Source organism: Pongo abelii, chromosome 11, assembly GCF_028885655.2.
Source record: "Pongo abelii isolate AG06213 chromosome 11, NHGRI_mPonAbe1-v2.0_pri, whole genome shotgun sequence".
Taxonomy (NCBI): domain Eukaryota; kingdom Metazoa; phylum Chordata; class Mammalia; order Primates; family Hominidae; genus Pongo; species Pongo abelii.
In genome coordinates this window covers 136,401,278-136,689,635 of record NC_071996.2, presented here as the reverse complement: position 1 = coordinate 136,689,635, position 288,358 = coordinate 136,401,278, and the positions used below count along the sequence as shown (strand labels likewise).

Genomic DNA, 288,358 nt, shown 5'->3' with positions numbered 1-288,358 from the left:
ACATTTTTAGGATCTTTTCTTGGAGCCCAGCGTTGTGAGACTTTCCGGGGTTGTGTGGGCCTCCTGTGTTGTGTGAGCACTTGGCAATTTTCAACCTGGAGGCAAGTGTTATTCTGCTCTGAGACTCTTTCCTGAATTCTTTAATAAATTTTCTCACTCTGTTTTCTCTTACTGACCCTTATTATTTTGATATTGGCCCTCCTGAACTGGTCTTCTTCTTCTTTCTTTCTTTCTTTCTTTATTTATTTTTTGAGATGGAGTCTTGCTCTGTCACCCAGGCTGGAGTGCAGTCGTGGATCTTGGCTCACTGCAAACTCTGCCTCCTGGGTTCAAGCAATTCTCCTGCCTCAGCCTCCTGAGTAGCTCGGATCACAGGCGGCACCATCATGCCTGTCTAATTTTGTATTTTTAGTAGAGATGGGGTTTCACCATGTTGGCCAGGCTGGTCTTGAACTCCTGACCTCAAGTGTTCCACCTGCCTCGGCCTCCCAAAGCGCTGGGATTACAGGCGTGAGCCACTGTACCCAGCCCTGAACTGGTCTTTTAAATTGTAAAAATATTGCCTCTCCTATTTTCCATCACTTTGTCCTTTTGTTTTGCCTTTTGGGAGCTTTTCTGAACCGTATCTTTCCACTCTTCCATTGGGTTCTTATTTTTTTAAATTACTGCTATAATATTTTTATTGCCCCAGAGTTGTCCTTCCTTTCCCTTTCCCCTTCTTCCCCCTTCTCTCTTCCTCCTCCTCCTTTTTCACTTTCGTTTTATTCTCTTCCTGTTCCTTTCTAGGTATAATTCTGTTATTCCACAGGCCCATTTCTTTTTATCTATAGAATTTGATCTCTCCAAGGTTGGGTGCAGTGGCTCACGCCTGTAATCCCGGTGTGGCAGACCAGGTCTCACTAATGCAGGCCTCCGTAACAACTGTTTCAGTACTGACTGAGTGGTTAAGTTAAATATCAAAAGCCAGTGCCCTTATACAAAGGCTGGAATGTAACAAAAGCCCATCAGAAGTCTTGCCTAGGTGAAGGAATTCTTAACAGGACCAGTTTAGGATTTAACAAGTTTATTGGAGGTCTGAAGGAACTCCCCAAACCTCCGTGATTTAGCAGGAGACAAGATAAGGGTAATCACCCCAGCACCTGGACCCATTTAGATGAAGTAAATTTACTGAGGCTCCAAAGGAAGGTCTTCAGGACTCAGACCTTAGTTATAAATTAAAAGAAGTTAATCACTTATATCTTTCAATGAATACACACTTACACGTAGACATACAGCTTAGAAGGTATATAAGCTCTGGAAAACTTTATAATTTTGAGTTGGTCTGGTGATAATTTCTAGGCCTTCTTCCTGTAACCAGTTACAGAAAATAAAAACTCTCTTCCTCCCCAGTTCATCTGCATCTTGTTATTGGGCCACAAGAAATAGCAGCCCGACCCTCAGTTTGGTCCAGGAACACCAGCACTTTGGTAGGCCAAGGCAGGCAGATCATCTGAGCTCAGGAGTTTGAGACCAGCCTGGCCAGCATGGTGAAACCTCATTTCTACTAAAAATACAAAAATTAGCCAGGCATAGTGGTGCATGCCTATAGTCTCAGCTACCTGGGAGGCTGAGGCACGAGAATTGCTTGAACCCAGGAGGTGGAGGTTGCTGTGAGCTGAGATCGCACCATTGCACTCCAGCCTGGGCCACAAGAGTGAAACTTTGTCTCAAAAAAACAAAAAGAATTTGATCCCTCCAAGTGTTTTGTCTTTGTGTCCCCTGTCTCCTGTCCCCAGCTTCCCTCCAGTGTCTGGTGATCCTTGGCTGTCTGTGTCCAATGGTGAGGTGGGGTCTGTCGAGCAGGGCTTCTCCACAGGATGGTCTGATGGGCTGAATCCTGGGGAAACTGCGTGATGGCAACACCTTTCCATCTTTGCCCCTGGGCTGATCAAGTTTCCCAGAGAAGACTACTAACTCCTGCCTAGGGAGGGTGGGGCTGGCCAGCAGCATCCTGGGAGCTGGGCAGGGAAGAAGGTTGGGGTCTCAGCACTCAGCAAGTGACTGTCCCTTAGTCCTCTGTTTTTGGTAGGCTCTCCTGTCTGCAGCAGGCCTGGCATCTCCCAACCCTTCACCTTCTCCAAAGAAGAATATCCAATCTTCTGCCAAAGGAGTGAGGAGGAGCCACTGGCTACCTGGAGTGGAGTGTGATCTGTTGGGCTGAACTGTCTTTAAATAGACTTCCATCTGATCCTGCTGTGTATAACCCCACCTTCACCCCACTTCTTGGGGTCCCCGAGGCTCTCAGCTCCTGAGGCCTTTGTGGGTTTTGTGTGAGTCAGTGTCTCCGTTTTTTCTTCCACCTGCTTAGGGTTTCGTTTTTTGGTTCCTACAAGTGACTCTCGCTATCCATCTCCTTTCCGGCTTTCAGAATGTTGTGGCTCTCCCGTTCTCTTTCCCTGTGGGTTTTGCCTTCCGGAAGGGAACTGATGACAGAGCATGCATTTAACCATCACTTTGAGCTGGAAGCCTCCCCAAAGGGAAATGACATCAGCCTCATCTGCACCTCAGTAAGCATCCCACAGTCCGATTCCTACCACTGCTAACCAAATGCTCTGAGACTTTTCCAGTCTGCTACGATCAGAACATGTCTCCTTCCCCTGAATTTCCTTGCCATCTGTTTCCAGGACTGTGCGGTTGCCCCCAGGATGTGACATCTTGTTTGATCAGGGTTATTATTCCATCAGGGTCAGTCAGCGCCCCACCTTCCCCACGCCCAGTGAAATAACACTGGAAGTTCCTTTTCCCTTGTCCTGCTACATGGTATCCATCAGCGGGTGCTGGCTGGTTTACCTTTGAAACATTCCCACCCCGTTCGCCTTTTCCCATCTCCAGCTGCCACCGCCTCTTGCCTGGCTGCTATCATGGCCTCCTAATTGGTGTCCCTGTCTCCACTCTTCCTCTCTTCCCATAGTTTATTCTCAGTACAGCAGCCAGAGTTATCTTTTTGAAGTGGAATCATGCCACCCCCCAGCTGAAAACCTCCTAATAGTGGCTTGCTGCATTTGGAAGGAAACGTGAGCCTGGTACTCTGGCTCAGCAAGCCCACATGCCTGGCCCCTGTCCAGCCTCAGCCTCGTCTGAGTCCTGGCCGCCCAGCCGTCTCACACGCCATACTTGCTCCTGCCTTGGAACTGAAGCCAGTGGCCCCTTTCCCTGGGTTGGGCACAGCCAGCATCTTCCTGACACTCAGGTCTCGGTTCAAATGGCACAGCATGTCCTCAGAAAGGCTTTTCCCCATTATTGTCATATTTTTCTATTTAAATCCCCAGGTCTAGAGTTTATCATTCCCTGACACATTCCTGGTTTGTATATGTGTGTGTTTGTTTATTTTCTCCTTTGCCCTGATTTAAATGAAACTTTCCTGAAAGCTAGGACCCTGGCTGGCTGGTTCACTTTCGCATCCCAAAGCCTGGTACATGCATGGCAGGTGCTCGGAGCATGAATATTTTATGATTTGAACATACAGCAACTCGCTGTTCCTATGTGTAGAAGACCATGACGCCAAAGCTATTCATGAACGTGGTGATTAAAATAGGGTAAGGAAGCTCCAACTCTTGCAACCACAGATTCCCTCCAGGCGAGCACCACTCTGTCGTAATAACCATGGCTGGAAACTCACCATGAGCCAGACTCTGCACTAAGGACACACCTTACCCCATTAACTCTCACAGCAACCCCTGTAGGAACCCCTGTCTTGTGGAGGCATCATTGAGGCTGTAAGGAGTTAAGTAGCTTACTTGAGATCATACTATTAGCAAGTCATGGAACCAACACATGCATCCAGTTTACCTAGAGCACCCACTCCTGAACCACACTGCCTTTCAGCACCAGCTATAAAGAAGCCACTTAAATATGCATCCGTGAGAACTGTATGATCTTACCTGGTTTAGGACACATTCGCTCATTCATGTATAGATTCATTCATTCTTGCCTTCATTCTCTCATTCATGTGTGCATTCATTCATTATTACATTCATTCTTATTCCTGTGTGTGTTCCTTCATTCTTGCATTCATTCACTGATTCATGCATGCATTCTCTCAATATGCATTTACTGATCACTTACTCTGTGCTAAGCACTGTTTTGGCTCTGGGATTTAGTGGTTAACAACAACCAAAAAATCCACATCCCAGCCTTTGTGAAGCCCACATTAAAGAGGGGAAACAGAGCTGGGATTTATGATGGATGATATTGCAAGTGCCTCAGGCAACTGGCAATCCCTGAGCACGCACTTGCTGAGCCCCAGGGCCCAAGCTGGGGCCTGCAGAGTCCAGGGTGTGTAAAGGAAAGACCTTGCCCTTTTTAGGGGGAGGGAATTTGTGAGCAGTCAATTGTGCTCTGATGTGACAGATGTCACCACAGAGAGGAAGTCAGGCTCCACCATCCTGGATTGATGGGAGGACTGGAGCCAGGTGGGCATAGTCCCGGAGAGTGGGCTGGCAGTCTGTGGGCATCCACGCTCTTCAGGGCTCACAAACCTGCTCTGAAATAGCCCATTATTATTATTATTATTTAATTTTTAGAGATGGAGTCTTGCTATGTTGCTCAGGGTGAATTCAAACTCCTGGCTCCAAGTGATCCTCCCACCTCAGCCTCCCAAGTAGCTGAGAATACAGGTGCATGCCACTGCACCCACGTGTAGCCCATTCTTAACTAGAGCTGGGTTTTCTTAGGGCCAGTGATCTCTAGTTTAGCTCTTTCACCCATCCCTGATCTGTTTCCACAACGGAGATTACCCACCTCTCAGCAGCAACAGCTCCAATCCTTACTTGGGCATTCTAGGCTCTGTTCACACCTAGGATGGCGTGCCCAGCTGCTTCTCTCTCCAGAACCACAGCAAGAGATGAGCAACATGTAATGTGTGATTTCACTAACACCCTGTCCCCTTCCCTGCACACCCCATTCTCTCAGTCCCAGAGCCCTCCCCTGCCTCATGCTTCGCAAAATCTTATTCAACCTTCAAATCCCAGTCAGAGCCATCTCGGTGGTGTGAACCCTCCTGCCCTCACTCCCCAAAAGAGCCAATCAGTCCTCCCTCGGGACTAACCTTCCTCTGGAGCACATTCTAATACCTGCCCATGTGCCAGCGTTCCCTTCTCCACAGCAAATCCTTAGAGGAAGCGTTCACGATGAAGGGCTGGCCCACGGAAGATGCTACGCAAATATCTGTTGCATTAAACCGACAAAAGTTCACAGCACTTCTCAGAATCCTGGGAGGTGTTTCTTTCAATCTTAAGTTTTTTAGTAATCAGGTGCTCTGACAATCTTCACTCATCTTAAAGTTTCCATCTCCTCTTATCCAAGTTGGGGCCACCCCTCTCTCCTTAACAGATGTATTAGTCTGTTCTCACGCTGCTAATAAAGACATACCCAAGACGGGGTAATTTATAAAGGAAAGAGTTTTAATGGACTCACAGTTCCACATGGCTGGGGAGGCCTCATAATCATAGCAGAAGAAAAGGAGGAGCAAAGTCGTGTCTTACATGGTGGCAGGCAAGAGAGCTTGTGCAGGGGAACTCCCCTTTATAAAACCATCAGATCTCATGAGATTTATTCACTACCAAGAGAACAGCACGGGAAAAACTCATCCCAGTGATTTAATTACCTCCCCACCCTTCCCATGAAAAGTGGGGATTATGGGAGCTACGATTCAAGATGAGATTTGGGTGGGGACATGGCCAAATCATATCAACAGATAAGAGGAAACCACCACTCTAAGCTCACTTTCCACACAGCCTTCCTGTTCAAACCATCAGTGACTCCCCGTTTCTCCTGCTCTACTTGCCACTATACACAGGGGCCACCATGATGCTATGAGCTCCCCTCTGCAGGACTATGACAGCTATGATGTCACCTCCAGCCCTTCCCTGAGATCAGCCTCCCTCACGGCTACCCTGGAAGGGTAATAATAATGGTGGTGGCGGTGGTGACAGTCAATCGTATTGAGCACTCCCTGGAGGTTGGGCACCAGGTGCTTTGATGTTCACCCACATAAGACTCCTGAGAGCCCTGAAAGACACTACTACTATCCCCGCTGGACAGAAGAGTAAACTGAGGACCAGAGAGAAGGCACCAGACCCAAGTCACAAGTGGCTGACCTGGGACTCAAGGCTGGGCTACTAGCACCCCACTGTGCTATCAGTGGGGTTCAGGATGCACTATTCCAAAATAGGCATCCTAAGCATGTTGAATATTTTAAGCTGAAGGAATTTGAGCAATGGCAGGTGCAGGAAGGACCCTCTGACATTCCTCTAAAGCAGGTTATAGACCCTCATATGAGAGGAGCCCTCCCTATACCTGGGGGACAGAGCATCCTGTCTCCAAGGACACAGGGACAGCGAGGACTCTGAATGCCCAGGCCCTGCCAAGGTCCTCCCAGTTCCCCACACTTAGTGCATACTACTTTATTAAGAACAAAAGATGGCCAAGCACAGTGGCTCACGCCTGTAATCCCAGCACTTTAGGAAGCCGAGGCGGGTGGATCACTTGAGGTCAGGAGTTCAAGACCACGCTGACCAACATGGTGAAACCCCGTCTTTACTAAAAATAAAAAAATTAGCTGGGCATGGTGGTGGTCCTGTAGTCCCAGCTACTCAGGAAGCTGAGGCAGGAGAATCATTTGAACCCAGGAGGCAGAGGTTGCAGTGAGCCAAGATCGTACCACTACACTCCAGTCTGGGTGACAGAGCGAGACTTTGTCTCAAAAAAAAAAAAAAAAGGTGCTGATCATGCCTGAAGAAGCCAGATAAAATACAGGAGGCCCAGTTAAATTTGAACTTCAGAAAAACTGTGAATCATTGTTGCATATAAGTACGTCCCAAATATTGCATGGGACATGCATATACTATATTGGTTGTTTATCTGAAATTCAAATTTAACTGGGCCTCCTGTATTTTTATCTGCTAATTGTGGCAACCTTAACCATGCCCCTCTAAATGAACTTTGAGACACTAAAGAATAAAAAAAGCTGTTGTAGCCACAGGGACTTGGGGGGCTTCATAGTGGTCTTAAAACCTGACATGGGATGCAAACTGTTATGTGAAGGTTGGGATTTATCTGAAGGAAGGGCCTACACATTGATCAGGTTTCTCAGGGGAACCCATTGGCCACCCAGATGAAGAAAGATGTCCATTTGCCATGAGCCAGAACCAGAGGCTGCTCAGGAAACTCCCATGCTTTCGTCAACCCTCTGGTCCTGTCTGCTGCTGTTCTCCAGCCCCATGTGGCCCCGCACTGGGCATTGCCTACCTCCCTGCCTCCTGACACCCTGCCTGGCCTCCCTAACCTGGGCCCTGGCCTGCTAGTCCCAGTGCCCATCTCCCAGCGTTTGCACATGCTGCTCTGCTAGCTGGGATGCTCTTCCCTCAGACCTCTGCCCGACTGGTTGCTTCTCAGCCTCGGGGTCTCCGCCAATGTGCCTTTTACTCAGAGGAAACTTCCATGTCTGCCCTTTCTACACTATCCCCTCTTGCCAGTTAACCTCTACCCCATTGCCCTGTTTTGTTTTCTTTGTAGCACTTTTCATAGCTGGATCATCCACTGTATTGACGGATCATCCACCTGATCATTCATCTGTATTGACAGATGTATTTGAGTCTCTATCCGCCACTCAGTGCACCAGAATATAAATTCCATGTGGGCAGGGGCCTCATCTGTTCTGCTGGCCCTGGATCCCCTTTTGTCTTGCCCCACTGCAGCTTCTCTATATGCATTTGTTGTGTGAAGAGTTTCCATTTTATGGATGAGTTGATTTGATGGTTCTCAGAACCTGCTAATAACAGCTGACTCTCAAAGTGGCCACTACATGCTGGGCTCTAGCCTAAAGAGCCTTGTGCATATTATTCACATAATTTTTATCATCCCCATTTTACATATGAGGAAACTGAGGTCTAGAGAGGTCATGACATGTCCCAGGTCACACACCTGCTAAGTGGCGGAGCTGGGACGTGAATTTAGGCAGTTTGGTTCCAGAGTCCATGTACTCACAGTTTAGTTTATCTTGTGCTACAGACACTACCCAATTGTCAACAAGACTTCATCTGTGCAAGGCTTTGTGCCTGGCACTGAGAGGTGATAGCATGGATCACACGGGGTCCTGGTGGGGAAGAGAAGACACACACACACACACACACACACACAAAAGCATGAGTGCAGGCACGCAGGCGTGCATGCGTGCGGAAGACAGACCTGCAGGGCAGGCCTTCTGAGAGGTGAGCTGAGAGGGCAGGAATTCCACAGGCAGGTGAGGGCCAGTGGTTGATAGGTGCGAGGGGTCTTACTTTTCTTGTGGCTGTAGAACTTGTCCTCAGAACCATCCTTGGACTTCTTAATGATCAGTTTCCCAGACTCAACGTCGACTTTGAGCTGCATTTTCTGAGGAATCCCCAGAGACTCTGCCTTCACCTTAGAAGTGGAAGAGATGTGTCACTCATTGATTTTCTGCCTGGGCTTTTGCAAGGCTTCCCCCACCCCAACCCCTTGTCTACATGGCGAGCAATCTCTGGTGCGCATCCTTCTTGGGGCCACTGGGCTTCTCTTGCCCCAGCGGTGCACGTGCACGTTTCCACGGGCGTCTCCCGGGAATCACAGAGACTCTCGGGGCGTCCCCCTCGTCCAATGTGTGGGGGAGCCGTTCTGCCAACAGGTTTGGTGGCAGAAACAGACGAATTGCTGGAAATGGTTCATTGACTGATGACTTTGACAACACTCATTAATCTGATGTGTCACCTACTTCCAGAAAGGATTTTAGTAATAGATTTAAACTCCCAGGCCTTGTTACAACCACTGATTGAACATTTACTGATAATAATAGAAAAGAAACCCCACAACAGTTGTGTAGGCAGGCTCAGAAAATGGAAATTTATCTTAATAGAGGATTATCAACACATCTAGAAAGGACTTTGGGGTGGGGAATGTGTGTGTGGCGGAGGGGGTGTGGGTCTCATACTGGATTCCTGCATGTGGGACCGGTGCTGGGGTGAATATACTAGAATCTCTGGGGATTGTAAAGAAAAACACATTTTGGGTCAAGCCTGGAGATTCTAATCCAGTCATTCTCAGGGAAATCACAGGAATTGCACGGTTCTTTTTCTGAATTCCCCACCCCCTTGAGGCAGTACTTTGCAGCCCCGTCTGATGTCACTCATCTCTGCCATTTTGAGAAGGACAAAGTTTACATGGTGCCTGGCCCAATGAGACACTCCTCCCTTGTAGCTTCCCTCCAAAGGGGGTTTCCCAGTCGCCTCTGGGTGCGTGTTCTGACGTCGAACCACCGTCACAGCGACGAAGGTCCACTGACTGCCATTCTTGGCTAATGGGCTTCTTGCTCTTCCCCAGCTCAAGCCCCAATCCCTCTTTCCACAGGAACAAGAACATATCTCTCTGCCCAGCTGTGGAGCCCAAGCCCAGGCTCTGCTGTCCCATGGCCACTTACCTCAAAGGTGACTGGAGGGATAAGGGAACGCCGGTGGGGAGACTCAGGACCCTCGTGCAGCAAGGCCTTGACCTGTGGGCATCAGCGTTAGAGACAGAGGGTCAAGGGGACACCGAGCCTGTGCATCCGGACATTCTCCATGCAAAGAGGGGACCAAAGAGGGGACCAAGAGAAGCCGCAGGAGCCCCACACATACCTTGTCTTCAATAGATGACAACAGGCTTGTCAGTTGGCTGAGCTTGGACACCATGTTGATGGGATTGGCCTCACCAGGAACCTGGGAGAGAAGGGAAAGAGGATCAAGGTGGCATCACTGAACCAGAACCATTGAGAGGCAACGCACTGGGTTCTCTCCGCACCTCACCCCATTCCAGCCTCCCTGCAGCCCCACAAGTTCTATTATTATCCCCTTCCGGCAGATGAGGACACAGGGATCTCTACAATCTTCTCAGAATTCACATGGCCAAAAAATAGATCTTCATTTCTTCTTCCCTGTAAATCTGCCTCTCCCCCGGTGCTTCTCACCTCACCCACTCCGTTGCTTAAACAAAACTCGAGGACTGTCCTTGCATATTACCTTTCCTCCCTCCTACACCTCCTGCATGGTGTTCCCGTCCTACTTCCAAAATAGACCCAGCCCTGCTGCTTGAAACCCCAGTACAGTTCTTCTCCACGTAGAGGAGAAAATGATCCCGTCCCCTTCCCTGCCCTCCGAGGTCCTATATGATGCAGCACCCCCCGACCCCATGATCTGAGCCACTCTCATCCTCAAGTCAGAACTGCCTTGAGCTTCCCTTCTGAGGAATCTCCAAAGACTCAATTTCCCCTGGGAGGGGCACCTCCTCATCATTCAGGTCTCAGCCCCACAAAGAAGTCTTCGCTGACCACCCTGTCTAAAACAGCCACTAGGTCACCTCTATCAAGTCGCCCTGTTTTGTTCCATATCAATCACCACCAGCTAAAGTTATCTCCTTCCAATATGTGTTCATCGTTTGTCTTCCCTGCTGAATGGAGGCTCCATGAGAATGGAGATCAAGAGAACAGTGTTTAGTACTGCAACATTGGGGCTCAGAACAGTGTCTGGCCAACGAAGATGCTCAGTAAAGTTGTTCAGTATATACAGGGCCCAGAGAGATGAACTAACTTGTCTGAGGTCGCACAGCTAGTAAATGGCAGAGCAGGACATGTATCCTTTCTGCCTGATGCCGAGTGCATGGTCTCATGCACTTATTCACAGAAGAAACATTTACAAAGCATCTATTCTATGTCAGACATGCTGCCAGGTGTGGAAATGTAGACTTAATAAGATACCTTATTAAGTTATTAATACCTTATTAAGTTAATAATAAGAGGTGGAATGAGAAAATCAGACACATGTATGACTAATGTGAACACAAAGCAGAATGGAACCAAGGTTATCACCAGGCAGGTGATGTCCCTTTACCTCACCCCTTGCTCAATATAGCAGCCAGGCTGCATTTGCTTTTGACCTCAATTTTCCACCCAGCTACTTTAGTATACTACTTTTACTATCACCACCTCCATTACCACTGCTGCTTCTGTGGTAATGGCACTGCCCTGATCAATAGGATCCCCTTCAACAGCACCACCAGAGTCATCAGCATGGCCACCACAATCACCACCAACACCACCATCACTACCACCATCTCCACCCCTATCACTCCCACCATGATCATGTCTACCTCCACCCTCACCATCACCATCACCATCACCATCACTACCACCATCTCCACCCTCACCATCACCATCACTACCACCATCTCCACCCTCACCATCACCATCACCACCACCATCTCCACCCTCACCATCACCATCACCACCACCATCTCCACTCTCACCACCACCATCACCACCACCATCTCCACCCTCACCATCACCATCACCATCACCATCACTACCACCACCTCCATGCTCACCATCAACATCACCATTACTACCACTACCTCCACCCCTACCACTCTCACCTTAATCATGATGACCTCCACCATCACCACCACCATCTCCACCCTCACCATCACCACCACCATCTCCACCCTCACCATCACCATCACCACCACCATCTCCACCCTCACCATCACCATCACCACCACCATCTCCACCCTCACCATCACCATCACCACCACCATCTCCACCCTCACCATCACCATCACCACCACCATCTCCACCCTCACCATCACCATCACCACCACCATCTCCACTCTCACCACCACCATCACCACCACCATCTCCACCCTCACCATCACCACCACCACCACCTCCACCCTCATCATCACCGTCACTACCACCATCTCCACCCTCACCATCACCATCACTCCCACCATCTCCACCCTCACCATCACCATCACCACCACCACCTCCACCCTCACCATCACCATCACCACCACCATCTCCACTCTCACCACCACCACCACTCCCACCATCTCCACCCCACCAGCCCTCCCATGATCATGACCACCTCTGTCATCACCATCACTACCACCCTTAGACATCACACCATTCCCCATTCCAACAACCATCACTCCACCATCACAGCAGTTAATAATTGTCAGTGCTTTCTCTAACCACTTTTTGGTCTTTCCCTTGCTTCTTAATAAAGCTTACAATTCTTCTATAGTTATTGTCAATTAGGGAAGTGGCTTGAAGGGGTGGTGCTAAGACTCAGGTGAGGGAACAACAGAAGGGCTGCCTGTTGGTTGAGAAGAAAAGCTGGTCAGGAGATGGGACAGTTCAGGATTCCCTTGTTTTAGGGTTATTTATCTCATAAATAATGGAAACAACACAGATTCAAGCCTCCTCCTTTTCACAGTAGAGGACATTTGGAATGACCTGCCTTCACCCCGGGCAGTCACCATGCAATTGCAGGTCCCCTGCCCCCCACTGGCTCTCTCTTTGGATTCGTGACTTTTGGGAGGGGAGATCTAACAAGATCTTAGAGAACATAAATGAAGTTACTGACAAACAGGGCATTAGTGCTTGAAACAAAAAGTATTAGAAAAATGCTGGAGCTTTCCTCATACTTCTGCCTAATGATGATTTGATGAGTTCTTATGATATGCCAAGCACATCTGCAATATATTAAGTCATCTAGTCCTCACATGTCTTGATTTTTCTAATCCTTGTTTTGCTGATGGGGGAATAGAGTCAGAGTGGTGAGTTTACAGCTAGTATAGACCTGAGATCTGAATTGGGGGCTAGCCCAGTGGTCCTTAGCTGGTGGCGATTTTGCCCTCCAGGGGACATTTGGCAATGTCTGAGACATTTCCAGTTGTCACAGCTGGGGGATGCTAATGGTGTCTCATGGGTAGAGGCCAGGATGTGGAGGACTCCTAGAGTGCACAGGAGTCCTCCACGACAGAGAACAATCCAGTCCCAAATGTCACCAGTGTCGAGGTTGAGGATAGAATTCACAGCTTAGCCTGTTAAAGGGTAGCCTGGTCTGACTGCTACCTGAGGGTTTACATCAGCTGACCCAGTTTTTTCACTTTGCTTTTCAGTTGCACTTTTCAAAAAAAAGGAAGTGGGCTCCAAGGCAGGTTAACCATCCAAGGGAGGTTACTGGCTCTCCTTTCTCACACAGGGCGGACCCAGGTCTCCCCCATCCCCCAGGCCAGCCAGCATTTTGATAACATTGCATTTCGCACTTCCCAGCAGTCCTCAAGTAACCACACAGGGGTTTGGGTGTCCCCAGCTTGTCTTGCCTACTTAAGGTAAAGGGCCTCATGTTGGTGAGAGTCTAGCAGGGTCAGACGTCTCACACACCCAGTTTCACTCACTCCTTAACCAAACCCTGCAGAGATATTACTGTCCCCGTTTCACAGATGGAGAAACTAAAGATCCAGGAGGGTGAATCAGATTTTGAACTCAGGTGTTTCTGATCCATGGACCAATGTTCTTTCTTCTCCTCAAGGCAGCCTCAACTCCCTCCTTGATTTCTGAATTCCTAAAGACAAATCAAGAACAACCTTTTCTGTTTTTCTTCAAGACTCAGGGTCTCATAAAGAGGAGGGGAGTGTGGCAGCAAGACCCACCCTCCACCATGTGGCTGCTCTGTCCTGCCACCAAATGCAGAGACTGGCCTCCACCAGGCACCACCGTAACTGGGACTGCAGCTGGCCTCTCTCTCGAGGCTTTTTCTTTCTTCTAATCTACTTCAAAGACTTGACTGTGTGTTCTTCCACTCAAACTACTTAAGTTCAAGTGTCGGGCAGAGCCCCTGTTTTGTCTAGATTTGCTTTTACTTTCTTAGAAATTAACCCATCATTCACTTCGGAGAAAGCAAAAATTTTTTTTCTGAATTTTGAAAGTTGCACAAGTAGAACACAAATTCATGTTCTCCGTAGAAAACTCAAACAAACAATGTGGGCAAACTCAAAATCCCCCTGGCCCAGTCCCCTTCTCCCCAGTCTCATCCCTGCATTGTGGTGACCAGTGTGGCCCTTTGGGTTTAAATCCTTCCCATCTGATTTCCTCATGGAGACTTCCATCAGAGTTTCTATATCATCCTGCCATTTGCTTTTCCACCTAACAGTAGCCTTGGAGATCTTTCCAGAGCAGTGTTTACACCTTAGAATAGAATTCTGCACCACTGCAGTTCACCAGCTCTCTGTTTATGTGATTTTCTTTTTATCTTTTTCCTTTTTTTTTTTGTTTTAGATGGAGATGGAGTCTCACTCTGTCACCCAGGCTGGAGTGCAGTGGCACCATCTTGGCTCACTGCAACCTCTGCCTCCCGGGTTCAAGCAATGCTCCTGCCTCAGCCTCCCAAGTAGCTGGGATTACAGGTGCCCACCACCATGCCTGGCTAATTTTTGTATTTTTGGTAGAGACAGCATTTTACCATGTTGGTCAGGTTGGTCTCGAATTCCTGACCTCAGGTGATCCACCCGTTTCAGCCTCCCAAAGTACTGGGATTACAGGCGTGAACCACCACGCCCGGCCTGTTTATGTGATTTTCAATGTTTTTTCTTTTACTCTTTGTGTACTTGTAGTCCCTAAGAAGCTGCCGACATATGGAACTGCGGGCTTGAGGGATGCCTGCAGTTCACATTTTCATACAAATGGCCAAACTGCCGTTCAGAAAACCCATTTCCATTCCCAACAGCAGAGGAGTGAGCCCCTGTGAGTACCTCTTCCATCTCACACCCTAGTCAAGTCCTGACTCAACCATCAACTTCAGCATCAACTCTTTGTCCATCTAACCGGCAAGACGAGACTGCCTAGTGTCAAATGTCATTTCCTGGTTACTAACAAGGTGAGGTTGAACACCTTTTCATATCTATATTGGCTATTCCCTGTCCTACTTCAGTGAACCGCCTTGTTTATAGCCTTTCCCCATTCTAAAAATTGGATTTTTTTACTTAATTATTTGTAGGAATATTTTAAAAATACATGGCCAGGCTTGGTGGCTCCCACCTGTAATCCCAGCACCTCAGAAGGCTGAGGCAGGAAGATCACCAGAAGTTTGAGACCAACCTGGGCAACATAGTGAGACCTGTCTCTACAAAAAAATTTAAAAGGAGACTGGCATGGTGGCGTGCACCTGTAATCCCCAGCTATTAGCTGGCACAAAAGTAATTGTGGTTTTAATACATGGGAGGCTCAGGCGGGGTGGATTGCTTGAGCCCCGATGTTTGAGGATGCAGTGAGCTGTGACTGTGCCACTGCATGCCAGCCTGGGTGACAAAGCAAGACCATGTCTCAAATAAAAATAATAATATAAACATATGAATACTTTGTCTGTAATCCTTTGTCCCTAAGCTTTGTTGCAGGTATTTTCTTCTGAGACACAGCTTTTGCTTTTTTTTTTTTAACTTGTTAAAACTTTATTGATGACACCTTTTGTTATCTGTAATCCTTTGTCCCTAATCTTTGTTGCAGGTATTTTCTCCTAAGATACAGCTTTTGCTTTTTAAAAAACTTGTTAAAACTTTATCGATGATACCTTTTGTTACACAGACATTTGCTTAATAGGCACCACGACCTTGGCCTCCTGCCAGGCCATGAGCAGGTGCGGGGGTCGGGGGGCACTTTCATCCTGCTCCTCCTGGGACAAGAGGCAGGATCAAGAGTTTAGGCATCTCCTGTTTTTCTTTCCTTTCAGTTTCTGATGAGAAATGATGGGAACAGGCCCTGTTTGCCCCCTTATTTGGCACAAATAAGTTTTGCTGATGGGTGCATAATTTGAAATCTTTATTCCTCAAATCAAAATCTGGCAGTGGGAGATGGCTTCCTGGGAAGGGCAGGGGCTGAGGCTCCCACCCCCAACCCCAGCGTACCTGCTTGCTGTTGCCCAGTGAACACACGATAGGCAGTGCTCCTCTCTTCCTCCTGAGCCCTCAGGACTGGCTAACTCAATCCTCCTCCCTGGTGTATTAATCTCACCTTTTCAACCCCAAGACCCTTTACCTGAGGACGTGGACGGAGGCCCGGGGAGAGCTGCTGGTCAAATAACCTCTGCAGAGACTCCAGGGATGGGAGGGTCCGGACGACTTCTCTGGGGGCGGGGGACAAGGTGAACGTCAAGGATTAGTGGGCACCGGAAAGAGTCTTCCATGGCAGCACGAGCTCTAGCCAGAGATGAGGTCACCCTCGGTCCAGCAGAAGCAGGTAATTCTCCCCAGAAGGACAAGTCCGGGCAAAGATCAAGGCTTGCCAGCACTGGCCCACACACACTCGGCCCCCATCCCTTCCCGACCCACAGCAAACTGGAATTGATGTGTAGTCCTGATTGTACCTAGGTTTTCCTTTAGCCAAACTGCACTCTATAGCCTGTAGAAAATTCAAATCTAGAGTGACAAAATGACTTCACTTAGTCATCCATGGTTCCCAACCTTCTGTGTTTATAAAACACACACACACACACACACACACACACACACACAGGTGTTAACAATGCAAATTTCTGGGCTTCCGCCTGATTGAGTCTAGAATCTGCATTTTAAATATTAGGGCTGCCCAGTGCTGGTGATCTGTGGATTCTGATGCAAATCCCCTCCTAGCAGCCCAAATGCAGGCTCAGAGGGATTTTCCCATCGTCACATCCATTGACAACTCCAATCCTCGGGCTTTATGCTCTTTGTTCACAGCTCATCTTTCTCTATTGTTTTAACATAGTGGGGCAGACGATTTTGAGTTCTACTTTTCACTTATTGTCTCATCAAAAACTGTTCATGTTTTTACATATTTAACATTCTAATGATTTGAAAATAGTCTATCAAGTAAATGTGCTGAAATCGATTGCTAGATATTTGGGTTACTTCGAGATCTTTGTTATATGAATAAAAGCTGCTCTGGGCCAGGCACGGTGGCTCACGCCTGTAATCCCAGCACTTTAGGAGGCTGAGGCAGGCGGATCACCAGGTCAGGAGATGGAGACCATCCTGGCTAACACGGTGAAACCCCGTCTCTACTAAAAATACAAAAAAAAAAAAAAAAAATTAGCCAGGCGTGGTGGCGGGCTCCTGTAGTTCCAGCTACTCGGAAGGCTGAGGCAGGAGAATGGTGTGAACCCAGGAGACAGAGCTTGCAGTGAGCGGAGATCGCACCACTGCACTCCGGCCTGGGCGACAGAGTGAGACTCTGTCTCAAAAATAAAAATAAAAATAATAAAATAATAAATAAAGGCTGCTCTGAACAGCTTTGTTCACATAGCTTTTCTAATTTTTAATTACAGAATTAGGTTAACCAGAGATTATGGCTCTTGATCATTATTGCCAAACCTGTGAGTACCAATTACATAGGGTCACCAGCATTGTCCAGACCTGATCACCCAATAGCTCCAATGACTGTACTTCTGTTCTTTCTCTCTCTTTTAAGGGGCATAACATTGCACTTCAATATGGATGAATAAATTTGCATATCTTTAATTTCTAATGTCATTGTTTTTCTATCGCTGATTTCTAGTTAATGGCTACTGCATTTCTCTCATTTCTCTTTGTATAAACTTTTTTGTTTTTTCTCCCTTGCCAATTTTCTGTTGGGAATTTTGTTCGTATTTTTATATAGTGTTATAAACTTTACATATTGCTTTGCTTTTTTTTTTTTTTTTTTTTTAGACAGTCTTACTCTGTTGCCCAGGCTGGAGTGCAGTGGCGTGATCCTGCCTCAGCCTCCTGAGTAGCTGGGATTACAGGCATACACCACCATGCCCAGCTAATTTTTGTATTTTTAGTAGAGACAGGGTTTCGCCATGTTGGCCAAGCTGGTCTCGAACTCCTGACCTCAGGTGATCCGCCTGCCTTGGCCTCCCCAAGTGCTGGGATTACAGGCGTGAGCCACCAGGCCCGGCCTGCTTTGCCTTTTATTTAATCTAGGTGCTGTATTTTTTTCTCATTACATTATTAATATAATATAATCTCATTATATCATAATAATAAATACTAATATATATATAGTGTGTATATATACATATATTTTTGTTTGTTTTTTTTTTTGAGATGGAGTTTCGCTCTTGTTGCCCAGGCTGGAGTGCAATGGCAGGATCTTGGCTTACTGCAACCTCTGCCTCCCGAGTTCAAGCGATTCTCCTGCCTCAGCCTCCCGAATAGCTGAGATTACAGGCATGCACCATCACACCCGGCTAATTTTGTGCTTTTAGTAGAGACGGGGTTTCTCAATGTTGGTCAGCCTGGTCATGAACTCCTGACCTCAGGTGATCAGCCTGCCTCAGCCTCCCAAAGTGCTGGGATTACAGGTGTGAGCCACCACGCCCAGCCTATAACATATATAATATATAATAATATATTATCATTATATTATATTAATCCTAGGTGACCTAGATTTCATTATGAAATGATACACAATTTTTTATTGTTCGAGTTTTCATTTTCTCCTTGGCAATTTTTACTTACTGTAGTTAATAATTTGTCATTGGTATTTCCTAGGGAGCAATTATTTGCTCATTTTGTTTTCTAACTCTTTCGAAGTAATCATGTTATAGATGAGGTTTTTTATTGTTGTTGTTCTTCTTTTTTTTTTTTTTTTTTGAGATAGAGTTTCACTCTTGTTGCCCAGACTGGAATGCAATGGCACGATCTCGGCTCACCGAAACCTCTGCCTCCCGGGTTCAAGTGATTCTCCTGCCTCAGCCTCCCGAGTAGCTGGGATTACAGGCATGCGCCACCACGCCCGGCTAATTTTGTATTTTTAGTAGAGATGGAGTTTCTCCATGTTGGTCAGGCTGGTCTGGAACTCCTGACCTCAGGTGATCCGCTCGCCTTGGCTTCCCAAAGTGCTGGGATTACAGGCGTGAGCCACCGTGCCCGGCCTATTGTTGCTGTTCTATGTGTTTAATTCCTTACCCCATCTAGAACTTCTTTCGTTTTAACCCATTTATGCCTAAGGTTGCAATTTTTTTGAATTTTTGCAATCAGACCTTGGCGATGACCTTGAGCAGTAGGAAATAAATAACTCCCACATGCTTAGCGCTCCGATAATGGAACACTAGGCATGAAAAGGCTACATATGCCTCTTTCTGAATTGCTATTCTGTTTCACTCAACATCAGTTTCTCTTTTTCTGTAGTTCTCTTGGGTTAGAGCTTTGCTTGAATATGGTAGCATTTGTTTCCAGGCTTCATTTCTTTCATTCAACTAAAAATCCAAGCCTCCCCACATATACTAGGCAAGGAATTACAGCTTCCAGAATGGTGTGCTAGTTTTCTGGTTTGAAATTGCTATCCTGTGAGGATCAAGGATGAGGGTGGGAGCTGTGACCAAGAATCAGGTGCAGGAGGTGTCTGATGGGGAGGGGAAGGGAAGCACCATGCAGGCAGCGTTCCGTTCTGGGTTTCACACTCCACTTCCCGAGAGCTGCTCTGTCCATCTGCCAACACGGTGGTATTCTGATTAAATTGTCATTTCGGAAAAGCATTCGGGCGAAAACATTTCTCTAAAGCAGTAATTCAGAATGTGTTTTAACATCAAATAGGTCTCCCTCATTCATTGTTCTCCTTTTACAAAATGTTATCCTAAAAACACAAATACACAGGCACACACACAGAAGCTGAATCCTTAGGGTTTTCTAAGAATAACACTGTTTCCCCCTGTATTTCTAAGCCTTTTTAAACTTTGAGAAATCTGACTGGCTCCCAGGCATGTATGGAGGTGTCGGTTAGGGTCAGAATGACCAACCAGGGCACACCGGGACTGCAGCTGGAAGACTTAAGAATCAGCCTTATCCTACAGAAAGGATTTGTCCAGGTATCCCTGGACAACGAGTCCAGCCTCAGGTCCCTAGCTTAAGGGACCGATCCTTTGCAGCCCTGGGGGAGCAAAGGTGAGCAGGGCTGGGTCCTGCAGTAGGTCTGGCCCAGGGATCGCTGGGAGGGGTTAGATCCCTTGCATGGTCTTTCTGAACCTCCCAGAGAGAGAGCCACCTCCCTCTTTGTTCCCCTTGAGTTAATTTCCTCAAGATTCCCATTCAATTCCTGTCTAGCACATCCAGAGTCTCTGAACCCAGAACTATAGACTCAGAAGGAACGTTCTCATGCTTCCTCATGTCCCTTTATTTTTATTTCTCCAATTTTTTGCCTCTTTTTTGATATTGCTTTGGCAAAAATGTTTTGTAAGTATTTAAAAATCAGATGATAAACAGTATATCAGGCTGGGCATGGTGGCTCACACCTGTAATCCCAGCACTTTGGGAGGCTGAGGCAGGCAGATCACCTGAGGTCAGGAGTTCGCAACAAGCCTGGCCAACATGGTGAAACCCCGTCTCTACTAAAAATACAAAAATTAGCCGGGTGTGGTGGTGGGCACCTGTAATCCCAGCTACTTGGGAGGCTAAGGCAGGAGAATCGCTTCAACCCAGGAGGCAGAGGTTGCAGTGAGCCGAGATCGTGCCATTGTACTCCAGCCTGGACAACAAGAGCAAAACTCCATCAAAAAAAAAAAAAAAGAGTATCTCTTTTTCTTTTGTTAAAATGTTTAATGGGGCCAGGTGTGGTGGCTCACATCTGTAATCTCAGCACTCTGGGAGGCCAAAGTGGGTGTCACCTGAGGTCAGGAGTTCAAGACCAACCTGGCCAACATGGTGAAACCTCATCTCTACTAAAAATACAAAAATTAGCCAGGCATAGTGGTGGGCGCCTGTAATGCCAGCAACTCAGGAGGCTGAGGCAGGAGAATAGCTTGAACCCAGGAAGCAGAAGTTGCAGTGAGCCAAGATCCTGCCACTGCACCCAGCCTGGGGGACAGAGGGAGACTCCACCATCTCACAAAAAAAAAAAAAAAAAAAAAAAAAAAAAAAGTTTAATGGAACAATTTTAGTGTTTCCCTATTGATTGTAATTAGTGTTACTTTGATTCATGTTGCATTACTAAGGAAGTATCCTTCTATTCCTTTTTTTAAAAATGTTTTTAAAAATTAGAGATGAATTTAAAATGTTATCTATGTAAATGGTTTCCCTTTATCTTTTAATCTACTGCAAAATTACAGTGTTCTCTTTCTGTTGACTCATCTTTGGAATGACTTCCTAGATAAAGCCTCCATTTTTCATGTCACTAAATTATATTTGCTGGGATGTTACTGAAACAATATACATTTATATTAATAAGTGAAATCAGAGATAGAGAGTTTTATTTCAGTCTATTATCTTGATTAGCTTTTTGGATTTAAATCATATTTTTCTTGAAGAGTGAATTAGGTGACTTTTTTGTCATTCAGGAATAATCTATACCTTATGCTCACTATTTTTTCCTTGAAAGTTTAAAGGACACTCATGGTACTTTTAATGTTTTATATTTTATGTAAACTATGTGTTCCATTTAATTATAACTTGAAGATATGTAGCTACATAACTGTACACTATTCTTTAGTGATTTGCAAATCTTTAATGCAGATTATTAATTCTCCTTTGACATTTCTCATGTTTAAAACTTTCTTAATTGACAGTTTTTCCTGATGTATCTCTGTTTTTATTTTTACCATCTTGTCCTCCTCATCTCCTTTCTGGTTGTTGTTATTGCTCAGTTGCTCAGCAGAGATTTCTTAAAGATTCTCTTTTATTCACTGCTGTATTTCCAGCTCCTGGAACAGTGCCTTGCAGGTAGTTGGTACACACTGGATCTTTGTTCATGAATATCGAATAAATCAACATTTCAAGTACTTTGCTGGGTCCTGGAAACATCAAGGGGATTAGGACATGACCCATGATGTCTTCAAGAGATTTACAATCTGGACTCAGTTTGTACGTTTGACTTGTTATTCTATTTCCTTTTTTTTTTTTAATGCGGTCTTGCTCTGTCATCCAGCCTGGAGCACAGTGGCACCATCTTGGCTCACTGCAACCTCCGTCTCCTGGGTTCAAGCGATTCTCCTACCTCAGCCGCCTGAGTAGCTGGGATTACAGGTGTGTGACACCACATCCAGCTAATTTTTTGTATTTTTAGTGTAGATGGAATTTCACCATGTTGGCCAGGCTGGTCTCGAACTCCTGACCTCAAGTGATCTGCCCACCTTGGCCTCCCAAAGTGTTGGGATTACTGGCATAAGCCACTAGGCCCGGCCTTCTATTTACTTTTTAATAATAGAGCAGAACTTTTAAAGCTATAGTTTTTCCTCTAAGTGGTGCTTTGGCTGCATCACATAGTGTTCTGATATGCAGTGGTTTGATTACTCCACTCTGTGCCTCCACACCTACCCCATGTATTATTGTGTCAGTTTCTTTCTTAATTAGCTGTAATTTAGAAGGTGATTTTAAAATGTACAGGTAATTGGGTGGTTGTGGCTAGTTTTGTGACTTATTTCTATTTTCATCACAGCGTGTTAGGGGAGTAGAGAATGAACAGTTTCTGCTTTGAGTATATTCATATTTTGCTGCTCAGTAAGCTGTAGGCTTCTTGTTTTTACGATCACCAGGACTATAAAATTTCTGAAAAACAATTTTTGGATTCCTTTTGAGTAAGGCATTTGATTGGTACATTTTTAGGAATTTTCTGAAAAAGACTCCTTGTGCTCTTGAATGACAGCTAGGCTGAGCTTTTCCAGGTCAGTAGCCCTTTCCTTGGAGACACGGCTTCAGAATCTTTATTATACTGTCAAGGAGTTTGAATAATATTAAATATCGACCATTTTAAAGCTATGGTACTGTTTGTAACAATCCATTTGTTGAACTTATCTTTCCTTGTCATTTGGAGACATTGTAAGAGATTTAGGCTTGGCACAGTGGCTTACAACTGTAATTCCAGAGCTCTGGGAAGCCAAGGCTTAAGCCCAGGAGTTTGAGACCAGCCAGGGCAATATAGTGAAACTCCATCTCTAAGAAAAAAAAATTGTTTAATTAGCTGGGCATGGTGGTGCATGCCTGTAATCACAGATACTTGGGAGTTAAAGGCAGGAGGATCACTTGAGCCTAGGAGTTCAAGGATGGATAAGCTATGATCCCACTACTGCACTCCAGCCTGAGTGACAGAGTGAGATGCTGTCTCTTAAAAAAAAAAAAAAAAAAAAAAAAGGATGTTTCAGTGTTGCTGTTTGATTGTTGTATTATTTGGATCATTATGGAGCTTCTCAAAACCTAGATTTAGCTCTTTTGTAAGCCTGGAATTTTTTTTTTTTTAATTGTATACATTAATTGGCAATTTTTTCCTACTTCTTCAAGAACCTATCCTACCAGCTACAGGTAGCACCTCTGAGCTTTGTCTCCAAGGACTGTCCATTTTTACCACACATTCCTCATCTAGGCTTGTTTAGTCCTTTCATGCTTTTGATATACATGTTTCTGACACTCTACTCTGTTTCGTGATTTAATTTTTGAAATTTGATTGGAAAACTATGGGCTTATTTTATGGCCTCCAATGAAACAGTTATAATGGTAATGAAGTATTTTTGGTTTTGGTTTGTTTATTAAAAATCTTACCCTGCTCTCATGTAATAGATATTGTATTGATATTCAGACCTTTGATCTTTTATTTTAAAATTCCACTTGCAATCCTTTCCGTGTCTCCATTTCAGGAGTTACCAAATATTTCCAGTCTCTGGTTCCTTATTCTCTCTCTCTGGAAAAGTTTCTGTCTGGCTCTAGGGAGCCTAACCTGGGGTTGCAAATCTTGCCTGATGCTTTGTACTGCAAAGAGATCTTTATGCCAGACCCGCACGGGGACATCATCACGACATTTCTGCAGAGGAGGCTCCGGCACTTCTCCTCACTTCTCAATGCTCAACATCCTTCTCATTCACACTTAGGTCCAAGCTAATAGACCTGGACATCATTGATGCCATTCTCAACCCCCTCCCAGCTCCTCCTTCTCCGTCCCTCCTCTAAATCTTGAGCCTGGCCCTATTGTCCTCTGTCCACACTCTCACCTGCAGTGACCTTACCCCCAGCTTTCAGTGATTCCCCATATGCATCCCCCATGATTCCCCAAATGCATCCTCCACTTCCTAGCTTCTTAGCGCTAGCCCCATGGCTGGTGACTCCACTCGGATGCCTCATGGCCCCTCAAGCCAAAGGTAGCCCAGAACTCTCCTCCCACCACCCTCTCCTTCCTCCTCCTCTTTGACTTTCCCCATCCCAGGAACTGGCATCAGCATCCACTCAGCCCCTCACACTGGGAATCCAGGGGTCACCCTAGATTCATCTTCCCATCACCCCACATCCAATCAGGCGGCAAGTCTGCCACCTCTGCCATGCACACGTGTCCCAGGTCACACCAGTTCTCAGCATCTGCATGCCCCCAGCCATTGGGTCATTTACCTAATATCTGTTGAGCTGCATGTGCCAGAGCCTGGGTATAACCTGGGACTCAGCAGGAAGCAAAACAGACACAGATCCCTGCCCCTGCTAGCCGCCTTCCTTATGGACTGCCATCCTGTCTCACTTGGACAACCACAGCCACTCCCAGCTGGTCTCCTGCTTTGGGCAGTGCCTCCTAGGATTCATCCTCCACCACTTGAAAATGAGATCATGGCCCAGCCCTGCACAAACTCTATAGGGCCTCATAAGCCTTGTGTGATGTGGCTCCTGCCTATAGTGACCAGGTAAGACACAGGACACCCAGTGAAATTTGAATTTCAGATAAACAATGAATAATCTATTAACATGAGTATATCCTAATATTATATGGTATATACTTCTACTAAAGAAGTTGCTGTTCACCTAAAATTCCACCTCTCTGGGCAGCCTGTGCTTTTACTTCTTGACTCCGGCCATGTTACACCAGCCTCTCCCCGACCTCTGTTCCTAACACTCACTTGCCACATAGACTTCCTGTTCCTTGAGCTGGCTGTCTTCATTCCTGCCTCAGGGCCTTTGTACTTCGTAGTAATGTCCCTCTGCCAAATCACTGGGTCGCTAGCTTCCTTTTGTCACCAAGATCCCAGTTCTGTCATCTCCTTCACCTCCAAAGGAAGCTGGCATTCTCCTACCCAATGTCTCTTCCTCACATCATCCTGTTTTATCTTATCATGATGTTTACTAAAATTATTGTTTGAACTGGGCACGGTGGCTCATGCCTGTAATCACAGCACTTTGGGAGGCCGAGGAAGTCAGATTGCTTGAGCCTAGGAATTGGAGACCAGCCTGGGCAACAAGGCAAAACCACACCTCTACAAAAAATACAACAATTAGCTGGGTATGCTGGCACACACCTGTAGTCCCAGCTTCTCCGCTGGGGTTGGGGGAAGCAAGTGAGTTGGGGGACTCAAGCATAGCGGCTGAGAGGTGGGAGGCTCACTTGAGCCCAGGAGGTTGAGGCTGCAGTGAGCTGAGATCTCACCACGGCACTCCAGCCTGGGTGACAGAGCGAGATCCTGTCTCAAAAAAAAAAAAAAAAAAAAAAAAATTCTTGTTCGTCTGGATCCTTAGTCTACTGTTGTGCACCTCACTGAGATGTTAGATCCAAAAAGGCCTAAAAGAGCAAGAGCCTTGTGCATTGTGTCTGTTGCTACATCCCAGCACCCAGAACAGGGCTCAGAGGAGGCCTCCAATACATGTTTGTTCAATGAACGAATGAATGAAGACCTATTCCAATCAAAGCAGTTTGAAAATTACAGGTTTACAGTTTCAGGGATGAGAATCTGCAGGGATTGTGGCAGGAGAAATGGGAAGCATCATTTTGTTCCTTTCTACAATTTCCTAAAATGCCAAGGCTGATCAAGTCTCCAAGCATGGCTGTAGCCTTACCAATGAAAGCAAAGACAAGCGTGCAAGGGAAATTTAGAGCATGATCGTGTCTTTAATTCTAAATAGAGTCATGGAGCAGCTAGAAGCTGAAGGAAGCTCTCTTCATTGGCACCACGTACCCGAGAAGAAGGCAAGTTGGGGAAGCTGGCGCCGCCATGGTGATGAGGTGACTTGGCTCCTGGGAAGTCCAGGTAGCAGTGAGGTGTTAGGGAAACCTAACAATGTGCAGAAGTGTCTGGGGAAGACTGAGGGAAGCCTCGTGGAGAGACTTAAAATATATTTCTTTCTCCACAAGGAAGCAGGGAAGAACAGAATCTCCATTGAAGCAGAACTAAGAGCTTGTTATTAGCCATTGTGAAATGGTGTTTTACAAAAAGAAAGTGCCGTGCGTATGTGTTTTCCCCTAGTGATAAAGTGATTCATGACAACAGCATCAAATGGAACAAAATCCCTCCATGGGAATCTATAAAAATGATAGCTCCAGGTCCAATTAGCTACAGCTGCATTAGTTGAAAGCCAATTCATTGAAATTAAGCCCAACAGGCCAATTTGGTGAGTGCTCGATTTGTCAAAGAAATTGTTTGTTAAATTTACCAAATGTACTGATTGTGCTTTTAAAAGCCTTTAAAAGGAAAGTCGAATTTGATTACTGATGATAAGAGTGTTTTCTGCATATTAACTAAGCTAAGATTGATACAGCCCCAGAGAAATCGACAAAGGAATCTTGAAACTGCTGTATGTATAATAAAACACAAAACAGCGCAGACTACAAAACAGTTGTCAGTATGAAATCCCATTTTTCCAACCAAAATGTTGACCTTTCTTTTGTTTGTTTGTTTGTTTATTTGAGACAGAGTCTTGCTCTGTTACCCAGGCTGGAGTGCAGTGGCGAGATCTCGGCTCACCACAACCTCAGCCTCCCAGGTTCAAGTGATTCTCCTGCCTCAGCCTCCAGAGTAGCTGGGATCACAGGTATGCGCCACCACATCCAGCTAATTTTTTTTTTTTTTCTTAGTAGAGACAGGGTTTCACCATGTTGGCCAGGCTGATCTCAAACTCCTGACCTCAGGTGATCCACCTGCCTCGGCCTCCCAAAGTGTTGGTATTACAGGCGTGAGCCACCACACCCGGCCTGACCTTTCATCTGAAATAGGATTGTTTTGGCTCCCTGTGACTTTGTTCGGATGCTCTGGAATGTTTTTTTTTTTTTTTTTTTCTCTTCCAAGCTTTTGGCTTTTAAAATATTCTTTGCCAATTCTTTGGATGGCATATTAGCCTTACTTCTGCACTTTTAACAATTAAAATGTAATTAACTTGACATTAACTTTCGTCAATTAAATTTTAAAATGTAAAACCAAAAGAATCTAAAAGAAATCAGAACCTTTACCAGTTGGTCATTCAACGGATTGGATATCAGAAAATTGAAGTTTTGGTGAATCATCTCCCTTTGAAAAACTGACATCACTGGAAATCTTAGGCCATAACCACCCACGCAGAAAATAGACTAACTTTAATTTATTTCCTTTTGATGCCTTTCTGTGCTTGTCAGGTGTAACGGCTGCAGCAAACAGCAAGAGCAGCAGCAAAAATCTTAAGAGCTGGATCCTGTGCAAATGAGAAAGGGCTGGCCATGTCCTCCCACCCCATCCGCTTCCCAGAGCAACTGGCCTCCAATTAACTTTAGTTGTAAAAAGCTGCAGGACACACAAGCTACTGTTCAAATTCCATGATAACAAGACCTCCAAACAACTACAGAGATTTCCAAGCTGTGCTCACCACTCAATTATCGTGAGTGCGGCAGAGGCATTTGTTCAGTCACGCAGAGGCAGAGGTCGCTCTCATGAGCTGTTTCTCTCACCTGGTAGCCACCCCCACCTGCCCGCCCCGGTGGGCCAGCCATTACCCATAGAGCTCCTTGCAGAGCAGTGTGGTCAGTTTCTTCAGGTGAGGAAGACTGCTGGACCCCGTCTTCACAAATTCAGAGTCCTGGGCGAGCTGAGTGCTTAAATAATCTTGGATGGCCTTAAGATGCTCTTCTGGAAGCCTAAAGAAAAGAAAAAAGAAACAAACCATGCTTGCCTGTTTCTTTTAGCCACCATCACCAACGGGAACAGCAACAACAATAACAAATCCTCATCCTCAGAGCCTCCAAGGGGACACGGTCCTTCAGGAGAATGTTTGCAAACCTGGACGAAGGTTCCCATGGTCTCACTGATGGGGTAGATTAGCAGGTCAGAGCAAGTAGTGGCCCAGCAGGAAAAGGTGCCTCTCAATGAGCTCCTTTGGGTGCTGCTGGGAGGAAGTGGTTCTGGCTGGGAGTCCGGGAAATGGTTATACTTTAAAAAGGAGACCAAGGCTGGGCACAGTGGCTCACAACTGTAATCCTAGCACTTTGGGAAGCCAAGGTGGGCGGATCACCTGAGGTTAGGAGTTCAAGAACAGCTTGGGGGGTAACCCCGCCTCTACTAAAAATACAAAAATTAGCCGGGTGTGGTGGTGGGTGCCTATAATCTCAGCTACTTGGGAGGCTGAGACAGGAGAATCATTTGAACCCGGAAGGCAGAGGTTGCAGTGAAAAAAGATCATGCCATTGCACTCCAGCCTGAGTGACAGAGTGAGACACTGTCTCACACAAACACATACACACACACACACACACACACATACACACAAAGAGGAGGCCAAAAGCTTTGGAAAGTGTAAGTGGAATTGTTTTCCTATCTTATCTACTTATAAAGATAGAATCTGAGGGCTGGAAGGATGATGGGATCTAGAGATAACAAATGGCTTTAGCTCCCATGCACTTTGCAATTTCACAGCCAAAGGCTACCCAGGGCACTGCGTTCGGAGAGTCTGCATTCATCCCAGACTCTGTGGAGGAGTCTGAGTGATTAGTGATGGAGCTGGGGATATGGAATGAGGTAGTGCAAGTGGCCAACTTTGCCGTGTCGAATCTGCTCCAACCCCTTCAGTGTACAGAGTGAATGGGGCTGAAGGCAGGATTTGTTCACTGTGCAGATCAACCCTGGTGGCAGAGGCACAGGCAGAGAGCCCAGGCCAGTCCCACGAGGGGCACCCCCTAAAGTCGGATCAGTTGTCTGCATTCTATCTTCCAGCACCTTTTGTTCTGGGTAACGCTTGAGTGTTTGTTCCCATAATGATGGAAATTGTAATTAAAGCAAGTATTTCCTGAGCACAGCATACCAGACACTATGCTAAGCACTTCATGCTCATTTTCTCCATTAACCCACAAATCAATTTTATGACTCAGATATTATTACTAATTATTCCTGTTTTACAAATCAGAGAACTGAGGCTTAACCATGTTAATTACCTGTGTGGAAAAAATTATTACAAGCCTTAATTTATTTATTTATTTATTTTTGAGACAGGGTCTCACCCTGTCACCTGGGCTGGAGTGCAATGGCAAGATCTCGGCTCACTGCAACCTCCACCTCCCGAGTTCAAGTGATTCTCCTGCCTCAGCCTCCTGGGTAGCTGGCACCACAGGCACGCGCCACCAGACCTAGCTAATGTTTGTATTTTTAGTAGAGGTGGGGTTTTACCATGTTGGCCAGGCTGACCTCGGGTGATCCACCACCTCGGCCTCCCAAAGTGCTGGGATTACAAGCGTGAGCCACCCTGCCCAGCCGCCTTAAAGATTTTTGTTACAGGCTTGATATGTAATCAAATTGAAACTACAGGCCACAAGGCTTTTCCTGTGGAATCTGTGAAAGAATGAAAAGCCGTTGCTCTTAAGATCGGACAGGAATTGCCAGGCATGGTGGGTCATGCCTATAATCCCAGCACTTTGGGAGGCAGAGGTGGGCCGATCACCTGAGGTCAGGAGTTCAAGGCCAGCCTGGCCAACATGGTGAAACCCTGTCTCTACTAAAAATACAAAAATTAGTTGGGCGTGGTGGTGTGCATTTGTAGTCCCAGCTACTCAGGAGGCTGAGGCGGGAGGATTGCTTGAACCCAGGAGGTAGAGGTTGCAGTGAGCCGAGATCGCTCCACTGTGTTCCAGCTTGGGTGACAGAGCGAGACTCCATCTCAAAAAAAATACTGAACAGGACTGGCTTACCCATTTGACTTGTTAGATTGAGAAGAGAACATTTACATTTAAGTTCATCTATATTTATTCTGGGTCTTGACATCATAAAAATCCAGTTTCTGCCTGAGTCTGTTTACTAAAAGGGACAAACATCCCTTCTATAGTATTAAAAACAGTGGTCCCCAACCTTTCTGGCACAAAGGACCGGTTTTGTGGAAGACAATTATTCCATGGACAGATGGTGGGGGGATGGTTTTGGGAGGAAAATGCTCCATCTCAGATCATCAGGCATTAGTTAGATTCTCCTAAGGGGCGTGCAATCTAGATCCCTCACATGCGCAGTTCACAACCGGGTTCACGCTCGTATGAGAATCTAATGCCACCGCTGATCTGACAGGAGGCGGAGCTCAGGTGGTGATGCTCGCTTGTCCTCCGCTTACCTCCTGCTGCCACCCAGTTCCTAATAGGCCAGAGGTTGGGGACGCCTGTATTAAAATATGTATCGTAACAGGTCTAATGACTATTGCCTTGTGACTTTGATACCATGAGTCTGTATTACAGGCAGTTCTATTTGTTAAAATGTTTGTGGTAGGCTGGGCACAGTGGCTCACGCCTATAATCCCAGCACTTTGGGAGGTCGAGGCGGGCAGATCACCTCAGGTTAGGAGTTCGAGACCAGCCTGACCAACATGGAGAAACCCCGTCTCTACTAAAAATACAAAATTAGCCAGTTGTGGTGGCGCGTGGCTGTAATCCTAGCTACTCGGGAGGCTGAAGCAGGAGAATCACTTGAACCCGGGACGGGGAGGTTGTGGTGAGCTGAGATCGTGCCATTGCACTCCAGCCTGGGCAACAAGAGCAAAACTCCATCTCAAAAAAAAAAAGTTTGTTGTAGAAAAGTGTTGACATAAAGATGTAAACTATGTTTATTTGAGAAGGCTAATTTTACTTAGAAACATGATAATTAACCTATTAACTAAGACATAACTGATGAGATCTAATTAACTTGCAGGAAAGACTGTGCATGTTGTCATTTAAAGAAAAATAATCAAAAGGCAGTCCTCTATGTGCGAATTAACTTGACAAGCGAAATAGACTGATTTTAAAACATAATGTGGAGTCCCAGTTTTCCTTGACCCTGAGAATGGAGGGCGGCTCTGGGTTGCCGCTTTCCTTGGTCTCTGCACATGCCCCCTTCACTCGTTCCCATCTCCAAACAGAAGTTTTAGAAAGGTTCCACTGACATGAGAAGCAAAGATAGAAAAAGCAGGCCTCTCTGCCCATGAGCCCTCAGCCCATGCCCCGACCGTAACCCCTCCTGGAAGGCTGCCTAGAAGCTCGGCTTCATGCCTCTGCTGGTCCCACTGAGGCAGAACCCCATAACCAGGGTGGAGGGGCTGATTAGGAGATGGAGTTGGCAGGAGGTGTAGGAGCCTTAGTAGGAGAGGTCAGCAGGTGGAACCATGGGGTGTCCCCAACTCTTCCCCATCCAGTTTACTGCATTCAGCATCTAAACCTGGGAAGAAATGGAAACCCTGGGGAATGAAACAATGGGCTCGATGTGTTTTGTTTGTTTGTTTGTTTGTTTTTTAGACGCAGTTTTTCTCTTGTTGCCCAGGCTGGAGTGCAGTGGCGCAATTTCTGTTCACTGCAACCTCCGCTTCCCAGGTTCAAGCTATTCTCCTCCCTCAGCCTCCTGAATAGCTGGGATTATAGGCGCCCGCCACCATGCCCAGCTAATTTTTGTATTTTTAGTGGAGAAGGGGTTTTGCCATGTTGGTCAGTCTGGTCTTGACCTCCTGGATTCAGGTGATCCGCCCACCTCGGCCTCCCAAAGTGCTGGGATTACAGGAATGAGCCACCGTGCCCGGCTATGTGGAACATTTTCAAAGCATCTGTTATTTAGACACATATATAGAGACAATCAACATAGTAGCAACACTGGATATTCGGCTATTTGATAAACAGCACAAATAATTCAAGGAGCATGCACAGAACTCAGCCTGGAGAGCCCAGGGAAGAACCAATGGGTATGTCCAGGTGGAAATAGGAACATGCCAAGTGTCATAGCAACCCGGTGGCGTATGTGTCCCATCGGCATCTACTTCATATTTTGCCAAGTGAGAGAGTAGGAGGGCAGCCCTGGCAGCCTCAGATGGATCCTTCAAGTTGGAAATGCGGCTTCAGCCCTGTCATTAGGATTTCTTTGGGGAGCAGGGGAGCGTTTCTCACAAAGAAACAAAAAAAAAAGTTATATTTACTAAGGGATGGAGATTACCAGGTACTAACTTATTAATTAATGTAGCACATATCCAGTGAGTGCCTACACTATCCCAGGCCGTGCCTGGAGACACAGTGCTCCCCTGCCCCCATGGAGCACTTTTCCTGTTAAGGCCTATGCCCCTGGCCTTCTTGAAGCCGATGGTGCAAAGGCCTCTGAGGTGCAAGATGACAAGCGCCCTTCTCCGGAGACCTCCCCATCTCCCTCTGGTCACCAGGCCCATAACTAGGATTGAAACCCAAGCCATCCAGCCCTGCCCTGGCTGGGCTCACTGCAGATGAAGCCCTGGCTGGACTTGAGTGGGGACTTACCCACTGGTGTCCATGCTTTGCAGTCGCTGGAACAATGTCTCAGAGAGGCTCGGCCGGCTGGTCTCGGTCGCTCGGGGACTCTCATTTGAAAGAGGAACCTCCTTGGCCTCACAGGAGCTGGCAGTCAGAGGGATGTTCCTTGGGGGCAGCTCAGGTGGAGACACGACACTTTCTACCAGAAAGAACAGCAGGAAGGCCATTGGTGAGGAGGACACTGTGCGCACAACCCGGCCTTCACCGCAGCCCCATGGGGTCCAGGCCACGACACCCACGTTATTGATCTCCAACTGCATCCCCGTGTCCCTTGCTGACTCCCTCCTGGAGGGATAGTCTCCTGCCACAGGGCCCTGGCTAGTGCACAGTGTCTGCCCCACTGTGGCCATCAGCAAACACCTGCCCGGGCCAGAAGGCCTTGCTCCATGGAGAGCCTGGAAGGCCTGCAGGGCTGCTGACCTTGATGGACTAAGCCGGCAGCAGCAGGCAGGTGAGCAGGATGGGTCTGGCTCTCAGGCTTTCAGGGGCTGAGACAGGTGCCTCATGATGGCTGAGCCCTGGACTGGGCAGAGGCCCAGTTCCCAGAATAGGCCAAAACCATGGGAGGGGACCAGGGGTAAGGAGGCAGGCAGGCCTAGCCACACTGCCCCTCTCCCTCTCTCCCGCCTCTGTCCTTCCTTCTCTCCTCCCCCAGACTCTCAGAAACACATAAAAGAAAGCAAGGGGGTTCCCTTCACTCAGAGACATTCAACAAATGACTTGAACTTGGCCTGGGAAGTGGGAGCCCACCCATCGCCTTTAGGAGAAGGTTCATCCTGTACGTACCACGAATGGAGGGTCCAGAGCTCTGTCTGAGCCTCTTCCCACACAGAGCGGCTACCCCTGGCCCAACCACAGTGGGCCCCGGGGGACCTCCTCTTTAGAGAACAGGCCCTTCACTTCCTCTGTCTGGGGTTCTGAAGACAACTAGGAGTCTGCTTTGAGCTCCACGGTCTGGCAGTGCCTCAAGAGGCCCTGGGCCCAAACAGACCTCTTGGACTGCGGGGGCCTCGTGTCGCATTGCTCTGGTTCAAGCCGACAACTGGGCGACCTCGTTTGGGGAAGTGAAGCCAGCAGTCATGAGACTGAGGTTCTTTTTTCGGCCCTCACAGAAACTTGTCGGGATCTTCCTCCAGACAGCCATGCCCAGAGGGGCCCAACTAGCTGGGGTGGGCAGCCCGAGGGGAGTGAGGGTGTTTAGTGTGGAGGGCGTTTCTGCAGAACAGCTTCTCAGCATGGCCCTGGGCGCCTGGGGGCAGCTGTTCAGGTGCGGCCAGGGCGCGGTGCTGGTGAGTGACCTTGGGCTCACAATGGGACAAGTCAGCCCTAGCTCTTCCACAGCCTGACCTTACTGATTCCAGAGGGCAGTGCTCACTCAGACCAGGGAGGCCAGAAGGGACAGGGCCTGCCCGGGACCCTTTCAGCCTCCATGGAGCTGCAGTCCTTTTGGTAATGAAGAGCTGCACAACCATGAAAAGTGTGTTTCCATGAGGGTGGGAGGGAGCAGGGGGCCCTGGTGGCCCACAAGCCAGCCCACAGGTGAGGGAGAAAAAGGATGCCTGCAACAAGCCCCCAGAACAGGCAGGGGCCAGGCAAGGGTCTCAGCGTCTCTGGACAAATCTCTCCTCTCTTCGGGCAGAGCATGGGTGACCTGGCAGTCTCCACCTGCTGGAATTCAGGAAGAGCCCTGGCCAACTGAGGGGCCCGGTTAGGTATCTCATGGTTTTCTTTTAGGAAATAAGCCTTTTTTTTTTTAAACTTGTATTTTAAGTTCAGGGGTACCTGTGCAGGTTTGTTACTAGGTAAACTTGTGTCATGGGGTTTGTTGTACAGATTATTTCATCATCCTGGTATCAAGCCTAGTACCCAATAGTTATTTCTGATCCTGTGCCTCCTCCCACCCCCTCAGGTAGGCTCTAGTGTGTGCTGTTCCCCTCTTGGTGTCCATGTGTTTTCATCATTTATCTTCCACTTAAGTGAGAACATGTGGTGTTCGGTTTTCTGTTCTTGTGTTAGTTTGCTAAGGATAATGACCTCCAGCTCCATCCATGTTCCTGTAAAGGACATGATCTCATTCTTTTTACTGGCTGCATAGTATTCCATGGTGTATATGTACAACATTTTCTTTATCCAGTCTACCACTGATGGGCATTTAGGCTGATTCCATGTCTTTGCTATTGCAAATAGTGCTGCAATGAACATACGCAGATGTGTCTTTGTAACAAAATGATTTCTATTCTCCTAGGTATATTCTCAGTAAATCTTTGAGGGGAAAAGTGGGGCATCCCCAGGTAAGCTCCTTCTCTGCAAGACTTTCTCCATCTGACTCTTGCTCTATTGGTCTTTGTCCCTATGCTATAAAGGGCACCCTATGTCTCACATACTTTTTAGGGACTGTATAATTTTTTTTTTTTTTTTTGAGATGGAGTCTCCCTCTGTTGCCAGGCTGGAGTTCAGTGGTGCGATCTTGGCTCACTGCAACCTCCACCTGCCGGGTTCAAGCGATTCTTCTGCCTCAGCCTCCCAAGTAGCTGGAACTATAGGCATGTACCACCACACCTGGCTAATTTTTGTATTTTTAGTGGAGACAAGGTTTCACCATGTTGGCCAGGATGGTCTCGATCTCCTGACCTCGTGATCCGCCCGCCTCAGTCTCCCAAAGTGTTGGGATTACAGGCGTGAGCCACCGCACCTGGCTGGGACTGTACCTTTTTTTTCAACATATTTTTAGGGGTTGTATTTCCCCTACCCCCTTTTAATGATGACATAAAGAAACACCTTCCTCATCCTTCCAGTTGGGTTCAAGGGTCTCTTCCTTCACTCTCCTTTCAGTGAAATTCGCAGATTGTAATGATGCTAATGACCATAGCTGCATTTATGGAGTGCTTTCTATTAATAAGTACCAGGCTCTGGGTGCTACATTTCTCAACTCATTTGATCCTTGGTATACCATGAGAGGCAGGTACTATCGTTATTCTCTGTCTCTGTCTTTTTAAAGGCTAGTCAAGTGAAGCAGAGGAAGTGCAGTCTTTACTGTCTCTTTCTCTCTCTCTCTCTCTCTCTCTTTTTTTCTTAGACAAAGTCTCTTCTGTCACCCAGGCTAGAGTGCAGTGGTGCAATCACGGCTCACTGCAACCTTGAACTCCTGGACTCAAGGGATCCTCCCGCCTCGGCCTCCCAAGTAGCTAGGACTACAGGCCTGAGCCACCATGCCTGAATAAATTTTTTAAAAAGCCTTTGTAGAGACAGGATTGCCTATGTTGCCCAGAAGGGTCTCAAACTCCTGGCCTCAAGCGATCCTCCCACCTCGGCTTCCCAAAGTTCTGGGGTTATAGGCGTGAGCCAGCAAGCCCAGCCTTATTTTTACTGTCTCTTTAAAGAGTAGTCTGTGATTCAGAGAGGTCAGGTAATTTCCCCAAGGTCACATAGCTAATAAGCTGGGGATGAGGAATTTTAACCCATGTCTGCCTGACCCGAGAGCCTGTGTTCCTAACTTGTCCTTAACCCCCATGCCAACAATCTCCCTCTGATAATAGGACTCACCTAATCTACAAGCACTCAAGGTGGGTGCAGGGCAAGTTCCCAAAAGTACCTCCTGCCGTCCTGTCCCTCCCTCCCTACCTGTGTCCTCTTCAGGGTCGTCGCCTGTGTCCTCTTCCTCCAGCGGCACAGGGTATTGCAGATGGGTCACCAGCCCCATGTTTTCCTTCTTGTAAAACTCGATGAGCTGGTCCAGCTTGGTGAAGAACCTCATGGGGACGCCTTCGGATGCCTGAGGACAGAACACCCAAACAAACACACGTTAACCAACTAGAATGTCAGCCAACCACAAAGGCCACCCGCAGCGGAGACCAGCGAGGCGGACGGAGTGACTGCGATCCAGGAAAAGCCCTGGGCTCCTATGCAGGGTGTGTGGCCCTCACGCCCACAACCTCACATCCTGCAACCAGCAGCTGCTAAGGGCCCTTCTGCAAAAGGCACACAGAGGATTGTTCCTAAGATCCAGTTTTCTTTCCGTTTTTAAAAAACTTTCATTTTTAAAAGTAGTTTTGGGCCAGGCACGGTGGCTCACACCTGTAATCCCAGCACTTTGGGAGGCCAAGGCAGGTGGATCACCTGAGGTCAGGAGTTTGAGACCAGCCTGGCCAACATGATGAAACACCCATCTCTACTAAAAAAAAAAAAGAATACAGAAGTTAGCCGGGCGTGGTGGCAGGTGCCTGTAATCCCATCTAGTTGGGAGGCTGAGACAGGAGAATCACTTGAACCTGGGAGGCAGAGGTTGCAGTGAGCTGAGATCACACCACTACACTCCACCCTGGGCAACTCAGTCTCAAAATAAAATAAAAGAAAAGTATTTTTATACAAATAGTACATTTATATTATGGCAAAATTAGAAATATGGATTTTTTTTAAATAAGAAATTTGTCCGGGTGTGGTGGCTCATGCCAGTAATCCCAGCACTTCGGGAGGCTGAGGTGGGCACATCACTTGAAGTCAGGAGTTCAAGACCAGTCTGACCAACATGGTGAAACCCAGTCTCTACTAAAAATACAAAAATTAGCTGGTCGTGGTGGTGCGCACCTGTAATTTCAGCTACTTGGGAGGGTGAGGCAGGAGAATCGCTTGAACCTGGGAGGCGGAGGTTGCGGTGAGCCAAGATGGCACTACTGCACTCCAGCCTGCACAACAGAGTAAGACCCTGTCTCAAAAAAAAAAAAAAAAAAGAAAGAAAGAAAGAAATCAACTGTAATCCCACAACCCCAAGATACCTATTTTCAACAGTTTAGAATGTGTTTTTCTAGAATTTGTGAGTGTATTTGGTGGGGAAGTTACTTTTATTTTTTCCTTCACAAAGAACTTTTTTTTAAAAAACAGGAAAAAATCAATTCCAGCAATTGCTTTGCTTTTATTTTTTTTTTCATTTGTTATAGTTGTTTTTATCAAAACTCAGTAAATGATCTACCTGGTTTGTATCTGTTGCTGATAGCAGAGGACCTTGGGGGTAATTGTACTGACTATTCAAATGCCCTGGGGCAGATCCCCTTCCTGGAAGCCCTGTGGCTCTCGCTGGTAGTTCCAGGTGTCCCTGAGCAGCCAGCCCCACCCCTACCCTACCCTTTACCTTCTTGCCAGGCCCTGCCTTCAGGGGCAGCTGAACAGGAGCAAGGGATCAGGCTGTTGGTAGGTACAGGAATGAGCCCCAAAGGGGCACCCGCTCTGGGTGGGGCCTCCCTGGCCTGGAGGAGCATAGCGCCCCTGGCAACTGCTATGTGCCTGTCATTCACCCTGTCCTCATAACAGCCACCATGTCAGTGACTTTCAGATTATTTATTTTATTTTATTTGAGATGGAGTCTCACTCTGTCGCCCAGGCTAGAGTGCAGTGGCGCGGTCTCAGCTCACTGCAGCCTCTACCTCCTGGGTTCAAGCGATTTTCCGGCCTCAGCCTCCCAAGTAGCTGAGATTACAGGTACCCACCACCACGCCCAGCTAATTTTTGTAATTTTTGTAGAGATGCGGTTTCACCACGTTGGCCAAGCTGGTCTCGAAATCCTGACCTCAGGTGATCTACCCACCTCGGCCTCCCAAACTGCTAGGATTACAGGTGTGAGCCACCACACCCAGCAAATTTCAGGTCATTTTAAAATTAGTTGGAAGTAAGGATCTCACTGCTCCTCTGGGAGCTGCCAGCTACCTTCTTTCTGGAGGCAATGGGACCCATTGCCTGTGGGAAACGAGACCCACAGGAAAGTAGGATGGAGGTTGAAAAGCCCACCCTGGTTGGTGAGCGGGTGGCATCTGGCCTGAGCGTGGCTGGGCCAAGCGTTGGCTTTCCCGCCTCCAAGTCAGATATCTACTGGGATTGGGATTGATGTGGGCAGGTGGGAGGGTGCCTGAAGGTCTTCGGGATTACAGGTAAGTGGAATCAGGTGAGAAGATGAGACGGGATGACCCAGACTGCGGACAGATTCAGACATCAGGGAGCAGGGTTAGGACTCAGACCTGTTCCCGAGCCCTTGTACCTGGGTGGCTAACTCCAGGTCCTAGTAAGGACACATACGCCTCTTTCACTGACCTGTGATTCAGGGCTGTCCATCTGGGCTCTGTCTCTGTCTCTGTCTGTCTCTCTCTTTCCAAGTGTGTTTTTTGTGTGCATATGCATTGCACACATATATAAGTCTGTGCCTGGGTGTGTGTGTGTGTGTGTGTGTCTTAAGTTAGTTAGTAAATTTATAGAGAGTTTAGCAAAAGGGTGTTCTAAATTCTTTTCAATAAATTCCCTTGTTTTCACAAAGCCCCGTGTTAAGCAATCTCTTTCAAACACTGTTGAACCAGAACTATCTGAGCAGCAGCAGCCAGGCCTTCTAAAAAGTAACATGAGTAGGTTCAAAAACCAAAGTGAGCAGAATAACAAAAATAATTTGACATGATACAAGATCTATGAACTCGATTCAGTTAAAGCAGTCGTGGAAAGTGTCAGACTGTCAAAAAATGTACAGCTAGTAGATGACAAGCCATTAAGAGCGTGGAAAAGGAATATGAAAATACCAAAGAAAGCTGAAGTCGAATGCCTCATGTGTGAATCCAGAAAAGGATTCTCGGCTGGAGGGTATCTGAAGAACGCGTGTTTGAGTGAGCATGTGAGATTTGGGAATTTAAGACGCAGCAATGCTAAAACCAAGTAAGACACGTTATTTTATGCACCGCTAAGAAGCTGAACCACAGACTATGTTATACCACTGATTATAGACTTATGTGATTCTAGAGATGTGAAATCTGAAAGGTAAACATCTTAGACTTGATGACATACGCTGTGTACTAGGAACAGAGCAATTTAAAAGGAATCCTCGTGGACCCAGTGAGGCCACCGCGTGTGCTCGGCCCGCTCCCAGAGGCTGGGGAGCCAGGGTCTGGCAAACCAAGGCTGCCGGCTGCCTGGGTTCCCAGGAACAGAGAGAATGCAGGGTAGAAGCCAAGCCTCACGAATGGCAGACATGTGGCAAGCTGATAATGGCCGCTGACAAGTGTGCTGGGGAGGGAGCCTTCCTCCACCTCTCCCCCTCAGAGGGAAAAGCACCCAGGAAGAACACAGCAGGTCTACAGGAAGCAGATCCACAGGGACAGACCCCACCTGAGGGAAAACCTGCTGTGTGCAGTGGGCGCAGGAAGCACCCTGTGCCCGCAGGCAGCGCAGACAGGAGACAGCAAAGGCGGGGCACCAACCAGGCAAAGGCAGGTGTTCCCGGAGAAAATGTCCAGGAAGGTGTCCTCATAAGGCTTTGCTCTTGGCCCTAAGCTTTGACAAGGAAAACAGAGAACTTACGTTCAAAGCACATTCTAGAACAGGAAGAGAAAGAGTCAGAGCCCAAGACGGGGATCATAGAAGCTACAGAGCCAGCCTAGACAGGGGAGGAGTGGGGAGCGTGGTCTAGACGGGTGGGTGGGGAGGAGCATGGTCTGGCCTCAGTGTGTGCAGTGCAGAGCGGAGCAGCCCACCCATGGTGTTGCATTCTGAACCTGGGCCCAGAAAGGTCCTGCTTCAGGGTACGATGGCCAAGGGGACAGGGCAGAGTGGCCGGTGGGGGGAGGGGATCATTCGAAGGGCAACCGTGCCTGGGTGTGACCTAACAATCCCCACCCAGTCAAAGCCAGGAGGGGCTTGCAGGTGGACAGTGTATTGACATCCACAGGCCAGCAGGAGCAGGGGGGTCCTGCTGGGACAGGCCTGGGGGTTCCCACCCACAGCAGGCCAAGTCCATACCCACCCAGCTGTGCACCCACAGTCAGGACAGGTCTGCTCACGGTTGTGCCATCCCCAGACTGTGCAGCAGGGCCTGGCGATTGGAGCAGCATTTAGTGGTTCCATGGATTTGCCGCCTTGGGTCAGGATGACAGACAAGAGTTAGAGTCAGGAAGACGGATGGCCAGGGAGGGCCTTCCGTGGGTCTGGGACTGGGGATGCAGAGAAACAGTGGCAAGCAGGGGAGCTGCCCTCACTTACATCCCCCAGCACGTCGCCAAAGGTGGTGCCTTTTCAGCAATTGTAAAAGGCAAAATGTGAACAAGGTGTCATGTGCGTTTTTCATGTGCACGATCCAGAGTCCTGGCAGGAGACAGATGTCTCATTAAAAGGGGGAACTTGGGGAGAACATGTAGGGACAGGGCATAGGGATACCGATAAGAGGCAGTACAGTCCCCCCAAACTCGCAGTAGTTACCACCCTGGGAAGATCACAGGCAAGAAGCAGGTGCTAGAACCCAGAGAGGGCTGCCCAGCAGACGCTGTGGCCTCCTGTGGAGCTGACCATGGAGACCTTACAGGATGGGGGGGCAGGGCAGGAGATCCCCTTCCCCCAAAAAAAACTTTCCCCTCATCTGGCTGCAGCTCCCATTGGCCAAACCCAATGAGAAAGCAGGGGGCAGGGAAGTGAATGAATTGGGGAGCAAATGGAAGATGCTCAGCACATGAAGGCGATGGTGAAAAGACGCCCAAGGAGACAGAGGGAAAGCAAATGCCTGTGTCCCCCCATGAGGCATCCAGGCTTGGATCGGGAGGTTAGCACCAGCCACACTTCTGACCAAGGAGGGGGCTGCCCTTGGTTCCTAATGGCCCAGGCTGCCAGACTTCGTTCCTCATTCCACAGCAGCCGCCTTCCTGAAAAGAGTTGTTAAGTCATTTTGAAACAGAGAAGGAAACCATGAAGGCCCAAGTCAGCCGGGACATGATCCCCGCAATGGTTACTGGTGGCCCCCAAGTAATGCCCTCGGACACGTGGATTTCTGCCATGGTAACTCTCCCTTTTCCCTGGAGTGAATGCCTCCGCCCTTTAGCAGGTAACTAGAGCACAACACAGGAAGCCTGATTTTGAACAAAACCAAGAGCAGCATTGCCTTATTTAAGTAGGCTTGTTAAATTATGACATCTCGACCGGGTAGGGTGGCTCACGCCTGTAATCCCAGCAATTTGGGAGGCCGAGGTGGGTGGATCACGAGGTCAGCAGTTCAAGATCAGCTTGGCCAACATGGTGAAACCCCGTCTCTACTAAAAATACAAAAATTAGCCAGGTGCAGTGGCAGGCACCTGTAATCCCAGCTACTCAGGAGGCTGAGGCAGGAGAATCGCTTGAACCCAAGCAGCAGTGGTTTCAGTGAGCCAAGATCGAGCCACTGCACTCCAGCCTGGGTGACAGAGTGAGACTCTGTCTCAAAGAAAAAAAAAATTATGAGGTCTTGGTCAGACATGGTGGCACACGCCTGTAATCCCAGCACTTTGAGAGGCCGAGGTGGGCAGATTGCTTGAGCCCAGGAGGTGGAGACCAGCTTGGGCAACATGATGAAACCTGTCTCTACAAAAAATACAAATATTAGCCAAACGTAGTGGTGCACCCTGTAGTCCCAGCTACTTGGGAGGCTGAGGTGGGAGGATTGCTTGAACCCAGGAGGTGGAGATTGCAGTGAGCCACAATCGTACCACTGCACTCCAGCCTGGGCGACAGAGCAAGATCCTGTCTCAAAAAGTATCTATATATCTATATCTATATCTATATCTATCTATCTATCTATCTATCTATCTATCTATCTACATATATATCTGACATCTCAGGCTCAGAGTAGCCCTCCCTTCAGAGCTTTTTGGATCAGCAGAATGGACATGAATTTGTGCTCACAGCCAAGAGTCAAGCAGAAAAAACAAACAAACAAAACATGGTAGGAGTTCAGATTGTGAAACAAAATACTCTTCTCCTGCCTCCCATTATAATTGCTAGGTCTGTGGAAAGTTCTGGGTGACTTCCAGCAGGATCATTTTTACAGAGTCTCTGCAGACAGCTCCCCACCAAGCCCAGCTTAGAATCAGCAGCTCACTCTGTGTCATGTCATAGTTGCTGTGCCTGCCTTCCCCACAAGCTCATAAGTGGTTGAAGGAAAGGAACCCTGCTTGGCTCAGCCTCATAGTCCCCCAAGTCTCCTTGCAGAGTAGTTTGGTTGCAAACATAAAGACATAATGGCAGCCCCCACCACTGTGTTGAGGGGCATGTGCATTGCAGAAAATGGACCTCTCCATTGAAGAAAGGTATTGAGGGAACCAGAGGTGTGGATTGCCAAGCTGGGCCTTGCAGGGAGAGGCACCTTTGTCCGACTGCTTGGCACCTGAGCTCACTCAGGTGGCAATACTCCTGGGGAAGGTACAGGCCAAAGGGAGAGGGGCTGCCTGTGGCCCTGGGGTTCAGGATGAGAAGGTCACTGGGGTCTTTAAAACAAAGAACAGCCATTGTCCAGACTGCTGGAGGCTCAGGGCTGCACATGCTGAGAAGTGCTGCATTTCCAGAAACAGTTCCTGGGCTGTGACTTTCCAACACCGTCCAGGAAAGTCACACCATCCAGGAAAGTCATTGCACAGGCTCAAGTTTCCCAGCGGGTAATTTTAACTTTAGCACTGTTTGCTGTCTCTAAATGAAGCGTAAAACAGGACTAGGCACAGAGGAAGGCCATGCAGGCAGAGCAGGAACCCCGGGGTGCTGGGAACCCCCCGCAAGGCTCTTCTAGGCTTCGTTTTAAATGGAAGAGCATATAGAATGATTGTGGAGATCTTACCAGTGGTGGGACAGTATTAAGAACTGGGAAACAAGCCAGGCGTAGTGGCTCACGCTTGTAATCCCAGCACTTTGGGAGGCTGAGGTGGGCGGATCACCTGAGGTCAGGAGTTCGAAACCAGCCTGGCAAACATGGTGAAACCTCATCTCTACTAAACATACAAAATTAGATAGGCGCGGTGGCACATGCCTGTAATCCCAGACACTTGGGAGGCTGAGGCCGGAGAATCGCTTGAACCTGGGGGGCAGAGGTTGTGGTGAGCCGAGATTGTGCCATTGCAGTCCAGCCTGGGTGACAAGAGCGAAACTCCGTCTAAAAAAAAAAAGTGGGAAACAAACCAAACCAAACACCCTGCTCAGTTGCTCCCCGCACCAAAGCATTTGTTTCAAGTTAGATGAGAAAGCCACTAGAGAGGGTGGTGAAAACACTACTCGGCTGTGGTGGAGAGAACAGTGTGGGTTTGTGGGGTGGCTGCTGTTTTTATTACTTCCATTTCCCAGTAGGGAGACTTGCCGCCTGTGGAGGCTGGGAAGTTTCTCAAGGCCACAGAGGCAGAGCTGGATTCAGTCCAGGTCTTGGAGCCCACTGACCCAGGCATCCACACGTCCCAAGGCTGAGTGAGAGTCAGTGTGGAGTCTGATGGTGCAGGCCAAGCCTTTGAGCTCTGGAAGGAGACCTCCTGCCGTGTTTGCCCTGCTCTGAGCCAGCTCATCTGAGGGAAAGGCTGGAAGCAGCCTCCTGTCCAGCTCTCACTAGGGATGGGGGCCATCTCCTCCCGGTCTGGCCTCTCCCCTCTCTGCAATCCCTGAAATGCTTTCCTGTACTTCTCTCCTGCCCTCAGGATGGTCTCAACTTTTAACCACCTCCTCTCCCCCAAATTTAAGAATCATAGAGCCCCACGTGGGTGAAGAAGTGGGGGAGAAAGAAAGGCCAGAGCATGGGTGTCTTGGGCCCTTGGGGCCTGGCAGAATTTGAGTTTTGTCTTAAGAGTGATTTGGAGCTGGCCAGGCGCGGTGGCTCACACCTGTAATCCCAGCACTTTGGGAGGCCAAGGCGGGTGGATCACGAGGTCAGGAGATCGAGACCATCCTGGCTAACACAGTGAAACCCCATCTCTACTAAAAATACAAAAATTAGCTGGGCGTGGTAGCGGGCGCCTGTAGTCCCAGCTACTCGGGAGGCTGAGGCAGGAGAATGGCGTGAACCCGGGAGGCGGAGCTTGCAGTGAGCTGAGATTGCGCCATTGCACTCCATCCAGCCTGGGCGACAGAGCGAGACTCCGTCTCCAAAAAAAAAAGAAAAGAAAAGAGTGGCTTGGAGTCACTAAAGGCAATTAAAAGCTGGTGTGTGTGTGATGTGATCAGATTTCCATTTTAGAACTGTCACCTCGGCTACGGTGTGGACGCTGGGGGTCCAAGCAACCCCACTCTAGTGCTTGAATTAGGGAGATGCAGCAGCAGGAGAGAGGCAAGGATGGAGCTGGAACCAGATTAGCCCATCGAACAGAGCACGGTCGACGAGCGAGAGCCAGGGAGGGTGGCCCTAGATCTCTGGCTGCAGTAACTTGGTTGATGTTGGTGATATTTAATGAGATAGGAAAGGTGGGCAGTGTGGTGGGGCGGGGGGGACAGATTTGGGAAGAGCTTTTGAGGCCTCCTTCAGATGCAGGAATCTCTCTTCAGCCACATGGCTTTGAATGGACTCCAAAATGTGCTTTCTTAAAAAAAACGATAATTGAATGTGCCTTTTGTTAAGAGAAAAAAAAATACAAACAAAACAAAAGTAAAACAATCAGCTCTTCCTCTTCCCTCCCTTCTCTTTTTTTAAAAACATTTTATTGGTTCCTTTCCTTTCCCTTCCTTTGAAGTGTCCAGGGCCAGCAGACCTTGGACCTGGGGCCAGGGAGGTGGTCAGGATGCAGGAGGCTGCAGAGCCAGTGGGGATGAGGCTGCAGAGCCAGTGGGGAGCAGCTGGGAAAAGGACACGGCCAGGGCCTTAGAAGTCTGCACAGCCAGAACCAAGGAGGTGGTGGCAACAGGGGAGCAGCAGAGCCAGAAGCAGGGTATATACAGGGGAATAAGCAGGTAATCCAAGAAGGGGATTACCCTTCCTGGGGGTAATACACGGGGAAGAAGCAGGAGCCAGGCTTCTCACTCTCAAAGAAAGGAGCTACAAACACAGAAAGGAGAAAGGTCTCATGGCTGTGGGGCATTGGATTGGAATGGGAAGTGTCAGTGTGAACTCGGGCTTTTAAGACATGCACGTAAATACCGGTCGGGTGCAGTGGCTCACACCTGTAATCCCAGCACTTTGGGAAACCGAGGTGAGTGGATCACCTGAGGTCCCAAGTTCGAGACCAGCCTGGTCAACATGGTGAAACCCTGTCTGTACTAAAAACACAAAAATGAGCCAGGCATGGTTGCGGATGCCTGTAATTTCAGCTATTTGGGAAGCTGAAGCAGGAGAATTGCTGGAACCCAGGAGGCAGAGGTTGCAGTGAGCTGAGATCGCACCACTACACTCCAGCCTAGGCAACAGAGTGAGATTCGGTATTAAAAAAAAAAAAAAAGATATATAGATAAATACAGGTGCATGAATGAGTGTATGTGCACACACTATTTCCTCACTCTGTCTGCTGCGAGGGCCCACAACACTCCAACAGCAATGAGAACACCTGCTGCTCAGATCTTGGCTGCTAAATGTCATCCTCCATGAAATATAGCCAGTGCTCCTTGAGAAATGGCTGATTCTAGCAGCCTTTGAATCGAGGACAAGAAGATCTAACCAGTACCTGCAACACCTGTTGCCCCAGAAAGCAAGAAAATGCTAAAATAATGGGGATTTGTCAAAAAGATACAGGAGCCAGGAGCCAGCTGAAGGAACAGCTGAAAGGTGCATCTAGCACAATTCAAACATCAAAATGAATAATAAAAATAATTATAATCCATCGAATAGAATAGGAATTCATGAGTCTGTACTGACATAAATAAAGGAGAAGGGAAGGCTCCTCCCCACAGTGGAATGCCAATTAATAACAGTTGAAGCAACAACAAAAACAGTCACCATTTGGCAATCATTATAGTAATGACTGATTCAGGCAAGAATTGTCAATACATGTTAAACAAAGTGGGTGAGAGTTTCAGGAAAAATCTTATTACATTTTTTTTTTTCAAGACAGGGTCTCACTCTGTTGTCCAGGCTGGAGTGCAGTGGCATGATCACAGCTCACAGCAGCCTCGACCTCACAGGCTCCAGTGATCCTCACGCCTCAGCCCCCCAAGTACCTGGGACTACAGGCACGCATCACCATGTTTGGCTAATTTTTTTGTATTTTTTGTAGAGACGAAATTTTGCCATGTTGTCCAGGCTGGTCTAAAACTCCTGGACTCAGATGATTTGCCCGTCTCGGTCTCCCAGAGTGCTAGGATTACAGGCGTGAGCCACGGCGCCTGGCCTTAAATTGTTATTAAAAGCAAAAACTAGTAACTTTACAATCCTTATTGTAACCTGGCAGACACCAGCTTAACCAAGTGTCCAGTGTTAAGTTCTGCAGTAACAGCAGAGCGCCACTGTATCCCCTGAGATGGGTGCACAGAGGACACAGCATTGCTGCTATGCACTCCTGCAGAAAACGCAGAATCCAGGCCGTGTCATGTGGAGACACCTGAAAACCCAAAATTGAGGGACAGGGACAGTCTATAAAATTATTAGCCTATTCTATTGAAAAATGTGAAGGTCACAAAAGACAAGAAAAGGCAAGGAACTGTGCCCAATTAAAGGGCACTGAAGGGATATGACAATTACATGTAACACACCATCCTGGATTGAGCCTCAGCCCAGAAGGGGGAAATTATGTGTGTGTGTGTGTGTGTGTATAAAAGTTATATATAACTTCCATAAATATGTAAATAATAGATGTATATATTGTTATTGAGACTATTAAAAACATTTGAACGAAGGATCTAAGAATTAGATGGTATTTCATCCATGTTAATTTCCTAATTTTGACGGTTGAATGTGGTTACAAAGAAGAGTCTTTATCACTTAGGAAAAACACATTGATATATTTAGGAACAATGGGGCATTGTCAGCAACTTACTTGTCAATAATTCAGAAAAATGATAATAGTAATATGAGTGAAATGATGATAAACAGTATGCTAAAACATTAATTGGGTAAAGCAGAGGGTATACAGGAATTCTTTGTACCATTCTTGAAAATGTTCTATAAGTCAAATTACCTTTTTTTTAAATTACCATTTTTTTTTTTTTTTTTTTTTAAGGGACGGAGTCTCACAGTGTTGCCCAGGCTGGAGTGCAGTGGTGCGATCTTGGCTCACTGCAACCTCCGCCTCCCGAGTTCAAGCGATTCTCCTACCTCAGCTTCCCAAGTAGCGGGGACTACAGGCATGTGCCACCACACCCAGCTAATTTTTGTATTTTTTAGTAGAGATGCGGTTTCACTACATGTTGGCCAGGCTGGTCTCGAACTCCTGACCTCAGTTGATCCGCCTGCCTCAGCTTCCCAAAGTGATGGGATTACAGGCGTCAGCCACTGCACCTGGCCTAAATAACCACTTTTTGAGCTAAACACTGTAATAGTTTGTTGAAAATCAGCCTATGTAACCTATCTCATGTAATTGGTACGAGCGTGCACACGTGCATGCACACACACACAAAGCAGGGGGAGGTTAGAGAGCATCTTGTTGCTGGGCGCGGTGGCTCATGCCTACAATCTCAGCCCTTTGGGACACTGAGGTGGGAAGATCGCTGGAGCCCAGGAGTTAGAGACCAGCCTGGGCAACATAATGAGAACTCGTCTCTATTAAAAGAAAATAAAAATAAAAAATTAGGCCCGGCACGGTGGCTCACACCTGTAATCCCAGCACTTTGGGAGGCCGAGGCCAGTGAATTATTTGAGGTCAGGAGCTCAAGACCAGCCTGGTCAACATGGTGAAACCCTGTCTCTACTACAAATACAAAAAAAATTAGTCAGGCATAGTGGTGTGTACCTGTAATCCCAGCAACTCAGGAGGCTGAGGCATGAGAATCGCTTGAACCTGGGAGGCGGAGGCTGCAGTGAGCAGAGATCATGCCACTGCACTCCAGTCTGGGTGACAGAGTGAGACTCTGTCTCAAAAAAAAAAAAAATTAGCTGAGCATGGTGTCACACGCCTATAGTCTCAGCTACTTGGGAGGCTGAAATGGGAGAATCCCTTGAGCCTGAGAAATGCGGACTGCAGTGAACCAAGATTGTGCTCCTACACTCCAGCCTGGGCAACAGAATAAGACCCTGTCTCAAAAAAAAAGAAAAAGACTGGTGGGCGCAGTGGCTCCCGCCTGTAATCCCAGCACTTAGGGAGGCTGAGGCTGGTGGTTCATGAGGTCAGGAGTTCGAGACCAGCCTGGCCAACATGGCGAAACCCCATCACTACTAAAGATACAAAAAAAATTAGCTGGGCGTGGTGGCAGGTGCCTGTAATCTCAGCTACTCAGGAGGCTGAGGCAGGAGAATTGCTTGAACCTGGGAGGCGGAGGTTGCAGTGAGCCGAGATTGCGCCATTGTACTCCAGCCTGGGTAACAGGGCGAGATTCCATCTCAACAACAACAGCAACAAAAAAAAAAAAAAAAAGGAAGAAAAAAAGAAATCATCTTGCCTAAAAGTGTCTATTTTTATCATACAAAAACATTCCCAGTCTATATGCTTCTGAAGGTTCCTGTACAAAAGCTACAAATACCATGGAAACACCTACGATGCCCAAATAGTTGCAACAACACTCACACCAATAATAAAAAGGTCAATTACAGAGAACCAGAGTCACACAGCAGCGTGCATAGACGAGGGTGAGGTGACCACAGCAGCCCACGACAAGCACTGTGGTGAGTGCAGGCGGTCCCCTTGCTCTTCTTGGCCGTCTCAGCTGAAGCGTGTGCTGTGGGACTGGCCAGAGGGGAGGGGCTGCACTCTCTTCAGCAGCACAAGTGTCTCAGCTGGGGCTGCAGGATGGAGGTGGATGGGCAGTGTGCATTGGCATGGCAAAGCTAGGCTCCTGCAAGTTTCCATCCACAGAAGAGCAAGGCAGGTCTCATTTTGTGACCAGGAGAGGGAGGTACTCTGGCTGGGCAGAGGAATGGGAGTAGATAGGACATAGCTTCTGTTTTCTCCCACAACCCATGGCTTGATTTAGCTCCTGGAATGACTGAGCATCAGACAGAGACTGATGGTGTGCACTATTTTGTGGGTCTCTGGGTACAAACCAAAGCCTAGCACCAGGCAGGGGGTTGTCCCCTCTCTGCCATGCAGAAGCTGAAAGACTGTGGATGGGTAGCTTTAGTGCCGGCACAGAGCCCAGGCTGGGACAGTGACCCTGGTGTTCTCGCGGTACTGGGGGCAGTGCCTGTCAGAGACCTGCACATTAGGACCTGGCAAAGGAGGAAGGAACAGTGCCCCGTGCTACCCTGGGATGGAGCAGGGAGGGGCTCCTTGAGGGCATCTCGGAAATACTTGTGGAAACTTTCAAGGGGGCAAATTTCTGGTAGTCAGGCTTTAGGGAATTTGAGCTGGCACATCTCACAAAGATGGCCTGATTTTGTGGGTTCCTGGGGCTTGGAAGGCTGTGAGCTGTGACCGGCACTTGGAGGGAGAGAAAGGAGGCAACATCGCGAGACCTCATCTCGATTAAAAAAAAAAGAAAGAATGGATGTTGATTGATCATCAGATGTGGAAGGAAGTGGGCAAGATGCGCCCACATATGTGATCTAATTTATATTTTATCTAATAGTGCAGGTGGGTTTGATATCTTCAGCTTACAGATGGGGAAACTGAGTCTCAGAGAGGTTGAGCAGCTTGCCCGAGCGGTCAGAGAAGTTGTCAGAAGAGCAGCATCCCAGGGGACATTTCCAGATGAGAGAGAAGAGACAGGGGGTGAAGGTGGTGCGTGGGGGACCCCCGGACTCTCTAGCTGGATGATAGTGAGATCCCGGAGGAGGACAGGCACAGAGCCAGGAGGCTGCCAGCCCAGGGCAGAGAAGGGAGTCAGAGACGCTGTGGCAGATGCAAGCCACTCGGGCTCAGTGGGTGGGTAGGGTGGTGTGAAACCTGGCATTTGGGGAGTCTACCTCCTGGAGGACAGGAGGTCCGCCCCCCAGGGCTATGGTGGACTGAGGGGTGGGAGGGGGAAAGCTGGCACTTGCTATCTCTGGGCAAGGTCCAGACTCCACTGGCCTCTCCCAGGCATGGTCCCAAACCACGTGTCTGGAGACTTGAAACGGGTAAAAGCCAATGCCAGTCTCGGTCAGAATCTCAGTGTGCAGAAGGGAGTGCCGTGGCGGCGCTAGGGAAGAGGCCCAAGCCTAACGGAAGGAAAGTGAAGACTGAGCCCAAGCACCCACCCTGTCTCCACCCACCCGCCAGCTGGGGCCAGCAGGGACATCATGACTCCCACCCCAGACACCAGGTTCTTCCCAGCTCCCCAGCGAGCACCAGGTTGTAACCCCTCCCCCAGGCCCTTGCTGTCCAGGGCTGGGGGGCCCTGGCACTAGTGGAGCTGGGTTCTGTCTTCTCCCAACTACTTCATTCCAACTAGCCCCAACTTCCTGAAGCTAGGTTCTTCAACATTCCTCTCGCCTTGTTTTGGGCAGACTTCCAGAACCTGGCATGGGCTTTGCCCCACTCCCCAGCAGTCTCTACACTGCCTTCTAAATCATCCCTTTCTCTGAGTTCATAGCCAACACCCCCTTTGCTGCGAAAGACCTGAGCCTGATGCCTCAGACAACTGCCCTTGGGCACTGGAGCCACCTTGCCCATGGGGAGATCTAGGAGAAACCTGGGAGGTCTACATTCCCTGTGCTCACCCAAGATAGCCAATGGGGGCCTGGAGTACATGTGCAAAAGCCCAGTTTCTTGCCTCCCTGTAGGACAAACTTGGAGGTGTAATTTATACTCCACAGCTCCTTGTGGGATCAGGCCGTCCTCCCCAGGCTGGGTCCCCGCCTACCCCCTGCCTACTCACCAGCAGCCCTGCCTACCGCACCCTCTGCTGGGGAAACCCTTATGCCAGGTCAACTCTAGACATGGGCATCCACTTAGGCCTTATCCCCCATGAGCTGGGATTCCCATTGGGATGTTGAAATCATCAGGTCCCCAAATCTCTGCCATTCGATCCCTAGCATCTGTGCCTTGGGAGTCAGGCCCATGCTTTCCTTGAAGATTCAAGCAGCTTAGAAAGTGCTTTGAACCTCTCACATCAGAGGAGCTCAGGATGGAGGGCTGGAAAATTGACAGCTTTGGCTGATACTGAAATGACAGCTCTGAAGTCTCTGTTAATGTCACCAGGATCAGAGCAAGGGGACAAGGATGACAATGCTCTCTATCAGCAGGTGCTCTGGGTATTTGGATGGTGGAACCCTCATCTGGGAAATTCAGGTCCACAATTAAGACTCCAGGACAGGATGTGTCCTTGATCACTAGAGTCACAGCTGACAGCTAGAAACTGTGCCTCATACCTGGCATCACAGTGAGTTTTCCAGTTCACTATGTGAAAGGTTCCTGCACTTTCTCCAAGAGCTTAGTGCACTGGAGAAGCCCAGAGGAGGAGGAGGGGTGCTGTGGCAGAGGGGCCCTTCCCTGCTGCAGGGCTTTGCAGCCACATCCTTCATCACGGGGCCTTGTAGCACCTTGCACTAGAGTGTGATGAATCTGTGTCTCTGCCCCACTGATGTTGGGCTTGGCCACATGACTTTGGCCAATGCAATGTGGGCAAAAGCACCAGTTCTGAGCTGAGGGCTTTAAGGCCACATTGAATTTCTACTCGCCTTCCTGGGCCCCTGCAATCTGCCGTAAGAAAGGATGGCCAGGAAAACTCCAGCCCTTCAGCCTGGCCCAGGAATGAGGATGTTAGGCACAGACTTGGACATGATTAGAAACCTGGAGTCCAGCCTGGTCCAGTTGAGTCCAAGACAGCCCAGCTAGATTAGCCAACCACAGCAGACCTGCAGACCCAGGAGTGGAAAATCAATGTTTGCTGTCATTAAGTATTGAGATTTGAGGCTGTTTGTTATGCAGCAAACACTGACAGATACAAGTGTGGTGGGAAAAATAAACTTTCCCCCAGGGTCTTCCTCTTATTGAACCTTCATGACATACTTATCTTCATTAACCCATGGGGAAGCTGAGGCTGCGAGAGATAAGGTAACTTGTCCAATGTCACACAACTTGTTTTATCATCAATATCTGCCAACAGGGACAAATCGTCGAGTTCCACATGCTCTTTCCCATAGCGACTGCTCTCTGACCTCCCAGAGGCCACCGCCCCTTCATCTCATCCCCTGTGCAGGCCTTCAGGCCCCTTGGGACCCCACCATCTCTCCAACAAGCCAGAACCCCACTGTGGACCCCCAGAGCCACTCTCTCCACGGCACCCTCCACTCCCTGTCAGCCTGTCCTCCTGTGGCCCCTGTCGTCGAAGCTACTCGTCAAGATCAGCCCCACGATCACCTGCTGCCCTGGGCAGGGCTGGAGGAAAACAGAGCTGGTGGTGCAGCAGCCAGCAGGTGGCCCGCTTGTGGTCACTACCCTCTTACCCTTCTCTTCTCCCCTGGCACTCTTCCCCCTGACTCGGCCCCCAGCATCAGGGACCAACACAGACCCAGGCCCTGCCCATGATCCAGCGAAGGAGCAAGACACAGAACCATAAACAACTAAGAAAATACGACCAGGTGCAGAGGCTTGTGAAGAGAAGACAGTGGCTTGGGAGGGTGTTCCAGGAGACTCAGCCTGGTGGGTCAGGGAAGGATTCACCAAAGAAGCTACTCTGCAGCTGAGATGCTCCTACTTCAGGTGAATAGGAGGTGGTGGGGCAAAGAGACAGGGAGCATCCTGGCAAGCAAAGGGAGCAGCACTGGCAAAGCACAAGTGTAGACAGAGATGATGGTTTCCAACCATAGCCAGGTTCTTACAGAGAGCACAGCTGCTGTCCTACCCAGTTCCCTGGGACCCCTTGACCAGCCCCCTGCTCTCGTCCCCACTTCTGGGGGCTCTGTTGCTTTGCTGTGGAAGACCTAAGCCTGGTGCCTCAGACGACTGCCCTTGGGCACTGGAACCAGCTCACTCATGGGGAAATCCAGGAGAAACCCAGGAGGTCCACATTCCCTATCCCTACCCAAGATAGCCAATGGGGGCCTGGAGTACATGTGCAAAAGCCCAGTTTCTCCCTGTGGGACAAATTTGGAGGTGTAATTTATACTCCACAGCTCCTGTGAGATCAGGCCAGAGGTGAGACTTCACCTGAAACCACACCTGGCTTCCCCTCCTTCCCTGTCCTTTGTCCCCCACTCCCTTACTGGTTTCTGCTGGGAGCCCTTCTTTCATGAATTACTGGTACCAAGGCCTAGGATCTGCTTCTGGAAGAACTTGACCTATGGCGGTCAACTCTCAAAATGAATCCTTGCACTTGTCCATCTCAAGCCTGTCCTCAACAGCTGACCAAAGGATTCACCCTCAAGTCCTCAACTCAAGCCTCTCAGCACTGGCAAAGAATTTGGACCCCCCATTTTATAGAAGAGCTGATCAGACATGAAAACCTTAGCTTCCTCTTCCTCTTCCTCTTCCTCCCCAACCGTGGCCCATGAGGACCACCACCATCCCTCCCTGAGCCTAACCCCCAAGGCTTCAGCACACTTCCGACCTCACCTTCTGTTTGCCCTGATCAGTCCCAAATCCTGCTCTTTAGCTGGGCCTCTGTCCCATGAGTCCCTGAACCAGCTAGAGGGGATACCAGGGTGCCCTAAGTGCGACCAAGCATGCACAGAAGCTCCAGCATTGAGGATGAAATGCATTGTGCATTTGCCTCAGTGTTGGGAATGAATGAAGAAAAGGATAAACATTTTTTGAGTACTCAAACAGCTTCACTTAAGTTTCTTTTAGTCTTCCCATTTTACAGATAAAGAAATGGGGCAAGGCAGGCAGATCACTTGAGGTTGAGAGTTCAAGACCAGCCTGGCCAACATGGTGAAATCCCATCTCTACTAAAAATACAAAAATTAGCCAGGTGTGGTGGTGTGCACCTGTAATCCCAGCTACTCGAGAGGCTGAGGCGGAAGAATCACTTGAACCTGGGAGGCAGAGGTTGCAGTGAGCCAAGATTACACCACTGCACTCCAGCCTGGGTGACAGAGCAAGATTCTGTCTCAAAAAAAAAAAAAAAGGCAGGGCACAGTGGCTCACGCCTGTAATCCCAGCACTTTGGGAGGCCAAGGCGGGTGGATCATTTGAGGTCAGGAGTTCGAGACCAGCCTGGCCAACATGGTGAAACACCGTCTCTACTAAAAATACAAAAATTAGCCAGGTGTGGTGGTACATGCCTGTAATCCCAGCTATTCGGGAGGCTGAGGCAGGAGAATTGCTTGAATCCGGAAGGTAGAGGTTGCAGTGAGCTGAGATCGTGCCACTGCACTCCAGCCTGGGCAACAGAGCAAGTCTCTGTCTCCAAAAAAAAAAAAAAAAAAAAGAACTACTTTTCTGAGAGAACACCCTAGCACTGGGCAGATCACCTCCTCGGCAGGCAGCCAGGATACAGAAGAGCCAAGTGACTTGCCCTGGAAGTGGCAGAGGCAGGACTTGAACCCAGGTCTCAGGTTCCTTCCTCTAAGTTCTATGCTCCTGGACTCCGAAAGACTGCCATTCTCCAATCTCTCTGCCTGTGTGTTCTGGTGCCTTTGGCATGAGGCAAGCCTGCCTTGAATTCCATTCCAATGGCCTAGTTACTGATGCAAAGCCCTCCCTTCTCCCTCAACATCTGTGCTGGATAGAGAAACCCAGGAACATAGACCAGGACAGCCATTGTGGAGAATAATCAGGTACAATTTAGGCAAATTAAATATGAGCATATCCTATGACCCAGCAACTTCACTCCTGGGCATATACCCCAGGGCTCACTTTGACAACCCACCTATATGGGTTGTCATTCTTTGTGCAGCAGAGATTTGCAGGGAACCTGGATGCCCATCACTGGGAGAGTGGACAAGTAGTGTGGTCAAGGCACACATGGGGTGTTTAGCAGCAGCCAGAAGCAAGAGCTTGCTGTGCACGCAGCGCCATGGAAGATCCTTTGGTGAAAAGTGGGAAAACAGAATGAAAGCTATGATATCACTTCAGTCAATTTAAAATGCATGCACCCAAGACAACAATAATGTTTTGTAAGAACATATTCAAATAAAAAGACACCCACTCAAATGGTTTCCTGGGAAAGGGAGGGTTATACAAAGTGCAATATGGGGACAGAAGGGATTAAAACAGTTTGTAAAGACATGGCTTTGTAGTGAGAAGGCGCTGTGGTTTTTTTTTTTTTTTTTGAGACGGAGTCTCGCTCTATCGCCCAGGCTGGAATGCAGTGGCGTGGTCTGGGGCTCACTGCAAGCTCCACTTCCCGGGTTCATGCCATTCTCCTGCCTCAGCCTCCCAAGTAGCTGGGACTACAGGCACCCGCCACCACGCCCAGCTGATTTTTTTTTGCATTTTTAGTAGAGACGGGGTTTCACTGTGTTAGCCAGGATGGTCTCGATCTCCTGACCTTGTGATCTGCCCGCCTCGGCCTCTCAAAGTGTTGGGATTACAGGTGTGAGCCACCGAGGCGCTGTGGTTTTGATCACATAGCCTGGCTGTGAAAGACCAGTTCTTAGCTCTGCTGTGGCCTCTCTGATTTGAGCTGAATTAATTGGCAAAACATTCTGTGCCTCAGTTTCTTCCTCTCATTCTGGCCCATGGGGAAAATCACGAAATGTGAAGCTTGGTGTGAGTGAAGCGGGCGAGGTGTGAGACACTAGGGAGAGGCGGGGACTGGGGCACATGGGGGAAATACCCCTTCAAAGACAGCAGCTTCCAGTTAGCTCCAGTTACAGCCTCATGGGGTAACACAGGCCTTGGGTGCTAGAATTTTAAATTTTTCAGAAGGTAAAAGTCCAGATTCTTAGATGAAAGCTCCGATTTTTTAATGTTTGTAACTAAGTTTTAAAACACCATGTCAGCTACAAATTTAAATCTTAGCTCCACCACCAACTAGTTGTGCAATCTAGAGTATAGTAGTTAACTCTCTAAGACCGAACCCGTTTCCTTGGCTGTGAATGAAGATTCCAAGACCTACTTGCCCAAGTGGTTTAATGAACTAACAGAGCCCAGGGCATGGCTCCCAGTCAGTGAGAGCCACGGTCATCATGCAGCACCTGCTCTGCTAACTGTGCTAATGGACCAGCAACTCCCATTTCTCAGATAAATAAACTGAAGCTCAGAAGAATGGACAGTTTGACCCTGATCACACGGTCGAGGAAGTAGACCAGGCAGGTAGAAAAAACATCCTTCCCAAACCTGATCACAATGAAGAGGTAAAACTGAATTAACTTATAAATAAGTTAATATAATATGAATATAATATAATTATAAATATAATATAAATAAATATAATTTATAATAAATAAATACATTTGTATTATATATATTATTTATATAATATGCAATTAATACTTATATAATATATAATATCTATTATATGTTATATATTTAATAATATATAATTATATATTATAATTATTTAATAATTAATTGATTTTCATAATGGTATATGACACATATGTCATTATTAATTATAATATAATATAATATATATGATATGTATTGTCATATATCATTATTAATTTATAAAATAACTTATAAATAAGAGTTTGGGGATTAAAAGAACTCTAAATAAAAAGAAGTGATTATTAATTTGTCTGACTCCTAATAGGAGTGACAGGAGTCTCTAATAAAGACGTCTACAGTCCTAGAGGCAGGCAGACCTCACCAGGACTTGGAAGATGTGAGTTGATAACACACATGCCCATGGGGTGCTGGCACTGGCTCCTACAGGCTCAAATCCCAGTTTTCCAGGAGCCCCAAGAGCTGGTTGTGAATGCAGCCACTCTGGTGGGAGCTGTGGTTAGAGTGTCTCCACGGTAGAAATTGGCAAACACTACAAATCATGGGCTTGTTTTCTTCCCTGGAGAACTGGTTGTCCAAGGTTTACCATGGCATGTGGTCCAGTGACATTGACCATTTTGGCAAAATCATCCCTTCAGTCCCCAGAGACCAGACCTCCTGATACACCCGCCTTTCCTTCTGCATGGCCCCCATCTCCAGAAAGCAAGTTTGGATCAGGAAGAAACGCAGTTAGCACAAGATGGTGAATGATTCATTGGGGGCACACGGAGGGGATTACTGTTCAGTGAGGAACACTTAAATATGGCAAAGGGCCAGACCACAACAGGAAGCTTCCGCCTTCTTTGAGGGGTAGGTGAGATTGTCTGAAACCAAGAAATGCCAGAAAGGGACAGTAACAGTGTTCTGGGTGGCAAGTGTAGTGACAAAAGTGAGCCCTCCAGCTCCCCAGTGGGGCCCACCCAGCCCTCTGGGGAAAGGAGGCTCTAACAGGAGCAGATAGGTCACACCTGCAAAGGAACTGAAAGTCACTGCTCTGAGGAACTGGGACCAAACCCCAAGGCAGAAAACGGGCTGTGATGACCCCAGCTTCCATAGAACCAAGCCTCATCCCAGGGAAGAGAGAGAGCTCTGCGTGAGCGAGCTCAACCAGGGGTGCCCATGAGTCCATGGGCGATGCTGAGAGGAGAGAGCCAGGACACTTGAGGGCAGGCCAGGGGGGATTCTGATTGTCACCAGGAGTAGCATGGGCTGTTCTGGAGTTTACAGTGTAGTGAGCTTGACGTCCATCCCAGGCAAGAGGCTAGATGAGATTACTAACAGCATGATCTGTGAGGAGAGGCAAAGCAGGTGCTAGGCCTGGGAACCAGCAGGAGGTCACTGGGAACACACCAAGTCAACTAAACCTGTTTACCAGTGTGTGGTTGCTGGCCTCACAGGTTAGGTAATTGGTTGCGTCTGATGAAAATCATAGCTCAATGGCCTACAGCAGTCAGGCAGGTGATGTAAATGAGTGGAACAGGCTGGGAGTGAGGCGACAGGGCGAGGTGGGGAGGGTGACACATCAAAGAGAAATGCCCCATTGAAAGGAGATGCTTCCACTGTGATATGGTTTGACTGTGTCCCCACCCAAATCTCATCTTGAATTGTAACTCCAATTCCCACATGTCATGGGAGGAACCCGGTGGGAGGTGATTGAATTTTGGGGGCTCTGTTCTCGTGATAGTGAATGAGTCTCACGAGATCTGATGGCTTTAAAAATGGGAGTTTGCCTGCACAAGCTCATTTTTCTCTTGTCTGCCACGTGAGATGTGCCTTTCACCTTCCGCCATGATTGTGAGGCCTTCCCAGCCACGTGGAACTGTGAGTCCATTAAACCTCTTTCTTTTGTAAGTTGCCCAGTCTTAGGTATGTCTTTATCAGCTGCGTGAAAACAGACTAATACACACCCCACTCCAGCTACATCACCGTGGAATAATCAAGGGTATCAGATCTTCAGATTTTTCAAGGAAAGCTGACAATCCAGATTATTATGTAGAAATCTCTGAATTTTTGAAAATGCTTGTAACTGGTTCATAATTTTTAAAAATATGGGTTGGGTGAACAGAACACTAAATCCAACATAGGGGCCACCAGATTGTGATCTTTAATCTGATATCTATAGGTTTCCATAAAGCATTTTATGGGGTTCATTTGTGATTTCGTTGTTGTTGAAGAGCACATGGAGAGAGATGGGCCTGGCTGAGGCCACACCAGTGTCAGTCCAGACACAGGCATCTGTGCTGTTGGTTCCTCCTCTCATTCACATCAGCAATTCAGATGAGGATCCAGGAGGCAGGCCTTCCAATGTGGGGCTGCCATCCAGCTAGGAGGATGGCACAAATGCCAGGTGCTATAGCCAGGATGAAGCTGACCTCAATGGTCTGGAGTAACGGGCTGGTGTAGCCATGGGAAGTTTAGGACAAAACAATCTAAAGTTCCAAGTCTCGGCTGGGCACAGTGGCTCATACGTGTAATCCCAGCACTTTGGGAGGCCAAGGTGGGTGAATCACCTGAGGTCAGGAGTTCGAGACCAGCCTGGCCAACATAGCAAAACCTCGCCTCTACTATAAATACAAAAATTAGCCAGACATGGCGATGCACACTTATAATCCCAGCTACTCCGGAGGCTGAAGCAGAAGAATTGTTTGAACCCAGAGGCGGAGGTTGCAGTGAGCCAAGATCGCACCACTGCCCTCCAGCCTGGATGACAAAGTGAGACTCTGTCTCAAAAAAAAAAAATAAATAAATAAATAAATAAAAATAAATTTCAAAATCTAGCTTAGCAGGAGCACATGTGAAAAAGACGATGGCATTTTTAGTCGATGGCAAATACAGTGTGAAGCTGGATCGCTGAATGGGCACCCCCTGGTGCCACGGTCTGTGAGACTGCACTCGTGGAGGGGCGCCCGGTGGTAGGGTCAGTCCACTCTGCAGGCCTTGGGTTCTGAGATCCCCATTAGGAAGGACAGGCACCAGGTTGAGTGTGTCATGGGACGGGGATCTGGGATGGCCTGGGGTTAAGAGGGGTGTGCGGAATGGCTGAAGTAACCCAGAGGGTTTAGCCTGAAGAAACCTCAAGGGAGACCTGCCTGGTTTTTCAAACAGTTGAGGCTTCCATGTGTCTCCTGAGGGGAGAACCGGGATCCAGGAGTGGATGTCATAGGAGGCTGATTTCTGCTCTATTTAAGGAACACATTAAAGAAGACCAGAACTATCTAGAGATACACAGGTTGTGGCCTGAGAGTTTCCTGGTGTCTGGCCCTGACCATGCCCCCAGCCCCACGTCTCACCAAAGAGGAGCCTCGCAGTGGGTTGAGCTGGCTCAGAAGACCCTGTGGCTTACCACCGGCTAAGCTTGCCAGCTCCCATCCACGGTGCTGGTCCCATTTGGGCACCATTCGGTGAGTGCCCATCTCCCAGCACTCCTGTTGCACTCGTTGTCTTTGACTTGCATCCTCCTCCTGGAGCAGAAACATCCTTGGAAATCAGAAGTGAGACAACGAAGGCCGGGTGCGGTGGCTCATGCCTGTGATCCCAGCACTTTGGGAGGCTGAGGCAGGTGGATCACTTGAGGTCAGGAGTTCGAAATCAGCCTGGCCAACATGGTGAAACCCTGTATTTTAAATCTACTTAAAATACAAAATATAGCCAGGCACGGTGGCGCATGCCTGTCATCCCAGCTACTCAGGAGGCTGAGGTGGGAGAATCGCTCGAACCTGGGAGGTGCAGATTGCAGTGACCGAGATCGCGCCACTGCACTCCAGCCTAGGTGACAGAGTGAGACTCTGTCTCAAAAAAAAAAAAAAAAGAAAGAAAGAAATGAGACAACCAAAAGCACCATGCCACTGATCTGCAGCATTGCACGGCGGGTCCCAGCCAGTACAAAACAGATCAGAACAACTCCCCTGTCCTTAAATGAGTTGCATTGGAAGGAACAGACCGTCTGCCATTATTTGCAGAAAACAAGATCATGTACCTAGGGAAGCCAAAAGGATAAATTCAGAAACTATTAAAATGAATAAGAGAATTCAGACAGATAGTTGAGTACCCTACAGAAACTATCACTTTCCTAGATACCCACAAAACCTAATCAGAAAATGTCATGATGGAAAAGGAAGATTCTGTTTGCAAAGGTAATTAAAGCTACATCACACTCAGTAACAGGGCAGGTTTAAGAGCTATATGGAGAAAGCAGAAAAAAGATATAAAAGAAAAGCTGAATAAATGGAGAGAGAAACCATGATCTCAAATTGAAGGACTTGATGTTATAAGAACATGTTATTTATAAATTAACCTATTAATTACATGTAATTGCACAAAATTCCAACTGGGATTTTTTAGAGAACTTGACAAGCTGATTTTAAGACTCACATGGAAAAGAAAATGCATGGCAAGCAAGGACTAATGAGAATAATAAATGGGAACTTAGTCTGCCAGATAAGGAAACATACAAGAAAGCCACAGTGATTAAACCTACGCAGCTGGGACAAGAGTAGATTAATCTATCAATGGAACAAGAGGAGGCGTTTCAAATCAGATTAGGACCATGGGGGAAATTAGCACACGATATAATGGCATTGTGAATCAATGGGAAAAGGATGGGCTATTTAATACGGTGTTGGCTATCCATTTGGACGGTGAAGTTATAGTCCCTATTTTATACCAAACATAAAAATAAATAAAGAGCTAAACATAAGAACACATTAAAAATTGTTAGAAGAAAATAGTATTTTCCCTAAATAAATAATATTGGGATGGGTGATTCACGAAACTCAGAATCCATAAATGAAAACATCTGACTACCTAATGGTTTTAAACTTCCACACGACAAAATGCACCATAAACAATGTTTAAAAACATTGCAGGCTGGAGAAAATATTTTCAGTATAACTTACCCCCAAAATTAATATACAAAACATATAAAGAGTTTTTAAAATCAGAAATATTTTTAAAAAGGAAAAAATGGAAAAAGAATATAAATAGGCAATCGACAGGAAAAGAAACACAAATGGTGAATGCATATATGAAAATAGGCTCAGTGTCATTTCTTTTGAGATGGGATCTTGCTCTGTCACCCAGGCTGAATTGCAGTGGTGTGATCCTGGCTCACTGCAGCCTCAACTTCCTGGGTTCAAGTGATTCTCCTGTTTCAGTCTCCCAAGTAGCTAGGACTATAGGCGTGCACCACCATCACTGGCTAATTTAAAAAAAAAAAAAAGTTTTATTTTTAAATTTTTGTAGAGACAGGGTCTTACTATGTTGCCCAGGCTGGTCTTGAACTCCTGAGGTCAAGTGATCTTCCTGCCTTGGCCTCCCAAAATGCTGGGATTACAGGCACGTGCCACCTTGCCCAGCCATTAGTGTCTTTTTTTTTTTTTTTTGACAGAGTCTTGCTGTGTTGCCCAGGCTGGAGTGCAGTGGTGTGATCTCGGCTAACTGCAACCTCCGCCTCCTGGGTTCAAGTGATTCTCCTGTCTCAGCCTCCTAAGTAGCTAGGGTTACAGGCATGCACCACAACGCCTGGCTAATTTTTGTGTTTTTAGTAGAGTTGGCATTTCACCATGTTGGCCAGGCTGGTCTCGAACTCCTGACCTCTGGTGATCCACCCACCTCTGCCTCCCAAAGTGCTGGGATTATAGGCATGAACCACCATGCCCGGGTCATTAGTGTCATTTCTAATGAAAGAAATGCAAAATAAAATATTGCGATCACATATTTCACTCATTGTCTGCTGAAAATGACAGGCACTGGTAATGTCCAGAAGTGAGATGTGTGAGCATCATGAAGGCCAAGAGACGTTGGGTGAGACGGTCACTCGGAAGAGCCCCGGGCAAAGCAGTGTGGCAGTATTTTACAATCATATATGCATTCCTTCAACCCAGTAATAGTTTTTCTTGGAGAAAGCTTGTATGTACAGTCACTAGCAAGCCTTGCTTATTGTAGCATCTGTCTTTTGTAGTAAGAACAACAAAAAAGAAAATCATCTATGTATCCATCCATTATTGTTCAACTGTTAAAAAGCACAAAAGATGCATGAATGAACTTGGATCCATCTCACGGACAGATTGCTAAGGGAAGAAAGCAAATCGCAGAACAGTGTATACAGTATTATCCCATTTACAAAAACAAATATAAATATATAAAACATATGAAAACAGTATCTGAAAAACTGTCAACAGTGGGACTAGGGTGGGGGATTTGCAGGCCATTAGGGTTACCAATAAGAGAAGGAGGTCTCTATTTCCTGTGTATTTCCTTTGGTACTGTTTTAATTTTTTTTGACCAAGCTGAGATATAACTTTTAAATGTAAAAAAAAAAAAAATTTAAATGTAAAAAAAAAAGTTCTATCTCCATTTTGGGAGGCCGAGGTAGGAGGATTGCTTGAGCCCAGGAGTTGGTTTTTTCTTTCTTTTTTTTTTTTTTGAGACACAGTTTCAATCTTGTTGCCTAGGCTGGAGTCCAGTGGCTCCGCTCACTGCAACCTCTGCCTCCCAGGTTCAAGCGATTCTCCTGCCTCAGCCTCCCAAGTGGCTGGGATTACATGCATGCACCACCACCCCCAGCTAATTTTTGTATTTTTAGTAGAGACGGGGTTTCACCATGTTGGCCAGGCTGGTCTCGAACTCCTGACCTCAGATGATCCACCCGCCTCAGTCTCCCAAAGTGCTGGGATTACAGGCGTGAGCCACTGCACCTGGCCAAGCCCAGAAGTTTAAAAACAGCCTGGGCAACACAGTGAGACCCTATCTCTAAAATACAAGTTCTATCTCAACAGTCTTATGTATGTGCAATCTTGTGTATATAATCTATCCCTTAAACAAAAACCAAAAATTATCCTACAACAATATCACCCTGCAACTTTTTTATTTTTAATGTTTGAGATCTTTCCAACTCATTACACACAGCTCTACTTTAATTTTTTAAGCAGCTGCATAATCTTCCATTGGCTGGACCACAGCGTATTTAAGCAGTTCCCTCTTCATCATGGTTAGGTTGAATGCTAACCTAGGCAACATGAGGTTGTTTGTTAGGATTCTTCTTTGACCCCTATTTGAAGTAATGCTGCAGTGGGTGTCCCTGTATATCTTTGTCCATGTGACTTGTTGGACAAATTAGGGGTGGGAGAACATTCCTCACTGGACCCAGACATTACGGAGGTTGATAGACATTAGCAATTTGCCCTCCAGAGCATTTGTCGGCATTTGCACTCCCTCCCATGGTGAGTGAGACTGATAGCCATTCCCCCCACCCACGCATGGTCTTCAAACCCTAATGTGCCCCAGGATCACTTGGGGATCTTGTTCAAATGCTGATTCTGAATTCCCAGGTCTGGGCCCTGATTGTCCACATTTCTAACAAGCACCCAGGTGATGCTGATCTGCTGGCCTGTAGACCAGACTCTGAGCAGCAAGGTTCTAGAGCAATAATGCCCAGTGAAAATGTAATGTGAGCCTTATATACAATTTTAAATTTTCTAGCAGCCAGATTTTAGAAATTTTTTTTTTTTTTTTTTTGTGATGGAGTCTCACTCTATATATATTGCCCAAGCTGGAGTGCAGTGGGGCAATCTCAGCTCACTGCAACCTCCACCTGCCGGGATCAAGCATTTCTCCTGCCTCAGCCTCCAGAGTAGCTGGGATTACAGGCATGCACCACCAGGCCCGGCTAATTTTTGTAATTTTAGTAGAGATGGGGTTTCACCATGTTGGCCAGGCTGGCCTCGAACTCCTGACTTCAAGTGATCTGCCTGCCTCGGCCTCCCAAAGTGCTGGGATTACAGGCGTGAGCCACCATGCCCAGCCTAGGAGTTTTTAAAGAACAGGTAAAAACAATTTGATTAATATATTTTATTTAACCTAGTATGTTCAAAATATTAAGATTTCAATGTGCAATAAAATTATCATGAGATATAGAACACTCTTTTTTGGGGGGAAGAGGCAGCGTATTCTAAGTGCTCTGGGGCTGCAGCACTGGCCAGCACAGCTGTAGACAATCTCTTGGGCTCTACCAGGGAGGGGACCAGGGCAACATCTGTTTCTCAGACTCCAGGGAGCAGCACAGGGAAAATGGGCCAGGAGGCAGAAGAAGGGTGCTCAGGAGGCACTCATAGCGTGTCCTTCTGCCAAGGGAGTGTGGCCTGAAGCCACCACTGGACAGGTGGCAGGAGAGAGCCAGTAGTGGGAACAGCTCTGCATGTCATCACATTATTATTGACAAATTTTTGCAAATCTTTTCACCCCAAAATTGAGGACTGTCCATCTCTAACAAATGCCTCATTGAACACTTGATGTGCTTAACATAAAGTCTTATTTTTTATTTTTTGTTTTTTGAGACAGAGTCTCACTCTGTCACCCAGACTGGAGTGTGCAGTGACGCGATCTCAGCTCACTGCAAACTCAGCCTCCCGAGTTCAAAAGATTCTCGTGCCTCAGCCTCCTGAGTAGCTGGGATTACAGGCACTCGCCACCATGCCTGGCTAATTTTTGAATTAGACAGAGACAGAGTTTCACCATGTTGGCCAGGCTGGTCTTGAACTCCTGACCTCAAATGATCCGCCTGCCTCAGCCTCCCAAAGTGCTGAAATTACAGGCATGAGCCACTGCACCTGGCCTTACCATAAAGTCTTGAAGACCATTTTTAAGATGTCAAATACATTCCAGACTCTATAGTTACATTTTAGAGAAATATATTTACACTGATAGTTTCCCAAGAAGGAAGGCTTATTTCCATGTCAGGAGATTTTACTTCTGTTTTGTATTTTCGATTTGAACTTCCTCACCCTCACTACTGTCCTAAGAGAAAAAGCAGAAATTATCAATATTAATCTGCAGTAATCCTTCTCTGTCCAAAAAAAGAAAAGAAAGATTAGACAAGAGAGGAATGCAGTGGCCCGTCAGACCACGTGAAGGAGAACCTGACTTCACAGAGCCCTCAGGTTGAAGTCTGCTTATTGTTCCATTTCTCTCGAGACATATTCTTTAATTTCTCTTTCTGTTTCTTCCTGGGTAACCATTTTTATCTCAGAGTCAAGATTCTTTCACCCATGCCTTTTTCATCCAGCAGGAATCTACTGAGCCCTGTCAGGGGCAACGTGTCAGGTGGGGCTGAGTAATGAAGATGGCCGGGGGGGTGCTGGGGGCTGGGGTGGGAGCGCCCCTGGCTACCTGGGAGCCACTGACAGTGATGGGCCTGGGGCTCCTTGGCCTGTCTCAAGATGGAAGAAGGGACGGGAGATTGAGCGATAAAGGGATGCTGTTGGGAGCATCCAAGGCCTCCTCCACCTCCCATGTTCAATGTTCGCCTTTGAAATAGCCGTTTCCTTCTGCCACATGCAATTAAGGAAGCTCGTCCTCTCGCTATTTCCATTTCCCCTTTCCTTCTCACCCCAAGCCAAGGTCCTGTATTTACATGCAGATCCGTTTAAACTCCTCCCCTTCAAGAATTTAACCACACATCTTTTGGCACCGCACACCCACATAGACGGCATTCATCATTGCCCAGGCTCATCAATGCTAAAAACCCGCGCTAATCATTATGTTTCAAAAGCCATCATGGTTCCACTGGGCCCAGGAACGAGAGCAATCTCCATTTTCCCCATTGCCCAGAGCCTATGAGGGATATTTTTATCCTAATTACATATCCCTGAGATGCTCTTCTTTCCAGCTTGCTTCTTTTCTTTTCGTAAAACTCTTGAGGTACTCTGGGGAAGACAGAAGTGACAGCTGGCAGACAAGCCCAGAGTCCCCAGCCCTGGGAGCAGCCTGGAGAGAAACTGCCTGAGGGGGCAGAGCCTGGGGCAGCTCCCTGATGAGGCTGGCAGCTCGGGCCCCCAGTCACTCCAGCCGCCTGCCTCATCCCAGACCCAGTGCCAACCTCGCAGAGCTGATTATGAAACATTGGCCCTGAACGCCCACATCTTGAGAGGCTTTGTTAATCTTGTAGAATGAATCAGATAATTTCAGAACAGGAAGGCTTTGGAGGTCTCCACTCTCCTTCCCTCCTTGGCCTTTCCCACTTTGTTTGTATTGCAAATTTACTCCTTCATTCAATCATGTAGCAAATGTTTACTGAGCACCTACTCTGTGCCAGGCGTTCTTCTGGTGCTACAGAGACAGTGGAGAGCAAGATGGACGAGGTCTTAGCTCTCGTGAGTCTTACATCGTTGTGGTGGAGACAGATAATAAATGAGTGAGTCAATACATAATCAAGATAGTTGCTGTGGTAGAAAAAATAACGGCCTCCGCCTCCCAAGCCCTCCTTATCCCTGGAACCTGTGGCTGTTATGTACCACGGCCTGGGGGAGATAAGGCTGCTCATGTGCTGGCCTTGAGGTTGGGAGAGGATCCTGAATTACTCAGCTGTTCCCAATCTACGTTCAAGAGCCCTCATAAGGGGAAGAGGGAGGCAGAGAGTCACAGCCCTAGAAACGGCATCAGGAGAAAGACCTGACGGGCCATTACTGGTTCTGAAGACAGAGGAATGGGCCACAAGCCAAGGAAGGCAGGTGCCCCCTAGAAACCAGAAAAGGCAAGAACAGGGATTTCCCCCTGCAGCCTCTGGAAGGAGCTCAGCTCTGCCAACACCTTGACCCGAGCCCAGTGAGAGCTTCTGGACTTCTGGCCTGCACAACTGCAAGATAATAAATTTGTGTTGTTTTAAACCCCTCTGTTTGCTGAAATTTGTTATAGTGGCAATGGAGACAAATCCCCTTGCAGACAGCGATAAGGGCTATGAAGAAAAAACAGGAGTGCGATAAGGAGCGGCCATGGGACAGGGCATGATATTAGATGGGAAGACCTGGGAAAAGGCCTTGGAGGAATCCTGTTGGCCAGTCAGCCACATAGTGACCTGAGGGATGGAGTCCCAGGCACAAGGCAGGGCAGGTGCCAAGACCCTGGGGCAGGAAGGTGTTTAGTGTCGTAAGAGTAAGTATCTCCCCAGCGCCTTCGTCAGGGGAGAAAGCAGTTCTATCATCTGGTTTCCCAAGCAGCTGGTGGTATCTTTCTTGTAGACTTCCAAGTTACTTTTTTTTTTTTTCTTTTTTTCCTTTGAGATGGAGTTTTGCTCTTGTCACACAGGCCAGAGTGTTGTGGCGCGATCTCAGCTCACTGCAGCCTCTGCCTCCCAGGTTACAGCAATTCTCCTTCCCTCAGCCTCCTGGGTAGCTGGGATTACAGGTGTGCACCATCACACCCGGCTATTTTTGTATTTTTAGTAGAGATGGGGTTTCGCCATGTTGGCCAGGCTGGTCTTGAACTTCTGACCTCAGGTGATCTACCTGCCTTGGCCTCCCAAAGTGCTGGGATTACAGGCATGAGCCACCGTGCCCGACCCCGAGTGACTTTGAATCTGCTTGTTGGAATGTTCGTTTTCTCTCTTTAAAGGCTGGGACTACGTTCTCGTGTTCTGTCCTTGTGTCTGTGTGAGGCGCTGAGAACTCTTTTTAGGGTCTTCATAGCATATATTTGTGAGATGTTTGGATTTTGGAAAACACATTTCTCCATTTCAAGATTTCAGACCCTTTTTCCTGCCAGTCATGAGGGGCATAAATATGGTAGGGAGATGGGTCGGGCACCCTGATGGCCACCAGCCCGGCAGGGTCTCTTGACTCAGACAGCCAGGAAGAGCAGAAATGAAAGAACTACTCTTCCACAGCAAATCTCTTTATAAAAATCACTAACTGCTCATGTTTGGATTAATTCAATACTTGAGAGAGAAATTTGGATTTTCCTCTCCCGGGGTTACTCAAAATGAAGTACAGTCTGCTAAGAACAGGGCAGATTAAAGTTAACCTCAGAGGTTTTGCAGGCACTGAGTGGTCAATAGAAGCCTCTTCTCAAGCCAGGTCCAGCTGGGCCTTTCATGCAGGGGATGGTGACGCATCCTCTGTCCTGTGCCCAACGGCAGACACTCGAGCGACTGAGACCCTCGCCCTTGTTCTCAAGGCCCCCACAGCTCACTGGGAGAGACAGACACCGGGCCGCCTACCACCCCACAATGCGAGGATGTGGACGCTGGGTGTGGGGATTGTTTGGAAGCACAGAAGAGGGACTGGGTGCCTCTCAGATGGTTCTTTGGAAGGCATGGCTGGACCATTCATTTCCTCCCACTTGAGGGGAGCTCCTTTCACTGTAGAAGGTTTCTGAGACCCTTCCCCCTCAAGATGTAAAAATCTGGGGTTCAGAGTCTAATCTTGAAAATTGCTTGTCATTGGTCTCTAGACTGAACATCCTATGAAGGAGGGACTGTCTCTGTGGCTGGCTGTTGTATTAGTATGTTCAGTTACCAATTAATATTCATGAATATTAATAAATGAATGAGCCGTCGGGCATCTCTAAGCTGTCATTCTGACCCTCAAGGAATATAGTCAGGACATACGGCTGTAACGCTCACTGGACTTGAGGACAGAGGAATGGGCCACGAGCCAAGGAAGGCAGGTGCCCCCTAGAAACCAGAAAAGGCAAGAACAGGGATTTCCCCCTGAAGCCTCTGGAAGGAGCTCAGCTCTGCCAACACCTTGACCTGAGCCCAGTGACTCTAAAAGTAGAGTCATCTTGGGTCTCATTCAGGAAGGATCATGGCTCAAATACTGCAAAGCCCTTAGCTGGGTCCATAGTTGGGGAACCTCCAGTGGCTGGAGAAACAAAGGCCAGTGGCCTTCGTGTGAAGCTCACCCTCCAGCCCAGCGCCCCAGGCTGCAGGGCACAGAGCCACAGCATGGCTCCAATGACATCCCTCTTCTGTCACGAGTTTTATGAAACAGGCAAACCGTGTTATCTCATCTGAGCCTTTGTTTCCTTGAATTTAAAAATGGGAATAGTAATCATAGCAACAATAGTAGTAAACCCTCCCCCAGGATTAAAGAACACAGATGAAGTGCCTAGCTCCTGACAGGGGCTCAACAAAAGGGAACCAGGCCAGAAAGGGATGATAAGATAGGCCCCAGGTGGGAGTTGTGGGGCCTCCTACTGGTCCCTCCCGTGTCCTCAAGGCTCTCTCTTGTCACCTGGTGGGACCCCAGGCATCCACCCTCGCCCTCACCCCGCCTCTGTCTTCCTCGGTTATCCAAAGCAGCAGTGGCGTATGCCCAGTGAGCAGGCACAGGACAACCCCAGTTCTCAGAGGGTCTCAAGGCAGACAAGGTCTAGGGGCCCTACTTGGTGCCTCCGTCCCCCACGACCCTCGCTCCTGGGCCCCGATCCAGGGCCAGTCAGGATTTCCAGGCACTCGTCCTCCTCTCCAAGGCCCCTTTGGATGGGCTTGCTGCCAATCCCAGGACTCCTGAGCTTTTTGTGTCCCAAAGTCTCTCAGCCCTTTCTCCTTCCCCTGTGCCTCGTGTCCCCAGCTCTTGGCCAGTCACGGCCCAGGGCCTCTGCCTGGTGACCCCATGTTGGTGTCAGTGAGCTGACTGGCCTCTGCGTGTCCTCGCCATTTTAAAACAGTCATCCATGGAGTCACGTGTCAGACATGAGCTGCGTGCTTACATAAACCATCTCTTTTAGTCCTCAAAATCTCCACGGGAGAGAAGTACTGCTGGCCTCCCACTGTTTCTGAGGAGGAAACAGAAGCTTGAGAGAAGAAACTGTTTCCCCCAGGGAACTAGGACATTACACCACCCTGAAGACCCAAGGAAGAGCCTTCTCTGGAAATGTGGCTGCTGGAACTTGTCTCGGGACATCTCGGGAAGCATCGGCAGCCTCACGTGGACGTCAAAAGGCAAGGCCTTTATGACCCAGGAGTGAAAATCCCAGGAAGAGGAGAAAGATGAACAGACAACAGGGCCAGTGACACATGAAGATCAGCCAGGCAAGGCAGGCTTGCAACAAAATGAGAACCTCAGCCGGGCGTGGTGGCTCATGCCTGTAATCCCAGCACTTTGGGAGGCTGAGGTGGGCAGATCACAAGGTCAGAAGTTTGAGACCAGCCTGGCCAACATGGTGAAACTCTGTCTCTACTAAAAATACAAAAAATTAGTGGGGGGTGGTGGCGCCTGGCTGTAATCCCAGCTACTTGGGAGGCTGAGGCAGGAGAATCGCTTGAACCTAGGAGGCGGAGATTGCGGTGAGCCCAGATCTCGCCATTGCACTCCAGCATGGGGGACAGAGTGATACTCCATCTCGAGAAAAAAAAAAAATGAGGAGCTCAATTCAATGCTGAAATGAGAATCCACTTTGGAGGGAGCTACAGCAGAACTGAGTCCAGAAAAGAGAACCCGTCTCAAATGCGGAGGAAGTTGACCAAGGCATGAAAAGCAAGTCAATAGATAACGGCAGATCCTGCGGAGGACAAATTTAAGATTGATAACTACAGCAAGGGTGAGATAAATCATAATTTTAAGTGAAACCTGTAGCACTTCCTATCTTCTTAATGGTGGCAGAAGAGTTAATTCATTCAATAAGTATTTATCAAGCACTCACTACATCCTAGGAATAGTTCTAGTGTAGATGATAAATAAGTCAATATAAAAATTTATATTTTAAAATACATCAGGGCTGGGCATAGTGGCTCACACCTGTAATCCCAGCACTTTGGGAGGCTGAGGCGGGCGGATCACAAGGTCAAGAGGTCGAGACCATCCTGGGCAACATGGTGAAACCCTATCTCTACTAAAAATACAAAAATTAGCTGGGTGTGGTGGCATGTGCCTGTAGTCCCAGCTACTCGGGAGGCTGAGGCAGGAGAATCACTTCAACCCGGGAGGCAGGGGTTGCAGTGAGCCGAGATTGTGCCACTGCACTCCAGCCTGGTGACAGAGTGAGACTCCGTCTCAAAAAAATAAAAAATAAATAAATAAAATATAAAATCAGTGCCACAAAGAAAAGAAAGGAGGGTAAGGGGTTAAAGAGCAACAGGTGAAGGGTGGGGTGACTATTTTTCTGGGGTGATCAAGTGAGGCCTCTCAGAAAGATTTTCTTCTATTTGGCAAACCCGAAGTGGCCTCTTGCAAATCTGACAGACACATTTAGACCCGGAACCTGATCTCAAAGGGCAAAGTCAAGATGAGAAGCGAAACCATTCTGCAATAAGCAAGAAATCATGCCTCCCCAGTGCATAGACATTGTTAAAATACTGATTGATTTTTGTGCTTTTTCTGGCTAGGATTAGAGAAAGAGATGTTGAGCCCAAGGATGTCTGACAGGAACATAAGTCATTAGGAATGTCTGGGACAGGGCTGGAGCAGGTCCCCAGAAACATGACACAGGCTAAAGAGAAGGAAGACCCAGGGACTGTGTTGTCAGACCGTGGCTCATCAGCAATTTGGTGCAGTGAAACTCGATATTCAATTTGAAATTTTCACTTTTCTGCTTTGAAATTCCCCTAGGATAGTTTAAACCTGTGTAAGTTAGGACACTGTTCGCTGTTAGAAAACCCTAACTCAACTAACTTGAGCAAAAAGGAATTAATTAACTCACAAAACAGAAAATCTAGAGGCAGGGCAGATCCCAGGTTGCTTCATTCTGTTCAGCGAATTCAAGGGCATCATCCAGGACCCAGGCTCACTTCTCCTTTCCGTGTGTTGGCCTCACTCGCCAGCTACCTCTCCTCATGGTTACAAGGCAGCAGCAGAGACCCAGCTATCACATCCTATGGCAGCTTCCAAAGGTAGGAAAGAGGCTATCTTGGCCGGGTGCGGTGGCTCACACCTGTAATCCTAGCACTTTGGGAGGCCAAGGCAAGCAGATTACCTGAGGTCAGGAGTTCGAGACCAGCCTGGCCAACATAGTGAAGCCCCATCTCTTCTAAAAATACAAAAATTAGCCCGGCGTGGTGGCATGTGCCTGTAATCCCAGCTACTCAGGAGGCTGAGGCAGGAGAATCACTTGAACCCAGGAGGTGGAGGTTGTGGTGAGCCGAGATCATGTCATTGCACTCCACCCTGGGCAACAAGAGCGAAACTCTGTCTCAAAAAGAGAAGAAAGAAAGAAAGAGGCTATCTTATCCCTATGTCTGTTTTTAAGACAAATAGACCTTTACTAGAAAGCCCACAAAGCCCTTCTCTTCACATCTCATTGGTCACACTTGCATCCCATTCCCCAGTCTAAACTTATCAGCTACATGGTGCACGTTGATGTCAGTTCTAGACTGCTTTGGGTAACAAAGACAGGAAACAGGCCCACGATCTGGGGCAAGGTGAACCAGAAGGCTCTAGAACATGGAGAAACAAGGACAAAATGGCCAGTGGGGATGGGGAGAAAATAAAGACAGTCATTTGGAGGTAGAGATGACAAATGGCATGGATACTCTTTCCAGAATTCTCTGACAGACTAGGAAAGGGATTAGGGATCTTGCAGCCACACAAGAGGGAGAGGCTGCTCAGTCACAAGGGCATGTGTACCCCAGAAGTCTAGAAAACGAGGGGAGGCTTGGCTTTCTCAGGGGATTAGAAGAAAGATGCCAGAAGAGCTGGAATAAAAACTTACTCAAAGACCTAACAGAAGAAAGGTCTTTTGTGTCAAAGAACAGAGTTTGCAAAGTGAACAAGCCGAACACATTGCACGCACTATCAATGAAAAGAAAATGACAACACTGGAAAAGAATTCCCACTGGCTTCAAAGTAGAAAAAAAAGAAAAAAATGGGTCCCCTCTATAGGAACCAGCACAAGTTTGGCCTTGGATTTTGTACTCGGAACTATTCATAACGCTACATTCTTTTTTCTTTTTTTTTTTCTTTGAGACAGTCTTGCTCTGTCACCCAGCTGGAGTGCAGTGGTGAGACCTCAGCTCACTGCAGCCTCTGCCTCTAAGGTTCAAGCGATCCTCCCGCCTCAGCCTCCAGAGTAGCTGCGACTACAGGCATGCACCACCACGCCCGGCTAATTTTTGCATTGTTAGTAGAGATGGGGTTTCACCATGTTGCCCAGGCTAGTCCCAAACTCCTGACCTCAGGTGATCCACCTGCCTCAGCCTCCCAAAGTGCTGGGATTACAGGCGTGAGCCACTGCACCCGGCCCGTAACACTACATTCTTGAAGGCAGTGCCGTACCTCGTATAGGATTTTGAGCGAACAGTTGGTTCCAAGAATTTTATATCTATCAAATTACTCTTAAATGTGTAGACAACTAAAGATGTTTTGAGATATTCAGAGGCTTGGAAAATAGATCTGTCCATATTCTGCAGTAGACAGAAAAACCAATTCAAAATGCAGGCTTCTAGAAGGTGAGTGTCAGAGCATAAAGGAACCCCTCCCCCAGCACGGACCCCCTCGGGGCCCACTGTCCTTGGCATGGCTGTGGAGCCCACACAGGGCAGCCCTGGCCATGCTAGGCTTCTGTGCCCTGAACCTTTTCTGCGCCCCTTGTTGTGCAACTTCAGGAAGTGTGTTAGAGCCACATCCTTTGCCCGGCGGCTCAGACGGAATCTTTACTTCACTCAGTGACCACTGAGAACAATAACAGCTGCCACTCGCTTCCTGAGCTTAATAACAATGGCTCAACCGTTCACCTCCCGGATGCTTGTGACGGAACAGCTTTTAGAAAGTTGTTTTGTTTTCCCTCTCCAAAAGCCATGCCGCCCGGAGATACGTGACAGCCACCGTCAGGGACCAGGGACTTGAGTCATGAGTGTCTCTTCTTTAGAACTCACCAGAATGGCTCAGGTCACTGGATTTTTTTCTTCCAAATCGGGAAAGAATAATGAAAGGGTCTATGAGATAGATATTTTCTAACTCTTCATCTAAACTTGCATTAAAACCTGGGAGTGTGGCTGGGCGCGGTGGCTCACGCCTGTAATCCCAACACTTTGGGAGGCTGAGGCGGGTGGATCACTTGAGCCCAGGCGTTTGAGATCAGCCTGGGCAACATAGTGAAACCCTGTCTCCACAGAAAAATACAAAATTTAGCTGGGCATAGTGGTGCACACCTGTAATCTCAGCTACTCTTGAGGCTGAGATGGGAGAATTGCTTGAGCCTGGGAGCAGAGGTTGCGGTGAGCCGAGATCGCGCCACTGCACTCCAGCCTGGTCTACAGAACAAGACCCTGTCTCAAAAACAAAACAAAACAAAACAGAAAAACATCTGGGGGTGCTCCCATCTTGACTGAAACAATCAATATCCTAGATACAATCTCAACCTCAAGAAAAGACAGGAAGTTCACAGAGAACATTGATGTGATAGGGGATTATGGGTAGTTCTAATTTTCTGCTTTATTCCTCTTGGTGGGAAGGATGTCAGAAAGGACGCAAGGGCCAAAAGGTTGTAGGGTGGAGCCGAAGGGCCTCTTTTGCTTCAACTGTGGCCCTAGGTTTGAGACAGCCATTTATGTGACACATCTGAGGCCGCTCCAGGCCTCCCTGGCCACTCTGGAGCTGGCCCATGAGGGTGGCTTGCAGGGCCTCAGACTCTTCCTTACTCTCCCAGAGAGGGGCCATTTCCAAGGCAGCAGCAGCCTCCCAGCTCAGTCTGCAGCGAGCAGCTCGAGATGGGCACCGCTTCTCTTAGGGGAGAGTCACTTCCCTTTCCAAGTCAAGAAAGGAGTTTTGGCTTTACAAGACACCGGCTCTCTTGGTGTAGGACAGTCAGGCCTGCGGGGCTGAGCCATCCTGCCTTCGTCTGGCCTCACACAGGGCTCAGAGCACTGCCCCCAACCCTCCCCCAACCAGGACAAGCAGTGCAAGCTGAGTCCAGAAGGTTCTCAGGGTTTGAGTGGCACAGCAGCTGTTGAACAACTGCTTAACAGTTCCAGAGCCTACTCAGGTCCCTGAAGACACAAAGCCCATAGCCCAAAGAGCAGAGCTGAGGGAGATGGAGTTCCAAAATTTACCCCTCCTTCCCCACCACTCCCAGCACTGCACTGCCTAGAATCCTCTAAAGCACCTCCAGCTCCCTGCTGTCTCCACCCTCCTCCCCAGCAGCTGCCTTGTGCTGGGAGGTATGTGTGTGATCTCTACTTTCCAGCAGTTTCTTGGCAGTCCTTGCCCAAGGCCACATCGCCGACCAAATTGGACTTGAACGCAGATCCCAGCCGGGAATGGAGTCTGCTTTCATTCTAGGGGCACCTCACTGATTTACCACAAAGGACATGCCACCTGGGATCAAATATTATCTACAACCGTGTGAAGGACAAGATGCCAAGCTCTCTGAGAGGCCACATTGCCCTGTCTCTCTGTCCCTCTGAGCAGAGTCCTGGGCTCATCCTTCCCCAGGGGACTCCAGCCAGGCTTGGAAACACCTTCTGGGCTGGAAGGAAGAAAGCTTAGCCGGGGAGGCCAGGAGGCCTGGCTGTGAGTTCCAACTTCCGCAGTTCTCAGCAACACTCATATTTAGAACGAGGGGGTTGGATGAAGTTACAGTGTGCATCCTGCCCTTCCATCTCAGATTTTTTTTTAAGTCTGTGAAAGATGGAGTGAGAGAAAATAATCCCCCAGGTGAGGTAGCTCCTCTCCCTGATTGATACGGGGCTGTCACGGGCTATGACACGTGGGCCAACTCCATGAAGTTGTTCTGCAAAGAACGAAGATATCTTTGGTGTTGACAAGAGAACAGTAGTCCCCGGGAAAAGAGCTAAAGTTACTAAACTAAGAAACAATGAAAGCCTTTCGGTGCTTCACTTGGCAAAGTTTCAGGCCAGATTCTTATGTTGGGGAGCCTCGTATTCTGGTGGCACTGAACAGGCTCAGGTGTCAGGAATGAGTTATTTAGAAACTGTGGCTAAGCTCAGAAAAGACTGTGAGGTTTTGCCTCAACATGAAAAGAGGAACTTGAGTTAAAATAGGCAGAGATCAATAACTGCTAAAGCTTCCCCGAAGGGCTCTGAGTCTGCTTAATTGGGCGTGAGTGTGCACTTGGTCCTCAGTAGACATCTGCTGTCATTTACTCTTGGAGGTAGATTTTCATAGGTGAGTTCACCTAGGAGAATCCTATGAGAATTCCCCTTTATTCACCTTGAAGAGAAACCTCTTCAGACCACCTTAGGCCCACAGCTCCCTGTACCGTCAACTGCAGAGGAGGTCACAGACCTAGTGCTGGGGTCAGGAGAAGATATGTCCAGCAGGGCTGCCCATCTTCTATGAAAGCTGCCCGCCCACTGCCCTGGCTGAGCGGAGACCTTGAGGAGCCACGCTGCACCCATTACTCTGTCCCCATCTCCGAGAGGCAGAGGGGGGCACCTGCTCCAAGACAGCCGATTCATACACAGACTGGCAGCCCCTGAGTGGCTCATGTGGAGAAAGCTATGGAGGCTGAGCCATCAGACTCCCTCTTAGGACGGGGGACTGAGAAGGAAGGCTGCTGGCTGGGAAGAGCGGCCCCACAGAGAAGAGCTGATCCACGGGAGAAGCCGCGTGCAGACCCCATGCTCTTCTAGTTCCAAGGCCCTAGGGCGGCCTTCTCCTTCCTGGCCCTGCACATCTCCACAAAGGCCGCCCACCCTTTACCCCTTACAGAGTCAGCCAAGGCGAGTTTCTGTTCCCTGCACCCCCCCCCCACCACCACCCAGTAGCCTGATGAGGCCCCAGATTTCATCAGCAGTTCCCAGGGTCACAAGACGTCACAGTAGCAAGAGTATGATGGTGACAGAGGGGGCAAACCGGAGACGCAGTCTACACATTTACAGGCGGCAGGTGCCGACTCTACTAGAAGCCACAGAGTCATGTCTTTTCCAGTCATACTTAAAGTTTTCTTCACTTTGAAGGAAGAGAAGAAACCACAAAGGGAAAAAAGATCAAAAGCATCGACCAACTTTTAACTTAAGAGAGTTTGCCGACTCCTCTCAGCAAACCACCTATCACAGATGCCAACTCTGCCAGAACAGCTCATGGCCTCCTAGACTTGAAAAAAGTGGTAGAGGTCATTGAGGCCAACTGCCTGCCCTAGACAGGGCTCCCCTCCACTGGTCACATCCCACACATGGTGAAGAGCCCATGTCAGAGACAGACATTCCCATGGCAAATAGCTGCCAAGCACTGGAAAGGACGTTCTTGTACTAGGTGTGCCAACATCTGCTCCTGGTGACTGCTAAGAACCAGGCCAAACCTGCGGGCGCCCTAGGCCAGTGGAAAGCCTTCAGCAGATGTGCCTTAGAGGCTGCAGTGGACGCAGGGGCAGGAGGATGAGGCAGCCAGCAGCAAAGCCAGCCTAACTACGTGGGGAGTGGTTCTGCTTGAGCCTAAACTCGCATCTCCTAAGGAGGCCTTGCAGCAAACAGCCCCTGGACCGGGCTGCATCACACATGCCCCTTGGGTCTCTCTCAACCACGTCGCTCCTCGAAGCAATTCCTTTCATCCTCATAAGCTGTCTTCCTGAGGGGCGTTCTGCTCACCACACTCTCCCTCTTGACAACTTCTGGAGGACTTTTGCCCCCAGGGACCTGCCTGTGGTCTCCCCACACCTTGAGTCCAGCTCCCTGTCTACTACTGCATCCTAGTTCGCACAAAATGAATCATTCCCTTCAAGCTTTGAAACTGAAGAGTGTACCCTGCCTCTCCCCTCCCACTTCCACTTTCTTTTCGACCAAACTCCTCCAACGCCATCATTGCTCTTCCATGACATGATGTCCAAACCTTTGTCGACCCCGGCTACTCTGCTTGGGACGTGGATGCACTGCTGTGCCTCTTACTCTAGTCCCTGAGAACTGAGCATCTCTCTCTCTCTCTCTCTCTCTCACACACACACACACACACACACACACACACACACACGGGATGAGGAAACTTTGTCTCCTTCCTTCTTGCCACCTCCATGTGCTCTTCATGCAGCCAGATAACAATAGCTCTCCTGGCTTCCACACACTCAGTTGTCACATTTTGTGGCGAGACAAAGCCTTTAGTAAACCGTACTTAGGGTGGCCTTGCTGGGCTTGGATGGGTGCAGCTGATTTTTCCTTTCAAATTTAACTGCAGCCAGGCAGCGTGGCTCATGCCTGTAATCCCAGAACTTTGGGAGGCCAAGGTGGGCAGATCATTCGAGGTCAGGAGTTTAAGACCAGCCTGGCCAACACGGAGAAACCCTATCTCTACCAAAAATACAAAAATCAGCTGCGCATGGTGGCGGGCGCCTGTAATCCCAGCTACTCGGGAGACTGAGGCAGGGGAATCACTTGAACCCGGGAGGTGGAGGTTGCAGGGAGCCGAGATCGTGCCACTGCACTCCAGCCTGGGTGACAAGAGTGAAACTCTGTCTCAAAAATAAAAAATATAAAAAAAGAACTGCAAGTTTTGCACATTTTGACTTTGCTTGGTGAAATCAGATGCCGTGAGCACCAGCCTTGGACAGAACAGAGTTCTACAAATGGAAAGGCACTGTTTTGTGCTAGTCTCGCAGCCCCTCAGAAAACACGGTCTGTTCTCCTGTAAGTTCACCTCCCTTCTCTCCCTCCTGAGCCACTTCCTCTCTCCCCTTTGAGAGACTGAAGACAACAGTCGGCCAAGCCACAGCCCCTCCTTTCCCTTCATCTCTGGACAGTCTGCTTCACCTTCGTTTCCTCTTTATACCCATGGGCCACAAATAGCCTGTGGCATGCAACTCCGTCATGTCACAGAGCAGGGTCACTTGGAGGGCCACGGTTTACCAGCTAAGCCACCCCACGGACGCCTGGGAGGAAGCCAGGCTCAGCCAGGCCTTCACGTCCGGCTACCTGCATGTGCGCTTTCTTCCTCATCGTTTACACCCGTTCTCTGCCAGTATCGGCTGAAGTCAGGTTCGGGTTTCTAGGTTTATAACGGACTCACCTGAACAGTGAATTTATCATCTTCATTGGGCAGGATTCTGTAAGTGTAAACACAATTCCGATACCTGAAATAGATCAAAGACGTTATTAGAACCCATGCAGGAAAACCCGGTTTCCTCTTAACTGAAAAGACAAGACTTCCTGACACAGCTTGAGGAATCTGGACACAAAGTCTCTGAATTTAGGAGCTGACCATTCTCTTAAGATGGAGGTGAGTCCTGACGTCCAGCAATCATGGGCTGAGGCACTCTTATTCACCCACTGCTTCTGCTTCCCACCACCAGGAAAAGATGGGAGGGGGGGTCGTTTAGATGAGGACCCGGCAGCTACAGGGTCTGATCTAAAGGAGTCTGCCACGTGGAGGGGCTTTCTTAACCTCTCGGCTGCCAAGAAGATGGAGCAAGAGGGGGTTTTTGCAGGCCAGGCACGGTGGCTCACGCCTGTAATCCCAGCACTTTGGGAGGCTGAGATGGGTGGATCACAAGGTCAAGAGATTGAGACCATCCTGGCCAACACGGTGAAATCCCATCTCTACTAAAAATACAAAAATTAGCTGGGCGTGGTGGCACGCGCCTGTAGTCCCAGCTACTTGGGAGGCTGAGGCAGAAGGATCACTTGAACCCAGGAGGCAGAGGTTGCAGTGAGCCGAGAACATGCCACTGCACCCCAGCCTGGCGACAGAGTGAGACTCTGTCTCAAAACAAAACAAAACAAAAAAACAACAAAAAAGAGGGGGTGTTTGAAGAAGAAACACAACTCCAGTGGGCCTGAGCAGAGTGGCCTATGGTGAATGGAAAGCCAGGCACAGCCACAGAGGGGCCACCTGGCAGAGGCAGGGATTACTCAGCACCTCGTTCCCATTGAGCTCCCTGCCACCCCCAAATGGCTTCATCCTCTTGGACACTATGCCCCGTGGATTATCTCCCAGGGGTTGGCCACCAGCCCTGCCAAGACCTGGATTTGCCCCAGCAGCTGGAGAGCAAGTCTTGGGGTTGTTTCTAACAAGAAAGTCCTAGGAATCCCAGATTCTCTTCTCTTTCTAGAAGCTCTACCTTCCTTTGGCACAGTCATCCCTAATGTGAGGAGGAGACGGTACTTTTTACTTTCCTAAAACTTGTGAGAGGAAAAGGGAGCTGTCAAGTGCTAGCACCTTGGGAGAGGGGCACACTGGGGTGGTCCTCAGCCTGCTGAAACCCTGGCAGCAGCTAACACCCATGGAATCCGTCGGCTGCTGAGGCCAGCAGGCTGTCAGGAGATCGAGGGAAAGCTATTTGGATCTTACGCTCTTACTTAAAGCTGCCGGTCTGTTCCCACCCACCATAATCTTGCCCCATTTTGCTACTTAAGATTCTCATGAGCCTGGAAGGCTTGCCTGGCCCGTAGAGCCCTGTAGACAGGACCAGCCTCTGTAATTAAGCCAGTACTTCAGTGTAGAAGCTCCACACACTCACCCCCTCAGGTACAGGCACTCCACTGAGCATTTACATATGTTATCGATATGTTATTGTTTAACTAGATTTTTTTTTTTTTTTGGGGGACGGAGTCTCACTCTGTCACTCAGGCTGGAGTGCAGTGGCACGATCTCGACTCACTGCAACCTCTGCCTCCCAGGTTCAAGCAATTCTCCTGCCTCAGCCTCTCAAGTAACTGGGATTACAAACTCCTGCCATCACACTTGGCTAATTTTTGTATTTTTAGTAGAGATGGGGTTTCTTTTTTTTTTTTTTTTTTTTTTTTTGAGATGGAGTTTTGCTCTTGTTGCCCAGGCTGGAGTACAATGGCGCGCAATCTTGGCTCACCGCAAACTCTGCCTCCCGGATTCAAGCAGTTCTCCTGCCTCAGCCTCCCAAGTAGCTGAGATTACAGGCATGTGCCACCACACCCAGCTAATTTTGTATTTTTAGTAGAGATGGGGTTTCTTCATATGGGTCAGGCTGGTCTTGACTCCTGACCTCAGGTGATCCACCCACCTCGGCCTCCCAAAGTGCTGGGATTACAGGCATGAGCCACTGCACCTGACCCTGTTTAACTAGATTTTTAAAAATATAGACTAACTTTAAAAAATGAAAACCATACAGAAAGATATAAAATAAAAAATAAACATCTCCTTCCCCACTCCCATGAGCCCCTCTTCTTAGATTTCCTATTCCTGTTTGCAACTAAGTTCAGAAATTTTAAACATACCCACAAGATTATATATGCATATTTTTTTAGATGCCAATAATATCATACTATATATACCGTTTTCTGAAATTTGTTTTTTTCACCAAAAAAGATCGTAGAGGTCTTCTCAAGCCAAGAGAGAGATGGTTTATTACTATTTTCATCATGTTTCACCATGTGCTGTACACGTGTTGACGTTTATTAGTGATTGTAGATAAATCACTAGAAGGTGACAGCTGGCTAAATGACCTGGAGATTTGCTATTTTGATAGAGACTACCAACTGTCTTCCAATGAAGTCGTGGCCTTTTTTTCTCCTACTAACCGGATATGAATGTGTCTATTTCCCCACACCCTGCCAACTGGCTGTTATCAGACCTTTTAATCTTTGCAGATCTGAGAGGTGAGAATGATAACTTGCTTTAATTTGCCTTTTTTTATGAGAAAAGTCCTTCAGCATGTTCTCATGTTTAGTTATCTGTATTTCTTTTTCTGTGAATTCCCTTCTGTGTCTTTGACTCGCTTATTTTGGTATCATTTTTTGCTTAGTTATGAATAAGACTCTGATATATGCTACAATATATCTTGGAGTTATTTTTAACAGGTTTTTTTTAAAGCTGCGTAGATGTTTTACAATTTTATGTGGCTAATTTTACAATAGTTTATTTTATGGCTTTTGCATCATGGGTACTTCAAAAGAATTTTGAGTAATTTCACTTCCACGTGTCTCTTCACTTCACATAGAAAAGGTGATTTTTCTGTCTTTCTTCCGTGGCTTTAGTCCCCATCCTTCTGCTCCCTGTCCTACCTCCAGAGCCTGAATTGATACAATCATCTTGCATCAGAGACAGCAAGGATGAATCTCTAGTCCAGTGACACTACATCTCCCGGGGACACCTCTGGGACACAGAGAACCACTGGCCTCAGTCCCCTTTGCAGAGCCTGCCAGACAAATGTGGAGATAGCTCAACTCTGCTGTGCTCTTATTTTTCAATGCTCTCTTCCCTTGGCACTTCCTCCTGTAGGTATGCAAATGAGGTGAGGGGTGAGAACAGCCTCTTATTTGGCTGAGGGCAGCTGACTTGTGGAAGAGCTCCAGCCAGCGCAAACATCAGCCTGTAGACAGAGAGGAAGAACATCAGCCTGTAGACAGAGAGAAAGAACATAGTCACGAAGGGAGAGTCAGAGGCAGGCGCACAGAACAGGAAAGACTTTCTGGTTCAATCAAGTGTGGCAGACAAACCTTTATGGCTTTTTCAAAGATGTTCTAGAAACATTGAAACAAAGAAACAGCTCCATGTTACCAAAACAGATCAGAATTCAAAAGCTAGTATAATAGGAAGAAGATACTTCCCCCTTAGACAGTAACATCTCAGCAGATGTTAATGACCCTGCATAGCCAATGCACAGGGCTGGACATTCTGACCCCCAGGGCTGAATCAGTTTCAACCTTCAAGGGAAAACATACAGCACCACCCCACACACACCCCAAAAGCCCCGCCACACACAAGTCATCAGGCGAGCAGTAGTACCAAACCGTATTCCATGGGTGTGGGGGCTCTGCCAAGCGGTGGAGGAGGGTGCTCACTTGGCCTGTCACCCCACCAGCAGTTTGTACTTCACTCTGGTCTTATATACACAAACACATACATGTGCACACACAACATATGCATACATGTGTATACATGTAACATGCATGCATGCATATGTGTATGTACACATGCACATACACATGCACATACACACACAATATCTTACATACAAAATGTTTAAAGCAAAGATTCTACAACTAAATAGTGTTTGGCAATTGCTGCCCTAGAACATAACCTGGAAAACATGCTCACTGCTCTTTGGGGGGAGTGGGTCCTGCCCAGCCCTTCCCCAGCTCTTTGTGGTGATTTGGTAACACCTTGTTACGCTAACACTGGCTCTCAGCTGAGATTACTCCCAGTGACTGGGTGGCCTTTCAGAGTAATCAGATCAGGATTATTCCCATTGGAGATCTGGGTTAGGATAGCACTGGGCCCAACAGTACTTCCTTCTGCTAACAAATGAGATTTGTTCCATTCCCAAATGAAGCGGGGCTTACAGCAAATTTCCCATGTGACTCCCACAGGTGCTGGGTGATGACAGGTGCTCACCCTGTGCTGAGTGTGGAGGCAAAGAAGAGGCAGGACGTTGCCTCTCAGCAGAAGGGCATTCCTAGACCAGGTCAACCCTGATGTGGTACAAGAAGTTCTACTCTAATATGGGAGGACAAGCCCGTGGAAGTAGGAAGAAACATCATCGTGTTTGATTCTTTCAGATAAATCTTAGCATTTCTGTATGGCCATTCCTAGCCAAATGAACACTGACAGCCAGACCCAGGAACATCTTCACCATGGACAGACCCACAGAGAGACAGAGAATCCAACTATAAAATTCAAGAACCTCTTTGTGTTCCTATCTCGCTTTGCTGATCTGCTCCTGTAATTGCTTTTAAATCCTTTTGTGACTCTTGTTACATATCATTTCTAATTTCTAATGTTTTTGTCTGTGTTTTTGCATTTTCTTAAGACTTGTTTTGTTTCTGCAGATTTCTGGACAAGATGGGGTAGGAGAACGAGGGCTGGAAACCCTGCGTTAAAAAAAACCCACAAAAAACCATTTGCACCAATGTAGAAGGACAAGAAAATGTGTGGCAACCTTGGGAAACAAGCTGTTCACCATTCGCCACTCCAAACCTTGAAGAATCGCAGCCAGAGAGAAAGCTAAAGTTGATGAATGAAAAGAGGCCATTTCGTGCTAACCTGGACCCCTCCAGAAGGGAGAAAACATTAATAGGTGGCTCAGCTGGCCAGGAGGTGAGAGATGGGGGTGAGGCTGGCCAAGTATTATTGGGAGCTGGCTGAGCACCCCCACAACAGCTTGAGGGTCCAGTGGGCTATTCCTCGTCTGACAGCTACTCAAAGCCAAGACCCAGGTATGAGGCGCCCCCTCTCCGCCCCTGGAGGGAGCCCATCCTCTGTGTGTCTCACCACACCCTCATCTCTGGCCCTACCACCGGCTGGATCTTGAATTGGCATCTCCCACCCAGTGCCAGTCGTTTTAACCCACTCCCATCTCTGAACAAATCTGATCCAATTGTTCTTGACAGTTCTTTGTCAGAAAAGAAAAATCACCTGACCTATGAAAGCATGTCACCACCCAGAAAAGGGCATTTTCCTAAGGACTCCAAGGAGTTACTTCCATCTTAAATAGAATCCCTGATAAAAATAAATTCTGGACAAGTCTGATTTGTGAACTCAGGAAGATTCGAGAGACCACTGCACATCAGAAATTGGAGGAATTGATTGTGAAAGTTGAGCAAACTGAGATAAAGGAAACTGACCGTTAGGGAAGAGCCGGGACGTTTAGAGTCAGAATTTAACACACGACAGAGGCAGGAAATAGCAGCTATGGATTGGAGAAAGTGAACGAGGAAAAAGACACACTCAAGAAAGTGGTACTAGAGGAAAAGACAAAGATTTAACAAAGAGATGGAAGAAGAGAAATACAGAAGCTGATCTCAGTTCTACAGATGCAACAGGGCTTCCTGAAAAGACAGAGATTTTTTTTTTTTTGAGATTGAGTTTCGCTCTTGTCACCCAGGCTGGAGTGCAATGGCTCCATCTCGGCTCACTGCAACCTCTGCCTCCCAGGTTCAAGCTATTCTCCTGCCTCAGCCTCCTGAGTAGCTGGGATTACAGGCGCCCACCACCATGCTCGGCTAATGTTTGTACTTTTAGTAGAGACGGGGTTTCACCATGTTGGCCAGGGTGGTCTTGAACTCCTGACCTCAGGTGATCTGCCTGCTTCAGCCTCCCAAAGTGCTGGGATTACAGGCGTGAGCCACTGTGTCCGGTCCAGAGATCATTTTTTAGAATATAAAAACAAAAAAACAGAAGAGATTAACCAACCTAAGAGCCTGTCACTTGAAAAGTAGGAGATTAAATGGACAAACCTGTGACAAACAGAATAAAGGAAAGAAACAAACGCAAGTGAGCTGGACAGCCTCCCCCTGCCTCCCCTCCCGCAGCGAGACCCACTTTCTGCCCTTTTCCACCTGCCCTGTGCAGACAGCAAATCTCCAGGGGCTGCTTTACCCAGGTTTGGCTGAAGGGAGGCACCAGCAGGGTGAGTGGAGAGGGGATGGGCTGATTTGTTCCACTGACCCCACCTTGCCTGCTGCAGATCTGCGGGGACAGAGCTCCACCTCTGGAGTCTCCTAGCTGCAGCCCTGCCAGGTTCTGGTGACACAGCTCTGGCCCCTGCCTCTTCAGGTCAGGGGTGGGAATGGATCCTGAGGGTGCCAGCCTCTGGCTGCCTTGCCATTCCTGTCTTTATCACTCCTGTTGAACATGCCATCTATTTCCTGCCAGGATCCTGGGCACCACAAACAGTTAGAAATGAGAAAATGAAGATGGCCACAATAAAAGAGAAACCTTACAGTTATACAAAACTATTCACGATTGTTTGCCAGAAATTTTGAAAATCTCAACAAATAGATTGTTCTCTGAAAATTACATATAACTTAACAGAAGTGACATGGGAGGAAATAGAAAACAAGACCAATTCAACACTAAAGAATAAATTGAAGTAAATATTAAAGAATTATCTCTATAAATGGCACTGAGAAGAAGTGACTTTACCAACATTTTTTAAAGTATTTCAAAAATCAGATAATAATTATGCTACATAAATGCCTCCAGAATATTTTGTAAAATATACATGACTCTTAAAACCATAACATAACCAAAATCAGGTAAATCAACCTCAACTATGAATACATATATAAAAATCCTAAATAAGTTTCAGAGTACAATAAAAAAGTATTGTATCAAGAATAGTTCATTGTAATCATGCAAAATGGTTTAACATATATAAACCAAATATAAATATATAAAATTATTTTACCAGGAAATGAAATAAGGGATATAATATAATAATCACAATAGATATTAAAAAGGCATTTGATAAAAATTAAATACTCAGTCCTTCAGAACTCTTTCTAAAACTAGAAGAAGACTGCTTCTTCTTGGACGTGATGAACAGCAACAATTATCTTTTATCAAGTGGTAACTAGGTGACAGAGGCTATCCCATGCCCTTCCCAGGTGGTCCACGGCGATTCTCACAGTATGTCTCCTTGAGGTGGATGTTTTCTTTTTCCAATATTCCCCACTGTAGTGTTTTAGAAATACTGGCCCATGCAATAAGTTATGAAATCTGAATAAGTGTCATAAGTATTTGGAAAGTACACCACAAAACAATGGTAATTTGTAGATGACAAGAGAGTCAAACATGAGAGTCAAACAAGAAAATCCCAGAGAAGTAACTAAAAAACAATTTGAAATAATGAAGAGTGAGTAAAGTGACAGAATAAAAGATGAATTTATAAAATCTATAACTTCCCTGTATGTTATCAGTTATAATGAAATGTAGGGGAAAATGTATTCACAATAGTAATAAGAGTATAAGATAATCAGAAGAAATTATAACAATAAATATGCAGAATCTATGTGAAGAAAATTACAAAATTTAAAATAATAGGGACAACCATATTTGTTAAGACTGAATATTACCAAATGTCAATTTACACCAGCTATGTTATGGATTTTGTACAATTCCAATCAAAGTCCCAATAGTAGTTTTCCCCAACTTGGCAATATTATTAGCTGGTTCACCTGGAAGAATAGATATGAAAATCACCTAAAATAAAATATTTTATAAAATTAGGTGGTATAATTGTTATGATATTGGTGAAAGAAAAGCAGATATACATGGAACAGAGTACAAACACAAAGAAAGATATATGACTTAAAATATGGTAAAACAGGAACCCCAAAGGGTAAAGGAATGTTATTCAGTAAGAGGTTTTGGGAAAGATGATTAGTTGAGAAAAATACACATAAATCTTTTTTTTTTTTCCTTTTTTTGAGGCAGAGTCTCACTCTGTGGCCCAGGTTGGAGTGTAGAGGCGCAATCTTGGCTCACTGCAACCTCTGCCTCCTGGGTTCAGACAATTCTCCCACCTCAGCCTCCCAGGTAGCTGGAACTATAGGCACGCACCACCACGCTCAGCTAATTTTTATTTTTATTTTTTTGTATTTTTAGTAGAGACAGGATTTCACTATGTTAGCCAGGATGGTCTCGATCTCCCGACCTCTGGTGATCCGGCCGCCTCGGCCTCCCAAAGTGCTGTGATTACAGGTGTGAGCCACTGTGCCCAGCCTCTGTATCCTACATCATTATTAAATTAATTCCAGAGAGATTAAAAGGTTCAATGTAAAACAAACAAACAAAAACAAAAGTAAAAAACCCATAACTGCTTTATTTGTTTTTACCAAGTACTGTGCTAAAAACATGATACATATTTTCCATCCAATCTGCCCCACAACATTACCACATAGGTATTCTTAGCCCTGGTTTTTGAAAGGGGAACCAGGGCCCAGTGGAATTCAATAAACTGCTGGATCCTGGCCAGGCACGGTGGCTCACGCCTGTAATCCCAGCACTTTGGGAGGCCAAGGCGAGCGGATCACAAGGTCAGGAGTTTGAAACCAGCCTGGGCAATATGGTGAAACCCCGTCTCTACTAAAAAATATAAAAATTAGCTGGGCATGGTGGCAGGCGCCTGTAATCCCAGCTACTTGGGAGACTGAGGCAGAAGAATCACTTGAAACCGGGAGGCAGAGGTTTGCAGTGAGCCAAGATCACACCATTGCACTCCAGCCTAGGCGACAGACTGAGACTCCATCTCGAAAAAAAAAAACAACCTGCTGAATCCTTAGCCCAAGTCTATTAGCTCCAAAGGCTCTGTCGTAACCCCCCTACCTTGCACAAGAAGAAACAAGTGAATTTCTGTGTGCAGAGGGATTCTCTGCATTGAAAAGCAAAGGGAGAAAAAAGGAAAAGACTGATAGACTTCACTATATAAAAATTTACAGTCCCTGAATCTCAAAAAAAATCATAAAACTTAAAGGAAAATCACAATGAAAATATTTGCAACAAGTGTGATATAAACTTGTGCAAGTAGATAACAGAAAAACTATAGCTTCAATAGAAAAATGGCAGAGAATTGAACAGACCATTCACGAAAGAGGGATTATGAAGGTCAATCACTCTATCAAATAAGCTCAACATGACCACAATCAAATGCAAATCAAAATGAACATTCACCACCTTCACCTTGCAATGCATTGTGTTTTGAAATGAAAATATTCAGAATAGGAAGGTTAGAATGAGGCGGGCACTCTCTTGTACAGCTTACTGGTGCATATATGGAAAAAAATTTCTGGAAAGCAATGTATCATTCTGTATCAAGAGCCTTAAAAACATTCCTGTCTCTTGATCTAGTAATTCCACTCCTCGGAATCTATAACCAGACATGTTTATAACATTTCTGCAAAAGACCTTCATTGGTCATATTTATAACAACAAAATGCTATTGATAACTTAAATATCTGATCATAGAAGAATCATTTTCATAAAGTGTGGCACATCATGTAATAGAATCCTGTACATCCATTAAATATGATCATTAGGAAGAAAACCTAACTAAATGGGAAAATGCTAATGCTGCTAGAAATCTCAGAGTAAAATTAAAATACGATATTTAGGAAGAAATCCTAACTAAATGGGAAAATGCTAATGCTGCTAGAAATCTCAGACTAAAATTATATATATACATGTAATACATGTGTATACAAAATGGAAATTACATACATACAGGGAGGTAGAGAGAAGAAGAAGATACACCAGCGAATTAACAATGTTTATGCTAGTGTCTCAGTGATGGGGTGGTTACTTTTCTGCTTTTTGCTTTGTACTTTCTGTGCTTTGTATAAATACCATTTTTTAAAATGACTCTAAAGAACAGGACGTCGCTGTTTATCAGATCTATTTGTTTCTCCATTGCCACTGACAGCTGTGTGGTCCAGCAAGCCTCTCTGCTCTGGGGAGGTCCCAGCTGATCTCTCGGAGCCAGCCCTCTGTGGGGTTGTTTACAATAAGTATTGAACCCAAACTGTTAGGGTCCTGCACTTGTTAATATGGTGTTTTTCTAATGAAAAGGGACAATGGGAGCGTGAAGTGAGCAGGGGAGAGAATCTGGTCCCCACGTGCTGCCGCACCTGTCAACCCTGAGTCCCCCGGTCATGGGACACGCTGTGCTCCTTCCATCGTCCTCAGCCCCAGGACTTCAGTCCCCTCTGCACCCACCCCCTCAATTGGAGCCTAGTAGTCTGCAGATGCCTGCCTTTCTTCCTGACGTCATGTTCATTGCCCCTGGTTTCACTCCATGTGCCTCTGTGCCCCCATCCCTTCCTCCTGCCGGCTTCCAGGCTCCCAGCCCTGTCCCCAGCAGCCTCCGTCACAGGGGCATCACTCAGTCCTCTTCCTGCTTCCATCTCTCTGAGTGTTGCCTCAAGTGACAGCTCAGCATCCCCCGGAGGCCTCCAGGAAGTTTCCGAAGCAATCCTCTGCCCCCATTCTCCTCTCTCCTCTGTATGGAATGTTCTTCACAGATGGGTCCTGTACTCCTCCGCTTCTGAGATGTCACTAGTCACTTTTAGCTCATAAAGACTAATTGCCAGCACTATTTTTTTTTTTTAGATGGAGTCTAGCTCTGTCACCCAGGCTGGAGTGCAGTGGCACAATCTCGGCTCACTGCAACCTCCACCTCCTGGGATCAAGCAATTCTCCTGCCTCAGCCTCCCAAGTAGCTGGGATTACAGGCACCCGCCACCATGCCCAGCTACATTTTTTGTACTTTTAGTAGAGACAGGGTTTCACTGTGTTGGCCAGGCTGGTCTCAAACTCCTGACCTCATGATCCGCCCGCCTCGGCCTCCCAAAGTACTGGGATTACAGGTGTGAGCCACCACACCTGATCACCAGCATTTTTTTTTTCTTTGAGACAGAGTTTCGCTCTTGTTGCCCAGGCTGGAGTGCAAGGGCACCATCTTGGCTCACCACAACCTCCGCCTCCCGGGTTCAAGCAATTCTCCTGCCTCAGCCTCCCAAGTAGCTGGGATTACAGGCATGTGCCACCATCCCTGGCTAATTTTGTATTTTTAGTAAAGATGGGGTTTCTCCATGTTGGCCAGGCTGGTCTTGAACTCCCGACCTCAGGTGATCCACCCACCTCGGCCTCCCAAAGTGCTGGGATTACAGGCGTGAGCCACCTTGCCCAGCACCGGCATGATTTTCATGTGTGCGAAGCATTCGGTGGGTGCTTACCACATGCCTGGCCTTGGGCTATAAATGTCACTCACATCTTTCCATTTTATCCTCTCAATAACCCAAGGAAACAAGGAAAAGACAAACAACCCTGTTTTCTAAATGTGTAAAGGATCTGAATTGACATTTCTCCAAATACAAATGGCCATTAAGCATTAGAAAAGATATTTGACATCATTAGCCATTAGAGAAATGCAAATTAAAACCACAGTAAGACATCACTTCACACCAACTAGGATGGCTATAATAAAAAAGATAATAACAAGTGCTGGTAGGGAAGTGGAGATATTGGAACCCTCAGATGTTGCTGGTAGGAATGCAAAATGGTGGATCCACCAAGGAAAACAGTTTAGCAGTTCCTCAAAGTGTTAGACTTAAATGACCCAGCAATTCTGCTCCTAGATATAGACCCAAGAATATTGAAAATATATGTTTGCACAAAACCTTGTATATGAATGTTCATCGCAGCATTATTCATTATAGCCCAAAAGTGGAAACAACCCAAATGCCTGTCAACTGATGAATGGATAAACAAAATTGGTTCTTTCAATACAGTGGCTCATTAGTCAGCCCTGGAGAGGAATGATTCATGCCACAACACAGATGAAGCCTGACAGCATTGTGCTCAGTGAAAGAAGCTGGCCCCAAAGTCCACATGTTGTATGTTTCCAGTTATGAAACATCCGGAAAAGATAAATCCATAGACAAAAAGTCATTTAGTTGTTGCCAGGGGTTGGGTGGAGAGGGAATAGGGAGTGACTGCTATGGGTACACGGTTTCTTTTCTTTTCGAGGTATTGAGAATGTCCTGGAATTAGACAGTGGCGTTGGTTTCACAACATTGTGAATGCACTAAAAACACAATAAAGAATTGTATACCAGGTCCAGGTGCGGTGGCTCATGCCTGTAATCCCAGCACTTTGGGAGGCCTAGGCGGGCAGATCACCTGAGGTCAGGAGTTTGAGACCAGCCTAGCCAACATGGTGAAACCTCGTCTCTACTAAAAATACAAAAATTAGCTGGGTGTGGTGGCAGGCACCTGTAATCCCAGCTATTTGGGAAGCTGAGGCAGAGGATTGCTTGAATTCAGGAGGCGGAGGTTACAGTGAGCCAAGACCACACCATTGTATTCCAGCCTGGGCAACAAGGGTGAGACTCTGTCTCAAAAAGAAAAAAAAAAAATTAGCCGGGTGTGGTGGCACGCGCCTGTAATCCCAGCTACTCAGGAGGCTGAGGCAGGAGAATCACTTCAACCCGGGAGATAGAGGTTGCAGTGCGCCGAGATCACGCCACTGCACTCCAGCCTGGGCAACAGAGCAAGACTCTGTCTCGGGAAAAAAAAAAAATTAAGAATTGTACACCATAGAAAGGGTGATTGTATGGAATATGAATTATACCTCAATCTGAAAAAATAACCCAATGAGTGGGCTTTGGCCTTGTCATCCTCATTCCACCCATGAAGATGCTGGGTTGGCACAGGAAGGTTAGCATTTTGCAAATGCAGCACACCAGAGCCAGCAGACCACAGAGCCTTGCTCCTCAGGAGTGCACAACATGGAACGAATTATAGAGGCAAGAGCAGAGCTCCTCTCACTCTATGTCTGGGGTGGGGAGAAAGGCCTGGCTGCGAGGACCACATGTCTTCATGATGCAAGGGCTCATGTGCAGGGAGATGGCACCAACTGATTGAGAAGTGCTGATGTGAGGCTGCATGCAGCGGCTCACACTTGTAATGCCAGCACTTCGGGAGGCTGAGGTGGGAGAACCACCTGATTCCAGGAGTTGGGGGCCAGCCTGGGCAACATAGCAAAACCCTGTCTCTACATAAAAAAGATTAGCCAGGCTTGGTGACTTGCACCTGGAATACCAGCTACTCGGGAAACTGAGGCAGTAGGATCTCTTGATCAAGCAAGGCTGCAGTGAGCCGTGATTGTGCCACTGCACTCCAGCCTGGGCAACAGCAAGAGACCCTGTCTCAAAAAAAAAAAAAAAAAAAAAAAAAGTCCAGGTGCAGTGGCTCACACCTGTAATCCCAGCACTTTGGGAGGCCGAGGCAGGTGGATCATGAGGTCAGGAGTTCGAGACCAGCCTAGCCAACATGGTGAAACCCCATCGCTACTAAAAATACAAAAATTAGCCAGGTATGGTGGTGGGTACCTGTAATTCCAGCTACTCAGGAAGCTGAGGCAGAAGAATTGCTTGAATCCTGGAGGTGGAGGTTGCAGTGAGCCAAGATCACGCCACTGCACTTCAGCCTGGGTGACACAGCGAGACTCCGTCTCAAAAAAAAAAAAAGAAAGAAAGAAAGAAAAAGCCTGGGTGCAGTGGCTCATGCCTGTAATCTCAGCACTTTGGGAGGCCGAAGAGGCCAGATCACCTGAGGATAATACCAAAAAAAAAAAAAATTAGCCCGGTGTGGTGGCAGGCACCTGTAATCCCAGCTGCTTGGGAGGCTGAAGTAGGAGAATTGCTTAATCCTGGGAGGCGGAGGTTGCAGTGAGCCAAGATTGTACCACTGCACTCCAACCTGGGCGACAGAGCAAGACTCTGTCAAAAAAAAAAAAAAACCCAAGAAGTGCTGATTGTGTTTATGAATTTATGAATTTAACCTACCAGGTAGACAAACATGCAAAGCACCAAAGCTGGAGCCTATCTCTGGACCCGAAAGGACTTTTCTGGGGGGCTGAGCATAGGCACAGAAAACCTGGAGACTCCATTTTAACATGCTTGCTCCACATCACTTCGCATGGAAGATACAGTTAGTGAGTGAAATACATATGCCTTCCAGGGCACATACCCCTTCCTGGTTGGTCTTGCATGTAGAGAGAAAACCCAGCACAGTTAGCCTTGGATAAAGCCCCTTGGCCTGCTCTCTGGTGTGAACCAGATGTCAGTAGCTCTGGCTACTGCCTGGGCCAGCATTTTTTCCCACTGACTGTCAATATCAGATATGAAAAATAGTGCCTTATTGCATTTGCACAAAAATAATTAAGTGTGCATTTTAAGTGTCTATTTTACTGAAGCTAATTAAGTGTCTATTTTACTGAAGCTTCGAAAGGGAGACTTAGCCACCCACTCACACCACAGCTTTCCAACTCTGTTGGACTCTCTGAGGTTAGGAGTTTCGCCCTCCCAAGTCCCTTCTCTGCGGCTCCATCACCAGAAGTTCCCTCTCCAGGCTTTGCCCCGCCCCACACAGGCCACCTTATGTTCTCTGTTTCTCGCTTCCAGGAAGATCATGCATGCAAGTCCTGTTATTTGTTAGTCCTGTATTTGTTAGTCCTGTAAACTAGGCCTCTTCTGTAAACCGCTCTGCACCTTTGTTTCCCCATCTGTAAAGTGGGGATAATAGGACTTCCTTTGAAGGTCTTCGTGGACATCAAATGAGTCAATATAAGCCTAGAATGGTGCCTGGCACATAGCTCTTTGGAAGCTGCCTGCTGTTATTAGGCAGAGCAGGTTGGTAACAACCTTCTGTTAGTGAAGCAAGGTCTGTCCGGTGCACTGTCTACACTGCCCCTGGGAAGGGGTGAGCCAGACCCTGCCATGGTGCCTGGGTGGCCTGTGGAAGGCCACATGTGGAGGGAAACCAAAACCACACTGTCAGCTGTGGCTAGACCAGGCATTGGGTTCTGAGCCAAAGGCAGCCACGTGCCTTCGCCTACCCCATGAGGGAAGCCCCCTCTCTCTGGAGTGGTTGGCTGGGAACACGGCCCTCCTGGGCAACTCCAGGCTGGATGGCAGCCAGCTGAGCCAGCCACCCTAGGCCTGATCCCGGGCCCCAGCTGCTTCTGCAGAGAGGGCAGCATGTATCCTGACGTTGGGCCTTTGATCACCTTTGCCTGTGCAGATTGCACAAGGGGATGCCAGCTTGGCCGACCCATGGACCCTTGCATTGACTGACCCCATTCCCAAAGCATCTCTTCTTTGCAACATGAGGCCCTGCCAGGTGTGCTGGCCCCTACGTGGCAGGAGAGGGCATGAGCCTGACCGCTCTTAATGTCTCCCATCCACGATGTGCCCAACATCGCCTCAAGGCACCCACAGACTCCCCCCGGAGCAGGGCCAACTCTGCCGGGGGATTTGAGTGGGGACGAGGTGGGGACGACATAGGCCCTGCTTAGAAGAGCCCCTGGCTGCAAGACGGCAGAGTTGGACCCAAACCAGGCAGCCATCTGCTGGAGTCTTCCCACTGCAACTCTCTGTGTCCTGAGATGGAGCCCAGGCTCCCTGTCAAGCAGGGCTTTCCAAGCTGCTGAGGTGAGATCAAAGCTTTCCTGCCCAGTGGTAGGTGACGGGGCTGACCTCTCTCGAGGAAATGCAGGGTTTGCAGGGTGTGGGCAGAATGTGCCCTCCTAAGTCACATGGGTGGCACCGAATTGCAGCCCTGTCTTTTGATGTCCAACCCCCGCTCAAGTCCATTTACATAGTCAAATCCTGTTCTCTTTCCTGAGCACAAAGGCCCCTCCCTGGTGAGGCTGCTCTCAGTTCCTGAAACTCCAGGCACACTTGCCCAAACCATCAGGTGGAGACTCCAGCCGTTGTCCCCTTGCCCACCAGAAGGGGCCTGGGAGGGAGGGCTGCTGGGGCCCAGGCAGGATGAGGTCAGGGCACCTGGGGGATCTGAGGGGCCATGGGGCAGGTATACTTTTCCCATGGGCTTTGCTAGGGTAGGAGGGTGAGCGTATGGCTTCCTTCTGCAGTCACTCCTAGAGCAGGGTGGCTCCAGGCTTCCAGGGCTAGGGGGCAAAACCTGCTACTTCTGCAGCCGCAGAAAACCCGGCTGCCCTGCACACCCCTCAGCCTGGGACTGCCTGCCTCTGCTGTCTCCATCAGGCCACGGTGACTCTGCAGGGAACACAGAAAACTAAGGGTGGTGGGGTTTGTTTTTCAAGAAGTTCAATCTCTTTGCTTTAAATGACTGGCTTTTTTTTTTTTTTTTTTTTTTATGCCCTTCCTGCCTGTTTTGGTGTCAAAGGCTGCTTTCTTTCAAGAAACAAGGTGTTGGAAGATGACAGTTTGTTATCATTCATTTAATTAGTTTTTAGTTTTAAAATCTCCGTAATTGGCAAAATCCAGGGTGGCAGCCATATGAAGCCTGCAGATGTATGGAAAGTCTGCAGGTCCATAGCATCCCACAGCCTACAGTGGAGCCTGACCCTGCAGGAAGGGAAGCTTCCCACCCTGAGCAGAGGAGGAAGGGGAACCCTGAGCCCAGGGTTTGTCTGGCCAAGGGGTGGGGCTCCTGGTGTTTGCAGCCCAGCAGCCTCAGGATAGGAGGCTGACGAGGCTTCGGCTAAGAGGATAGTGGACATCTGTAGGCACCACAGGTCCCTCTCTAAGGAGCAGACACTGCACACCCATCATGACTCTGAGAGTAACTCAGTGCAGACAAGGTTTCAGAGAGAAGAGGAGGAGGAAGGAATACGAGAACTGGCCTGGATCCCAGCAGTTTTGCCCCCAGCCAGCATGGTGGACAAAGGCCTCAGGCTCTCTGCACTCTGTCTACCCCCTGAAAAGCCAGGGCTGTCGCACCAGAGCTTCTCCAAGGCCTCTCCAGCTCTGACTCTGGCTCAGGCTGATCCTAGACGTTAAGATGCTCACGGCTTGGAGTCAGAGAGACCCACGCCCCATGTCTGTAACCTGAGCAACCACAAAGCAAGCCCTGGTCAAAGGGCTGCGGTGAAGGTTAACGAGATGGGGCCCTGGAAGGCCTCAGCTCAGCCAACACCAAACAGCCAGGACAAGATCCCACTGGGCCAGGAGAGAAATCCAAGTAATCCACATGGGCTGGGTGGAGTCAGACTGGGCTTGTGAGATGCCTAAGAGAATCTTCCTGCACCTTCTAAGGCCACAGCAGGTCCCCACTGGGGAAGTCCAGGCAGCCTGGGCCTGCGTTCCTTCCCCTGAGGTATGAGAGAGGGGGTACAGGAAACCAGTCTTTGGAGGTGGGGCTGCAGACTGTCAGCACAGGCCAGCGACCAGCTGTGAGCCTGGCTTGGTTTCCAGTGCCCCAGCTGACCCTGTAAACACTCTGGCTCCCCTTGCTTCTTTCTCCAGCCCCGCAAGGCTACATGCATGCCCCGCTGGACTGGGAGCAGGAGAGGTTGGGCCACAGGCTGCTGGTCTCAGCTGCAGCCTCTGGGGGCAGATGGCCGTGGCTTTGACTGTTGTCACTCACTTAACCTGCGAGGGCCTCAGATTTCTCATCTGCAAAGTGGGGCTTTTAACAGGACCTTCACTTTAGGTTGTGGTGAGGATGAAATGGGCTAACAAATGCTTAGCATGGCAGGTCCTAGCTGTGAGTCAGTATTCAAAACAGGTCTGGGTTCATCACCCACTTCCCCTCCTGCCTGGAGAAAGGCAAGGCCCTGGCTGCTCGGGGGAACATTTCTGCCAGCCCAGGGATGCTACTTGAGATGTTCAGGTGGACACGCCCTTCCCTGACTACACTCCGGCACTGCCTGAGGCCCCGGCAAAATGATTAGACCAAGAGCTTCAGGGCAAGGGCCTCCTTCAGACACTGGACAGGAAGGGGGTTTTAGAAAGGAACCTTCAGCAAATGGCTGGTTCCTCCATTGTTAGCACAGCTGGTACATTCAGTAACATCCCCAACCGGGCAGTGGGAGGAGTTGATGGTGACAGAGACCTAAATTGAAGGGGTGGGGGGTGGGCAGCAGTCACAGCCGAGTGCTCAGGAGAGAGAAGAGGCTGCTCGCTGGTGGTAATGGTGACTTCCTCAGCTCTCAGGCCCCTGAAAGCAGCTTCTGAGTGAACGGAAAGTACTTTCTTGATTAAACTCACCCCATATTCTTGGCTCGCCAAACAACAGCTGCTTCCAGGGGCCCGAAGCCTGGGTGCTCCAGGAACGGTCCCCCTTGCAACCTTTGCTCTTCTCAGGGTTTCTGAGCTGGGCATATTTGAGCTGATCTCTAACACACCCACCTCCACAGAGCCCTGAGCCTCCTCCTGGCTCAAAAAGCCCAAACTCCCTTCTCTCAGTCCCCAGACTCCAAGGAAGCCACAAGGTCCACACAGCTCATGGGAAGCTGGGGTGTAAGATCAGGCCTCAGAGTGGTTCTGACAGCTCCAAGGCTGCAAAACCTGCCACGAGACCAGCTCTCTGAACTCCAAGGACAAGGTCCATGACAGGGTGGCGGGGAAGTGTGCATATCAGATCACTCTGTCCTGTGACATAAGAACAACCCATCCCAATGCTGGGCCCCCTCTGAGCCCCTCTGTCATCTCTGTGCCCGGGGAGGGAGCAGGTTGTACTCACAGCACGCAGAGCGCGTATGCCCGGGAGATGGACTCGCTGGCACGCACGAGGAAGCTCCCGTCCTTGCCCGTCCTGGAGAGCAGCTCCTCCGCCTTGGAGCGGGTGATGTTGCCGTGGTTCCAGCAGGGGACCATGGTGGGCGTGGGCCTCCTTGGCCGGGCCGGCGGGCACCCCCAGGACCCACACACCACCGAGGGGAGCGGAGGCCCCTCCACTGCAACCTGCCGCTTGTTGCCTCTTGGTGGCCTCGGCTGCTGCCACCAGCTTAACTGACTGACTTCCTGTTTCAGGCACTCAGTGAGGGAAAGGAAACCGAGCTGCGGAGAACTTCCTCATTACAGAAACCAAGCGACAGAGAGAGAGAAAGAGAGAGAGGGGGGCCCTGGCCGTCCACCGTCCCCCACACCCTGCCACAGCCGCCGCAGCTCCCTCGCCGGCCCTCTCCTTCCTGGCAACAGGTCGCAGCCTACAATTGAAGTGTCCAGTGGCAGCTGAAGTCCCCCTGGGTGGAATGACCAGCTCCGGAGATGTCAGGAGAGTTGTGGCCACTTCTGAAGAAGCATGGCCTAGCAGGCATGGGGGGGCCAGGGGAGTGGTTCTTCTGCTGCCGAGCTGACGCCCACTTGGGATGCCACGCCCTAGACAGGCCCCCGAGCCTTCTGCTCTCCCCCAGGGCTTTTCAACACCCACCCTGAACCTCCAAAACACCCAAGGGGGCACAGCTTCTCAACTGGGACTATGGCCTGCCCAGGACAGAGCCAACTTGACGGGGAGGGGACAGTCGAGCCCCACCCCTCCCCCTTAGAGACTCCCAGCGGCCTGGGTGCTGGGAGACCTTGGCCGCCACCAGCCGAGGGCGCCAAGGTCCAACTGATGGCTCTGTGACCCCATTACCCTCATTCCCAGGGGCGGGTGGGTGCTGCACGGGCAGCACAGCTCTGATCCCTGCAGTCCAGCACTTGGAGACACACAAAGGGAGCTTGGAGGGGATGTGGACCGTTTACAGCGGGAACATAGGCTGGGTTTTTCCCTGGGCTTCTCCAGGATGCTGGGGAAACAAGCTCGGAGAGGAGAACCCCAAAGCCCTACAGGGCAGGTTGGCCGCCTGGCCAAGGACAACACTGGGTGCCGAGTCCTGCATCTCAGCAGTCAGGGTGGCCGGTTGGACTGCACTGCCTCCAAGGCTGGGCATGGCCAAGTTTGCCCACCACTCAAAGAGGAGCTGCCTCTCCAGGGACCGCCATCCAGGACCAGTCATTTCTGAGGGCTCTGCGGTGGACACTCATCCCTCAGCCCCCAGACCTGGGCACCCTCCGTCCTTGGGTCAGGCCCACCAAGGCCGAAGGGGCATGTGTTGACCCGCTGCACAAAGAGTGCCCTCACCATCCACATCCAGGCCTTGGCCTCCAGGATATGACAACAGACCCCCTCCAGGAAGGGGCACCAGCCAGGCAGCGCCACCACATTCAAGCTGTGGGAACCTGTTCAAGTTTCTTCTCTCCCTTGGCCTTGGTCTCTTCTTGTCTAACTTGAAGGACGTAGCTCATAAAGGAGCTCACATGGGCCCAGGGGCTCAACATGCATCACACTGATGGTTGTCCCAGAACAGGGCCCCCAGCACCTCCCCGCTGAGCAACACACACGGCAGGCGAGACTGTAGGGCAGACAAAGCACTCCCAGTCAAGGACCTCTGGCCAGGCCTGGAGCCAGGCGTGGGGATATGGTGGTGATGGGAACTGGCCTCCACGCTCCGGCCCTCCCGGAGCACGCCACCTCTGCAGCAGCCCAGTGTGGAGGCCTCTCATTCCCCACCCACACCTCCACTCAGCACCTGTCCACCCCCTCCTTATGGGGTCATCTCCTATGCTCCCATTGTGCACCTTCACACCCTTCTAGCTTCCCTGCTGGCCTCCACCAACATCCATGAAGCCCCGGACCATGCCACCAGGAGGATCCATTTGCAATACTGGTCCCTTTACACCTCCACCCACTCATCTCTAGAGACTCCTACCATGCCAAGACTGACCTACTTAGAGAGCTTCCCCCAAACCCCCAGCCCCCCACTTCTCACACCTTTATTCCCACGGTCCTTGCCATTCCACAGAGTGAGATCCCCTGGCACACACACCACACAGGCACGCTTCTCTCATTTTTAAGGCCCATCCCAACTTTGCTTCCTTTTCCACACAACTGCCTGATCTATCCAGCATGGTCAGTTGGCTTGTCCCCCACCCTTCTGCCCTCCATATTCAGGAAATCCCAGTATCTAGATCACAGTTGCCCTTTTGGTGGGTGGATTTTTTTTTTTTTGTAGGACTCCAGTCAATATAAATAATTGTAACATATTACAAAATTCACGAACTCATGTGAGGGATAGTGATTTATCAATGAAGACTTCAAATAATGGCTAGAGAGTGGCCAGGCACAGTGGCTCACACCTGTAATCCCAGCACTTTGAGAGGCTGAGGGGAGTGGATCACCTGAGGTCAGGAGTTTGAGACCAGCCTGGCTAACATGGTGAAACCCTGTCTCTACTAAAAAAATAAGCTGGGTGTGGTACGTGCCTGTAATCGCAGCTACAGCTACTTTGGAGGCTGAGCAGGATAATCGCTTGAACCCAAGAGGCAAAAATTGCAGTGAGCCGAGATCACGCCACTGCACTCCAGCCTGGGGGATAGAGCAACACAGTAAAAAAAAAAAAAAAAAAAAAAAAAAAAAAAAAAAAAAAAAAAATTTACTGTTTCAAATTTTATAGCATAAAGGTAGAACCACACATCTTCTAGCCATATTCTCTTGAATGTGTTAGGCCATAATCACTGCATTCCTACCTTGAGATCCCATTTGATGATGACTGCACCCTGGCCCTCCACATACAAGAGCAGTCTTACTCTCCAGGGATGTCTGCCTGCATCTGGGTTGGCAGGATCAATGTGGAGAGCTCAGCATCACCACATGGATGGGAGGTGGGAGACGACGCTGATGGGAAGAGCCCATGGGTGTATCGGTGCTGTGGAGCAATGTCCTCAAAAGACACTGGAGGAGGCGGCTGCCTGATAGTGGACAGGGGCCTCCAGAAGGGACAAGGGACTGCCAGCTGCTGCTGGCAGGGATGAGGAGGGCCTAGACCACCTGCCACTATCCTTGCTGTCCTCAATGCTCGGGGCCACTCAAAGGAGGAACCTGCTCCCCAGGCTGTGCCCAGGAGCCACACCCAGCCATAGGGCCCCAGAGCGATTGCATAGTGTGAGTCTACGCATTCCTTGCAGCATCTGGTCAACCTCACCCATGGGGCAGAGGCTTGGAAAGCAGCTGAGGGGAAGAAGTGGGGTCGGACTCAGTCATGTGATCCTGGGTCCAGACTGGGGCATCTGCCCAAAGGCACTGCCAGCCCTGGCAAGCCCCAGGCCCCATCAGGGGACTTGAACAGTTTCTGGGAAAGCTGGGCAGTGAGAAGCATCAGGGTGGTCTGGCAGGCACCTGGTCTTGGGCACTCAGCCAACTCTAGAAGCTCCGGGAAGAACAGACAGGCCTCGGTGTTGAAGAGGAGGGCTGACGTGGCAGGGCAAAGGCATAGGAGCGATTCTGCTTTGGAAACCTTGAGTGGAGGCCGGTCACAGGAAGGTTTGAGTCTCAGGACAGGGTCAGGGCAGGCTGGGAGAGAGGCACAATGGAGACACCAAGCTTCTTGTCCAGGGGTCCTTCCACCGTGGACAAGAAACAGAAAGAATTTCAGGGTCAGAGAAGGGACTGAGCCAGGAGAGGGGAGGCAGAGGTCAATATATACTGTATATATATATATATATATATGTGTGTGTGTGTGTGTGTGTGTGTGTATGTATACACACACACTACATTATATATATATTGTGTGTGTATATATATATACACACATTATATATACAATATATATCTACTATACAATATTAACAGATATACAATATATCTAAGCATTTGTCACTGTACTTCCCTTCCCCTCCTGTGTTCATCGAAGCCCTTTACTATGCCCCAGGGCTCCCACTCCCCCCAGCCTGGGTGGATAGATAGATATCACTCATGGCTTGGGGTGCAGGGGCTGAAAGTGTTCACTCACTGAGTGCTAAAAGCAAAGGGAGCAGTGATGGTTAATTTTATGTCAACTTGGCTGGGCCTCAGGACCCAGATATTTGGTCAACATTATTCTAGATGTCTCTCCGAAGGTATTTTTTAGATGACATGAACATTTAAATCAGTAAACTTTGAGTAAAGCAATTCCTGTGTGTAGGCCTCATCCAATAAGCTGAAAGTCTTAATAGAAAAAGACTGACTTCCTCCAAAGAGTGAATTTGCCAGTAGACTGCCTATGGACTCGACCCACAGCATCAACTCTTCCCTGGGTCTCCAGCCTGCCAGCCCACTCTACAGACTTTACACTTGCCAGCCTTGACCATCCTATGAGCCAATTCCATAAATTATCTATCTATCTATCTATCTATCTATCTATCTATCTATCTATCTATCCATCTGTGTATCTCTCTAGCCATCCACCTATCTATCCACATATCCAGCCATCTATCTATCTAGCCATCTATTTATCTATCTAGACATCTGTCTATCTATCCATCTAGCCACTATCTATCTAGTCATCTATGTATCTAGCCATCCATCTATCTATCCAGCCATTTATCTAGCTATCTAGCTAACCATCCATCCATCTATCTATCTAGCCATCTACCTATCCATCTATCTAGTCACTATCTATCTAGCCATCTCTCTATCTATCTAGCCATCCATCTGTCTAGCCATCTGTCTATTATCTATCTATTGATCTATAAATCTATCAATCTGCCTATCCATCTATTTAGTCATCTATCTATCTAGTCATCTATTTATCCATCTATCTATCTAGCCATCTGTCTATGTATCTAGCCATCTGTCTATCTATCTATCTAGCCGTCTATCTATTTAGCCATCTATCTATCTATCTATCTATCTATCTATCTATCTATCTATCTATCTATCCATCCATCTATGTAGCCATCCATCTATCTAGCCATCTATCCATCCATGTAGCCATCCATCTATCTATTTAGCCATCTATCTATCTAGCCATCTATCTCCCTATCTATCTAATCTACCTACTTATCTATCTGCTTCTCTGAAGAACCCTGATTAACAGAAAGGCAAATACTTGACCGTGAAGTTAGAAAGTTGCTCACTGGCTGGCATAATCAATAGTGAACTTCCCTCATCTTCAGACCTGATAATAAGACATCCTTCGCTGCAGAAGGGAGCAGTCACTCACAGGGAGCCTCCTGGGATCAAGCACCACTGTTCCCCTCCCAAGGAGCCCAGGGCAGGTGGGTCAGCCCCCAGGCTCCTGCTTCCTGCCACTGAGGAAGACCAGCCAGGAAAACCAGTCAAAAGCAGGAGCCAGCACCTTATTCACAGTTTGTTAAGAAGGATGGATGCTCTCCTGTGTCCTGAGAATCTACCCTGCCCACATCAGCCCCTCTCAAATCAAAGGCCAAGGTCGCTTACTGAGATGGTGGAAGAGGAAGGCAAGTCCCAGCCCCTGACTAGGATGAAGGGAGACCATCCCACTGGAGATGTCTGGCAGAGCTGGAACACTCCCAAACTAGCAGATCATGATCCCTTATCGTCTGCCAGAAAAGAATTTCTTCCCGCCCAGCTCTCTCTCTCCTCACCCAGCCTTCTCTCTCTCTCTCTCTCTCTTTCTCTCTCTCTCTTTCTATCCATCCCTCTCTCTCCACAGTTGTTTTTGGAGCTCTGTCAAGATACCAGGCTCCACCAGCCTGCCTTTCCATTTCCAGTTCCATTTCTGCTACCGGCATCTTGACGTTTCCAGATCCACCCAGGCCCCTGCAGGCACAAATTTCATTCAGATTTGCAGAGCTAGTGGCCGCAGTCCTCTGAATTCCTGACAGACTTTGCCAGAGACCATCCATCTATGTGGCCGCACGGCTTCCTGGGGCTTGGTGCATCCCCAACAATGGGAAGGCGACGTCTCAAATCATGGCACCCTCCACCCCATTCCCTGTTCTGCTCCTCTGATAAGCTCCATTTTAGTGCTGCAAATCAGACTCTGAATTAGACACACAGGAACAAGGCTGGGGTCCAAATCTCAGCTTTACCGTGACTATTTAGCATCTCTGGGTTGGTTTGCATCTCTGTAAAGGGATAGTGACACTCTGTTGAAGAATGTCTGTGAAGTTATGTAATGTGTCTGGCACCAGGTAGGTGCTCACGATGAGGCGGGTCTCCCAGGCGGCCCCCGGACCAGCTCCTGAAGGGCAGAGCTTCGGTGGGCTCCTGGGGGCTCCAGCCAGCAGCTGGCATCAGTGACCTTCGCCACTGGTGTAACAACCCAATTCTAGAAGAGAACTCTTTACCTGCGACTATAAAGAACCTGAACGGGTCCGGGTCTGTGCCTTGTGACTCCCTACCACCAGGTGGCGCTGCACTCTGGCCTCCCCCGGGACCAGAGCCGGGAACATCGCTGACAGGCACAGGGGCGATCCCCAAGGAGTCCAAGGGCCCATGGAGTCCATAACTGTGCTCAAGGACATCTGTGAATATCGAAGGCCTGGCAGCGGGCATCTCCTGTTTCACTGAAGATGCTGGAAAATCAAATGGGCTTGAACGAAAACAAGGAGAATTAAGATTGACTTTGGGAAGAACTGGGTAAGAGGAAACCATGTCCAAAAAGCCGACATACGTCTCTTGTCAAGATTCTCAAGGACAGAGGGAAATATTCGTAATACAACGTTAAGTGAAAAAACAAATCAAGGCCGGGCGCACTGGCTCACACCTGTAATCCCAGCACTTTGGGAGGCCAAGGTGAACAGATCACCTGAAGTCAGGAGTTCAAGAACAGCCTGGCCAACGTAGAAAACCCTACTAAAAATCCACAAATTAGCCAGGTATGGTGATGGGCACCCGAAGTCCCAGCTACTTGGGAGGCTGAGGAAGAAGAATCACTTGAATCCGGGTGGTGGAGGTTGCAGTGAGCCGAGATCGCACCACTGCACTCCAGCCTGTGCGACAGAGCGAGACTCCATCTCAAAACAAACAAACAAATCAAGAAACCAAATGGGAATATATTACAATTCCAACTATGGAAAAAGCTCTATCCTGGAAAGACACTGGAGGTGAACACGGTTGATTTAGGTGGCATATCCGTGAGCAATGTTTTTTCTTCCGTCTACTTTTCAAGCTTTCCTTTACTGCCCACATACTACTTTTGTCGTAATAAAAATTAAATAAAAAGGGAACTCCAGCTCAAGGTAGTGTGTGTAAAATCCTGCTAGAAGCATTTTGTTTTGTGTGGATGGCTGGCTGTATCCTGGGAGACTCTTCCCCCATCATTCCTCTTAGGATTCCTAAGAAAGAGACCAACTTTTCTCTCCTTAACCTTTTTTTTTTTTTTTTTCACATTGAAAAGTAACATGTGCACATAGTAACATGTTATTTAACATGTTCAAAAGGGTTTGCAATAAAAAGGAAGTTTTCCTGCCAGCCCAGACCCCAGATCCATTTCTCCAGGGCCAATGTCTTATGCAGTCTTTCAATGTTTTCTATGCATATACAACCCGATTTTTGCAGAGCCCCCTTTTTTAAATACTCTCTTATGTGTCTTTCATGTTTCATTTCAGATTTCTGGACATTTTGTGGAGCTAGTTTATATCTACCACATTCTTTTAAAGATACCTACTATTCTATATCATAACATGGTGCATTTTACCAGTCTCCTCTCCCTGGACACATAGATTCCAAGGTTTTTTTGGTTTTGGTTTTATTTTTGAGATGGGGTCTGGCTCAGTTGCCCAGGCTGGAGTGCAGTGGTGAGATCTTGGCTCACTGTAACCTCCGCCTCCCAGGCTCAAGCGATTCTCGTACCTCAGCCTCCTGAGTAGCTGAGACTACAGGCATGTGCCACCGTGCCCAGCTATTTTTTGTATTTTTAGTAGAGATGGGGTTTCATCATGTTGGCCAGGCTGGTCTCAAACTCCTGACCTCAAGGGATCCGCCTACCTCAGCCTCCCAAAGATTCCAGTTTTTAGTTAGTCTATCTGCAAGAAAAATCCCTAGAAGAGGAACGAGCGTTCAACGGTTGTGTGCATTTTTAGTTTTGATTAGTTATGCCATATTGTCTTCCAAAGTGGTTGCACCAATTTACATACCTACTGTTGATGATAACTGGGGTTTAATATTTTCTAAAACTCAGAGGGGCAATTCTGGAGTGTCCTACTTTAAGAAAGTGACATGGATGAAAATCCTACTTAAAAAACAAGCCCTGGGACTTTTATTTCAAAGGAATTCTTGACGTTCATTACAATATTGATTTAAGAATGCGCTCTCTCCTTGCGTTTTAACTTTTAGGAAAATGTATAAATACATTCCCTTTCTAGAAAGCTGTCTGGATCTGTTTCTTGCACTGAACATGAAGGGGCCAAGCCCATGGCCTCTTGGTAGCTTTGTTGCAGTTAAGCCCACACCTGGGGTGTGAAGCAAGGCAGGCCTGTGATGCCCACCCCCACCACAGCGATTGCCCCACCCTACCCCTGTGGAGTGCCCTTGTTGCCACAGCAACCACCCCTTTCCTGGCTCTCCGTCCCCAGAGTCAGATTTTACAAATTCTAGGGACAGTAACTCTCAGCAACACTCCCCTGAGCCAGACCCTGAGCCCAGCCATCACCAGTACCGGCCTGTCTACCACGGCCGCCACACCCCAGGCCCCAGCGCCTCCTCCAACCTCCGTTCTGGCCTCGAGCACTTCCCAGGCATGAATCATGACCGCCTCCCTTGGCAGGCCCACTACCATGCTTCCTAAATGCAGTTCCTGCCAACAGCCACTCTTTCCATGGCAATTACGTGGCAGCTTCTCCCCAGCTCCACATTCTGTTCCTCTTCCTCTCTGCTTCTTCAGCCAGCAGTTCTATGAACTAATGTGCCAAAACAAACAAACAAACAAAAACACCCCACCTGGTTGGTCCCAGCTTCATTCCCATCAGAATCTGCTTCCCAGCATGGTCTTCCTCCCACTCCATCCTCCTACTTGGCCGGACTGCGTCTCAGGAAGCCCCAGGTTTTCTTGACTGCATCCTCGCCAGCTCCTAAAACTATGGGGAAACATCTCTGAAATGGCTCCCCACTCTTGCCCTTCCAGCAACTATCCCTGTCACCACCCCCACCCGGAAGCATCACCTCTTCCCTGGACCATTCCAGCCTTGCAGGCTACCCGAAGCACGTGTTTTTCTCTGACGCTCCGCCACTCCGTGGCATATCAGCACTCCTCTATCCCTCCCACCCCGCCCCCACCCCCTGCCCTAGCCTGCACAACCTGCCTGCTCTTCTCCTACAGCCTTTTCCTATCACGACTTGAACTATTTTGTGTGCACCTCTCTTCTCCCCTCATTAGATTCTCACCTCTGGGAGAATGCAGATCCGTCTTGTTCATTGCACGCTGCAGCAGCATGCGGCTCATGCTGCCAGGCAGTACGCACCTGTCTTTGTCAGCTCAGGCTGCCATAACTAAGTACCATAGACTGGATGGCTTCAGCAACAGGCATTTATCCTTCATAAGTCTGGAGGCTGGAAGCCCAAGATCAAAGTGCCAGCACGGTCATGATCTGAGGAGGGCTCTCGCCCTGACTTGCAGGTGGCCAGCCACCTTCTCACCTTGTCCTCCCGTGGCTTTCCCTCCTCTCCTCCTCTTTTTCTAGGGCCACCAACCCTGTCAGGTTAGGACTCCATCCTTATGACCTCATTTAACTTTAATTACCTCCTAAAAGCCCAGTCTCCAAATACAGTTACACTGGGGGTCAGGGTTTCAGTATATGAATTTCAGGGTGCGGGACATAACTCCCCTAAAGTACCCAGTACCAGTCCATAGCGGTACCCAATAAACATGTGTTGAATTAATAAAAACGGCCAATATCTACCTACCAGCTAACCATGTGGAAGCACTGCTATGCTCTCTACACGAGTTGCCTCGCTCAATCCTCATGGACAACCCACAAAGGGAAATCCTATTATTATGTCTATTTTACTGGCAGGGAAATTGAGACCAGAGAGGTTAAATAATTTGCCCGCAAGTTAGTGGCAGACCTGAGAGTCTAGCTTACATCTGCTTGATCCCAAAACCTCTGTATTCGCTACATGCCTTGGGTTAAATGAGCTGGAACTTCTGCGCTGGGCTCCGCAATACGTAGGGCCTAGAGCCTCTGGCCTGCTCACCTAGACTCTCCCCTGCATCCTCTCCTGTCTGGAAGCCTCCTGGGCTCCCACTGTTACTTTTACACAGACCATTATTGGAATTAGCACAGATAAAGAAATTACTGGGTCTAGGCCCAAGGGGCTGGTCCCCAGCACACGGGAGTGTCAGATGACCATTTTCAGGGTCCTTGGAGATGCGTGTGGCATGGAGATTTAGAGGAAATTCCCTCCGGAACAGAAGCACGGGTCTCACCCTACCTTCTGGGTTTTTATTGTGAACTCAAAGATGGCTTGATGAAGCTGGGTGCAGTGGCTCACGCCTGTAATCCCAACACTTTGGGAGGCTGAGGCGGGCAATCACTTGAGGTCAGGAGTTTCAGACCAGTTTGGCCAACATGAAGAAACCCTGTCTGTACTAAAAATACAAAAATTAGCCGGGCATTGTAGCGGTTGCCTGCAATCCCAGCTACTCAGGAGGCTGAGGCAGAAGGATTGCTTGAACCCAGGAGGCAGAAGTTGCAGTGAGCCAAGATCATGCCACTGCACTGTAGCCTGTGTGACACAGCGAGACTCCATCTCAACAAAACAAAACAAAACAGAACAAAAAGATGGCTTGAAGCACACTTGCTGGAGGTGTGGGAGAGGGAACCAGGGCCGGGGTGGTGGTTAAACCTGCACATCCCACCCCACCCCACCCAGAGGTGATTTGTCTCATTGCAATTGTGACCTAGTTAATCTCCCAAATCTTCAGTTCCAGATCTTCAGTTTGCAATCCAGATTGCAAAGAACTTTGCAGGTTCACCCTAAAGCCTCCCGTTCATCCCATGACTCCCCTGCTGAGTGATTCCAACAGCTGCTTATTGCCTGTAGGACAAAGTGGGAAATCCTTGACAGTATTTACATGATTGGAATCTGACCATTTCCTGACTTTTTCTTATTTCCATCCCACCCCTGAGAGCATGGCAGGAGTCCTCCTTACTCCATACCTGGATCCAGCACCTTCTGCCAACTCTACCCATTGTAGCTGCAGCCCAGGGAGCACCAGCAACTCAAACCTTAGCCTCCCAATCACACTCCAGCCCTTGGGCTGTGATTGCTTCCCCTTTCATCTCTGGCCAGCCCCAAGCCCTGCCCTGACCACCTCCTGTTCCCTCCTCTCCATCACACACATCTCCACAAACTTTGTCCTCCCCATGCCCCTCTAGTCCCTCGAAGTTCCTTCTTCTCCCGCCACACCCAGCCAAATGGGCTGCTGATGTGGCCAGAGAAATGCCTCTGCCAGGCAGCACAGCCCAGGACAAAACCCGGCTTCCCACTAGCATGGAGACCAGAGCCTTCCAGCCTCTCCCCTGCCTTCTCCGCTGGCTGCGGCACCAAAGCCTGCATTTTTCCAGTGGACCCCGCTTCCCTACCTCACCTCCCCACGCTCCTCAGGCTAGCTCACTTCCAGAAGCCACCAAACATTAAAGCCCCTCACTATTCTGCCCACAGATGCTAGATGGGTCTCCCAGGCTGCTTTCCAATGCGTCCCCACCCGCCTCCATCCCATCGTCCCCAGGGCTCCTCCAGATTCTCCCCTCCTGTGGCTGGGACCGGCTCCCACAGCCACCCCCACACCTCTGGATTTTCTCTCTCTCCTCCCCACCCACTCCTTCCCCTCATCCTATAAGCAAGCTTAAGATTTTTCCATGTTATAAAATAAAAACTTAAAAAATCCTCCCTGACAAAGGTTCTCAGTCTTGGCTGAAAGCCTGAAAGGCCCCACCCCAGACCAATTAAATAAAAATCTCTAAGGTGGGGCCGGGACCTCCCCAGAAGACTACCTTGGGTGGCCAAGACTGAGAGCCACAGCTCCCTGCTCTTTCTTCTTGTCTGGGTATCGGGTGATTTTGGAATAAATTGGGGAGCTTTTGGAATAAATTGTCCTCACTCAGCCTCCTACAGCAGCCTTGTCCCCACCCCCAACCCTCCCACCAAAACCTTTTGCAACAGCTCCTTTCTCCCAGCACCCCATCATCGTCATGACCCCGCTACAGAGAGCCACCCTGCCGGCCTCTCCCTCCCTCTCAAAATTCTTCCCGTTGCTCCCCCAAGTTCTACGTCTTCCTCCCTGAGCCCCCTTCTTCCCAGGCTTTTGTCCTTGGTCATCCCTTTTGTCTCCTCCATACTCCCCCAGAGCATTTTCCTCACTTGTGGCTTCCAAATCTGTATTTCCGGTCCTGACCTCCTTCAGATCCACACTTCCTGCTGCCTGTGAGGATACTCTATAGACACTTAAAAGCTATCTCATCTGAATTTTCTATCTTTACACCGAAAACCTGTTCTTCCACACACATAGCCTATCTAGATTGCTGTCACCAAACTGGCTTCTCCCAAGCCAGAAACCACCAACATCTCCATCCCTGCCCCTCTCTCACCACCCACATCTGATGGATCATCGAGTTCTGGAGCTCCTTGGAATCCATTCTCTTGGCGGCAGCCCCACAGTCCCAGCCTTCTTTGTTGCCTGGACTATTTCGAGAGGGCTTTTGCTAGCCCATCCTCCTCCCGCCTCCTCCTCCAGGACACCCCACTCGCATCTCTGACTCTGTCCCTGTATGCCTACCAGGTATCTCTTTCTAAAATGCAAATCTGAGCCTGCCACTTCTTTAGGTTACATCGTCCATGGTGTCCCCCACCCTAGGATGAAATGCAAGCTCCGTGGCAGGTCACACCAAGCTCTTCCAGCCCCATATCTCATTTGCCTTTCCTCGTCTCCTCCTCCCTCTCCCACACTCACTCTGGGCTCCAGTATGACTGAATTGGCACCTTACATATGTCTACTCATTCATTGATTCAACAGATATTGACTAAGAACCTACCATGAATCCAGACCCTGTCCCAGACTCCAGAGATGCAGCAGGGAACAAAACCCCCTGCCCTCCTGGAGCTTATACTCTATGTTGGGTCTTCTTGCCCTCCACTGAGATTCTTGTCCAGGGTCTAACTCCTCCCCAGCCAGAGCTCGCCTCAGTTATCAGTGGCCAGACGGGGAAAAGGACAGACTCTAGAGCCTGATCTCCTGGCCTGGTTACTTACCAGCTTGTAAGATCATGGGCAAGTGGCTTAATCTTTCTCTGCCTCAGCCTCTTTCTTTGTGAAATGAGGGTGATAATAGTAACCTGACTTAACAGGTTGTTCTAAGGATTCAATAATAAGGATTCAACACTTGTAAATGGCTTAGACCAATGCCTGGCACACAGGCAGCTCTCAGTAAGCATTCTTTTTTTTTTTTCTTTTTCTTGAGACAAGGTCTCACTCTTTCACCCAAGCTAGAGTGCAGTGGCATGATCACAGCTCAATGCAGCCTTGCTCTGGGGATCAAGTGATCTTCCCAGTTCAGCCTCCCAAGTAGCTAGGACTACAGGCACATCCCACCATGCCTGGCTAATTTTTTAATTTTTTGTAGAGATGGTGCCTCACTATGTTGCTTAGGCTGGCCTCAAACTCCTGGGTTCAAGCGATCCTCCTGCCTTGGCCTCCCAAAGTGTTGCAATGACAGGCGTGAACCACTATGCCCACCCAACGTTCACTTTTGTCTTATTCCCTTAGCACAGTACATAACACATAACGGACACTCAATACATGTGTTCTGATTGGAATAATGAAGAAAAAAAGCATAAGTAGTTAGTGCATTAGAAGTTAGTTACTCATTGAAAACCAAATGGCTCTGATATTATAAGACTGCACTTGGAATGTCACTTAAAGATCTACAAAGAAAGAAAATGCTCCACATGTGGAAGAAACACGGCTCAGACAACAACCACTATCTGGACATCTCCTGGCCTAGAGCCTCCTTGGACAGAACAGAGGGCCTGAGTGTTCAACCAGTGCCTTTTGGGTGTGAAGGAAAAGGAAAGGAAGTGACAGTCATCAGGATCTTTCACCAGGACCCTTGAGCTTCTGGTCCAGGGAGTTAGTGGGGAAGGCCCTGCAGAGGCTGGTACCATCCCGGCCAGGACTGTGGGACTTTGAGCAAGCCACCCAGCCTCCCCAGTCCTCTGTTTCAATGCTTGTCAAATGAAGGAAGCTAGGCCAGGTAACACCCAGGGCCCTCTGACCTCTGTGATTCTAGAACTTTGTGTGTGTGTGTCCACCTCTGGTCTTATATCTAGATTATAAACAACATCAGGGAGAAAGCAGGGACTACAACTTGTGAATTAAGGAACAAATGCATTATTTAGTCTATTTTTCTGGGAGCTCAGTTGTTTAAAAGTATAAAAGAGGAAAGCCATTTCAGGGCATTTCAATTCATAATTGAGCGTTTTTCTTTACACTGGTAAGCGCCCATTTCAAGAGATATCAAATATTCATCTTTGACGTGATCATTCCTTTTAGAGGATTCACTTCACAGAAATAATCACAGATAAGGGCCAAGATTTACCCACAAAGATGTTCATCTCAGTGTGATTTATAACAAAGAATATAGAAGTAACTTCTGTTTCTAATACTAAAGAAATGCATAAGTAATTCACAGCATGTCTCTTTGATGTATTATCTTTTGCTAGAGAATAACCTGGAGGAAATGCTTGTGATATAATGTCAAGTTGGGGGATCAAAAGCATGATCCTAGATCAATTTTGCAGCATGTTCATCTGCAAAATGGAGTAAAAAAAATGTGCAGCATGATGTCAGTTTTGAAGAAAAAGGAAAATTCAGAGATAAGACCAGAAGAAAATGTGCCTCTGGTTAGTAAAATTATGGGTGATATTTTTCCCCCTAGTTATTTGTACTTCCAAATGTTTGGCATCTATTACTTTGAAGCCCTCTTCTAAAAACAGTACAAAAATGGAACTTGGAAAAGCAATACCTTGCCAAAAGTACAGTCAGCTTTCTCACCTCTTCTCCGAGCAGCACATTTAAATACTGGATTCCTTCCTTTCTTCTTCACTCACTGGGCATGAGATGTGGAGGGCAGTGCGGCCCCGGCACTGAATTCTCACGATGGAGACACAGGGGCCTTTGAGACTGAGCTCTTCAGCAATTCCTGGCTTGGTGCAAATCGCTCCCTCCTAGGCTGTCAACAAGGATGAAGCCTGTATCTCTGCTCTTGACATCCTTTCAGTTCAGACACCTCAGGCTGGCAAGTCCACAGGCCAGAGCTGGCAGCCTGAGCTCCCTTCTCCCCCTCGAATCTGATGAAGAGATGAGGGAAGGGCAGAGAAGGTGGCACAGTGCCCAGTGGTTCAGGCCACAGGCTCCAGAGACAGGCTGAGCAGGATTCCACATCCCAGAACCTGGAAGCCCTTTGTACTTCTTGGATGTTCAGACAGAGACGAAGGAGGTGCCCAGAACAGCTGTGGGAATGTTCCTCTGAGATCAGAAAAGCAGTTGCCTCCTAGGCCTGCCTCTAATCAGCTGTGTGGTTTGGAGGACATCACTGTACGGGACCCTTTTCCATTCCTGCCAAATGAGTAGGTCAGACTTAACAGACTTCAAGATCACGTCCATCTCTGTAGGGCTAATGTTTCATGTCTTGCTACTACCACCTGAGGCCTTAACTCTAAGAATCAACAAGGTTGTTAGTCTTCGTGCAGCCATGTTGAAGCCAGTTAATCTCAGCTGTGCAGAGAGAGGGTCTCTCCTGGGCAGGGCAGATTCTCTCCATCAGCACCACTGGGTTTAATAGACCACCGTGCCTGCTCTCCCAACAGCGCAGGCTCTGAGCCTTCCATGGCAACCACCCTGGAGATGCTCCAAGACCCCTCTTTCCTTTCCCAAGCCCCACATGCTTTTAGCAGGGGCCTTATGGACTTCAGGTTCCCTCCCACCATCACCTCCCACCCCAGGTATCCGATGCAGAGGAGGGTCTTTCCTGGTGGGAATTGCACACCATTTCTGGGAGGTGACAGGTACCGGGGTCAGGCCAGGAGGATCTGTTCAGGAGGCAGGGCCTTTCATGGAATGATTTGACAAGAAGGACTGGCCCCTCTGGGAGAAGAAGACAGGAGCAGAAACTCGGCATGTGTGTGCTGTATTTGTGATGTGTGTCTACATATGTGTGCATGTGTGTCTACATATGTGTGCATGTGTGTGGCTTTGGCATGATTAAAATTTTTGGAGTAGGAGGCAGAATTTGACATGGTTGTGTGGGCCTCGCCAACAGATGACTCTTATAGCTTTTAAATTTACTGTCTTGACAAATTTCAGGCAGTTTTCACTGTCAGGAGACAGTTGGCCCAGTGGCTGACTTCATGTCCTTTGGTCTCCATGCACCTGGCACACATGTTTATTATAGGAATGAACCAGGCAGTGGGCTGGCCAAGAGCAGAGCGGGTGGCCCTGAGATGGGAGGCCCAGAAGCCTGCCGAAGTTCATCATGTAGCTTCATGACTTTGGAATCATGTCAAAATCCACTGGCAGCCTTTCTATTAGGTTATGCCTCTTAGAAATGTTTTTTTACACTGAGGCAAGAGAATTACTTGAACCTGGGGAGCGGAGGTTGCAGTGAACCGAGATCGCGCCACTGCACTCTAGCCTGGGTGACAGAGCAAGACTTCGTCTTGAAAAAAAAAAATGCCTTTTTACATTACAGAATGACCAAAGAGGAACAAGACTTAACCTTCTAAGTGCCCACTGATGGTGTAGATCATTGCAAGGATGTGTGACAGAGAAAGAGTGCTGGCCAAGCCAGGGCCTGGGGTAGACCACAACTAATTGGTCCATGGGGACAGGGAGACAGGGCAGTGAAGAAGAGACCCACGGAAATGAGTGGGCTACAAACCCACTGGCACCAAGGGAAGGTTCACAGAGACCCATGGACTGTTTTTCCAGGCCCAAAGAACATTTTCTTTGAATTATTTAGTCCGAGTTAGAAGGGCATGCCTAGCCACTCATCCTCTCTGCTCCATCAACAGGAGCTGTGGGCAGAGAGAAAAGTCTGTGTGAGAAGGAGCTCTGCCAACCTCACTCCCAGCTGAGATCGTCAACCACCCTCATCTGGGGTCCCAGTTTCCAAGGCCGAAATCCCGTCAGCAGCTGCTGGTATGAGACCACCAGAGTAGTCAGGGTGGTCTTGCAGAACTGGGAGGAGCTTCCTACATGTTGAACAAAGTAGTGGGTAGGTTTAGCTCTACTCCAGGGTTTCTCCAAGTCTGAAAACTTTTGCAGGCATCAGAATCATCTAGGGGCTTGTTAAAACACAGATTGCTGGGCCCCCAGCCTCAGGGTTTCAGATTCGGTAGGTCTGTAGAATTTGATAGGACTCAAGAATTTGCCTTTTTTGACAGGTGCAATAGCATGAGCCTGTTGTCCCAACTACTTGGGAGGCTGAGGTGGGAGGATTGCTTGAGTCCAGGTGTTCAAGGCTAGCCTGGGCAACATAGCAAAATGATGTCAGTAAAAAAAAAAAAAATTTGCATTTCTCACAACTTCCCGGAAGTTGAGGGTAGAAACCCACAGAGCGGGCTCCAAGTTCAGTGAAAAGCAGGAAGCTGAAGTCCCTGGGTTGGGCAGCTGGCTGGACCTGGTCAGGTCCCGGTGTCCCTGACTGTGGCTCCTTGAGGGGAACAATCAGGCTGTGTTATCTCTCTTTGCCAGTGCCTCTGCTAAATGTCACCTCCCCGGGAGGCTGTCCTCGAGCAGCCCCACTCACTCCTGACCACATCGCTCCCTGGACATCCTCTTTATCGCTCATCAGTACAGACGTTGCATTTCCTACTTAGTTGTTTATTGTCCACCCTATCCCATAACGTGAATTTCTTGAGGGCAGTGGCTCTGTCCTGTCACCATTGAATCCCACCTCCCAGAATGACATCCGGCCCGTTGCTGATGCTCAGTCTGCATGTGTTGTATAACAGGGAATTTCCCATCCTTTGGAGGCAAACTGAACTCTTGGTGCTCCTAGCGGGTGATACAGAAAAGGTGGCCTTGACGATGTCACTGACCCTGGTCGGTTCCCCAGGTCCTCAGTGGATTCATTTTGCAAAGTCTCAGCAATAGGTGTGGCAACAGGCAAGAACACAGCCTGTCACTCCCAGCACCTCACAGTCATTTCCCATGAGCCATCAGATGCCTGGAACCAACAAAAAGAGGAAATGAATGGAGACGTGGTGGAAATGATGACGCTTTGTCCTGGGGGTCCCTAATGGTGACAAGAGCTCAGTTCCTCAGCACTGATAGTGCTCTGATCTCTGGTGTCTGGATAGCAGGCATCTGGCTCCCAATGTCTCTCTCTTTGGGGATGTCCCTGGTCCTCAGGCAGCCCACCCCGACTGGGGGCTCTGAGACTCTAGAGACGTCCATAGGGTGCAGGCAGGGCTCCACGGGTGCTTCTATAGGGCCAGTTATTGGAAGGCTGGCCACTATTTGACCATGAATGGAAGGACCCAGATGGCACTGAAGAGTCTTTTTTTTTTTTTTTTTTTTTTAATTTTGAGGGGGAGTTTCACTCTTGTTGCCCAGGCTGAAGTGTAATCACGAGAGCGTGATCTTGGCTCACCGCAATCTCCGACTCCCAGGTTCAAGTGATTCTCCTGCCTCAGCCTCCCAGGTAGCTGGGATTACATGTGCCTGCCACAATGTCCGGCCAATTTTTTGTATTTTTAGTAGAGACTGGGTTTCACCATGTCTGCCAGGCTGGTCTCGAACTCTTGACCTCAGGAGATCCACCCACCTTGGCCTCCCAAAGTGCTGGGATTACAGGCATGAGCCACCGCGACCGGCCAGCACTGAGGATTCTTAAGACACCAAGGAGCTCAGCCTTGTGTTCAGCAGACCATGAAGGGCCTGGGTGTTTACCCTCCTGCCCACAGTAGTAATTCTTGGGAAATGGCCCATGTTCCTGTGGGGCAGCTGGCAGGACTGTAAGGTCGTCATGGTAACACAGCCTTTCCATCCTCTCTAGAGAGCAGGTCTGTCCTTCCCCTGGGGATTTGGAGAGATGCAGTCCTCTCAGACATGGAAGGTCTGGATTCCCTGGGTGGGATGGATGATTTTGCAGTCTGAGGAAAGGCTGTGACAACAGGGGTGGCCCAGCTTATGGATGCCCGTGTTCCTCTATCACTTACCTTGAGCCATCAGATGTTGAGATTGACCAAAGGGAGGACTTAAAGGAGGATATGACAAACGTGACCTCTTTTCCATCTTCCTTTTCCTTCATGTATTCCCCCTCGTCCGTCCAGAAGGATCTGTGGTACTTTGGGCCACTGTGACCCTCAGGAATCCTGGGATGTATTGGCAGGCCCAGAGCTGACCACAGAAGCACTCCCTTCTTCACTCACCTCCTCAGCACGCGCTTCTCAGGTGCACATCCAAGAATAGCAAGAATAGCCAGGCTGTATTCATTTTCTGCTGCCACTATAACAAATGGCCACAAACTTGGTGACTTCAAACTACATACATTTGTTCTCTATAGTCCTAAAGGGCAGAAGTCCTGAGTCTGTTTCACTGGGCTAAAGTCAAGGTATCTGCAAGGCCACGTTCCCACAGAGGCACCAAGGGAAACTTCCTTGCCTTCTCTGGCTCTAGAGCTGCATTCCCCGGCTGGTGGCCCCTCCCTCCATCTGCAAAGCCCAAAGCCGAGGATCTCACTTCAGTGCTCACAAGGCCTTCTTCTGTATTGAATCTCTCTCTGCTTCCTTCTTACAAAGACCCTTTGATTACATTTATGTCCCACCTGGATCATCCAGAATAATCTCACCATCTCAAGAGTAAGTGAATCACATCTGCAAAATTCCTTTTGCTATATAAAGTAACATTCAGAGTTTCCAGGGATTAGGATGTGAACATCTTTGTGGGCGGCGGGGGCCATTATTCAGCCAGCCACACAGGCCTTGTCAGGGCCTTGGCTCTCTTCCCCATTGACAGGTATGCCAACTGCCATGCCCCCTCCCCAGCCTTGGAATCCCTTCCCCAGTGGCTTCCCAGGGCTGGTCTCTCAGGCACCAGAAGTCCAGGTCCCTCCCACTGTCCCAGCCGGGCCACAAAACAAACCCGGAGAGGCACCTGTGACCCGCCTGGCCGGGAAGCCCACAAGGCCATAGAAGGTGAGACGAAAGATGGAGTCTAAAGGGGATGGCTGCACCAGGGCAGCTGCTCAGAGGTGAGGTGAACAGTAGCAGCCCTGCCTCAGATATCTACAAGAACCAGGCCCATGTGGGCTCCCCACACCTGGAGCTCCAGTTCTTCCTGGTCTGTGTTGAGGGGAGTGTGTGGATGAGGACCGGGCTCCACTAATCCCTGCTGTGTCTGCACCCCGGTTGTGGGGTTGCCAGGTGGAACATTGAACAAGGCTGGTCCACCAACCCCAAAGTTGGACTGGATGATGGACATCCAGCGTACATGCATGTGTGTACACACACACCCCTACACCCCAACACCCAGATGTCCCAGGCAGTGGCGTTGGGCTCAAAGTTGACCAGAGTAGTCCCGGACAAGGTGCCACAGCCTGGACATGGAGCTCTTGTAGCAGATTTGAAGGCCACCTTCCTGGGCTCCAGAGACTGAACTACTTCTTCCGTCATTTACACATCGGCAGTCTGAGGCTGAAGCACACATTCTTTGTGGTTGCTTATTTATTTGTTTAGAGGTGGTTTTTAAGGGAAGCTCTGGGAAGGGAGGACCTTCTGGAGCTGTGTGTATCAATCTGTATATGTGTGTGTCTCTAAGGATACAAATTTATTACAGTAAAAATTCTGTTTTACTAAATGTATCCTGGATTGGATCCTAGAACAGGGGGAAAAAAAGGACATTAGTGGAAAAACTGGTGAAATCAGAATAAAGTCTAGAGTTTAGTAAATAACCATGTACCAATGTTAATCTCTTTATTTTAACAAATGTACCACAGTTATGTAAGATGTCAACATCAGGGGAAACTGGGTGTGGAGTATACAGGAACGTTCTGTACTATCTTTGTAACTTCTATGTAAATCTAAAATTATTCTGAAATAAAGCGTTTATTTAAAAACTCACTTTCAGCAGGGCATGGTGGCTCATACCTGTAATTGCAGCACTTTGGGAGGCTGAGGGAGGAGAATGACTTGAGCTTGGGAGTTTGAGGCTAGCCTGGGCAACATAGTAAGACCCCATCTCTACAAATTTTTTTTTTTAATTAGTGAGGCATGGTGGTACGTGCTTGTAGTCCCAGCTACTTGGGAGGCTGAGGCGAGATCGTTTGAGCCCAGTAGGGAGAGGCTTCAGTGAGCTGTGATTGTGCTACTGCACTCCAGCCTAGGTAACAGAGCAAGACCTGGTCTCAAAAAAAAAAAAAAAAGGCTGGGCACAGTGGCTCATGCTTATAATCCCAGCACTTTGGGAGGTCAAGGCGGGTGGGTCACCTGAGGTCAGGAGTTCAAAAGCAGCCTGGCCTACATGGTGAAACCCCGTCTCCACTAAAAATACAAAAATTTGCCAGATGTGGTGGTGCACAACTGTAATCCTAGCTACTTGGGGGACTCAGGTAGCAGAATTGCTTGAACCGCCTCCAGCAGGCGGAGGTTACAGTGAGACGAGATCATGCCAGAGTCAGATTCCATCTCAAAAAAAAAAAAATCAATTTTAAACCCAATATTGAAATTCAGTTGAAACCCAATTTCAGTTTAAAAACCCAACATATAACATTGCTTTGGGAGTTAAACTAGCAAATCTGCTCTTTTGTTCAATTTTTATTTTTTATTGAGGTGTAATATATATGCAGTAAGGCACACAAATCTTTTGTTTTGTTTTGTTTTGTTTTTGTTTTTAGACAGAGTTTCACTCTGTTGCCCAGGCTGGAGTGCAATGGCACGATCTCGGCTCACTGCAACCTCTGCCTGCTGGGTTCAAGTGATTCTCCTTCCTCAGCCTCCTGACTAGCTGGGATTACAGGCGCACGCACCAGGCCTGGCTAATTTTTGTATTTTTAGTAAAGACAGGGTTTCACCATGTTGGTCAGGCTGGTCTCAAACTCCTGACCTCATGATCCACCTACCTCGGACTTCCAATGTGCTGGGATTACAGGTGTAAGCCACCGAGCCCGGCGGCACACAAATCTTTTGTGTATAGCACATCAAATTTTTACACACAAAATCATCCACATAACTAGCCCCAGATCAAGCAATAGAACACCTAGCAGCCTCCCTCTTGCTGTGTCCCAGTCGACAGCTCCCCTCCACCAGGAACAGCCACTATCCTGACTGATAGACCATAGTTTAGTTTTGTCTGTCCTTGAACTTCATATAAATAGAATAATAAGGTGTATACTCATTCGAGTCTGATATCCTTCACTCATCATGTCTGAAAACCATCCATGCTAGCGTGGAGAGCAGTAGTCCACTCTTTCACTGTTGTGTATTATAATATTCCACTTCATGAATATGCCCAAATTTCTGGGGTTTTTTTGTTTTTTGTTTTTTGAGATGAAATTTCACTCTTGTTGCCCAGGCTGGAGTGCAATGGCGCAATCTCAGCTCACTGCAAACTCCACCTCCCAGGTTCAAGCAATTCTCCTGCCTCAGCCTCCGTAGTGGCTGGGATTACAGGCACCTGCCACCACGCCTAGCTAATTTTTTGTATTTTTTGGTAGAGGTGGGGTTTCACCATGTTGGCCAGGCTGGTCTCAAACTCCTGACCTCAGGTGATCCACCGGCCTTGGCCTCCCAAAGTGCTGGGATTACAGGCATGAGCCACCACACCCAGCCCCTAATTTACTTATTTATTTTACTTTCTATTGACATTTGGGTTGTTTCCAGTTTAGGACTCTTGTAAATGAAGCTGCTATAAACAATCTTCTATGTGTCTTTGGCAGCTATGAACATTCATTTCTCTTGGATATGTGCTCCAGAGTAGAACTGCTAGGTCATGGAGTATTTACACGTTTTGTTTTGGTGGATTCCACCAAATTGCTTGCCAAAGTGGTTGTGTCAGTTACTTTCTGCCAGAAATATACTAGAGTTCCAGTGGCTCCACATCCTTGCTGATATTTGCTGTTGTTAATCTTTTAAATGTGGGCATTCTAGTAGATAAGTCTCTCACTGTTTTATTTTGCATTCCCCTGATGACTAACGATATTGAGCAATTTAGTAGCTTTTAGAATATTCTCCTTTCTGAAGTGCAAGAGGATATATCCACATCCCAGAATCTATGAATGGGACTTTATTTGGAAAAAGGGTCTTTGCAAATGTAATTAAGTTCAGGATCTTGGGAAATAAGATCCTCCTGGGCCGGGTGCCATGGCTCATGCTTGTAATCCCTGCACTTTGGGAGGCTGAGGCCAGTGGATCACTTGAGGCCAGAAGTTTGACACCAGCCTGGCCAACATGGTGAAACCCTGTCTCTACTAAAAACACAAAAATTAGCTAGGCATCATGGTGCATGCCTGTAATCCCAGCTACTTGGGAGGCTGAAGCAGGAAAATCGCTTGAACCTGGGAGGTGGAGTTTGCAGTGAGCTGAGATGGTGACACTGCACTCTAGCCTGGGCAACAGAGCAAGACACTGTCTCAAAAAAAAAAAAAAAAAAAATCACCCTGAATTATGTGACTGGGCCGTAAATCCAGTCAGTGACAAGTGTCCTTATAAACATAGAAGAGAAGACACAGGAGGAGGAGGAGATGGCCACGTGAGGACCAAGGCAGGGATTGGAGTGATGCGACCACAAGCCCTGGGAGCCGGCAGAAGCTGGAAGAAGCAGGGAAGGCCCCCCTCACCAGGGTCTCCAGAGGGCACAGAGCCTTTCAGACATGTTGATTTCAGGCTTCTGGCCTCCAGAAAGAACTGTGAGAGAACAAATTTCTGTTGCTTTAAGCTACCAAGATTAAGGTAATTTGTTCTGGCAGCCCTAAGACACTAATAACAATGACTTAAGCTTGCTTAATTCTCCCAGACCCTGCCTTACTCCCTGCAAAGCTATTCTCCATGCTGTCTGTCCAAAAGCATTGGCAAGGACACATACACAAATACACACACATGAACAAACATGGACACAGACACACATAGACACACAAACACACAGGCACACACAGATGCACATGGACACACACAAACACACATGCACATGCAGACACACATGGACACACGTGAACACACATGCACACATGGACACACACACAAAAACATGCACATGCAGACACACGTGGACACACATGAACACACATGCACACAGTTGAACACGGACACACATGAACACACATGCACACACAACACACTGACATACATGAACACACAGGCATGCAGACACATGGGCACACACGAACACACACAAACACATGGACACACATGAACACACATGCGCACACAGGCACACATGGGCACATTTGAACATGCATGCACACGCTAGCACATATGAATGCACATGCGCATGCAGACACACATGGACATGCATGAACACATGTGTGAACACACATGGACACACACGAACACATGCACACGCAGGCTCACATGAACACACATGAACACACATGCAAACACATGCACACATGGACACACACGAACACACATGAATGCACATGCATATGCAGACACATGGACACACATGAACACACACAAACACATGCACGGACACACATGACACACAGAAACACATGCACACAGAGACACATATGGACACACACGAACACACATGCACATGCAGACACACACAGACACACACACATCTCTGCTAATTTACACCATGGTCTTCCATCTCAGTTCTTCCCCAGGAACACAATGAGTGGTTCCCAAGAAGGAAGGGGTTGAACTAGGAAATTTGTCAAGACCTACACAAAGCTGGGTGTGGGGGACAGGCAGAGAAGGTGACAGCTGCGCTGCAGGACCCTCCACGCCTTCCCTATGGAGGGGCTATGGGAAGCCAGGCACTTTTGGTTTCTGGGCTGAAAATAGAACCTTTTGGGAAGACTGGAACCACGCAGGAGGAAAAGAGCAAGAGGTGCACCTCTCTCCACACACGGGCGCCAAAGGGAGCCCAGAGTGGCCCCCATGTCCAGGGGCCACGGGAAGGAAAGGCAGCCGCAGAGCCTCCCAGCTGGCTGTGCAGGTGAAAGGCAGGCCCGTGTGGTGGGCACCATGGGCTCACTGAGGCAGGTACTCAGCTGGGAAGGCTTGCTTCAGGGTAAACATGAGAAAGACAATCTCCTCGTAATCATTGGCTTCGTACAGACACCCAAACAAGGGGGACCCATCGGGGCCGGTGCCCATGCTCTGGAGGTCTGAGTAGGCACAGCTGCCCTTGGCCAGCAGTACCGGCTCCGACCAGGCCTCAGGAGCTGGAGGTCGCGGGTTGAGGTAGGCGCCCAGGTCGGCCCTCTGCCAGGAGTGTGTGGGGTGAGTGTAGAGCAGCCACTGGGCTGGGGAGCCAAGCCCTGAGCGGGGGCTGGGGAAGCTGATGATACTCCCCTGGCAGCCCTGGGGCGGCGGCTCTGCCAGCTTCTTCACCAGCTGAGACTCCTGAAAATCAAGCCCATCATTGGTGCTCTGGGCCTGGACCCTGGCTCGGAGGTGGCTTCTCGCGTTGAGGGTCACCACCCTCTGCTCCCCAGCCTCGACTTCAGCCACCTGGCACTCCAGGGTGTCCTGGGCCACAAAGTGCCCTCGCGCCCATGTGTGCCCATGGTCATGGCTGAGGAAGCAGAAGGCAGAGGGGCTCGGCCTTTGGATGGAGTGAAGGTTCCGGTAGGCGTAGGCGGGCACCACCAGGCTCCGGGCCCTGTCATGAAGCTGCAAACAATGCCCGGGGCCCACCGCAAAGGTGGACCACTCCCGGTAGGCTGGGCCGATGGCTGCATCAGTGAGGTCTCTGGGGGAGCTCCAGGTCCTCCCGTGGTCAGTGCTGGTGACTTGGCACAGCCGTGTCACATTGGCCCTGGTCTGCAGCTGCTGTTGCTCCGTGACTTGCCCAGGGATGGCAATGAAGAAGAGGAAGAGGGTCCCCGTCTGCGCGTCATACAAGGGGCATGGGTTCATGGACCGATGGCCATCCAGCCGGGCCTGGGCCACCACCTCCTGAGCTTGCCACTGAGTGGGGAGAGAGAAAGAAGAAGGCAGCCTTGAAACAGCTGGGGATGGTGCCAGGAGCTGCACGTGTGGGAGGGGTGAGCACGGGCGTGTCTCCCGAGTTAGAGTCAAAAGTCATTGAGGAGCTCTCTTCACCCAACACTCATATCCTCCTTGCAACATTTCCCCAGAGCTGCGGGGCCCGGGGTGCCACCTTACCCCTCCAAGGCAGCCACACTCGGCTGAGTGATTCTGTTCCTTCCATTGCCATCAATATGCATTTACAGAACACCCACCTGCCAGACCACAAGATACGAAGATGACTCGTGCATGAGCCATTCCCAACTTCATCCTGGTTCCTCCACTTCCCACCCCAGTCCAGCTCACCATCCTTGAATAGCAAAGCCCTGGCGGGAGGTGCGATAACCTGACCAGTACAAGACAGAATGTGACAGTCACCTCTCACCTTCTACACTCCATATCCTACTCATATAGTCACCTCTCACCTTCTACACTCCATATCCTACTCATATAGCCAAGGAGGAGTCACATTGAGCTTCCAGAATCCCCAAGTCTATGTCACGTGTGCTGTCTGTCCCCATTTATTAACAGCTACTCCCATTGAGCAATTCTAAGCACAGACACAGCGCCAAAAGTCTAACATCCACGGTCTCATCTAATGCCTCAATCCCTGGGGAACAGGTGTTAATAGCTCCATTATTACAGTGAGCAAGAGACTGCGACAGGGAGGAGGAGTTGCCTAGGCCACACCTCTGGTCAGTGGCAGAACCAGGACTTGAACCCAGGTCCACCTGCTTCAAATCCCATGCTTTGAACAGCTGTGTAGTAATGACCACAAAGGAATGATAATAATATTAGACTCTTCAAATATGATCAGCCAGCCTTAGGTGCTGTCATCAGGGTTAATTATTTAATCTATAAGATGGAACTTCAGGACACAAGCCATCACCCCACCCCAGGTCCCCAAGTTAATTTTACTCAAATGACACAACCCCCTATTATGCAACACTGAACTATTCCTCCGTGAGGTCATCAAGGATGCTGGGCAACTCATTCAATCTTTCACGAAAACAGATGGAGGCCAACTGGACTAATTCACAGTGAACCCAGAGGTCCAGGTGACCACTAGGGGCACTTTCTCTGCTCTATCTCTCCTCTGGACCGCAGCCATTGAGGGATAAAGTTGTCCCTGTATTTCTTGAGATCCAGGCCTGGCCCCTGATCACAGCAGCAAAGGGTGTGGCAGAGCCCTGGGGAGCCAGTGCAGACACCTCCTGCCTCACCTGAACCTGGCAGGTGGGTGCATCGTAGCCTCCTCTGCGCAGGACAATCAGCTCCGCGTGCTCATCCTTCTTGCTTGCCCGCTGTTCCGCGAAGGCCAGCAGGGTCTGCTGCCCAGGCAGGTAGAGCAGGGCAGGGATTCTGTAGGCATGGGCTCCCGACTGGAACACGCTCTCCTTTTGCAGGACAGGGAGGGACGCCATGGGGCTGGGGGTGGACAGGAAGAGAAGATGTGTCACCTGCAGCCACACCTGAGATGGGCCCAGAGTCATTCACCAAGACAAGTCGGGGCGGCCTGTCCTCCTCCCGCGTGGGGTTCATTCTCCTTTCCTACATCTCAAGACCCTGCTTCTTAATTATGCCTTTGCCTCGGTGGATATCGGGAGCGCGTATTGCAAAAGCGTGTTTTGGATTCGATTTTTATTATAAGTTAACAATGCCCCTTACAACAGATTTTCGATAACCTCCCGCTGCTTTTGCCAAACCCAGCCCATCAATCCAGGGGCAGACCTTGGGAGGACAGCAGTGCAGGCCGGGTGGCATTCGGCAGCTGCCCAAATGCTGGAAAGTGACACATGGGAGCTTTTTATAACTCCAGAGCCCTAGAAAGTTGTTTCAAAAAAAAAGGAAAAAGAAAAGCATGGCTTCTAAGACTCCGCTCCCCAGGCTGCCTGAGGCTGAGGCCCGGCTGCCCCCGCTGCGTGGGCTTTCCCTGAGGCAGCGAGGGGGCGGTGCTGCAGTGGGAAAGGAAGAAACAGCGGCTCCTGACAGCTAACCCAGGCTGGGGGCGTGGGGTGCTCCAGAGGTCTAAGAAAATAACAATTAAAAATAAGTCTTCAGCTAAAAAGGGTAGGGAGGGGACAGAGGTAACTTGGGGACAGTGAGTGACAGTGATTTTCGGGCTGAGCTGCCTAGGTCCCTTTAAGAGGATGCATCCCCCAGCTCTGGGGAGTGTTGGCTGCAGGGCCCTGGCCTGGGGAGGATGGACCAGTTGTTCCCAGATGAAGAATCTGCCCCAGGTCATACCCAAGAAGGGCTGCGTGGTGATTGGTCCACCCAGAGCCTAAAGACCCTCTTCCTGACCTCCTGACCGGGAGCAGTGCGGCTCCAGAGCTCCCTCGGGGCGGCTGGGCCTTCCCTGAGACTGCATTGCAGCCGCCTCTTTCTCTGCTGCTCCTCCCTTTCCCCTGGAGTCTCCTGCCTGCCGTGGGTCTCCATGTCAGAGCCAGCGTCCTGGGCACCCCGTCTGAGACACAGCCTTTGCAGAGGGCAAGTGGGCGAGGGACCAGCAAGAGGGGCAAGGTTTGCCTTTGTGCACCCTTTCGTCCTGCTCTCATTTTTCTACCACACGCATACGTTACCTATTTAAAACTTAGCTTCTTTGAGAAATAAATGTAATCTATCGGTCTTTCATTCAACCACAGTGAACGTTAATATTAGGACGATGTGAAAAAATAAAACAGAAGGGCAAAAGCTGCACAAGGAAAAAATGTGCTATTCCCTACACTTGGGTGGGAGATTCATGGCTTGGTGATAAAATCTAGTCCTGCAAATTATAATCCAAGAAAACAGGCCTTGATAGACATCGGGAGGCCTATGCTGAAACGTTGTTAGAAGATGTCAGCGGGAAAGAATCAAATATGATAACAAGTGAAAATGAAAATGGAGAACTATGCAGTTTCACGGTGTTCTCTTGAAAATTGATGAAGGATTTATTTAAGCTCCATTGAGTGGGCTCTGGAAAGTGTGTCCTTGATGGAAATTCAGCAGAGTTGATATAATTCAGTTTAAAATGTTTGTATTTAAAATGTCCTCAGGGCCAAAATTTCTGTACGGATTACAATGGCTGGCCTTCTCTATACAATGTGGGAGGAAAGGAGGTAAGAAGGTTAGCTAAGGAAATTTTTTTTTTTTTTTTTTTTTTTTTTTTTTTTGAGATGGAGTTTCGCTCTTGTTGCCCAGGCTGGAGTACAATGGTGCGATCTCGGCTCACTGCAACCTCCGCCTCCCGGGTTCAAGTGCTTCTCCTGCCTCAACCTCCCGATTACAGGCATGCACCACCACGCCCGGCTAATTTTGTATTTTTAGGTTTCTCCATGCTAGTCAGGCAGGTCTCGAACTCCTGACCTCAGGTGATCCACCCGCCTCAGCCTCCCAAAGTGCCGGGATTACAGGCGTGAGCCACCACGCCCGGCCAGCTGAGGAAATCTATAAAGACATTCCAGAGGGAAAACAAGACAGAGACGTCTTCAGGAGGAATCACAAGGCAAGACACACACCGGGCCTTTGGGGTTGAGTGGGGGTCCAGCCTAAGGCCTCGGAAAAGGGCTGGTGGGCTCCATGAGGTGAGTGTGACCAGAACTGGTGGCTCATGCCTTAGAGAGAAGATGGGGCAAGGGAGAGAACAGGGGCTTCAGGCTAGAACTAGGGAGCGAAGCCACTGGCTGGCCCACCCTCAAGAAGAGAACCACTCTCAATGCTTAAAATTGAGATATGTGGCCAGGCACAGTGGCTCACGCCTGTAATCCCAGCACTTTGAGAGGGAGAGGCAGGTGGATTGCTCAAGTCCAGAGGTTCCAGACCAGCCTGGGCAACATGGCAAAACCCCATCTCTACAAAAAATACAAACATTAGCCAGTCATGGTGACACATGTCTGTAGTTCCAGCTACTCGGGAGGCTGAGGTGGAAGGATTGCTTGAGCCCGAGAGGTGGAGGTTGCAGTCAGCGGAGATAGCACAACTGCACTCCAGCCTGGGCAACAGAGTGAGATCCTGTCTCAAAACAAAAAATAAAATAAAATAGAGATATAATTCACATACTATAAAATGTACCTTTTAGAAGTGTTTGATTCAGGCTTGGGTGCAGTGGCTTACGCCTGTAATCCCAGCACTTTGGGAGGCCGAGGTAGGTGGATCACCTGAGGTCAGGAGTTTGAGAAGTGTATGATTCAGTGGCTTTTTAGTATTTTCATAAAGTTATACAGCCATCACCACTATCCAATTCCAGAATATTTTCATCACCCCAAAAGAAATCCCATACCTGTGAGCAGTCACTCCCCTGTCAATGAAAACAGTCAAACTCTCTAAAATATTTGAAGAGATTTACACTATACTGTACTATTTATACTATTTGGCTATAAAAGAGATTTATAGCCAAATATGAGTAACAAATGGCTCGTGACACAGCCCCAGGAGATCCTATGTGCCCAACGTGGTCAGAGTACAGCTTGGTTTTATACATTTTAGAGGGACTTAAGACATAAATCAATACATGTAGGATGTACATGGGTTCCGTCTGGAAAGGCGGGACAACTTGAGGTGGGAGTAGGGAAGGCAGTTTCCAGATCATAGGTAGATTCCAAAAATTTTCTGATTGGCAATTGGTCAAAAGAGTTTATCTAAAGACCTGGAATCAGTAGAAAGGAATGTCTGGGTTAAGATGAGCGGTTAGCCAGGCGCGGTGGCTTACGCCTGTAATCCCAGCACTTTGGGAGGCCGAGGTGGGCGGATCATGAGGTCAGGAGATCGAGACCATCCTGGCTAAAACGGTGAAACCCCGTCTCTACTAAAAATACAAAAAATTAGGTGGGCGTGGTGGTGGGCGCCCGTAGTCCCAGCTACTCGGGAGGCTGAGGCGGGAGAATGGCGTGAACCCGGGAGGCGGAGCTTGCAGTGAGCCCAGATTGTGCCACTGCACTCCAACCTGGGCGACAGAGCAAGACTCTGTCTCAAAAAAAAAAAAAAAAGATGAGCAGTTGTGGAAACCAAGGTCTCATCACGCAGAGGAGGCCTCTAGGTGGCGGGTTTCAGAGCTCTTCACAGACCTAAAAAGATGCCAGAGTCTTAGTTAATTCTCTCCTGGATCAGGAAAAGGACTGGAAAGGGAAGGGGATTCTCTACAGAATGTAGATGTTTCCTCACAAGAGACAGCTTTGCAGGCCCATTTCAAAATACGTCAAAGAAATACATTTTGGGGGTAAAATACTTTAATTTCATTCAGGACCTGCTATCTGTCCTGTGATGCTATACTAGAGTTAGTTTGGAATTTGGTGTCTTATTGCTACAAAAAGTCTGTTTCATCAGCCTTAAGATCTGTTTTAGCCAGGTGTGGTGGCTCACGCCTGTAATCCCAACACTTTGGGAGGCTGAGGCAGGTGGATCATCTGAGGTCAGGAGTTCAAGACCAGCCTGGACAACATGAGGAATCCCTGTCTCTACTAAAAATACAAAAATTAGCCAGGCGTGGTGGCACACACCTGTAATCCCAGCTACTTGGGAGGCTGAGGCAGGAGAATTGGTTGAATCTGGGAGGTGGAGGTTGCAGTGAGCACTCCAGCCTGGGTGATAGAGTGAGACTCCGCCTCAAAAAATATATATATTTGTTTTTATGTTAATGCTGGTCAGTTGTATCTGAATTCCAAAAGGAGGAAGGTGGGAGACATGTCTGACCTCTGACCCCCACTTCACATCATAGTCTGAACTAGTTTTTCAAGTTAACTTGGGAATGCCCTTAGCTGAGGAAGGGTCCATTCATTTCGTTGGGGGGCTTAGCATTTTACTTCTGATTTACACTCCATTACCCAGTCCCCTCAGCCCCTGGTAACAACTCATCTATGTCCTGTCTCTCTGGATTTGCCTATTCTGGACATTTCATGTAAATGCAGTCGTATGCTATGCGGCCCGGGCAACTGGCATCTTCCACCAAGCACCATGTTTCCAAGGTTCATCCAGGTTGCAGCATGTGTCAGTACCTCATTCCTTTTCATGGGTCAGTAATATTTTATTGTATGGCTACACCACAGCTATGGTTTGAATGCTTGTATCCTCTTCAAAATTCATGTCAAAACTTAATCCCCAACGCAATAGTATTAAGAGGTAGGACCAGGCCGTGAGGATGGAAGAGACTAGAACCTTTATGAAAGAGCTTGGGGGAGTGGTTTGTCCCCCTCCACCACGTGAGGACACAGTGTTCGTCCCCTCCAGGGGATGCAGCAACAAGGCGCTGTTAGATATGAGTTCTACATTTCTTTTCAAAGAATTAATATGTAAGTACGTTCAATTCTTTGCCTTCTACTTTTAAACTTAACTTCCTCGTAAAGCAACCTTTTTCGATTACCTGCTCCACCCTGACTCATTCCGATTACCTGCTACCTGGTCTGCCCTGATTCCCGCCAAAGCACTTATCCCATAATTCCCTTTAAATTGGCCAATAGGAATTAGTTTAGCCTGTGCGGTCATAACCCTAGCCAATAGGGGAACGACGCAGCAGCAGGGGCCACGTGAGTCAGGGATAAGAACCCCTTCACCTCCCTTGTCCAAGTGTGCACTCACCATTGCTCCATCTGTAAGGGCACACCCTTCTATAGAAGTAACTTGCCTTGCTGAGAATTAAAAAGAAAATTTTATATTCGAGTGCTATTCCTTTTGTGGCACCAAAACTTTATATGTAAGAGCACCATCTTGGAAACAGAGACCAAGCCTTCACCAGATGTTGAACCTGCTGGTGTCTTGATCTTGGACTTTCCAGCCTCCAGAGAAATAAATTTCTATTATTTATAAATTACTCAGTCTGTGGTATTTTGTTACAGCAACACAAATAGACTAAGTCACTTTTTTTTTTTTTTTTTTTTTTTGAGACAGAGTCTTGCTCTGTCTCCCAGGCTGGAGTGAAATGGTGCGATCTTGGCTCACTGCAACCTCCACCTCCCAGGTTCAAGTGATTCTCCTGCCTCAGCCTCCTGAGTAGCTGGGATTGCATATTCGCACCACCATGCCTGGCTAATAAGTCACATTTTATTTATGAATTCATCGACGGATGGGCATTTAGGCTGTTTCTGGTGTTTTGGGCTATTTTGCCCAATGCTGTTATGAACACTAGTGTACAAGTTTTTGTGCAGACATATGCCTCCAGTTTTCTGGGGTACCTGCCTAGGAGCAGAATTGCTGGGTCATACAGTCATTTTGTATTTACCTTTTTGAGGATCTGCCGAATTATCTTCCACAGCAGCTATACCACTCCACATTTTCACAGGAAATGTGCGAGGGTTCCAATTGCTCCACATCCTCATCAACACTTGTTATTATGCCCTTTTAGTTATTTTGATTCCAGCCTTCCTAGTGGGTGTGAAGTGGCATCTCACTGTGGCTTTTGATTTGCATTTCCCTGATGACTAAGGAGGCTAAGCATCTTTGCATGTGCTTCTTGGCCATAAGAGTTGGATTTTAGCCTGGAGGCAATGGGAAGATTTCAAACATTTTTAGACAAGGGAGCGACCCAACCTGATTTATTTTTAGTAAGTGCCCCTTTTGGTTTCAGGGGGAATAGCACAGAAGGTGAGCGTGTTGCAGTTTTCCAGGTGAGATCAAACAAAAACCTGGATGAAGCAGAGACAGTGGTGACTGGGAGGGGCCTGGCTCTTAGAGAGCAGAGGAATCAACATGATCAGGAAAGCAAACTGGGGGAGGCGTTGGGAACACATGAGGTTAAAGTATTTGGAACTGATTTCCATAGTGTCTGTGACTGTGTTCCAGATTCCTCCTTTAGATTCTAATCTCTCTTTTTTTTTGAGATGGAGTTTTGCTCTTGTTGCCCAGGCTGGAGTGCAGTGGCACCATCTTGGCTCACTGCAACATCTGCCTCTAGGCTCCAAGCCATTCTCCTGCCTCAGCCTCCCAAGTAGCTGGGATTACAGGCTCCCGCCACCACGCCTGGCTAATTTTGTATTTTTAGTAGGGACAAAGTTTTACCATGTTGGTGGGGCAGATCTCGAACTCCTGACCTCGGGTGTTCTGCCACCTCAGCCTCCCAAAATGCTGGGATTACAGGCATGAGCGACCATACCCGGCCTAGATTCTAATCTCTTTGAGGGTGGGGACAAAGTTATTATTTCTTGTAGCAAGTATTTACTGTGTTCCTACCATGTTCCCGGCATGGATCTAGGAACTTGGGTTACATCATCAATAAACCAGACCAAGATCCTTGCTCTCGTGGAATTTGCATTCTTCGGGGGATGGAAGGGTTACGATTGTTGCCAAACACCTAGCTAGGGCTTGCTAGGACCAGAACCTGAACCTGTACAAGCACTTTACAGGGATCGCCTCATTTGCCCTCACTAACCCCAGACTCTGTAAGACCTGGGAGGTGTGGAGTGATGCTCCTTATTGAAGAGATGACAGTGTGGAGGCAGAAAGCTGTGGACTCCTCCTCACCCCAACCCGTACGCAATCTGCTGGTCTTTCAAATGTTTGTCTTGTGTGTGTTGAGACAAAGCCGGGCACTGGAGGTTGGGGAGGAAAAACAGGACCCCAGGGTCAGCTTGAGGGCTCTTATCTCCCATCCTCAGCAATGCCTCAGCCCTGGCCCCAACTCACACCCACCCACATCAATCCCCAAGTGTCCTCATAAGAATAATACCAGGCTGGGCGCAGTGGCTCACACCTGTAATCCCAGCACTTTGGGAGGCCGAGGCTGGCAGGTCACCTGAGGTCAGAAGTTCGAGACCTGCCTGGCCAACAGGGTGAAACCTCGTCTGTATTAAAAATACGAAAATGAGCTGGGCATGGTGGCAGGCACCTGTAATTCCAGCTGCTTGGGAGGCTGAGGCAGGAGAATCACTTGAACCCAGGAGACGGAGGTTACAGTGAGCCAAGATCGTGCCACTGCACTCCAGCCTGGGTGACAGAGAGAGACTCTGCCTCAAATAATAATAATAATAATAATAATAATAATACCAAACACTTATATGACTTATACGGCCTTAAAGTGCTGGACACTCTTTCAGTGCTCTCCAATATTTTCTTAAAATGTTTGTAAATTGTATTTACAAATTTTATTATTGACAATACAACTGACAAATATTGATTCATCTAACCCTTGCAACACCCTACCAAGTAGGTTCTGTAATTATTCCATTGTACAGGTGAGGAAACCGAGCTCGCCTAACCCTCAAGTGGCAGATCTGGGACTAAAGACGCTTCTAAGCCCACACAGCACTCCCTCTGAGAGAAGTCCTGAAAATGCCTGCACCTCATTAAATTCCATGCCAGGCTTAAGCATGTCTTATAAACAGCTGGCTCACCTTGACCCAGCCCCCTGGCTCCAAACATTGACAGCTGCTCTAGGCTGATGTAGTGGGAAGAGAACTGAATTAGGAGTCCAAAAATTTGGATTCTGGTCCTAGGTCCACTCCTAATAGTTTGTGCACCTTTGGCAAGAATCTACCTTCCTGGATTCAGCTGCCCCATCTGGTGGGAAGGGAGCTATGTGAGGTGCCCGCCCAGGCCCCTTCCATTGCTAAGGGCTGAGCCTAAATGAGGATCAAGGGGGTGTGGGTCGGGAAGGAGCTGGAACCTGAATGCCCCCTGGTGGGGTGGACAAGGGTCTCAGCAAAACCCAGCCTCACACTCGAGTAGCCAGACAATGTCAGAGGTGACACTATCAGGTTGAATTCTGAGAAATTGCCATTTTGTAGGTTAAAATAGCCAAACAGGAGCAATTTCATAGGATCCCACTAAGGCTACCAGTGGCTGGTGCTGCTCTGGCCTTGCCGGTACCAAACCCAGAGCCAAGCGTCTCGCACATGAAATCTCACTTCTCCCACGCAGCCCCTTCACATCCTATCATAGATATGGGGAAACAGAGAAGTGGGTCAGAGAGGCTTCCCCAGGAGCGCACAGCCAGTTGGTGGTTGAGATGAGTGGATCTGAGCCTGGATCTGCCAGATTCCAGAACCCAACCACTGGGGTTTCCTGCCACGAGCCCCACAGCTGGGATTCTGATGTCTGAACGTTCTGTGAAGTCCCTGACAAAAGACAACATCGGGGGACCCCTGTCCGCCTTCTCTCCATGTCTTGTTGAGAGCACAACCTCGTGGGCACCTTGCAAAGCCTGGGGGGACCTCCCTGCCAGCATTCACCTTGCCCGCTGTGGGGAGATGCTTGGCATTTCACAGACCTGTATGGAGCACCTTCCAGTGCGGGAAACAGATAAACACAGAAGCCCTGGTCCCTGCCTCCGGGATTCCACAACAACCAAAGGGAGTCAACGTTGTGGGGAGTGGGGAAGTGGTGCCCCGGGCAGATTTTCCCAGAGGAAAAGCCTTTGTTCTTGGCTGAGTTTGGGGTGGGACTTGACCTGCTGGCTCCCACATCAGAATAATGCCATCTCTCCCAACAGCAGGCAGCTCTGCCTCCGGTCAGCTCACCGCACTAGCAGAGCAACCCTGGAGGTAGCAAGCCCCACACATGGTCAGCCTCTTTCCCCAAGAAAAACCCATTTCCAGTGGGTTCCACAAGTCCGCTTGGCCAAGTGCTTTGCTGGAATTCCCAGGCCAAACTGAGAGCTGCGGTGTTGACCCCAAGCTGGTCCAGGACTGTGGGGCCTCCTTTTGGGAATTCAAACCAGAAGTGACTTTAGGACAGAATCAGGGAGTGTTCCTGAGCCGGCTGACCTGAGCCTTCTGCACACGGTCCCATCCAACATGACCGCTGGACAGCCCAAGAACCAAGCGGGGTGCAATCCCAGTGGGTGTGGAGGGGCCATGACTGTCATGCTCTTTAAAATGGCCCTCGTGAAGGCATTTCCAAGCATCGCACCCCGCTTCAGAATTATCCAGCAGGAACAACAACTCTTGTTTATATCAACAAAGGAACTGTGTGAGTCGATTTAGAGATAAGCCCTACCTCCAGGAGTGTCTCAAGCCAGTTCCAGATCAGGGCCCGGTTGTGAAGTCGGGGTGTGCGCCCAGAAGTGGTGGGAGCCCGGCTTCTAGAAGTGCCGTGGCTCCTGCATTCCCCCGGACTCTCCTTGAGTCTCAGGGCCTCCTCTATCAGGTCCATGCCCTATATACACCTAAGGGAGTCCCCAGCATCTGCCTCTCACTCATCTGGCCAAGCACGTTCCAGGAACGATGGCAGCATGTAGGCCCAGCCCTGGCCCAATTAGGATGCGAGGGCTCATTAGTCAGGAGGAAATCTGTCCAGCTCTCCACACAGGCAGGCCTGAATCAGAGGGTGAGCCATGAGCTGTTTCAGTCAAGGTCGCTCTTCAAGTGGATGCGCTGAGCAAAATGTGTGCTCAGCAGGATGGACTTCCCAGGGCCCGGGAGAATCTGGAAAGCTCAGGGGTGAGGAGCCAGGCGAGACTTGGCTGCTCTTCTGGTTCAGCCACAGACTACATGGGTGAGTGGGGCCACTTTTTTGGCCTTTTGGGATCTCAGTTTCCTCCTCTGAAAAATGAAGGTAAAAATGTCATAATAGGGCCTGGCACAGTGGCTCACGCCTGTAATCCCAGCACTTTAGGAGGCTGAGGCAGGCGGATCATGAGGTCAGGAGTTCGAGACCAGCCTGGCCAATATGGTGAAATCCCGTCTCTACTAAAAATATAAAAAATTAGCCCAGTGTGGTGGCGGGCGCCTGTAGTCCCAGCTACTCGGGTGGCTAAGGCAGGAGAATCACTTGAACCCCAGAGACGGAGCTTGCAGTGAGCTGAGATCGCGCCACTACACTCCAGCCTGGGTGACAGAGTGAGACTCCGTCTCAAAAAAAAAAAAAAAAAAAAATCATAATAGACCCTAAGCTGCGTGACAGCAGATTCTGAATGCTTTGTTTACTGCTGCAACCCAGTATCTAGAACAGTTTCTGATACATCACTGTGGCCTGATAAACACTCATTAGTGAATGGATAAATGTTACCTTTCCAGGCAGGGCACATGTGAATCTCTCTACCCAGCATCTGGCCCATGGTAGGGACCCATCAGATTTAGCACCTGGCAGCGAATCCTTTTCTTCTCTATGCACCACAACCATGCCCGAAGCTCCCTGGGCCATGAGCTCATCCCCAGAAGGACGAGTCATTTGCTGGCATGCAGCCAGAAGATTTACACCACCTCACTGCAGGTGAACACCAGACAGTGTGGGTGAGGCTGCAGAAGCTGGAAAGATCGAAAGGTGGTCACATTTAGCTCAGGGTAGGCTTTTTGTCTTAGTCTTGAGCCAGGGATGTGGGAGGCCCTGTCCTTTGTTCCCCTCCCTTCCACTGGACGAAGTCCTTTCACGGGGTCTGTGGTTGGCTGCTCAGCTCCCAGTGGTTCCCATGGCTCAGAGCCAAGTGCGTCCATCACACCTCGGCCCCTCTTTTCCTGGAAGGTCAGCTCTCCCTGGCTGCCCCCAGGTCGGAGGGACCTCCTGGATGGCCTTTTCTGGGTCCTCTTGCTCCTGTTCTGGTCTACCCTCTCCCCAGTTCTGAGACAGATGGTCATGTAAGTCTGACCTTGGAATTTTCAGAAGTCCCTCCCAAAGGCCAGCCCATATCGGGGGTCCTCAGCAAACCCAGACTGCCCAGCCAGACTCACCCCACAGGAGCTCAGGGAATCACCTTAACATTGATGCCTTTAGATACAGCCGCAGAAGAGGTATTCTAGAGATGGGTGAAGTGTAAGGGACTAGGCGGGCGTGGTGGCTCACACCTGTAATCCCAGAAATTTGGGAGGCCAAGGCAGGTGGATCACTTGAGATCAGGAGTTTGAGACCAGCCTGGCCAACATGGTAAAACCCCACCTCTACTAAAAACACAAATATTAGCCAGGTGTGGCAGCACACACCTGTAGTCCCAGCTACTCAGGAGGCTGAGGCATGATAATCACTTGAACCCAGGAGGCAGAGGTTGCAGTGAGTGGAGATCGTGCCACTGCACTCAGCCTGGGCGACAGGGTGAGACCCTGTCTCAAAAATCGAAAATAATGAATAAATAAATAAATAAAAGTCATTATTTAAAAAAAACTGGTGAGTAATATAATGAAAGCCTTTAAAATGTGGTTTAAGGGAGCCCATTAACTCTAACCTGGCCCGGTCACTTAGTAGGAACATATGATTTCAAAAGGACCTGGAAAGCTTGTACAAAGAAGCTTGATTCGGCATGCAAATTTAATGTATATTTGACTCCCAAGGATCAACTGATTGAGTGTTCAAACATCTTCACTGAACACACCCTGTGTAGCCAGCACCATGCTGACTGGGGAGGAGCAGGAGAGAAATATCCTGGGCCAAGTCCCAGAGCTCCAAGTGCTTACTATTTACCTGGCAGGAAAGACCAACACGCAAAAAAAGAGGCCAGAGAGGGCAGGTTTGGGGTGGACTGTGACAGTGACAGTGGGTGAGAACAGGTGCAGTCACGAAGACTTCCTGGAGGAAGAGGTAAGACCTGGGCTAGACCAGGAAGAAAAGTAAAATGTAAGAAGCAGAGGAGAACATTTCAGTGGAGAGCACAGGGCCCAGCGCACAGTGGGTGCTCCGTTGGATTCTGAGGAAGGGAGGGGAGAGGTGTGGAGAAAAATCCCTGTGGTCAGGGGACAGTGCCTGGCTTTCCAGGATCATCATTACTTTAATCTGTTTTCTTTTTGATGGCTTTTATGATTTTTTTCTTTCTCCTTGATGTTCTGCAGTTCCATTATGGGCTGTTCAGGTGTGAATTCACTTTCATTCACCCAGCCTAGGACTCAGTGCAGTTTTTCAACCCAGAATTCAGGTCTTTCTCCAAACCTTGAAAAATCCTCAGTCATTATTTCTTTGAATGTAACCTCTCCTCCTTGAGTTTTTAAAATTTATTCTGTAGATTTTGTTTTTGCTTCTTTCATATTTTCCATGTCTTTACCTGCTGGTGCTTCATTCTGGGTGATTTTCTCAGATATCTCTTCCAAATCATTAAATCTCACCAAATCTTCTTTATTATTATTATTTACTTTAAGTTCTAGGGTACATGTGCACAATGTGCAGGTTTGTTACATATGTATACATGTGCCATGTTGGTGTGCTGCACCCATTAACTCGTCATTTACATTAAGTATATCTCCTAATGCTATCCCTCCCCCTCCCCCTATCCCATGACAGGCCCCGGTGTGTGATGTTCCCCTTCCTGTGTCCAAGTGTTCTCATTGTTCAATTCCCACCTATGAGTAAGAACATGCAGTGTTCGTTTTTTTGCCCTTGCGATAGTTTGCTGAGAATGATGGCTTCCAGCTTCATCCATGTCCCTACAAAGGACATGAACTCATCCTTTTTTATGGTTGCATAGTATTCCATGGTGTATATGTACCACATTTTCTTAATCCAGTCTATCATTGATGGACATTTGGGTTGGTTCCAAGTCTTTGCTGTTGTGAATAGTGCCACAATAAACATACATGTGCATGATGGGTTGTATCTCAAAATAATAAGAGCTATTTATGACAAACCCACAGCCAATATCATACTGAATGGGCAAAAACTGGAAGCATTCCCTTTAAATCTCACTAAATCTAAAGTCGTCTCTATTTAAGATTTTATATATACGTTTGAGATGGAGTCTCACTCTGTCACCCAGGCTGGAGTGCCATGGTGCAATCTTGGCTCACTGCAACCTCCACCTCCTAGGTTCAAGTGATTCTCCTGCCTCAGCCTCCCAAGTAGCTGGGATTACAGGCACCCACCACCACGCCCAGCTAATTTTTTTATATTTTTAGTAGAGACAGGGTTTCACCATGTTGGCCAGGCTGGTTTTGAACTCCTGACCTCAAGTGATCTGCCTGCCTTGGCCTCCAAAAGTGCTAGGATTACAGACATGAGCCACTGTGCCTGGCCTACATCAATATTTTTTATTTCTACAACTTCTACCTTTAAAAATAATAATTTTCTTTTCTTATTTGATAGATTGTATTCCTTTATCTCGTTAAGCACTTTAAGTATATTTATTTCTAACAGTTTTACATATATTAATTTATTTAATTCTAACAGCAACTCTATGAAACAGGTGCTGTTTATACCCCAATTTTGCAAAGCAGAAAATGAGGCAAAACGTGATTATGTAACTATTCCAAGGTCACCCAATTAGTGATTTGTTGATCGGGATTTAAAAGCAGAAACAAAGGCATTTTAGCTGTTATGGGCTAAATTGTGTAATCTCAAAATTCATACGTTGAAATCTTCACCCCCAGTACTTCAGAATGTGACTATATTTGAAGATAGAGCCTTTATTTATTTATTTATTTAGAGATGGAGTCTCGCTCTGTTGCGTAGGCTGGAGTGCAATGACGCAATCTTGGCTCACTGCAACCTCCACCTCCCAGGTCCAAGCAATTCCCCAGCCTCAGCCTCCTGAGTAGCTGGGATTACAGATGTGCACCACCACATCCGGCTAATTTTGTATTTTTAGTACAGACAGGGTTTCATCATGTTGGTAAGGCTGGTCTCGAACTCCTGACCTCAGGTGATCCACCTGCCTCGGCCTCCCAAGTTCTGGGATTACAAGCATGAGGCACTGCACCTGGCCAATGGGGCCTTTAAAGCGGTAATTAAAGTAAAAATTCGGTCATATTGGGTGGGTCCTAATCCAATAAGATCGGTGTCCTTATAGGAAGAGAAAATTAGGACACAAATGCATGTGCACACACAGAGGAAAGACAGAACACAGAGAGAAAGCCACCATGTGCAAGCCAAGGAGAGAGATCTCCGAAAAACAAACCTGCTGATACCTTGATCTTGAACTTCCAGCCTCCAGAACTGTGAGAAGTTTCTGTTGCTTAAGCCTCTCAGTCTGTGGTAATTTGTTATAGCAGCCCTAGCAAACTAATACACTTACCTTCTTCACACGCAAACATTTCTAACCTTTTCCTGCATCCAAGGTCAAGTACTTATGAATGCCAAGTTTGCTAAAACTTTTTATCATCTGACTGAGGCCAGGAGAGACTTAATTGTTGTACTTTGAAATCCCAGGAAGGTAATTATGTCACACACCCACTTCTGAAATGAAACGCATACTTAGTTTTTAAGGTCTTTTTAAATATTATTCTATTGTTTCTATTTTCTCATGTGTCAACTCTCCCATTTTTGTGGGATGTATTTCTTTATGTTGGACTTTCTCAAATGTTTTATAATTTGTTATTATCATGTTTAATAATTTATATTCTCCATATTGGTCTTCCTTAAGACCAATATGTTTTATAATTTCTGCCTATGAGCTCATCTTCAATGGGAATTATCCTTTCAGTGTGATGGTGGAATTGTTCCTGCCAGTGACCCAGATTGTGGCGACCTCCCCCTAGTTGCCTCTGCATAAGTCTTAAGGGGTCACAAATTCTCAAATTTTTTTCTCCATTTCTATCTTGGGATTTTTGTACATCATGAGTACATATGTGGATCCAGCTTGCTCTCCACTTTCTTGTGGGTAATTCTGTTTATATCCATGGCCTGGGACATTTTTTTACTTCTGATCTATAATCAACCTCTTCAAGCTTCCTGTTGTGTTCAAGTTCAGAGGCTTTGATTCTTGTTTCCCCATAACCATTAATTTATAACAAACACCATAAGGAATGCATGCTACAGTCCCTAAAGTACTCAGCTCACCAAGGTAAATATAGAATTATCTCTTCATTTGTGGCACCTGAACATGTACGTTTCTTGTTTTGAATTGAATTGCATATTTACATTACAAAAATATATATCCAGCGTTTCTGTATGTTCCAGAAAATTTATGGGATCTCGGGAAAGCTATTTAACCCCTTTAGATCTGGCTTCCTCATCCTAAGACTGTAGGGATGATTAAACATGTTAATCCTTGTAAAGCACTTAGAATAGTGCCTGGTTCACAAGTACTCAGTAGATGTTTTGATAAGTATTCCTGCTTCTGTTCAGTTCTTTTTCTTAACCAGACCTGGCCTATCATCTTTATATAGTTAAATTTTACTTTTTCAAATAACCAAAACAGTAACAATTAAAACATTTAGATTCTTCTCCTCTTCCCACCCCTTAAAGCAAACTTAACATAAGAAGGTATTTTATCATCTTAAAAAAAAGTCTTATAATGAATTAAACTCATTATATTAATTATTCAATTCCTACCAATGCAAAATTATGAAAATCCCTTTGAAACAATTGGCTTATGACTACTAAGCTCATTAATGATCTATCAAAATTATCACTCAGAAAAGCATCACAAAAGCTTCAGATTAAGGACACCCCAGGCCCTGAAAGGGATTTCTCATTACCATCCCAGAATATTTCTATAGCGCAACAGCCAACAGCCATTAAAAACAGTGAAGAACTTCAAAGTGTGCTAAATTGGAAAACCACCAAAACAGTAATACAGAACAGAACATACATGTTGAGATCCTGCCTAAGTAAAACAAAGGATATAGGGGTGTGTGTGTGTGTGTGTACGCACACAGACATGCAAGGGAGAGAGAGAGAGAGGGAAAGAGAGGCAAGGAGGTAGAGATTATGTATATATAGAACATTTCTGGAAGAGCACTCATAAAACTGTTAACATAGGTTATATAAAATGTTTTTGAGCAAGAAAGTGACAAGATCAGATCTGTGTCAGCAGATTCACATGGATACTGAGTGGGATGGGGTGCTGAGGGCTGGAAGCAATTGGGAGAAACTGAAGCCAAGAGACCCATTTAAAGGACACTGCAATTGTCAGGTAGGAGTTGATGGGGGCCTGTTCTGAGGCAGTGAGATAGAGCAAAGGACAAAAAAGGAAATTAGATTCACTTTAGAAAGCCACCCAATTGTAGCCCCAGGGCCTAGCACAGTACCTACTGGTACTAGGTGCTCAATAGGAAAGAAATGGTCTCCTGTGTGAAAGACTTATAATTTTAATTTTCAAAGTCATCCCACTGGGCACCTGAAAATGACAACCCCACTGGCCCCTTCACCTTCTTCTCACAAGTTCATTTCCTCAGCCCTGGGCCTGGGGAGCTGGGTTGTGGGGACAGGTCCACAGGCAGGTGAATCCAGGGCTCAGGCCTCTACCTGTGCCCGTTGCTGGCCCTGCCCACCCAGGAGGTCCCTGCTGCACCCCCATGATCCCACTCGGATCTAATCCTACACACACACACACACACACCGGCTACCAACACTTACATTTAGGAGTTGCTTAAAATATATATTTTTTAATGAGTGAAACAATGGAAGAGAGTGAGAAGAAGGATGAGGGTCTCATAAGTGTGGCATCTGATGATAGGTTGCAGGAAACAGCCGAAATTCCCAGAAGACAGAGCACTCAGTGGACACCTCTTCAACCTCGGCATGCAGGAAGGCTCTGTTGGGAGGCTTTGGTGGCAAGGGACAGAGAGGGGAAAGAGGGAGTTAATGCACTTATTCTAATATCTCTTGAGCCTAATGCAGGATCTGGTTTATAGTGCCCTGCTCAAATGTTTGTTGAATGAATGAAGGAAAGGTTGGATAAATGGGTGGATGGCTGGGTGGATGGCTGGATGGATATATGGGTAAATGGATGAGTGGATGGATGGATGGTGGATGGATGGATGGAGGGGTGGATGGGTGGATGGATGGGTGGATGACTGGATGGGTGGATGGGTGGATGGATGGGTGGATGGATGAATGGGTGGGTGGATGGGTGGATGAGTAGATGGATGGGTAGATGGATGTGTGGATGAGTGGGTGGATGTGTGGATGAGTGGGTGGATGAATGGATGAGTAGGTGGTTGGGTGGATGGATGGGTGGATGGATGGATGGATGGGTGGGTGGATGAATGGATGAGTAGGTGGTTGGGTGGATGGATGGGTGGATGGATGGATGGGTGGGTGGATGGATGGATAGATGGTGGGTGGATGGATGGATGGGTGAAGGGATGGATAGTGGATGGATGGATGGTGGATGGATGGATGGGTGGATAGATGGATGGGTGGATGGGTGGATAGATGGATGGGTGAATGGGTGGATAGATGGATGGGTGGATGGATGAATGGGTGGGTGGATGGGTAGATGAGTTGATGGATGGGTAGATGAATGGGTGGATGAGTGGGTGGATGAATGGATGAGTAGATGGTTGGGTGGATGGATGGGTGGATAGATGGATGGGTGGGTAGATGGGTGGATGGATGGATGGATGGATGGATGGATGGATGGATGGTGGATGGATGGGTGAATGGGTGGATGGATGGATGGTGGATGGGTGGATGGATGGGTGGATGATGGATGGATGGATGGATGGATGGATGGATAGGTGGATGATGGATGGATGGATGGATGAATGGATGGATAGATGGTGGTTGGATGGATGGATAGGTGGATAGATGGATGGGTGGATAGGTGGATGGAAGGGTAGATGGGTGGATGGATTGGTGGATGATGGATGGATGGATGGATAGATGGATGGAAGGGTGGATGGATGGATGGGTGGGTGGATGGATGGATGGGTGGATGATGGATGGATGGGTGGATGGTGGATGGATGGGTGGATGATGGATGGATGTATGGATGGATAGATGGTGGGCGGATGGATAGATAGGTTGATGGATGGGTGGATAGGTGGATGGATGGGTGGGTGGATGGATGGATGGGTGGATGGGTGGATGGGTGGGTGGATGGATGGATGGGTGGTTGGAAGGGTGGATGGGTGGATGGATGGGTGAGAGAATGGATGGGTGGATGGGTGGATAGATGGATGGATGGGTGGATGCATGGGTGGATAGATGGGTGGGTGGATGGGTGGATGAGTAGATGGATGGGTAGATGGGTGGGTGGATGAGTGGGTGGATGAATGGATGAGTAGATGGTTGGTTGGGTGGATGGATGGATGGGTGGGTGGATGGATGGATGGATAGTGGGTGGATGGATGGATGGGTGGTTGGATGGATGGTGGATGCATGGGTGGGTGGATAGATGGATGGGTGGATGGGTGGATGAATGGGTGGAAGAGTGGATGATGGATGAATGGGTGGATGGTGGATGGATGGATGGATGGATGAATGGGTGGAAGAGTGGATGATGGATGAATGGGTGGATGGTGGATGGATGGATGGATGGATGGATGGGTGGATGGATGGGTGGATGGGTGGAGGATGGATGGATGGATGGTGGATGGGTGGAGGATGGATGGATGGATGGTGGATGGATGGATGGATGAATGGGTGGATGGATGGGTGGATGGGTGGATGGATGGGTGAGAGAATGGATGAGAGACTACTTCAATCTGGCTTTCAGGGACAAAACTGAAACTCATGTTTTGTGGCAATCAGATGGCTGTGGGAACTTTCAAAGATGGCCCTCAGGGACCCCCATCCCTGGTATTGTACCCTGTGTAATCTCCTACCTTTGAGTGTAGGCTGTGCCTGATGACTTCCTTCTAACGAGTAGAATATGCCAGAAGTGGTGGAATATCACATCCTCGAGTATATTACAAAAGACTGACCTACCTCTTCCCAGACTCTCTCCATAGCCCTCTCTGATGAAACGAGCTGCCAGGGCGGAGAGGCCCACGTGGCAAAGGACTGATAGTGGCCACAGCTGACAGCTGAGAGGGGCTGAGGCCTTCATCCTACAGCCCTAAGGAACTGAGTCCTGCCAACCAGCAGCTTAGAAGTGGATCCCCCCAGTGGAGCCATGAGATGAGACCTCAGCCCCTCCAACACTTGGATGGCAACCTGTGAGAAACCCTGAGCAGAGAACCCAGCCAAGCAGTGCCCAGACTTCTAGCCACAGAAACTGAGATGACAAATGAGTGTTGTTTCAAGCCGCACACTTTGAGTTAATTTGTTTCCAGAACAGATAGCTAAAACAAATGCTGATTTGAGTTTTATATAAAGATGGATGTTGTAGCAATTAAACTTGGCAAATGATGGTAGTGGTTTCGATACTAGTTGGCTTGGATTTGAATCCTGGATCCCCAACTTACTAGCTGTGGGGCTTTGAGCAAGATGATCAATTTCTTGAGCCTCTGTTTCTGAATCTTTAAAGTGGGCATAATTCTCTGGTCATAGTGACAACACAAGGATTACGTAGATTACGTAATATACTTAGCCCAGTGCCTATCATGTAGTAAGCACAGAATAAAAGGAAGCTATTAGAGGGAATAATAATAATAATAGTAATAATGGAGCAAGATGCCTTACAAAGCAGTGAGTGTTCCATGCCTGGAAGTGATTGAGTTAAGGCCAGATGGCCATGGCAGGAAGTGACTAGAACCCTGGAGGACCCCAAAGCCTTTCCCAAATCTCAGATTTGAGGGCTGTGCAGCTGGCCTGGCCAATGCTTGGGGTTGGTGGGCCAGGTGTGCCAGGGGCCCCTCTTGGTGTGACCATCAGCATTACCTTGCACTGGGCAGGCAGCGGGTATTCCAGCCATGCCCAGCCTTCCCCTCAGATAGCCCTTCCCTCCTGCACCACTTTTGTGTCAGGTGTGTGGCTGCCACCCTGACTCAGCCCGTGGGGCCCAGGAAGGTAAACACCCAGCCGGGAAGTGATCGTTATGGGCTCGTGGCCAGCTATGGGCCGAGGCAGGTCTAAAGGTCAGGAATGCTTCCCAGTGAGGCTTTTCCAGGAGAGGACAAAGTTTTTGGCTGTGGGCTCTCCGGGACAGAGTGGAGCGCCTGTGGATTTAGCCGGGGACACACCAGCCTGCTCGCAGGTGCCTGGACAGGACAGGGGACGAGAGAGGAACACTCTCTGAGGAAGCCCAGCTCCTATGAGCTCCTCACTGGCAGGTGAGAGAATGGTTTTTGTATTTTTTTTAAAAATAAAATGAGATAAAACAAGAGAAGGAACAGAGGTTACTGCTGGGACAGGTAGGAGAGGAGATCACCACCCATCCATTCATTGAGGAGGAGCCCCCAAGAGAAACAGCAGCCCTGGAGGGATCCTGTCTGGTCTCGGCTTCAGCACTGCCCCTCCTGGCACTCGGTTTCACCATCTGGGAATCAGGGTAAGGACTCCTTCCAGACCCTCTTCCATTATGGCTGTGGGGTAAGTGAGATCAAAAACAGGAATGGCTGCATAATTGCAGGGCCCTGTGCAATATAAAAATGCAGGGCCCCTTGTTAAAATAGTAAGACTTTCAAAAGGACAACAACACAGCATTAAAGCAAGCCAGGGCACCTTCTAAGAACAGGGCCCTATGACTGCCCAGGCCCCACACCCGCGACGCCAGTCCTGATAATGAGCGTGTTTGTAAACGGAAGTACCCTGATTCCTGTGTGCCACAGCGCAAATCTCAGGGTCAGGAAGTGCACTTGGGAAACAGAAGTCATAGCCATGAAGTGACAGCCCACTGTGCTTTAGCTCCCCCAGCACTGCCCCCTCCTGCTCAGGAGCCCCTTTCAGAAAGACAGAAGCCCCTACCCCTCAGAACCTTCCCGATTTGTGCACCTGGCTGGCCTCAAGCCACAGCACGGTGTGACTGAAATGTGTGGGGACACAGTTTTCTTGGATGTGAAGGTGGTAGGTTCTTATTGTCTATCTTGATTTAAAATTTGGGACAGTCACACAGTCTCTGGCTGTGCAGAAGTGGGACTTGTGATTCCTGTGCTTGTGACAGCTCTGCTATGTTCCATTGATTATCAATGTATTTCTGCTTTTTGGGAAAATCCTTAATGCAATAAGGCCACTGGTGGGAATCTTCCGGCTTGGATGCTTGCCATGTGTCTTTGTCCTCCCTGCCCCTTCTCTCTCTCTCTTTCTCTCTCTCTCTCTCTCTTTTTCTATTTAGGCTTCCCCTTTGCCCATGTCTCAGGCTGCCCCTTGGCACTGCTTAGCTTTGAGGAAGTAGAAGCCAGGGTCCCTTTGGGGGTCAAGCTTTCTGGTTCATGAAGGGAGACCACAGACCACCTCCCTCCACCGCACTTTCCTCCCACATCCCTTTCTGGAGCCCAAATTGTCGTGGGAACCCCTCCCAGGGAGGGGCTCCCCACAGGAAAGCCAGGGGTTGATACCAATGACAGTGTGAGTAACATTTCACAGCTTTCTGCCCCAGTGGGGCTGGGGACACAGATGAGGCTAGAGATGGGGGAAGATAAATTGCTTTAAGAAGAGCTGATGCATGCCTGTAGTCTCAGTCACTCAGAAGGCAGAGGCAGGAGGGCTGCTTGAGCCCAGAAGTTATGCAGTGAGCTATGATCATGTCACTGCATTCCAACCTGGCAAGATTCTGTCTTTGTTCCTTTTTTTTTTTTTTTTTCATTGCTTTAAGAACTTCCCTTGGCCTGTGGGAGACCCGAAGCTTGTACCAGTAACAAAATAGCCCAGATGTTGTGGGGCCACCCAGAGCCTCTCAAAGGAGACCAAATCTAACCACCCAAGCCTGCTGGCTCTACCAGGGTCACAGGAGCCGTTGTTTGTCCCAAGAAGCTGGTGAACCACCAGCACCAAGTCGGACATCCCATCTCCCAAGATGACGTCCCTTCCCCATCTGCATGGGCCCATTGCCTCCCGAGTAAGGAGTCAGCTCTGATGCTCTGAAGTCACCCCCCAGCACGATCCTAATGGCAAAAATTCTTTTATTCCTTCCTAGATGATTGCTGTGCACTGTGTATGTGTGAGGTTTTGAAGTGAGGCTGGGGACACAGATGGGACAATGGTGGCCCTCAGGCTAGTGGAGATGAAGCGATGCTATATCCCACACCCCCGAGGCCAGGCCAGAAGCCCCACTCCATGAAAAGAGCACAACAGCCCTCTCACCCCAACAACGGTGATAGGATCCTGAGGCTGAGAGGCACCATGGCCCAGCTGAGCAGGGGGTTCCATCTCTGAGCCTGGATGGGCTGCCTCTTTTCAGACCCCCCTTCTCCCTACCCCTAAGCCCCCTCTGCCACCACGATGACATCTTCAGGAGGCTGCTGGGACTCAGGAAAAATTCCTTCCCTTGGCCTGGGACCACCTCTCCCCACCTTGGGAGAGGTTGGACCAGGGGGTGGGATTCTGCCTCCAGACTGGAGGACCCACCCCAAGAGGCTGAGGTCTTCAGCCTTACTCCTCCTCCCTTTGCTTGGCAGCCATCCTGGAGGCCAGGGCCCTGGGAGACCACATGGGATCTGAGGAGCTCCAGCCACCACTGAGGAGGGGCCATTTGCTGGAGCACCCTCTGTGGGCTGCTTTTGGGAAACTAGCTCAGGTGGTTGATTAAGGACCTGGGAGCCTGGGTGAGGCCATCTTGCAATCTTTCTGCCTCAACTCACTTTGCCTGTGGACAAGGAAAAAAAATCACGTGTTCAAATGAGGAGGATGGGCACCATCAAAGGGATGGATGATCAGCAAGGCCTGCGTGGAGGAGGTGGCCTCTGAGCTGGGCATCATTCAACAATCTTCCATCACTTATTAATGATTTTCCAGGAAGGGGAGAAGAACTGAGGGGTGTGGTTTGATGTATTATAAAGCAAGGCTCTCTACCTTGAAAATAAGGTAGTAATTTTTTTCACACTCACTCGAATTGAATGCTGCAAGTTCTTTAAATAGCATACATTCACAGATAGCACATTCCAGGTGAAGGGACAGCAGAGTTTTAGCAAGAGGGAGGGAGCCCTACAGTTAAGGGTTGGCCCAGTGGAGGCAGAGACAGGGGAGGCATGAGGTCGTTTAAAAGATGCCGGCTGGGAGTGCTGGCTCACACCTGTAATCTCAGCACTTTGGGAGGCCGAGGCAGGTGGATTACCTGAGGTCAGGAGTTCAAGACCAGTCTGGTCAACATAGTGAAACCCCATCTCTACTAAAAGTACAAAAAATGCCATGGTGGTGGGCCCCTGTAATCCCAGCTACTCAGGAAGCTGAGGCAGGAGAATCGCTTGAACCCAGGAGGCAGAGGTTGCAGTGAGCCAAGATCACACCATTGCACTACAGTCTAGGCGACAAGAGCAAGACTCCAACTCAAAAAAAGAGAGAGACAGGACAGGTGGATCAGAGGGAAGGTGGAGGGGATGGCCCAACCCAAGATGCCAGGACCCCAGAGGTCCACTGAGATGAGAGTGCGGGTCTGGATGGCCAGCGTGTCCCATGGGAAATTCATCCCTCGCTTCTGCACCCTGCACCTGCTGGCTGTGTCTCGGTTGCCTTCACTTTCGGCTGGAGCTTCATGCACCAGCACCGTGTTTCCCACAGCTAGAAGCTCTGACCTCCAATCATCCAGGAGTTTTACTTTTTTTTTTTTTCCATAGAGATGGGGTCTCACCATCTTGCCCAGGCTCATCCCAAACTCTTACACTGCAGCAGTCCTCCCACCTTGGCCTCCCAAAGTGCTGGGATTAGAAGGGTGAGCCACTGCACCTGGCCCCAAGTTGCTGATGAGTTTTAAAATGGATATATGAACTAGGTGCAGTGGTGTGTCCTGTAGTCCCAGCTACTCTGGAGACTGAGGTGGGAGGATTGCAAATTCAGATCCAGCCTGGGCAAAATAGCAAGACTCCCATCTCTAAAAATAAATAAATAAATAAAAAGAAGCTTTTGGCAGCAACATGGGTAGAGGTGGAGGCCATTATGTAAAATAAGATAAACCAAGCATAGAAAGACAAATATCTTTTGTTCTCACTCATATGTGGGAGCTAAAACTGTGAAGTGGGTCTCACGATGACAAGCAGTAGACTGGTGGTTACTGGAGGCCAGGAAGTGGAGCAGGGATGCAGGGATGAAGGAGTGAAAAAGGATAAAGATACTTATTGTCACTGAACTGCACACTTAAAAATGATGAAGATGGGCCGGGTGTGGTGGCTCACACCTGTAACCCTAGCATTTTGGGAGGCCAAGGCGGGCAGATCACTTGAGGCCAAGAGTTCAAAACCAGCCTGGCCAACATGGTGAAACCCTGTCTCTACTGAATATACGAAAATTAACTGGGCATGGTAGCACCTGTAATCCCAGCTACTTGGGAGGCTGAGGCAGGAGAATTGCTTGAACAGGGGAGGTGGAGGTTGCAGTGAGCCGAGATCAAACCACTGCACTAAGCCTGGGCCACAGAGCAAGACTCCGTCTCAAAAAAGAAAAAAAAAAAGATGCAGATGGTAAAGTTTTCTAAAAAAAGGAAAAAGAAATATCTATTGAAAAACTAAAAAGAAACAGAGGTGCCAATTCACTGTTATTTAATGAGTATGTTTCCTACCAGAGACAAATCCCTCAAAATATAGGCTCTGCAGAAGGGCGAGCAACTTGGACAGTGCCCTTCAAGGCATGAGAGAAGCTTGGGAACCACAGAGGCAGTGACAGGGGATATGGAAGGCAAGCTGGGCCTAAGGCCTTTGACCCCTAGGTCCCACCCCAAAGTGGCCAGGGTCAATCCCAAGGTGCTGACTTGGGGAGTGTTGCTCTATCTTATGTACAAGTTAGTGCGACCTGCTTGTATCAGTCTTTCAGGCTACATGACAGTGAACTCCATGAAGGCCAAATCCCTGGAAAGAACCTCATGCAGCCCATCAACAAGCAATTGCTGGGTGCAATTGCTCTCTGGGCCCAAAGTGAAAAGATGGCAAAACTGCCTGCTCCTCTCCCAAGCTCTCCACCATCATTTCAGGTCCCCGCAGCTGCCTCCATACCCTTTACCGCAATCCACATAAGCAGATCAAGAAAACTCAATTTCCTACTCTCAGCTGATACACTCAGTGTTGCTGAGCCAAAATAGATTCCCATTAAATCCCACCAATGGGGTGAAAAATTTCCAAGTATTTGAAGTTTTTAGAACCCTCGCATATGGGCTTTATTTTTCAGATGCTCCCAAGTCATAAATCCACTCATGAGAGTCAGGACAAAGATCAAGACAGTTTTGCTCTCATCTGAGTGAGAAAAACATTCCTTGGTGGATTCTTAAGCGTTGGAGGAAAGCCTTCCTTTCTGCCAAGTTCCTTTTTAGGAAATTAGCTTTGGACTTTAAAATGATTTTAAAGTTGTTTCTGGATTGAAAAGGGCATCTGGTGCCTGGACAACTTTTCCTGGTGCCTGAGATATCAGAGCAGTCACTTGCAACTTTCTACAGTTTTCTGGCCTCTTGGAACCATTCCTAAATCAAGAGCAAAGTCATTCGCCATTGGCCACCTTGGGTTCCAAGTCAAGGGTAAGAAATGGAGCTCAGGGTCATAATGAAGTCGTTTGGATGCTCATTCTAAAATCAACAGGCTCATCTGGGCTGTGTTTGGGAAAACATTATTATAGCTAATTTGTGTATTCATTGGAGAAATATCATAGAAAATGCCAAAATCAAGTAGCATGCATAGACAGCCAGCATCTTCTCAGGTGAGCAGTGCTAGGGTCCTGCCAGGTTAAAAGCCCCTGGTGTGCATCCTCCTCCCTTTCTCAGCCTTCACTAGGAACCAGTTTGCGCTGCTCTTCTCTGTGAGTTGTCCCCACTGGAGACCCACGATCAGCCTGAGCAGGGCTCACACACAGAGCTACCTGGCGGGCCAAGGGGTTCTTCCTAGAAACCTAGGCTGGGCCATTATCTACCTTTGTTCCCCCTCCAAATTCTCTGTGATCTTTAAAGCTGTTTTCTTGAGAAACGCTATTTGCTTTAAAAGTTAGAATTGTATTTATTTATTTATTTATTTGAGACAAGGTCTTGCTCTGTTGCTCAGGCTGGAGTGCAGCGGTGGGATCATGGCTCATTGCACCCTTGGCCTCTCAGGCTCAAGCGATCCTCCCATCTCAGCCTCCCAAGTAGCTGAGACCACAGATGTGTGCCATCACGCCTGGCTAATTTTTGTATTTTTTGTAGAAACGGGGTTTCGCCATGTTGACCAGGCTGGTCTCGAACTCCTGGGCTCAAGCGATCAGCCTGCCTCAGGCCCCAAAGGGCTGGGATTGTATACAAGCATGAGCTACCATGCCTGGCCCAACATGTTTTAAATTAAAGGTAGTGAGAAACAGTTTAGAAATCATTCTCTTAAGCACTTTGCTGGAGCTGGGCTGCCTGGGTTTGAATCCTGCCTCCACCACCTGCTGGCTGTGTGACCTTGGATGAGTCGGTTAACCTCTCTGACCCACCATGCTCCATGTCCTCCTCTCTAAAAGTGAAAGAAATAGGACAAGTACAGTAAAGATCATACAGGCTCGCCATGAGTGTTCAATGAGATGGTGCGTAGAAAGCTCTTGGTCCCTGCAAAATTGTAGTTATTATTTTCCTGATATGCCATGAGAAAGAAAACAGATCACTTTTTCCAATACAAAAGTTAACTTTCAGCAGCATTTATCAGTGAATTTATGAGTGCACATAGTTAGAGGATTGAGCTCTAAACAGGAACGTGTACATAAGAACCCTCAAATATAAAAAGAATCGGCTGTCTGGGAAGATTTCACCAAACCAGCTCCACATGCTCTGTGCTTGGCTAAGTTGGAGGTGCCCCCTTCTTTTGATGATGCCATTCAAGCTTACCTGTCATCAGTCCGGAAGCCTCTACAACCCCCAAATCTCCCTTGAGGCACCTGCACGTTAGACCCAATGATGACTTCCCTCCAGTGAATAACATTGCTTGAGAAGTGAAGGCATTTTCCCCAGCAAAACCCTGACGCTCCAATTTTTTCAAAAACTAGCTTGGTAAATGCTGGCGTGGAAAGAGTTTTGGGGAACTCAATAATGGTGAACCCCATAGAGCTAGAGCTCCATCAGTAAGAGTGTGTTAGCTTTCAATTGCTGCTGTCAGAAATTACCACAAACTGTGGCTTAAAACAACGCAGGCCAGGCGCAGTGGCTCACGCCTGTAATCCCAGATTTTGAGAGGCCAAGGTGGGCGGATCACTTGAGGTCAAGAGTTTGAGACCAGCTTGACCAACACTGCAAAACCCTATCTCTACAAAAAATACAAAACCTAGCCAGATGTGGTGGCGGGTGCCTGTAATTCCAGCTACTTGGGAGGCTGAGGCAGGAGAATTGCTTGAACCCAGGAGGCAGAGGTTGCGGTGGGCTGAGATCGTGCCACTGAACTCCAGCCTGGGTGGCAGAGCAAGACTCTGTCTCAAAAAACCAAAACAGAACAAAACAAAAAACAATGCAAATCTTACAATTCTAGAAGACAAGAAGCCCAACATGGCTTTCACTGGGCTAAACCTATGCTGCTGGCAGGACTGTTTCCTTCTGACGGCTCTGGGAGAGGATGTTTCCTGCCTTTTCCAGCCTCCAGAGGCTGCCCGAACTACTTTGCTTGTGGTCTCTTCCTCCATCCTCAAATCCAGCAGCATAGCATCTTCAAACCTCTCTCTGACTCTCCTGCCTTCCTCTAATAAGGAGCCTTGTGAATATACTGCATCCACCTGAGTAATCTGGGATAATCTCTCCATCTCAAGATGCTGAACTTTTTGCCACAGAAGGTGGTCTTGTAAGCACTTGGGCATCCACGCTGGAAGGAGTGGTCCTGTGGGTCAGGAGAGCCTCACCTTCCCAGGTGAGAATCTGGGCAGAAGTGTTCGGTAGGGTGGCTGCTTCCTGCTGGTGCTCAGGGCCTGTGTTTTGGGGGTGTAGAGACAGCCCCAAGGGCACTGCTCCCCCACTGCACTCTCCATGTGGGAACACATCTGCGGAACAGCCTGCCAGCTCCAGCCCTCCTGATTGTAACCATGGGGCACTCAGAGCCCCGTAGCTGCTCGTACTGGGAACTTACCAGTCAATATCCCAGAAATGGCACATTGGGGGCATGCATGTGTTGGCGCTAATCCGTGCTAATGGTTGTGCGCAGAATCTGTCGAGGACAACGAGACTCAATCTAGGTTGGAAGGGAAAGTGTGCTGTGATAGATTAGCAATGTCTGTCATGACAAAGGAGTAGAGAAAGGTGGTCTGTGTCTATCTGATCTGCTATCCACACTAGGAAGAAAGTCTTCTTTTTTTTTGGTATAAATTTAGGGGGTACAAGTACAGTTTCGTTACATGGATATATTGCACAGTGGCAAAGTCTGGGCTTTTGGTGTAACCATCACCCAAATTTTGTACATTATATCCATTAAGCAATTTCTCACTCCTCACCCCCCTCCCAGCCTCCCACCCTTCGGAATCCTTAATGTCTGTCAGTCCATACTCGACGTCCACGTGTAGACATTATCTAACTCCCACTTATAAGGAAGAATGTGCAGTATTTGACTTTCTGTTTCTGAGTTATTTCACTTAAGATAATGGCTTCCAGTTCCACCCATGTTGCTGTAAAAGACGTGATTTCATTCTTTTTATGGCTGCATAGTATTTCATTGTGTCTATAGACCACATTTTCCATATCCAGTTATCCATGGATGGATTCCACATCTCTGTTATTGTGAACAGTGCTGTGATGAACAGGCAAGTGCAGGTATCTTTTTGAAATAATGATTTCTTTTCCTTTGGGTAGATATCCAGTAGTGGGATTACCGGATTGAATGGTAGTTCTATTTTAGGTCCTTTGAGAAATCCTCATATTGTTTTCCATAGAGGTTGTGCTAATTTACATTCCCACCAGCCATGTATATGTGTCTGGGTAGGGAGGAAGTTTTTATGAGCAGTCAGGTCCTTGGGAACCCAGAGGACAAGCTGTGCCTTATTTGTGTGACTCTGAGCAGGTGCACTGGTGGAGGCTCTGCATCTTCATCTTTAAAATGAGAGACACTGATCAAGTCCTTCCCAGACCCCTGAGTGGATGACGGGGTCGCAAAGGGGAAGGAGTGCCACTTGCCACCTGTCACAAACTGCCTGCATCTGTGGGTCAGAGGTCCAAGTGCCCTGGCCCTGAGATGGTCCTTGTTTTGGTCACCCCTGCCGTGGTGAGCAGTCTTGGACAGCCTTCCACCTGGAGCAGGCCTGAACCTGCTTCCCCAATGGGTCCTGTTCTGCCTGGAGAGGACTCATCCACTTGTGTGGGGGAAGGGAGCAGGGAAAGGCTGGAAGAAAGTGACCAGGCTAGAGAGACCCCATGTGAAAGGGGCATGCAGTAGCCGCCCTAGTCCTGGGAGCAGGTATGGGGGAGGCAGAGCCTCTGGAATGGGACTCAGAGTCATGGTCTGGGCTCTGGGGGTTGGAGGCAGCTGTCAGTGGCACCCTAGGCACATTCATGGGTGAAAGCTGACAGCCCAGCACCCAGCACGCAGCTCACTCAAAGTCATTGAACCAGCGACTCCAGGATCAGGGGAAGGGGCCAGGAGAAAGCCTTTGCCTCAACCAAATGGCCACGCAGCCCTGAAGAAAGGCCCCCAGCAGGATGAGGAAGGGAAACTGAAGCAAAGCCCAGCCTGATCCTCAGCGATGGGGAGTGAGGGGAGAGGGAACAGGAGGAAGGGGAGGGAAGGTAGGGGCCAGTAAGGGCAGGTAGGGCATTTGGGCTGCTTCCTAAATGCCTTCAGGAGTGTTGTGAGCATGGGTGTGACATGATGCACTATGTGTTTTTCTACAAAGGACCAGGTTTGGGTGTTTTCTGGGGTTCCCAGCAGTAACCTCATCTTTCCGCCCTGATGGTCTTGACAAGCACTCCACACTAGATTCTAGACAGGAAGAAGACCCTGGAGGGCAGTGCAGATTCCGGGGGCTGAAGGGCAGCTCCTAGCCCAGATCAGCCTGGAGTCAAGGCCAAGAAGTGCTGCTGCTGTGACCAGGGGTTGGGCAAGGGCTGGAGGAGGCCGTGAGAGGGCAGCAGCTGTCCCAATGACATACTTAGGTGTGCAGGTGCAGGTGGAAAGCAGGGAGCCTGGGAAGGGTCGTTGGGAAGCAGAGCAGAGGGAGGAGTCCCCAGAAGAAGGGAAGGGGTGGGAGAAGCTGGACAGGCGCCTGCAGGGCTGCAGGGTCAGGGGCTGCTGGAGAGTTCCTCTCTCCAGCCTCCAGCTTTCTCAAGGACCTTGGCTACAAGGACAGAGGGGCAGGTGAGGTGGGAGGCTGGGGGACCTAGAGAAGTTATGACATGATCGTGACAGAGATGAAGGGGGTGCTTGCTGCAGAAATGAAACTGGCTTGCTGGCCTGTCTTGCAGAGTGACTGAATCACTGTGACATCTGTCTGCCCTCACCCAGGCAAGGAGGTCAGAAAACTCCAACATGCATTAAATGCTGGGTCTGTTGGTTAAAAAGGCAATTCAGGGGCCACACAACAAGGGCCAAGTTGGAGCAACAACCTAGGGCCAGGGGCACAACCACCAATATCGGGTACATGTGATTTGAACATCTGCAGTGTGTGCCAAGTTCTGGAACATCCGAGATCCCCATGGCTGGGACTCAAGGGGCCTCCTGGATGGCCTCAGCTTGGCACTTTTCTGTTGTATTGTGACCATCTGGCCTGCTGGGCTGGGCCTTTGCATCTTTGTTTCTCCAGGGCCTGGCCCCAGGCAGGTGGATTTTCAGTGAACATTTGCTAGAAGAGAAAGGAGCCGATGGATGAACAGACGTCTCCATGGACTTCAGTGGGGGTGGGAGGGCAGGGTGGTGTGTGTGTGGAGTGGCTTCTTAGGCCAGCCCAGGAACAAATGGGACTGAGTCCTCCAGCAAAGAGCCTTAGAGGATATTAGCAAGGAGGGGGAAGGGGAAGGTGCAGGCAGGGCTGCTCCAGGCGGACACCCAAGGGTCCATCTAAGCTGCAAACCATTGCCAGAACCTAGTCAGGAGACGTTTGAAGAGAAAAGCCAAGAGAGGGAGAAGGAGAATTCAGGAAGGATCAGAAACAGGCTATGATCAACATCGGGGGAAAGAGCACCCCGTGCTGCTGTGGGTCTGGGAGCAGAGGCCAGTGGCCTGGAGGCTGGGCAGCCCCACCTGGGGCACCCACCAGGTAGTCCCAGAGGCCTTCCTCGGGGTGGGGAAGCCCCAAACACTCGCCAGAGCTGTCTCATATGCACCAGGAATGCTCTGCCACCTCCCGGGAGGGTTTGGGTTATTCATGATTAACACACATGGATTCCTGGGCATGGGCAATCACGTGTCAGCTAAACAGGACTACAGGAAGCTTAGGGGGCCGAGACCCTCTTGGGATTTGGTGAAAGTCGTGCACCCTCCCCCTGGACCTGAACAAACACACACTCTGCATCCCCTTTCCGGAGATGTGCAGACTCGCTGAGGTCAGTGTAAGAAGGGTCCAGGCTCCTCAGAGGCCCCCAGGGGGCTTGTCACAATGACGCCTGGGCCCCACCCTCCAGGCCTCCAGGTACAAACCAAGAATCTGTATTTCTTTAAAGTTCACAAATGCTGTTGCTGCCACTCACAGTGGACCAGGCTGGCATGAACAGAGGAGGGAAGCCTTAGCTCAGAACAGAAACATGCTCTGGTGTCTGGCTCACCGAGGTCATTTCAATCTAGTGTTTCCCGAACAATCAATTGCTTTCCACATCCACGATATTTTGTGTGTGTGTGTGACAGGGTCTCTCTCTGTTGCCCAAGCTGGAGTGCAGTGGTGTGATCATAACTCACTGCAACCTCCTGGGCTCCAGGAATTCTCCTGCCTCAGCCTTCCAAGTAGCTGGGACTACAAGCGTGCACCACCACCCCTGGCTAATTTTTTATTTTTTGTAGAGACAGTGTCTTGCTATGTTGCCCAGGCTGGTCTCAAACTCCAGGCCTGAAGTCACCCTCCTGCCTCGGCCTCCCAAAGTGCTGGGATTACAGGCATTAGCCACAACGTCTGGCCACATTTACAATTTTTAATATGTCCATGTACTGCCTGTCTTGTTAATATTTTCTACAGATTGCCTTTAAATTAAATTTCTTACTTCATTTATTTTCATCCTAAGCTTTAATATCTGTGAAATCACAGGTTTGATGTGCTAATTGGGTTTTTTTCTAGAATACATAAAATATTAAACTACTGATTTTTTGAACGTTTGACTCATGTCCCTCCTAAAATTACCTCACAGTCACCGGTTCAACTCCCATGCAGCTGGAAGGACAGGAGAATCTAGGGTTTACCCAAACTCTGCAACTATTTTAGATGAGAGACGGATGGAAAAAACCACAGCCCCCAATGTCCCTGCCATTACTGCTTGCTTTCATTTTTTTATTTTATTATTATTATTTTTTAAGACAGAGTCTCTCTCTGTTGCCCAGGCTGGAGTGCAATGGTTCAGTGCGACCTCCGCCTCCCGGGTTCAAACAACTGTCCTGCCTCAGTCTCCCAAGTAGCTGGAATTACAGATGCACGCCGCCACACCTGGCTAATTTTTGTATTTTTAGTAGAGACAGGGTTTCACCATGTTGGCCAGGCTGGTCTCAACTCCTGACCTCAGGTGATCCACCCGCCTCGGCCTCCCAAAGTAGCTGGGATTACAGGCGCATGCCACCACACCTGGCTAACTTTTGTATTTTTAATAGAGTTGGGGTTTCGCCACGTTGGCCAGGCTACTGCTCATTTTTAAAAACACATCTGCCTCTTGAATAACTCACTCACCCAAGCCAGCTTAGAAATCCTGGCCTTTCTGCCCCATGGCCCACACGACCTCGTCACCTTCTGCCTCCCTCTCGCCTTCCGTTCTCGCTGGCTATTCCCACTCCTCTCTGCCCCCTGCCAAGGCCCCAGCACCCTCTACATGCCTGAATCCCTCCAGCCCACTCCTGGGCTCACCTTACATCCTCAGGAAACCTTCCTCAGGTCTGAGTCACCTCCCCCTACCTATGGGCCCATGGGGAGACTCACAGGCTCACATGAGGATGTGCAAAGGTGCTTTTGATGCTTCTAGCACTGCACACCTGAGAGAAGTTTGCAGAAGGGAGAGGCCAAAGAGCTTATGTTGGGGGTGATGAGAGATGTTAGGAGTTGCCTCCTGCCTGCTCTGCTGGGCCTGAGCGAGAGGTCTGTCTCACGCCTGGGACCTGCCATGGTTGCACTCAATGCCACTCCAATCCTCATCTCCGGAAGGGGGAATCTGGTTGCTTCAGCCCAGCCTCTGGGTTGATTCCTCCTGGGCCAAAGCTCCACCCTGCTGTGGTCAGCTGTGGCCAGCGGGATGGGGGAAAGTGGCACTCAGGGTGCCCCCTCCAGGGCTGAGGACAAGGCAGCTCCCAAGGAAGGGGCTCGGGAACAGGAAGGTAGGATGGCTGCCTCTGGTACAACACTGGTTCACGGCGCCGTTTCGAGAAATCAGGTTAAACTGAGACTTTCCCAACCAGAAATCCAAGTGTTCCCTTCATTCCTTCTCCAGTTGTTGTGGGCTAAATGTTTGTCTCCCCCTAGAATTCAGCCGTTGATGCCCTAACCCCCTGTGTGATGGTATTGGAGATGGGGCCTCTGGGAGGCATTTAGGTTTAAACCAGGTCATGAGGGTGGGGCCCCATGATGGAATCAGTACCCTCATAAACAGAGGAAGAGGCTGGGCACAGTGGCTCACACCTGCAATCCCAGCACTTTGGGAGGCCAAAGCAGGAGGAAGGAGGGTGGCTTGAGCCCAGGAGTTCGAGATCAGCCTGGCAACATGGCAAAACCCCGTCTCTACAAAAAATACAAAAAATTAGCCAAGCATGGCAGTGTATGCCTGTAGTCCCAGCTACTCAGGAGACCAAGGCGGGAAGATCACTTGAGTCTGGGTGGTGGAGGTTGCAGTGAGCTATGATGGCACCACTGCCCTCCAGCCTGGGTGAAGTGCCCAGTGAGGACACAGAGAGAAGGCAGCCTCTGCAAGCCAGGATGGGGCCCTCACCAGAGCCTGGCCATGCTGGCTACCTGGTCTTGGACTTACAGTTCCAAAACTGTTGGAAAATACGTTTCTGTTCTTTACACCACCTAGTCTACAGTATTTTGTTATGGCAGGGTTAGCAGACTAAGACACCAATATTAGTCTTGTCATTTTTAGCCAACCTTTTTATAAATCTCCCTGACTATGGGTTAATAAACGAGTTCACAGAAACCCTGACATGCAAATGACCCAATTACTAGAATTCAACAAAGACCCAGTGTGTCATGCAGGCCCCTGCACATAAACATCCCCACTGGGCTTTGGAAATGATGTTCACAACTTTTACGTAGCGTCTGCCTTGCGCTGGGCCTGGGAGCCCAGCAGCCCTGGCCCTCCTCCCTCTGGCTGGGGTGGCAGACCTTGCCCACAGGCGGGAGCTTGCCAAGGGTGGAGGCTCGCTGAGCCGCTCACCCTAGAAGGCCCAGTCCTTGTCCCCAGCTCTCTCCCTCTGGCTCATGCCCCGTCTGATGGCAGGGAAATGTGAGAGACACAGTCACACATGGCAGCAGCTGCTGGACTTCACTTGAATAAAATAGGCGCCCCTCTCCTCTCCCACCAGGCTGAGAGTGGCTGCTGTCACCAGCATGCCCAGAGGGGGCAGGACTCAGCAGTTCCACCCACCAGTCCCTGACACAATGCAGCATAGATGTCATTTACTGGGTCAGAGACCAGGAGAGGGCTCTGACGGACACTCGATTTTTTTTTTTAACTCTATATCCAATTTTTATATTGAGTATTATATACATTTTACAACCGTTGATTCTTTATACACCAAAAAGTAAAAACTATTTTAAAAAGCGGATCATTCACTTAGTTGCAAATAATAAAAAGAGCAGCCTGGGAGGATTGCCATGGTGAGTGTCTGCCATGCCCAGCATCATAATCTCATTTAATCCCTGCTCAGATTTAATCGCTGCTCAGATGCAGGAAGCTTCCAGAAGTGAAAGAGGCCAGAGGAGAGGCAAGTTCGGGTTTGGAAAGATGGGGGATGTTAGAAAATTCCCTTCTGCCTGTTATTCAGGGGTCCCAAACCAGGAGACCATGTCTGTCTCATGACCAGAGACCTAGCACAGTGCGGCATGCAGTCATGCTCATTGTATGAGCGGGCAGAACCCACCCACTGAGGACCCCATATTGAACCTCCTACCGTGAACTAGGAATGCGGCATCACCCTACAGATAGGACCAGAGGCTCCTGGGGTGTGTCGAGTGCCCAGGGAGACCTGGCCCCGAGTCCTGCTAGGACATGCTGGGAGGGAGCACCTTCCTAGGGGTGTTAGGGATCAGAAGAAGAGAGAAGACCAGCCCAGCACCTACAGGGCTGCACAAGAAGCAGGAGACACCCACCCATCCACCACCACAGCCACTGTGGGAAAGACACCTACTGCTGCTTTGAGCCCCTGCCCCCAAACTGCCCAGGGCCCCCTATGTAGAAGGCTTCACCCAGCACGGAGGGAGAGCTTTACTGAGCGGACTGCAGTCCCCCAGCTGGCATGAGCCGGCTGGTGAGTCCCAGGGCTTAGTTCCCCAGAGAGAGCCAGGCCTGCCTTTTCCTGGCCTCTGGCTCTGTCCCTGGCTGGGCTGTCCCTGGTCTTCGCTCTTTGACTGGGGCAGCCGTGCTTCCTAAGCACATGCGCCACACTCCACCTCGCAGGCAGTCTCTCCACCTCCCCTGTGCTGATGACAGCCATACCTTTCTTCTGGGACCTGGAAGAGCCTGGTTTAAATCCCACCTCAGCCACTTACCAGCTGTGTGATCCTGGACAAGTTACTGAGTGTCTCTGAGCCTCAGATTCAATAGTGCCACCCTACTCCCACTCCACCCCCTGGGGTTGTTGTGAAGATCAAATGAGCTCAATGGAAAGGGCCTATCTCAGCGCTGAAACACCCACTGCAGCTTTCCTCTGGGAAGAGGGGGAAGAGCATCTGCTGCTCAGGGCAGTTCCTCTCCAGGAGGGTTTGTCTCCACCACCACCTTCTGGCCTGGGTCCCTGCTGCTCTTCTCGGCCCTGTGACCTCCTCCTCAGAAACCATGGGGTAGGGAAGGGGCTGCAGGTGGCAGAAGCCACCCCCTGTCCTATCGGGGCACTTCTCCCAAACGTGGCTGAGGACTTGTAGTGAAGCTTGCCAGGATCACTCGCAGCCACCTGTGGGTGGACCTGCTGGTAGCGCTCAGTGACGCCAGGCAGAGGCGTGGGCTATCCGACATACAGAGCACAGGGAAGGCGCAGCCATCTAAACACAGCCATCAGCTAACACCCCCAAGCAGAAGAGATTCCAACAGAGGAAAAGGACAGAGGGTGGGCCCTGCGAGAGCAGAGGGCACGAGACAGCAGCAGGGTGGCAGGAAGCAGTGGGGAGGCCAGGTCGCCAGAGCCTTGGCTGAGGCCCTAGGGGACGACAGACATCAGAGAGAAGAGGGAGAATGTGGGACCCTTCGCCAGAGCCCTTTCTGAGGGAGAATAGGTAGTCGATTGGTGCCGTGAGCAGAAATCTACAGTGGATATTTCCGTGTTCTAGAAATCTCCACTGTAGGCCCAAGGAGGGTGCATATTCCCAAAGGTGCCCGGGGGTTCTGGCTTGGATGCCAGCTTCACTTCGCTTTGACAGTTTCACTGCAGAGGCCTGTGCCACCTCAGGACCCTGCCCTGGTCTCCACACCACCCTGTCCCTCCAACCCCTGTGAGGTGTGCTGCCCCTTAGCGATTCCTGAAAGCAACAACGACAAGGGCAGGCTCCTTTTCCAGAGAAAGTAGAATTCTCACAGTGTGTACCCCAGTCTCAGCCCCAGCAGCCGACTCTGAGAATGTGATAGAAAAGCAGATTCCCAGGGCCCAGGTCGGACCTCCTGAATCAGAAGCTCTGGGCCCAGCAATCTGTGCGTGAACCCTCCTGGTGATCCCTAGGCCAGTGCCGGAGTGAGAACCACTGCCACACGGCACTGAGAGCAAACCACCTACAAGGACGCAGTGCTCAACTATGCGGGTGCACTGAGGAAGGACGCCAGGCACAAGAGAGAACGTTCAGAATGATTCTAGTTCCATAAACTGTTAGAAGTCAGAGGTCACCCTTGGGGGCAGGGAGCAGTGACTTCAAGTGGGCGTTAGGACGCTTTCTGAAGTGGCAATAAAGTTCTCCTTCTGCATCTGGGTTCAGTCTGTAAACATCCAGCAATCTGTACACTTAATATGGGCTCTTTATGTATCCTGCTAAAATTTTTAAAAATCTTTTAACCCTTTCTTTAAAAAGAAAGGGTAAACGATGCCAGGCGCGGTGGCTCACACCTGTAATCCCAGCACTTGGGAGGCTGAGGCAGACAGATCACCTGAGGTTAGGAGTTCGAGCCCAGCCTGGCCAATATGGTGAAACCCCGCCTCTACTAAAAATACAAAAATTAGCCAGGCATGGTGGTGTGCTTGGTTGTCTTTGTGTGTGAAACCATCAAGTTATACTTTGTAGGTTATATGCAAATACTGCACTATTTTACAAAGGGACTTGGACATTCATGGATTTCAGTATCTATGGGGGTCCTGGAACCAATCCCCCCATGGATACCGAGGGAAGACTATATTTAACAAGCTCTTAAACATGTGAGAATCCCTGCATGCAGCAGCCTCTCTCACAAGAGCCCTTGGTAGAAATTCCTGCAGCCTTAGCACTAACACATTTTCCCAGCAATTGGTCAGTTGCTGTTGTTGTTGTTGTTGTTGTTTTGAGACAAAGTCTCACTCTGTCACCCAGGCTGGAGTGCAGTGGCACAATCTCAGCTCATTGCAACCTGTGCCTCCTGGGTTCAATCGATTCTTGTGCCTCAGCCTCCCGAGTAGCTGGAATTACAGATGTGTGCTACCACACCCGGCTAATTTTTGTCTTTTTAGTAAAGACGGGGTTTTGCCATGTAGGCCAGGCTGGAATCGGTCAGTTTTTATACCTGACTGGAGTAGAATGAGCCACTGACACATTTCTCCTTTTCATGTTGACTGCCAGGAAGCTTAGGGAAGTTTGAGCCCATCCACACTAGAGTCTTTGTAATATGAATTTCTTAACCTTATCCCCCATTCAGTTTTATGCTTGCACCCTTTTATTCTTTCTTTTGTCCTCTTTTGGATTTATGCTGTGTTGGATAAGAGATATATACACATATCCATATATGTATTATAGTGTATGTATTATATGTGTATATACATACAATATATTATACATATACATATGCACAATATGTATATGCATTATACGTATACATATATGTATACGTATTATACATATATATTTATACTATATACATATATACAGTATATATATGTATTATACTTATACGTATATGTATATGTACATGTAATACATATATATGTTTTATATGTGTGTATATATCCATATATGTATATGTGTATGTATTATATTTGTGGATGCAATGGTATCTTCTATGTTAATTTGTATAATAATGCATAAATAAAACAGCTCCCACATACTGAGTGCCAGCAGTGTGCAACCTCACATCAGTCCCAGGAGTCGGATAACATTTGTCCTCCCTGCAAGACACTGGAGCAACAGGAGGCCCCAAGGGGAACCCACATGCCCAGTGCATTCAGCCAGCGAAGGGCCGAACGAGGATGACAAGCCATACCTGGCTGGCTCCACTCCCCGCTCCCAACACCCACAGTTTCCCCGGTGTCATATGGCAAGCTGTGGGAACCACCAAATTCTTTCTCAAAATATTCTGTGATTTGAAGAAAATATTTAATGCTTTAATTCCTTTGGAGTTTACTTAGGAAATTTATTATGAAGGCTTAAGTTGACATTTTTCCCCAACTGTTAACCAGTATTCAAAACTTCTATTGATATCCCTCTATTTTTTTAGTATCTTTTTTTTTTTTTTTTGAGACAAAGTCTTGTTCCGTTACCCAGGCTGGAGTGCGGTGGTGCAAACTTGGCTCACTGCAACCTCCGCCTCCCGGGTTCAAGCCATTCTCCTGTCTCAGCCTCCTGAATAGCTGAGATTACAGGCAGCCACTACCACGCCCAGCTACTTTTTGTATTTTTAGTAGAGACGGGGTTTCACCACGTTGGCCAGTCTGGTCTTGAACTCCTGACCTCAAGTGATCCACCCAATTCGGCCTCCCAAAGAGCTGGGATTATAGGCATGAGCCACCGGACCCAAACTAATATCAATTTTATTGGGATAAATTTACGTTTCATACAATTTACCCATTTATGTGTACAACTCAATGTTTCTAGTATATTTACAAAACTGTGCCATTTTAGAACATTTTCTCACCTTCCCAAAAGAAATCCTATCCCCATTTGCAGTCACTCACTCTGCTTCTCCCACAACCCACCCAGTCCTGGGCAACCACTCATCTGCTTTCAGTCTCTGTGGAGTTTCCCTTTCTGGATGTTTCATATAAATGCAATCATACAACATGTGGTCCTCCCTGACTGGCTTCTTTCACTTAGCAAAATGTCTTCAAGCCTCCTTCATGCTGTAGCGTGTATGAACAATTTCTTCTATAGCTTAATAATCTTTCACTGTTAACAGATCACCTTTTACTTACCCATTCATCGGCTGACAGACATTTGTGGTGTTTTCGCTTTCTGCCAGTTGTGACTCATGCTGCTATAAACACGTGTGTACATCTTTGTGTGTGGATGTATGTTTTCATGTCTCTTGGGAACAGGCTTAGGAAGAGAATTGCTGAGTCCTATGATAATTCTATGTTTAATCTTTTGAGAAACTATCAGACTATTTTCCAAAGTGCCCCAGTCATTTTACATTCCCATCTGCAGTGCATGAGGATTCCAATTTCCCCACATCCTCACCAGCACTTATTATTGTCCATCTTTCTTTTAACAGCCACCCTAGAGGGTACTAAGTGGTATCTCATTGTGGCTTTTATTTGCATTTCTGATGGCTAATGATGTTGAGCATCTTTTCTTGTATTTATTGGCCATTTGTGTATCTTTTGGAGACATGTCAATTCATATATATGGGCAAAGGGTCTGAAAATATACATATATAAGTGTGTATATATATAGGCAAATATATATATATATTTTGTGTGTGTGTGTTTATATGTATATATAAACACACACACGTATATGGGTAAATATATACTTGAGGCAGGGTCTCGCTCTATCACCCAGGCTGGAGTGCAATAGCATGATCTGGGCTCACTGCAACCTCTGCCTCCTGGGTTGAAGCCATCCTCCCCCCTCAGCCTCCTGAATAGCTGCAACTACAGGTGTGTGCCACCACATCCAGCTAATTTTTGTATTTTTTGTAGAGAGGGGGTTTTGCCATGTTGCCCAGGCTAGTCTCAAAGCCCTGGGCTCAAGTGATCTTCCTGCCTCAGCCTCCCAAAGTGCTGGGATTACAGATGTGAGCCACTGTTCCCAGCCCCATATTTTAATTGGGTGATTTTTTATTGTTGAGTTGTATGAGTTCTTTATATACTCTAGGTACAAGATTCTTATCAGGTATATGATTTGCAACTATTTTCTCCTATTCTGTGAGAATTTTCTTTTCTTCTTCTTCTTCTTTTTTTTAATTTTGTTTTGTTTCAGACAGTCTTACTCATCCAGGCTGGAGTGCAGTGGCACAATCTCAGGTCACTGCAACCTCTGTCTCCCAGGCTTGAGTGATCCTCCCACTTCAGCCTCCCAAGTAGCTGGTATTACAGGCATGCACCACCACGCTTAGCTAATTTTTGTATTTGCAGTGGAGACAGGGTTTCACCATGTCGACCAGGCTAGTCTTGAACTCCTGACTTCAAGTGATACGTCCGCCTTGGCCTCCCAAAGTGCTAAGATTACAGCCATGAGCCACCATGCCCAGCCAAGAATCTTCTTGATGGTGCACTTGGAAGCACAAAAGTTTTAAATTTTGATGATGTCCAATTTATTTTCTTTTGTTGCTTGTGCAGTTGGTGTCATATGTAGGAAACCATTACCTATGCCAATGTCAAGAAGATTTAGTTTTCTTCTAAGAGTTTTATGGTTTTATCCCTTACGACTAGGTTTGTTATTTATTTTGAGTTACTCTTTGTATATGATGTGAGGTAGGAATCCAAATTCATTCTGTGGCCTGTGTCTACCCAGTTGTCCCAGCACTATTTGTTGAAGACAACTATCCTTTTCTCATTGAATGGTCTTAGCACCTGTCAAAACTCATTTGACCATGGATGTATGAGTTTATTTATGGATAGCCAATTCTATTCTCTTGACATATATGCCTGTCCTGTGCCAGTACCACACTGTCTTGATTACTGCTGCTTCGTAGTAGGTTTTTAAATCAGGAAGTGTGAGTCCAACTCTGTTCTTTGATTGTTTTGGCGTGAGTCTCTTGAATTCCCAGATGAATTTTATGATCAGCTTATCAAGTTCTGCAAAGAAGCCACCTGGGATTTTAATCAAGTCGTGTTGAATATGGAGATCAATTTGGGGAGTATTGCCATCTTAACAATATTAATTCTTCTGATCCATGAAAATAGGGTATCTTTCTACTTATTTAGGTCTTCTTTAATTTTTTTCAATAATATTTTGTAGTTTCAGCATCTAAATGTTGCCCTTCTTTTGTTAAATGTATTCCTAAGTACTTTATTCTTTTTGATGATATTACGTATGGGTTTTTTTAAATTTTAATTTATGGTTTATTCCTTCCTGCTATACAAAAATACAATTAATTTGTGTATATTGATCTTGTATTCTGAAACTTTGCTGAACTTGTTTATTAGTTCCAATAGTTTTCTGGGGGTTTTTGTTTGTTTTTTACTGGATTCCTTAGAATTTTCTATATACAAGATTATGTTATCTGCAAATAGAGATAATTTTATGTCGTCCTTTCCAATCTGAATGAATTTTTTCCTCGGCTAAGGGTCTTATAACCTCCATTATAATTTTGAATAGTAGTGGTGAGAGTGGGCATTCTTAACTTCTTCCTGATCTTAAGAGAAAATATGCAGTCTTTCACAATTGAATATGGTGTTTGCTGTGTAGTTTTCATAGACGACCTTCAGCAGGTTTGAGAAAATTTTCTTCTATACCTGGTTTGTTGAATGTTTTTATTATGAAGGGTTGTTGAATTTTGTCAAATGCTATTTGATGTCATATGCCTAATAAGATGATCATGTTTTTGTCCCTTGTTTCATTCATATGGTATATTACACTAATTGATTTTTGCATGTTAAACCAACCTTGCATTCCTGGGATAAATTCTACCTGGTCATAGTATATAATTCTTTTCATATATTGCTGGGTTCAATTTGGTAGTATTTTGTTGAGGACATTTTCTTCTATATTAATAAGAGATATTGGACTATAATTTTCTTTTCTTATGACTTTTATCTGGTTTAGCAGCCCTTCCATTTTTTATATTTGTGAGGCCTCTTCTATAAAATAACATTTTTAGAGATAAGAATTTATTTCTGGGCTGGCCATTCTGTTTCACTGATCAACTACTTTGTACCAATACCACATTCCTTTTATCATTGTAACATTTTATGATATTTGGGAGAAGAAGGCTCTCTTTATTATCTATATTGCTCAAAAAGTTTGAGCTAATTTTGGCTGTTTATCCTGCAGATGAATTTCATAACCATTTTGTCAAAACAGTCTGATCAGTTTTTTTTGATGGGATGGCACTAAAACTATAAATATTAACTTGTATTAAATATTAACTGACTTATTTTTAATATTCCATTTTCCCATCCAAGAAAAACTCATGCTTCTCTAAATATGCAAGCTTCCTTTCATCTCTCAAGTTTTTCCTTTATATAGGTTGTTTGTATTTATTCATACAATTATCCTGTGTTTTCTGGCTTTGTTACTATAATACCATAACTGGAATCTCTCCACTTTACAACTTGTTTTTGTTGACATGCAGTGAGTCTATCTTATTCAGCACCTAGGCTGAATTATTTGTAATTCTAGCAGTTTCAGTTGGTTCTTTGGAGTTTTCTAGGTATACAAGTCACGTCACCTACAAATTATGATTGCTTTAGCTTTCTTCCTGATAACTTATTTGTTTTATGTCTCATTACGCTGATCAAAACTTCTGGAAACATTTTAATAATGATGAGAGCAAGAACCATACTTTTATTGGGAGCATCTCTGATTTTTCACCATTACCATGTTTAAATGTACACAGTCTCTTCTTTACCATGGTGAATTTTCCTTCTAGTCTCATCTTTAAATGTTTTTGCTGGGGATTGGTATTTAACTTTGTCAACTGACCTACCAATGTGCTATATTGTATTAAGACTTTCTAATGATTATGAAATTGCCTCAATTTTATTAAGTTAAATCACTCTGAAAACACTTTGATAAAGAAATTAAAAATCTAATTTAACTGTTCATCCTTATTCCACACCTAATTCTTTGGGAAACCACAGTTTTTGAAAGTATACATATAAAACAGCTTTATTTTTCCCCATCATGACCTCTAACTTCTCTCTGTCTAGACTCATTTCTCTGCTGCATAGCAGGGGTCTTGGCGGTTTGTTGTCCAGGTCCCATAACTTCCCTGTCTCCTTTAGTTTTTAGAATAGACTCATTTCTGTATTTAAGGTTCTGTGTTAGTCATTTTTTCTCAAAAGACATATTTAATTTTTGAATACATAATACTCTGGCATAGTTTTGTTTGTTTGTTTGTTTGTTTTTGAGACAGAGTCTCACTCTGTTGCCCAGGCTAGAGTGCAGGGGCACGATCTCAGCTCACTGCAACTCCGCCTCCTGGGTTCAAGCAATTCTCCTGCCTCAGCCTCCTGAGTAGCTGGGATTACAGGTGTGCACCATTATGCCTGGCTAATTTTTGTATTTTTAGTAGAGACAGGGTTTCACCATGTTGGCCAGGCTGGTCTTGAACTCCTGACCTCAAGTGATCCACCCACTTCGGGCTCCCAAAGTGCTGGGATTACAGGCATGAGCCACTGCACCCGGCCGATATAGCTTTAAGAAACAAAAATGTATTAAAAGGTATATACCTTAAATTCTTCCTCCCAGCCCTACTCCCCAACTATCCAGGCTCCTTCATCTAATTTAATCTTATTTCAGATATATGTGTGTTTGTGTGTGTGTAACCATTGATAATAATTTTGATACTAATTTCTTGTAACTCCTTCCAGAAGTTTTTAGGCACATTTGAATAAATTTGAATACATTTCCTTCTTTATACAGATAGAAACATACATAATATACTCTTCTATTCTTGCTTTTTTTTCTCGATTTTTCCTAGCATCCTTTCCTGATCAGTACTGTACATAGAACTTCCTCTTTTTTGCTTTTACAACTGCATCATCTCCCATTTGTGAAAATGTTTAGAATTTTCTCATCTGTGGGGCCAGTTTCTGATTAAAAGACACCCCGGTTGCTTCCAATTGCTTGCCCTTGAACAATGCTGCCATGAGTCACTGGCTCCAGGATGATGCTGGAGTGAGTCACCTGCACCCAGGACACTCCCTACAGTGCAGGCAGATCCAGGGGCCAAATTCCTGCAGGGGAGATGGCTGGGTCAAAGCATATTTGCTTTTTTATTTTGACAGGCATTGCCAAACTGCCCCGTAGGGCTGGAATCCATATAAACTCCCACCAGCAGGGATGGCGGCTGCCTGCTGCCCTTGGCTGCACCAATTACTCTTCAAACTTTTGAGTTTTTGCCAATATAGCAAGTGAAAAAAGACATCTCAGTATGGTTTGGATTTTCTTTCCTCTTATGAGGCACGGGTTGAAAATCCTTTCACAAGATTTTAAGGGTGATTTGTATCAACTTTCTGTGCGCTGTTTATAGCCTTTGCACATTTCAGCCACGTTACAATTTTCCAAAGTTCAATCTCATAGTGTTCAAAGCTCTTCTTGCAGACAGTTTGGGGAGTGGCAAGGAGCTGGCCTGGAGCCACTCTCCCCACCTCCCCTCCTCCCCCAGTGGTGGGGGAGGGAGCAGGGATCTGCCAGCTAAGGCACCTCTACTCGACCAGCTGCGCACAGCGGTAGGAGGCATCCCTCTGGGGTCTTTGAGGTTGTCACACACACACACACACACACACACACACACACAGAGGAGACCATCCCTTCCAGAAGGGTGACCACATCTCCCTCTGGCCCTGGGGGCACATGCCTGCTTGCAATCCCTTCTCCAGCTTGGGCCTCCTATTGCTTGGCCCAGTAGCCATCTGGGCAGTCCCCAACCCCTACCACTTGCTGACATTTGGGTTCCAAAGACTCTCAGGGAACTCCAGGGTCTTCTTGTAAAGGGCTGCTCCAAAGGCCATGGAGAACAAAGATAAGGCTGAGGGGGTTCATTTTCTTCAAGGACACACAAGCCACAGTCCCTTTGAGCCCCATGGAACAAAGTCTTCCAGCAGGTCCCTACCTTCAGAAATCCTCCAGCCCAAAGCCAGCTCCATTCCCATGGGCAGCGTATTCCCATATCTCAGCACCATAACCCTAGGCTCTCAGAACCCTTTCCCAGGAGATTCTGGAATGGGCCCATGGGTTCCACAGCCCTACAACCTTCCAGCTGGGAGCCTCTCCTTCCTGCAGGGAGCCCTGGGCCTTTCCAGGGCTTCTTTGGAGCCAGCTTCCTCTTTGCATGGGCTACAGCACCCCCAGAGGGCCAAGCTCCTCCCTTCTTCTTCCTCTTCTTTTATCTGAGAGTGGGGACTACCATAGGAGGCACACCTCCCTCAGTGATCCCTCGGGTTGCCGGCAGACAGACCCAAGCTACAGCAGAAATTTGTTTGGCCTTAGCAGCAATTCCAGAACATCAGAAAAAGTCCTGCTCTGGCCAGGCACGGTGTCTCATGCCTGTAATCTCAGCACTTTGGGAGGCTGAGGCAGGTGGATCACTTGAGGTCAGGAGTTCAAGACCAGCCTGGACAACATGGTGAAACCTCATCTCTACCAAAAATATAAAAAATTAGCCAGGCGTGGCGGCGCGTGCCTGTAATCCCAGCTACTTGGGAGGCTGAAGCAGGAGAATCGCTTGAACCTGGGAGGCAGACGTTGCAGTGAGCCGAGGTCATGCCACTGCACTCCAGCCTGGGCAACAGAGTGAGACTCTGTCTCAAAAAAAAAGAAAGAGTCCTGCTCTGCATCTTACAATGCCTCCAACACTTGATGTATGCTTCCTGCTGTATATGTTTCCCCTCTAATTTTGTCTTTTGACTTATAAACTGTGTATATAATTTTTAAAGATATTTAATTGACAAATGTGGAATATGTTCAAGGTATACAATGTGATGATGTGATAGATATATACATCGTGTAGTGATTATCACAATCAAATTAACACATCCATCACCACCTATGCTATATGTTAGATCCCCAGAACTTGTTCATCTTATAATTGAAAGGTTTTACCCTTTGACCCACATCTCCCCTTTGCCAAGGACCCCCAGCCCTTGGCAAACATTGCTCTACTCTCTGCTTCTAAGAGTTTGACTTTTTAGATTCCATGTATAAAACCATGCAGTATTTTTCTTTCTGTATGTGGTTTATTTCACTTAGCCATATACAGAAAGCTCAACCAAGCTCATCCATGCTATTGCAAATGGCAGGATTTTCTCCTTTTTATGGCTGAATAATATTCCACCACATATATGTACCACAATTTCTTTATCCATTCATCTGTAGATGGACATCTGGGTTGATTCCACATCTTGGCTATCATGAATAATGAACATGGGGGTGTAGATATCTCTTCAAGATGCTCATTTTATTTCCTTTGGATTTATTTCCATAAGTGGGGTTGCTGGGTCACATGGTAGTTCTATTTCTAATCTCTTGAGGAACCTCCATACTGTTTTCCATAACAGCTGTTCCAATTTACATTCCCACCACCAGCACACAAGGGTGCCCTTTTCCCACATCTTCTCTCACCAACACTTGCTCTGTCTTATCTTTCTTATAACTGCCATGCTGACAGGTGTGAGATGGTATCTCATTGTTTTGTCTTTTTCTAATGATCAGTGATCTTGAGCGTTTTTTCATGTATCTGTTTTCCATTTGTATGTCTGCTTTTTTAAAGAATTTTAAAGCAAAAGTCAATCTTCAGCAATGCTTCAACATTTTACTTTTTATTAGCATATTTAGTGGAAGAGCCTGCTGGTCCTGCCATAAACTGAATTCTTTTTTTTTTTCTTTTTTTGGACGGAGTCTCGCTCTTGTTACCCAGGCTGGAGTGCAATGGCATGATCTGGGCTCACTGCAACCTCTGCCTCCCAGATTCAAGCGATTCTCCTGCCTCAGCCTCCCAAGTAGTTGGAATTACAGGCGCCTGCCATCACACCCGGCTAATTTTTAGATTTTTGTTTTGTTTTTGTTTTTGTTTTGAGACAGACAGAGTGTCTCTCTGTCGCCCGGGCTGGAGTGCAGTGACACAATCTCGGCTCACTGCAAGCTCCACCTCCTGGGTTCACGCCATTCTCCTGCCTCAGCCTCTCGAGTAGCTGGGACTACAGGTACCCGCCGCCACACCCAGCTAATTTTTTTTGTATTTTTATTAGAGACAGGGTTTCACCATGTTAGCCAGGATGGTCTCGATCTGCTGACCTCGTGATCCGCTCGCCTTGGCCTCCCAAAGTGCTGGAATTACAGGTGAGAGCCATTGCGCCCGGCCTAATTTTTGTATTTTTAGTAGACATGGGGTTTTGCCTTGTTGGCCAGGCTGGTCTTGAACTCCTGACCTCAGGTGATCCGCCCGCCTCAGCCTCCCAAAGTGCTGAGATTACAGGCGTGAACCATGGCACCCGGCCCATAAACTGAATTCTTAATTTTGCCTTCTAGTGCAGAGGTAGCATCTTCCTGTGGTATGATTGCATTGGGATTTTAATGGGAAGTTGGGAACTGGGATTAACTCAAGCTGTTATCTCATCTAACAGTTTGCTCAGGTCTTCCGACAATATAGAACAAATTCCAGAACTCCCTATACGTGGCAGAAGGAGAAAGGGAAGGAGCACACTGCCAGATATCAGGTGATGGGGGAAGGTTCTAGTCCTGGCTGTTGAAGCTCTGTGACCCCAGAAAGCCCCTCCCCTTCAGCAAATGGCATTGTGGCTGGAGAGATGGCTGGGGGATCCTGAGAGCTGTCCCCAATCTCCCTGTCCACTCTCAATTCCTTATTTCATTTCCTAATTTGCCTGCTTTTCGTTCATTCAACCTCTTACACTGAGAACCCACTATATGCAGATATGCAGATCTCCAAATCATTAACTTCTCAATCTTACGCTCCGAGCCCTTTGGTTCCTTGAAGAGCTGGCTTTACAATTCCATCATCCGCAGCTTTTTTGTAAATAAAAATAAAACGTTTAACTTTTCAGAAGTTCCATTGTCTGAAATTTCCCTGCCCTGCCTAATGCCTACCAAGCCTGCCGCCTCCTTCCCCAGAGTCCTCCCGACTTCTCCTTCCTCCATCACCTACACCAATGGCTCATTTGTGCTTCGCTTGCTGCGGTTCATGCAGCTCACGGTTCCTCTTCTCCATCACGCTGTCATTGGCCTTTTTTGCTGGCCGGAATGTCTAGAATGTTTCACCTCTGGCTCTGCCTCTTCCCTGGAGGGCTCTCTTCACATCACACATTATAGATACAAATCCATAACCTACGACTCTCTGGCATTGGACTTCCTTCCTGTAAAAAACAAATTGTCTCAAACTCTCTATACCACTGTCTTCTTCCTAGGTTTAAAGTTAATTTCATGCCGGGCATAATGGTTTACACCTGTAATTCCAGCACTTTGGGAGGCTGAGGAAGGATGATTGCTTAAGGCCAGGAGTTCCAGACTAGCCTGGTGACATAACAAGACCTCCACCCCTACAAAAAAAAAAAATTGAAAATTAATCGGGCATGGTGGTGTGTGCCTGTAGTCCTAGCTACTGGGGAGGCTGAGGAAGGAGGATTGCTCGAGTCTAGGAATTCGAGTATGCAGTGAGCAATGATGGAGCTACTGCACTCCAGCCTGAGTGACAGAGTGAGACCTTGTCTGAAAAAATTAATTTCAGTGATTTCTGTCCCAGTATCAGGAAAGGGCATGCTCTTCACATTTGACGTACCACTTCTCTTGCACATGATGTTTGTCAGAGTTTCTCATCCACTTCCCACTTTTGCATGAACATTCTAGCCTGGAGGATGTAAAACTGAGCAGCAAGGAGTGGGAAGAGGTGGCCCTGGGGTGGAGAGGCCCGGACTCGGGGCCCAGCTAGACCATGGCAGCCACGTGGGCTTAAGAACGTTCCTTAATCTCACCAGGTTTCAGCATTCTCGTCTCTAAAAGAGATGTTGTTTGTATTAGAAATTACGACTGTTAAACTGGTATTCAATGAGTTGTTCCTGTAATTCATACTTAACCTTCCAGGTTAGTCCCAACCCTACACGAGACCCGAGACCAGGGCACAATGGGCCATTTCCAAGTCCAGCTTCCCCCATAATCTCCCTCTGAGCTCAGGCTGGCTTCCCCCATGCATTCTTGCTTCCTCTCCTAGCGTGTTAATGAGCTCTGCAGCCTTAAGGAAAGCCGGGGGCCATCCTTACTTTTCTCCCTCTTAAGCCAAGGCTCCCTGGCTTCCTTCCTGCGAGCCTCTGCTCAGACAGGCACCCCTGACCTCTCAGCTAACCCTGCACCCCCCAAACCTGCTTCAGGTATTTCCATCCTCAGGAGGGTCTCCATTCTCCCCTTAGGCACCAAACTGCTGCTTTCTGCCTTCTGCCCTGGTCTTGGTCCTAAAAGATCCCCTCCTCCTTCCCTCACCGCTCGGGGACCCTCCTCTCTACCTCCTGAAGCCGACGCTGCCCCCAAGTGGCCAAGGCGTAGTAGGGGCTCCCCCCACCCCCAGGTACAGAACTTTCTAGGCTTCCCGGCCTTGCTCCAAGCTCCCCTTCTCCAGCCCCTTTCCTGTTACTGCCCCTCCCCACTGCTGGCTCCCCAATTTCTGAATTTCCACTTAAGATTTTTCCAGGATCTTTCTCTGCCTCTCACCTTGGTTCACGCTCAGAACACCAAAATGCGCCAATGGGCAGCCATCCCCAGGGCAGGGTGACAGCTGTCTCCCTGTGTGATTGATTGGCTTCTCCACCTTTTCCACAACTGTCAAGGGTTCCATTAGAGAGCCATGCCATGCAGGTCTTCCTCGGACACGGAGTGTCTTCTGGGGCCACTGTCCCAGCTCCTTCCCTTGCAGGGGCTTTTCTGCCAAACCAGAAACTTTATCGGTGCCTCCTTCCTCTGTCTAAATCCTCCTGTCTCACTCTCCCAACTTTGATCCAGGAAGAAAAAAGGCCCAAGGCTGCTGGGCACAGTGGCTTAAGCCTGTAATCCCAGCACTTTGGGAGGCTGAGGCAGGCGGATCACCTGAGGTCAGGAGTTCGAGACCAGCCCGCCTAACATGGTGAAACACTGTCTCTAGTAAAAATACCAAAATTAGCCAGGTGTGATAGCGGGCACCTATAATCCCAGCTATGCAGGAGGCAGAGGCAGGAGAATCGCTTGAACCTGGGAGGTGGAGGTTGCAGTTAGCTGAGATCGTGCCACTGCACTCCAGCTTGGGTGACAAGAGCAAAATTCTGTCTCAAAAAAAAGGCCCAAGACAAACCTGTGCCTCCTACCTGGGAAGAGGCTAAGGTACCAATTCAAGGACCAGGAAGGAACGTGGAAATGATGCAGGTGACCTGGGATCAGCCAGTCCCTCTCTTAGGGGTGCTGGGGGCACCTTTTGCTTCAATAAGCCCCATCTTCCTGCTCCCTTGATGGTAGGTTCAAGCCCTTCTTGTCACAGCAAAGGTGCCACCATGCTGTCCCCCCATCTCAGGCCACACTTCCTGGCCACCTGCCCCACCTGGACCCTAACACACCCCACAATCTCCACAGGTGCCCTGTGTTCCCTCCTTGGAGAGACTGATGATGTTTCAGTGTCACCTGCTGGACAGCAGCTGCCCTTGTGCTCCTGGCCTGGGGGCTGCCCATGCCTCCTGCTGGGCTGAAGCTGAAATCCAAGGTCCCAGCTCCAAGGATTGACCTCCAGTGAAGCTCCCCCAGTCCCAGTCCCCCAGGGCTTCGGCCTCCCCTGTGATCTGCTCCTCACCAGTACCTCCCCTGCAATGGGCTCTGCCACTTCCCTCTCCCTTATAGTCCTTTGTTCCCTCTGGTGGCCCCTACGAGCTCTAAGGAGGCCAGGCCCATCTCACTGAGTTGTCCCCAGCACCTAGAGGGGCCTGTTCCCGAGCAGGTGTATAAACATCCAGTGGATTCACCTTGCGTACTGCCGAGACAGAGCCAATTTATTAAGACAGGGGAATTGCAATGGAGAAATAGTAATTCATGCAGAGCCGGCTGTGTGGGAGATGGGAGTTTCATTATTACTCAAATCAGTCTCCCCAAGCATTCTGGGATCAGAGTTTTTAAGGATAATTTGGCGGGTAGGGTCTCAGGAAGTGGAGAGTGCTGATTGGTCAGGTTGGAGATGGAATCGTGGGGGTTGAAGTGAGGTTTGCTTGCTATCTTCTGTTCCTGGGTGGGATGGCAGAACTGGTTGAGCCAGATTACCACCGGTCCGGGTAGTGTCAGCTGATCCATCCAGTGCAGGGCCTTCAAAATATCTCAAACACTGATCTTAGGTTTTATAATAGTGATGTTATCCCCAGGAGCAACGTGGGGAGGGTCAGACTCTTGGAGTCAGAGGCTGCAGGACCCCTAAACCGTAATTTCTACTCGTGTAGCTAATTTGTTAGTCCTGCAAAGGCAGACTGGTCCCCAGGCAAGAAAGGGGTCTTTTTGGGAAAGGGCAATTAGCAATTTTGTTTCAGAGTCAAACCATGAACTGATTTCCTTCCTATAGCTTGGCCTGTGCCCAGGAATGAACAAGGACAGCTTAAAGGTTAGAAGCAAGATGGAGTTGGTTAAGTATGATCTCTTTCACTGTCACAATTTCCTCAGTTATACTTTTTGCAAAGGCAATTTCAGGTGCTTAGGAGGCCCTCGGCCCTGGGGAGGAGACATCCCCCTTTCTCTTGTTTTCCACCTTCTCCTACCCTTACCTCTCCATTCCCCTAGTTGAGAGGCAGAAGACGATAGCGAGAGATGGCAGGGCTCCAGCTGCCCCTTCCCTACTGGCACCAGTCCTTCTCCAGATCAGGACTCCTGTTTGCCACTGACCTGCGCAGGGACTCCACGTGCCCTAGATCTGGCCAAAGCAAGGGCCGCTGCTCTCACCCAGGCAGCTTCTCCCTCATGCACCTGCTGAGGATGCCCTGGTGGCCATGTTCCCCTAGGACTTTGCCTGAGGGGGCTCTAGGGACTAGCAAATGGGAATGCTCTGAGAGCTGTCTGACTCACGCCTGTAATCCCAACACTTTGGGAGGCCGAGGTGGGTGGATCACTTGAGGTCAGGAGTTTGAGACCAGCCTGGCCAACATGGTGAAACCCTGCCTCTATTTAAAAAAAAAAATGTAACCAGGCATGGTGGTAGGCATCTGTAATCCCAGCTACTTGGGAGACTGAGGCAGAAGAATCGTTTGAACCCAGGAGGCAGAGGTTGCAGTGAGCTGAGATCGCGCCACTGCACTCCAGCCTAGGCGACAGAGCAAGACTCTGTCAAAAAAAAAAAAAAGAAAAGAAAAAAGAAATGCAGTCTCAGCCCCCACCCAGGACCTCCTGAGTCAGAATCTGTGATTTAACGAGAGCCCTGGATGATGTCTGCATTTAGATGAGATCCAGTCTAGAAACCTCACCTCTCCACACCCACCTTGCCCCTCTCCACATGCCCTGTGCCTTCCTCCCCTGCAGTAGCTGGTGATTGCTACAGCTGAGCCTGCAGCCAGCTCCCCACAACTCCCCACCTCCTTGTCCCCTTGTGTCCTGTCCTCCCAGGACACTGATTCACGCACTGATTCATGCAGCCCAGTGCTGGGAGGTGTAACAGCCACCTCAGCTCCTGGGCCTGAAGCTGTACAACTAACATGGAGACAGCCAAATAGAGCCCCCTCCTGGCTCTGATTCTTCCAGGCCTGCCTTCAGTCCACAGTTACAACAGCATCTTTTGACCACATCACAAGTCCCCCCAGCAAATGAGTCAGACAGCTGTAGCGTGACCCCTGTTGCAACATTTGCCAGCCATGCGACCTTGGCCAGATTATCACAGCTCTGAGAGTGGCAGCTGCCTCATCTATAAAGTGGGGGTAATTATCACACCGACTCATGCGGAAGTTGCGAGGCTTGGCTAAGGTAACTCATCCGTTCATCTATTGCTGTAAAAAAAAGATGTTTACAGAGTGTTCTTGTGTGGCTGGCATCAGGAACAACAGAGACCCAAACAGACCAAGTCCTGTCCTGAGGAAGCTTATTAAGGAGGAATGTGGACAGACATAGAATGAAGATGTGAGTCTCATGCCAGCAGGTGCTCAGGGGGTGTAAATGAATGAACGAACGAATGAATGAATGAATGAATGCAAGCTGCACCTCCCTCAATCACAAAGCTACCCCCAGGCTCCTCCACCCTGAAGTTACCACGGAATAGAAAGACATAGGTCTAAAGCGACAGAGGAACTTAAGGGAACATCAGAAGATCGGGGTGGGGGAAGCTTCTGGGTTTTCTGGCAGTTAATGGTTATAGAAGAATCAAAGCAATTATAAAAAGATTCCAGACGTAGAGCACATTTGCTTAAAATAGTCTATAATTGCAGCGGAATTAGAATTGTTTTACAGATAGTTTTACAATCTCTTCGTGTGTGTGTGTGTGTGTGTGTGTGTGTGTAAAATCATCTCAGAGATGGTAAGATCTGGGAATACTTCTTCTCAGGGTTTCAGAGCCTCCTCATTTCAGGGAGAACAATCCCCCTGACTCTTAATGTACCACGAACATCCCTCTAAGGACTCTCTGAGCCTCCCTGGATCACCAAATTTGAGAGCTAGAAGCCGAGAACACCCACCCACCCCATGTTTTCTAGACAGGAAACTGAGGCCCTGACTTGCCCGATGTTAAGCCCATGATTACAGGCAGCTGGAAATGGAGATTCGAACCCAGGTCCCCTGACTCCTGGCCCAGTGCCCTTGGTGGTATATGGTGTGGGCGTCCTTGCATCCCTGACACCGCACAGTAAACGCTGGTGATCAGCACTGACACAGGCAATGTCGACAGAGCAGCAAACACAGCACAATAGGCTACAGAAGCCAGACACCCAGCCTGGGCAGCATGGCAAAACCCCATCCCTACAAAAAAATACAAGTATTAGGCGGGCGCCTGTGCTCCCAGCTATTCAAGGGGCTGAGGTGGGAGGATGGCTTGAGCCCAAGAGGTCGAGGCTACAGTGAGCCATGGATGAGCCTTTACTGCACCACTGCACTCCAGCAACGGCGACAGATCGCCAGCTCCACCTACACAACAGAAAAGGGCAAACCAAGACTCTAATTGGTGGTTGCCGGGGCTGGGTGCATGTGGCAGGGACTGACCTCTGCAGGCACAAGGGGACTTTTCCCTGGTGAGGGAGCTGTTCTGTACCTTGGTGGTGGTGGTGGTTACATGCACTGAATGTGTTTGTCAAAACTAATAAAAAGAGTAAATTATACCTCAAGTTATTTTTGTTTCGTTTTGTCTTGTTTTTGAGATGGAGTCTCGCTTTGTCGCCCAGGCTGGAATGCAGTGGCGCAACCTCAGCTCACTGCAACCTACGCCTTCGTGTTTCAAGCGACTCTCCTGCCTCGGCATCCCAAGTAGCTGGGATTACAGGTGCCCGCCACCACGCCCAGCTAATTTTTTTTTCTTTTAGTAGAGACTGGTTTTCACCATGTTGGCCAGGCTGGTCTTGAACTCCTGACTTCAAATGACCCCCCGCCTCAGCCTGTGCTGGGATTACAGACACGAGCCACCACGCCCAGCCCCTCAAGTTTTTAAGATGCAGCCTAAAATAATGATGATACTGATAATAATAATAACCTTGAAAGCCAAAAAAAAAAAGTTCATGTTAGGATCACAACACAGAGGCCCCGGGGGTCCCCTTGTCAGAGCCAGAAGATGCCTGTTAGCAGCTCAGTCCAGTGTCGGTTAGGGATTTCTGTCCACAAACTTTTCTCCTGGGAGATTCCTCAACCCAACACCGCAAAACCAGTGTGCTCTGACCCAAACCTGGCTTCACTCCTGCTTCCCAGACCAGGAGTGGCATTCTGCCAGGCACCCAGGCCCGCAACAAACATGGGGCCAGCTCCCTCATCCACTGCTCTCAAAACCACCACAAATCACTGACCTGCAATTCTTCCCATTCCTCCCTGTAGCTCTGACCTGGCCAGGTACTCACCTGTGTGCCATCCCACTCAGGACGGGCTCTATGTCCCCCACCACCCTGCCTGTGCCTCTTGCTCCGGGCCTGCCAGGGCCTCTGGCCACCAACAGGGTTTGCTGGGTGAGCTCCTCGGTCCAGCAGTCAGAGGCCTCCACAGACTGGCACCAAAACACACAACGAATGCCGACATCATCCACCCCCACACCCACCCCACGGGACCCCTGCCCATCACTGTCCGCAGGTCCAGCTCTTCACTGAAAGCAGCCTCAATGCGAGGGTTTGGGTGAGGTGGTAAGCACAGGGGCCAGGGAAAGAAGAGAGAAGGCAATGCCAGGGGCAGGCAGGCCTCACTGAACTCTAAAACCTCAACAGCCCCTCCAGCCTCCATCTGGACAGCTCCAGTGACAGGGACATCAGCCCCCGAAGCAGCCCCTCCAGCTCTAGGGAACTCGGACACTCATGGTCTCCGCCTTACACTGAGCTCAAGGCCATCCTTGTCCCTGGTTCTCATTCTGCCCCCAGGTTCCCAGAGGTCAGATGGATGACAATGGTGACCTCGTCCCTCCCGAGTCTCTGCCCGTCCCTGCAGCCACTTTTCTGGTGGATCAGGTTCCCAAGTGGAGCAAGTGCAGGGGTCCCCGTTCATCTGGCCAGGATGGAAGCCTGCCTCTCTCTGTCCTCTTGCTGGCTCAAGAATGGTTTCGCTCTTATTGCAACCTCATCCCCTCAGTGACCCAGGTTAAACTTGCTGTGAACGAAAATCACCCCATCTCGCTGGAGCCGTGCGTTCTTTGCCACACATATGACACGCATTGTCCTCCCAGGCGCTCCCGGGAAGGGTGCGTATTAATGGTCCATCCTAAGTGTGTCCTCCCAGCCACTGCACAATCCTCTCTGGCCACCTGAAATAGCAGCGTTGCTTTCTAGTTGGAAGGGGCTTCACCGACCCTATAGTGCACACTCCAACTTCATGGATCAGGAAACCGAGGCCAGGACCAGAAGGGTCAGGTGTTGCTGGGTCCCCCAGCCGACCGTGGTGGGGAAGGCACTCCCCAGGTCCCCATGAGCTCAGGTTGTGCCCCTGCACGTGCCCCAGCTGCTCTGAGGCAACCTCTGAGTACGTTAATGCTCATTTCTGCCTGGCTGACAATTTATAGGGAAGGTGGTTAATAGAACAGGACCAGCCCTGCAACAGGTGGGAAGGAGGTGCCATCCTAGGGCAAACCTTCTGATACAAACCTGTGTCGGAAGTAGCCTTCAGTCCTCAAATTCCCCTACCTAGAAAGTCCTAATTCCTATCTTAGGTAAACAAAGGCATTCTCAGCCTGGGGTAGGGGAAACCCAACCTCCTGACTATTCTACCTGACCACCTGCCCTGAGATCAATAGTGTGGGGCTGGCTGGTGGGTGTAGAAGAAGGTGTTTGGGAACTCAGAGGGACTCCAGAGGAAGAGGCGTGGGGAAGAGGAGGGGTGCTGTGGGAAAGGAGGCGTCTGAAGCCCAGCCCTCCATGCTCCCCATTTCACAAAGGAAGACACAGACAAAAGAGGTGGTTCTTAAGCTTCCTTCAGTCTCTGACCTTTTTTTTTTTTTTTTTTTTTTTTTAAAGATAGAGCCTCACTCTGTTGCCCAGGCTGGAGTGCAGTGGCAAGATCTCTGCTCATGGCAATCTCCACCTCCCGGGTTCAAGTGATTCTCCTGCTTAGCCTCCCGAGAAGCTGGGACTACAGGCATGTGCCACCATGCCCAGCTAATTTTTATATTTTTAGTAGAGACAGGGTTTCTCCATGTTGGCCAGGCTGATCTTGAACTCCTGGCCTCAAGTGATCCGCTCGCCTCGGCCTCCCAAAGTGCTAGGAGTATAGGCTGGTGCCCGGCCGAGTCTCTGACCATTTTGAAGGTATAATGGAATCTCTGGACCTATAGGCCAGAAAAATGTATATGCTCATACACAGCCTTGTACCCCGAAAACTTCCATAGAATCCATGGGACCCCAGGTTTCAAGCCCTCGGATGAGTGGAGAACTGAGAAGGACTCCTAGCTCGGCTTCTCTGTCTAACACGCTGTCCCACCAGCTTAGACCCACTAAGAGCGTCCACACAGTCCCTCGCCCTGAGCACCCCTACCCTAGAAGGAGGTCTTGGTGGGGAGGGAGGTGGGGTTTGTTCCTGTTGTATCCCCCTTTTCCTATGAAAAGTGTCCTAGTTCAGATGACATGCTATATGGTCACCCCGGAGGGAGGTAACCATTCTATTTCTCCAGCCCATGGTGGGGTGGCCGTGGGATGGGGGGACTTTATTCTTCCACCACGGCCATACATCGTTCCATCAGAAATACCACTAATGCAGCCACTAGACTTGGCCGCCAGCTGATGGCAAGATTTGTCGCCTTGGGGATCAACCTTGTCCATGTCTAAACTTACCATTGTGAGACATTGCACCAGCTGACAACCCTTTCTCATCTTCCGAGACTTTCTTTTCCTGTCTAGACATTTACGGTCCCTCTCAATGCTTTCCTGGAATTCCCTCACTATTTCTGCTACCTTTTTTCTCTGGAATTATTTAAGAAGTGTTTATTGGAATGTAGTTTCGCAAGCCACTTTAAACATTTCCCCCTAAAAGTGCATCCTATGAATGATATAAACAAATGGCAATTATAAAATGATACATGAATGCCTCCAAATTGCAGAGATTAAGCTGTAATTTTCAGTGGCAAAAACGTGGATACCAGGATGTGCAGATTATCCCACGTTTCATCAAATTTGAATGGGAGTGGAGTTCCACAGTCTGAATAGAATACTCAGCCTGATGACTCTAACTGAAAATTGTTTTCTATCTATTCTAAAGCACTCAAACCAGTGAAGCTTGGGAAAGTCATCGACCTCCAGTCGTTCTGCTGAAAAAAAGCTGGTTCTATTTCCATGGAGACCAGGGAATCTGAAGATTTGGAAAAGACCTGGAGGAAATCAGCAAGTGATCAACGGAACACTGATAATGAACCAGCCAAGGTGAAACCTGAGTTACTCCCAGAAGAAGAGGAGACTTCTCAAGCTGACCAGGATATCCAAGACAAAGAGCCTCATTGCCACATCCCAGTTAAGAGAAATTCCATCTTCAATCGCTCCATAAGACGCAAAAGCAAAGCCAAGGCCAGAGACACCCCCGAACGGAACGCCAGCTGCCTGGCAGGTCAGTATCAGGGACAGCTGTCACGGCTGTTCCCTTACATCCAATTGGAGTCATCAGTGCCGAAAAGTCCTCATTAAATGAGAAAGGATAAGTGGCATTGAAAAGTACCAAGGACAGTTTCAACAGGGTAGTGCATTTTAAAACCATTATTAAAGAATCCAAATTCCTCCACTATGATGACGTGTGTACTTAGGAGAAAGGGTTGACCCAAATTAGACAATTAGACAGGCTTCTACTGAAAAGAGATTTCTTGTTCTAGAACTCAGCAAAACACCCCTCGCTGTACATGCATTCTAGGAGGGAGACAGAGCCATCCACATTAGGGGTCATCTGGGAACATGAATTGTCTCAGTGATGAGGTTCTGTCCTGTTCTCTCACTGTGACTGTCATAGCCAAAACTTCTGCTGCTCTGAAAATAAATGAGATTAAAACCTTGGGAACAGATTTGCAGCAAGACTTCTTAATCTTTTAGACCAGTGCCTAGCACATTTAATCTGCTCAAAATATATGTATTGAGCAGAATAAAGTTCAGAAAACTTTACAAATGGGTTGTTGGTGCTACAGACTCTTTTCCTTGTGACATGCTCCTGTGGCTGACGGGCAGCCCGCTGGGGGTGCAGAATGTGTGACAGTTTCCCAGCCCTGGAGGCACAGCAGCTGCCACCAGACTGTATATGCTACCCTGAGTGTGCCAGAGTGGCAACCCCTGCTAAATCCAGAGACTTCATCAGTGCATTCAAAAGCATTCATTAAACCCTGTATTGGGTAGCTGTTTGCCACACGTTAAACTCCCCTCAAAATATAGAGACTTAAAACAACAATATTTATTATTTCTTATGATTCTGGGGGATGGTTTAGTGGTTCCTGTGTCTGGGCCAGTTTACCTAACCTCTGCAGTCAGCTGGCAGCTCTTCTGGGTTTGGAAGGTGGAGGACAGCCTCACTCATCTCTCTGGTGGTCTGTGAACTGGGACTGCCTGCCTCTGCTCCACGTGGTCTCTCATCCCCCAGCAGGCTGGCCAAGGCTTATGCACATGGAAGTCGGGTTCTGAGAGAGCAAGAGCAGAAGCTGCCTGGCATCTTGAGGCCTAGACTGAGAGACTCAGACCTTGCATAGTCCTTTGCACCATGTTCTGTCAGTCAAACCAGCCCACAGGCCCAGCCCAGACCAAAGTGGGCGGGGAAATTGACCTCACCACTCCACGGCGGTAGAATTTGTGGCTGTTGCCATCCACCACAAACACTAACAAAATCATGTATCAAGCACTGAGTTAAGCAAGAAAAATACAATGATTGAAATACTATCGTCATGGAAGCTCAACTTTTCCATACGTTTGAAATTTCCCATATACTAAAAGTTAAAAGCACATTCTCACACACAAGGAAGCTGGGGTCTCTGCCTTTGAGGAACGCACAATATTGTAATGATGTCATTTTAATGCAAGCCATGTGTGAAAGTTTACAGGAGAGATAAAGGCAAAGCACTAGACCCTTCTGCTGGGATTAGGAAAGGGCTTCCCAAAGAAGATGATATTTCAGATGAGTCTTGACAAATGGGTAAGGACGACCGGGTGCAGTGGCTCACGCCTATAATCCCAGCACTTTGGGAGGCCGAGGCGGGTAGATCATCCGAGGTCAGGGGTTCGAGACCAGCCTGGCCAACATGGTGAAACTCTGTCTCTACTAAAAATACAAAAATTAGCCGGGCATGGTGGTGCATGCTTGTAATCCCAGCTACCCAGGAAGCTGAGGCAGGAAAATCACTTGAACCCGGGAGGCAGAGGTTGCAGGGAACCAAAACCATGCCACTGCACTCCAGCCTGGGCAAAAGAGTAAGACTCCATCTCAAAAAAAAAAAAAAAGGATAAGGACATGGCTGGGGAGAGAGTGGGAGCAAACTTGGTTGATTTCATGCAGGTACACAGTGGCTGTGCTAGTGTGCTAGGCAGGCATTTCAAGGGTATTCTTACCATACCCATTTTACAGATCAAAAAATAAACAACTGAGGCCCACAGAGATTGAGCCACTTACCTAGAATCACACAGCTATTGTGTGGTACAGATTGAGCTAGAGTTCAGATCCTTCTGGCTCCAAAGCCTGTGTAGATGGAGAAGGGGGTTACAGTAGCTCCATCCCACAGAAATATGCTGCAAGCCACATACATCATTTTAAATTTTCCAGTGGCCACATTTAAAAAGTACAAATAAATGGGTGAAATTAATTTTAACAATGCATTTTATTAACCCAGCAGATGCAAAAGCTACCATTTTATCCTGTAGTTAATAATCAACATAAAAAATATCAATGAAATAGTTTACATTCCTTTTTTTTGCATGAAGTCTTTGAAATCTGTTGAGTATTTTATATTTGCAGCCCCTCTCAATTTGCATGCCAAATTTTCATTGGAAATACTTGATCTGGATTTAGATTGCATAAAATGTACAGTCAGAAAAGTGGATTTACATACCTAAATTGATCCAAATACCCTTAAAAGTTTCCCAACAACTGAATCAATATGAGTTTGTACTTTTAAATGCAAATTACATTAAATAAAATGAGAAATTCCCCTCCTCAGCCACTTTTGCCAGCCACATTTCAAGTGCACAATAGCCACACGTGGCTAGCGGCCACCCTATTGGACAGGGCAGGGGTAGGGCATTGTAAGCAGACAGAAAAGCAGCTGCAGCTGCCAAGGTTGGGGGTCAGGGAAGTCTTTCGGGGTTGCAAGAAAAGGAAGGCGTAGGGCTGTGTCTGGGATGAAGCTGGGGAGGGAAAGAGGGCCACTGGGGTAAGAGCCTCGAGTTTGTGACCTCCCCAAGCTGAGCCAAGGATGCTGACACCAGATAGACAGAACAGTGCCATCCCCGAAGGTGGCCTTTATGTCCAGCCGTAAATGTTTTCATCAGATTTGCAGGGGTTGTTTGTTTGTTTGAGATGGAGTCTCGCTCTGTTGCCCAGGCTGGAGTGCAGTGGTACAAGCTCAGCTCACTGCAGCCTCCACTTCCTGGGTTCAAGCGATTCTCCTGCCTCAGCCTCCCAAGTAACCGGGACCACAGGTGCCTGCCACCATGCCCGGCTAATTTTTGTATTTTTAGTAGGACAGGGTTTCACCATGTTGGCCAGGCTGGTCTCGAACTCCTGACCTCAAGTGATCTGCCCACCTCGGCCTCCCAAAATGCTGGGATTACAGGCGTGAGCCACCATGCCTGGCCTTGCAGTTTTATTTTTACGGTGACTCCTTCATGTCACCTCCTTGGAGCGAATTCTTTTGACTGCTCAGTACTTCCTGATCCAAGAGTCCAAGGAGAAAATGTCCTGCTGACCTACATGGTGAGAAAGAGCACAGGGTGGGGGCTGGGGAAGAGAAGGAGCAGACAAAATGGGCTACTGGGTCACTCCACAGCCACCAAAGAAGCTCATGATCTTGAGTCACGATGTGTGATTTGGGTCTGGAAGGTGTGGGACATTCTTTGTTTCATCTGCAAAATGAGTACCCCTTCAAAATCACAGCAGATCATTGCCTAAAAATCCCACCCCCGGGTGAGCAGACTTTCTGGGGGAGGCTAACTTGACTTGTTATTTCATATTGATTAGGACTTGGGAATTGTTAGGTGCTAAAAAATTCGCAAGTTGCCAATGATTTTTGACCAGTAGAAATAACACCAATGGTTATGGTTTTATTGCCCTCTAAACATTAGCCAGGTTTGTATTCTTATTTCCAATATCTTTTTTTCCACTGACTAAGTATGTATGTTTATGTATACGTAAATGTATATGAAGTTGCTTAAATCATCATTATAATTTTCTTTTTTTTTTTTTTCACCCAGGTTGGAGTGCAGTGGCACGATCTCAGCTCACTGCAACCTCCGCCTGCCAGGTTCAAGCAATTCTCCTGCCTCAGCCTCCCAGGTAGCTTGGATCACAGGCATCCGCTACCACGCCCGGCTAATTTTTGTATTTTTAGTAGAGACGGGCTTTCATCATGTTGGCTAGGCTGGTCTGGAAATCCCGACCTCAGGTGATCCACCCGCCTTGGCCTCCCAAAGTGCTGGGATTACAGGTGTGAGCCACCACACCCAGCCCATAATTATAATTTTCATAGAGATGGCATCCCAGGCCATCTGACACAGCATAAGGTGTGACAAACTCCCCTTCAGGGAGTGAAGGGAGAGACACCCCTTCCCACTCTGCTTCCTCCACCTTCCAGCGTGACTGCTGCTACTGTCCTAGGCTTACAGAGAATTGCCTGAAAAGGGTCGATCTGTATCTTCTAACTTGCTGCATTTCTGAAATGTCACAGATTCACAGGACAATGGAAAATCTGTAAATGATTCCCTGACCTTGAATATCCCCCGGAGCAGAATGCCTCCTTGCAGAACAGCAATGCAGACAGGCCCAGGAGCCCAGAAAATGAGGTAAGAGATGGCAGATCATGAGGAATGCTGGTCTGGGAAAGATGCACCAGAGGTCATTGCTGCAAAGACTTGACACGGTTACAAGGGTGTCATGTTAAAAAAAATAATAATAACTTTTGGTTGCCCATGCTAAAAAAAATAAATAAATAAAAACTCCAAAATTAAAAAAAATAACTATTGTTTTGTACAGTAATTTCTTAAAAAAATATTTGTGGGCAGTGATGGGGTCTTGCTATGTTACCCAGGCTGGCCTCAAACTCCTGGGCTCTAATGATTCTCCAGCCTCAGCCTCCCAAAGAGCTGGGATTACAGGCACAAGTAACAAAAAAACTATTGTTACTCCTCTGTCACAAAACCGGGAAACTTTAAATACTACATATATCAAGAAATAGAATAGAAAAATCACAGCCCGGCGTGATGGCTCACACCTGTAATCTCAGCACTTTGGGAGGCCGAGGCAGGCAGATCACTTGAGGCCAGGAGTTTGAGACCAGCCTGGCCAACATGGCGAAACCCTGTCTCTACTAAAAATACAAAAAAAAAAATTAGCCAGGTGTAGTGGCACTGGCCTGTAATCCCAGCTACTCGGGAGGCTGAGGGAAGAGAATCGCTTGAACCCGGGATGTGGAGGTTGCAGTGAGGTGAGATAGAGCAACTGCACTCCAGTGCTGGTGATGGAGTGAGACTATCTCAAAAAAATGAAGGAAGCAGGGGAGGCAGGGAGGGAGGAAGGAAGGAAGGAAGGAAGGAAGGGGAGGGAGGGAGGGAGAGATAGTTCACTGTATCTTGGCCAAGCAGAGCAGCTCGTGCCTGTAATCCCAGCTCTTTGGGAGGCTGAGGCCAGAAGATCGTTTGAGCCCAGGAGTTTGAGGCCAGCCTGGGTAACATAGCAAGACCCCATTTAAAAAAAAAAAAAAAATCACTGTACCACCACCACCCAGAGAGGTTTTATTATGTTGTAAATGTGCTTCAAGTCTTTTTTTCTATATGTTTATGCATCCTTCCTTTTCATAAAATGACATCTTACTATAAAATATTCTCCAGTATGACTGGATTGTGATTTATTAATTATGCTCCTATTGTTGGGTTTTGGGTATTGTATCAGTCAGTACCGAATTCAGCTGCTTATTTTAAAACATAGCACAGCTTAACACGGCAGAGATCTATTTGGCTGTTGTGTGAAAGAAGTCTAAAGGGTCTTGACCATGGCTCCTTCATGCCTGCATGGACCCAGGCTCCTTCTAGCTTTCTACTCTGTCATCTGTCAAGGTGACTGCCAAAGCTCCAGCCATCACAGCCACAGTTCAGGTGGAGGGAAAGAGAAAAGCCAGCAAGGGAAGAGCGCGGCACCAGCCAGGTCTGCCCTGCTCTTAAGGAGATTCCCTGAAGCCCACCCAACCATTGCTGCTGATATCTTATTGGCCAAAACTGGGTCACATGGCCACCTCCACCAGCAAGGGAGGCTGGGAAATGGGTGTGTCATTTAAAAGCAGGTCTGGGCCAGGCTCGGTGGCTCATGCCTATAATCCAGCACTTTGGAAGACTGAGGTGGGTGGATCACTTGAGGTCAGGAGTTCGAGACCAGCCTATCCAACAGGGTGAAACCCCGTCTCTACTAAAATATACAAAAATTAGCTGCATGTGATGGTGCATGCCTGTAGTCCCAGTGACTTGGGAGGCTGAGACAGGAGCATCCCTTGAATCCAGAAGGCGGAGGTTGCAGTAAGCCAATATCGCGCCATTGCACTCCAGCCTGGGCAACAGAACCAGACTCCGTCTCAAAAAATAAAATAAAATAAAATAAAAGCCAGGTCTGGGCCGGGTGCAGTGGCTCACACCTGTAATCCCAGCACTTTGGGAAGCCGAGGTAGGCAGATCTCCTGAGGTTAGGAGTTTGAGACCAGCCTGACCAACATAGAGAAACCCCATCTCTACTAAAAATACAAAATTAGCCAGGCATGGTAGCGCATGCCTGTAATCCCAGCTACTCAGGAGGCTGAGGCAGGAGAATCGCTTGAACCCGGGAGGCAGAGATTGCGGTGAGCAGAGATCACACCATTGCACTCCAGCCTGGGCAACAAGAGCGAAACTTCATATCGAAAAAAAAAAAAAAAAAAGTCAGGTCTGTTTCTGCCCTCAGTAAATGGGTTCCATCAGTGAGGAAGAAGGGGACAGTGGATACAGGGGAGGCAACAGCAATCTCTGACCCAAGACAGTTTCAAATTTTTGCTGTTTTGTAAGCCACACTATGATAAATATCACTGTGGCAAAACCTAATGCCCAGCCCTCATTATTTCTTTAAGCTAAATTCCTAGAAGCTTCACAATCTCTACAAATCCCTGAATGGCTACAGGGAAACTGTATCCCCTGTATCTGCACTGGGGAATTGTGAACCAGGCAACAGAGCAGATTCCTAGGACAAGGTGGGGAGGCAACACTTCCTTCCTGAGGTTGCTTTGCCCATTGATCCTTGATCACACACACACACACACCCCTATTTTATTTGCATGTAATTAGATACTATGGGTGGATTAGGCTGTTCTTGCATTGCTATAAAGAAATACCTGAGGCTGGGTAATTTACAAGAAAAGAGGTTTGCACTTTGGGAGGAAGAGGTAGGAGGATCACGGGAGGTCAGGAGTTCAAGACTAGCCTGGCCAATGTGACAAAACCCCGTCTCTTCTAAAAATATAAAAATAAGTCCGGGATGGTAGTACACGCCTGTAATCCCAGCTACTTGGGAGGCTGAGGCATGAGAATTGCTTGAATCCAGGAGGCGGAGGTTGCAGTGAGCTGAGATCATGCCACTGCACTCCAGCCTGGGTGACAGAGTGAGACTCTGTCTCAAAAAATAATAATAATAATGAAGAAAAGAAATTTGATTGGCTCACAGCTCTGCAGGCTATACAGGAAATAAGGCAGCATCTGCTTCTGTGGAGGCCTCAGGAAGCTTCCAATCCTGGTGGAAAGCAAAAGAAGAGCAGGTGTCTCACATGGCAGGAGCAGGAGCGAGGGAGTGGGGTGAGAAGTGCCACATACTTTTAAACATCCAGATCTAGTGAGAACTCACTATCACAAAGACAGCACAAAGACATGAGGGATCCGCCCCTGTGTTCCAAACACCTCCCACCAGGCCCCACCTCAGGCATTGGGGATTACATTTTAACATGAGATTTGGGTGGGGACAAAAATACAAACAATAGCAATGGACAATTGTTTCCTGCTGTCTCTGATGTGGCTTAAGCCCCAAGAGCCAAGAACACACTGTAAATATCTGATCATCTACCTGGGACACAACAGAGACAGTGAAGCCACCTTAGCTCCCCACCCCCCACCCCCACTGGCGGGTATCAACGGAAGTGGGAGTAAAAGTAACTGACAACCAGGACCCAATGCCACAGCAAGAGTCCAAGGGACCAAGAAAGGGCCCTGGAAGTGAAGAGAGAAGGGGTCTCAGGACAATGGCTGTCTGTCAACTGGTACATAAAAATGTTTTAACACAAATATTTCTGCATTTTAACACTAGATGAAAGGGGGACTGACGGGGCTGGCTACTGGGTTTTGTTTGTGTGGAGTTGTCAGGGTGCTGTGAGTTTCCTACCCTTCCCCATGGGAGCCTTTCCCCTTAAGTCAAATGAGGAGGGCTTCAAGGATCCACTTAGAAATCTCTGGAATCTGGGGGACAGGCACCTGGTTCACACCCGGAAACATCCAGCGCTGAACTGGCTGAAGCAGCCTGCGAGGGGAGGAGGGCCAGGGCTGAGCAGGGATGGGGAAGCATTTACACCAAAGGCAAGGCAGAGAGGCGTGATTTGTCAGAGCCGAGTGTGGGTCTCCAGGAAGAGAGCCAGCTGTGAACTCATTTGAAAAGGAGTCTGCCCAAGAGCACTTCCTGCTGGAGTCCCGGCTGAAGAGCTTTGCACATGCCAAGGAATTGTGGTCAGAGACCTCCTGGGAGGCGTGTCTAAGGACCCCCCACAGGGCCCCACTCTGAGGGCCCAAACAGCAGCTGGGGGGTGAGGAGAAGATGGAGCAAGATGTAGGGGCTTTGGCTATGGCAGGGTCTGCACCTGGAGAAGGAGAAGCAGACAGTCAGAAAATCGCTTTGGGCTGCTCTCTTTAATACCCAGCGAAAGAATCCATTTGCTTATAACTTCCAAGTAGCCAGCAAAGCTTTGCACGTGGCCTGCCTGAGGTTTCACACAAGGCCCAGGCAGGTGGTGTCAACCTACAGAGCAGGGTGAAGTGGGGAATCTGGAGGAACAAGTGAGCCACTTCCTGTTTGTACCCCACCAAGTCCAGCTTGCCCATGAACCTGCGCCCCCTTCTGTCTTGGTGGCTTAGTGAGCACAGTGGTTTTGGCGAGCACATTGATGTTGACTGCCTCCAAAGCAGGAACCGCCAGCTCCACTGTGCCACATGTCGCTATTACATTCTCTGAGCTGGATCTCCATGGCGAGATAAGTCATGATACACTGCTGTGGAGACATTTTCTAGACAAAAGCCTCCGATGGGCTGTCAGGTTCTGAGGGCTTTGAGTTATTGCTTTTAAAGGTAAAGTCCAAAATATGCATTTCTCCTGGGCATGCTACATTCACCATGGGCGAGCCCTTCCATCTAATGGAAGCTTGTCTGATGTGAAATTCCCGGGGTCCTCACCCATTCTCTGTCGTTTGCTCCTGACTTCTCTTGCTCCATAGCATTTTGAGTCAGGTCTGTCATCCACATAACTGAATCCCTGCTCTTGCCCACATCTCTGTGTCGCTGTCTTCTCATACTGGGTCCCTGATGCAAAGTGTCGTGGCTGATTTTGAGCATCTCTGGTTCAGTTTCCACAGTCACCTTCCCAATTTCTTCATCCATTCCTATTGAAGTCCATTTTGCTCTCATACATCATTCTCTGTCTCCTTGCTTGATTTGTGCATAGAAAGGCAGGTTTCATGATCTAAATTTAGCAGAGGAAAAATACCAACAGCAACTGCAACAACAAAAACCCCTACATGGCACAAAGACTGGTAACAATTAAAGAGAGATTACAGCATTTATCTTGGAAAAGCCCCAAATATTTCATCTCCCTGGTTTGTTTTTGGAATCGTCGCTGTCGTTAGTGTATTCATAAAGGTGATTTAAATAATGTTTTATTGAAGGTCATCTTACATTACAATAAAATGTTCAGATCTTGGGTCTATAGCTTGATGAATTTTTACACGGGTACTACACCTCCTTGACCATCAAATGGACCAAGATATAGAACATTTCCATTGCCCCAAGAGGGCCCCTCAGGGCCCTTTTTTAAGTCAATATCCAACTCTCAGATGTAACCATCTTCTAACATCTATTACCATCAGACTGTTTTTGTTGGTTCACACAACAAATGGGATCACATGGTGTGTACTCTACAGTGTCTGACTTCTGTTGTTCAACATAATATTTTTGCAATTCATCAATATATGTGTACCAGATTGTTCTTTTTGTTCTTTTATTTTATTTATTTATTAATTTTTTTGAGACAGAGTCTCACTCTGTCACCCAGGCTGGAGTACAGTGGCACAATCTCAGTTCACTGCAACCTCCACCTCCCAGGTTCAAGTGATTCTCCTGCCTCCCGAATAGGTGGGATTACAGGCACCTGTCACTACACCCAGCTAATTTTTGTATTTTTAGTAGAGACAGGTGTTTCACCATATTGGCCAGGCTGGTCTCGAACTCCTGACCTCAAGTGATCCGCCTGCCTCAGCCTCTCAAAATGTTGGGATTACAGGCGTGAGCCACTGCGCCTGGCCCAGATTATTCTTTTTTATTGCTGAGAGGTATTGCCACAATTTGCTTACCTACCCTTCTGTTGATGGATATTTGAATTGTTTCCAGTTTTCGGCCATTATGAATAAGGTTTCTATGAACATCCTTAGACAATTCTTTTTGTGGATGTATGTACTCATTTCTCTGGAGTGTATACCCAGGAGTGGACTTGCTAGGTCTTAGGATAGGTGTACATTTAAATTTAGTAAAAACAGGCAAATAATTTCTCAAAATGGTTGTACTGTTTTACACTCCCACCAGCAAGGCATCAGGGTTCCAGTTGCTCCAGATCCTTGCCAACTCTTGGAGTTGTCGGTCTTTGTAATTGTATCTGTCTTACTACATTGTGGTTTCTCACTATGGTTTTAATTTTCAGTTTCCTGATAACTAAGGATGTGGAACACCTTTTCATATGTTTATTGGCCATTCATGGTGCCTGTTTAAGATGCCTAACCATTTTTTATTTTTTATTATATTTTTAATTTGTAGGAGTTCTCTATATATCTTGAACACAAGTCTTTGCTCAGATATGTGTACTGTAAATATTTTCTACTAGCCTGTGACTTACTTGTCTTTTAAGTTTCTTGTCTTCTTCTTTTTTTTTTTTTTTTTTTGAGATGGAGTCTCTCTCTGTCACCCAGGCTGGAGTGCAGTGGCGTGATCTTGGCTCACTGCAACCTCACCTCCCAGGTTCAAGCAATTCTCCTGCCTCAGCCTCCCAAGTCGCTGGAATTACAGACTCCTACCACCATGCCCAGCTAATTTTTATATTTTTAGTACAGACAGGGTTTCACCATATTGGCCAGGCTGGTCTCAAACTCCTGACCTCAGGTGATCTGTCCGCCTCGGCCTCCCAAAGGGCTGAGATTACAGACATGAACCACCGTGCCCAGCCAAGTTTCTTGTCTTTTAATGAGCAGAACTTTTTAATTTTGATGAAGACTAAGTTAGCAATTATTTTATTATTTGTCTTTTTATATCCTAAGAAATAGTTGACCACTTCGAAGTCATGAAGATACTCTGCTACGTTTTCTTATAGAAGTTTTAGACTCTTCATTTTCACATTTGGGTCTATAGTCCATATAGATCTCTAGTTGCTCTTGCACTGTTTATTGAGAAAGCTTTCTGTTCCATCAATGAATTGCATTGGTACTTTTTTCAAAAGTCCAATGACTGTAGACATGTGGGTCTATTTCTGAACTTTTATTCTGTTTCATTGATCTAATTTTCTATCTTTATGCCACTACCATAGTGTCTTAAATACTGTTGCTTTATGCTTAATCTTAAAATCTGGTAGTGTAAACCCTCCTACTTTGTTCTTATTAAATATAGTCTTGACTATTTTAAATCTTTTGCATTTCTGTACAAATTTTGGAATTGGTTTGTCAATTTCTACCAAAAAAAAATCAGCTAGAATTTCCGTTGAAATTGCATTGTCTCTACAGATAAATTTCAGGTTTAATGCATACGTTAACTAGCTTGACTTAGTCATTCCACAAGGTATGTATATTTCAAAACAACATATTGTATACAATATATACAATTTTTGTCAATTTTTTAAAAAAATTAAGGGATCATTGACACCTGAATATCGACAACTTAAATTGTTCAAACTATGAACATGTCCTAATCTTTCATTTATGTAGATATTCTTTAAATTAATCCAGCAATGATTTGTAGTTTTTAATGTAAAGGTTTTACACATATTTTAAATAAATTTGTTTGTAGGTATTTCATGTTTTTTACCTATTTTAAATGCCAGTGTTTTCTAATTTCATTTTTCAATCATTTTTTGGTAGTATGTAAAAATAAAATTAATTTTTGCATGTTCACCTAGTATCCTGTGATCTTAATAAATTCACTTATTTGTTCTTTTTGAGATGGAGTCTCACTCTATTACCCAGGCTGGAGTGCAGTGGCACCATCTCAGCCCTCTGCAACCTCCACCTCGTGGGCTCAAGTGATTCTCCTGCCTCAGCTTCCCAAGTAGCAGGATTACAGGTCCCACCACCACACCTGGCTAATTTTGCTGTTGTTGTTGTTCTATTTTTGGTAGAGACAGGGTTTCACCATGTTGACCAGGCTGGTCTTGAACTCCTGATTTCAAGTGATCCTCCCACCTCAGCCTCCCAAAGTGCTGGGATTACAGGCATGAGCCACTGCACCCAGCCATATTTCTTTCTTTTCAATCGTCATGCCTTCTATTTGTTTCTCTTGCCTTATTGCATTGGCAAGGACTTCAATCATAGTGCTGAATAGAACGGTGAGAGTAGACACCTTGTCTTATTTCCTGGCCAAGGCTGCTTTGATGACAAAGATCAGAAGCCTACCCAAATTTGCTCAAGTAAAAGAGGGATATTGTAAGGATGCTGGATCCTGGAGACTCCAGGTAGAAGAGATGAAGCCCATCTTTCCATCTTTATAAGAATGAAGAAGCCATCAAAAACCAGAGCCGCTTTATCCTTTTCTTGGGGGCCATGAGGCCCCCCTCCTCCCTGTTTCTCTCTGTGGACTGCTCTGTTGTCCTGCTTCTCTGCTTTTCAGCTTGCACTTGACATGAATGGCAGTCATTGCCACAGAGACCATTCATCTCGGCTGGCCACGCAGCCACTGGGGACTCTTTTTTGTGTCTCTTAGAGAAAAGGAATTTCTAAGGAAATAATCTGGTTGGGAGCCTGAGGCAGGTGGATCACAAGGTCAGGAGATAGAGACCATCCTGGCTAACATGGTGAAACCCGTCTCTACTAAAAAAAATACAAAAAATTAGCCAGGTGTGGTGGCGGGTGCCTGTAGTCCCAGCTACTCGGGAGGCTGAGGCAGGAGAATGGCGTGAACCCAGGAGGCAGAGCTTGCAGTGAGCAGAGATCGCGCCACTGCACTCCAGCCTGGGCAACAGAGTGAGACTCCGTCTCAAAAAATAAAAAATAAAAAAAATAATAATCTGGTTGACCATCCTTGGGTCAGGTGTTTATCTCTGGGTCAAACAGCTAAAAGAGCAGGCAGCAGGATTAATGAGGCCATTCCCACCTCGTCAGTGAGAGCTGTGCTTGGGAGAAGTTTTAAATATGTGAAGGTGAGCCAGGCAACCCCAAACATATATAGTGTAGTTAGAGTCTGGGTCTCACACACAAGAGAATGCCGAAAGGGACTCGGGTGAGGTAAGAGCAGAGAATGGAAATAAGAACAGTGGGGGCTAGAGGCAGTAGATTAAAGATGCAGAGTCTTCAGAAGCCCAGAATGGACCCAAGAACCAGTTCTTGTTTTCAAGATGTGGTGTGGTGCTGATGTGGGACATGGGATGTTCTTCTTGGTAGTCAGTGCCCATCCTCAGAGAGTTCATCCAAGGCTGCTTTGCAAGTCGTCTTCAGTATACCAACCAGCAGTGAGTCATGGTGAGCTGGGCAGCACGGCAGGAGGGAAGCACAATCACTGCAGAAAGGTGTTCTGTAAAGAGGAGCACAGGAAGCCAACTTACATATGTCAAGCACCTTTACACTCACTGTCTCATTAAATTATCTGGCCATTATCCCCATGTGTTGTTTTTTGAGATGGAGTTTTGCTCTTGTTGTCCAGGCTGGAGTGCAGTGGGGAGATCTTGGCTCACTGCAACCTCTGCCTCCCAGGTTCAAGCGATTCTCCTGCTTCAGCCTCCCAAGTAACTGGGATTACAGGCATGCGCCACCACGCCCGGCTAATTTTGTAGTTTTAGTAGAGACGGGCTTTCACCATGTTGGCCAGGCTGGTCTCAAACTCCTGACCTCAGGTGATCCACCCGCCTCAGCCTCCCAAAGTGCTGCAATTACAGGCGTGAGTCACCACTCCAGGCCTAGGCTCACACAATTTGGTCCCTAGCCTTAAGGCTGCATAGCTACCTAGTGAGACAGCCAGACGGTGAACCCAGGGGCTCTGACTCCACACCCATGACTTCCTCTTTCCAGGCTGCCCGTGAGGTATGGCCAGGGTAATCACGGCTGTGAGAAGGAGGGTGTTCCTATTAATCTGCCCACAGGAGGCAAAGTCCAAAGCCCCCAGTACGTCACTGACTTGGTCCCTTGGGGTCTTCTCAAGTTCAGGTGTTGTATTGGGACTTTATTCCTACAGGCACAAGGTCATGAATCAGGGTTCTAGTCCCAGAAATCATTTCATATCACAAAAGTGCCACATTGCTAAATAAATGTATAAGAAAAAAACTTTAATATGTGCTTTTATAAGTTGATATTTAGTATACAAAATTAAGCTACCTCTAAAATATGTGGGGTCATTTTTCTGGATAAACTAAGCAAGCATCAGCCTTGTTAAAACATTAGCCCACTGGCCTTTCTCTGTTCCTGGCAATGGCCAGGGGGAATAGCAAAAGTGCATTGCTCCAAGAATGCTCAGCCTGCATTAAACATGGGAGTCACCTCCAAGGTCAACACTCAGCAGGGACAGCCTGGGACAGCCACACTAAGTGTTAACAGCTCTGCTGTAGCTGGTTGGTGCCATACCTGGTTGTTAAACATTGTGACTATCATCCACGGATCCACCTAAAAAATGGCCATTGTTGCCTGGCACGGTGGCTCACGCCTGAAATCCCAGCACTTTGGGAGGCCGAGGCAGGCAGATCACCTGAGGTCGGGAGTTCAAGACCAGCCTGACCAACATGGAGAAACCCCTTCTGTACTAAAAATACAAAATTAGCCAGGCATGGTGGTGCATGCCTGTAATCCCAGCTACTCGGGAGACTGAGGCAGGAGAATCATTTGAACCCAGGAGATGGAGGTTGTGGTGAGCCAAGATTGTGCCATTGTACTCCAGCTAGGGCAATAAGAGCGAAGCTCTGTCTTAAAAAAAAAAAATGGTCATTGCTGTGGAATCGCCCATTGCCACCAATGGCTCATGCACAGCATGGTGAGTCTTCAAGTGCTGTTGCTGGGCAATGTCCAGTTTCCACACTGTTCCTTGTATGTATTTCTATGAAAATGTACAAGTTACATGTTCAGTAAGCCTGGGGCAGCTTGTCAAGTGTTTATCGAAGCTAGCTTGGGTTGTTCTGTGAGAGTGTCTAAACACAGGGACAAACACTGGGTAAAACAGGAGCTGAAGAAACACGGCCTGCCTCTAATCAAGCCTGCAGCTCTAACCAGGAATTTACAGGAAACACAGGGGAGAGAGGAACAGGTTAAACAACACCATACAGGCACAGTCATAAAATCCAAACAGGATGAATGACCCAATTTCTCAAGGGGAAAACTGCAAAGAGAAAAACAAGAAAGAAAGGAAGCAATTAAAAGAGACTAAAGAAATATCAACGGATTGCATTATACAAACCCTATCTGAATCTCTTTTAAAACACACTGTGAGGAGGGGGTGTTTGAGCCAATATTTGATCATGTTAAGAAATTATTGATAGTCTCTTTAGGCATGCTAATGGTATCGTAGTTATTTTTAACCTATATTTAACCTCAATATCTTTTAGAAATACAGTCTGAAATATTTTGGATGAAGTTATATGTTGTCTGGGATTTGCTTCCAAATAATCCAGGCCCGGGGAGGAGTGGGTGGGAGTGGAGATGAAAGACTGGCCATGAGATGAGAACTCTTGAAGCTGGGTGATGAGTATTGGGGGAATTAATTATACTTGTCTATTTCAGTATATGTTTGAAATTTTCCATAATGAAAACTTTAATTTTTAATATGTTTATTTTTTTAAAACTTGTTTTTTAAAATACAAAAAGACAGGAGGTTGCATATAGAGACCCTTCAGTCTTGCCCACCCAGTTCTGGTCTCCTTTTCTGGGAGGTTGGCAGAATCATCAGCTCTTACCATTGACCGTGGTGGCCCAGGTGGCATTGACTGTAAGCTCCTCAAACATAGGACCATGCCAAGTTTTGTTTCTTCCTGAGCAACTGGCACAGTGCAACACACCAGAGCAACTCAATACTTGCAAATGATTGATGAATGAATAAATGCATGCATGCCGACTCCCGGGCAGAGGCTGAGATCTAGGAGCTCAACCACTGACCCCTTGAAAACACACCTGTGCAGACTGGTCCAGAAGTATCCTGGGACTGTGCAGACCAAGGCTCTTGCAAAGAGGTCACAATGTCACCAGGATAGATGAACACTCCATGCAGCTCTGGCAGAAGTACAGTATCTCTACCTCAGAGGGGTTTGCCTGCCCGGCTGCCTTTTGGTGATAACCCATTTTTCTACCTCCCCTAGTAATATAGGAGACCAAGTACCCTCAGCAATAAAAATACAAATGGAGCATCATAAATTAATTTCCTCTCTGTCATCCCTCGCTTGGGTGCTAGCTGAGGTCCCAGCACTGGCCTCCTAGTTCTGCAGAAACAAAGGACACTAGAGCATCGGAAGGATCTCAGGCTACTTGGACACGGTGACTGAAGAGAGGTTTGAATTTTCTATCTGTGAAACCGTTTCTATTTTTACACTGTCTCAGAACAAATATAACTGTGACTTATGTTTCACAGTTTATGCAGCTAATTTCATACACTTTTGACAGCTCTATCTTATTTTCAGCAGTTCTAAATGTTTTTCCCCTTCGAGAAGTTGAAGAGGCATATCCCACACCTCTCCATGAAGAGGTGACTGGGCTGCAGGGCAGGTGGTTCTAGGTGTGACACTGGAAGAGGACACAGTCCCAGCTCTCCCTCCCCTCCTGGGCAGAGGCCCACACCCAGAGGTGACCAGACAGGTGCAGAAACTTGCGTGTGACTCAGATCTTATGGGATCATATGGACAGTCTCTGGGACTTATGACTACTTTCACATCTAACATTAATATTAATAATAATTGAGCCAGGCGTGGTTGCTCACACTTGTAATTCCAGCATTTTGGGAGACCCAGGCAGGGAGATCACCTGAGGTCAGGAGTTCGAGACCACCCTGGCTAACATGGCAAAACTCTGTCTACTAAAAATACAAAAATTAGCCTGGCAAGGTGGCGGGTGCCTGTAGTCCCAGCTACTCAGGAGGCTGAGGCAGGAGAATCATTTGAACCCGGGAGGCAGAGATTGCAGTGAGTCCAGATTGCACCACTGCACCCCAGCCTGGGAGACAGAGTGAGACTCCATCTCAAAATAATAATAATTATTAGTAGTAATAATAACAATAACAGCAACAACAGGCTCTGGGGGCCTGAGCTTGAACTGTGGATTTTCTCTACCTGTAATTACATCTTTAGTTTTTAAACTCCTGACATCTTCTCCCTTGTTAAATTGCCCATTTAGATTTATTTTGCCTTATTTTGGTTATTCTAGCTTATCGTACTTATTCTTTTAATTTTCAATCTTCCTTACTTTGCCCTTTTACCTTCCTTCTTATTTTCTATTTTAATCACCTTTTAAATCTTCTCCCTTTGTGTTTTAGCTATATCATGTTACCACTATTAAAATTCAGCACTTCTGGCTTTAATTCTTAATGCCAAATCTTTTTTCCCCCCTTAATTCTGTTTTTATCTTCCTATTTAAATTCCTAAGCTTCTGGGGCCAGGGTTGGTCTTGGATTTATTGTTTTATTTCCTATTTCTTTTTAACCATCATCCTTCATATGCTCTTTTATTTTGTTTACTTGACTGTTTATAACTGTAACTTTTCAGTAACCTAATTTTTTTTTTTTTTTTTTAGATGGAGTCTCGCTCTGTTGCCCAGACTGGAGTGCAGTAGCACAATCTCAGCTCACTGCAACCTCCACCTCCTGAGTTTGAGCGATTGAGCAATTCTCCTGCCTCAGCCTCCCAAGTAGCTGGGATTACTGGCGCCTGCCATCATGCCCAGCTACTTTCCATATTTTTAGTAGAGACGGAGTTTTGCCATGTTGGCCAGGCTGGTCTCGAACTCCTGACCTCAGGTTATCCGCCCACCTCGGCCTCCCAAAGTGCTGGGATTACAGGTGTGAGCCACTGTACCCAGCCTAATTCCGGTTCTTAAACTCCTATTTTATTGGTTCTATCAATACTTTATGGATAATATTAGTTACTGTTTCTTCTGTTAGTCACAATCTTATATTACAGCCAAATCTTTTTCTAATTCTTTTGAATTCTTAATTTAAGATGTTTACCTTATGGGCTGGCTCTGCGGAGGTGGTAGAAGCTGGGACTGATGGACCCATAAGCTTGTTTCTCTCAGATTCTCTCAAAACCCCACCTGTTCTGACCTTAGCAGGGCCCAGCCAGGTCCCCTCAGAGACAACCACTCAGAGTGGTTGAGCCCTGGATCCTCCTGATAGCAGCATGTGGCCTTGGGTAAATAAACCTTTGCTCTCCCCAAGACTCAGTTACCTCACATTTACAAGGAAAGGAGCGGCGTCTGAAACCAGAAAACACAGTAGATAGGGCCCAGCACATACAAGCACACGCTAAACTGCAGTCATGTTTGGGGGAGATTGAGGAAGGATATGTACAATACAGTTTCATTTCTGCAAAATTCAAAAACACACCAAACTGACAAGGTAGCCAGCCCGAGATGCAAACCCTTAATCTAATATGAGAAAACACCAGAAAAGTCCCAATTGAGAAACATTCTACAAAACATATTGGTCTGAAATCTTCACGAGTGTCAGAGTCACAAAACCAAGCAAATGTCCTGCTTGGTGGCTCACGCCTATAATCCCAGCACTTTGGGAGGCCGAGGCGAGTGGATCACTTGAGGTCAGGAGTTCAGGACCAGCCTGGCCAACATGGTGAAACCCCGTCTCTACTACAAATAAAAAAATTAGCCAGACGTGGTGGCACATGCCTGTAATCCCAGCTACTCGGGAGGCTGAGGCACAAGAATTGCTTGAACTCAGGAGGTTCAAGCACCACTGCACTCCAGCCTGGGCAACAGAGCGAGATTCTGTCTCAGAAACAAACCAACCAGCCAACAAACAAAAACAAGCAAAGACTGAAGAACTGCTCCCAGTTTAAGGACAGCAAAGAGCTGATCAGCTGGCTCCCATGACGATCCTGGACTGGGTCTTTTTACTTTAAAGGACATCATAGCAGACAATAGCAAAAAGCTGAATGGAGTCTGAGGGTCATTGGTGATAATATTTCAAAGCTGACTTCCTGGTTTTGATGGTTGTGTTTGGGTTATACAGGAGCTAGTCCTGGTTCTAGAAAATACACACTGAAGTATTTGGGGATGATGGGATGTCAGGTCGGCAGCTGACCCTCCAATGGCTCAGGAAAAGTTTCTAAAAAGTTCTTTGTACTGTACTTGCAATTTTTGGTATTCTTTTAAAGTGTAAAAAACAATTAATATCTTGAGGGAAAAAAGACTGCAAGCTCTGGAGACTCCCAGGCTTGACCTTAGGCAGGTTATTTCGGCTTTCTCTGCCTCAGCGTCCTCATCTTAAGTTGGGGAGAGTTAGAATATGAATAGGTGTATTACAAAGAAAAAATAAGCTGTTATCTGTAAAGTGCTGAGAACAGCGATCGGCCCCCAGCGTTCGTGATCTGTTACTATGTCTCGATGGTTGGAAAGTGTCCTCACCACAGGCCCTTTGCACCTGCTGTTCCCCCACCCACACTGGTGCCTGGATAGTTTCTATTCATCCTTCAGTTCTCACTTAGCTTCTTCTGCAAAGCCTTCCTCAACCTGCCACCCCTCCTTCATGCTTCCTGCCTCAGATGGCATTAGGAACTCCTCTGTTTTTTTTTTCTTTTGAGACGGAGTCTCGCTCTGTCACCCAGGCTGGAGTGCAGTGGCGTGATCTCGGCTCACTGCAAGCTCTGCCTCCCAGGTTCACTCCATTCTCCTGCCTCAGCCTCCCGAGTAGCTGGGACTACAGGCACCTGCCACCACGCCCGGCTAATTTTTTGTATTTTTAGTAGAGACAGGGTTTCACCGTGTTAGCCAGGATGGTCTCGATCTCCTGATTTCATGATCTGCCTGCCTCAGCCTCCCAAAGTGCTGGGATTACAGGTGTGAGCCACTGCACCCGGCTGGAACTCCTCTCTTAAGCTCCCACAGCATCCTACAATATCTCATCACCTAGATTAACATGTCATTTTCTGGCAACTTATCCATCTTTTCTATTAGACAATAACTCCAGGGCTGGACTGGTGTCTTATTCACTGTCATATCCCCAGGCCTAAGACAGTTAATGAATGAATGAAATCCTGGATACCCGCCTCCCCTGTCAGAGAGAATAGAATAAAGCACCCTCCTTTAAGTCGAGGGTGTGATTCCAGGGCCCAGCTCGAGAGGGCTCCATTCACAGTGTCTGTCATCTACGTAAAAGATACCCCCGTAGTTGGACAGTGCACACCCTGAGCCACCTGACACTGCAGCCCTGACTCTAAACGCAGTTCCCTCGGTAGACATTTGGTTCTGTTATCCTCATATCAATAGGAAGAAAGGATTTTTTTTATAGTTAGTAGCTCTAAAACAAAAATTGTTATTTTTGGCAAAAGCTTCATCCCTGCAAATTTGAGATATCATTCATTTATGAGTTCATTCATTTAACAAATATTTATCAATCACCTCCACTGTCCTGAGTGCCAGTTTCTATCAGAAAATGTCTTATCTGGTGGCTCAAGGAGACATTTAGCCACCGCTTCCCCTGGCAGCTTCCCAGGAAACTCCAGTGCACCAAAGCTGGTGTTCCAGGGGCCTATTCCTGGACCTTAGTTGTGTGGCCCCTCTGCATTCCTACTGGAAAATGCTCCCGGGCCCCAGTCACCTCAGTTATGCTCCATGGAAGAAACTGCATACATCCTGGAGCACCAGAACTGCTTTTCTGGGAGAAGACCCCAGCCCTGGGCAGATCTCTCCCTAGGCAGGCAGCCAGGATACAGAGGATTTTGATCCCATTTCCTAATTTTCATAAAGGAATGTATATCAGTGTCATCAACAATGTATCTTAAACTTTTTATTTTTTTAAATAAAAAAAGAATGTAAGTCAACTACCTTCTGGCTCAATTTTTTTTATTTTTTGAGCATGTTGGTTGTGTAGGAGTAGCTGTCTCATTTATTAAAACTGAACAATATCAAGAGGCAGATACACTGGTCACTTTTCTCTTTCTTTCTTTCTTTCTTCTTTCTTTCTTTCTCTCTTTCCCTTTTTTTTCCTTCTTTTTTTTTTTGACACAGAGTCTCGCTCTGTAACCCAGGCTGAAGTGCAGTTGTGTGATCTCGGCTCCCTGCAACTTCTGCCTCCTGGGTTTCAGCGATTCTCCTGCCTCAGTCTCCTCACTAGCTAGGATTACAGGCATGCGCCACCACACCTGGCTAATTTTTGTATTTTTAGTAGAGACAGGGTTTCACCATCTTGGTCAGGCTGGTCTCGAACATCTGACCTCGTGATCTGCCCACCTTGGCCTCCCAAAGTGCTGGGATTACAGGTGTGAGCCACCGTGCCTGGCCCCGATCGCTTTTCTTTTTTGTTGTGTTTTTTTTGTTTTTTGTTTTTTGTTTTGAGAGTTGTCTCACTCTTGTCTGCACTCTTGTTGGAGTGCAGTTGCGCGATCTCGGCTCACTGCAACCTCTGCCTCCGGGTTCAAGTGATTCTCCTGCCTCAGCCTCTGGAGTAGCTGGGATTACAGGTGACTGCCACCACGCCCAGCTAATTTTTGTATTTTTTAGTAGAGATGGGGTTTCACCATATTGGCCAGGCTGGTCTCGAACTCTTGACCTCAGGTGATCCGCCTGCCTTGGCCTTCCAAAATGCTGGGATTACAGGCGTGAGCCACTGCGCCCAGCCCACTGATCACTTTTCAAAGGTAGATTGTTCAAGGCAATTGATTATGTTTCCAAGACTTTCCAGCAAGAAGATGGCAGAGTCAGAAAATAGACACCCCCAAAATATTGTTTAGTAAATAATAGCACTTCCATGGAGAAATTGATATGTGGAGTTAACAGATCTAAGATGAGAAAAATGTAGTAATCACTGTGAGGATAATCAATATCTCTATTAAAAGGCACTTGCTGCTCTTATAGATCACCTTCCAGAAATCCTAGAACTTACATCTACTGGTAGAGAAAACGATGTTCAAGAAAATGAAGCGAATGGCAATGAGCCAAAAAGTTCCTCAACTTCCTAAGTATTATCCTAACTCTACAAGGTTGCCAGGAGAAATCAGTGAAAGAATGCATTTAAAATGGTTCTTGCCACGTAGGTGCTCTGTAAATAGATGTCTGTTGGAGTCTGAATTTCCTCTACAAGTCTTGCATCAACATGATTCTTAAGTATTGTCCTTGGAATTTATATCCATATTCCCAGTTCCCATTGATATTACTCGGGCTTTACATCTGAAGATGCACCTGAGTCACCGTACAGGGCGAGTATATTCCAGGTCTCTGCCTGAGGCGTGACCCTCACCCCATCTCCAACGGAGCCCTGCTAAGGTAGCTGGAAGGCTTTACAGCCCATTTATCCTTTTGATGATCTGCGTTTTATCCCTGGACCACACCACGCCTTCCTAGGGCTGTGTGCTTGGACTTTATCATTTTGTACTTTCCCTTCGCCCTTCAACTGTGGCAGAAACGTCTCCACTGAGCTGTATTTTGATAGCATGCCCCTGGCTTATGTGAAGAAATGCTATAAAAAAAAATAATAAACCTGCCACTCAAAATTCCCTGTTACATTGACTATAGCAGTACCATTGAGCATGTCATTCTTCATGCAGTACAAGAATCCATGGGAGAAATTACTGGTTTTGCTCCTAAATAACATGTTGGGATTTCTTTTGCACAGGGGGAATGCAGAGGGGTTTCAGACTGCAGAGACAGAAAAGAGCAAGTGATGTGCACTGAGGAATCCTGGTGGTTCCTAAGTGCAGCCAAGCCCTAAAACGAAGTGTGAAACTTCTCTGATTCCCTTTCTGTCTCTGACATGGGTAATTGGCGCTGGCGGCCCCTAAAGCCTGACACTGCCAGTCATGCAATTGTAAAACCTCCAAATTAAGACCTCGACTCCACAGTGTAGAATAATAGCATGCTCTATTTTGGCCAGGTTTAATTACTATGCCAAGACTCAGGTCTTCCCAGGTTGCAAATTCACGTGTCTGCAGAGAGAAGGTTGTCATGCCTTGGACTGGGGAGACAGCTAAGAATCTGTGGGTGCACAGCATCAATGGGATGGCTGGATCCGAGTTCAAGGCAGAACATCAAATGACAGGTGGTTTCGCTTTACAGAGGGAGGCTGTGATATGGAAAGGGGACCTCAGGAGGTGCCAGGGACGATGCACATCTGAAAAGCCGTAGACATCGAGGTAGCGCATGGCCACCAGAGAGGCTAAAGGTAGAATGGTCCTGGTGTCTGCCCATCTTGGAGCTGTTGTTCCGGTGAGTGCCACACTCACAAAATGAGGCAGTGGCACTGGTTGTCTTCACACCTTTCCTAGAAAAAAGCTGAAGGTGCCGGCCTCTAAGACGGCCCACTGATTGCTTCAAGTCAGTAACAGCCAGCTGCATGCTGGACGCCGCTGGGTCTGAGGCCTGATCATCTGTCAGGGCTTGGAGATACTGGATGCTTAATAGCCACGCATTGAATAAATAAATTACTGAGCGGTTGGCAGTTAATGTACATTCATCAGCTGTTCCCCTTCCATGTTTTTTTCTTAAGCATGTGGCGAAGTCAACCATATGTTAGCGAAAAAGACACCAGACAAGGCAAGTCTGGCTTGGAGGGTTTCAGATCAAACTCTCAGACAGGGGTTGAGGGACAGGCAGTGGTGAGGGGATCTCCTGGAAGTGACCTGAAGTCACAGCAACTGTTCAGGACTGAGGAGCCTCCTTGCTCCCGCCCAGTCCATGTGCACCTGGAATGGGGCATGCCCAAGGCCCAAGAGGAGGCCTTGCCCCTTGGTAGTCTTTTCTGAAAAATCAGAACACTGCTGTCTTGCCTACCTGAAGGCAGGGGCTGGACCAAAGGCCCTGGGAGGCTCCTCTCTGCCCCAGATCCTGATCTCCTGGGACAGAGAAAGCGACGGAGAGTCATAAGCACCCATCACACAGTCCAGCGGCAAAGGGAAGTCGGGATTTGGGGGTGGGGGGCCCCACTGCCACACTCAGCACCTATCAGCCTATCACTGACACTTTGATCTACAAATCCTTTAGAAATAAGTTCCTTTTCCACAAAGCGGCCCGTGTTAAAACATATACATATCCTCATACCAATAACACCGCATGCTGTATTCACAAATCAGTTAGAGAAACATGAACATTCCTGAAATTAAAACCAGCAAAACTCATGAAGAGATCATTCATAAAGAAAGAATATAAAAACACGATTAACCAAAAAAATAAACTTCACTAGTAAAGAAAGAAATGTAAACTAAAACGACAACATTTTTCATCCATCAAACTGGTACTTTAAAAAATATTTCTGGCTGGGTGCAGTGGCTCATACCTGTAACCCCAGCACTTTGGGAGGCCGAGGCTGGTGTATCGCCTGAGGTCAGGAGTTTGAGACCAGCCTGGCCAACATGGTGAAACCCTGTCTCTGCTAAAAATACAAAAATTAGCCGGGCATGGTGGTGGGCACCTGTAATTCCAACTACTCGGGAGGCTAAGGCAGGAGAACCACTTGAACCCAGGAGGTGGAGGTTGTGGTGAGCCGAGATCGCACCATTGCACTCCAGCCTGGGCAACAAGAGTGAGACTTCATCTAAAAAAACAAACCAAAAATTTATAACACTAAGTACTAGAAAGACTGCAGAGAGCCAGGCGCAGTGGCTCACACCTGGAATCCCAGCACTTTGGGAGGCTGAGGCAGGCAGATCACCTGAGGTCAGGAGTTCAAGACCAGCCTGACCAACATGGAGAAACCCCTTCTCTACTTAAAAAATACAAAATTAGCCGGGTGTGGTGGTGCATGCCCGTAATCCCAACTACTCGGGAGGCTGAGGCAGGAGAATCGCTTGAATGCGGGAGGCAGAGGTTGCAGTGAGCCGGGATTGCGCCATCACACTCCAGCTTGGACAACAGGAGTGAAACTCCATTTCAAAAAAAATAAAATAAAGAAAAAGAAAGAGTGCAGAGAAAGACACTGGCTGAGTATAAACCAGTATAATCTTTTGTAATTCCATAATATATGTGAAAAGCGGTAAAAATATTCCTAATCTTTGGCCCACAGTCTATCCTGAGAAGATACTGAGAAATCAGACAAAGATGTTTATTACTATCACTGAGCTATTTGCAGTTCATTGAGTCAGATGATTAATGTTTACGGAGCACCCACTATGATCCAGGCTTTGTTCTAGGTACTGGGGATTTATCAGTGAACAAAAGGGACCAAGCTCCACCTTCGTGGGGCTCACGTTCAGGCAGGTCCTGGCTCCACAGAGCTCCCAAGCTGGGCAGTGACCAGCAAAGGTCTCTTCCTTCCCTTGGCCTCTGCGACATCCCAACCTCAACATTTCACGCCGGACATCTGACTACATTTAAATTTGATTGGTTTTTTTGTTTGTTTGTTTTTTGTTTTTTTTGAGATGCAGTCTTGCTCTGTCGCCCAGGCTGGAGTGCAATGGCGTGATCTTGGCTCACTGCAACCTCTGCCTCCTGGATTCAAGCGACTCTCCTGCCTCACCCTCCTGAGTAGCTGGGATTACAGGTGCCCACCACCATGCCTGGCTAATTTTTGTATTTTTAGTAGAGACAGGGTTTCACCATGTTGGCCGGGCTACTCTCAAACTCCTGACCTCAAGTGACCTGCCCGCCCCAGCCTCCCAAAGTGCTGGGATTACAGGCATGAGCCACTGTGCCTGGCCAAACTTGATTGTTAATCCATTTCTTTCAATCAAAGTGCTGCTTCTCTAAATACTTGTTTTCCCTTACCTCCAACTTTTTAAAAAGAAAAAATATTAAACATGCAGAAAAATCAAAAGAATAGCACAATAAGCTCCCATATGGCCTCAATCTAGAGTCAAAAATCTATTAACTCCCCGCATGTTGGCATTCTCTCTCTTTTCTCTTTCTCCCTCCTTTATTTCCCCTAAACTGTGTGAAACTAAATTGCAGACATCATTATTCTTCACCCCTAAATACCCAGCATACAGCTTTTAAGAATAAAGACATCCTTCTATATAACCACAGTGCCATTATCACACCTAAGAAAATTAACAATGATTCTATATTTAATATCCAGGCTGGTCCAGCGTGGTGGCAGGCACCTGTAATCCCAGCTACTCTGGGATTGTCCGAGGCAGGAGAATCACTTTAACCCAGAAGGCGGGGGTTGCAGTGAGCCAACATTGCGCACTGCACTCCAGCCTGGATGACAGAGTGAGACTCTGTCTCAAAAAACTAATAATAATTATATATATACACACGCAAACACACACACATATCTCCAGGCTATATTCAAATGACCCCATGGCCCCCAATTGTCCTCAAAATGTCTTTCACAGCTGGTATTTGTGAATCAAAATTTAATCATGCCACTTGGGCCATATTAAAAAGATTGAATCAAACTCTAAATGCCCTGACTATAATTACACATTCTACATAGGTAACAAAATATCACATGTACCCTATAAGTATGTGTCAATACATTTTTTAAAAGATCTAGTCAAGTTTCAATCACTGCATTTGTTGGTTTGCTGTCTTTATATTCCTGTAATCAAAAAAGATCTCTTCATCTTTCTTTCTCTGTTACTGACAGGCCTCTTATCTTGTAGAATGGCCCCATTGTGAATTTGTCTGCTTCTTGGTGTATTAACTTGTTCCTTTATTCCCTGTATTAGTCTGTTCTCACACTGCTATAAAGATGCTACTCAAGACTGGGTAATTTATAAAGGAAAGAGGTTTAGTTGACCCACAGATCTACGTGGCTGAGGAGGCCTCAGGAAACTTAGAATTCTGGAGAAGGTGAAGCAGACATGTCTTACATGGCAGCAGGTGAGGGAGAGTGTGTAAGAGTTCAGGAAAAACCACCATTTATAAAATCACCAGATCTCGTGAGAATTCACTCATTATCATCAGAACAGCATGGGGGAAATTGCCCCCATAATCTGGTGACTTCCCTCCCTCGACAGGTAGAGATTGCAGGTCCCTCCCTCAAAGTGTGGGGAATACAATTAGAGATGAGATTTGGGTGAGGACACAGAGCCAGACCGTATGACTCCCTGTGTCTCCTTTAAACTGGAAGTTGGGTCTACGCACTTGATTGGATTCAGGCTAAACATTTTCAGCGAGAATGCATCCAGGTGATGTGTACTTCAAGCTGCATCCCATCTAAAGGCATTCATGTCAGCTTGGCCCATTATTTCTGATGCTACATTTGGTCATTTGGTTAATTTGGAAGTTGCCAGATTGCTGCAAAGTAAAGGTACAATTTTTCCTTTTGCTACTAATAAGTTATCTGTAGAGTGATGGTTTTAGATCACACAAATATACTCTTTCCTATTAGCCTTTCAACCAGTGGCTTTTAACATCCATTATCAATCTTTCCTGGACCAACTATTACATTGTTGCAAAATGGGAATGTTCTAGCACTCCTCATACTTACATTAGTTGATTTTCTTCTGTGAAGAAGACCCTTCCTTTGTTTTTTGGTTTGTTTTCTTTTGTTTTCGAGTATGACTATGGACTCATGGTCATTGTATTTTTAATTCAATGTGTTTTAATCCATGATTGTCATATTCCTTCTGAGGCTCAAACTTTCACATAGGAGCCCCTCCCAGCTGGCTACACTGTCCCTTGATATCTCCCCAGCTGTCTTTGAACACTTCCTTCACTTCCTTGCTTTCAGACACAGCATGCTTTCCTACGCTTTCTGTATTTCAGACATGGAATCGGCCATTTTTCCAAGGAGCCCTAGCTCCATTTAGTGGAGAATGTTGTTTAGAAACCAAGATCTGGGCATTAGATGTGCTCGTTACTACTGGTAGGTCACTGCTTCTAGGACTATTCGGCAGTCAGAGCTAGGAAATTGCGCCCATGTATGTGTGCATGTGACTTCACATGAATACCCTAATTCCAATCCATACACAGTGATGGTTACTCCCTGATTCTATATCTCACTTTTCTTTTTTTGAAATTTTTTTATTTCCATAGGTTATTGGGAAACAGGTGGTGTTTGGTTATATGAGTAAGTTCTTTAGTGGTGATTTGTGAGATTTTGGTACACCTATCACCCGAGCAGTATACACTGTACCCAATTTCTAATCTTTTATCCCTCACCCCCTTCCCAACCTTCCCCCCAAGTCCCCAAAGTCCACTGTGTCATTCTTATGTCTTTGCATCCTCATAGCTTAGCTCCCATTTATGAGTGAGAACATACAATGTTTGGTTTTCCATTCCTGGGTTACTTCACTTAGAATACTGTCTCCAATCTTATTTAGGTAGCTGCAAATGCCATTAATTCATTCCTTTTTATGGCTGAGTACTATTCCATTGTGTGTGTATGTGTATATATATATATATATATATATATAGCAGATATATATTGCATATATCTATATTGCATATATATATATATAGCATATATATATATATATGTATATCACAGTTTATCCACTAGTTGATTGATGGGCATTTGAGTTTTTTGCAATTGCGAATTGTGCTGCTATAAACATGGGTGTGCAAGTATCTTTTTCGTACATGTTGCTTTTCTAACAGTGAGAACCAGGTCCTCAACATCAGTATGTTGTGAGACATTGCTCTATTCTACAAATGCACACAGAACAATTTCAGAATGACTCCACCTGTGCCATAATCAACAGTAAATCTATTGTCTTGGTTGCTAGGGCTGCTGGAACAAAGCACCACAAACTGGGTGGCTTTTAAACAACAAAAATTTGCCCTCTTGCAGTTCTGGAGACCAGAAGTGCCAAAGCAAGACGTCGTCAGGGCCACACTCTCTCTCAGAGCTGTGGGGAGAAGCTGCTCCCCGCCTCTCTCTGGCTTCTGGTGGCGGCTGGCACCCTTGGCACTCCTTGGCTGGCAGATGCCTCACCCCAAGCTCTTCCAATGTCTTCACATAGCATTCTCCTTTCTCTGTGTCTGTGCATCCAAATTTCCCTCCTCTTATAAAGACACCAGCCATTGGATTACAGCCCACTCCAATCCACTTCAACAAGGATCCTATTTCCAAATCAAGTCACAAGCATGGGTACCAGGGGTTAGGTCTTGAGTATATATTTTTAGGGAACACAACCCAAAATGCCAACTAAATAAAGTGTAAAATTTATCTCTTTTTTTTTTTTTAGTCCTAGAATAGACCTCAGTCAGGGTATAAAAATAAAGTACTATGTTGAAAAATTACTTGAACTAAATTTTTTTTCCTGTGGGGTTATGTTATCAATGTTATAATCACTTAGGTTCATTTGTTTTGGTTTCTTTTCAGTTCTAGAGTTTATTTCATACTTTTAGATTTCTTTTATTATTTGAGCATATAAAACATGTGCATGGCTTATAAGTCAAAACTATAGGCCAGGCGTGGTGGCTTATGCCTGTAATCCCAGCACTTTAAGAGGCCAAGATGGACAGATCACCTGAGGTCAGGAGTTCGGGACCAGCCTGGCCAAAATGGTGTAACCCTGTCTCTACTAAAAATACAAAAATTAGGCAGGTGTGGTGGCAGGCGCCTGTAATCCCAGCTACTGGGGAGGCTGAAGCAGGAGAATCACTTGAACTGGAGAGGCGGTGGTTGCAGTGAGTCGAGATTATGCCACTGCACTCCAGCCTGGGCAACAGAGCAGGACTCCATCTCCAAAAAGATATATATATATATTCAGAAAAGTCTTATCCCCTAGCCCAACTCTGGAAGTAACCATTTTTATTAATTTCTCTTTTTTTCTTTCCTTATTTCTTTTTGGAAAAAAAAAGAAGTGGGTTTATAATTGTTTCACTTCCCTTTCTATCATTAGTTCACAAAAGTAGCACACAGCACAGATACTCCATCCCTGGCTTCTCTCACTGAAGGTGGGAAATCACTTCATTTCAGTCCCAAGACACCTTCTTCATTCTTATGTCTACAACACCATACCACTCCTCTGGGTGACTATACCATGGTTTATTCAATCAGTCTCCTTAGGATAGGTACTTAGGTTGATTCCAATATGTTACTTTCAAAAATAATGCCACAATGAATAACCTTGTGCATATCTTTTCTTATTTCAGAGTGTGTGTCTGCAGGGCAATTATTAGACGTGGCATCACTAGGTGGAAGGGTACATGCACTGGTAGTTCTTTTTTTTCTTCTTTTCTTTTTTTTTATTTTTTCCCGGATGGAGTTTTGCTCTGTCACCCAGGCTGGAATGCAGTAGTGCGATCTCAGTTCATTGCAAACTGCCTCCTGGGTTCAAGCAATTCTCCTGCCTCAGCTTCCCAAGCAACTGGGATTACAGGTGTGCAACCACCACGTCCGGCTAATTTTTGTACTTTTAATAGAGACAGGGTTTCACCATGTTGGCCAGGCTAGTCTCAAACTCCTGACCTCAGGTGATCCGCCCGCTTCGGCCTCCCAAAGTGCTGGGATTACAGGCGTGAACCACCGCGCGGGGCCTGCACTTGTAGTTCTATTACTTAGTATCAAATTCCCTTCTCTATGAGGTTGGATAGTTTTGTTCTCCAATCAGGAATGTATTTCAGTGTCCGTTTCCTCTGAGTTTTAGTTTGGTAATCACAAGAGATGTCAATCTTGAAAATGTAGAGCATTCTGGGCGGGGCGCGGTGGCTCACGCCTGTAATCCCAGCACTTTGGGAGGCTGAGGTGGGCGGATCACGAGGTCAGGGGATCGAGACCATCCTGGCTAACACAGTGAAACCCCGTCTCTACTACAAATACAAAAAATTAGTCGGGTGTAGTGGCAGGCGCCTGTAGTCCCAGCTACTCGGGAGGCTGAGGCAGGAGAATGGTGTGAACCCGGGAGGCGGAGCTTGCAGTGAGCCGAGATTGCGCCACTGCACTCCAGCCTGAGCGACAGAGTGAGACTCCATCTCAAAAAAAAAAAAAAAATGTAGAGCATTCCACCTTTAAGGCAACTATACAGTCGGTGGAGACAGCACAGGAAGTACGGAAACTGAGGCCCTGGGTTTAAGGAAGGAACAGGATATATTCTCAGGGGTTTTCAACGAGAAGAAATTTTCTCTTTGTGTTCTCTTCTGTCATTGCTCTGACTCACGCCTGTGGAGACGGCTCTCTTTTCTCCTGGTAAGAATCTATCACTTCTTAACAGAAAACTCAGCTGGTGACAGGTTAGAGACTCTTTTTTTTTTAAGAACAAATGCTAATTTCAAATAGAAACTTGTATTTCTGGCAAGACTTTCCTCTGAGACCCCCACAAAAAAGGAAGGAAGGAGAGACCTATTAAGGGCCATCTATCTTTTTAGCCAAAGCTCAACAGAGAAGCAGGCCTAGACAGCCCACTGACTGGGACAAATAAAAGCTACTCCAAGGGCTGAGCAACATTTTAGAAACAGCAGTAATTTAACATGCAATCTTCACTGCATGGAAAAAATGAGACACGGCTTTAAAATTAGAAAAAGCAGCTGCAACTGGTCAGTTCGGGGAAGGGATGAACAGTAAGTGAAAAAAAAAAAAAATTTCACTTCTCTGCTGGTAAACTGATTCCCCCCCTGGAAAATAATGGTACTACTTGAGCTCAAGGTACACTCATCATTTTCTTTTTTTCTTTTGTTTTTTTTTTTTTTTTTTGAGACGGAGTCTCACCCTGTCGCCCAGGCTGGAGTACAGTGGCACGATCTTGGCTCACTGCAACCTCCACCTCCCGGGTTCAAGCAATTCTCCTGCCTCAGCCTCCCAAGTAGCTGGGATTACAGGTGTGCGTCTCTACACGCTAATTTTTGTATTTTCAATAGAGACGGGGTTTCACCATGTTGGCCAGGCTGGTCTCGAACTCCTGGCCTCGTGATCCACCCACCTTGGCCTCCCAAAGTGTTGGGATTACAGGCGTGTGTCAGACAGCTCTCAGAGCATTCCCATTTACAGGCGTGAGCCACCGTGCCCAGTGGTACACTCATCTTTTAAGGGAGCAGGAAAGAGATATTTATGTTAATAACTGAAAGGAAAAGGGTCTGGAAGATGTCCCTGTCTCTGTAAATCAGTCGATTTACCAAGAGGAACCTGACAATCCCTAAAGAATGTCCACGTGCTTTCAAGCTTCCCCCAGATCTGCTGATTCAGCAAGTATGTAGAAAGCCTCAAAGGTATACTCAGTGCTCTGCCCCTCACAGTGACAAGTGGGGCAGGCTCACTCAGGCCAGGTCCTGTCTCCTTGCCCAGTCCAATAGGACAGAGAGTTAACTTCCCAATAAAGTGATCAGGGTTTCTGATAGCCCAGGTGAAGTGCTCCGGAGACTTAAGAGTGAACAAACACAGCCAGCCACTGGATGGGATGGGGGACTTCCTGGAGGAGGTGGCACTGAGCCAGTAAAGGTGGGATGCAGCCATGCAGGAAGGCAGGGAAGGGCTTGTGTTGTTAGGGAAACCTGCCTTTGAGTGGAGGTGGTGATTTCTTTGATGACTCATCTGACGGGACTATGGCTTCCATTTAAAAGGAAGAAGCATTCTGGTTAGGACTTGTATATGTGGATTTATGGAAGGAAAAGGGGAATTTCTGGAAAAGGGACTATTTTTATAACCAGGCAGATTAGAATATCAGGTAAGTGCTTTAATTTTCACGATGACAAGAAGTAATTTACTGTAAAATTTGAATTCGTGATTCTTTGCAAACTGAAGAGCTTTTGCAGAGGTAGATTTATGTAGTGAATTGAGGTGTTTTTCCCCCAAATAAATCTGGAGACTACAAAGCAGTCCATCATTTTCAAGTGGACCAGGCTCCCTATGGCTACGTGAACGCTTTAAACCCATGCTCTACATTTATGTGCATTAAGGGATTGATGTTGTTTCTTAAAGTAACTTTCCCCCCCTTATTACATAAGTGACACATTTATGGTAGAAAAAATTTTAAACACGTATGAGTAAAAGTGAAACCGCCTTTGCAAAATTATGACTGAGACAGTGAAAGATCTAACTTAATTGACTCCATCTTCCTTCTAACCTCCAAGCTGTCCTTGTTCATTCCTGGGCGTAGGCTGAACTAACTTTGGGAGAAACTTAGTTTATAGTTTATAGCTTAAACAAAGATGGTAACAGCCCTTTCCCAAAGCAGACCTCCTTCTTGCCTGGGGACTAGACTGCCTTTGTAGGGCTAACATTAGCCACAGATTAGAAATTATGGTTTAGGAGTTGTGCAACTGGAAGTTACAAGATTCTGACCCTCCCTAAACTGCTCCTAAGATCAGTGCTTGAGATATTTTGCAGACCCTGCACTTGATGGATCAGCTGGCACCACCCAGATCAATAAACTGGCTCATCTGATCTTGTGGCCACCACCCAGGAAATGACTGAGCTCAAGAAGACAGCTCTGACTGCCTATGATTTCATCTCTGACCAATCAGCACTCTTGGCTCATTGGCTTTCCCCCACCCACCAAATTATCCTTAAAAACTCTGCTCCCTGAATGCTCCAGGAGACTGATTTGAGTAGTAATAAAACTCTGGTCTGCCGCACAGCCAGCCCAGCTCTGCGTGAATTACTCTTTCTCTATTGCAATTCTCCTGTCTTGATGAATCGTCTCTGTCTAGGCAGCCAGCAAGGTGAACCCCTTGGGCAGTTACGAAAGGAGGAAAATTCCCTTAGAATCCAACCAACCAGCAACAAGTACTATGAAATATTTTTGGTGATCAATCTTCTAGTCCTTTAAAAAGTATATATGCATGCTTAAAATTCCACATATAAAAGTCTATTTATAAACAAAGTAAGAGCATACTACCATATAGTTTTGCAATCTGCTTTTTTATTTAAAATACTATGGATGTTTTTCCAGATTATTAAATGTTCTTCTAAAATAATGTTTAATGCTGTAGTCTTCCATTTGAGAAATATGTGATCATTTAAATAGTCAATCTATTATTGGACATTAAATATTTCCCTGTTATAAATAACACTGTAAAAAAATCCTCACTGCTCATTTTTTTGCACAGACTCTCAATAGTTCACTAGGAAATATTCCTAGAAGTAGAATCTCTTTGCCAAAGAGTGTGGAGCATTTGCAGATTTATGATATGTGTTGTCAGACTGCCCTGTGAAAGGTTGTATCCATTTACACTCCCGCCCCCAGGGGCAAATGAGAGCTTCCACCCCTTGGCGACTTTCACAACTTGGCGACCACTGGCTGTTCATTTTCAAAACTCTTTGATTGCTGTGTTTCTGATATGCTTTTGAAATACAGTGTTTTTCTTTATGGTGATATTCATTTACTGTGTGCTAATTTGTACGGTGCTAGCACCAGTTTCCTTATGAGACACTCTGAAATAGAAATATCAATCATAGTGAAAAACTATGAATTCTTGGGAAGAAAGGAATTCTGTCAACATTACAAAGTCAAGGACCCAGAAACAAGGATTTTAGTGGCACGTCACACCTGTGTCTCAAACATCTCTCCTAGATGGATCCATCCTTACCCAAAACACTGGTCTTCTCATGAGACCTCAATTTTTTTTTTTTTTTTTTAAGTGGCGTCCCACTCTGTCGCTCAGGCTGGAGTGCAGTGACATGATCTCGGCTAACTGCAACCTCCGCCTCCCAGGTTCAAGCAATTCTCCTGCCTCAGCCTCCCGAGTAACTGGGAGTACAGGCATGCACCACCATGCCCAGCTAATTTTGTATTTTTAATAGAAATGGGGTTTCACCATGTTGCCCAGGCTGGTCTTGAACTCCTGACCTCAGGTGATCCATCTGCCTCGTCCTCCCAAAGTGCTGGGATTACAGGCATGAGCCACCGTGCCCGGCCAAGACACCAAATTCTTGAACAATTAGTACTGGTAACTCAACAAAGAACATTCTACAGGATGTTAAAGGTGAGGTAGTTGTTTCTGTTTCAATAGGAAATGTAAAGTCTTCATATTACATACTAGCTTTTCATTATGGAAGATACTTTTCTAAAATCCAGTTATTTGTAATTTTCAAGGAACAATTTCTTATTATTAAATACATGCTACTTCTTCAAGTCTACTTTGTTTATGAGTGAATATTTTTCTTTCTTGTTTCATAAAGTTTCGCTCCATTTGGTTAATGGTTAAGGCAATGCATTCTCTGTTACCATAGTGAATGCATTTTAGCACTAAATGTAGACTACTTAAATAATAATAATATCACTTTCTATTTGTTTCATTTATTATAGCTTACAAATTGGTCTCACTAATATGGAACTACATTAGATTTAACTATGTAGTTTATGAGGTGATTTAAGATGAATAACTCTGAGTGCAAGGAAATGGGACTGTTCATTCCTTTACATGTTGAGTCCTTTTTTTTTTTTTTTTTTTTTTTTTTTTTTTTGAGACTGAGTCTTGCTGTTGCCCAGGCGGGAGTCCAGTGGCGCAATCTCGGCTCACTGCAACCTCTTCATCCCGGTTTCAAGGGAGTCTCCTGCCTCAGCCTCCCAAGTAGCTGGGATTACAGGTGCACACCACCACACCCAGCTAATTTTTGTATTTTTAGTAGAGATGGAGTTTGACCATGTTGGCCAGGCTGGTCTCGAACTCCTGAACTCTAATCCACCTGCCTCGGCCTCCCAAAGTGCTGGGATTACAGGTGTGAGCCACCACACCTGGCCTAGTTTGAGTTCTAATTAAGAATATAAGAACCCTGTGGCCATAACCTGACATCTAAATTATGTGCACCTAGGCAACTCCTGATCTCATTCACTTCAAATTTCACCCTCAGCATATCCAGGAAATTACCATATTTATTTCCTTTTTTTTTTTTTCTTAAGACAGGGTCTCACTATGTTGCCCAGGTTGGTCTCGAACCCCTGGGCTCAAGGATCGTTCCAAGTGATCCTACATCTTGGCCTCCCAAGGCACTGGGATTACAGGCGTGAGTCACCACACCCGGCCTATAGTATTTACCCCTTAGGCGCCCCTTGCTTCAGGATGCTTCTATTGGTCAAAAGCCCAGGCTCCTCTTGGTCAAAAGCCCACAGCCAAACTCCCAGACCCTATGTATCCTAGGATCCTTGGTTAGGAATAGTCCAGAGAAACCCATATCTCAGGATGTCCCTCGTTTTCCACAGTTTCAGATAAACACACAAGCAACCCAGCATCTTAACCATGAGTTATCTGGGGAAGCCTGTTTTAGGCAATTCGTTTCCATGAAGGCTATGCAATAGTCTGCATCTCATAATTGGTGATATGGCTGCAATTTGTCCAAGCCTTTTAAGGACACATGAACCATCAAAATGCTTAGGAAATTCCAATGTTTCATTAGCCAAGCAATATCCTCCAGGCTGCCTCTTATGCCCGGAAAAAGAGCAAAATTCTTGGCCATCTATTTTTGATTCAGAAAATGAATTCAGCATAGCAATCTCCAGTCTTCAGCAATTAAGCCCTGCGATGATGGATCTGCTTCCCATGACCATTGAAACTCATCCAGTGCTACCATCTCTCCTTAAAGCAGACAAGGGTTTGTAGGTGTCTCCTGATCCCTCTGGCCTTTTCCCTAGTTAACCAAAAGCATGACCGTCCACCAGAGTAACACATCCCAAAAGAACAAAAACAAAACACTCTTCACTTCACCAAAACACTGAATCCAGTTTTGATAGTTTTTTGGACTCACAAAGACAGACCATAACTAGCTACCTCCCCCAAGCTTTAGGCACCAATCTCAGAAGCCATTACCTGCTAGTTCCCAAAGAGATCGGTTGAAGAAACATCATTGACCCAAGACACACAAGATGGGATACGAAGCAAAAGCTGATGCTCCACTCAATAACTGCAGGAGAAGAAAGACTCACACCAAGGGCATGGCACCACAGAACCCACTGGTTTCCCTATATTAACTCATGAGCCAGCCCCTTTCCAATGCCTCCTAGAAGTGCTGGTGCTGAGGATGCAGAGATCAATGGCCTCTTCATAGTTGCCCCCAAAAAGCTCAGGTTCACTGGGAGGAGAAACTGTGCAGGCAGTGCTAACAGAAGACAGGGCAGGGCCTGGGAGCTGTCAGGAGTGACTCAGCTTTCATCTGGCTGGCCCCAGCCTGGATCGTCCATTAACTCCACTGAGCAATGAATAACCCACAAGGTACTGAAGAGTCACTGAAGATAACAGATATGTGGGGTCAGACATGTGTGAGGAAAATTAACAGAGCAGCTGCATTTAGGACAGATGGAGGGAGGGACAAATAGATCAGAGGAAAGGAAGGCTGTTAGAGGAAAGTGGTCACTGTGTTCTAAATCAGATCATAGGCTGGGTGCAGTGGCTCACACCTGTAATCCCTGTACTTTGGGAGGCCGAGGGGGGTGGATCACTTGAGGTCAGGAGTTCAAGACCAGCCTGGCCAACATGGTGAAACCCCATCTCTACTAAAAATACAAAAGGTAGCCAGGCATGGTGGTGCACACCTCTAATCCCAGCTACTCTGGAGGCTGAGGTAGGAGAATCACTTGAACCTGGGAGACGGAGGTTGCAGTGAGCCAAGATCGTGCCATTGCACTCCAGCCTGGGCTATGAGAGTGAAACTCCATCTCAAAAATAAATAAATAAATAAAATAAAATAAATCAGATTAGAGACCTGCAAAGTTAAAGGACAGTCTACAAGACCACTCTCACTTTTGACATGAACAGCAGAGTTTGGGGGTGCCCAAATTCACCCTCAGTTTCAATAAATTGCTAGAAGAACTCACAGAACTTACTGAAAGCTGTTATACTCACCATTACAGTTTATTATGGTGAAAGGCTACAGAGTTAAATGAGCCAAGGGAAGAGATGCATGGAGAGAGTCCAGAAAAGTTCTACTCACGAAGCTTCCAGTGGTCTTCTCCCTTGGGAGTCACAGATAGTGCTAACCTTCCCCTCAGTAATGTGTGACAACATGCTTGGCGCACCATCAACCAGAGATGCCCACCTGCGCCTTGGTGTCCAGAGTTCTTATGGAGGCTTGGTCACAAAGATGTGATTGGCTGCCCAGGTAGCTGACCTCAGTCTCCAGCCCTTCTGGAGGCAAAACTGATACTACATGACCCAGAGACCCCACCCTATCCAGAGTGGCCCAAGGCTCCTGGGTAAGGAAAGAGCCTCTTTTCAGACACCACATTCCAACAGCTTAGAGAGCACCTCCCAAGAGCCTAGGGCAAAAGCCAGACCTCTCTTTGGGTAAAGTTAATTCTTTACCACACAGGGATAGACTGATTTTGTTTTTAACTTATTTCCAAAACATGATACAATCCCACATTTACAAATTATCTTCTTGATGAAAAGTAAGGAAAAATCTCCACCTCCACCTCACCGGTAAAATACTTCCAGCCACACAACAAAACAATTTATTTTTGGAAAGTCTCCTTGTGGCAAAATCTTTTCATCCACAGAGTATGGGTTTCTGGGTATCTCACTGCTGCGGCGACAGAGGCGGTCCCTTCCTGAGCATCTATCCTACCGTTTTCCTCACTTTCCCCCTAGATTTGTGGTCCACTTAACTCTTGAGGCTGTAGCCTTCTGTGGATCAACTGCTGGTTCTGCCTCTGCGAATTAAATTTGTTGATTTTCAAAGCAAGTAGAAAATGTGTTCTGAGAGTGACAAAAATAACCTACTGTGTTTATGGATTTAAAAGATACAGTTAATTAAAAGCTACCACATTCCCTATATATATTTGAGAAATGTCTTCTCACTACCAAAAAGGAAAAAAGAAAATTCAATGCATTTTCCTACTAAATATAACAATACAAATGTTTTGAAACATTTGATAGTCTGGTGACATACCATGTGACCCTGAAAATAGAATAAGTGAATAGCAATGTGCAGTTCCTTATTTTATACAATATATACAATATAGTGTTGAATCACTATCACATATTTCCAGATCTGCCATTAGCTAGCTCTGTGGTCTTCAGTTTCTTTTTTTTTTATTGAAATGGAGTCTCACTCTGTCAACCAGGCTGGAGTGTGGTGGTGCGATCTCGGCTCACTGTAACCTCCACCTCCCGGGCTCGAGCAATTCTCCCGCCTCAGCCTCCCGAGTAGCTGGAATTACAGGCATGCGCCACCACACCCAGCTAATTTTTGTGTTTTTAGTAGAGACAGGGTTTCACCATGTTGGCCAGGCTGATCTTGAACTCCTGACCTCAAGTGATCTGCCCGCCTCAGCCTCCCAAAATGCTGGGATTACAGGCATGAGCCACCAAGCCTGGCAGGTCTTGAGTTTCTTATTTAACCCTTTGGTCTTGTTCCTTTGGTAAAATAAAAGCATTGAACCAGATAATCTCAGCTTCCATCCACTTCCTTCCAATTCCAGAGATTCTCTCTCAGGATCAAGAAAAATTTTATAAACATAAACAAGAACTCCTGAAGGCTGAAGTTACTACGTAAATAAGAACGCACTTTGCTTCCAATATTTAACTTTTATAACCCAAAGGAAAAAATAATCTTTAGATAAAATACCTAAAATAATTAAATACTTATTTTTAAAAATATAACATTAATTCATTCACCAATTATTAGTATTATTATTATTTTTTTTTTTTTTTTGAGACAGAGTCTCACTCTGTTGCCCAGGCTGGAGTGCAGTAGTGCAATCTTGGCGTACTTCAACCTTCACCTCCTGGGCTCAAGTGATCCTCTCTCCTTAGCCTCCTGAGTAGCTGGAACTACAGGCACATGCTACCATGCCTGGCTAATTTTGTCGTTTTTTCTTTTTTAGAAACGAGGTTTCACCATGTTGCCCAGGCTGGTCTTGAACTCCTGGGCTCAAGCGACCTACCTACCTTGGCCTCCCCAAGTTCTGGGATTACAGGTGTGAGCCACCACACCCGGCCCATTCTCAGATATTTATAGAACACCTACTACGTGCTAGTCAGGTATAAATATTTGAAATATTTATCAATACTTTATTTTGTGAATGATTCAGAACAAAACGTCAGTTAAAAGGAGATTTTAATAACAGCCTGCCTAATAAGCACTAAACGCAATGGAAAATGGAACACGTAGAATTTAGCTGAAGGTTACATGCCTTAGAACTCAGTGACTTTCTAAACTGATTTTATAATTACAAAGATATTTTTAGCTTATTTTTTACTGGAAGCCTTTATGCTCATCTTAATATACGTAATTTCACTTTAATATTTTCTTTAAAAAAAAAAAAAGAATCTTCCTCTTTGGTGCAGCAGAGCATAAAAGGAATAGCTTCCATTTAGTGTTACATCAAATTCAGGGACGGTGAAGCCACGCAAACCAGGCGGTCCTATATTTGCCCATAGAATGTTTTTCTTTTTTTCTTTCTTTTCTTTTTTTTTTTTTTTTTTTTTTTTTAGATGGAGTCTTGCTCTGTCACCCAAGCTGGAGTGCAGTGGCGCAATCTTGGCTCACTGCAACCTCTGCCTCCTGGGTTCAAGCGATTCTCCTGCCTCAGTCCCCCAAGTAGCTGTGACTACAGGTGCGTGCCACCACGCCCAGCTAATTTTTGTATTTTTACTAGAGACAGGGTTTCACCATATTGGCCAGGATGGTCTCAATCTCCTGACCTTGTGATCCACCTGCCTCGGCCTCCCAAAGTGCTGGGATTACAGGTGTGAGCCACTGTGCCCCGCCTCATAAAGTGTTTATCTCTGGCTCCTGATGAAAGATGAGTGAGGCAGCAGGGTGCCCATCCTGAGGAGCCCATGGCTTCCTGGAAGGATGCCCTCATAACAGAACATCACAGTACCAGGCAGCAACTGCAGGCTAGACAGCAGAAGGGGCCTGGTGGGGACACCCAATGTGCCTAGACCTGGAAAGGCGAGGGCGTCACTAGGAGAGCATAGTCCTAGGGGAGGGAACAGCACTTGAAAAAGCCCAGAACCTGGAAAAGTGTGGAGAGGCCAAAGCCTCAGAGAGCTGGGGAGGCCAGTGCCCATCACCAAGCTCACAAATGCATGGGACAGCTGGTGAGGGACCTGTCGCAGCACAAGGGGCTGGGCTTCACCCTTGGAGGGATGGGATTCCAACTAAAATGTTTGAGCAAGGTGGGGACAAAATCAGACCCTTATTGCCAGAGAGGGGCAGAGAGAAGGATGGCTTGGGGAGAGGAGGGACTTGCAATAGTCCAGTTACCAGGGAAGGGGACCGCTTGTGGGATCCAGGGAGCTTGGTAAGCCATTGGCACACTAGGTGACAGGAAGTACAGAAGCGGAGGCCAGCGCCCAAGTTCTACTTGGCTCCTGGTTTGCCGCTGGGGAGGGGAGCTGGGGGAGACGGTGGGTGCACTGTCAGTTATGCTGAATTTTAGTTGTTTAGGGGCTGCTGTGGACTAAATGTTTAATCTCCCCTGCAAAATTCCATCACAAGGTGATCATATTGGAAGGTAGGGCCTTTGAGAAGTTGGGTTTAGAGGGCAGAGTCCTCATGAATGGGTTTAGTGCCATTTATTTATTTATTTATTTATTTATTTATTTTTGAGATGGAGTTTCACTCTTGTTCCCCAGGCTGGAGTGCAATGGCACAACCTCAGGCTGGAGTGCAATGAACCACAACTTCTGCCTCCTGGGTTCAAGCGATTCTCCTGCCTCGGCCTCCCAAGTAGCTGGGATTACAGGCACCTGCCACCATGCTCAGCTAATTTTTTTTTTTGTATTTTTAGTAGAGACAGGGTTTCACCATGTTGGCCAGGCTGGTCTCGAACTCCTGACCTCAGGTGATCCACCCACCTCAGCCTTCCAAAGTGCTGGGATTAAAGGTGTGAGCCACCGCACTCGGCCCTTAGTGTCCTTTAAAAGAGACCTCAGAGAGCTCTCAAGCCGTCTTTCTAACACATGAGGATACAAGGAGTCAGCCGTCCGCAGCCAGGAAGCGAGCCCTTCACAGAACCAGCCCAGGCTGGCACCATGATCTCAGACTTCCAGCCTCCAGACTGGGAGAAATAAATTTCTGTTGTTTATAGGCCCCCAGACTATAGCACTTTGCCTGAACTAAGACAGAAATTGATACTAAGAAGTGAAGGTGCCGCTAAAAATGTGGTAGTGGCTTTGGTAATGAGTAGAGGCTAGAAGAGTTTTGAGGCACATGCTAGAAAAAAAGCCTAGATCGCCATGGATGGAATTTGAAAGGGGATTCTGGACTAGGCCTGGTGACTCATGCCTGTAATCCCAGCACTTTGGGAGGCTGAGGCGGGTGGATCACGAGGTCAGGAGTTCGAGACCAGCCCGGCCAACATGGTGAAACCCCGTCTCTACTAAAAATACAAAAAGTTTAGCCAGGCATGATGGTGGGCACCTTTAATCCCAGCTACTTGGGAGGCTGAGACAGGAGAATCACTTGAACCCAGGAGGTGGAGCTTGCAGTGAACCAAAATCGTGCCACTGCACTCCAGCATGGGCAATAGAGCAAGATTCTGTCTCAAAAAAAAAAAAGAAAGGTGATTCCGGAGAGAACTCATAAAGAATAGGGGGGAGCTGTAGAGAACACTTGTATCTTCTTAGCCAATACTAAGTCATCACGAACAGAATGTTGGTAGAAGTATGGATTTTACCATACCAGTTACCATTCTAATGAGGCCTTGGAAAGCAATGAGGAGCATGTCATTGGACACTGGAGAAAGGGCCGTCCTTGTCATAAAGTGGCAAAGAACTGGGCTGAATTGTGCTTTGTGGAAGGTAGAAATTGGATATTTAGCTGAGTGGATTTCTGGGCAAAGTGTTGAAGGAGTGGCAGCCAGATGATTTCTGAATAGCCTCTTGAGTCATTCTCCCCTTGTCTGGAAGAATCACATGTGTTTTCAGCCAAATGGTTCTATGTCCAGTCCTGCAGGGTCTAAGAAGTCCAACAATCTTCCTTCCTTCATTTTGTCCCACTTTCTCAGTTTCCTCAGGCCCAGCTGGCACTGTTTCTGCTGGTAGAATCTCACCTCTATTCTTGGCTTTTGTTGGGACGGTTAAGTCTGTATTTCACACCCACACTCATCTCCTTATCAAATGGTCTGTCCATCACACCCTTGGTGTTCTCTTCTGAGTGTTTTCTCATAGCTTGTAATATGGAAAGGCTGAGGATTCTTTCAAATCTTTGAATTCTGCTTACTTTTTGCTTAACAGCTCCATCTTCAAATTACTCTTCTCTTCTCAAATTTTACTATGTTTGTTAGGAAGAACCAAGCCACTCCTTAGACACTTTGCCCAGAAATCCACTCAACTAAATATCCAATTTCTACCTTCCAAAAAACACAATAACTTCACACCTCTGACGGAGAAGCGTGGTATGAGCCACCAAATAATGGAGAGGCACAGAGTAGACAGTGCCCCACCCAGCTGTGGGGGTGACAGTGCCACACCAGTGGGCACTGCAGGCAGAGCATCAAGGCACAGAGCATTATTCTCCAGCTTTGGAGAATCTTCCTCATGGAATTTGCCTTGCTAGGCTTTAAACTTAGTTGGGACCTGTCACCTCTTTCCTGTTCTCTTCCTTCCTTCCTCTTTCTCTTTTTCTATTTCTCCCTTTTGGAATGGGATTTTTTATCCTCTGCCTGTCTCACCATTGTATTTTGGAAACACAGAATTTTTCTAGTTTCACATGTTCACAGCTGGAAAGGAATTTTTGCGTCCAGATAAATCACACCTTGGGTGTCACCCACATCTGATTGAGATGATATTTAGATAAGACTTTGGACTTCAGACTTTAGAGTTGATGCTGGAACAAGTTAAAACTTTTGAGTTGTTAAGATGGAATGAATGCATTTTACATGCAAGAAGCACATGACTTTTGGGGGACCAGGGGTGGAATATTATGGACTGAATGTCTGTGTCTCCCCCTCCCCCAACATTCACATGTTGAAATCCTAACTCCCAGGGTGATGGGTATTAGATGGTGGGGCCTTTGAGAGGTGACCAGGCCATGAGGGTGGAGCCCTCAGGAAAGGGATTAGTACCCTATCAAAGAGACCACAGAGAGGCCAGGTGTGGTGGCTCACACCTGTAATCCCAGCACTTTGGGAGGCCAAGGCTGGCGGATCACAAGGTCTGGAGATTAAGACCAGCCTGGCCGATATGGTGAAACCCTGTCTCTGTGATATGGTGAAACCCCGTCTCTACTAAAAATACAAAAATTAGCCAGGCGTGGTGGCGGTCGCCTGTAGTCCCAGCTGCTCAGGAGCCTGAGGCAGGAGAATCGCTTGAACCCGGGAGGCGGAAGTTGCAGTGAGCTGAGATCGTGCCATTGCACTCCAGCCTGGGCAACAGAGCTAGACTCCATTTCAAAAAAAAAAAGAGAGAGAGAGAGAGCCCAGAGTCCTCTCTCCCTCTCTTTGCGTCATGTGGGGCTACCATGAGAAGTGAGCAGTCGGTGACACAGAGGAGGGCCTTACCAGCAACAGACCATGGTGTCACTCTGAGCTCAGCCTTCCAGCCTCTGGAACTATGAGAAATGTGTCTGTTGTTTACACTGGGTTCTGTTGACACCCTGTATTACTCCGCTCTCACGCAGCTGATAAAGACATACCTGAGACTGGGTAATTTATAAAGAAAAAGAGATTTAATGGACTCATAATTCCACATGGCCTCACAATCATGGCAGAAGGCAAAAGGCACATCTTACATGGCAGCAGGCAAGAGAGAGAATGAGAACCAAGCAAAAGGGGTTTCCCCTTTATAAAACCGTCAGATCTTGTGAGACTTATTCACTACCAGGAGAACAGTATGGGGGAAACCACCCCCATGATTCAGTTACCTCCCACCGGGTCCCTCCCACAACACGTGGGAATTATAGCAGCTACAATTCAAGATGAGATTTAGGTGGGGACACAGCCGAACCACATCACACCCAGTCTGTGGTATTTTGTTATAGCAGCCAGGACAGCCTAAGATGTGGGATGGCCAGATGGAGATGGCCAGTGAGCAGAGGAACACACCAAGGGCAGGAGGTGGCTGCCTGGAGATACCTGGGTCCATGGGAGTGAGTCAAGGAAGGGCGGTGCTTGGCTTGGGAAAAGACCAGATGGTTGTCTCGAATATTCTCAGGCCGTAAGGGCATGAAGAGATCAGACCTGCCCGTTCTGGCCTCAAAGGGGGAACCAGGGCTAAGTGGCAGCTTTAGGGACTGGCTTTGAGTCTACCTGAACACCCTTTTCTAGAGTCAAAGCTAGGAAAGTCAGACCACGTGGGAAGGAGAGCTCCCTTCCAGGCAAAAAGCTTAATGCTTCTCAGCTTCCTCCCCAACTCTCCCTTGATCACACCTGCCTTATTCAAGACTGGTTAAGGATCCATTAAAGCCAAACAATTAAGGAGTAACTGCACCGCTGCCACCAGGAATGTTTGCATCCCCCCCAACGAAGAATTTGCTAATTTAAACAAATGCCGGGTGGGTGGAGCGTGTGGGGGACTATGCTCCGCACTCCACCCCTGCCCCTGGGGTATCCTCAGGGCCGTAAAAAGGACAGGCCCGGCTGCAGGCGCAGGCCGCGGTCACCCACGGGCCCACCCAGGTGAGCCGGCTGGCCTCCGGAAAAGGACACCGGGCAGCGTGCCAGGGGTCTTCGCGGGAGGGGGGGACACCTTGCTAGATATCCTCGCCACACCTGAGCAGACAGCATGATCCCTGAGCAGAGGGCGGCTTGGCTCGGCCCGCAGGCACCTCCAGGCCTCGCTCTTCCAACTGTCCTTTCTCCTCTTTCTGATCCGCGAGCGGACTGACCCAGCTAACGCGAAGGCGCAGAGTCCAGGAGTCGATGTCACCGGGCAGGGCAACCCGGGAGAGGTTTCGGGCACTTGGTTTCTCCTCCTCTCGTGCCCCCAAACCCATCCCGGACCCGCCAGGGTCGTGCGTAGCTGAGCGTGGCTCGTCCTGCGACCAGACTCGCCCGGAAAAGACCTCCGCGCTGGCCCCCTCCCCACCGCGAGGCTCAGGAACGGGCTTGCAAGGAGCCCCTGAGACCCCAGTCTCCGCCTGGAGCAGAAACAAGACGGAGACCCCCTCCAGCGGGGACACATTCTCCGAGGCCGGGCTCAGAGCTTCAGAGCGGGTCGCCGAGCTTCGACCCTGCGGGAGACCGCAGGGGGTGCCCGGCGTGGGCAAGGCAGAGGTCTGCGTGCACTGGGGAGCCGAGGGTGGCCTCGCCCGCCCCTTCCAGGCTTCCCCCGTCGTGAGGAGTGGGCGGGCAGGCAAAGGCGCAGCTCCTGGGCCCCCGCAGCTGTGCCCCTCTCCGGGTCGGGGCACGGCGGCGCGGGGGAGGAAGGCGCGAGCCCGCGGCAGGCCCCAGCCCGCAGTCGGCGCTCGCGGGGCCCGGGTCGCGCCCAGCCCGGGCGCCCCCGCCCCGCCGCCACCCGGCCTCGCCCCCGCCGCGCGCGCCCCTCCCGCCTCCCCCGTTGCCGTGGCAACCCCGGGAGCCTCCAGGCGCGCGCCCGCCCGCGGGAGTGCTCGGCAGCGGTGGCGGCTGCGGCTGCAGCTCCGGTCGAGCCGCGCGCGCTGCGACCCAGCTCCGCAGCCCGCTAGTCGCCCCCGACCCAGCCCCGGGCCCCGGCGTGGCCCCCGACCCGGCCCCCGCACCCGCCCCGCCGCCGACCCTATGGAGCTGCTGGCCGCTGCCTTCAGCGCCGCCTGCGCCGTGGACCACGACAGTTCCACCTCGGAAAGCGACGCGCGCGACTCGGCGGCGGGACACCTGCCCGGCAGGTGAGGACGGGCGCCCGTCCCGGCCCCGGCGCGCCGCCCCCGCGTGCTTCTTTCCCAGCTTGCGCCCGGGGCCCCGGGCACCCCCTGAGCGGCCTATCCCCACTCCTCCGCCGCGGGCCCCCGCCGCCCCCACTCCCGCCCCCGGGCTCCGTCGGGCCGGCACCCCATCGGGTGGGTGGTGAGCCCCGGCCCGGGCCCCTGGGACCCCAGTCCCTGCCAGGAGTCTCCTCCAGCGCCCTGTTCCCGGGCGCCCTGGTGGTGCGCGTCCCGCTCGGCATCCCCTTTCCGCGCCGTGTGGCCTAGGGACGGGAGGATCGGAGTCCGAAAGGGGCCAGTGGCCGAGTGACGGAGAGGGGAGCCGAGTGGCTTCCTGGCCGCGGGACCCGTCGGGCTGTCAGAGCGGCGCCGGAGAGTGGGCACGGTGCGCCAAGTTTCCACCGCCTGCCCGGGAGCTCCAAAACCATGGAGGTTTGGGCGGGCTGGTGTGGAAATGAATCACCCGGTCGCGCCCTGGTGCGGTGACAAAAAGGGCCTTTGGGTCCCGCCCGGCCGGGAGGGGCGGCGGTGGCTGCGGCCGCTGCCCCTGGACGGTCCCGGGTAAGGTCCGGCTGGCCAGCAGCCGCCTGTGCGCAAGCCCCTTGCGAGCCAGCCGAGGTGAATCCTTGCTTAAAAATAACCAGCCCCTGTCCTCCTCCCTCTCTGGCAGTGAGTCGTCCTCCACCCCGGGAAATGGGGCCACGCCCGAGGAGTGGCCGGCCCTGGCCGACAGCCCCACCACGCTCACCGAGGCCCTGCGGATGATCCACCCCATTCCCGCCGACTCCTGGAGAAACCTCATTGAACAAATAGGTGGGTGTCTCCGCGGTAACCGGGTTTTATTTGGGAAACGCGGGTCCCTGGAGGACTCTGGGGGTCCTCCTGCTCATGGGATGCCGTTGTGTTTCATACGAAGGAACGCGTCAGACATGGGTAAGGAAAGCTTTTGACATGTTTGGCTCTAAATGGTTCCGCAGGCAAAACTGCTGCATTTGAATAACGCTGCACAAGTGGGCTTTAGCAAACATTTCTGTCCTGCTCTCTGCGGAGAGGTCTATTTGCCCAGCTCTTGTCTGGTGGGAGGGCGCTCTGACCCCTTATCACTTCTGCCAGAAAGAAGGGATGAAGCAGCGCTGCTGAGCTGTGCAGCGGGGAGGACTCCACTGTCCCCCATCAGGGAAGACCTGGAAGCCAAACCGGCTGCTGGGAGCAGAGTTGGGCTAGAGGGGGAGGTGTGTGAAGGGGGGTTCTGGGAAAAGCCTGGTGCGATTCAAGAAGAGGAGGCGGTGGCCAGCTTTGCACAGGGAAAGGAAAGGCGAAGTAGGGAGGAAGCAAGAGCCCCAGAGGCCCTTGGCTTAGGAAGGGAAGCCTCTCCAGGAATATGGCCTGGAAGGGAAGCCGAGGCTCAGCCTGTGTGGTCCAACTGCTACACAGCTGCACCTGAAGCGCTGTGAATAGGGAAATGGATTCAAATAGTGACCCAAGAACTTCAGTACTTGCATTAAAAAAAAAATCGCTAGTGACATCAAGCTAGTTCTCATGTCACGAGAGGCACCCGTGAGTGAATAATATAGGTCCCCTTACTCTGAAAATGGTTCCAGAAGTCTTTTCGTTCTTCATTGTTGTCAGAGCAGCCGACAGTCTATCTGTTAAATAAAAATTCTAGGTTTGGAAAATTTCTTCCCTAAATATATAATTATTGTCCTCCAGTCCCAAATGCTTGGACAGACACGACGTGTCTCCAGTGGGGAAGTGGAGCTTCCATCGCCACCGGAGACCCCGTGCTTGGGAGACCTTTCCCGGGCAGCCCACTCTTCCCTGGCAGGGATCTTTCTAAACTGAGCCCGGAGAGGAGCTGAGCCCTTGCGAAGCTGAGGGGGTGGAGCGCACACTGCATGCTGTTAAGCCGCGCTGACTCCAGGAATTTTGTTCCCAGTGGGCCCCCTCCACGTGTCAGGCTGGGTGGCGGTGGCGGTGGCGGTGGTGGTGGTGGTGGTGGTGGTGGCGGCTTTTCTCTTTGTTTGCTGGGGGAATGGAGAGGGGCTGATCTGAAACTGATGCCGATTAGAAAATCCTTATTTTAAAACAAAGGCCCCTGACGACCCCTTTCTCCCATCTCTGCCACGCTGCCACATCTGACTTAGCATACGCTGGAGACTTTGACCTCCACCCTCTTGAAAGGGCTCCTCTTTGGCTAAGATCAGTGTCACGACCAGGAAAGACATTCAGGTTGGGGAGGAGATCGTGCCTCCCTTCTGCACCGTGGGTGTGTGGAGCTGTCTTTCTTGGAGACGGCTGAACCTGCTGGGCCGGTGGCAGAAGTCCGAAGCTGGCTGGCAGGGTCCCGAGCTCTAGTGCCTGGTCGTTTGGGGCATCACTGTGCTCATCTGGGAAGCAGCAGGGCATCTGATGTTCTGAGTCTTTCCTCCTGCTTCCCCCTTCAGGTGTCTGCTGGTGTCCTGGTGAATGTCTTTTCCTGGCTCCTGGGCCCGACCCATAGTATCTCAATAGAGTGTTGACTGACAGCCCAGGGCTGTCCCCGCCCTCTTCTCACCTGTCATAGACTTGAGGTCTGTGCTAAGCAGATCCCTGCAACAGCCTAGCTGCCTTCAGCTCTGTGAGTTCAGCAATTCTTTGCCTAGTGTGAGGAAAGGATGGCAGCTTCCTAAGATGATTAAGGGGGAAGGAAAGCAGGATGAAGGCTCCAAGTGGAGCCTTCCAGTTCCACTTGGAGGTAATTCCAAGTGCAAGCCTTTACAGGTAAAGTTTATTTCCATTTAAAGTTGTGCCGACTAAATGTACAATATGTAAAATAGGAAAGCATGATCTATTGACAGTACGTTGACTACAGAAATTTAATATCTTAATATAGTTCGTCAGGTAAAGAAAACTTATTCATTTTGTAATCTGAATTTAAGGCAAATAAAAATGAAAGGTTATGAGAAATGGTTACACACTGTACCAGGTAACTGTGTAACACAGTAACTCCAGAAACATTGGTGTCTAAATTTGTATTCTAAATACCCCAGAAAAAAGTATGAAGTTTTAAGAAGACTCTAAGGTTACTTGTATTGATAGTCTTTGGCTGCAGGTAACAGAGTATCTAACAAAAAGTGATCTTAAACAACAAAAGTGTCCCATCTCAGTTAATGAGTCCAAAAGCAGGAAGTTCCAGAGTTGGTTCATTCAGCCAAACAGTCACCTGGCTTCTTTGCCTCCTCCAGGTGGGCCTTGTGTTACAAGATGGCTGCCATAGCTCCAGGCATCACATCCTCAGGGAGCCATGTGTGAAACCGGAAGGGCAGTTTGTCTTCAAGTGTCTGTTAGGGAGGGACAGCTTTTTGACAAGTCTTTGGAAGACGTGCCCTTACTCTCCTTGGCCAGTATCTTAATCTGTTCCAGTTGCTATAACAAGATACCATATACTGGATGGCTTATAAACAACAGAAGTTTATTTCTCACAGTTCTGGAGGTTGGGAAGTCCAAGATCACGGTGCCAACAGATTCAGTGTCTGCTGAGGGCTGGCTCTCTCTGCTTCAAAGATGGTGCCTTTTTTGGTGCATCCTCACAGGACGGAAGGGGCCAGGCAGCTCCCTTCCACGGCTTTTTAAAAATTTATTTATTTATTTATTTATTTATTTATTTATTTATTTATTTATTTATTTTGGGGACGGAGCCTCACTCTGTCACCCAGACTGGAGTGCAGTGGCGCAATCTCGGCTCACTGCAGCCTCCCCGTCCCAGGTTCAAGCGATTCTCCTACCTCAGTTTCCTGAGTAGCTGGGATTACAGGCGCCTGCCAACACACCCAGCTAATTTTTGTAATTTTAATAGAGATGGAGTTTCACCGTGTTGGCCAGGCTGGTCTCAAACTCCTGACCTCAGGTGATCCACCCACCTTAGCCTCCCAAAGTGCTGGGATTACAGGCATGAGCCACTGTGCCCGGCCCTTTCCACCTCTTTTATAAGGGAAGGCATGAATCCCTCTCACGGAGGCAGTGCCCTCATGTCTTAGTCACTTTCCAAAGGCTCCACCTCTTAAAACTCTCACATTGGGTATTAGGTTCCAACATATGAATCTGGGGGGACACCAGCACTCACACCACTGCAGCCAGGCTATGCCTCGTGCCCGTGTCTAACCCACTACTAGCAAGGGGCAAGGAACTATCATGGTAGGTTTTTGCTTTTTCGCCCAAGCTGGTGTGAAGTGGCACAATCTTGGCTCATTGCAACCTCCACCCCCTGGGTTCAAGTGATTCTCCTGCCTCATCCTCCCGAGTAGCTGGGATTACAGGCACCTGCTACCACACCTGGCTAATTTTGTATTTTTAGTAGAGACAGGATTTCCCCATGTTGCCCAGGCTGGTCTCGAACTCCTGACCTCAAGTGATCTGCCCGCCTCGGCCTCCCAAAGTGTTGGGATTACAGGCGTGAGCCACTGCACCGGGCCTTATGGTAGGTTTTGATCAGTCAACCTTCACTCACTTCTCTGAGCGTAGAATGGGTCAGCACTCAAACAGAAGCCCTCCCCTGCCAACCAGGGAGAGGGGCATGAGGGGGTGCAGGAGAGGCAGTCAATAGCGTCTGCCATGGGGTGACTTCAAAACTATTATTTTCAACCCAGCTACCCACAATGCTGATATTTTTGTCTCTTTTCAGCATATGTATCACAGTGAGATGTTCAAGATAGTATTCACCCGTGATTTGCTGACTATAGCACACATAAGACATATTTTTGAGCCTTCGAAAATACGCCAAGTGAGACACTTTTGTGAAGCTTGGAAACTGCTTTTTTGTTTGTTTATTTGTTTCTTTGTTTTTTGTTTTTTGTTTTTTTTTCTGAGATGGAGTTTCGCTGTTTCGCCCAGGCTAGTGTGAAGTGGCGCGATCTCAGCTCACTACAACCTCCGCCCCCCAGGTTCAAGCTATTCTCCTGCCTCAGCCTCCCGAGTAGCTGGGATTATAGGCGCCCGCCACCACACCCGGCTAATTTTTGTATTTTTAGCAGAGACGGAGTTTGGCCATGTTGGCCAGGCTGGTCTCAAACTCCTGACCGCAAGTGATCCGCCTGCCTCAGCCTCCCAAAGTGCTAGGATTACAGGCACGAACCACCACACCCAGCCTTGGAAACCGCATTTTTAAAAGGTGTTCAACAAGTAGTTGAGTACCTATTATGTAGGAGACACTGCGTTATGCATTGAAAAGTGAATCCAAGTCAACCTGTGAAACTTGGTTTCTTTAAACCTCTGTAACCGCAGTGCAGTGTCAGAATCACAGGATGGTGATAGTTTGACGTCGCAACAGTCAGCCTACCTTATGCTCATTATTGAACTGATGTAGGTGGTGACGTCGGACCTGTCTTTATAGATCTTCAGTCAGGGTTGCATTTAGCTTAGAGTTGGATTTTCTTTTTTATTCCTTTGTCGAATCAGCTCCATGTTGTATCCGGCTGGATTGCATCGTTGGAAAAGCACGGGCTCTTAGCTTGCTGAAGTGGATGCTCTGGTTACCTTGGCAGAAAGGCTTTGTAATTTGGAGTTACAGAGCATGGAAACCAAGTCATTTAATCCATAGGGCGGCCTTACTAGGTTCCTGTTCATGAATATAATTTCTCCAGCCTCATTCAGGATTTTGAAGGTGGTCTGTTTTTCTTTTCTTCCTTTTTCTACAGTTTAGATATGTTTAACAATTAGATAAAGTAGGAATAATAGCTAACAGTTGTACTGCGTTGTAAGAGCAAGTGCTTGTCAAGTGGTATATTTATCCATATTGCAACTTTCTGGGACTCATCTGTCTCATAGTTAGACATATCAAGGGGCCTCGGCCACTATCCCAAGTGCCAGACCAGGACATCCTGCTGCTCACGAGGCCTCCACCTGGGGCCTGGGTACATCTCGATCCTCCCCACCCCAACGCCACCCTCAGCCGGACCCTCATCTCCTCCAGTGGGGCCTCTAGTCTCTGCTGCCCCACTGGTCACCTGAATGTTATTCATGGCCCGGGGCCTGTCCTCTATCTTGTAACTGTCCCCGAATCAGGCACTTGGCTTCATCCCCTTCCCAGTCCTTCAGTGCAAGCCTCCGTCCTGGCTCTCCCAGGGAGCTGCTGCAGCCCGTTTCCCCCAGTCCATGCTTCTAAAATGCAGACAGGACCAGGCACAGGGGTTCATGTCTGTAATCCCAGCACTGTGGGAGGCTGAAGGGAGAGGTATTCAAGACCAGGATTGAGGCTTGAGGCCAGGAATTCAAGACCAGCCTGGGTAACATAGCAAGTCCTCATCCCTACAAAAAAAAAAAAAGAGAAAAAAACTAGCCGGCCATGGTGACACACACCTGTAGTCCTAGCTACTCAGGAGGCGAGGCAGGAGAATCACTGGAGCCCAGGAGATGGAGGCTGCAGTGAGCTATGATTGCACCACTGCCCTCCAGCCTGGGTGACAGAGTGAGGCCCAATCTCAAGATAAATTTTAAAACAATAAAATGTAGAACAGAGTGTGTTTGCTCTGTCTAGCCCCTGCCCTCGGGCTAGACTCCTGCCTCTGTGGCACCATAGATAAGACCTTGGGGTCTGACCCCTTTCCTCCCAGCCTGCAGCAGGCAGGATTACCCCTCAACGTCCCGCCCAGCCACGGCAACCCCCCAACCCCGACATGGCTGCCTGTGCAGAGAGGAAGTCCCTGTGTCCCAAGGCCAGGACATCAGAAATGGGGTTATCCCTTTGGAGGTGCTACATTTGCACTGATTCAGCTGCGCCCCCAAATCGCCTAAGAGACTGGAAAACATTCATTCCAAGTACAGTTGGTCAGTGAAGTCTGCAACCGTGAAAGCAAAAAGGGAATGTTTCCCTTTTTAACTCATAAGATTGATGAAATGCTGATTTTTCCTTCAAAATGAGAATTTACAGCTACTCCCACTGCACGAATGAATATTCCTGAGTTTGAATATTGAAACGTTTAGGGCTATGGAAATTACCCTGCTGGGATAATGAGACACAGTTGGGACATCCCCATCAACTTGGTGGTGGATGCCTCAGGTTCTAGGTTCTTGTTTGCCAAGTGTGTATGGGGAAAGCATATACTGGATTTTGAGTCCATTCGGGCATTTCTTTATATTTTGGGGAAAAACATAAGCATGCTGGTCTTTCCCAAGAAATGAAGACGACGGCAGTGTATCCCGTGGCCTGGAGCCTGCCGCTGAGACGGGTGCAGGGCTGGCTTGTGCTGTGTATTCCTGGACACAGCATCGACCTTGATAAGAACATGAAGCCTTGACTTAGGGATTTGGAATGATTGTCATCTGAGATCTTTTCCTTTTCTTTTTTACAACTCTTTGATTTCAGGGCTCCTGTATCAGGAATACCGAGATAAATCGACTCTCCAAGAAATCGAAACCAGGAGGCAACAGGATGCAGAAATAGAAGACAATACCAATGGGTCCCCGGCCAGTGAGGACACCCCGGAGGAGGAAGAGGAAGAAGAGGAGGAGGAGCCGGCCAGCCCACCAGAGAGGAAGGCTCTGCCCCAGATCTGCCTGCTCAGTAACCCCCACTCAAGGTTCAACCTCTGGCAGGACCTTCCCGAGATCCGGAGCAGCGGGGTGCTTGAGATCCTACAGCCCGAGGAGATTAAGCTGCAGGAGGTAACAGGCGCCAAGGGGCGGGGGCTCCCCCACAGCACACCCAGGTGGCCCTCACTGCTGGGGGTGAGGCTTCCTCTAGGGGGTGAGGTGCCCTGACTGGTTCACCAGAGGAATCGCTGGCAGGGGTGTCCATCTAGAACGTGCAGAAAAATAAACATGGTTTCACAGGCAGCAAGAGACACCCAACTACCTTCTAAGACAGCTCACCCCCAACATTGAGCATCTGAAACATTGCTGTCTGATGAGATAGTAGGATCGCAGTTTTTCCACCCTTCGTTATCATCATTGCGTATTTCCGTCACGCGTGAATGCCACGGCACTAGGCAATGCTGAGCTCACTGTGACTATGCCATAGCTCCAGTTATCTGTGGTTGACGGAGGTCTGCCATATCTCTTTGCATTCACGATCTTATCCCACCACTTTCTTTTGGGGCTCTCTGAACTTTGGATGAATGGGGTCTCTGAAGGAAGTCCCTCAGCTTGCCCACCTGCCCCTGAAATGCTGCAGAAATCTGGGATTCGTGTCTCTGGCCACTTCATTTGATAGTTCGGGTGGACTTTAGTGACTGTCAATTAGGCTGAGGCAAAATCGCTGAGCTGCTTGATGGTTTGTTGCTAGCAGGGAGAAATAATCAGTTAAAACCAGTAACAAATGAATAAGAAATAAGTGTTTGTTTTAGTGGAACAAAGATTGAGTATTAAGGGAAAATTTGTGGTATAAAGAAGCAAGCGTATGGTCAGGAGTAAACAGGAAGAATGGTGGAGAGAAATTGTGAATAGCAAGTTTGTGTTAATTGTGAAATTTAAAAAGTAGGTACAGAAGGGAAAAAAAAAGAAGAGATTTGGTTTTTATAAGTTCCACCCAGTTCCATCATCTGTGTCCTCTTCCGCTCCGTCTCACCCCCACCGCACTCACCTGCATTCCTCGCGCTTGTCCAAGCCCGTCCTTGTACTTGTTTCTTGCGGCAGCTGTGGCTGCAAAAGTCCTGCCTTTCCCTACCCGCCGTTACTCCTGTGCTAGATTCTACAGAAACATTTGCTCTTGTTTATTTAAAACATGAAACAGTAGCCTATATACACTATTAACGACCCAAACTGTGACTTGTTCCTGACCAGCATCATGTACCTGAGAGTTGGGTTTTACGATGAATGGAGTTGCTACTAGGGAAGGCTTCATAAAAGTGGACTTTTGAAGGGCCACCTAGGCTTCACCTGGGTGTTGTGCCCAGTAGAGTATGGAAAATGTTTAGACTTTGACATCCTTCCTAACTTGTGAGCAGTGATTTGTAAATGGCTGCATCGATTTATTTTTTAATAAAATTTCTAATGTAAAACTTAGAAATAAGACTGGGTGCGGTGGCTCACGCCTGTAATCCCAGCACTTTGGGAGGCTGAGGCTAGTGGATCACGAGGTCAGGAGTTCGAGACCAGCCTGGCCAAGATGGTGAAACCCAGTCTCTACTAAAAATACAAAAGTTAGCTGGGCACTGTGGCAGGCGCCTGTAATCCCAGCTACTCGGGAGGCTGAGGTAGGAGAATCGCTTGAACTCGGGAGGTTGCAGTGAGCCAAGAGCGCGCCACTGCACTCTAGCCTGGGTGACAGAGCAAGACTCCGTCTCAAAAAAAAAAAAAAAAAAAACTTAGAAATAAATCCTACTAGAACTTAAACACATGTCAGAAACCTTTTACAACATAAGCAAAGCTAAAAGCAGAGAAAGGGCCCTTGTCATAAATGGAGAGCAAACAGTGAAGCATGAAAAACAAACAGCACCAAATTAGTGGCAAATTTAACAGCAAACAAATCCGTTACAATACATGCAAACGGCTTACACTCCTCCATTAAAAGACAGAAATTCTTCAATTGAGGCTCGGTGTGGTGGCTCACACCTGTAATCCCAGCACTTTGGGAGGCCGGGGTGGGCAGATCACCTGAGGTCAGGAGTTCAAGACCACCCTGGCCAACATGGCAAAACCACATCTCTACAAAAATGCAAAAATTAGCCAGGTGAGCCAGGCACAGTGGCTCATGCCTGTAATCTCAGCACTTTGGGAGGCCGAGGTGGGTGGATCACTTAAGGTCAGGAGTTCGAGACCGGCCTGGCGAATGTGGTGAAACCCCGTATTTACTAAAAAATACAAAAATTAGCTGGGCGTGGTGGTGCCCGCCTATAGTCCCAGCTACTCTACTCAGGAGGCTGAGGCAGGAGAATCCCTTGAACCCGGGAGGCAGAGGTTGCAGTGAGCCAAGATCGCGCAACTGCACCCCAGCCTGGGCCACAGAGTGAGGCTCTGTCTCAAAATAAATAAATAAATAAGTAAAATAAGTAATTAATTAGCCAGGTGTAGTGTCAGGTGCCTGTAGTCCCAGCTACTCAGGAGGCTGAGGCAGGAGAATCATTTGAACCCAGGAGGTGGAGGTTGCAGTGCGCCGAGATGGTGCCACTGCCCTCCAGCCTGGGTGACAGAGCAAGACTCTGTCTCAAAAAATAAAAATAAAAACAGAAATTATCCAATTGATTAGAAATCTAAACCCATTATATTATCAGACAGAGTAGAATTCAGGGCAAGAAAAATTACCCAAGTGAACAGAGTCATCTTGTTTTGTCGTCTTATTCATCTACTGAAAATACAAAAAATTAGCCAGGCGTGGTGGCGGGTCCCTGTAATCCCAGCTACTCGGGAGGCTGAGACAGAAGAATCGCTTGAACCCGGGAGGCGGAGGTTACAGTGAGCCAAGATCGCACCATTGTACTCCAGCCTGGGCGACAGTGCAAGACTCCATCTCAGGAAAAAAAAAAAAAAAAAAGAAAAGTTTTACAATTAAATACGTAACTCCTCTATGCACGTTCATTGTTTAAAAAAATATAAACAATGCAAATATGTCCAGCCCATTTCTTGGATCATAGGTTTTCACTGGAGGACCAGCTTTATCTACTTTATCTCTCCTGATTAGACACAGCCATAATACACCATCTAATTTTGGAGTTTAGACACCTATGCAGACTAAGGGCAAAATCCTTATAGATTTTTACAGTGTTTTCCACTTCTTTTAGTTTCAGCACATTCAGTAGCAGCTTGGTTTTGGTGATGGTTTTTAGCAACTTGCCTTCCCTGGACTTTGGAGAGCTTTCAGCTCAGTTTTCATAAAAACAACTCCCTTTCCACTGAGAATTCATTGGCTTTTATCATTAAATGATACAACTGCATCACAGGTACCACTGGCTTGAATAAGTTCAAGGAGGAATGCAAGTGACAGTGGGCGCATCCTTACCAGATGGGGAGAGAGGCGGGCAGGTAACCTCTACCCTGAGCGCCTGGTGGATCCTTGCACAGCCTGGTGGGTAGCAGAGAGTATGGGGTGTTCAGCCAGTGGGTTGAGTGGAGGTTGCTCAGGAGAGTTTGTGTGTGCGAACATCTCTGTGCGCGTCTGAGACCGGCTGTAGCCTGGAAGTGGAAATGCTGGTCCCGAATGAAGTGCATTTTAAATGGTGATGGACTCTGCCCAATTGCCATTCAAAAAGGCAGTACAAGTGTCACATTGCTACCAGCAGTGCAAGAGCGGCCATTTGCACGCACCCTCCCTAGCCCTACTGTCAAACTTCTAACTTGTTGGGTGAAACACTGTATCTTGTCTTACCCTGCCCGTCCTTGATGACTTGTAAATTTGAGCATCTTTTCACATGTTTATTGCCTGTTTCCATTTCTTTATCTATCAATGCCTGTTCTTATCTTTTCCCCCTTTTCTACTGGGTTCTTTACATTTATCTTCTTGATTTGTAGCAGCTTTTTATATCTTCTGGATATTAATTCTTTTTTTTAAGATTTTCAAATGTTTTCTCCTGCACGATAATATATAGGGACGCAATTTATGCACACAGTCACTGGTGCCCAACTGCCTAGGTTTCTCAGCTCCGCTACTTCTTAGCTGTGTGACCTTAGGCAAATTACTTAACTTCTCTGTGCCTTATCTGTAAGATGGGAATCCTACTACCTACCTCTCAGGCTTCTGCAGATTGAATAAATAACACAGATAAGGAGCTGAAGACAGTGCGTGGCAAAAAGCTGACATTATCAAGGGCTTATGTGCCCTCGCACTTGGTCCACGGCATCTTCTTTTTGGATAAAAATCCTTTTTCCATTTTGATAGCAAATCTGTCAGTACTTTTATTTATTTAAACCTAATCTTCGGATGTTGTATCTTATGATTGGAAAGGCTGTTCCCAAGAGGTACACTTTACAGTGAAAAGGTAATAGCTGGGAACTGTTATGAACTGGACAAAAAAATAGAGCAGAAGGCAGGGCACAGCGGCTCTTGCCTATAATCCTAGCACTTTGGGAGGCCAAGGCAGGTAGATCACCTGATGTCGGGAGTTCGAGACCAGCCTGGTCAACATGGTGAAACCCCGTCTCTACTAAAAATACAAAAATTAGCTGGGCGTGGTGGTGCGTGCCTGTAGTCCCAGCTACTTGGGAGGCTGAGGCAGGAGAATCGCTTGAACCTGGAGGGCAGAGGTTGCAGTGAGCCAAGATCGCGACACTGCACTCCAGCCTGGCAATAGAGTGAGACTCCACCTCAGAAAAAATAAATAAATAAATAGAGCAGAATCTGTCAGAAACAAGAGGAGACGTTGCCATGCTCACTCCACTATCCTATAGGAGTGGGACAGAGCAGGGAGATGGGGAATCAGAAAAAAATAATTAGGTTGGTTGAAAAGATTTGTACTGAACTTTATACTCTCTAGAGCTGCCCTGCCTGCTCTGGCAGCCAGTAGCCACACGTGGCTGCTGAACACACCATGTAATGAATCCAATTAAGATGCAGTGTGTGTGTAAAAAGCACACCAAATTCCAAAGAATAGAAATAATTGAAAGAGATAAATACAAAATTAAATGAACTTCTGAGATGCCAGCTTGAGACATTAGGGGAAAACACACATTAGGGGAAAACACTCCTAAGGAGAACAGAGAGGACAGAGATCCAAGAAGGTACTATGCAAAAGTCTTGATAAGATGAATGATTAGAAAAAACAGATGAATGATTTTCTAGGAAAATATAAGCTACTACCAATGGAATCAAAAGTAAAAATTTTAAATACACAAAAATATACCAGTAACCCCAAAAAATCACCTACAGGAAAGATGTTGCACCCAGAGGACTCATGTTCAAATCCGAGGAGAGCCAGGAGAGTCCGGTGTTACTTAGGCTGGCCTGCAGCAGAGCTGTCCGGTAGAATTCCCTGCCTTGATGAAAATGTTCTTTTTTTGGAGACGGAGTCTTGCTCTGTTGCCCAGGCTGGAGAGCAGTGGCACAATCTCGGCTTGCTACAGCCTCTGCCTCCCAGGCTCAAGCGATTCTTCGGCCTCAGCCTCCCGAGTAGCTGGGATTACAGGCGTGCACCACCACGCCCGGGTAATTTTTGTATTTTTAGTAGAGACGGGGGTTTCACCATGTTGGTCAGGCTGGTCTTGAACTCCTGACCTCGTGATCCACCCACCTCAGCCTCCCAAAGTGCTGGGATTACAGGCATGAGCCACTGCGCCTGGCCAGAAATGTTCTTTTGTATTTTATTATTATATTTTTTGAGACAGTCTCACTCTGTCACCCAGGCTGGAGTGCAGTGGCACAATCTTGGTTCGCTGTAACCTCAGCCTCCTGGGTTCAAGCGATTCTCGTGCCTCAGCCTCCCCAAGTGGCTGAGACTACAGGTGCACACCACTACACAAGGCTAATTTTTCTGTTTTTGGTAGAGATAGGGTTTCACCATGTTGGCCAGGCTGGTCTCAAGCTCCTGAGTTCAAGTGATCTGCCTGCCTCAGCCTCCCAAAGTGCTGAGACAGGTGTGAGGCACCGTGCCTGGCAATGATGGAATGTTCTACATCATGTCTCCAATAGTCACTAGCTCCGTGTGGCTACCGAGCATTTGAAACTGGTCAGTGGAACTAAGGAACTGAATGTTTAATTCCACCTGGTTTAAACAAACATCAGTTTAGCCACTGTTGCTACTGTGTTGATCAGCGTAAGTCTAGAGCAGAGATCGTCAAACTTTCTGTTAAAGGGCCAGATAATAAATGTGTTAGGCTTTGTAGACCATGCTGTCTGTCAGAACTACCCAGGTCTGTCATTGTGGTGTGACAGCAGCTATAGACACTATGTAAAGGAATGAGTGTGGCTGTGTTCCAGTAAAACTTTATTTACAAATACAAGTGGCCAGCCCATGGGCTGTAGTTTGCTGACCCCTGGTCTAAAGCATGGAAAAGAGAGAAATACACAAATTATTTGAACATAGTATAATATTGATAACCAAATCTGAAAATTAGAGTACAAACACATACAAAATTGTTTTATTTTATTTTACTTTTATTTTTTGAGACGGAGTCTCACTCTGTTGCCCAGGCTGGAGTGCAGTGGCAGGATCTTGGCTCACTACAACCTCTGCCTCCCGGGTTCAAGTGATTCTCCTGCCTCAGCCTCCTGAGTAACTGGGATTACAGGCACGTGCCACCACGCCCAGCTAATTTTTTGTGTTTTTAGTAGAGACAGGGTTTCACTGTGTTAGCCAGGATGATCTCAATCTCCTGACCTCGTGATTACCCACCTCAGGCCTCCCAAAGTGCTGGGATTACAGGCGTGAGTCACCGCGCCCGGCTACAAAATTATTTTAATCCACAATAATAATAGAAGAGTCTATATGTATATATAGTCAATATACAGTGAAGGACACTGTTCTCTCAGTAATCAATAGAACTTGGAGACATAAAATCAGTAAGGTTATAGAAGAATCGGCCACCATCAACCCAATGGAACTAATAAACATTCCTAGAACACTCTACCCAACAGTAGCAGAATACACATTGTTTTCAAGTGCAAATAGAGGTGTCACCAAGGTAAAGCATAACTCTACTTAACACATTGAAAAGAATTGAAGTCATAGAAAGTATGTTCTCTGACCCTAATGGAATTACACTAGAAATCAGTATAACAGAAAAATCTCCAAACACTTGGAAATTAACACACTTCTCAATAATCCCTGGGTCAAGGAGGAAGTGCAAGGAGAGTTATAAATATTTTGAAGTGACTGAAAATGAATCCGCAGCATACCAAAGTTGGTGGGATGCAGCAAAAGCAGTGTTTCGAAGGAGATTTATAGCATTATGTTCATTTAAGAAAGCAGATAGCTTTCAAAACAATAGCCTAAGCTTTCATATTAAGAAATTGGGCGGGGGAAAGGGCAAAACCAAAGCAAGTGGAAGGAAAGAAATAATACATGTGAGAGCAAGAATCAACAACATGGGAAATTTTTTAAAATATAGAGAAAATCAGTGAAACCAAAATTGAATTCTTTGAAAAGATTAATAAAATTAATAAATCTCTATCAAGATTGACAAAAAAAGAGAAGATATAAATGACCAATATCAGAAACAAAAAAGGAGACATGATGAATCCTAGAGACATTTAAAGGGTAATAACGAAATATTATGAACAATTCTACACACATAAATTTGACAACTTAAATGAAATAGACCAATGCCCCAAACTGAAAGCTACCAAAACTCACCCCAAATGAAATAAATAACCTGAGTAGTCTTGTGACTGTTAAAGAAATTAATTTCTTAGGTAAAATATTTCAAAATATGCCATCTGTAGGCCCGTAAGTTTACAATGGTGAATTGTACCAACCATTTAAAGTAGAAAATAGTATCAATTTTCCCCATTCTTTTCCAAAATATAGAAGAAGGAATGCTTCCCAACTTTTTATAAGGCCAGCATCACCTGATAGAAAAATCAGACAAAGACAATATAAGAATAGTAAACTACAGACCAATATTCCTCATGAATGTATATTTTTAAATTCTCAGTAAGAAATATTAGCAATTCAAATCCAGCAATGTATAAAAAGAGCAATATGGCATGACTGAGTGGAGTTCATCCTGGGAATGCAAGGTTAGTTAAATATTTGAAAATCAATCAGTGTAACCCACCATATTAACAGTCTAAACAAGAAAAAAAAACTGCATGGTTACTACAACAATTGATGCAGAAAAAGCATTTGACAAAATTCAGTATTCAGTCATCATTAAAATTTTCAGCAAAGGAGGAATACAAGGGAAACTCCTGGACCTGATAAGGCACATCTACCAAAAACCTACAGCAAACATCATACTTAATGGTGAAGGACTGAATGCTTTTCCCCTAAGATTAGGAACAAGGGAAGGCTGTCTGTTCCTTCACTGCTCCCATTCCTATTCAACATCATTATGAAAATCCTAGCCAGTGCAATAAGGCAAGAAAAAGAAATAAAAGATATATAGATTAGAAAGGAATAAGCAAAACTGCCCCATTCACAGATGACATGTTTACTTGAAAAATCCCAAAGAATCTACCAAAAAAACCTCTTAGAACTAACAGTGATTTTTAGCAAGGTTGCTGGATACAAGGCCAACACACAAATATCAGTCATATCACTATATTCTAGCAACGAACAATTAGAAACAAATTGAAATTATCATACCATTTACAATAGCTGCCCTGAAAATGAAATAGTTAGGTATAAATCTAACAAAACATGGACAGGATCTCTGTGCTGAAAACCGCAAATCAGTGAGGAGAGACATCAAATAAAATGTAAATAAATCAAGAGACAAACTGTTCATGGATTGAAAGATTCAACATAGTAAAGATGTTAATTCTCTTCCCATATTTATCTATACATTCCATGCGACTCCAATCAAAATCCCAGCATTTTCTGTGGTCGTAGTCAAAATTATCCTAAAATTTATCAGAAAAGGCAAGACAACTAGAATAGCCCTGAACAGTTTTGAAAAATAATAAAGCTGGAGGGGTCATACTATCTGATTTTAAGACAACTAAAATGTTTACAGTAATCAAGGCAGTGGGGTATTCATGAAATTACAGACACATAGATCAGTGGAACAGAAAAGAAAGTTCAGAAATAAACCCACACAAGTATGGTTGATTGATTTTTGGCAAAACAACAAAAGCAAATTAATGGAAAAAGGACAGTCTTTTCAACAAATATTGAACATTGATGCTGGAACCACTGGATATATATATGCAAAAACATTAACCTCAACCTAAACCTCATGCCTCATACAAAAATTAACTCAAAATGGATCATGGATCTAAATGTAAAATGAAAAACTTTAAAACTTTTAGAGGAAAACATAGAAGAAAACCTTCATTACCTGAGGTTAGGCAAAGAGTTCTCAGATACAACACCAAAACCAATCATGCATAAACAAAAAAATTGATCAATTGGTCTTGATCAGAGTTAAAAACTTTTGTTCTGCAAAAGACACTGTTAAGAGAATGAAAAGAGAAGCCACAGATGGGGAGGAAATATTTGCAAATTACTTAACTGATAAAGGACTTGCATCCGGAATACACAAAAGAACTCAAAACTCAACAGTAAAAAAACAACAATCCAATTTAAAAATGGGCAAAAGACTTAAAATCTATCTACTTCACCAAATCAAGAAGGCAAGACAGTAATACACACTTGCTTAAAAAAGCTTTAAAATCATGGCAGTCCCAGGTGCTGGTGTGCACACACAGCATGCATTGCTAAAACTCTCCTACATGGCTGGTGAGGTCACAAAATGGTGCAGCCACTCTGAGAGTTGCTGGTTTCTTACCAAATTAAATGTGCACTTATCATACTACCCAACAGCCCCACCCCTGTAGCAGTGTCTCATCAGTGGCACTGTTGACTTTGGGGCTGGATAATTCTTTGTTGCAGGGTCTGTCTTGTGTATCACAGGATGTCTAGCACAGGGGACCCTAACCCCCACCCCCATTACCCCACCCCACCCCCCCCTCGCCATACAGCAGGAGGCGAGTGGCGGGTGAGCAACCAAAGCTTAATCTATATTTACAGTTGTATTTCTCATAGGAGCGAGAACCCTACTGTGAACTGCACATGTGAGGGATCTAGGTTGTGCACTCCTTATGAGACTCTAATTGCACCTGATGAAAATCTAATACCTGATGATCTGAGGTAGAACAGTTTCATCCACCCCCCTCCCACCCCTGGTCTGTGGAAGAATTGTCTTTCACAAAACCAGTCCCTGATGCTAAAAAAAAAACTGGAGACCATTGGTCTAGCAGCATCGTTGGCCACTACTCACTGGATGCAACCCTCCCCCCAATCATGACAAGCAAAATTGTCTCTAAACCTAGCTGAATGTCTCCTGGAGACCAAAATTGCTCCTGGTTGGGAATCACCAAAGACTGGAAACAAGCCAAAGGTCCTCCTTCAACAGATAGAGAGAAAATAAACCAGTACATCCGTATGGTGGTGTGTACCACGCAATAAAAAGGAAGAAACTACTGATATGCGACAGCATCAACGTTTCTCAAAGGCATCTTGTTGAGTGAAAGAAACAAGAAAGGTTACATACTGTGTGGTTCCATTTCTATGACATTCTGAAAGAGACCACACTAGTGGCGGAAAACAGATCTCATTGGCAAAGAGTGGTTGCCAGGGGTGAAGGATGCAGGGAGCGTGGCAAGATGGGATGGTTGCCCAAGGGTTAGGTGTAGGGGGAGCGTGGGGAGACGGGATGGCTGAGGGGGTTGTGGGGAGTGTTGGAACTGTTGAGCATCCTGATTATATTGTGGGTTACATGAAGCTGCAGATATGTTAGAATTCATAGAACTGCACACCCCCCAAAAGTCCACTTTTCACTGCATGATCATTTTATCTTGATTGAATATCTTCCATTTTATTGTGTTTGACCTAACAAAATATTACCCCCTCCAAAAAAAATTAAAACGCAGATCTGTCTCGCTGTGAATTAAGGTAAAAAAAATTATATAAAACATAAGCAAATCAAATCTGGAGATAGGTTAAATGAATAATATACATTAAGCAAGGATTAATTAATGCATAGATAGTTTAATATTTAGATGTTTGGGGCCAAAATTTCATACTGATAGGCCAGAGGAGAAAAATACATGGATCTTCAAAGAGGATGGAAAAGAAAGGAGTACGCTATTACCATCTAGATAAAACTCAGAGGGATACTTTTTTGAGATTTATAAAGAAAATTTCAAATTTATAGCAAAATCATACATAATAAAAAACTTGGTGGCAATAAAGGCAAGACAGTGCCTGCTAACACGATTCAGTGTTGCCCTGGAAGCTCTATCCAGGGTAATAAGATGAGGAAAGGAGTAGGAGAGAAAGCCGGAAAGAAGGAATGTCTTTATCTACCATTATCTACCAGTTACAGTTTCCTACTTAAAAAACCCGAGGGAATCAAATAAAAGCACTGGACGTGATAAGGCAGTTCCCGGAGGTGGCTGGTTGTAAGATAAACATGCAAAAGTTAGTTGTTTTCATATATGTCAGCAAAACCCAGATTTCAGTCAATTAGAAAGCTCTGTGAATAAGAAAAAACATGAGCACCCCAAAGAAAACTAGGCAAAGCAATTCACATTTTAAAAGTACAGATGGGTCAGATGAGAATACGTCCTGGCAATGAAAAAAAAAAAAAGCAGAAACAAAAGCAAAAGAAGTACAAATGGTGCAGAGTATGGTGGCTCATGCTTATAATCCCAGCACTTTGGGAGGCTGAGGTAGGAGGAGTGGTTTTAGCCCAGGAGTTCAAGACCAGCCTGGGCAACATCGCAAGACCCTATCTCTGCAAAAATAAATAAATAAATAAAATTTTAATACAAATGGCCAATAACTACATGAAAAAAGAAAAAAAAATCAAACTCACTAACAGTCATAAAAGTATAAACTTAAGCAGCATTGAGGTACCATCTTCTGCTTCTCAAAATGACAAGAGACTTTTAAATATATATATTTAAAACCTGGTGTTGAGGGACTCTAAATGAGCACTTTCAAACACAGCCGATAAGAAGAGTATATTTGTATCAAAACCCCAGTAATAATATATTTGTATACTTTCTAGTGCTTCTATTTCTAGAAATTTATCTTGCAAAATAATCAGATATGTGCACAAATATTTATTTATTAGCATGTTCATCCCAGCAAAAAGTTAGGGGAAGAATAGAGAGAAGAAACTTATATGCCCAATGGTAGGGGAATTGTTTAGTAAGATAATATACAGCTGTTTAAAGATGCAAACATTTTATTTATTTTATTTTTTATTTTTTTTGTGACAGAGTCTCACTCTGTCGCCCAGGCTGGAGTGCAGTGGTACGATCTCGGCTCACTGAAGCCTCCACCTCCTGGGTTCGAGCAATTCTCCTGCCTCAGCCTCCCGAGTAGCTGGGATTATAAGCACCCGCCACAACACCTGGCTAATTTTTTGTATTTTTGGTAGAGATGGAATTTCACCATGTTGGCCAGGCTGATGTCGAACTCTTGACCTCAGGTGAGCTCCCTGCCTCGGCCTCCCAAAGTGCGGAGATTACAGGTGTGAGCCACCATGCCCAGCCCAAAGATGCAAACATTTAAAAATGTGTTTTTAAAAAATGAATAATGTGAATGTTCAAGATATATAAAGTTTTTAAAAAAGCAAAATAGAACATTTCATCTATACTGAGAAGGCATATAGAAAATAAAGATTTTTTTCTTACTTTCTTTTATGTATGTTTGCAAATTCCAGTGAATCAGATGTAGATTTTTAAAAATAAATGAGGCTGACCTAACTGATGTGCAATCCAGTTACATTTCGTAGTGAATTATGTGAGCACGCGGGCTTCAGTGTGTCACTCTGATTTTTTATCGTCTTTTTATGTTAAAGACCTTCATGTGCTTCTCTTTTGTTAATATCTGGTAACGGACACAAAACCGGGATCTTCAGATTGCATGTTCCAAATCAGTGACTTATGTATCAGATCTTTTTTTCAGTCTATTTATCAAAGCAAGACAGGCAACTTGGACTGCCAGTACAATCTGTTGTCAGGAACTCTCTTTTTCTTTAGCTACAAAAGCAGCAGGTCGTGCTGAATTACTGTTCACACAAGGAAAACACCCTACAATGATGGCCTTTTGGTAGGCTTAGTCGGGGGGAGCCAGGATTTCAGAACAAAATACTATAGTATGTTTTCCTCCTTGTAAAGTAAAAATTATCTAGCTGAAATGGGAAAGAGTTCCCGTGTAGGACTTTCTCAGCTTATTAATAGTTTGTTGTTTTTGTTTGTTTTTTTATTTAGAGACAAGGTCTCACTCTGTGGCCCAGGTGGGAGTGCAGTGGTGCGATCACAGCTCACTGAAGCCTTGAACTCCTGGGCTCAAGCGGTCCTGCCTCAGCCTCTCAAGTAGCTGGAACTACAGGTGTGCAGCACCACCCCAGGCTAATCTTTAAAAATTTTTTGAAGAGATGGGGTCTTGCTGTGTTGCCCAGGCTATTCTCCAACTCCTGGGCTCAAGCAATCCTCCTGCCCCAGCCTCCCAAAGTGCTGGGATTATAGGTGTGAGCCACCATGCCAGGCCTCAGTTTTTGTTTCTTAATTTGTCCTGAAGCACTTGGTCCCACCCTTTTGGGGATGGTGTTTTAGTTACTGTTTGAGAACCCAACAATTGGAGGAAATAATTAGGCATAGATTCAAATTAAAAGGTTGGGAAGGGGCTGGGTGTGGTGGCTCACGCCTGTAATCCCAGCACTTTGGGAGACCGAAGCAGGTGGATCACCTGAGGTCAGGAGTTCGAGACCAGCCTGGCCAACATGGTGAAACCCCGTCTCTACTAAAAATACAAAAATTAGCCTGTCATGTTGGCACGTGGCTGTAGTTCCAGCTACTCGGGAGGCTGAGGCAGGAGAATCACTTGAACCCAGGAGGCAGAGCTAGAGAAAGATGGACTTGCCACGGTCCCTGGTCTTGGTGGGCTGGGTGTGGAGCTGGAATAGTGAGCAGGGGTGATGTGAGGCTCTCCAGGGGAGCAGGGACACACACTTACATGTGCACAGCCTGCCCAGGCTGTGGGGTGTGGCTCGGTCCCCGCACGCCCAGACAGGACTAATGGCTTTGTTCTGCTGGGGAGCGAGAAGCGAGGGGCCCTGCAGTCGCCTGGTACAGCCTAACCATAGGGTGGTGAATTGTCTTTTCTTTCGGTAGATGCTGGGTCTTGCTGTGTTGCCCGGACTGTAATTTTTACAGCTGTAAGTTGCGATGCAGCTCAGTCTGCATCTGTACAGCCTCTGACATACGGAGTTGTATTTTTGTTGTTTTCCAGCCTGTTTCACAACTTAAGCGTGTTTACTTTCCCCACCCCCAAAAGAAAATTGTGCATTTTAGAAAGAAATTACTTAGAATTTTAATATGATGGACCTCCATCCAAAAAATTAAATTGTGATTATTATTTAATTTACCAACTGTTACTGAATTATATATTTTTCTGTTTAGATTAAACCCTCAACAATTCAGCAGATGAGTCCTACAGTGGGAGACGGCAGGGAGTTTTTCTTGATGCTTTGAGGTGGATGTGGCCTAAAACATCAGCTAGGCGTCAGAAAGCAAATACCAATACCTATTTTAACAAAGTAGCAAAGTAGGCAGGTAGCATTTTTTTTAATTAATCTTTTGATTAAAAAATGTATGCACCTGATAGGAAGTTCAAAAGGTGCAAAAGGACTCTCAGTGAAAGTCTTTCTCCCACTCCTGTCCTGGGCCACCCCGTTCCCTCGTCGGACACATATTCAGGTGTGTGTGTGTGTGTGTGCGCGCCCTCGTGTCACACAAATGTAAACTACTATTAAAATATTGACCATATCTTTCCATCTCCATCCAAATAGAGCACCCTCATTTTTGCAGTTCTCTGGGCTCCATTGTTTAGATGTTCCATAATGTATTTAACCCGTCCCCGTTGATGGATGTTTGCAGTTGGAAATACCGGGTACCGAGAGTGTTCATTGCAGCATTATTTATACTAATGGAAGATTGAACATCTACACAGTGGAATGCTAAGGGAATTGCTAAGTGGGATTGTTGGGTGAAAGGTTAAATGTTCTTTAAATTTTGAGAGGGTATCGCCTAATTGCCTTCACACACTAGCCACATATGAGTGTGCCTGTCCCCTGCCACTAATGCGGTGCATTACCCAGCTATTTTATCTTTACCCAGTGTGCTAGATTAAAAATTGTATCTCGTCACAGTTTTTGTTTTGTTTTGTCTTGTTTTAAGACAGAGTCTCACTCTGTCACTTAAGCTGGAGTGCAGTGGCGCGATCTCAGCTCACTGCAACCTCCACCTTCCGGGTTCAAGCGATTCTTCCACCTCAGCCTCCCAAGTAGCTGGGATTACAGACACCGGCCACCATGCCCGGCTAATTTTTTTGTATTTTTAGTAGAGACGGGGTTTCACCATGTTGACCAGGCTGGTCTCGAACTCCTGGCCTCAGGTGATCTACCCGCCTGGGCCTCCCAAAGTATTGAGATTACAGGTGTGAGCCACCGCGCCCGGCCTCGTTGTGGTTTTAACGTAACATTTCTCTTGCCATGAGGCAGGCTGAACATGTTCTCAAGCATGTGTCTTTTTAAATTTACACACACTTATTTTAGCACGTAAACAGTTTTGCAAATGATTTTATTAACAGGTCAGGTTGAGAAAACTTAGTAACTGGCATTTGTGATGTGTGTGAGTGCCGAGGCTTGGGTTTGGGCCTCCAGCGCCTGCATCCCATGCCTGCGTTGAATATGTGACTCCCCTCGTCCCTTAGCAACCCGAGGGGTTAGCTGTCACTCCCCCATCAGACAGCCAAGCCCCCACTCCCCACGCTGCTCACGGGACCTGCTCAGTCCGGCCTCGAATTCACTAAAGACTGCGCTGCAGCAGTCTGGGCTCGGGCTCCGGCTCTGGAGTCCGACTTCATCATCCTTGTCTGCAGAAGAAGGATAGCCTTTGAGGGGTTTCTTCTTAACTGGAAGCCTTTTAAAGTCACTTCTGTGCATCCTGATGCCTGCAGTGTATAAATGACTGCACCAGCAGCAGGCACCGAGGCAACTTTGTGACCTTACTGTTGAGTCATCCTGGGGAACAGAGGGTGCAAATCACCCCAGGGCGGCTGCAGCAAGAGGACTCTGCGGGGCCGGAGCAGAGAGTGGAGAGCTTGGTAGCGCCCTGCCGCCCCTGGCTCTGGCCCCGGCCCCAGCTGCTAGAGGAGAGAGAGAAGTGGGCCATGGTGATCCCCGCACCACACACACCCCAGCCACTGCCCTGCCGAGGACAGACTCAGGCCGGGTCTTCAGCAGGCCCAGGTGGCCCTGATAGCTCCCACCAGCAAACTGGAGACACGGAGCCTAGATGGTAGGGCCTGTGCTGAGGTGTCACGGTGATGTCCCCACGGCCTCCAAGGGAGTCCAGGAAGGACGCCTTAGACCCTTAGCATTCTGCCTGGCCTTCTCTTCATCCCCTCCCTCCCTCCAGGCAAAAGCCAGTGAACTAAGTTGGGCTCCAGGCCAGTGCCCTGATGCCCAGGACTGGGGGTGACCCGTGTGGGGAGGGCCTGGCACGTGGGTGGATGGGAAGGGACCTCCCAGAACCCTTGTGGGGAAGGGGCTACGTTTTGTTTCCTGGCCGTGAGGAAGGTGGAGGGCAGCCAGTGAGCCCGCCCTTCAGTCCACGGTCTGCCGGCCTTTGGCTCCGACCCCTGCAGATGTCACCCTGGTGACGCAGCTGCACCACCGCATCACAGCGCATCGACGGTCACAGCATCAGAGACAGCAGTGATTTGTTAACACAGGGGTCGGGAGAAGCCAAAAAAACAACGCAAATCAGGCTGGAATGCACGGCTCAGGGGTCCACGGAGAACCCTGGATCATAAGGAGACCGTGTAGGTAAAGAGCCGGGAGGAGAAATCGTGCAGCCTCGAGCTTTGCTGAGGGTGGGGAACGCAGGGTTGATCTGAGTGCGGAGGCAGGAGTGGGACTCCGAGGACAGACACTGCCGGCCAAGCAGCATGGCCCGTGTTTGACCGTGAACTCTGGGACAAGCTGAACTGCCTTAAATAACAGGGAACTGGGGCCCGCGGGCTGCGTGAAGGCCCGTCGCTCTTTGGGTGTTAGGGCTGGCGAAGCTTCCGCCTTTCTCCATCAGGAGCAGGCTGGCTTCCTGCAGACTTTTCTTGGTGTCCCGGTTCCTCTTTTGTGACCTCTTGCTGATGGGTCGGGGGTCTCCTTTGTTTTTCAAATGTGTGACTTGAACAGGGTGGTGTAGGCGGCCCTAACTCCGGGACCTGGCTGATCCTGAGGCCGCGGGACATCACCACCCCAGAGCAGCCCCCTAACCCGCGCTGCCTGAGAGGGGGCCTGCTCACCTGGCCTCAGGCCCTGGTCCTGGCCCCACGGGCAGCGTGGCTCCCAGTGCCTCTGTGGGTGATGGTGTGAGAGCATGTGTGTGTGTGAGTGAATGTGTGTATGAGTGACTGTGAGAGCATGTGTGTGAAAACCAAAGCAGACCCCTGACCCATCAGCAAGAGGTCACAAAAGAGGAGCCTGAAGAAAGTCCAGGCTGGACCGGAGTTGAATCTTCACAAGGAATCCAGGCCAGGAATGGGCTTAGGAAAGCCAGGAAGTGTGCCGGGAATACTGGCAGATAGCAACAGAGCTGAGAGCGCCATTCCCAGACCAAGCAGAGATTCAGACAGTCGGGTCCAGGCTACATGCGCATTCCCTGAGGAGGAGCTTCTGTGGCAATGATACACACGTTCACACGCACCCTCATATGCACACATTCACACACACAGTCACATACTCTCATTCACACTCACATTCACACTCACCTTCATACACATTCACCCACTGTCACATACTCTCATACTCTTTCACACACATTCACACTCACACATTCACACCCACTTTCATACATACTCATTTACACTGTCACACACAATGCATTCACACATTCACACATTCACAGCCACCCTCATACACACTGACTCACTCATTCACACACGTTCACATACTCTTACACCCATTCACACTCACATTCACACCCACGCTTATATTCATTCACAGTCACACACACACATGCATTCACACACTCACACACATTCACTTACATGCTCTCACAGCCATACCCATATACCCATTCGCTCACATTCACTTACACACACGCTGTCGATCACACCCATATACACATTCACTCACATTCACTTATGCTCTCACACAATCACACCCATATACCCATTCACTCACATTCACTTACACGCTGTCACACATCCACACCCATATACCCATTCACTCACATTCACTTACATGTTCTCACACAGTCACACCCATATACACATTCGCTCACACATGCTCTCACAGTCACTCATATACACACTCACATTCACTTACACACACACGCTCCCACAGCCACACCCATATACCCAGTCACATTCACTTACACATGCTCTCACACAATCACACCCATATACACATTCCCTTACACACACATGCTCTCACACAATCACACCCATATACACATTCGCTCACATTCACTTACACACATACTCTCACTGTCACACCCATATATACATTCACCCACAATCTCCCACACATGCACTCTCATTCCTTAATGCTCACACCCTGACTCGCATATGTGTATGCACACATACACTCATTCCCACTCACCCTCACAGGCTCACACTTCCTTCCACTACCCTGGGACGAAAGTGCCATGGGAAGGCAGTCTTGCTGTGTTCACAGCTGAGTGCCCAGTGCCTAGATCAGTGCCTGGTGCTCAGCAGATGCTCAGTGAGCATTTGTGGAACGAAGGAATGAACGAGTGAATGAATGAAGAGCGAGCAGAGCCTGGATCCCTCGTCAGCTCTGTGCTGCCATGTAGAGGCTTAAATGAGAGCGAAAGTAATATCGATAAGGAAAAGATAGCCATATCGACATGACAAACAATTTGACATACAAAAGGAAGACAAACATCCTGGAAGCTAAAATTCACAGGTGACATTGCCTGTAAATGGATGAGGAGGGGTGAGAGTTCTGGGGAATGAGACTCAGCCATACCGATTAGCAGGGATTCAGGCCAAGGCCCACAGCTGAAAGGCCCTACCTGCCATTTCCTTCAGCCCTGAAGATCAGGACAGAGACGCTGTCGGCCAGAAGATCCGGGTGATCCAGAGCCAGCGTATCATCCCAGGTGTCTCTAGCAGGCGTCCTTCAGGGCCATGTAGTTTAATGGCATGCTTTTCTGTGATGTGGCGCTGTGGGCATGGGGGTTTTCCCCTGGGTATCATTCGTATCAGTTTTGTGAGTTACGTTTGCTTGGAACTTGTGAGCTGGAACCACTTGACATTTTCTTAGGAAACTTAAATTTAGCAGCAGGAAAATGAATTCATAACAGCATCTGTAGCAGAGAAGCTTCCGGGAAACTGGCTGCCCGTCATAGCCTCACTTTTGTGTCGGTGGACACTGGCCGACCCGGGGTCTGCTGCCAGTCAGCGCTGGGCTGTGGTTCTGCTGCTGTGAGGCCCGCTGCTGTGTGCTTGCTGTGGCTACTTTTTTAGGTAGATGATGCAGATGTGACGTGGGGATGGCCACGGAGAGGCCACAGGCACATTTCAGCGTCTCATCTCTGACCGTCGTTGTCTCAAGTCAGGTGCAGACACTGATGCTGATGGTGGTTCAGGGTCTGCAGTTGGCCACTGGCCCTGGAGTGACATCAGTGTGAACTCTCTGTGGGGTGTTCCCAGCTTCCAGATTCGTCCCTTATTTTAGAGTTCTCTGCCAGGTGGGTGGGTGGGCAGAGCTTTGCAGGGAAGCAGCAGTGAGAGCTCCTGCAGGTGGGCATCAAATGCCCAGCAAACCCCTGCGCTGCCTGGGAGGTGGCAGCATCTCCACTCCTCCAGCATCCAACCATGTAACTTTCGGGACGCAACTTCGCTTCTCTGTGTCTGTTTCCTTTTGGTAAAACGGGAGCTTCTGTTTGTCCTTCCTGGGGGACCTGGGAGGATTAAGTGAAACAGCCTGCAAAATCCCACCACTCCAGGGCCCACTGTGTTCTGGGAACAAATGCCTCTAACCCTGGAGCTCCTGCTTATATGCCAAAGCCCTGAGCCCTGGGTCAGGGCTCTGATGAGTGGAGAAACCGGAGGGTGGCCCTAAAAGGAGTGAGGCAGGGGATGGGCAGGACCCTGGGGAAGGGGCCAGACCCCCACCGCCACCCCCTACCCCATCCCTACCCTCACCCCTGCCCCCACCCCATCCCCACCCTCACCCTCACTCCCACCCCTACTCCCACCCTCACCCCTACCCTCACCCCACCCCCGCCCTCACCCCTACCCTCACCCTCACCCCCACCCTCACCCCTACCCTCACCCCTACCCCCACCCTCACCCCCACCCTCACCCCTACCCCCACCCTCACCCCCACCCTCACCCCCACCCCCACCCTCACCCCCACCCTCACCCCCACCCTCACCCCTACCCCCACCCTCACCCCCACCCTAACCCCCACCACCACCCTCACCCCCACCCTCACCCCCACCCTCACCCCCACCCTCACCCCTACCCTCACCCTCACCCCTACCCCCACCCTCACCCCTACCCCGTCTCACCCCTACCCTCACCCCCACCCTTACCCTCACCCCTACGCCCACCCTCACCCCTACCCCCTCTCACCCCTACCCTCACCCCTACCCCCACCCTCACCCCTACCCTCACCCTCACCGCCACCATCACCCCTACCCTCACCCCCACCCTCACCCTCACCCTCACCCCTACCCCCACCCTCACCCCTACCCTCACCCCTACCCCCACCCTCACCCCTACCCTCTCACCCCTACCCTCACCCCCACCCTTACCCTCACCCCTACGCCCACCCTCACCCCTACCCCCTCTCACCCCTACCCTCACCCCTACCCCCACCCTCACCGCCACCCTCACCCCTACCCTCACCCTCACCCCTACCCCACCCTCACCCCTATCCCACCCTCACACCCACCCTCACCCCTACCCTCACCCTCACCCCTACCCTCCCCTCACCCCTACCCCACCCTCACCCCTATCCCACCCTCACCCCTACCCTCACCCCTACCCCCACCCTCACCCCTACCTTCACCCCTACCCCCACCCTCACCCCTACCCCCACCCTCACCCCTACCCCCACCACTACCCCCACCCTCACCCCTACCCCACCCTCACCCCTGCCCCCACCCCTATCCTCACCCTCACCCTCACCCCTACCCCCACCCTCACCCCTACCCTCACCCTCACCCCTACCCTCACCCTTAACCCCACCGCTACCCTCACCCCCACCCCTACCCCTACCTTCACCCCCACCTCTACCTTCACCCTCACCCCACCTTCACCTTCACCCCACCCCCACCCTCACCCCTACTCCTACCCTCACCCTCACCCTCATCCCTACCCTCACCTCCACCCCAACCTCACCCTCCCCCTACCCTCAACCTCATCCCAACCCTCACCCTCACCCCTACCCCTACCCCCACCCCTATTCCTATCCTCACCCCTATCTTCACCCTCACCCCTACCCTCACCCTCACCCCTACCCTCACCTCCACCCCCTACCCTCACCCTCAACCTCACCCCTACCCCTACCTCCACCCTTATCCCTACCCCTACCCTCACCCTCACCCTCACCCCTATCTTCACCCCCACCCCTACCCCCACCCTCACCCCTACCCCGGGCTCCTCACTGCTCTGTTTCCATCCCTCCTCTGTGGCCATAACAAATCACCAGAAACCAGGTGGCAGAGGATGACAGGAATTGATTCTCCTATGGCCCGGGCAGGCCGTGCTTCCTCTGACAGCTCTGCAGAGGATCCTTCTGGCCAACTCCAACTGCTGGTGGCTGCATTAGTCCCATCTCTGTCTGTGCCTTCTCTGTGTGTCTGTGTTACATTGTCAGATCTCCCTCGGCCTCTTTTATAAAGACTCCCATCATTGGTTTGGGGCCAACCTTAACCCAGGATGATCTCATCTTGAGTTCCTTGACTCAATTATGTCTGCACAGACCCTTTTCCCAAATAAGGTCCCGTTCACAGGTACTGGGGTTAGGACATGGATGTAGCTTCTGTGGGGGCCACAGTTCAACCCACTCTGCTGTCCCTCCTGGGAAGTGACTGTGGGACCTGAACCCGCCCTGAGTCAAGGAGTATCAGAGGGTGACGGGGAAGAGGAAGGTGAGTCATTGGGTTGATTTGTAAACAAGGGAGGAAGGTGAGCCGGGATCTGCCACCTGCCCTTACAGAATGACCCGTGAGATGCAGAGCTGCTGTTAGATCCTAGTCAGCTATTCAGAGACTCAGTAATCAGGTAATAATCACGACATCGAACAAAGGCACCTCCAGAAAATTGATCAGGTTATGGATTTCCTTCTCTCTTCCAAAATGAAAATCACCTTATTGGTTCTGTTATAAAATCAGACCATGATATATGTTCATTGTTAAATTATCAGGCGATTCAAAAGGTAAAAATAGTAAACATCCCCCCAGATTCCACCCCAGATTCGTGCTTGACACTGGCCGGTTTCCCCCTGATGCTTTTCTGCTGGACGTGGAGGAACAGGATTCCTCCCACCTGCTGAATTTCGCACCCACTGCCACACCCAGCGCATGGGCCGAGCCACCCTTGGCAGCTGTGCGGGCTCAGTTGTGTGGCTGACCTCTCTCTCTCTCTTTTTTTCTTTTTTTTTTTTTTTCAGACAGAGTTTCACTCTGGTCACCCAGGCTGGAGTGCAGTGGCGTGATCTGGGTTCACTGCAACCTCTGCCTCCCAGGTTCAAGTGATTCTCATGCCTCAGCCTCCCAAGCAGCTGGGATTACAGGCGTGTGCCACCACACCCAGCTAAGTTTTGTATTTTTAGTAGAGACAGGGTTTTACCATGTTGGCCAGGGTGGTCTTGAACGCCTGACCTCAAGTGATCTGCCCGCCTCGGCCTCCTAAAGTGCTGGGATTACAAGAGTGAGTTACCACGCCCAGCCTGACCTCTCTTGTTTTTGTCTTGTTTCATATTTTGGATCTTAGGCTGTCTCCAGTTGTCAGTATGGTAAGTGTTCTCTCACAGGGAGTAGCCTCCGTGCCCTGTCACCTTAGGGGTAGTGTGCTCCCTAGGAAGAGTGGCCTCACTGCCATCCCCGGCCGCGGGTGTTACCAGCTGCTCCTGCAGCAGCCATCCCAGGCCCCAGGAGCAGGCGATTTTTCCCTTTCAACTCCCTGCTGAGCCTCCCTCTGCTCCTCTGTCTCAGCACAAGGCTAGCGCCTTCGTGGAAGGCCAACTTCAGGTGGTAACCATGGGGTCTCCCTGCTACAGGCCATGTTTGAGCTGGTCACTTCTGAGGCGTCCTACTACAAGAGCCTGAACCTGCTCGTGTCCCACTTCATGGAGAATGAGCGGATAAGGAAGATCCTGCACCCGTCCGAGGCGCACATCCTCTTCTCCAACGTCCTGGATGTGCTGGCCGTCAGTGAGCGGTGAGGACCGGGGGGACAGCCACCTCCCTCAGGGCCCTTCATCCCCAGGGCACATGCTTGAGACACTGGTGACAAGTGCTCGATACTGGCTTCTGTACTTCCAGATGTTTGGAATGTTCCATAATAAAATATAAATAAATGAAGAACTAAATCCAAACCTCACCACCCCTCCCGACAGGGTGGCCAGTCACGTACCCCGGCGTCCCTTCCCATGAGCACCTGTGTCCCACACAAAGCTCTGTGCTGAGCATCCTGCTGGCCCCAGGTTGGAGTGACGCTGAGTCCAGCTCTCTCATGCATCAAACCCGTGGTTGGACAGGTTTAAACCAGGCAGGTCCACGGGAGTCTTGTGACAGGGACAGAAGGTGTCCATGTAAGCTGCTCCTTACCCTAGCAGAAAGCCCCAATGGCGCATGCAGGGCCCCAGGCCCTGTGCAGGGTGCAGCCCTGGATTCCCACGTCCTCACCTCCTGAGTGCGTTTGCCACGGCTCTGGGAGCTGTGCTTCCAGCAGGGACTGTGTGAAGCCTGGGCTGACTGCAGTGGAGGAACAGTAGACAGACATGTGTCCATTGAATCCTGTGAAAAGGAAATGAGCCAAATCGTGTGGCCAGGATGAAAGAGCACTTACCATCCCCAGGGCAGGCCATGGAGTTCTGCAGCCAGAAGCCACATGGGGCTCAGCTGGGACAGTGCCTGGTGATCAGATGGGAAACCAAGGCGGGGCCCGGTGCAGCCCCGCTCTGAGCAGTGGGGATCCGCTCAGCATCACATGTGGCACCCTGGGAGCTGCTCGCTTTCTGTGGGCCTCCAAGCGGGTCTCTCCTCCGCGGTGACGCTCTCAATTCTGTTTGCAGCCCCCTCACCCCCTCGTGGCAGCCCCTTCTGGTGGATTTGGGAGGTGATGGCTGACTGGGGCCACAGTGGCCTGTGAGACCCCTGGGCTTCTGCTGCGGCACTGCTTTTTTATTTATTTATTTATTTTTGAGACAGAGTTTCACTCTTGTTGCCCAGGCTGTAGTACAATGGTGCCATCTCGACTCATGGCAACCTCCACCTCCTGGGTTCGAGCGATTCTCCTGCCTCAGCCTCCTAAGTAGCTGGGATTACAGGCGTCCACCACCACGCTCAGCTAATTTTTTGTATTTTTAGTAGAGACAGGGTTTCACCATGTTGGCCAGGCTAGTCTCAAACTCCTGACCTCAGGTGATCAGCCCACCTCGGCCTCCCAAAGCGTTGGGATTACAGGCATGAGCCACTGCACCTGGCCCCGCCACAGTACTTCTGTCTTATGTATTTATTTGTATTTTACTGTGGAAAATTCCAAACATGCAGAGGTAGATGTCCATGTGTGCTGCTCACCAGCGTCAGCAGTGGTCAGCCCAGAGGCCAGTCCCTACCCCCCAGGGGACCCTTCTGGAGCAGATCCCTGTGGTCATCTATTTTATCCTCAAACACATCAGCACATACCTGAAAGATAAGGTCTCTTGGTGCTCCTAGCACCATCAGCCCCGTGAAAACACAGTCATTCTTCAAGATGACCAAATACACCGCCAGTGCTCGGTGCCCCTGCCAATGGATCTTGTCGGCCTGTACACTCACCGTGCACGCTGGTGTGTCCAAGTCAGGCTCGCACGCTGCCCTTGGTAAGACAATCCCCCACCCTACCCCCCGGGCACCCTCCGCCTCAAGACGCTGCCTCTCGCAGTTTCCTCCTGGAGCTGGAGCACCGGATGGAGGAGAACATCGTCATCTCTGACGTGTGCGACATCGTGTACCGTTACGCGGCCGACCACTTCTCTGTCTACATCACCTACGTCAGCAATCAGACCTACCAGGAGCGGACCTATAAGCAGCTGCTGTGAGTGTGCCCGGCAAGGGGCTCAGGGGAAGGGGGAGGCGCCCGGGGCAGCCATACCAGTGCTGGCCCAGGCTCCTTACACGGTGGCGCTTCATGGTCCTTCACCTCTGCGTTCCCAAGGTCCACACGGGCCACCGGAGTTGGCCAGGCTGGTGACAGTATCCCAACCGGGGAAGTTCCAGGGTGTATTGGTGTCACTAGAGAAACATTAGCCCAGCCAGACCCCAAGAGAATCAGCGTAGCATCCACTGGACCTGGATCCAATGGCTGAGCAAAGCACTGTGCAGTTAGAAAAGAGAGCTTGAGGTCAAGTGAGGTCACGTGGACAATTCAAAGCCCAGGACATCAGAGACTGGGGTTGAACTAGCAACAAGGGCAGGGACAGCGTGGGAAGAGCCTCGGTGGGGCTCCTCCAGCAGCGCCGGGACATTGATTGCTAATCTGCCCATTTTGTAAACTTTCTCTGAGGTTTAGTTGACAAGGTAATTTCCCAGCCAGCGTGCCTCTTCTGAATTCTGCACGCTGAGGTTCGCGCTTCAGTGACTGGGGTTAGCCAGGGAGGCCGTCTTGGCTCTGCACGGAAGCACCGAGGGAGTTTTCCAGTTGCAGCGTCTGCACATTGCGCTTCACTGTCTTTTCCACCAAGACATGGAGTTCACGGTGCACGTTTCAAGCCTGAGTCTTTGGGCATTTGGATGTTTTAACAGTTGGTGAAGGAAAATTGGAATTGGAGGGAATCAGGATGCAATTTTTGAGGATAAACATTGAGAAGGCAAGCATGTGGCAGATTAGGAATCATTCACAGCACCCAAGAGCCTGCCGCTGTGGCCCCTACCAGGCTGTGTGAGCAGAGGCTGAGTGACAGGCAGAGCACCTGTCCCTGCCGTCCCTGCTGTCCCTGCCATTCCTGCTGACATGCATGGGGCTGAGCTCACCTCCAGCTCTCCCAGCCCTCATCAGTGCTGTGGCCCAGCTCATCGCCGAGCCCACCTGTCAGAAATAGTGCAGGCTGTCCTGGTGGTGTCTCGAGCCTGCTGCCCATTCCTGTCACTACATGGGTTTACCTTGCCACAGTTTCCCGCTGGGTGAAATCATCTAATTGTGCATCTGATTCACAGACTTGGCCACACAAGGAATCCTTGTCCTCCCACACACAGCATCAGCATATTGTGCCAAGTCTTCAAGGCCAGGCCTGTGAAGCCACTATTGTTATTTGACTTTTACGTGAACAGTATATTTTCCTTTTGAAAAAAACAAAAAAATCAACATGTTTTCTGAGCCCGTGGGTCGTCTGGATCCTGGGAGGCTGTGGACGGGGAGGAGGAGTCTCCAGTTCATGCCTCCTGAAGCTCAGAGACCTACTCCACGTGTCTGTGTCCCCAGCCAGGAGAAGGCAGCTTTTCGGGAGCTGATCGCGCAGCTAGAGCTCGACCCCAAGTGCAGGGGGCTGCCCTTCTCCTCCTTCCTCATCCTGCCTTTCCAGAGGATCACCCGCCTCAAGCTGTTGGTCCAGGTACAGCCTCCTCCACCTGACCCACAGACGGGGCTTCCCAGGCTTTCCTGTGGTCATTCCAGGGCCCTGTCAGCTTTCTAGGAGGTCTGTTGGTTCAACAGATACTAACTAAGCTCCTCCCATGTGTGCCAAGCACGTTCCTGGGCAGTGAGGGCGCAGCGCCTGCTCCCAGGGAGCCCATCGCAGAGGGGAGAGACCGACCCATGCACAGCCAGGAAGTGGGCATGGCCCTGGGGACAGCCAAATGGGCCGACATGACGGGGGTGGCTGGCTGGCCACTGCCAGTTGCAGGGGTGGGGGCGGGTCAGGAAAGACACGTGACGTGTAAGCTGAGACCTGGCTGACAGGGAGGAGCTGGTGGGGGCAGGTAGAGGAAAGAACATTCCACGCAGAGGGAACCACTTGTGCAAAGGCCCCGAGACTGCAAGGTTCATGGACAGAAAGGCCAGCAGCGAGCTCGGGAACATGACGGGGACGGGAGTGGGTGTGGAGATGGGGACAGAGGCAGGTCCAGGGAAGACATTGGGTCCTGTCCTCAGTGTGACGGGAGTCACCTGATTGGACCCACTTTTAGGAGCTGGCCCTGGCTGCTCCAGAGGGTGACGGAAACGGGGCAGGGGTTACACTGGCCCGTGGGGCTGCGTCGGGGAGTGGGGGCCCAGCAGGGATGTCAGGGAATTGAAATCAGTGACTTGCTGAGAGAAGGACCGAGGGTGACTCCTCAGCTTTTACCTTGAGCAGTTTGGGGGTGTGCGGCCGTTGCTGAGATGGGGAAGTCTTGGGGCGGGGAGGGCTCAGGATTCAGGGCAGGATGAACTGAGTTTGAGATGACTTTGGACAGTTCAGTGTCAGAGGTCAGAGTTAAAGGGAGAAGTTGGGCAGGACCTGCTGGTGTCAAGGTAATTAACCGAAGAGGCTGCCAAGGAAGGAGAGAAAGGGGCCTGAGACCAAACTCAGGGACGCAGCCAGGCCTGGGAAGGAGCAGCGCTGAGGGAGGAGGAAACCCGCAGAGCTGGAGGCATGGGAGACCCGGGGGGATGGGGCTTCCAGAAAAGGGAGGCTCCAGCCAGGCCCAGAGGCAGGCCCAAGACCCCCTCTACCTGACAGACCCAGAATCAGGACTGAGACTCCCTCCTCCTGACAAGCCCAGTGAGACAGGATGGAGACCCCCTCCGCCTGACAGTCCCAGAGGCAGGACGGAGACCCCCTCCACCTGACAGGCCCAGTGAGGCAGGACGGAGAACCCCTCTGCCTGACAGGTGCTGGGGCCCTGTCTACTGATGCCCTGGGCAGACGGAGCCATTGGCAGCTGGGCCGGTGAAGTGGATGGTAGAGTGCAGCTGTGGCCCTGAGGAGCATGAGCTGAGGGAGACCTGGGAGCCACAGGTTGCAGAGGTCAGAGGTCAGACAGGTGAGAGGCCAAAGACCTAGGGGCAGCTACTCCAGAAAGAGCAGAATTACAGACAGGAGGCCCAACCCAGGAGGAAAGGACTTGGGAGCATGAGGCCAAGGAAGCAGGTGTCGGGGGAAGCCCCCGGCCCAGGGCTAATGGAGACACCAATGTGAGGGCAAAGCCGGGACGGCGACCCCAAACCGGAAGACACCTGTGATGAATGCAATTCCGTGGGAAATATTTTTTTAACTTGGAAAAAGTGAAACAGAACACAGTAACATTTCCTAATTATGCAGTGAAAAATATTTTAGGACATTTTATAGAGAAAGTGCATATATGAATATATTAAAACCTTAGCTTCTGTAAGATGAAAACCAACAGTAAGATTAAAAGCAATGGAAATGCAGTGATTAGGAAATGGTGGAATGGGGACAGCTGGGGTGGGCACTCAGGGAAGGGCTCAGAGAAAGGGGTGGCGGGTCAGGGACCATTCCAGAGAGAACGGCAAGTCTCCACATCAGGCAGCATGCTGGGGACACACCGAGTGGAGGCTGGCGTGGGAGAGCACGTGCCAGGCTAAGGAACCCATACTGCCCTCCATTTGAGGCCACAATGCCACCTGGTCAGATGCAGCTTTTATGCCTGTGAGAAAAGATGGCGCCTAGACTGTGCTGTTCAGCAGGGATTTGGAAGTAGGGGGACAGTTAATGACAGGCATGGTGGCCACATACAGGGTGGAAAAAGCAGGAAGGTGGCTTTGGGTCTCGAAGGTCTCTGGCTTGGCTGCCAGGCAGAGGTGGGCAGGTGACAACAGGAGAGGCCTGGGCTGCTGTCAGGGGAGACATCTGTGCTGCTGTGGCACCCAGCAGCCGGGAGGACAGGTGGTTGGTGCTCAGATGCACCCAGCCTACTTACAGGACAAAAGCCAGTCAGAAAACATGGGCATGGTGGGGATTGCTAAGAGGAAACCATGTGGAGTTTATAGAGCAATGTCAAAATTGTAATTTACAGGTGAAAGCAGTATGGGCATAATTTTTTGTTAATTGAAGAAAATTGAACCGTTGGAGAAAAGACTCTTTCTTACACTTCCATGGATAAGACCAAAGTTAACAAAGTTTCGGGGCCAAATGACAGTCCCAGGGAGGAGAGGGAAGCCCTTGGTCCCCCTACCCCTGTTCCGTAAGCATTTAGTTCCCCTTGGGGACAGAGCTGACCCTGACTGAGCGTGACAGAGCTGACCCTGACTGAGCGTGACAGTCCTCACTGCTGGGTGCCACACCTGCGGGCTCTCTTGCCCTCCATTTGTCAAATGGAGGCTGTGTGCATGTGTGTGTGCAGGCGTGCATGTGTGTATGTACATGCCTGTGTGTGTGTGCATGCCTGCTCGTATGCATGTTTGTACACGTGTGTGCACGCAGGTCTGTATGCATGTGTGTGTGTATGTGTGTGCGTGCATGCATGTATGCATGTGTGTGCGCACGCATGCATGTATGCGTGTGTGCGTGCACATGCTGCAGCATGGGTCTGGACTGCATGTGCGTGCATGCATGTATGCGTGTGTGTGTGCGCGCATGCTGCAGCATGGGGCTGGACTGCGTGTGCGTGCATGTATGTATGCATGTGTGTGTGCACACATGCTGCAGCATGGGGCTGGACTGCGTGTGCTTGCATGCATGTGTGTGTGTGCGCGCATGCTGCAGCATGCGGCTGGACTGCGTGTGCGTGCATGCATGTATGCATGTGTGTGTGTGCGCATGCTGCAGCATGGGGCTGGACTGCGTGTGCGTGCATGCATGTATGCATGTGTGTGTGTGCGTGCATGCTGCAGCATGGGGCTGGACTGCGTGTGCGTGCATGCATGTATGCATGTGTGTGCGCGCATGCTGCAGCATGGGGCTGGACTGCGTGTGTGTGCATGCATGTATGCATGTGTGTGTGTGCGCGCGCATGCTGCAGCATGGGGCTGGACTGCATGTGCGTGCATGCATGTATGCGTGTGTGTGTGCGCGCATGCTGCAGCATGGGGCTGGACTGCGTGTGCATGTATGTGTGTGTGTGTGCGTGCATGCATGTGTGTGCGTGCATGCATGTATGCATGTGTGTGTGCACGTGCATGCATGTACGCGTGTGTGTGCACGTGCATGCATGTATGCGTGTGTGTGCACGCATGCTGCAGCATGGGGCTGGACTGCATGTGCGTGCATGCATGTATGCATATGTGTGTGCGTGTGCGTGCATGCATGTATGCATGTGTGTGTGCGTGTGCGTGCATGCATGTATGCATGTGTTTGCGCGCATGCTGCAGCATGGGGCTGGACTGGTGCAGTAGGGAGGCAGTCACGGTCAAGGTGGGAAATGGGAGGAAAGATCAGAAAAGATTAAAGTTAACGCAGCCTTTCCCTGTGCATAGAACATCCTGAAGAGGGTAGAAGAGAGGTCTGAGCGGGAGTGCACTGCCTTGGATGCCCACAAGGAGCTGGAAATGGTGAGTCTCGCCTCCTCTCGTGCTGTATCCCAATGCACTGTTTTCCTCATCCAGGCACACCTTTCCAGCCCTGCTCCCCACATGTCCGTGTGTCTTGTTAGAAAATGCAAATTTATTTTAAAATTCACTTTTGCAATCCAAAAGAGTCACTGGGGCTTAAAAAAATACACCAGGCATGGCTTGGGTAAAGCCTTCTTTACCCTGCTTCCTGGCTCCAGCCTTACGTACTCACCGCCTGTCTGTTACTGTGCCTGGCATGGATGTGGGGACAGCAGCATGGCTCTCAGGATGTTCTTCACCAGTGTGGAGCTCTGCGATCATGCACAGGCCGTGATTCCTCTCATCAGCCACCTGGGATTGTTCTATGCAGGCATCTGGGGCCCACACAGACCCCAGGCTTGTCTTTGCCTGTTTCTCCATGTCAGAAACAGTCTCTCCTCCCTCCTGTGAGGCTCACCGAGGCTGGTTCCCACTCTCCCTGTGCCCTGACGAAGCCCTTTGCTCGGAACCCAGCCCTTCACGCCACTCTCCCAGTCCCCGGAGCTCAGTCGCCCCTGTGCATCTCTGTGAGGGGATTCACTGGCCCTGCCCAAGAGCCCTGGGCCTTGCTGCCCAAGAGTGCAAGGACCGTCTCTCCAGACCATCTCCTGACCCTCAGAGAGGGACGGCTCCTCCTAGAGGTTTGCAGCAGAGCAGGGGTTTTGCGGGAAGGGCCAGCAAGTATGTTTCAGTCCTCAGGAGCTCTTACCATGTGCTCTGCCACGTTTGGCTCCTGGCATCAGCTGGAGCTGAGAGCCAGCTTTTGACAGCTGTGCTGGGGCACCTCCATTGAGCCAGTGACGCCGTCATGGTGGAGAGCAAGGTGGGGGACGTCCATATCCCACTTCTTTGTCACCCCATGGCAGAAGCTTAGTAAAAAGAATATCACTCTCAGTGGGCATCTGATGGTCATTCTCAGCCACATTGAGACATGAAGACTTCCTATCCTAATGCAGTCGGTTCCCACCTCGGGCCACTCCTCCTTTCCCTTTCCCAGACCAGTTGGCCACCAAAATTCCTCTGGCAGTTACACGCTGTGCCTAGTGAGGAAAGGCTGGAGCCTCAAGCAGGGTAGCCAGGGGGCATCCGCGACCTATGAGCCAGGCAGCATCTCTAGGGGCCCATGCCCACCTCTGGAAGCAGAGCTTCCCTTTTACCTGATCAGATGTGAGTTCATCCCAGCCACCACCAGACAGCAGCCACACGGGGCCACCATGGCCTGTGAGGGGCCCACGTGCCCCAGAAGACTCTCCCTGAGGTCAGCCCTGGGCCAGGGGTATGTTTTCTGTTTTTAAAGTTCTTTTCTGCTTTCATCTTCATTTTCCTTATAATGAAAGGTATTCTCTGTTTCTAATAGCTTTTTTTAAAAAAATCAAGGTTTATTTTATCTCTGATTTATAAAAGTAATTATACTCAATACCAGGAAACTCAGAAAATGCTTGTAAGTAAAAAGAAAACAATAAACTTCCCTAACCACCTCGCCCTCCGACAGGCTGCAGCTCGCCCTAAACAGACGCCTGTGCACACACACCTGTGCACAGCACAGTCGCAGGGCACACACTGCACATACGGATGGCACACGCACAGCACATACACGCCCATACATATCACACACAATACACACTGCACACACACATACACGGCCCCTACATAATCACACAGTATGCACTACACATACATACAGCACATACCACACACAGTACACACAGCACACACACATACACAGCCCCTACGTATCACACAATACACACTGCACACACACAGCACATACTTATCACACACAGTACACACTGCACATACACACAGCACATACTTATCACACACAGTACACACTGCACATACACACAGCACACACTTACACACAGTACGCATAACACAAACAGCACACATGGCACATACATATCACACACAGTACACACTGCACGTGCATACACACGCACACACATAGCACTCTGCACATATGCACAGCACACAACACTGCACACACTGCGTATACACAGAACACATGCACACACGTGGCACATACATATCACACACAGTACACACTGCACATGCATACACAGCACACACATATGACACTGCACATATGCACAGCACATACTGCATATACACAGCACACACATGGCACACATGGCACACACAGCACACACCACTGTATTCTTTACAAAAAGGGCTTGTGGTTTAGAAACAGCTTTGCCCCGCATCCGAGTGCAGGTGGAGTCCCTGCCTCTTTCCTGGATTTCTGTTCTTGCATATGTGCATAGATCGTAATTATTTTAATCGAATCCATTGATGGCTGTTGAGGCTGGCACACTTCTCTGGGCACGGTGCTCATTTATGTGCCCTGACTGACAGCCTGCAGTGAGCCTGGTCCTGTGCCAGGCCCCATGTGTCACTGCAGAATTTTCTTTCTTCAGAACGAGTCCTCAGGAGTCCCAGGAAGTGTGCAATTGTTAGGTCCTTTGGTGCTTGGGTAGCCTCCCAGGGGGCTGTGGGGAGAACAGCCCGGAGCCCTGCCGGTCCATCCAGCCTACAGAGGAGGAGGGATGCCTCACGCATGTGTCTTCTGGAGTTTGCTTCCTAGCAACGGCAAGGCACCAACTTTCTCCACCGAAACTAACAGGTTTTCCCACTTGCCTTTGCCCCACAAGGTGCTAGAAAGAGGAGCTCCAGTCCAATTGAGACTGGCCAGCCATCCTCAGCTGTGGGCACAGTGCCTGGTCACGGTGGTCACTCAGCCCTCTCTGTGGCCTGAGCAGGAGGAAGGGGCCGGGACAACTGGCTTTGGTAGCCTGATGTGCCCTCCTTCTTGTCCCAGGTGGTGAAGGCATGCAACGAGGGCGTCAGGAAAATGAGCCGCACGGAACAGATGATCAGCATTCAGAAGAAGATGGAGTTCAAGATCAAGGTGAACCGGAGGGATTGGTGTGAGCCTGTGTCCGTGCACGGGCCCCTGGCCCCGCCCCAGAGGCACAGATCACTGTGCCTGGCTGGCCTTGCTTAGGTCCTTGGTGACTGGCCACACTTAGGGTCCCCTCTGCCCCCTGACCTCCCCAGCTGAAGCCACCCCACCTGCCACCAGGCGTCAGACACCACCACGGTGGCCCGGACCTGTCTCCTGGGAGACGGGAGTGCGGGGCTAGTGTGCAGCCCAGACCCACGCGGGGTGTGAACCCTGCTCTCACCTGCCTGCTGTGTGGCCTTGAGCAGTCAGTTTACATGGAGGGTGTGGTGGGGGCTGCTCCAGGGATTCTCAAACCAGGAGGATTTGGAAGTTACCAGCTTCCCCCAAACTTCAGAAAACTTCAGGCATTCGTGAGCCCTTAGGTCCCCTGGGCCCGACTTTCCGGGAACTTGGCCACATCGGCACGCTGTGCCCACAGACGGTCCCTGAGGTCAGGCTTGGTTTGGGAGCTGAGCCCCCCTAGAGGAGGCAGAGGCGGTCTTCTGGGCGTCCCATGTAGCTCCACACGGGGCTGACCGCTGGCTGCCAGGCGCCTGCCGCTGAGTTGCATCGTCTGCCAGGCGGCTGTTCAGCTGCAGGCCTGACCTCCTTGCCCCGCGGGTCCCATTCTTTCCTCTCTACTGTGAACTCAGCCCCTTCTCTGATTCTGCATCCCACAGGCAGAGCTTGGTGGGGGCAATGATGACAGACACTAGCTGCCACACTCACAGGCACACACACGGTATCCACACAGCAGTGCACACATGTAAACAGCAGTGTACATGCACACAAGCACATGCACATAACTTTAAGCTCACATGTGGGTACACAGAACACAGGCCACACACATAGACAGAAGTCTACATGCACAGCACACACACACGCACAGCACACTCATGCCCACAGGGGTGCACATTCACACACACACACACACACAGACCTGCCATTTCTCTGCATCCGTCCAGAACTCGGCCTTTCCCCCCATTTGTGCCTCATGTGTCGGGGCCCTGGGCAGGTGTCAGGGAATGTGACAGACGCAGCACTGGGGACGTGTCCTGGGGAGGGACATTGTGGGCACAGCCCGTCTGATGCCCTTTCCCCGCTGCAGTCAGTGCCCATCATCTCCCACTCACGCTGGCTGCTGAAGCAGGGTGAGCTGCAGCAGATGTCAGGCCCCAAGACCTCTCGGACCCTGAGGACCAAGAAGCTCTTCCACGAAATTTACCTCTTCCTGTTCAACGACCTACTGGTGATCTGCCGGCAGATTCCGGGGTGAGTTGGGGCCCAGGGCACCAGGCGCTCTGGTGGGCAGAGGAGCGTGTTGGGCATTGGGTTTGATTGCAGCCTGGGGGTTGGGGGTGTCGGGACAGAGCTTGGGCTTTTCGGTCAGGTTTAAAGGTCTGTTCTGCTGTGGCCCAGCTTTGGGCCTTTAGCCAAGGTTATTTCACGTTCCTAAGCCTCAGTTTCCCCTCCTGTAAAGTGGGGGTTTTACTCCTAGGGCTGTGAAGGGCCCAGCCCAGTGCGTGATACATAGCGAGTGCTCAGCAGGGCAGCCGCAGTAGAGTCGTCAGCGTTGGCAGGACCATGGTGCTGTCCGCTGTCCGCACCTCGGATGGGCCGCCCTTTTGGGGTGCAGGAGACAGGCGTTCAGGTGGAAGCTTCAGAAGGAGGTGAAGATCAGCCAGTGCTGTGGAGCCAGGCTTGTTGGCCTGCCAAGTGGGGCTCTCCTGGGACCCCCACAGGCCTCCTCGGGGCTGACACGCCTGCCCTTCTCCCTGATCTCCAGAGACAAGTACCAGGTATTTGACTCAGCTCCGCGGGGACTGCTGCGCGTGGAGGAGCTGGAGGACCAGGGCCAGACGCTGGCCAACGTGTTCATCCTGCGGCTGCTGGAGAACGCAGATGACCGGGAGGCCACCTACATGCTAAAGGCGTCCTCTCAGTGAGTGCCTCGCCGCCACACGCCCAGTGCCACCCGTGGCACCTTTCTGTGTGGCCTCGATGCCTATGGGCCTGTCCCCAGGTGGAACAAGGCACCACACACGCTCTGCGTGGAGCCGACCTGCCCATCCTTCCCGTCCAGACCCCGCGCCAATACTTTCTGTGGGGCCACTGGGGGTGGCTGCAGGTTCCTGGATGCGTGTACCTGTGTGTGCGTGTGTGTGCATGTGTGTGTGTGTGTGTGTGTGTGTGTGTGTTCCCTTGGGGCTTCAGACTCTGGGCGAGTCCCTCTTTTTGGATGAGCCCTTTTAGAACCCTTGTCAGGCTGAGTAGGGAACCACCATCTTCCTGCTCCCTGCTGCCACTTGCTGTGTGGCGTTGAGCTCATCTCTTCACCTCTCTGAGCAGCTGGGACCCCTGCCCTGCAGCCCTAGGCCCTCCAAGAGGGACAAGCAAGCTAAATGTGGGGAGAGATGCTTTGCAGGCCCTGAGCCTGGAACTGTGGAGGTTGCAGTGAGCTGAGATTGCAGTGCACTCGTGGAGTGGAACTCCCTTGTGGCCTGCTGAGTTGAGGCTCTGCCCTCCCGTCGTGGCCCCGAAGCTGCCCCTTACCCATAACTCACCAGATATCCTCCCCTGCCCAGACCTGGGGCTACAGCTGACATGGACCAGGGCAGGACCTGTCGGGATGAGAAACTGTGGCTTTGGTGGCATGGCTGTGGTCACGGAATGTGCTCTTACGTGTTATTTGGTGGGACTTGTTACCTTGGGGGCTCACCCTCACTGCCTGACTTCTGAAAGCATCACAGGGGAACATCATAGAGGGGCTCCCCCATGCCCCTCCGTGGGTTCCTGTGTGTGTCAGACCCTGGACCAGCCGGTTTCTGTGGCTCCCCCGAGCTGTCCCTGGGGTGGGCTCGAGCGGTGCTCAGGATGGTGGACGCAGATCCGAGGGGCAGCTAGCTGGGAAGCCTCGTGCCACATCTTGGGGGGCTGCCGTTGATCTGCAGTTGGGGCACTGTCCTCTTCCCTGTGCCAGGAGCGAGATGAAGCGTTGGATGACCTCGCTGGCACCCAACAGGAGGACCAAGTTTGTTTCATTCACATCCCGGCTGCTGGGTAAGTCACCGGTGGGTAAGGGGGCGCCATTTGTGCTGGGGCTGGCCCTGCCCGATGCCGCAGGTGCACGGTGTGCCCTGCCTGGAGGGAAGCCCTCCCTGAGCTGGTGGTCTCAGAGGCCTGCACAGGCCTCCAGGGGCTGCTTCCTACTAGAAACTTAGTATCGGCCAATAACCTGGCATGACCACACTGTGTGAATGCTGGATGGGCCTTAAGTGACAGGTACCACAAAGTCACCAGGAAGAATTTGGACTAAACTCCACTCTGTTTTAGGTTTGCCAGTTGTCCGAAAAGCTTATTAACTAGAAAAAAGCCAGGTGCAGTGGCTCATTCCTGTAATCTCAGAATTTTGGGAGGCTGAGGCGGGTGGATCACCTGAGGTCAGGAGCTCGAGCCAAGCCTGGCCAACACAGCGAAACCCCGTCTCTACTAAAAATACAAAAATTAGCCAGGTGTGGTGGTGTGTGCCTGTAATCCTAATTACTTGGAAGCTGAGGCATGAGAATTCCTTGAACCTGGGATGTGGAGGTTGCAGTGAGCTGAGATTGCACTGCACTCCAGCCTGGTGACAGAGGGAGACTCTGTCTCAAAAAGAAAAAAGCACAAGTCCAGCTGCCTTATGAAGAAGCTGCTAACCCTGATCACGTGAACCCTGTCCTGATCACCCCAAACCACTCCCAGGGCTATCTCCCAGGTACAAAAAGTTCTTTCTGAAGTTTAAACTAAGGCCCCTCACAGCCTTTATGCATGTATTTATTCCCAGAACTCCTGGCTATGTTAATAACGTTTTCTATGGAAACAAATCCTCCTCTTCCTCAGACGAGCCCTTCTGCAGTTGCTGTGGGAGTTTTCCTATTCTAGGCAGGGCTCAGCTGTGGGCTTGGTGGGAGCAGGCAGGTGGGTGGTGCGGTGGTGGGGACGTGCCCGTGCCTCTTGTCCCTCAGACTGCCCCCAGGTCCAGTGCGTGCACCCATACGTGGCTCAGCAGCCAGACGAGCTGACGCTGGAGCTCGCCGACATCCTCAACATCCTGGACAAGACTGATGATGGTGAGGCCCGGGGACCTCCCGTCGGGGCCCCCAGGGGACCCCCCGTCGGGGCCCCCAGGGGACCCCACACGGAGCCTTGCCCTGCAAGGGATGAGGGGGAGGGTGAGAAGCAGATGCCACTACTGGCTGATAGGCTGGTGCCCTGCCATGTCTCTTGCTCCCGAGACGTTCTGCTTGGACACCGCCCATGCTGGCTTCACTGGCCTTTCCTCAGCGTAAAGGAGGAATTGTTTCCAGTGCCTCCCTGTCCTCCCCTAGAGCCGGGAGGCCCCACCTTTCCTCCTTCACAGTGGGCCCAGCCCAAGCGGGTGGCTTCGTGTCCCTCTCCCCTGGCCCTGGCCTCAGCACCCCCATCACAGTGGGAGGGAGGACAACCAGGAACATCCTAACCCTGACCTGACCCAGACCTGTACTTGCAGCTTCAGGTAAAGCCTGTGACCACCAGGCTCGGTGCCCCATGTGGGCCAAGAAGCTGCCCCCAGCTCCTGGCCACCCCTGCTGCTGTCATCAGTACCAAGCGAAGTTCCTCCCAGCCTCTGTAGAATTGAACACTGATCCCCTTTCCCTTTTCAAATCACATCCCTGTCTCTACAGTAATTGTTCCTGATCCAAATCCCCAAAGTATACAACCGCATCTTCCCCGCTTCCTCCTCTCCTGCCGGGTCCTGGTAGAAGGCCTCAGGCTGTGACCTCCAGGGGAGGCCTTCTCCAGGCAGTCCCTCTTGCGGGCTGTTCCCAAAGGCCCAGGGGCTCTCCTGCCCTCTTCCCATGGAATATAACTAGCCTGCTCCCCTCCCAAATGAGACCTGCAGAGGGCATGCCCCAGGCCTCTTAGCTCCCAGGTTGGGACACACTACACATCAGCCACAAGCTCTGAGCAAAGGCCTGGTGATCTCTAGGGGAGGGGAGAGGTAGAGAAACAGGGCAGGGAGAAGCCAGATGACGCTGAGACTACTCGTGCTGTCAGTTCACGATGGGCCCTCTCCACTGACCACACCGGCCCTCAGGAGGCCAGGCCTGGGAGGATCGGCCCCACAAGAGGCTAATGACACAGTCCAGGCCGGCTAACCACGTGCTCAGCTGCCACCCCCACCAGCCCCTTGAATGCCTCCAGCTTTTTGGAGTGGCCCTTGGGGTCTCCTGGGCTCGTGTAGGGCAGCATAGAATTGCCGAGGGTCCCAGAGTGGGTTCCAAAGTCAACGTGGAACTGCGTGGCACAGAGCAGGCCTTGTTCTGTGCAGGTACCCGCGCACCTCCCAGCTTATAGGGGTGACTCCAGTCTGAGCATCTCAGCAGAGGTGTGCAGAGCCGCTGCCTTTTGGGAAGGCTAGCTGGACCCCTAGTGTCCCGCCACAGATGGGGGCCCTGGCCAGGAGGGAGCCTCTGTGCAGCCTGTGCCCTGCAGGAGCACCTGACCTTCTCTCCCTCCCCTCCATGCACAGGGTGGATCTTTGGCGAGCGTCTGCACGACCAGGAGAGAGGCTGGTTCCCCAGCTCCATGACTGAGGAGATCTTGAATCCCAAGATCCGGTCCCAGAACCTCAAGGAATGTTTCCGTGTCCACAAGATGGATGACCCTCAGCGCAGCCAGAACAAGGACCGCAGGAAGCTGGGCAGCCGGAATCGGCAATGACCCCCACCCAGGGGGCCGGTGGGAGCAGGGCCTGTATGAGACCCCGGCAGAAGGTGGGGGGCTCTGGGAAGCACATGCCAGCGCCTCCCCAGGTGGCAGGATCTGGCTTGGGGTGCCCGGCCCTCATCCCTGCCCACGCAGTGAGTGCTCATGTGTCTTGGCCCCTTGCTCGCAAACTGGATAAAGGGTGCCCAAGCCTCTCCTGATGCATTTGTAAACAAGAAGGTTTCAGCAGTATTATGCCACCTCCCTCATGCCTCCGAGGGGGTGGAAGGGGGTGGGCACACTCGAGGGCCCCCCACACCCCTGGCCCCCAGGGACTGGAAGAGGCTCCCAACCCAGAGTGTCCCTGTGGGAGGCAGGCAGAAGGTGACAATTGACATGATTTCCTGCACGCGTCCTCCTCTACCTTGGAAGCAGTTAGAATCCACCAGGCACAGATGAGGCCGCCCTTGCCTGACAGAGCTTGATGAGCAGGCCTTGGTCTCCAGTTCCCAGGACTGAGAGCCCAGCTGCCTCTGTCCACCCTTCCCCAGGCCTCTGCCAGCCTCTGGCTGCACGGTCAGGCCCTGCTCCACGGCAGGCCTGCCAGAGCTTGGCTGGGGACCCCTCCCGCCTCTGGCTCCCTGATGGGCTGGATGTAACTTGTGTCTTCTAGCCCCTTAAGGAGCCCAGGTGTTTTAAGGAATGAATTGGTCACTGCATCTTATATCGATTATGGTTCTGAGAAAAGCAAATATTACTTTTGGCTGCATTAAAAGAAGCATCATATATAAAATAAAGAAGATGAAGGTCTACTCTTTATTGCCCTCGTACACAAAGGAAGGGGGTGTTTGGTTCCAGGCAGTGAGAGAGGAGCACCCCTTCAAGGCTGGTCGAGGAGGCATGTCCCAAAGGAAGGGTTCAAGGAGGTTTCCAGAGAGGAAGGAACAGTCAGGGCCTTGCCTCAGCATGGGAGCGGATTTGGGCCTCCACTCGTAGGACTCCAGAAACAGAAAGGGCTGTTTGACGGAGCTGGGGACGCCCCTCTGCTGCAGTGGAAGTGAGGACACAGCTTTGGAAGACCGCGGAGGCCCTGAAGTGTCCATGGTCGGGGGCCCTACCGGGGATCTCACCACAGGCGTGGGGCTGGGACTTCCTGCACTGCCCAGAAACAGGCCCTGGGCCCTTCACACCTTCAGTTACCCAGAGCCGCACCCCCTCCCCTTGCTCCAGCTCCACCTCAGTGTGCTGAGGGGTCCTGTGTGCCCAGGACCACGCTCTCTGCCAGGACACAGTTTCCCTGCTCGCCAGAACAGGCCTCTGCTTTAGATCCGGTGGGACTTTGTAGCGTCTTCCCACAGGCCACAGCAGGCTGCTCGGACCTCAGACCCTCTGAGAATCACAGAGATGCACAGGCATGTGACACTGGTTCCACCGGAGAGGGAGGCCCCCTGGTCCCAGTGAGGGGCTGTGATGCACCCGTTGGTGGGGGAGTGCTTGCAGAGTGGGGAAAGGGAAAGAGGGGGCCATCTCTCGTCCCTGGAGGGGAGGGTTGGGAAGGAGCTGGGTGGCCATTGGTCCCCGTGCCTTTTGAGGCTGGGAAACAGCATGTTGAGTTGGATCGTCCACTCTGATGAAGGCTTTGGTTACTCAAGGTTATGTGAGATGAAGTAAGTTAACCAATTAGGAAAATAGGTCAGTTTCATAGCACTCCTTTATAAGCAGAATCATTTAACTCACAGTGTATTTTGGGGAGACTGGTTGATTGGGAAGCTGTTAACAGACTTGGATGAGGCCTTGACCCCCATCCCCCAGTGTGTGAGAGATGCGCGGGCACCACCTGGGCTTGAGTGTCCAGGAGGAGAAAGTCACGGCAGGAAACAGTGCCATGGGGAGCTCAGGGACACCAAAGGGGCCAAAACAGCTGCTAGAGAAAATGAATTTTTAAAAAAGAGAAGCAGCTTGCCCTCCAGCAGCATTCCCACTCAGGAATCTTCAGATACATTAAGCTGTCCCCAAGGGGTCTGCTGGCCTCCAAATTGTCCAGCCCTTCCCTCCAAAGGCCCTGGGGACTGGGGTAGGGACCAAGTTCCCACTTCCTGCTGTGCCGTGCAGGTTAAATGATCAAAGGATCAAAGTTTACATCTCTAAATGCTTCCGAGGTGGGGATCCTGGACCAGGCTCCTCACCCTCACTCCGCCCCGACGCTCTGAGGGTGAAGTGGGGTGAGTAGAGCTGGGAAAGTCGTTTTCTCTCCCTGAACAAACGAACCGTGGGCGTGGGGGCTGCCGGCCCCCAGCCAGGCCTGGGGGGTGAGAGTAGGAAGCAGGGGCAGGCAGTGTCCGGCGTCGACTCTCGACTCATCCTGCCCCTGAGGCTCCCTGGTCAGAGGGGGGCCTGGGGCTGCTGGTCTGAGCCCGCGGATGGGGCCCTGGCTGCGGGACTCAGAATCAAGACGTCCCCCCAAAACAACGCGGCCTCTGGCTGGGAGCGCCGACGGCCCCCGCCCTCCCCCGGCCCGGCCTCAAAGAGCGGCGGGCCCCGGGATCTCCGTCGGCCTCTGCCGCCCTCGCGCTTACCTCCTCACGGAACGCTCTGAACGCCAGCGGAGCGGGATGGGGGGCAGGCCCCGGGGAGCGCGGCGAGCCCCTCGGCCCGCGCCCAGGCAGAGGAGGCGGCGCCGGGAGAAGAGGCCGCCCGTGGCGTGGCCCCGGCCGTGACGGTGGCCCCGGCCGGGCTAAGACCGCTGGCCGCACACCCGCTCCGATGCCCTGGCGGCCCCGGCGCAGGCGCACCGGGGACGCACATGCGGCGCGCTCCTGAGGCACTCCAGCCGTGGTGCACGCGGACGCCGAGCCGCGCGGCCCTGCGCGCGCTCACGTGCACGCCACACGCGGGCGGGCTCGGACATGCTGTGCGCTCACGCACGCCCCGGCGCCCCTGCGGGGAATTCGGGCGCGCCTCCGGACCCGCGCGCGTGCACGGCACCCACCCTCGGCCCCGCGCGCACCCCTGCACTGAGCGCTCGCCTGCACGCGCGGACACGCACGCGCGGACATACAGGCGCGTGAGGAGTGCAGCCGAGTCGCGCCGCGGCCGGGCGCGGCCCCTTTATTCGCTTCAGGAGGCGGAAAACTTTCTCAGCGCGACGACCACGAGCGCCAGCACCACGCAGGTGGCCAGCAGGGCGGCGATCACGATGGCCGCGATGGCGCCAGGCCCCAGCGACCCTGCGGAGGACGGAGGACCACGTCACCTGCTAGCCCCCGCCTGGCCGGCCCTCCTCCCCGCGCCCCCCGCCCCTCCTAATTTCTCCCTCTCCCCTCCCTCCCCCGCCCCGCCCGTACCGCCGCCCTGGTCCAGCCGCTCCTGCGCGGTGCTGTCCTCGGGTCCCGGCGCGACGGTGGGGGCTGGGGGACCGGTGTCCACGGGCTCCCGGCCGGGGCTGGTGCTCTCCACGGGGCCTTCTCCCGACGGCAGCTCGGCCGGCTCGTTCCACAGCGTGGGCACGGGCTCCTGTGGAACATCATCTGCAAAGCCAAGGAGAGGTGCTGGGGCCCCAGGTGACAGGGCCGACAGGGACTTCACCCCCCACCTCTAGGTTAAGCAAGTTGCGGGTGGCGCTGTGTGAGGGGTCTGGGCTCAGCGCTGCACTAGCCCTCACATTTCCCAGGCTAAGAAGCTGAAGCCAGTGCATTGCTCCCTCCGGTAGGGCAGGGCCGGTGGGTGGGCAGGAGTGTCTGTTCAGTGTAAGGGAGGTGCCCCCTGCAAAGCCCTTCTCTGCTCATAGGGTTGGGAGTTGGCAGGATTTGGGGTACCCAGGGACCAGAGAGCAGAAAGGAGACATTCTCAGTCCCGCAGAAAGCACAGGCTGAGACGCCTGCATGATAACCCCCGCCCTGTATCCTCACCAGCCAGCCCACCCCAGTTGTCCTCCCCTGATCACCACCCCAACCCTGGGCCATCCATCCCCGGCAACCAGACAGGAGGCCCCAGAAACGCTGGAAAGCTCAACATGGGGATGGTAGGTCGGCTCCTGGCCTCTCCAGCCCAGCCAGACCATCTGACATCGCAGTGTTAGCAGAGCAGGCCTGCCCATGTCCTAATCTCTCTCTCTCTCTCTCTCTCTCTTTTTGAAACAGAGTCTTGCTCTGTGCCTAGGCTAGAGTGAAGTGGTACGATCTCGGCTCACTGCAGCCTCCGCCTCCCGGGTTCAAGCAAGCGATTCTCCTGCCTCAGCCTGCAGAGTAGCTGGGACTACAGGCACCTGCCACTACGCCCAGCTAATTTTTGTATTTTTAGTTGAGACAGGGTTTGCCATGTTGGCCAGGCTGATTTTGAATTCCTGACCTCAGCTGATCCACCTGTGTCGGCCTCCCAAAGTGCTGCGATTACAGGTGTGAGCCACTGCAGCCCGCCCCATGCTCTAATCTCAACTGGGATAGAGACTGTGATCCAGGGACACTCGACCCTCAAGCTGGTCCCCTGGATGAGCTTGGGGATGTCCCGACACCTCATCTCTTTGACTCCAGCTATACTGTGGTGTGGGAACTGCTTTTATCCCCATTTCAGAGACAAGAAACCCAAGGCTTGGGGATAAGCTGTGGCGGTGGTGAGCACAGGTGGGCTGAAGCCCTTGGACAGTTGCAGGAGCAGTTGTGCTGCCCAGAAACAGTGTAGGGAGGCTGCCGTTCTGTGAACAGACCCTGCCGGCCAGCCCGTGACCCTAGGGCACATTTTGTCCCTGCAGGGTCCATCTCTGAGCGCTGGGGCAAGAGTCAAGCCAGACACTTGCCCTCCTCGTAGGTTCACCAGCACCCAGAGAGGGGGATGCTCGAGAAGACACAGAGGTCCTTCCAGGGTTTTCTGGCCAGTTGTGTCCATCTAGGGCAAACCACGCAGAAACATCAGCCAACCCAGACTCAGGGTCAGTCTTAAAGTAAATGGGCCTTCCCAAATGTCAAAGTCAGGAAAAACAAAGAAAGACCGAAAGGTTCTAGGTCAGAGACTAAGGAGACAGCGCAATGTTCCTGGACCGGGAGGGACAGGCCTGTGATCGGAGACTCGGGTCCGTTGGTGAAGTTTGAACAGAGTGTGGCTTAGGACTGCCTCAGTGCTCATTTCCTGGTTTTGATAGCTGACTCCGATGTGTAAGAGAATGTTCTTGTTCTTAGGAAGAATTTAGGGGCAAAGGAACATGACTTCTGCAACTTGCTCTCAAATGATTTCAGCATTCAGATAGAAAGAGGATTCAGCAATGTAGCAAAATGTTGGCAGTGGCAAGACTAGGCGGATGGACTCCTGGAGTTCATTGGAGTATTTGTGCAACTTTTCTGTAAACTTCACATCTTTCCACAATAAAATGTTAGCAGGTCCCTGGCTTCCGGGCCTCTCTCAAGCCTGGAGAGGTCAGTTGCAAGGCTCAGCTCTGAGACAGCTTACTGACCTTTCACCTGACCTGCCACATTCCCTAGGGCTGGCCCAAGGCAGAACCCCTTTCCAGAAAAGACCTCTGGCAGGAGGCCCCAGGGGTGGAAGGCCCATTGACCCCCAACTGGGGAGGCTTCCCTCCCGAGGGGCCCAAGGCTGCACTGCAGCACTGATGTCTCTCCAGCCTCCCACCAACCTTGAAGACCACCCTGAGAGGAGGGGAAGTGACCCAGCCAGGCCTCCCATGTCGCAGCCAGGGAGGCAGGGGTCTGCAGCCTTGCAGCCCCCATGGAAGGTCCCAGGCCCCTGGTGTGCTGCCTCAGGCTTCTAGGGGCTGAGCAGGTAAAAGGCCTGAGTGTGCCCACCGCCTGGCAGGCACCAGGGTCTAGGCTCACTGACTGCCTGAACATGTCCAAAGAAATGGACAAATGACACACCCAAGACAGACTGGCAGGCAGGCACCTCCCTGCATCCGGAAGCCGTGGCAGAGCTGCTGGGTACCAGGTCCAGCTGACCCGGGTGGCATCTGCAGGAATCAGCTGAGGAGTGGCAGGCCTCCAGCCCCTGAGAAGGCAGGGCTCAGTCCCCGGGCCAGCCCAGCAGGGGTGAGCCGCCACCCTTGACAGTACCCTCTGAGCAGGGCAGTGGGGAGCCCCACTCAGGCCCTGTCCCCATCTGTCCCCTGTGACCCAGCCTGTCTCTGTTGTCCCCACCACCAGACATACCTGCCCTGGCCTCCTCCCACTGTACACAGCCCCCTCCTGTCCAGCCAGGCCATGAAGCTTTCTAATCAGGAGGGCTGAGGCCTATCCTTGCTCCATCAGGCTCTCACCCTGGACTTCGTGCCCCAATCCACCTTCCTGACCTGTGAGACAGGGGTTCAGACTATGCTGTCAAGCATCTTGCACAAGGAGGTAACTGTGTGAACACCAGCATCTTCAGCTGCTGCGTCTGGCCTGGGGCGCGCCTCTGGACACAAGCCCAGCTGCTGTGGGTCTGCAGCCGCTGGCCCCCACAGGAATCCCTCAAGGCTGGCCCAGTACCGATCTGCACACAAGCGGCCAGGGCCCCAGGGGCCACCAGCTCCCTGCCAACCTAGGCTGGTGCCCAAGTGGCAGACACATAGGCTCGGAATGACAGCCTGCGCTCAGCCACCAATCCACCAGGAAAAGGGGTGCCGCTGCCAGGGAGGGGCCGAGGCACTTCTTATCCTCATCTATGTTTCTAGAATTTACTCCAGTAAGAAGGGAAAGCAAAGCTGAGAGGCAATTCCCATCTTCCCCCAAATCCATCCTTCTGGGAAGCTGGGAGCAGAGCAGTTTCCCAGCAGGAATCCTGTCTGGGGAGGGCAGAGATGAGGCAGGAGCGAAGGTGTGGAGGACGGAACTCATGGCATGGCAGGCAGGCAGTGAATAGGCCAGGGTGACAGAAAGTGAGGTTGGCAAAGAGGTGGGGGCACGGAGGACCCCAAGAAAGTTCCAGGCGGTAATGAGGCCCAGACTCCATTGACCAGAATTAGCCATGTGGTGTGACTATGCGCTCTGACCCAGGGAAGCAGGGGCTGGTGGCACTGCCACAAGCCTGGGCACCACGGGCTCTCTCCCAGCCCCACTGGCCCCAGCCGCCCTGCCTTTTGGTAAATAAGTTTGTTCTGACCACAGGGCCCTGAGGCCAGGCGCCTCTGCTCACAGACAGCCTTTGTGTGGGCCATGAAGGGCCTTTTCATCCCTGCCCTGGCCTCCTGCCCGCTCAGCCCGGCCTGCTCCCACCTCAGTAGCTGAGGCCACAGGCCCCCAACAGGGAGGGCCTGTGCCTCAGATGGGGCCTGGGCCTCAGCCCGCAAGGCCGCTCCTTCCCTTCCTGTCTGCTACAGGACCCCAGCCAACAGCAGAGGGCCATGTACACACCTGCCCAGAGCTCCCAGCCCAGGGGTGGGGTGCTGAGAGCCTCCCAAACGCTCTCACAAGAACAATAGCCAGAACCCCAGAGACTCCGGGGTTGGGAAGGACTGGTCTGGCCCCTGCGGGGCGCCTGCCTGCTCTTGGTAGGACACATGGAGGGAAGTGGGGCAGTGAGGCCAGGTGAGGTCCTGGCTGTCCCCAAGGCATCCTGTGGTGGCAGAGGAAGCCCACCCGCCTACAATGATTAGGGACAGTCTGGCCTGGGAACTCTGGCTGGCAGCCTGGGCCAGGAGGGTCAGCCACACAGGAGCAGCAACCTGGGCAGGAGCCACAGGCAGCCCGGGCCCAGCGGGCAGGAGCCAGGGCCTCCCCTTCGGCCCACGCGGACCACCAGGCTGGAGAAGCAGCTTCATCCCAGTGAGGGGCTGCAAAGATCACAGCCCCAGGATCCAAGCCATGGAAGATGCCACCTTCCCCTTTAGGTCCCTTCCCCCCATCCTGGGGACACCGCATGGCTCGCCTAAGCTGGCGCCTCTTCCACCACAAGGGAGGCTGGTGCCCTCCCAGCTTGCGGGAGGAAGTAGAGTTCTGTTGAGACCACCCTGTGCCAGGGAGGGGCTCAGACCACGGAATCCGCATTCCCGTGATGTTCACCGAGCGCTAACTGGATGTGGGGCCCATCCCAAAAGCTCCACACGTCTGAACTCACGAGGCCTCACAGCCCCCTGCAAGTGAGGCAGAGCGTGGCGGTATCACCATCCTACAGATGAGGAGAAGGCACAGAGAGGTTAAGAAACCGCCCGGTCAAGACTGAGCACACCCTGGCCTCGAGCTTCTTCCTGGGCGTCCAGGGAGAAGCCAATAGTCCCCGGGGCTCCTCGCTGTCACCCAGACCTCCCAGGGTGTGGCCAAGGGGGCCTCCCCAGGCCTGTCGTCCCCCAGAAGCTCTCCCCAGGCCATCCTTTCACGACTGCAGTCCACCTTTCTCAGATCCGCGGGCACCCTCCAGAAGACCCAGGCTGCAGGGTCCCTGAAACCCGCTACTGTGACACAGAAGCCGGCTGCCCTTTGATCCAACTCCCGGCCAACAGGAGCAAAGACCACCTGTAACCCTTCTGCGCCCTTTGTCTCTCAGGCTCTGAAGCCAGCCTGGGCCAGTCTTCCCCTCTCCACAGGGCCCTTGGGAGCCTGCCAGAGGCCTCCCTCTCGTGGGACCCCAGAGTCCGCCACTCTGATCTCAGTCCAGAGGTCCACACCATTTTGCAGAGGGATCTTGGGCCTTGTATTCTTTCTCTCTCTGGAGCCTTTCCCCAGATGGGGACAGTACCTGGGTCCTCATTCTCTAAGGACGTCGCAGAAACAAGCAGGGAAGCTTTTGAAAGTAATCAGCAAGGCTCTGCACTCCTCTAGCCCCTCAGCTGCTTGTCCTGTGCCTGGTGCCCCGGCTGCCTCCCAGACCTGGGAGACTTCAGATTTTAAAGTGCTAGAGCAATTCCCATGTCCCCCCCAACAGCAAAACATCCCTGGGCCTGCCCCCCAAGTTGTCCTCCTTCTCCAGAGGCCATTATCCCTCCTGCTAACAGTTTCCTGAGACGTCCATCCCACACAGCTGCTGCCAGCCGGCCTCACAAGAGCTCTTCACAGAATCACCCCAAATAGTCGTCCCATCTCCTGTGAGGGGGCTTCCTCCCCAGTGAACGTTGAAGAATCTGGCCCCAAGGTAGTTATCGGCCCTGGGAGGCTAGTGGTGGCTGAGATAAGGGCCTTCACCCCTTACCTGTGAGCACCGCAGGGGCCAGAACCCCGGAGACCAGCAGCAGCGCCATGCGCAGGGCCAGACAGGATGCCATCCTGCCGGGAGTGAGGGCAGCGGCGGGCGGGATGCACGGAGGACTGCGCTGGTTAACTTCAGGGCAGTGAGAAAGAGGCATCAAAGGGCTGGGAAGGGTTTTCATCAATGCAAACTCTGTCCTCCTGGGACACCGTGCCCGCACATTCCCCCCCCCGCCAACACACACACACAAGAGCTCACAGAACAGACCTGCTTTCCTGAACCTGGGAGCAGCCCCGCTCTTGGAGAGGGAAAGAGGAAATTGCCTGTGCTCTCTCTCTTTCTCCACCCCCCAACACACACACACCTCCCACACTTACTCCTGGACTACTGAAAGTGAAAGGTTTTCAGGCTTTCTTGTGCAAAAGAATCACCCAGGGAACTTGAAACATGCAGCTGCCTCTGGCCACTGTGTTTCAGTGGGACTTGGGTAGCCCAGGGAATCTGCATGTTAGTGCCTGTGGCCTGGGCTTGGGGAAATTTGGCCTGAAGAAGGCAGCACTGAGTGCAGGATGGACTCCGCTCACCTCTGGGTTCTCCATGCCTGGCCCGGAGTAGGTGCTCAGTGCTTGTTGAAGAAGGACTTTTAAAGCAGTTTTGATCCAAACCCTCAGGCAGCTCTAGTCTTTCCTAAAACGCTCCTGTCTCCTCTTTCACTCTCTGCCTCCCTAGACCCCTGTGCACTTATGACATCCATTTCCAGGCTGGGCCTGGCTCAGAACTTAGCCCCACTGCCCACTGCTCCTCAACAGCTCCACAGGGTATCTAACGAGCGGCTACAACTTACAGTGTCCAAAGCAAACCTTGACTCTACTGCCCCTTCCCTCACTCAGTCAATGGAATCCCAGTTCCCCGCTCCCAGATGTTCTAGCCACACAATGAAGTCATCAAAGGTCTCTCTTTCCCTCACTTCCCACGTCTGAGCCCTCAGAGTTCTGTCAGCGCCCCCTACTTCACACCTTGATGGTTTCCCACTGCGCTAAGGGCTTGCCTCGGCCCTGCTCAGCTTCCCACCCATGACTCTATGTTTCAGTCCACTGGCCATGACTAGGCTCCCCCAACAAACCCCCAGATCCTGCCTCAGGGCCTTTGCATGTTCCCCTCTCCTTCTCCCAGAAGGCAGTCCCTGTGGTGATTATGTGGCCACCCCTTCCATTCAAGCCTCAGCTTGATAAGTCAGCCTCTCAATCCCCCCATCACTTCACTTTTAATTTCTTTTTAGCATGCGTATTTATATGAAATTACCTTGTACTTTTTTGTTAATTTTTTGAGGAGCAACACATATTCTGTGAAGCACACAAATTTTTTTTCTTTTTTCTTTTTTTTTTGAGACGGATTTTCACTCTTGTTGCCCAGGCTGGAAAGCAATGGCGTGATCTTGGTTCACGGCAACCTCTGCCTCCCAGGTT

At 48.7% G+C, this 288,358-nt stretch overlaps 4 protein-coding genes across 7 annotated transcripts in view; 1 reads left to right on the top strand and 3 right to left on the bottom strand.

The window, feature by feature from the left end:
- The window catches only part of INPP5D (inositol polyphosphate-5-phosphatase D), a 147,797-nt gene extending 49,770 nt beyond the window's left edge, over nt 1-98,027 (bottom strand). The window contains exons 1-9 of one of the 2 annotated variants that reach the window (XM_024243528.2): nt 97,757-98,027; nt 79,059-79,122; nt 35,915-36,065; nt 32,261-32,432; nt 27,518-27,658; nt 15,899-15,986; nt 9,669-9,749; nt 9,473-9,544; nt 8,319-8,442 (exon numbers count right to left, since the gene is read on the bottom strand). In XM_024243528.2, coding sequence (XP_024099296.1) covers nt 8,319-8,442; nt 9,473-9,544; nt 9,669-9,749; nt 15,899-15,986; nt 27,518-27,658; nt 32,261-32,432; nt 35,915-36,065; nt 79,059-79,122; nt 97,757-97,890 — 1,027 coding nt within the window. In that variant the 5' untranslated portion in view covers nt 97,891-98,027. Of the gene's footprint in view, nt 1-8,318; nt 8,443-9,472; nt 9,545-9,668; nt 9,750-15,898; nt 15,987-27,517; nt 27,659-32,260; nt 32,433-35,914; nt 36,066-38,371; nt 39,488-79,058; nt 79,123-97,756 lie in introns of those variants that run through there. The other variant, XM_054550008.2, reaches the window with a different exon arrangement.
- A 24,967-nt stretch (nt 98,028-122,994) lies between these two features.
- On the bottom strand, nt 122,995-125,420 carry NEU2 (neuraminidase 2). Its single transcript, XM_003776111.3, has 2 exons — nt 125,220-125,420; nt 122,995-123,936 (listed from the first exon to the last, which is right to left on the bottom strand). The coding sequence occupies exons 1-2, from the start codon at nt 125,418-125,420 to the stop codon at nt 122,995-122,997; spliced, it is 1,143 nt and encodes a 380-aa protein (XP_003776159.3).
- Nucleotides 125,421-145,522: 20,102 nt separating this feature from the next.
- On the top strand, nt 145,523-278,600 carry NGEF (neuronal guanine nucleotide exchange factor). Of its 3 annotated transcripts, NM_001131496.1 has the most exon segments (15): nt 145,523-145,697; nt 183,655-183,996; nt 188,297-188,411; nt 231,496-231,638; nt 238,165-238,463; nt 261,669-261,829; nt 263,537-263,689; nt 265,073-265,202; nt 269,006-269,080; nt 271,938-272,027; nt 273,172-273,335; nt 273,850-274,005; nt 275,044-275,123; nt 276,068-276,172; nt 277,615-278,600. In NM_001131496.1, coding segments are annotated over 14 exon segments (2,130 nt in total). In that variant the 5' UTR covers nt 145,523-145,697; nt 183,655-183,728; the 3' UTR covers nt 277,806-278,600.
- A 2,260-nt stretch (nt 278,601-280,860) lies between these two features.
- SNORC (secondary ossification center associated regulator of chondrocyte maturation) lies at nt 280,861-287,015 on the bottom strand. Its single transcript, XM_009238237.2, has 3 exons — nt 286,896-287,015; nt 281,135-281,317; nt 280,861-281,017 (listed from the first exon to the last, which is right to left on the bottom strand). The coding sequence occupies exons 1-3, from the start codon at nt 286,966-286,968 to the stop codon at nt 280,908-280,910; spliced, it is 366 nt and encodes a 121-aa protein (XP_009236512.1). The 5' UTR covers nt 286,969-287,015; the 3' UTR covers nt 280,861-280,907.
- Nucleotides 287,016-288,358: the final 1,343 nt, after the last annotated feature.

Coding starts and splice junctions, on each gene's coding strand:
- NEU2 (XM_003776111.3), bottom strand. CDS start 125,420: ATGGCGTCCCTCCCTGTCCTGCAAAAGGAGAGCGTGTTCCAGTCGGGA. Junction 123,937..125,219: donor CACCCACCTGCCAGGTTCAG/GTGAGGCAGGAG, acceptor CTCCCCACTCAG/TGGCAAGCTCAGGAGGTGGT.
- SNORC (XM_009238237.2), bottom strand. CDS start 286,968: ATGGCATCCTGTCTGGCCCTGCGCATGGCGCTGCTGCTGGTCTCCGGG. Junction 281,318..286,895: donor GGCCCCTGCGGTGCTCACAG/GTAAGGGGTGAA, acceptor TTGGCTTTGCAG/ATGATGTTCCACAGGAGCCC. Junction 281,018..281,134: donor GCGGCTGGACCAGGGCGGCG/GTACGGGCGGGG, acceptor CGTCCTCCGCAG/GGTCGCTGGGGCCTGGCGCC.
- NGEF (XM_063712417.1), top strand. CDS start 183,729: ATGGAGACCAGGGAATCTGAAGATTTGGAAAAGACCTGGAGGAAATCA. Junction 261,830..263,536: donor GTGCTGGCCGTCAGTGAGCG/GTGAGGACCGGG, acceptor TGCCTCTCGCAG/TTTCCTCCTGGAGCTGGAGC. Junction 275,124..276,067: donor ATTCACATCCCGGCTGCTGG/GTAAGTCACCGG, acceptor CTTGTCCCTCAG/ACTGCCCCCAGGTCCAGTGC.